The sequence below is a fragment of the Bufo bufo genome, chromosome 6 (genome assembly GCF_905171765.1).
Source record: "Bufo bufo chromosome 6, aBufBuf1.1, whole genome shotgun sequence".
Lineage (NCBI taxonomy): Eukaryota > Metazoa > Chordata > Amphibia > Anura > Bufonidae > Bufo > Bufo bufo.
In genome coordinates this window covers 300,009,230-300,297,587 of record NC_053394.1, presented here as the reverse complement: position 1 = coordinate 300,297,587, position 288,358 = coordinate 300,009,230, and the positions used below count along the sequence as shown (strand labels likewise).

Genomic DNA, 288,358 nt, shown 5'->3' with positions numbered 1-288,358 from the left:
AATCTCACATTTGATGATGGACCACAGGTTCTCAATGGGGTTCAGATCAGGTGAACAAGGAGGCCATGTCATTAGATTTTCTTCTTTTATACCCTTTCTTGCCAGCCACGCTGTGGAGTACTTGGACGTGTGTGATGGAGCATTGTCCTGCATGAAAATCATGTTTTTCTTGAAGGATGCAGACTTCTTCCTGTACCACTGCTTGAAGAAGGTGTCTTCCAGAAACTGGCAGTAGGACTGGGAGTTGAGCTTGACTCCATCCTCAACCCGAAAAGGCCCCACAAGCTCATCTTTGATGATACCAGCCCAAACCAGTACTCCACCTCCACCTTGCTGGCATCTGAGTCGGACTGGAGCTCTCTGCCCTTTACCAATCCAGCCACGGGCCCATCCATCTGGCCCATCAAGACTCACTCTCATTTCATCAGTCCATAAAACCTTGGAAAAATCAGTCTTGAGATATTTCTTGGCCCAGTCTTGACGTTTCAGCTTGTGTGTCTTGTTCAGTGGTGGTCGTCTTTCAGCCTTTCTTACCTTGGCCATGTCTCTGAGTATTGCACACCTTGTGCTTTTGGGCACTCCAGTGATGTTGCAGCTCTGAAATATGGCCAAACTGGTGGCAAGTGGCATCTTGGCAGCTGCACGCTTGACTTTTCTCAGTTCATGGGCAGTTATTTTGCGCCTTGGTTTTTCCACACGCTTCTTGCGACCCTGTTGACTATTTTGAATGAAACGCTTGATTGTTCGATGATCACGCTTCAGAAGCTTTGCAATTTTAAGAGTGCTGCATCCCTCTGCAAGATATCTCACTATTTTTGACTTTTCTGAGCCTGTCAAGTCCTTCTTTTGACCCATTTTGCCAAAGGAAAGGAAGTTGCCTAATAATTATGCACACCTAATATAGGGTGTTGATGTCATTAGACCACACCCCTTCTCATTACAGAGATGCACATCACCTAATATGCTTAATTGGTAGTAGGCTTTCGAGCCTATACAGCTTGGAGTAAGACAACATGCATAAAGAGGATGATGTGGTCAAAATACTCATTTGCCTAATAATTCTGCACGCAGTGTAGACACCAGGCACATTGTGAAAATGCCACTTAGCACCTAACATAAACTGACAACTTTGTGCAACTTTATGTCAAAATGTAAATGTTTTAATGGCTTAAAAGTTGTTATTAGTCTGTAAAAGTGTGACTCAAGCTGAAAGTTATATGTACCACACCTCTTAAATAAAATTTCATACATGCGCACAGTTCATACATACTATTTAGATCTAAAGTTACATGCACATAGCTTCATAAACTCACCAGAACTGGAAAGACCAAAAATATGTTTTTAAGCTGGAGATTTTAAAAAAGTCACACAAAAATAGGGATTACAGTCCTTGAAATGTAAGTGCACCCCCAAAACCTATATATTTCCTGAAAGGAGACAACCTGATGATTGCAACTGTCTACCTTCATGTAACTGTGACAAACAGAAATTATTTTCAAAATGCATCTAAAATTCATACCCTAGCAGAGGATAACACATAAAAGCAATGTAAAAATAATATATTGAGGTGTGCAAAGCTCTTATATATCACAACCATATACATCAACAAGAGTTTGTGCTCTTAAAAACACTGAAACAGAGCCATGCAATATTTGGAAGTCATCCACAAATGTGTTAAAAATGTATACTGTACATAAAAAACAGCTGCCATGTTACTAAAATCTACTTTTTCTGAGAATGCACATCAAACAGTGTATAAAAATATAATCTAATAATTAATATGCACAACCACCTTCATGCAACTTTGGAGAAAACAGTGTGTATAAATTTTTTTAGCAAAAATTCAAATTTGTGACTAGAATGCATATGGTATCAAAGTACTTATGATAAAACATGTCTACACTCAATGCTGTATATGTTAAAGAAATGCTAATTCTGCTGGAGTGTACCAACTAATGTTTGCTTGGAATTATCTACTATATAATTTTCACTCCCCCATACAAACTTTAATTGTAATTAAAAATGATAATTTTATAAACCTAATATAATGAATTGACTAAGGCCACTTTTAGGTAGGTATAATATGGATATTTTATTACACCCATATTATACACACAACACCAGAACCTCCTGTAGTTTAGCAGAAAATGACTTAGAACCCCATAATTCTTATGTCACAGTGCGGTTCACTGTGACAGTTGTGGCCGTGTAGGCTGGCTGCATGCCCTCCCTTACTGGCTGCAGGCTGACACCTGTGTATGCTGGTTGCTTGGGGCTGCGTGCTAGCTGCGGTGTTTTGTGTGAACCGCTACCTGTGAATGTTTGCACTCCCTGTGTCTGCTTCTCTGTGCAGTTCTTGTCACTGTTGCCGTGTAGGCTGGCTGCAGGCTCCCTTGCGTACTGGCTGCTCACACCTGTGTATGCTGGTTGCTTGGGGCTGCGTGCTAGCTGCGGTGGTGTGTGTGTGTGTGAACTGTAGCCTGTGTTTGTGGATTCTGTTTCTGCTAATCTGTGGTTCCTGTCTCTGGTGCCATGCAAGAACTAATAATTTTCACCACTTAATCATACTACTGAAAAAAACTAAATAAGTATATATAAATAAGATTACAAAATACAAGAGTATTGTGGTATGCAGGGATACATTTATAATAAAACTATTTACTTACAAAAGAAGCTATTCAGTCGGCTGCTGTGCCGTCCTCTGTTTGCTTCCGCGGATTCTTTCCCCTCCTTTCTGTCTCTCCTCTGTTATGGGGGATCTGTGAATGACACACTGTTATGGGGGATCTGTGGATGACACACTGTTACGGGGATCTGTGGATGACACAGTGTTATGGGGCATCTATGGATGACACTGTTATTATGCCTTTCATCAGCCCCCATTATGCCTCTCATTAGCCCATATCAGCCCCCATGCCTCTCATTAGCCCCCATATCAGCCCTTATGCCTCATTAGCCCCCATTATAAGCCCTTATGCCTCATTAGCCCCCATTATGCCTCTTATTAGTCCCTATTATGCCTCTCATTAGCCCCCATTATCAGCCATTATGCCTCATTAGCTCCCATATGCCTCATTAGCCCCCATATGCCTCATTAGCTCCCATATGCCTCATTAGCTCCCATATGTCTCATTAGCCCCCATTCTGCCTCTGATTAGCCTCCATATCAGCCCTTATGCCTCTGATTAGCCCCCATATCAGCCCTTATGCCTTATTAGCCCCCATATGCCTCATTAGCCCCATTATGCCTCTCATTAGCCCCCATATGCCTCTCATTAGCCCCCATTATGCCCCCAGCAGACAAATTTTTTATAAAATAAAAAAACACTTACCTCTCCTGCTTCTGGACTCCGCCACTCCTCGCCGCCTGCGATTTTCTTCCTCCTCCGTTGGCTGTGCTCTGAACTGCCGCGTGTGCCCTCACACTGTGCGCAGCCCTGCACAGCCGACAGCCGAGGACCAGGAAGCGGTAAGTACATAGCGTTCTCCACTTCCTGGTCCTTCGGTACTAATGAGTGCTTCCATAATGGAAGCGCTCATTAGTATTCGCCGGCCATTGGGGCTCAAGAGGCAGTGCAGCTGCCTTGGGGAATCAGCGGGGGCACCCGGGGGGGCAAGGAATAACCTAGGGGGGCAATTTCCCCCCCTTGCCCACCTGTAGCGACGCCACTGGTTCCCATGCGTGCTGGTTCTGCGATGCGTGCTGGCTGCGGACTTGAGTGTGAACAGAGTCTGAGTTTGGATTCACTTGTAATTGTATGTTCTGTGCTTCTTGTTTATCCTGGTTCTGATGGGGTTAACATTCCCTGGTCTGAGCCTGGGTGTGGCTCATCAGTAGAGATGAGCGAATTGAAGTTCATGAAGTGGAATTCGATCCAAATTTCAGGAAAAATTTGATTCACACTGAATCCGAATTTCCTCACGCTTTATGGTAATGAATCGCATTTGTTCCCAAAATGGCTGCTGCACGTGCGAGGACATGGAGCAAGGAACTCTGGGAACGCGGGATCACCCATAATGCCATTCATGCAGCCAATCAGCAGCCAGCCAGCACTGTGATGTCACAGCCCTATAAATAGCCTCAGCCATCTTGGATTCTGCCATTTTCCAGTGTACAGTGCAGGGAGAGATGTCAGCAGACGCTAGGGACAGTGCTAGGAAAGACTTCATTGTGCTAAAAAAAACTATTTACAAGTTCAGGGAAAGATTATTCAAGGTGTAGGGAAAGGATAGGGAGGAATCATTCCATAGCATTTATGTGGAATAGGGTTCAGTAGGGGAAGTTGCAGCCTGGGTAATAGGAACAATCCTATTACACCTTGCTGCACTGACTAGGGATCCAAATTGCCATTATACAGCTCTGTAATTCCAGCAAAAAGTTCTTGTTATTGCAGTGCAAGTGCTGTTTGATACAGCCATTAACAGGGTTTATTACAAGGAAATATTTCTACGTCTTATTTGCCGTTGTGCGGTACAGTTATATGTTCTAAAGCATTTTTTGGGCTTGTATTAGTGGGAAAAAAGAGCTTATTAGCCGTTGTGTGGTGAAGTGCAAAAATTACAGCCCTTTTTGGCGTGTATTAGTGGCCAATTTTTTATTTGCCATTCAGCGGGGCAGTTTTATGTTCTAAAGCCCTTTTTGTCGTGTATTAGTGGCAAAAGAAAAATATATTTGCCGTTCAGCGCTGCAGTTATATGTTCTAAAGCCTTTTGGGTCATGTATAAGTGAAAAAAAAATAAGGGCCTATTTGCTATTCAGTGGTGCAGTTATATATTCTAACGCCCTTTTATGGGGTGTATAAGTGAAAAAAAGAAAAATATATTTGCCGTTCAGCGGTGCAGTTACATATTCTAAAGCCATTATGTGGAGTGTATAAGTGGAAAAAAGAAAAATATATTTGCCATTCAGCAGTGCAGTTATATGTTCTAAAGCCCTTTTGTGGAGTGCATAAGTGGAAAAAAGAAATATATATTTGCCGTTCAGCGGTGCGGTTATATGTTCTAAAGCCTTTTGTGGAGTGTATAAGTGGAAAAAAGAAATATATATTTGCCGTTCAGCGGTGCAGTTATTGTCACGACCATGGTTATGGTCGTGACTCAGGATCCGCATGCAGTTGCCTGCGGTTTGGTTTTATTTTCAGCCACAGGTGAGGGCCGCTAGTTTGTTGCCTCACTTGTGGTTGCCGCTGGCAACGTGGTTGTATTGCAGCTTGGCAGCCTGAGCTGGTGCTGGGCAGCTTGCTGCAATGTGCATGCGGTTGCACCTGGCAACATGCCTTTATATGTGTGCACATTCCCTGTTTGGTGTGCACAGGGTTTGAGTTGTGTGCACTTTCCCTTTAAGTTGCTGTCTTCCCTTCCCTGGTGTGAGAAGGGTTAACTCCCTTCCTAGTGTGTGTCCACTGGGTGTGTCTGTGTGGGTGTGGCTACTTGGGCATATATAGCTTCTGTTGTGTTTTAGAAGCTGAGGGGTACTCCAGCCTTGTAGTGGGCTGGAGGCACCCTCCTGGTCTCAGATACCATCTGCCAGTGAGGGCCACCCTTGTGGTTATAGAATGTGATACCCGATGTTATGAAGATGTGTTTGTGTTATGCTTATTTATTGCAGCGTATGGTTTCCTAGGTTCCTGTGTGGTGTGTGCTCTGTCTCTTGTGTTGTTGTGGATAGCAGCACTTATACTTGGGTTCCAGGCTCTGTGTCTGTGGCAGGTAGGTGTGGTACTAGTTGCACTTACCTGCCATTGCCATATGTCTGTTTCTGTCCCCCTTTCTTTATAGCTTGGCCACTTTAGACTCCTGTTTCTCCGTGTCCAGGAGGAACGGGCTGTCTACCCAGCTCCTAGTTCAGGGATTGGCGGAGGGTCAGAAGGGATCCGAGGTTCCTGAGCATGAGCCCTCCTACCTTCAAGGGTGGCTCATGCAGCTAGGAGTCAGGGTCAGATTAGGGAAGCTCTAGGATGTGACTTGCTCCCTAATTTCCTTTTTTATTAATTTATTTGATCTAACAGTTTGTCAGACAGAGAAGTGCCAGGCCCTGGACAGGGGAGTGACAGAGGCCTAAATGTTTCTGGCACAGGTCGCAGTAGAGTAAGGGGACGTGGCAGCAGGAGTCTCAGCGAGAGGCCTGATCTCCTGGTGTCATCTAGCAGTCGTGTCTTGACCAGCAACCCAGCGGTTCTTGAATGGTTGACTCTGTCATCCACTTTGTCCCAAGTGACATCAGACACCCCCAGCCAAGAGTCGGTGGGTTCGTCTGACACAACCCTTAGTTGGCATGGCCCGGGAGCAGGCCCTGTGCCGTCACCTGTCCTCAACCTTCCTCTGTCCTTTTCTGTTCCCTCAGCAGAAAAGTATTATATGTTGTGGGCTCAGCCCCACTATACAGCAAGGACGAGCTACTAGAGGCCAGTCAGCAGCTACTGGCCAGCCAAGATGTGGAGGAGACATCCGCCGCTAGGTGGGCAACTAGTGATGAGGAGAGTGTCGTGGGAGCTGGTGTTACGAGCGGTGAGGCTCCTGACCCAGAGACCGTTGAAGAGGACATCAGTGACGTGCAGACAGTACTCGATGATGATGATGTAGCTGATCGCACTTGGAAGCTGGGTGAATTAGGGGCTTCATTATCATCGGGAGAAGAGGGTGGCAGCTTGCCCGTGAGGCAGCGGTGGAGCCAGCAAGTCGCTAGGTTGGCCGGGAGTCAGCAGGGTGGCAGCAGTGGGAGGTCGGTATCCAAACGTGCCCAGGGTAGACCACCCACTTCGCATGAGCCTACATGCCCGGAAAGTAGTGGTGCACAGCTTCAGAGAGGCAGCGGCGGTAGCAGTCAGTCAGTGCGTAGTGTTGAGGGCAAAATCACCTACTCGGCGGTGTGGCAGTTTTTTGCTAAGCCGCCGGAGGAGGTGAACATGGCCATATATAGAATCTGTGGGCATAAGGTGAAGTGTGGCCAGGGTGCCAATGTTGGCACCACGGCCCTGCATCAACATATGCAGCGTCACCATAAAGTAGCCAGGGAGAACCGTGGCTCTGATGTGGTGGTCCAGCCTGCTGCAGCAACCGCTGCATCACCCAGTGGCACACACCCGGTTTCAGGCAGTCAAGGCTCCTCCACCTCAGCCGAAGGGAGTTGTCTGTCCTTCCCATCATCTGCTGGTCCTATTGCTCCTGCTCCTCCTACTCCTCGTCAGTCATACCATCAGCAATCGATCACCAAAGCGATTGCCAAGAGACAACAGTATGCGTGCACTCATCCAACGGCGCAGAAGCTGAATGTGCTCCTGTCCAAGTTGCTGGTGCTGCAGTCCCTCCCTTTCCAAGTGGTGGACTCTGCACCTTTCAGAGTTCTGATGGCTTGTGCCTAGCCGAGGTGGTGAGTCCCAAGCCATAATTTCTTGGCCAAAAAGGCAGTACCAGCCCTGCACACACATGTAAAACAGAAGGTGGGCCAGTCCTTGAGCCTGTCTGTGTCTGCCAAAGTGCACAGCAGCGCCGACCTGTTCCTGCACAGCCACACCAGCAACTTGGCCAGGTGACGCTGCTTCCGCCTCCACGTTGACGTGCCGTTGGTCCTGCGACAATGTCTGCCTCTGCCTGCTCATCCTCCACTGTGTCCTCAGCCTCCACTGCAGGAACAATTCACAGTGCCCCTCCAGCATACCACATGTGCAGGGTGTGGCGAAACTAACCTTGCCACTGGGTTTTGGAGGGGCCTGGCTACCAGCCTCTTGCCCCAGGATTATGGGCCCTCTCATCAGCCAGGCTTCCTTTGTTCACAAAGGACTTGTACTAACTTGAACCCCTGGTCTAATTCATGCCATTTTGGGATGTTAAATGACTATGTGTATTGAAAAGGGTGGGACATTGTATACACTGAGTAGTGAGGTCTGTTCAATTGTCTGTGTGTATTGGCGATGTCCTTTGTCCTGAGAGATAATTTAATTATGTCTCGGTTGTCTCCAGGACAGAGGACATTGTGTATTCTCCTGCCTGTGATGATTGCATCAACCCAGAGTGAGGTAATTGTGTCACAGACAGAGGGGAGGATTTTGTGTGGGAGTGTCTCAGTGTATTGTACGTGGGTATTGGCTGTTTTGACAAAACCCTGTGGGTAGTAACCTTGGTGGAAAATGTGTATAAATCAAGGCTTGTGTGTTAAAATAAAGAGTTCCTGTTTTACCCTTTACCATGTTGAGACAGGTGTTTGGGTAACTGATCGACACTGGGGGATTGCTATACGCTGAAGATTTGCTATACTCCCCTGGCATAACTACTAGCTCTTGTAAGAGCTGTTCCTGCTCTCGGGATTTGGGAGAGGTTCACCCACTGGAGCCTGGAGCCTTGTCGTAGGTCCAGGGTGGATAGGAGATGGTGAGACCTCAACCAAGCTTCGGCTGTTCGTGGGGTCTGCAGCGCTTACGGTGTCAAGTGGAGTGCTTGGGGACCTCTGGAAGCACTAGGAGCCACTATCAACGGAGGTACCCGGTCGGGGTGCTAGGAGATCCGTTACACAGGGCACGGCAGTGTCACGCTGTTCTGCACCTTGTTTACCTGAGCGAACGGAATCACACAGGGGAGGAACTGCTCCGTGTCCTTCATCAAGAAATCGAATCCTGGCTTTCTCCACGACAACTCAAAATCGTAACCATGCTGACCAACAACAGGAAGAACATCGACGTGTCGACGCTGCGTCAAGGAGGGCTAAGCCCTGCATGGCACACGTGTCCAATATGGTTGTCTAGCGGTTCCTGAAGTCTTCCACCCATCTTCAAGACATCCTAAAAATGGCCAGGAAACTTTGCATGCACTTCAGCCACTCGTACACTGTAAAGCACCCCCACCTTGAGCTGCAGCAGCAGAATGGTATCCCCCCAACATAGGCTAATATGCAACATTTCCACCCGTTGGAATTCCACCCTCCATATGTTGGACTGACTATACGAACAGAGAAAGGCCATAAACGATTCTTAATGATCCAAGCGGACAGGAGTACTCCTCTGTGTAACTTCGATGTCAGCCAGTGGCAGTTCGTGAGTGACACCTGCCGTTTGCCCGGGCCCTTTGAGGAGGCCACGTTATTTGGCAGTCACCAGGACCACGGGATGATCAATGTCATTCCACTGCTTCATGCCCTGGAACAGATGCTGGTAAATCTGGCGGCTCAGGGGACTGGAGACATGGCGCCTAGATCTCACAGACACATGAGCCCTGTGGGGGCCGAACTGGAGGAGAAGGAGGACATTGGAGCACAAGCAATGTGTAGCGAAATGGGTGGTTTTTATACACAGGCGACAGGAGAGGAGGAGCAGGAGCAGCCAGAGGAGCTACAGGGCAATGAGGAAGACGAGGCAGAGGACCCAGACACACCATGGCAGTATGCAGTGGAGATGGAGGCAGGTAGTCCCTCCGAGTCACTTGCACAAATGGCTTGATGCATACTCGCTTGCGTAGTGACAGACGAATTGTCACCATTCGGCAGAGGGATGACTTCTGGCTCTCCACCTTGTTGGACCCTCTCTACCGGTCCAAAATGGGGGCCTTTCTTTTACACCCGCTGAGAGGGAGGAAAAACTGAACTACTATCGAGACATCCTATGTAGTGAGTTGTCCGCTGCCTATCTGCGCCATCATCCATTCTCTCGCAGGTCTGACCAGGGGGGCCCTTTGCGCTCACGTTTCTCTGCCATGGCTGCTGTGGCAGTTTAGGGGGGTAGGAGCAGTACCAGCTCCATCAGCTGCAGCCTGAGTCTACAGTCGCTGATAAGTAGCTTTCTTAACCAGCATAGTGAAGAAACTACTCACCAGCAGCAGCAGGTAGACCTGGAGAAGGATCTGAACCAGAAGGTGGTGGCATACTTGGACAGCACCCTGCCCCCCACATTGAAGATCCACTGGACTACTGGATAGCCAAACTAGATTTGTGGCCGCAACTAGCAGAGTTTACCCTGGAAAAGCTGTCCTGCCCGGCTAGCAGTGTGGCATCAGAGTGGGTGTTTACTGTGGCAGGGGCCATAGTTACCCCAGGGAGAACTCGCCTGTCTACCCAAAATGTGGAGAGACTGACCTTTGTCAAGATGAATCAGGCGTGGATCAGCCAGGATTTCCACCCATCAATGCCTGATGCATCAGACTAGATTATCCATGGTGCCACACCAACACTTTGACAAAAGAGACCGGTTTCTTCTGGCTACCTGCCCCAGCTACTATTCTGATGCTGCCACCCACCTGATGCCACACATCTGATGCCAAGTGCTCCTTCTTTCACCCACCATCTTTACCTGGTACTCGTATTGCCACCCACCTCCCCACTCTGTCACCGGGTCACTCTGTGGTCTCCTGATGCTGCTGCCACCTCCCCACTCTGTCACCGGGTCTCTCTGTGGTCTCCTGATGCTGCTGCTTCCACCTCCACACTGTCATTGTGCCACTCTGTGGCCTCATCCTGTTGCTGCTGCTGCCACCTCCACCCTCTATAATTGTACCACGCTGTGGCCTCCTGATGCTGCCGCCACCTCCACACTCTGTCATTGTGCCACTCTGTGGCCTCCTGATGCTGCCGCCCCTAAACTCTCTGTCATTGTGCTGCTCTGTGGCCTCCTGATGCTGCCGCCACCTCCACACTCTCATTGTGCCACTTTGTGTCCTCCTCCTGATGCTGCTGCCACCTCCAGACTCTGTCATTGGGCCACTCTGTGGACTTCGCATGGTGTTCCCACCCTCCCCACTTCATGACTGGGCCACTATTTTGCCTTTCGGCCTTGCTGACATCATCATTTATTTGACCCTTCTTCTGATCTGTCAGAAGGAAGGAAAAATGAGACACACAACGGATCCTGTCTGTATAGCAGCTATAAGGCCTGTATGGTCCCATCAGATTTGGCTTGTGATTTGGTAGCCAAAAGCAGGAAAGGGTACAAAACACAGAAAACATGCAAATATTCCATTCACGTGTCATCTCTGTTTTGGATCCACTCCTGTTTTTTTTGGCATTAGCAATACTGATGGATTACTGACCAAATGCTCACCGAATGAAGGCGGATGCTCAACAGACAGGATCCGTTTTTTGGGGGGTTATTGTTCTGACGGATCATAGGAAGGGCAAAATAATCAGTGACGTCAACACAAACTTACTGCTGATACCCTCTCCACTCTGTCGGGGGGCTCTACTTGTATAAGCGTTTAATAGAACAGGTTCTGTAGAAATCTATGTGGAATCAGCTGACAACGGTGTAAAAGGAGTGCGCTTCTTCTTGGTGCTAACATCGACCTGTAATGCTGAGTTCATACTTGAGTTATTTGGTCAGTTTTGGCCCCGTGACTGCCCAAATAAGTGCATTGTGCAGTGATTCTAAGGCTCCATTCACACATCCGCAATTCCATTCTGCATTTTAAGGAACGGAATTGTGGACCCACTTCCGGGTCCGCATTTCCGTTCCTGAAAACAATAGAACATGCCCTATTCTTGTCCGCAATTGCGGACAAGAATAGGCATATTCTATTAGTGTTGGCAATGTGTGGTCCGCAAAATGCGGAAGGCACATTGCCGGTGTCCATGTTTTGCGGATCCGCGCATCCGTGGATCCGCAAAACACACACGGATGTGTGAATGGACCCTAAGAGCGATGCCTGTCATCTGCATGTCATACTGACTCACAGTATTATGCGAAACGCACATTGCCGGTGTCCGTGTTTTGCAGATCTGTGCATCCTTGGATCCGCAAAACACACACGGATGTGTGAATGGACCCTAAGAGCGATGCCTGTCACCTGCATGTCATACTGACTCACAGTATTATTTCACTACCACAGCAGACTCCCACAATTGCGGACAAGAATAGGCATATTCTATTAGTGCCGGCGATGTGAAGTCCGCAAAATGCGGAACGCACATTGCCGGTGTCCGTGTTTTGCGGATCTGCGCATACGTGGATCAACAAAACACACACGGATGTGTGAATGGACCCTAAGAGCGATGCCTGTCATCTGCATGTCATACTGACTCACAGTATTATTTCACTACCACAGCAGACTCCCTATGCGTGTTACTGCAATGCACAGTGTTCTACACCACTATAAAGACTCTCTGCAGCCAGGAAATATCAGTTTTTAACGCGATTCTCCGTGAATAAATTGGATCAAACCAAATTTTTTTTGAAAGATTCGGAAAACCGGCTGAATCTAATTTAAAAAAAATTCACTGATCTCTGAGCTATATCTATCTGTGAGCTGTGGGGCTTGAGGTCAGTCTATCTTCTGTCCTGTGCCGTAATGGGTGTAGCCCCTTGCTGCTGACCCAGGGGGGTTTTCCATCTGCCCTTGTTTGTGGTGTCTCCTGGTAATGCAATGTTGTTGTTGCTTTGTCTGTTCTCTGTACCTGTCCTGTGATGTTGAAGTTGTGATCCTTGTCCATGCCTTGCCTGTTCTTCTGTACCTGTTCTCTGTCTCTATCCACTCTGTTCAATGTCTAGCCTAGCAGTGCTCTAACTGCGTCTAATAGCTTGGTAGTGCTTAACTGCTTCTGATCCTGTCCCATGTCTAGCCTGGCAGTGCCTACTGCTTCTGATCCTTGTCTTTTCCTTATTTGTCCTGCAGTGCCTTACTGCTTCTGTTCCTGTGTATGTCCTGCCTTCGTGAGAGGGTCCCTGGATTTTCTGGAGGGAGGATCTCTTGTCTGTGTGCAGCTCTGCCTGAGACCGCCAGGCTTCCATTCCGCTTGGGGTTCAGACACCTGCTTCTGTGCTGGTTCCCATTTGTCTTGTTGTCTTATCTATGTTCTGTGTTTGCTTGGGTTTCAGTTTTGTTGTCTGTTCTGCTGGTGGTTTCACCAGTGTGGTTCTGTGCAGGTAGGGGCCAAGTGTACTGGGACCTTCCTGTGAAGAACAGGGCTCACTGGCTCTCAGCTCTCTGGGTTTTGCCTCTGGTCTGCCGGTGCACTTGGTTCTGTGGTAGTGCTACCACTATTGCCTAACCTGCATATATTACTGTCATGTGCTTTTATTACATGTGTAATAAAGTATTCTGTTGGTCCCTGGTCTGAATCTTGCCTGTGTCCTGTTTACAAGACATCCGGGAGGTCTGCCTTGGGCCTCCGGCACGTGACATCTTGTTCTGATGATCTGTAAGAGGTCCAGGTTTTGCATTCATAGTATAGGAACAATAAACGCCCCATCTGAAAAGTGTCTGAATACTATTGTTTAAAAAAATATATATATATACTGTAAGTAAACGGTTATTTATGGCGATACTGAGCAAGTGAAAATGTATTTTCTGACTGATGAAAATGTTTTTTAGATCTGTCGACCATATTGCAGCACCTATCGTTTATCACTAGAGAAGCGATCTCTATATATTACTCTAAAGATTGGGTATGGACAGGATAGGGAAAGTGTAACATGTTAAACTTTATTGATGTTTGTGTGTTTGGTACAACTGCTGTGCTGGTGGAGCGATGGGACCCATGGCCAAGGTGGCTTTGCCGCACAGTGAGGGTGCTGTGTGGCTACTGGGTCCCGTCGCCTACTGTCGCACTGTGGAGGTGGCGGTGGTCGCTGCGCAGTGCCGCGCTAAAGTTAGAGTAGGTCCCCACTTGAAGAGGCAACCTTGTTGCGGTAAGTGGGCCTATGCTCTTTGATCAAACTGTACACTAATGCCTCCTTTTAGTGCATAGCATAAGGTTATATTTATTAATATTGTGCTGAAAAGCCATGTTTTATTAAAACAGTTGTTATATCAAAAGCATAGTATTGAGGATGTGCGGTCCAGAGTCACTCTCACTCGTTACATTTATTGACTTATTCTCTTTTTCCCCAATTCTGGATCAGCACTCCTCCCCATTTGGCCCAGGTGTTTTTAATCGGCAGGAGTCTGCTAAGGGTCTATAAATTCCTACCATCTCTCAGTTGGAGTTCCTGAGAGTTTGTGAACAGGTTAGCCCTTTGCACCTGTTCACATTATGCGGTGCTGAGCGGTGGCCATTGCTGCTTTTGTGCTGTGCTGGTGAAGCGATGGAACCCAGGGCCAAGGTGGCTTTGCCGCACAGTGAGGGTGCTGTGTGGCTACTGGGTCCCGTCGCCTACTGTCGCAGTGTGGAGGTGGCGGTGGTCACTGCGCAGTGCCGCGTTAGAGTAGGTCCCCACTTGAAGAGGCAACCTTGTCGCGGTAAGTGGGCCTATGCTCTTTGATCAAACTGTATACCAATGCCTCCTTTTAGTGCATAGCATAAGGTTATATTTATTAATATTGTGCTGAAAAGCCATGTTTTATTATGCTGAAAAACAGTTGTTATATCAAAAGCATAGTATTGAGGATGTGCGGTCCAGATTCACTCTCACTCGTTAAACTTTATTGATGTTTGTGTGTTTGGTACAACTTATTTGGTGTCATGATCCAGACGCTGGTAAACGTCTGGGTTATGGCATCAATAAACAGCCTAATTAGATGCAGAGGTGTGACTAGATGAGCAAGCAATCACCATTATTTTCTGGGAAAAAAGACCCCCCAAATGTGACAGCAAGTATGGTCCCCGATTGGTGGTGAAAAGAAGGATTGATACCATAAACAGAAATTCTGTTAAACAGGGATAGAGAACACTCTGTTTCTGCTTTTTTTGTGCAGACTGTTAGCAACCTCACTTCTCTACCCCCCCCCCCCCCCCCCTTCTTTCCCCTAGGCCAGCTGACATCTCAGTTAGCTGAAGGCGGGAGGTCTGTCTTATCAGGATATATCTTTAAAGTTGACAGTAAGCTTTAAGGTAAGACCAAGATCACATCACTAGCTCCTCTACATTGGGAGATATATATGGTACCTTAGAATTTTGGTCAGGAGTCAAAGCTGCATGTATATGTAGCCCTGACACGGACCCATTTTTAAGCTCTGTAACTCCTCACATATCAGGAATAGCACTTGCTTAGCTTAGACTGCAAGCTTTAGACCAAGACCTGGATGGTATCTCTAGCTGCTATACAGCCTGAGAACCAGACATCAGTAGAAAAGACATGTTAGCTACATCCTTGGCTACTGAAGTGCCACCCCACAAGGACGTATGAGATACGTCCTTGGCAGAAAAAGAGTTAAGATGGTTATTGGAGAACCAGACAAATTCATCCTGACCTGTACTTACAATTACAACTTTGATTCAGGCATATGCTACTGGCCTTTGTTAGGCCTGAGTATGCAAAGGGTTTCTGTGACTGTAGTGATGTAGTGCCCACTGCCTATGTGATACTTTGTTCAGTTGCTGATGCAGGACACTACATTACTATGCTCTCCATGTCTCTGAGGCTGTGATAGTGTGGGAGAATTTTAACTGTAAGTTCATGACATTTTTTTTTAGAATGTTTTTACGGGATGGGGCTGTTAGGACAGATTCCTCCAATGGCAGTTTGGTGCAGTTTTAATGGGATTTATCGTAGCCCAAATAAAGATTGGATATAAAAAAGATAAGTAAAACTCTTTGCTTTGTTTCAGCACAATGAGTGCTGAACAATGATACATGTTGTTTTGCTGTACTACAGTTATTTTGGTCTTGCTTGGACCCTTTTTAACTGATGTATTTTAGTAGATATATTAAAAGTTAAGCTTTAGAGTTTGCCCTCAGTGATACCTATTGTTATAGCAACTGTCTGCGAGATATTATTTTTCAGTGATTTTCCCTTATATAACAAGGTTTGTACCTTTTATTGTGGGATAAGTTCTTACACTTTCTTTGGTGCTCTGGATAGACCCTTTGACATTCACCTCATACACACTCATTACTTGCATTAGAAAGGCTAATCCTCTTGATGTAGAGTGATATTTTGAAGTGGCAGCAGGTCCTGCTTAAGTCTGCCTGCCTGACGATAGAATGGTCTAATGTGGCTTAGTGATTCCATTAATTTCAAGGGCAAGTTTGGTAAAAGGATGGCCATGACATAATAGTGTGATCTTATTAAGGTGTGTTGGGCAGTTGATCTCTGTAAGAGAGTGATTCTTGACCTATAAGAACATGATCTGATTAAAGTATTTAGTTGTCTGCTAGCTGCAAATGTTAGCTAAAGAACACAAGGTCTATATCTACAGCAGCTAGATATCCATAATCTAGCTGCTGTAGATCTAGACCTTGTGTTCTTTAGTGACTCAAGGAGAACATCATTGAGTCGAGGACACCAGAATTTATTCTTTAGTCTGTCTGAAGTTTATTAGGCTGTCAGAGTCCAGACTTTCTGGCTTGATCTAAAATAGTTCATATTGACTTTGCTATTTATAGAAATACTTTATAGTAATACTATGATTCCCTTACTGTTCAGCTTGACTGTCCATAAATATTGGGAAATGTCTATTTACATGTATTTAGAGATGAATGATTGTTGTGTTGAGGAGCTTTTAGGGTATTGTGTGCATATATTGTGTATAACATAGACACATGTTATCTGACTGTTCACTGTGCAGGACCATTTTTTATTTGTGCAAGTGTTTATAGGTGGACACACAAAAAAAATGAATGCCTTCATTTTTCATTGAGGTTTTACGCTTAGCTTAATCTATTTTTAGTTTATGTCATTGGGTAACTTTACACAAGTGTATTCAGTGCAGAAAATACTGCTGTCACAAGGCTCATATTTCCTGCTCTGAATGTGCTTGTGTGAAGTTGCCTGTTAGTTGAGAAGCGGAGCAAGCAGTGGTTAACATCACTGACAACAAAGATGGAATATAAGTTAAAGGAAAAAAATGATGTCCCATTTTAAAATCTGAGACAGAAAAAAAGCAGCTCCACTCGGGCAGTAGGCTGGGGTATAGGCTCAGATCCTGCGAGTCTCTGTTTATAACCAACAGGAAAGTGACCCACGTTGATCAGTTGTGCTATTAGGCATGGCACTTTTAAAAGCTTTGTAGGGTGCACAGCTGCTCCTGGTTCTAAAACCACAAGGAGGTTCTGCATTTTGCTTCAAGTGAAAGAGAAAAATTACAGGATTGATCTTAGGCATCATGCAGAAGAATAAATGACAGAAGAGGCAAGTGGATGTTGAATTTCTTGGATTTCTTTATTCAAAAGACAACATGCTTCAAGAACGGACAGTTCCCTTCATCAGGTTCAGTAATCATAAGAATGTCCTGATGTTCATTCTTGAAACTCATCCACTGAATAAAACGACCCAAGAAATTTTGCATCTACCTGCTTGTTCCATCAATTTTTTTCTTTTATATGACCCTGAAGATAGATCCTTGTTTTTTCTCCTTCTGTTCCTCTTTAGCTTCTTCCTGCACCATGACATACATGTACATCATGGAATGCCATTAGTTGGAGTGCATGTACGTCATGGTGATTGAACAGACTCTTGATACTTGATACATCACCATGGGAGCCTATTGGTGATTGACAGCTGGGCTTCCACTGTATCGCCTAGGATCAGAGAAATCTCTGATCCCTATCATTTAATTTCTTAGGTGCTTTGGTTATTTGTGTCCTTGGCAACTAAAAGGCTAGACAGCTGTAGCAGGCTCCCTCTGTCACTTCATCACCCTCAACCCCAGTATAGTACTGACAATCATACTACATTGCTGTAAGAAATACCCCAATATGAAAATACAATACAACACAGTATTTATAATTACTAATGACTTTATTGCATATTAAATTAACCATAAAACCACATAATTGGTGATGGCATACATATACAGAATAAACGGAGAACACTAAAGCTGTGGCAACAATCCTTGAAACCCACTACTGAGCCCGGTGCATGGCAATATAGCACCTCGCTTCGTATATATACCGCTCTTTTCTTTTTTTTTTTTCTTTTTCTTCCTTCTTTTTCCCCACTTCATTATTGTTCTATCCCACACACCTGATGTAAGATGTAACATTATGGTATGTTTTTGTTCCACTGAAGTTGAGTTTTGCTTTTAACCTATGTTCTGATTTTATTATCTGATTTTAGGGGAATATGACTACCTTTGTCATTGTTACTGTCCCTGGATCATTTAGGACTATCACGGTCCCGCCTGTGACAGGGACTAGAAGATTGGGGAGACTGGCTGCATGTGATTGACAGTCTCTTTGGTTTCATCTTTCTGTGTTGTTGCTGGGGATGACCATACCTCTTGTTTCAGGTGTAGCTTAAGTGGTCATACCTTCTCCTCTATTTAGTCTGGCCTCACTCATCATGCTATGTGGTTGATAGCTCCTTGTTTTTGGAAATCCTGGTGTTGGTTCTCTGAGTTGCTGCTCATCCGCATACTTCTGAAAGTTAAATTGATCTTCTTTGTTGTTTTCCCCTACCTGCTGATATTAGGCCTGACGGGATCTCCTATTCTTTCATCTGGGAAGGAATAGGCCATCCATGTCCTGACACTATCTGCAAGCCCCTGTTAGGGTGAGATTGGGCTTAGGTTCCTGCGTCTGAACATTCCTACCATCAAGGTCGGTAGGGACTCACTAGGTGTGACCAATTTCCAGGCCTAATACATTTTCCCTTCCCTTCTGTGTTCAGTGTGGAGTGTATTTACCACACTGCGCCGTGACATTATCAACAGCCGCAAACCATCATTTTTTTGTCTGTGTCAGTGAGGCTATGGATCCTATCGCTGCATTGGCTGGACAATTGCAAGGTCTGTCTTTGGAGGTAGCTGACCTCCACACGCAGATCCAGGGATCACAGGCTGCTGGTGTCAGTAGTACTTACAAGGCCTGTCCTAAACCTAAGGTTGCACTTCCGGACAGGTTTTCGGGGGGGAGTTACAACTTCATTCAGTTTAGAGAGTCATGTAAGTTGTACTTTAAGTTACACTCGCTCTCATCTGGAAATGAGAGTCAAAGAGTTGGTATTATTATTTTGTTGCTTTAAGGGGACACTCAGTCTTGGGCATTTTCTCTACCAACCGGATCACAGACCCTCCAGTCGGTAGATTAATTTTTCAGAGCTCTAGGTCTTATCTACGATGACCCGGATAGGATCTTCCTGGCCGAGACCAAGTTACGTGGTTTGTGTTCTGCGGAGAGTGTTCTGCGGAGATCTATTGCTCTGAATTTAGGAGATGGGCTATGGATACGGAGTGGAATGATCCAGCTCTCCATAATCAATTTTGTCAGGGATTGTTTGAGAGGCTAAAGAAAACCTTGGCCTTTCACGAAAATCCTGAGTCACTGAAAGCGGCCATTTCACTTGCTGTACGTATGGATACATGCCTGAGAGAGAGATCAAAGTTCCCTCACTCTCAGGACGAACTATCATATAACATGGCGGCTTCCTCTGACACCTTGGGAGGAGAGACTTCTGAGTTTATACCTGGTGACGAACCCATGCAGCTAGGGGGAGCTACCCCTGGGCCTGCTTGCAAGAGTTCTAGTCATAAGAAGGGAGTATGTTTTTTTCTGTGGAAAAAGGGGACATTTTGTTAATGTTTGTCCTTACGTTCTGCATCAAGGTGAAAACAAGAAGAAAATGTTTTCCCATCTCACCCTTGGTGGTGTGGGTGGGGAGTCAGAGAACTTACTTTTGCCATTTACTGCTAGTACCCAATTTCTCCTGTCTGCCGAGGTGGCGCTAGAGTCCAAACCTGTGAGAATTGAGCTGTTTATTGACAATGGGGCAGGGGTTAACCTAGTTGATGGTCAGTTCGTCCGTATGCATGGGTTAACAACAAGTGCATTACAGAAAAATATTTTGGTGTTTGCAATAGACTCCACACCACTTACTCAGAAATGTTTGTCACAGATGGTGCAGGACATCTGTTTAATGCCTCATTCACACGTCAGTATTTTGGTTAGTGATTTCCATCAGTGATTTTGAGCCAAAACCAGGTGCGGCTCTAAACAGAGAACAGGTGCAGATCTTTCCTTTATACCTTATGTCTGTGGAGGCTCCAATCCTGATTTTGGCTCTCAATCACTGATGGAAATCATGAACCAAAACAGTGACATGTGAATGGGGCTTCAGAGTGGGTAATTTTCATCAGGAATCCATTTTGCGTTTTGTGCTGGAGAGTCTGCTTGCTCCATTGGTTCTCGGTTTACTATGGTTGAGCAAACATAATCCTACCATTACAAACGGAAAATGCAAATGTGATCGCACACTGCATCCAGCACTCTGCCCTCCATGCTGGATGAGACATTGGTTTATATTTTGGCCAAAGCATAGTAAGCCACTCACCGCGTCAAGGTCGTCTCAATTGAGTGGTCCCTAACTCTTGTTCCTACCTGTTCATGGGCCATGACAGCCACATAAAATCCAGGGAATGTAGGTCAGCATGCAAGCCAAGTACACTTTGCTTGTAACCCCGTCCGGTGCCATTACAGCTTTCATCGGATCCAGGGATGCAAGTACCAACATGCATGCTGAACCCACCATATACTTCTCCTGGAGCCAGATGGCTAATGGTAGGTTCTATATAAGCAGACTCAGTTTTATACTGACTTTAAAACCAGCCTCCAGGACAGATTGACTGGTCAGGTGTGCTTGACTCAAAGGAGATCGCCACGCCTCCAATATATGCTACAAAGAAAAAAGTGGGGGGTTGAGTCAGCACAACCTGCCTGCAGGTGCAGATCACTATGGTGAAATACATATACAAACGGAAAATGCAAATGTGATCGCACACTGCATCCAGCACTCTGCCCTCCATGCTGGATGAGACATTGGTTTATATTTTGGCCAAAGCATAGTAAGCCACTCACCGCGTCAAGGTCGTCTCAATTGAGTGGTCCCTAACTCTTGTTCCTACCTGTTCATGGGCCATGACAGCCACATAAAATCCAGGGAATGCAGGTCAACATGCAAGCCAAGTATACTTTGCTTGTAACCCCGTCCGGTGCCATTACAGCTTTCATCGGATCCAGGGATGCAAGTACCAACATGCATGCTGAACCCACCATATACTTCTCCTGGAGCCAGATGGCTAATGGTAGGTTCTATATAAGCAGTCTCAGTTTTATACTGACTTTAAAACCAGCCTCCAGGACAGATTGACTGGTCAGGTGTGCTTGACTCAAAGGAGATCGCCACGCCTCCAATATATGCTACAAAGAAAAAAAGTGGGGGGTTGAGTCAGCACAACCTGCCTGCAGGTGCAGATCACTATGGCGAAATACATATACAAACGGAAAATGCAAGTGTGATCGCACACTGCATCCAGCACTCTGCCCTCCATGCTGGATGAGACATTGGTTTATATTTTGGCCAAAGCATAGTAAGCCACTCACCGCGTCAAGGTCGTCTCAATTGAGTGGTCCCTAACTCTTGTTCCTACCTGTTCATGGGCCATGACAGCCACATAAAATCCAGGGAATGCAGGTCAGCATGCAAGCCAAGTACACTTTGCTTGTAACCCCGTCCGGTGCCATTACAGCTTTCATCGGATCCAGGGATGCAAGTACCAACATGCATGCTGAACCCACCATATACTTCTCCTGGAGCCAGATGGCTAATAGTAGGTTCTATATAAGCAGACTCAGTTTTATACTGACTTTAAAACCAGCCTCCAGGACAGATTGACTGGTCAGGTGTGCTTGACTCAAAGGAGATCGCCACGCCTCCAATATATGCTACAAAGAAAAAAAGTGGGGGGTTGAGTCAGCACAACCTGCCTGCAGGTGCAGATCACTATGGCGAAATACATATACAAACGGAAAATGCAAATGTGATCGCACACTGCATCCAGCACTCTGCCCTCCATGCTGGATGAGACATTGGTTTATATTTTGGCCAAAGCATAGTAAGCCACTCACCGCGTCAAGGTCGTCTCAATTGAGTGGTCCCTAACTCTTGTTCCTACCTGTTTATGGGCCATGACAGCCACATAAAATCCAGGGAATGCAGGTCAGCATGCAAGCCAAGTACACTTTGCTTGTAACCCCGTCCGGTGCCATTACAGCTTTCATCGGATCCAGGGATGCAAGTACCAACATGCATGCTGAACCCACCATATACTTCTCCTGGAGCCAGATGGCTAATGGTAGGTTCTATATAAGCAGACTCAGTTTTATACTGACTTTAAAACCAGCCTCCAGGACAGATTGACTGGTCAGGTGTGCTTGACTCAAAGGAGATCGCCACGCCTCCAATATATGCTACAAAGAAAAAAAGTGGGGGGTTGAGTCAGCACAACCTGCCTGCAGGTGCAGATCACTATGGCGAAATACATATACAAACGGAAAATGCAAATGTGATCGCACACATGTGGCTGTCATGGCCCATGAACAGGTAGGAACAAGAGTTAGGGACCACTCAATTGAGACGACCTTGACGCGGTGAGTGGCTTACTATGCTTTGGCCAAAATATAAACCAATGTCTCATCCAGCATGGAGGGCAGAGTGCTGGATGCAGTGTGCGATCACATTTGCATTTTCCGTTTGTATATGTATTTCGCCATAGTGATCTGCACCTGCAGGCAGGTTGTGCTGACTCAACCCCCCACTTTTTTTCTTTGTAGCATATATTGGAGGCGTGGCGATCTCCTTTGAGTCAAGCACACCTGACCAGTCAATCTGTTCTGGAGGCTGGTTTTAAAGTCAGTATAAAACTGAGTCTGCTTATATAGAACCTACCATTAGCCATCTGGCTCCAGGAGAAGTATATGGTGGGTTCAGCATGCATGTTGGTACTTGCATCCCTGGATCCGATGAAAGCTGTAATGGCACCGGACGAGGTTACAAGCAAAGTGTACTTGGCTTGCATGCTGACCTGCATTCCCTGGATTTTATGTGGCTGTCATGGCCCATGAACAGGTAGGAACAAGAGTTAGGGACCACTCAATTGAGACGACCTTGACGCGGTGAGTGGCTTACTATGCTTTGGCCAAAATATAAACCAATGTCTCATCCAGCATGGAGGGCAGAGTGCTGGATGCAGTGTGCGATCACATTTGCATTTTCCGTTTGTATATGTATTTCGCCATAGTGATCTGCACCTGCAGGCAGGTTGTGCTGACTCAACCCCCCACTTTTTTTCTTTGTATCATATATTGGAGGCGTGGCAATCTCCTTTGAGTCAAGCACACCTGACCAGTCAATCTGTCCTGGAGGCTGGTTTTAAAGTCAGTATAAAACTGAGTCTGCTTATATAGAACCTACCATTAGCCATCTGGCTCCAGGAGAAGTATATGGTGGGTTCAGCATGCATGTTGGTACTTGCATCCCTGGATCCGATGAAAGCTGTAATGGCACCGGACGGGGTTACAAGCAAAGTGTACTTGGCTTGCATGCTGACCTGCATTCCCTGGATTTTATGTGGCTGTCATGGCCCATGAACAGGTAGGAACAAGAGTTAGGGACCACTCAATTGAGACGACCTTGACGCGGTGAGTGGCTTACTATGCTTTGGCCAAAATATAAACCAATGTCTCATCCAGCATGGAGGGCAGAGTGCTGGATGCAGTGTGCGATCACATTTGCATTTTCCGTTTGTATATGTATTTCGCCATAGTGATCTGCACCTGCAAGCAGGTTGTGCTGACTCAACCCCCCACTTATAATCCTACCATTGACTGGCAAGCGAGACAGATTCTCGATTGGAGTGATTATTGCATGGACAACTGTCTTAAGAGTGGTTTCCAGGGGTTACCCCCACATCAGGAATATGACTGCTCTATCAATCTTATTCCCGGAGCCAGGGCTCCGGGAATAAAATGGGGCCCTGGTGAAATGGAGCCCTGGGGCGAAAAAAAATAAGGCCCCCCCCCCCCCACACGACACTTGCTGACTTTAACGTCCCCCCATCACTACAGAAATACATCGTCCCATACCTCTTACATCCAGTGACGTCTCTTTGATATAGATGTTCTCTGTCCTAGTCTTCTGCTTTCAGACCAGACCACCATTTTGTCGCCATTTTCAGTCTCTGCAGTTTGACAAAAAGAAAATCTTAGTTTACTACTTTTCCATCATCCTACTACCCCCAATACTGTGCCACTGTGCTCCCCAATACTATACTGCAGAAACAAATAATACTAGTACCACACAGAGCCCCCATATAAAATACCCTTTCTTTGTGGCCTCAGTAGAAGCCCCCATAGTGCCCCATAATAATGTGCCAGTATCAAGTGCCTTTGTTCCCCCCCATGTGCCAGTAACAAGTGCCTCTCTTCCCCCCCATGTGCCAGTATCAAGTGCCAAACCCCCCCATGTGCCAGTATCAAGTGCCAACCCCCCTATGTGCCAGTATCAAGTGCCAACCCCCCATGTGCCAGTATCAAGTGCCAAACCCCCCCATGTGCCAGTATCAAGTGCCACCCCCCCAATGGCACATTTCTCCCGACCCCCTCCATGGGCCAGTGGCAGCAGCACATCTCTCCTTCCCCCAGCCCCCCCCCCCCCCTCCCAATAGCACATTTCTCCAGCACATGCATTCTAACGCCTAATCCCCCCCCCCCCCCTCGCAACAATGCACATTTCTCCCAACTAGCACATGCACATCTCTGCTCCTACTGCCACTGGCACTGGGACGGCCAGATCCAGTTGTTATTTTTACCTGTGTTGGCTGAATGGCTGTGTGTGTGTGGGGGGGGGGCCTTTCCTGGCAGTGGCTGGCTGGCGCTCGCTGCCTCGCTCGCTCCTTCTTCTCTGCGGGCGGAGCTGGCAGGCAACGTCACAGATGCATCACATGCTCCAGCAGCCACTGCTCTCTTAAAGAGGCAGGCAGCAGAGAGGGGCTTAGAGTGGCCGCGGGCCCCGCTGCAGTGTGCCACGCCGAGGTCGCCTCAGTCTTTCCATTAGTCCGGAGACTCCGGACTCCATCCGCTTAGCGCTGTTAGCCAGACTCGGGGGCCCGTGGGCAATTGCCCCCCTTGCCTGTATGAAAGCGCCGGCCCTGCCCGGAGCGAAGTTGCCCAAATCTAGGTTATATAACCTATCTGAACCCGAAAGAGTGGCCATATATTGCTGAGAGTTTGGCTAAGGGACCTATTAGACCTTCCAAGTCCCCAGTGGTGGCAGGGTTTTTCTTTGTAAAGAAGAAAGACGGAACCTTTAGGCCTGGATTTCCGTGAGCTCAATCGTATAATGGTCCGTAATCCGTACCCCTTCCTTTGATTCCTGACTTGTTTAATCAGATTGTTGGTGCCAAAGTGTTCTCCAAGTTGGACCTTAGGAGGGCATATAATCTGGTCAGGATCAAGGAAGGGGATGAATGGAAGACGGCGTTTAATTACCAGCGGGTCATTTTGAGAGTCTGGTCATGCTGTTTGCATTAACTAATGCTCCCGCGGTTTTTCAGCATTTTGTTAATGATATCTTTCATCATCTGGTGGGGAGGTTTGTTGTTGTGTATCTGGATGACATTCATTTATTCTCCAGATATGGAGACTCATCAGGATCATGTAAGACAGGTATTACAGATCCTAAGAGAGAATAAATTGTATGCTGAAATGGAGAAGTGTGTATTTGCAGTTCAGGAAGTGCAATTCCTGGGTTACCTACTCTCATCTTCAGGTTTTCGTATGGATCCTGAGAAGGTCCGTGCTGTGTTGCACTGGGATCGACCTGAAAATCTGAAAGCGCTTATGCGGTTTTTGGAATTCACCAACTACTACGATAAATTTATTTTGAACTACTGGACTGTGGTCAAACCTTTGACGGACATGACTAAGAAAGGTTCGGATGTCTCAGTCTGGTCTGATGTGGCATTACAAGCCTTTTCTGCGGTGAAGGAGTGTTTTGCTTCTGCTTCTATACTGGTGCAACCTGATGTGTCACAACTAGAGATAAGCGAATCGAAGCAGACGAAGTTGAACAAATGCGAATTTCCTAGCGCTTCGTGGTAACGAATCACAATTTTTCCTGAAATGGCATCTACAGTGGCGGCTACACGTGTGAGGGCATGGGGCAAGGAACTCTGGGAAGGCGGGCTGACCCTAATGCCATGCATGCAGCCAATCAGCAGCCAGCCTTGTTATGTCACAGCCCTATAACTACGGCAGCCATCTTAGAGTCAGACATTTTTTCAGCGTTCTGAGTGCAGGGACACATGTGAGAAGGTGCTAGGGACAGAAATAGGAAAAACCTCATTGTGAAGAAAAAAACTGAAAAAAAAAAAAGATTTATAAGTGCAGTGAAAGGATAGGGAGTAGTGTTTATCGAGCACCAAAGTGTTCGGGTGCTCGGTAAGCCAATGGGAGAACCCGAGCCTTAAACCTGGCACCCCCTGCTCTGAAGAGGGGAGGGTGTCTGGTTCATAAGAAAAGGTCAGAATTGATGGAAACACCACCAAAATGGTTCTGGAACAGCATGGGGAGGATGTCTGGATGCATCTTGGACTCCTAGGTCGCTGCTGGGAACAATGTTGTCCGAGTAGTACGCCACTTTTACAGACTGACAATAATACGCACCAAACCAAAGATAAAATCGATTTTAGAGGAAAAATTGCTAGGAAAATTCTTTCCTGTATATTTACTTGTATATAAAGTGCAAGTGCTGCAAAGCATTACATGATAGAGGCACTCCGATACAACCTGTATATCACATAATGGAGGGCCTCATTCACATTGTGGTACAATTGTTTAGGAAGTGGGACTCCTACACTCATAAAGCCTATGCACTAAGTGAAAGGGCTTCCAAAAATTACAAGGAACCGGCACTCCAATACATCCTTTATTACACATAAAGGAGGGCATCATACACCCTTGAAAAATTATGATTGATGGCCTGCTGGTGACCCTCAAAAATATTAGGAGCAAGGGCATTCTGGTGACCCTCTAAAACATTACGGGCGAGGGCCTGCTGCTGAGCTGAGCTTCAAAAAAATTATGGGCGATTGCCTACTGCTTAGCTAACCATTGAAAAAAATATGAGCGAGGGCCTGCTGGTGAGCTAATCCTGTAAAACATTATGGGTGAGTGCCTGCTGGTGAGCTGACCCTCAAAAACATTATATGCAAGGGCCTGCAGGTGAGGTTACCCCCTAAAAGATTGTAGGTGAGGGCCTGCTGGTGAGCTGACCATCTAAAACATTACATGCGAGGGCCTGCAGGTGAGCTGACCCTCTAAAAGATTGTAGGTGAGGGGCTGCTGGTGAGCTGACCCTCTAAAACATTATATGCAAGGACCTGCAGATGATCTGACCCTCTGAAAGATTGTAGGTGAGGGCCTGCTGGTGAGCTGACCCTCTAAAACATTATACATATGCGAGGGCCTGCTGGTGAGCTGACCCTCTACAACAGCGGTCCCCAACCGCCGGGCCGCGGCCCAGGACTGGGCCGTGGAGGATTGTTAGCCGGGCCGCGGCGATCAGGGCAGTCTTTAACTCTGTACTAATGAAGCGCTTCCATTATGGAAGCGCTTCATTAGTACAGAAGGACCAGGGAGCGGTGAAGGATCTGTACTCACCACTTCCTGGTCCTCGGCTCGGCTATCGGCTGTGCAGGGCTGCGCACAGCGTGAGGTCTCTCTGTGACCTCACGCTGTGCGCCGCTATACAGCAGAATGAAGAGGATCGCGATGGTGACCAGGAGCAGGAGAGGTAAGTGTTTTTTTTTATTTTTTTTTATTTTCACTAGGGGCTGATGGCTGACCTGGGGGACATGGGGCTGACATGAGGGGGCTAATGGGGGCTTATGGCTGACATGAGGGGCTAATGGCTGACATGAGTGGCTAATGGGGGGCTAATGACTGACATGAGGGGCTAATGGGGGCTTATGGCTGACATGAGGGGCTAATGGCTGACATGGGGGGCTAATGGCTGACATGAGGGGCTAATGGGGGCTTATGGCTGACATGAGGGGCTAATGGGGGGCTAATGGCTGACATGAGGGGCTAATGGGGGCTTATGGCTGACATGAGGGGCTAATGGCTGACATGAAGGTCTAATGGGGGGCTTATGGCTGACATGAGGGGCTAATGGGGGGCTTATGGCTGACATGAGGGGCTAATGGGGGCTTATGGCTGACATGAGGGGCTAATGGGGGCTTATGGCTGACATGAGGGGCTAATGGGGGGCTTATGGCTGACATGAGGGGGTAATGGGGGCTTATGTCTGACATGAGGGGCTAATGGCTGACATGAGGGGCTAATGGGGGGCTAATGGCTGACATGAGGGGCTAATGGAGGCTTATGGCTGACATGAGGGGCTAATGGGGGGCTTATGGCTGACATGAAGGGCTAATGGGGGGCTTATGGCTGACATGAAGGGCTAATGGGGGGGCTTATGGCTGACATGAAGGGCTAATGGGGGGCTTATGGCTGACATGAGGGGCTAATGGGGGGCTTATGGCTGACATGAGGGGCTTATGGCTGACATGAGGGGCTAATGGGGGGCTTATGGCTGACATGAGGGGCTAATGGGGGGCTTATGGCTGACATGAGGGGCTAATGGGGGGCTTATGGCTGACATGAGGGGCTAATGGGGGGCTTATGGCTGACATGAGGGGCTAATGGGGGGCTTATGGCTGACATGAAGGGCTAATGGTGGGCTTATGGCTGACATGAGGGGCTAATGAGGGGCTTATGGCTGACATGAGGGGCTAATGGGGGCTTATGTCTGACATGAGGGGCTAAGGGCTGACATGAGGGGCTAATGGGGGGCTAATGGCTGACATGAGGGGCTAATGGGGGCTTATGGCTGACATGAGGGGCTAATGGGCTTATGGCTGACATGAGCGGCTAATGGGGGGCTTATGGCTGACATGAAGGGCTAATGGGGGCTTATGGCTGACATGAAGGGCTAATGGGGTGCTTATGGCTGACATGAAGGGCTAATGGGGGGCTTATGGCTGACATGAGGGGCTAATGGGGGGCTAATGGCTGACATGAGGGGCTAATGGGGGGCTTATGGCTGAAATGAGGGGCTAATGAGGGGCTTATGGCTGACATTGGGGGGCTTATGGCTGACATTGGGGGGCTTATGGCTGACATTGGGGGGCTTATGGCTGACATTGGGGGGCTTATGGCTGACATTGGGGGGGTTTATGGCTGACATTGGGGGGGTTTATGGCTGACATTGGGGGGGGTTTATGGCTGACATTGGGGGGGTTATGGCTGACATTGGGGGGGGTTATGGCTGACATTGGGGGCTGATAGATGGCTAAAGGTTTGGGGGTTGATCTGAGCCATTGGGGGTCTGATTGCTGGTCTGACCTGAGGTGTAATGAAATTTTTCTTTTCTTATTGTTCTCCTCTAAAACTATATATACAAACTAAGAAGACAGGTTGGCATTAGCAGGAGGTGCTCAAACCCACATGCAGTTGTGCATATATATAGGGGAGCAAATCCTGCACTTGTGGCCCGTTGCTAATGGCAATCCCCAGCAAAATGCATACAATGGAGGATGCCCGCGGCGAACCACAATAGACATCCTACACAAGGTAACAAGTGCGGATGTCATAATTAATATAACAATATAACAAAACAATAACAAACACAGGTGCACTCTGCAGTCTCACTAAATCCTCAAACTGATTTTAAAATTGAGAGATTAGTCAACATGTCCTACGTTGTAGAACATGTCTAAGCCCGGACACCACGACAAGGTTTCTCAAGTAGCCCGGGACCCTACACTTTGCTACCTGAGCCGTATGGGCGATACCAGGAGCCAGTGGGCAAATTACAGGAGCATAAGGCCGACTCACAAACAACTCACCAGTTACCTCCAGCATGTGGCCATGCTTGCAATGGGAGGAGGGAGGAGTCTGTGAGTCCCACTCAAGACTTGCTGATATGTCCCAGGCCTCACAGGTGCACCTAAATGTGTCCTGTAGATGGAAAACAGGCACATTTAAATAGGAGTTTATACACCTCCAGGAATCTATATAGATATATTTGCTGGGGATTGCCATTAGCAACGGGCCACAAGTGCAGGATTTGCTCCCCTATATATATGCACAACTGCATGTGGGTTTGAGCACCTCCTGCTAATGCCAACCTGTCTTCTTAGTTTGTATATATAGATTCCTGGAGGTGTATAAACTCCTATTTAAATGTGCCTGTTTTCCATCTACAGGCCACATTTAGGTGCACCTGTGAGGCCTGGGACATATCAGCAAGTCTTGAGTGGGACTCACAGACTACTCCCTCCTCCCATTGCAAGCATGGCCACATGCTGGAGGTAACTGGTGAGTTGTTTGTGAGTCGGCCTTATGCTCCTGTAATTTGCCCACTGGCTCCTGGTATCGCCCATACGGCTCAGGTAGGAGAGTGTAGGGTCCCGGGCTACTTGAGAAACCTTGTCGTGGTGTCCGGGCTTAGACATGTTCTACACCGTAGGACATGTTGACTAATCTCTAAATTTTAAAATCAGTTTGAGGATTTAGTGAGACTGCAGAGTGCACCTGTGTTTGTTATTGTTTTCTCCTCTAAAACTAGGTGCAGCAGAGACCAGTGCAGCAGAGACCATAGTCAGTTTATATAGTCATTATATAGTGTTATATATTTTAATATGCATCTTGTGTTTTGTTATGCGCGTGAATCAGTCAGCCCTGCCCGGATGCGCTTATCAGTTATTATGCCCCCAGCAGCACTAAATACCCACTCAGACAAAACACTGGCGGCAGGGCAGGCCAGCACCTCCAAGGCGTAGAGCACCAGTTCGTGTCACGCGTCCAGCTTGGACAACGAGTGGTTGTAAGGCACAGAGGTATCATTGAGGATGCTGACACGGTCTGCTACGTACTCCTTCACCATCTTCCAAAATTTTTCCCTCCTTGTGACACTAGGCCGCGCATCAGGGTGAGGGTGCTGGCGGAGTGTCATGAAACTGCCCCAGGCTTTGGAGAGTGTTGCCCTGCCTCTGTTGGAACTGCTGTGTGTTCCCCTCGTCTCCCCTCCTCTGTTGCCCAAGGAACTACGTACTCTGCCACCAGTGTTGTCAGCTGGAAATATTTGGAACAATTTTTCCACAAGGACCTTCTGGTATTGCACCATTTTGCTCATCCTCAGCACCACAGGAATGAGAGATGAGTTCTCTTTATAGTGGGGATCCAGAAGGGTGAAAAACCAGTAATCGCTGTTGTCCAAAATGCGTAAAACGCGTGGATCACGGGAAAGGCAGCCTAACATAAAGTTAGCCATGTGTCACGACCGCTACCCCAGCAGCAGTCGTGTCGCACCAGACGGAGGGGAAGGGGGACCCTTATCTATGGATGGGAATAGTATGGCCACCCCTGACTAACCCTAAGCTGGCACCTGTCTGCCCTGATACTCTAGACGGGGTGTGAACCCGTGCGGCGAGCAGGATGCCTAAACCCTCAGTCACCCTAACAAGCCTAGAGTGGGGAAAGGCCGATGGGAGCACTAGTCACCATCACTTAGGTCTAGGAGAACAGCAGGGGAAGACAGCAACAAACAAACTATAGCAGAGATAGACTTATCCAGTCACGAGCAGAGAAGGCGATCCCAATCACGACAGTCCACGCCGGACAGGAGCTCCACAGCAACACCATCAAACGATCTCCTTCAAAGGTCAGAATAGAACTGGAAGTAAGGACTATATCTGGCAATGACTGAAAGTGAAACTAATATAGTAGCTGGGAGTGGCAGACAGGACTCACCTGAGAAGGATGCCTACAAACTCCCAGTCAGGACAAAAAGGTTCACAAGGCAAAACCCAGATGACATACCCACAAGCTATCGCGAGTAGCAAGTCGCTGCGACCTTCTCCTCCCAGACCTGTCTGGATCAGTCACAGTCGTGACAGTACCCCCCTTTCTACGAGGGGCCCCTGGACTCTCAAGACCAGGCCTCTCCGGATGGGAGCTATGAAAAGCCCGAATGAGTCTGTCCGCTTTTATCTCTGATGCTGGAACCCACATTCTCTCTTCGGAACCATAACCTTTCCAGTGCACCAGGTACTGAAGAGAGCGACGAACATATCGTGAATCAACAATCTTTTCTACCTGAAACTCAAGACTGCCATCAACAACCACCGGTGGAGGCGGTAGTGGCAATGGTTCAGGAGGTTCTACATATCTCTTAAGCAGAGATCTGTGGAAGACATTATAAATCCTTAGAGTCTGAGGTAGCTCCAGACGAAAAGCCACCGGGTTAATGATCTTAATTACCCTATAAGGACCAATAAATCTCGGACCTAATTTCCACGAGGGAACCTTCAACTTGATATTTCTGGTAGACAACCACACCAAGTCATTCACCCCAAGGTCCGGACCTTCAGAGCGCTTCTTATCAGCCGCACGTTTGTATCTACCACCAATTCTCTTCAAACTTTCTTGCACACTCTGCCACACTGAAGAAAGTGAAGACGCAAATCGTTCCTCCTCGGGAATCCCAGACGGCCCCCCCTCACTAAACGTACAAAACTGAGGATGGAAACCATACGCACCAAAAAATGGTGACTTAACGGTGGATTCTTGACGACGATTATTAATGGCAAACTCAGCTAACGGTAAATAAGATGACCATTCCTCCTGATTTTCGGAAACAAAGCATCTCAAATATGTCTCTAGGTTTTGATTGGTACGTTCAGTCTGACCGTTGGACTGTGGATGGAAAGATGAAGAAAACGACAGATGAACCCCTAAACGAGAACAAAAAGCTTTCCAAAATTTAGAAACGAATTGGGTACCGCGATCCGAAACAATATCGGAAGGGACCCCGTGAAGCTTCACGATGTGGTCAATAAAAACCTGAGCCAGTGTGTTAGCATTAGGCAATGCGGCAAGAGCAATAAAGTGCACCATTTTACTGAATCTGTCAACAACTACAAGAATAACAGTCTTCCCCGCTGATACTGGTAGATCCGTAATGAAATCCATTGACAGGTGCGTCCAAGGCCTGTTGGGGATGGCCAGAGGTAAAAGACGCCCTGCCGGACGAGTATGATCTACCTTAGAACGAGCACAGGTAGCACATGCAGACACAAAATTCAACACCTCCTGGCGCCATTTAGGCCACCAGAACCGACGAGACACTAACTCAGAGGTTGCCCTACTACCTGGGTGTCCTGCCAGTGTGGAGTTATGGTGTTCTTTTAGTATCTCCAGGCGTAAATTTTCTGGCACAAACAGTTTACCCGAGGGGCAGGAGGCCGGGGCGTCCCCCTGAGCTTCCAACACCCTCCCCTCTAAACCTGAGTGTAATGCAGAGACCACCACCCCCTTTTGCAAAATGGACTCTGGTACCTCAACATCACCCCCTCCAGGAAAACTTCGAGACAATGCATCTGCCTTAGTATTTTTTGCCCCCGGGCGATAGATTATTACAAAATTAAACCTAGTAAAAAATAACGACCACCGAGCCTGTCTAGGGGTGAGACGTTTAGCAGACTCCAGATATAATATTTTTGTGATCAGTAATCACCGTGACGGGATGAACCGCCCCCTCCAAAAAATGACGCCACTCCTCAAAAGCCAACTTAATAGCCAAAAGTTCCCTGTTGCCAATATCATAGTTCCTTTCTGCAGTAGACAATTTCTTCGAAAAGAAAGCACACGGACGCCATTCACCAGGGGACGGGCCCTGAGATAGTACCGCTCCCACCCCCACCTCTGATGCGTCAACCTCTACAATAAAAGGAAGCGAGACATCTGGCTGTATGAGAATAGGGGCCGAGGTGAATCTCTCCTTCAGAGATGCAAAGGCAGTTTTGGCTGCATGTGACCATTTGGAAAAATCGGATCCCTTTCGGGTCATATCCGTCAGTGGTTTGACCACCAAGGAATAGTTCTTTATAAATTTTCTATAAAAATTGGCAAACCCCAGGAAGCGTTGCAATGCCTTCAGGTTCTCAGGCAGATCCCAGTCTATAATCGCCCGGACTTTCTCTGGATCCATGCGGAAACCTGAATCTGACAACACATACCCCAGAAATGGCAGTTCTTTTACGGCGAACACACATTTTTCTAACTTAGCAAACAATTTGTTGGCCCTTAATATCTGCAGCACTTGTCTCACATGGATCTTATGTGTATCCAGATCCGGGGAATAGACCAGGATGCCATCAAGATATATCACAACAAATCTCCCGATAATGTGACTAACTCATCCCCTTCTTTGATGCGAACCAGGTTATAGGCTCCTCTGAGATCCATTTTGGAGAACCATTTAGCACCAGCAACCTGATTAAAGAGGTCGGGAATGAGAGGAAGAGCATAGGGATCTCGGATAGTTATCCGGTTTAATTCCCGGAAATCCAGGCAAGGACGTAGGCCCCCATCTTTCTTTTTAACGAAAAAGAACCCTGCAGCCACAGGTGAAGAAGAGGGTCTGATGTGTCCCTTAGCCAAACTCTCCGAAATATAATCTTTCATAGCCTTCCTCTCCGGGCCGGAAAGATTGTATAACCGGGTTTTATGTAGTTTTGCCCCAGGTAGTAGATTAATCGGGCAATCATATGGACGATGAGGTGGTAACCCCTGACAACCCTTCTCAGAGAACACATCCATAAAATCTGACAGAAAGGCAGGTAAAGATGTTACAGAGAGTGTAGAGCACCTACTACTCAAGCAGTTGTCCTTACAATGTTCACTCCACTCCACAATCTCCCCGGCCTGCCAATCCACCACTGGATTGTGAGTCACCAGCCAGGGAAGCCCCAATACCATAGGAGCCGGAAGACCGTCCAGGACATAACAAGAGATATGCTCTTTATGGAGGTCCCCTACCTGCAGATAGATATTATGAATGATCTGAGTTAACTCTTTCTGAGTAAGAGGGGAGGAGTCGATGGCAAAAACAGGAATAGTTCTGCGTATCGGTTCTGGAGTAAAACCCAGAGCCTGAGCAAACCGTGAATCCACCAAGTTGACCCCCGCCCCACTGTCCAAAAAGACGGAACAGATCTCAGTCTTATTGCCCGCCTCAACGGTAGCGGACAACAAAAACTGAGACATGCGTATGGAGGAAACAAATACGCCCAGACTGTTATCCTCCGCACAATCTGGGGACTCTAGTTTTCCGGCGGCTCCTTTGTTTGTGGTCTCTTGGGTTCTGAGGGACAAACCTTTACAAAATGACCCCTCCCCCCACAACGAAAACAAACCTCTGACCTACGGCGGGACTTAGGAGGATTCACCCGTCTAGTGGCGCCCCCTATTTGCATTGGTTCGACTGGATCATAACAAACCGATCCCTGCCCTATAGAGGCCTCCGTAAAATTTAATAGTCTCTCCCTGAGTCGTCTGTCGATTCTTATGGACAGAGACATAGCAGCCTCCAGAGACCCAAGGACCTCGTATACCGCCAGCGCGTCTTTTAATTTTTCAGACAACCCCTGGCAGAACTGACTCCTAAGGGCCGAGTCATTCCATAACGTATCAGTAGCCCACCTACGGAATTCGGAACAATATAGTTCAGCAGACTGGTTCTCTTGCCGAAGTCTACGTAGCTTAGACTCAGCCAGTGAGACCCTGTCCGGGTCATCATATACGAGACCCAGGGCTTCAAAAAACTCCTCCACTGATCGTAAGGCCAGAGAGTCTGATGGTAGGGAGAAAGCCCAAGCCTGCGGACCTCCTTACAGGAGAGAAATTACAATGCCCACCCGTTGTTCCTCACCGCCGGAGGATCTAGGGCGTAACCTGAAGAACAATTTGCAAGCTTCTCTGAAGGTTACAAATTGGTCTCTCCCTCCTGAGAACCTATCAGGTAAAGCCACTTTTGGCTCAGGAGTACCTTGGTTTCCCGTAGCAACGGTGGAACCCAAGGATGGCTGCTGCTGCTGCAGCACTGTTGCTTTTAATCCTGCCACTTCAAGTGATAATCCCTGTAATTGTTTCGCCAAAACCGTAACCGGATCCATAGTGGAACAGAAAAATACAAAGAAAAACAGCAAGCAAAAAAGGCCAGATATACTGTCACGACCGCTACACCAGCAGCAGTCGTGTCGCACCAGACGGAGGGGAAGGGGGACCCTTATCTATGGATGGGAATAGTATGGCCACCCCTGACTAACCCTAAGCTGGCACCTGTCTGCCCTGATACCCTAGACGGGGTGTGAACCCGTGCGGCGAGCAGGATGCCTAAACCCTCAGTCACCCTAACAAGCCTAGAGTGGGGAAAGGCCGATGGGAGCACTAGTCACCATCACTTATGTCTAGGAGAACAGCAGGGGAAGACAGCAACAAACAAACTATAGCAGAGATAGACTTATCCAGTCACGAGCAGAGAAGGCGATCCCAAACACGACAGTCCACGCCGGACAAGAGCTCCACAGCAACACCATCAAACGATCTCCTTCCAAGGTCAGAGTAGCACTGGAAGTAAGGACTATATCTGGCAATGACTGCAAGTGAAAGTGAAACTAATATAGTAGCTGGGAGTGGCAGACAGGACTCACCTGAGAAGGATGCCTACAAACTCCCAGTCAGGACAAAAAGGTTCACAAGGCAAAACCCAGATGACATACCCTGAACCACGGAGCAAACTCACAAGCTATCGCGAGTAGCAAGTCGCTGCGACCTTCTCCTCCCAGACCTGTCTGGATCAGTCACAGTCGTGACACCATGTGTGCCAGAGTCCCAACAGGCAAGACTTCGCTGTCATCATCAGGAGGATGACTCTCAATCTCCTCATCCTCTTCTGCCTATCCACGCTGAACAGATGGAATTAAACTTCCATGGCTACTACCCTCTGTAGCGGAGGCAACCGTCTCCTGCTCCTCCTCCTCCTCATCATCATCCAATTTGCTCTGAGAAGACGAACTGAGGGTGGTCTGGCTGTAATGTTTTCCCCCATTTCCACCTCTTCCACATGCAAAGCGTCGGCCTTAATTGTGAGCAGCGAGCGTTTGAGTAGACACAGAAGTGGGATTATGACGCTGATAATAGCGTTATCGCCGCTCACCATCTGTGTTGATTCCTCAAAGTTTCTTAAAACCTCACAGAGGCCAAACATCCATGCCCACTCCTCGCTTGTGAAGAGTAGAAGCTGACTGGAAATGTTGCAGCTGGTATTCCACTACTGCCCTCTGCTGCTCACAAAGCCTGGCAAACATGTGGAACGTGGAGTTCCAGCGCATGCTCACATCGCACAACAGTCAGTGAGCTGGCAATTTCAAGCGCTACTAAAGCATTGACAGAATGGTGCAAGATGTCGATGACTTGTGGAAATGGGCACACATGCGGCACACCTTCAGCAGTAGCTAAGGCAAATTGGGGTAGGTTTTGAGAAACCGCTGAACCACTAAGTTTAAGACATGGGCTAGGCATAGGATGTGTGTGAGCTTGCAGAGCTCCAAAGCCGCCACCAAGTTACGGCCATTATCAGACACAACCATGCCTGGTTCTAGGTTGAGTGGTGAGAGCCACAGCTCAGTCTGATCTCTTATCCCCTGTCACAGCTCTGCGGCGGTGTGATGTTTATAACCCAACAGATCAGCCTAAGCACGGCCTGTTGACGCTTTCCCACTGCAGTGCTACACTGCTTCCAGCTACTGACTGATGGCTGACTGGTGCTGCAAGAGGATAATTCTGAGGTGGAAGTGGAGGCGGAGGAGGAGAAGTGGGGGTTGGAGCCACTAACGTAGGTGGTGGCGGAAACCCTGATGGACTAGGGCCCGCAATCCTTGGTGTGGGTAGCACCTGTGCCATCCCAGGGTACGACTCGCTCCCGGCCTCCACAACGTTCACCCAGTGTGCCGTCAGGGAAATGTAGCATCCCTGGCCGAAAGCACTTGTCCATGTGTCAGTGGTTAAGTGGACCTTCCCAGTAACTGCGTTAGTCAGGGCACGGGTGATGTTACAGGACACATGCTGGTGTAAGGCGGGCACGGCACACCGTGAAAAATAGTGGCGGCTGGGGACTGCGTAACGAGGGACGGCTGCCGACATCAGGCTGCGGAAGGCCTCAGTGTCCACAAGCCTAAATGGCAACATTTCCAGGGCCAGTAATTTGGAAAACTGCGCATTTAGTGCTATGGCGTGTGGATGGGTGGCTGTGTATTTGCGCTTGCGTTCAAATGCCTGGGGTAAGGACATTTGTACGCTGTGCTGGGACACGAAAGTGGATGCGGTCGCTGATGGTGCTTGCGAAGGTCCAGGTGCAGGGCGGGAGGCATCCAGGCCTGCGCCTTCGATAGGGGATTGGCCAGCACGTAACACAGGTGAAGAGGAGGCAGTGGTGTGACCCGCAGACACAGATTGTGGACCCAGGCGTTCGGCCCACCTATTACGGTGCTTTGATGCCATGTGGCGGATCATGCTGGTGTAGTGAGGTGTTCACGCCCCTGCTCATTTTTGTATGGCACGGCTTGCAAATTACAATTCTTTTGTCGTCCGCACTTTCCTCAAAAAAGCGCCAGACTGGGAACACCTACCCCTTGGCAAGGGAGATTTCCGCAAGGGTGTGCTCCAGGGAACAGTTGCTGGCCTGTTTGGTCCACCTTCTCCCTTTTCCCACCCCACTGCCTCTTCCAGCCTGTTGCAGTGCTGAGGATCCCTCCCCCTCTGTACTGCTGTCCTCGCTCGGCTTGCCACCTTTCCAGGTTGGGTCAGTGACTTCATCGTCCACCACCTCCTCTTCCACTTCGTCACTCTGCTCACCCTCCTGACTTGTTGACAACAACCTCAGTTATTGACAACTGTGTCTCATCCTCATCATCAACCTCTTGAGACACTAATTGCCGTTAACTTATTGGCAACTGTGTCTCATCATTATCATCATCTACCTCATGAAACACTAATTGCCATTCCCCACCGTCATCTTCTTGTGACTGTGAATGCTTAAGAGTTTGGGAATCAGGGCACAAGATCTCATGTCCCTCTTCAAGCGGGCTTGTCGAGAGGCCCAAATGAAGGAATGGCGCTGAAAAAAGCTCCTCGGAATATCCGAGTGTGGGATCACTTGTTTGGCAAGACTCTCCATGGTGGGAGGAAGGAGGATCAGAGTGAGGATTGTGTTGACCAGACTCTTGGCTACTGAGACTGGACTTGGTGAAAGACAGGGTGGTGCTTAACCGACTGGAAGCATTATCTGCTGCAATCGCACTGGTCTGACTTCGAGAGCGTTGTCCTGCGCCACCCTGTAAACTGGGACATGAAGCTAGGTATCATGGATGATTGTTTTTCTTGTGCTCTGGCAGCAGGCACAGTTTCAACGCGCCCAGGGCCACAGCCTCTGCGTGCACCATCAGCATCACGGCCACTTCCCTGTCCCTTACTGCTCACCTTCTTCATATTAAATGTTCTATATGCTTGAAAGTATGTCACACGTACAGTAGCGTAGGATTTGTAAGTGTATGCACAAAAAAATTAAAAAAAAGGTATTTGGGATGTGGAAACGTCACACAGGAGATATACCGCAGATAATGTCGCTGATGTCAGCAGCGGCTAATATAAAAAATTAAAAAAGGTATTTGGGATGCGCACACGTTGCACAGGAGATGTAGCGCAGATAATTTCGCTGTCTGCAGCGGCCTAACTATTGCTGATGTCAGCAGCGGCTAATATAAAATGACAGGGAATATCAGGTATTTTGGATGTGGAAATGTTACATAGGAGATGTACCCCAGGTAATGTCACTGTTCGCAGCGGACACCTTATACGGAAAAAGTACACTGGATGTCACTGATATTTTTTGGATGTGGACACGTTACACAGGAGATGTAGTGCAGCTAATGTCACTGTCCGCAGCGGACACAGTCTACGGAAAAAGTACACTGGATGTCACAGATATTTTTGGGATGCACACACGTTACACAGGAGATTTAGCGCAGATAATGTCGCTGTCTGCAGCGGCCTAACTATTGCACGCTATTTTGCGCAGGATGCGCAAAAAATAGATACAGTATTGCTGCCACACACAACAGTCCTTAAAAGGACTTTTGGATCTGTAAAGTTTTAGCAATTTAGCGCAGGTTGCGCTAAAAATATATATTGCTGCTGCCACACACAACAATAGTCCTTAAAAGGACTTTTGGGTCTCTAAGTTTTTCTAATGAAAAAAAACGAAAATGTAACTCCCTACACTATCTTTCCCTTCTTCAGCACAGCTCTCCCTGACTAACACTGAGCCGAACACGTCATCGGATTCTATATGCACTGTCTACGGAAAAAGTACACTGGATGTCACTGATATTTTTGGGATGTGCACACGTTAGTAGAAAGGAAAAATGAGACGCACAACGGATCTTGTCTGTGTAGCAGCTGTAAGGCCTGTATGGTCGCATCAGAATTGACTTATGATTTGGTAGCCAAAAGCAGGAGTGGGTACAAAACAGAAGACATGCAAATATTCCATTCACGTGTCATCTCTGTTTTAGATCCAGTCCTGTTTTTTTGGCATTAGCAATACTGATGGATTATTGAGCAAATGCTGACCGAGTGAAGGCGTATACTCCACAGACAGGGTCCGTTTGTTATTGTTCTGACGGATCAGAGGAAGGGCAAATTAATCAGTGACGTCAACACAAACTTACTGCTGACACCCTCTCCAAACTGTCCGGGGGGGGCTCTACTTGTATAAGCGTTTAATAGAACAGATTCCGATAACATCTATGTGGAATCGGCTGTCAACAGTGTAAAAGGAGTACGCTTCTTCTAGGCACTAACATCGACCTGTAAGGTTGAGTTCATACTTGAGTTATTTGGTCAGTTTTGGCCCCGTGACTGCCCTAATAAGTGAAGTGTGCAGTGATTCTAAGAGCGACGCCTGTCATCTGCATGTCATGCATACTCACAGTATTATTTCATTACCAAAACAGACTCCCTATGCGTGTTACTACAAGGCACAGTGTTCTACACCACTATAAAGGCTCTTAGCAGCCAGGAAATAGTCGTTTTTTAACGTAACTCACCGCAGAAAAAATTTGCATCAAACCGAATTTTTCCCGAAAAATTTGATGAACCGGTGAATCAAATTTTTGAAAAATTTGCTCATGTCTAGTAACAACCATTCATTGTGGAAGTTAAGGCATCCAAGGTGGGGGTAAGAGCAGTTTTGCCGCAGGGTCCTTCACCTAGTAAATGGCGCCCATGTGCTTTCTTCTCTAAGAAACTCTCGGCCGCAGAAAGGAATTATGACGTAATAGAGAGTTGCTGGCCATTAAAGGGGTTGTCCGGGTTCAGAGCTGAACCCGAACTCACCCTTATTTTCACCCAGGCAGCCCCCCTGAGGCTAGCATCGGAGCATCTCAAGGGTTCTTTTGTTTTCAATAACATGCTGCTGGGTGCAAACTTCCACCTGGCAGTGTGTTTGTTGATGTCACCGGCTCTGATGGGGGGTCTTTAGCGCTGCCCTAGCCGTTTTACTGGCTAGGGCAGCGCTAAATCCTGCCCATCAGTGCTGGTGACATCACCGGGCTTCCTAGCAGCCCCATGGAGAGCCCCGGTACGTCACCGGATCTCCCAAAAAATGCCTTTGCCCTGCACGATTTAGCGCAGGACAAAGGAGAGCATCAGAGCATGACCTGCTCCGATGCTCCTGTCAGGGGGGCTGTCGGGGGGAAAATGGAGGTATGTCTGGGTTTAGCTCAGAACCCGGACAACCCCTTTAAGTTGGCTTTTGAGGAATGGCGTCATTGGTTGGAAGGAGCTATTCATCCTATTACTGTGCTTACTGACCACAAAAATCTGGCTTATCTGGAGTCAGCTAAACAACTGAACCCGAGGCAGGCCAGATGGTTGTTGTTTTTCACCAGATTTAATTTCATCGTCACCTATTGTCATGGGGTTAAGAACATCAAGGCTGATGTTTTGTTGCGTAGCTTCCCTGGGGAAGTGATTCGGAACATCCTGGTCAGATATTGTCTGAAGGGGTAGACATATCCGCCCTATATCCCGACCTTGAGGCACAGGTGTTGGAGGCCCAGGGAGATGCATCGGATTCTTGTCCTCTGGGGAAGTTGTTTGTTCCTTCTGAATTACGTCACAAGGTGTTCGAGGAACATCACTGTACGATTCTCACAGGACACCCTGGGAGCAGATTCACTGTCGATCTCATCTATCATAGATTCTGGTGGCCCGGGTTGCGTAAGAGTGTTGAGGACTATGTGTCTGCTTGTAGTAATTGTGCACGTGCTAAGGTGAAACATACTCGGCCTTCTGGATCTTTGCCCATCCCCTCCAGACCTTGGACTCATTTGTCCATGGATTTTATCACATATTTGCCTAATTCTTCAGGAAAAACTGATTTTGGTGGTTGTTGATCGCTTTAGTAAGATGGCACACTTTATAGCATTGCCAGGTCTACCTAATGCTAAAACTCTTGCACAAGTGTTTGTCGATAACATCGTGAAATTACATGGTATTCCTTCTGATGTGGTGTCTGATAGGGGGACTCAGTTTGTTTCCAAATTCTGGAAGGCGTTCTGTACTCGTCTGGGGGTACAATTGTCCATCCCTTCGGCCTTTCATCCTCAGTCAAACAGACAGACTGAACACACTAACCAGAATCTGGAGACTTATTTGAGAAGTTTTGTCTCAGAGAACCAGGAGGAGTGGTCTTCATTTTTGTCTTTAGCCAAATTTGCCATAAATAACCGTAGACAGGAGTCCACTGATAAGTCACCGTTTTTTGGGGCATATGGGTTCCACCCGCAATTTGGAACATTTTCTGGTATGGAAACTTCTGGTATACCGGAATAGGAACAATTTTCCTCTTCTTTGTCATCTATTTGGCGGAAGATTCAAAATAATCTAAAAAAAATGGTCAATAAGTATAAACTTATGGCTGACAAGAGACGTATGAATGGTCTGGACCTGAGTGTGGCTGTCGACAAGAAACATTAAGTTGAAAGTAGCCTCTTGGAAGTTGGTTCCAAGGTTTATTGGTCCATACAAAATCATTGGCATTGTTAACCTGGTGGCCTTTCGTATTGAACTCCTTCAGGCTTTGAAGATTCATAATGTGTTCCATAAGTCGTTGTTGAAGAGATATGTCGAACCTGTTGAACCGTCCTCCTTGCCTCCCATGCCTGTCATGGTGGACGGTAATCTAGAATTTCAAATAGCCAGGATAGTGGACTCCCGAATTCTCTGTAGATCCCTCCAGTATCTCATCCACTGGAAGGGTTACGGACCAGAGGAGAGGATGTGGGTTCCAGCAGCCGACGTTAATGCTAATCGTCTTGTGAAAACTTTTCACAGGGCTCATCCAGATGAAGACGGTCCTGGGTGTCTGGAGGCCACCCATAGAAGGAAGGGTACTGTCACGGTCCCACCTGTGACAGGGACTAGAAAATCGAGGAGACTGGCTGCACGTGATTGACAGTCTCTTTGGTTTCATCTTTCTGTGTTGTTGCTGGGGATGACCACACCTCTTGTCTCAGGTGTAGCTTAAGTGGTCATCTCTTCACCTCTATTTAGTCTGGCCTCACCCATCATGCTATGCGGTTGATAGCTCCTTGTTTGTGGAAATCCTGGTGTTCTCTCTGAGTTCCTGCTCGTCCGCATACTTCTGAAAGTTAAGTTGATCTTCTTTGTTGCTTGTTGTTTTCCCCTACCTGCTGATATTAGGCCTGAGGGGATCTCCTATTACTTCATCTGAGAAGGAAGAGGCCATCCGTGTCCTGACACTGTCTGCAGGGCCCTGTTAGGGTGAGATTGGGCTTAGGTTCCTGCGTATGAACATTCCTACCATCAAGGTCTGTTCATACTGATAGCAGTCAGGGCTTGGCGTAGGGACTCACTAGGTGTGACCATTTCTCTTTCCCTAGGTTCCAGGCCTAATACCTTTTTCCTTCCCTTCTGTGTTCAGTGTGGAGTGTATTTACCACACTGCGCCTTGACAAGGACGTTTTGACTCCGATTGTGATCTCCTTATGAATGGACAAGCATTGACCGAAGATATTATTTCAACTATGAGCTCATCGTCTCATTACGTGGTGCCCACCTTTATAAAAAAAAATAGCCCTTTGAACATTGTTATGTTGCTCTTGGAATCAATTATGATATTTATGCTTATACTTGTAATGGAGTTATTGATATACAGTGGCGACTCTAGGAACAATATATAGGGGGGGGGCACAAAGATTCCACAGTCAAAAATGGGGGGGCACTAATAATTTTCACCACTTAAAGAGGACCTTTCTTTACAATAAAAAATCTAAACTAAGTATGCTGACATGGAGAGCGGCGCCCAGGGATCTCCCTGCACTTACTATTATCCCTGGGCGCCGCTCCGTTCTCCCGGTATAGGCTCCGGTATCTTCAGATTCAGTTCTCCTGGGTGTCTCATTCTGAGGCTATGAGCTGAGCACTGCGATTGGCCAGCGCTACAGCCTGGGAGAAGGAGACGCCCAGGAGAACAAGAGCAGGCTCCTCCCAGTTGAGCCGAAAATCTGAAGACTCTTTAGCCCCCATTATGCCTTTGATTAGCCCCCATATCAGCCCTTATGCCTCATTAACCCCCATTATCAGCCCTTATGCCTCATTAGCCCCCATATGCCTCATTAGCAAAATAAAAAAACATTTATCTCTCCTGCTTCTGGACTCCGCCGCTCCTCGCCGCCTGCGATTTTCTTCCTCCTCCGTCGGCTGTGCTCTGAACTGGGGTGCACAGCGTGAGGTCACAGTGCGCCCTCACGCTGTGCGCAGCCCTGCACAGCTGACAGCCAAGGACCAGGAAACGGTAAGTACATAGCTACCTGGTCCTTCGGTACTAATGAGCACTTACATAATAGAAGCACTCATTAGTATTCGCCGGCCATTGGGGCTCAAGAGGCAGCGCAGCTGCCTTGGGGAATCAGCGGGGGAGGGGGCACTCGGGGGGGGCAAAGAATAACCCATTGCCCCCTGTAGCGATGCCACTGTTGATACAGTCCTGATCAAAAGTTTAAGACCACTTGAAAAATGGCAAAAAATCATATTTAGCATGGCTGGATCTTAACAAAGTTCCAAGTAGAGCTTCAACATGCAACAAGAAGAAATGGGAGTGAGACAAAACATTTTTTGAGCATTCAATTTAATGAAAACAACGAATAAACTGAAACAGGCTGTTTTTCAGCTGATCAAACGTTTAGGACCACACCTCCAAAAAAAAACGAAACCCCCCCAAAACAGAAATCCAACTTCCAAACATGAACTCAGTAATGAGTAGCTCCGCCGTTATTGTTTATCACTTAAAAAATTCATTTCGGCATGCTTGATGCAAGCGTTTCCATGAGGTGATTGGGAACATTTCTCCGTGAAGTCGGTCGCTCGAAGGCCATCTACTGTCTGGAAATGTTGTCCATTTTTGTAAACTTCCCTTGCCATCCATCCCCAAAGGTTCTCAATTGGATTTAGATCAGGGGAACACGCAGGATGGGCCAAAAGAGTGATGCTATTCTCCTGGAAGAAGTCCCTTGTCCTGCGGGCATTGTGTACTGTAGAGTTGTCCTGTTGAAAAACCCAGTCGTTACCACACAGACGAGGGCCCTCAGTCATGAGGAATGCTCTCTGCAACATCTGGACATAGCAAGCAGCCGTTTGACGCCCCTGCACTTCCTGAAGCTCCATTGTTCAACTAAAGGAAAAAGCACCCCAGACCATTATGGCGCCCCCTCCACTGTGGCACGTAGAAAACATCTCAGGTGGGGTCTGCTTGTCATGCCAGTAACGTTGGAAACCATCAGGACCATCAAGGTTAAATTTTTTCTCATCAGAGAATAAAACTTTCTTCCACCTTTGAATGTCCCATGTTTGGTGCTCTCTTGCAAAGTCCAAACGAACAGTTCTGTGGCGTTCAAGGAGACGAGGTCTCTGAACACGTTTTTTGTTTTGGAAGCCCTTCAGTCTAAGATGCTGTCTGATGGTTATGGGGCTGCAGTCAGCACCAGTAAAGGGCCTAAATTTGGGTCGAGGATTGTCCAGTGTCTTGACGGACAGCCAATTGGATCCTCCGGCTTAGTGCTGATGAAATGTTTTAGGGTCTTCCACTTGACTTTTTTGTTCCATAACCCTCAGGATCATTTAAGAAACTCCAAATGACTGTCTTACTGCGTCCCACCTCAGCAACGATGGCGCGCTGTGAGAGACCCTGCTTATGCAGTTCAACAACCCGACCACGTTCAAAAAGGGAGAGTTTTTTTGCACAGAAAATGACAATGAATCCACATCTTTGCACAGATTTGGCCTTTTAAAGGCATGTGGTCCTAAAATTTGGATCAGCTGAAAAACAGCCTGTTTTAGTTTAATCGTTATTTTCAATTAATTGAATGCTCAAAAAATGTTTTGTCTCACTCTCATTTCTTCTTGTTGCATGTTGAAGCTCTACTTGGAACCTTGTTAAGATCCAACAATGTAAAATAAGATTTTTTGCCATTTTTCAAGTGGTCTTAAACTTTTGATCAGGACTGTATATATACATTGGTTGGAGATATTTTCATAATTATGGGGACAAGTAAGTAGGTATATGGATATAGTAGTTTTATCTATGTGATCAGTGATTTTTATTCTTTTCATTAGTTGATTTTGGATATATGAATATAGGGTTGTATTTTTTTACTATATATATATATATATACACACACACACACACACTCACCTAAAGAATTATTAGGAACACCATACTAATACTGTGTTGGACCCCCTTTTGCCTTCAGAACTGCCTTAATTCTACGTGGCATTGATTCAACAAGGTGCTGATAGCATTCTTTAGAAATGTTGGCCCATATTGATAGGATAGCATCTTGCAGTTGATTGAGATTTGAGGGATGCACATCCAGGGCACGAAGCTCCCGTTCCACCACATCCCAAAGATGCTCTATTGGGTTGAGATCTGGTGACTGTGGGGGCCATTTTAGTACAGTGAACTCATTGTCATGTTCAAGAAACCAATTTGAAATGATTCAAGCTTTGTGACATGGTGCATTATCCTGCTGGAAGTAGCCATCAGAGGATGGATACATGTTCTCATTCTGTTTACGCCAAATTCGGACTCTACCATTTGAATGTCTCAACAGAAATCGAGACTCATCAGACCAGGCAACATTTTTCCAGTCTTCAACAGTCCAATTTTGGTGAGCTCGTGCAAATTGTAGCCTCTTTTTCCTATTTGTAGTGGAGATGAGTGGTACCCGGTGGGGTCTTCTGCTGTTGTAGCCCATCCGCCTCAAGGTTGTGCGTGTTGTGGCTTCACAAATGCTTTGCTGCAAACCTCGGTTGTAACGAGTGGTTATTTCAGTCAACGTTGCTCTTCTATCAGCTTGAATCAGTCGGCCCATTCTCCTCTGACCTCTAGCATCCACAAGGCATTTTTGCCCACAGGACTGCCGCATACTGGATGTTTTTCCCTTTTCACACGATTCTTTGTAAACCCTAGAAATGGTTGTGCGTGAAAATCCCAGTAACTGAGCAGATTGTGAAATACTCAGACCGGCCCATCTGGCACCAACAACCATGCCACGCTCAAAATTGCTTAAATCACCTTTCTTTCCCATTCTGACATTCAGTTTGGAGTTCAGGAGATTGTCTTGACCAGGACCACACCCCTAAATGCATTGAAGAAACTGCCATTGGTCAACTGTCAAGTGATTGGTTGACTAGATAATTGCATTAATGAGAAATAGAACAGGTGTTCCTAATAATTCTTTAGGTGAGTGTATATACACATGTATATTTATGAATACAAATATGAATTTTTACTTTTGAGTGTTTTCACTTTTTTTGCACTTGCACCACTCTTGCAATTTTGCACTGCATGTTTCACTGTTGCACTTTTTTTTTTTTTTAGGGCAGGGCATATCCAATCATGAATTTATTTATTATTAAGTATTTCACCATATGGGTTGTTTGTGGTTATACATGTAAATTTAATTTTGTATTTATTTATAATTAGTATTTCCCATCATGTTGTGTTGGGTGTGTATTTACAATCATTAATTTACAGGTATTTATAATAAAATAGGACCACTCATGTTTTTTAGGCTTTTTCTGTCTGGCGATTTATAGAGTTGGTTAGGATCACATCTTGGAAGTGGGATCAATATATACTTTATGAGAATGGAGGTATATGCAGATAATATTGTCCAGGGAGGAAGTATTGTTTCGGGAGGAAGTGATGTTATGCCTTCCATTGAGGAACAGGAACATGTGAGTCTAAATTAAACCATCTATCCCCATCTGTTTTTAATTTTGGATCATGTACAGGGTATAAATAAGTTGATAGTTTGCAGTATGTTATCCCCTGAGGAAGCTTAAGGCGAAACGTAAGTTGGGGCTGACGCTACACTGGTCGGTATTTACATTTTATATGTTCCACTTCTGGACCTATGCTTTGTTTATCTATAGTATATTGATCTATACTTATAGACTACTCTGTTTTATACTGTCATTTATTCCTGATGTGCACTATGCACTTTACTTTGGCAGTATATATATATATATATATACGAGGCGAGGTGCTATATTGACATGCACCGGGCTCAGTAGTGGGTTTCAAGGATTGTTGCCACAGCTTTAGTGTTCTCCGTTTTTTCTGTATATGTATGCCATCACTAATTATGTGGTTTTGTGATTAATTTAATATGCAATAGTCATTTGTAATTATAAATATTGTGTTGTATTGTGTTTTCATATTGGGGTGTTATATTTGTCTTACAACACATTGATTGATGATCTGTGGAGCTGGTTGTAACTAGGAATTGCTGTAAATAAGTAGTGTAGTGTATTATGTAAGTGATCGTATGTACAAGTCCCATTGCAAGACTAATAAAACTAGTAAAAATAAATATTTAGGTTTAAGAAATGCAGAGACAGCAAAAACTGCATTTTTAAGGCCTCTTTCACACTTGCGTTGTCCGGATCCGGCGTGTACTCCACTTGCCGGAATTACACTCCGGATCCGGAAAAACGCAAGTGTACTGAAAGCATTTGAAGACGGAACCGTCTTCCAAATGCTTTCAGTGTTACTATGGCACCCAGGACGCTATTAAAGTCCTGGTTGCCATAGTAGGAGCGGGGAGCGGGGGAGCGGTATACTTACAGTCCGTGCGGCTCCCGGGGCGCTCCAGAATGACGTCAGAGCGCCCCATGCGCATGGATGACGTGATCCATGCGATCACGTGATCCATGCGCTTGGGGCGCCCTGACGTCACTCTGGAGCGCCCGGGGAGCCGCACGGACGGTAAGTACACTGCTCCCCCGCTCCCCGCTACACTTACCATGGCTGTCAGGACTTTAGCGTCCCGGCAGCCATGGTAACCACTCTGAAAAAGCTAAATGTCGGCTCCGGCAATGCGCCGAAACGACGTTTAGCTTAAGGCCGGATCCGGATCAATGCCTTCCAATGGGCATTAATTCCGGATCCGGCCTTGCGGCAAGTGTTCCGGATTTTTGGCCGGAGCAAAAAGCGCAGCATGCTGCGGTATTTTCTCCGGCCAACAAACGTTCCGTACCGGAACTGAAGACATCCTGATGCATCCTGAACGGATTACTCTCCATTCAGAATGCATTAGGATAATCCTGATCAGGATTCTTCCGGCATAGAGCCCCGACGACGGAACTCTATGCCGGAAGACAATAACGCAGGTGTGAAAGAGCCCTAAGTCTTTATTATGGAAAGTGAAATAAAAAAATTGCTTAGCCAATATTGTCAAATTCATAATGACCCAAAGCTGTGAACAGAGCCTTAAATTGGTGTATGAGGCATTTTTTGAACAATTGCATTATTGCCAACTGATTCAGATTCCTGTTGGCATTTTAGAAAAAAAGTTGCTTCAGGCACCTTACTAACATTATTTGAGGATATCTGATGCACATGTGTACAGCAACACAGCGTAGTGTCGTGTTCTTCAATCAATAGACATAACCTACCTCCTCTGCGATGGTAAAATACGGACAACCCGCAACAAAAGACCTTATTACATCTCAAAAAAACACTCATCCTAGGGGCAATATGAAAATGTTCGTCACGAAGACGCCCACATGTGCAGATCCACCTGCCCAAGAAGTCTTTAAACCAAGATGATATAATGCAAGATGAGGTCCAAGCTACAGCATTATCCGACCTTCCTTTATCAAGGGACTTCTTTCAACAAACCCTTGCTAAGGCACTGTCACCCTTGGCGCAGGATTTACAAGACATTAAGCAAGATCTACGCCACATCGGACATCGTGTGGACTGTTTAGAGGAAACTGCAGCAGAGTTATGTAACCATACCAGGGAGGTAGCCACCCATTTCCAAACCTGTCGAGATCACTTAAACCATCTCTACGCTCATTTAGAAGATCAGGACAATCGTAATCGACAAAACAATTTGAGAATCCGAGGCCTACCTGAGACATATGCTTTGGAGTCGATAATTTCTACAGTAAAACAAATAGCTGTTGTGCTGTTGGGAGACCAATACCCCCTTTCCATTGACATAGAGAGAGCGCATGGGGCTCTAAGGCCGAGACCTGGCCCATCTGAACCACCCAGAGATATCATTTGCAAATTTCTGGACTTTAGAGTCAAAGAGGATATGTTGGGGAAAGCAAGAGAGAATCCCACTTGAGTTTTTGATGACTATAAGCTAACTATTTCAAGACCTCGCTACCCATGACTCTGTACAAAAGGAGACAGTTGAAACCCCTAACTGATTTACTGCGCTCAAATTTTTTTTTTGTACCGCTGGATTTTTCCCTTCGGCCTTACCACTACAGTTTCGGGGGGAGAATTAATTATCCGAGGACATTAAGACCTCACGGAACTATTGTCAGCGTTAGAAGATCCTATGATTTCCATAGGAGACTGGTGCACGGTTCAAGATCTCCACGCCTTTCCAGTACTGCCAACTCCGATCCCGTGGTCTACAGCCCACTCTGGTAGAACCGGGAAAAGCAGCAAGAGAAGAACCAGGCAGATGTCCTTCAAAAATTTGGATGCCGAGATAACTTGAATGATGTCTCTTTATGTAGTTTCTCTTACTTTTCAGGCCATTTTACGTACCTCTGTTAGGAAACTTCTAGTCTCATGTTTCCTACTTGTTTACTACTGCATCTCTCTCTAAAACTATTCATTTCCTCCTTTTATGTCTTAGGGGGGAAGAAAGAGGTAGTGACCACCACATGTGTGCAAACTGTCTTTCAATCCTCCCTACATATCTCTATCCTCATCCTGTCACAGATGATGTTGCAGATAGCTGAAAGTTATGGATAAACATCCGACTGGCTTGATCCCAAACTAAGGAGCATAAAAGGTGACCCTATAAAATCCTAAGAGCTCACCCTGACTGCTAAGCACATACAAGGGTCTCAGAGGTAGACGATTGCATGCCCTCGTACCTGGACTGTGTGACACCGGAAAACCCTATAATAGTAAGGGGACACGACCACCGGCTCCCTGCACTTAATACGGAGGGAGTCAGGGTCACCTAGAATCAAGCCAGCAAGGAAACACAATACATGAAAGGACTTATCTGAACAAGCAGTAACAGAAGTCTCCAGCAGTGATCACTTCAATCCAGGAAGTAGTATAAACTCAAAGTGAGGCAGTATGGGAGGGAATATAAAGGGAGGCAATTAGTGTAAATAGGTGACAGCTGGGAGAAGGAAAGGAGATGACAAAGTAAAACCAAAACAAAGAACATCATGCAAGAGGTACAGAAGAGCGTCTGCCAGACCTTCTCAGAGAGCTGGCGGTGACAGTACCCCTCCCTCTACGGGTGGACTCCGGACACTCAGAGCCCACCTTCTCAGGATGGGACCTATGGAAAGCCCTGATGAGACAAGTGGCCTTAATGTCCGCCACTGGGACCCACATCATCTCCTCAGGACCATAACCCTCCCAATGAACGAGGTACTGGAGAGAACCGCGGATAATGCGAGAATCCACAATCCTAGAGACCTGAAATTCAAGATTACCATCAACAACAATCGGAGGAGGAGGCAAAGAGGAGGGTAAAGTGGGTTGGACATAAGGTTTTAATAGGGACATGTAAAAAACATTATGGATCTTCCAAGTCTGAGGAAGATCAAGACGGAAGGCAACGGGATTGATGACGGACAAGATCTTGTAAGGCCCAATAAACTTAGGACCCAACTTCCAGGAGGGAACCTTCAGTTTAATATTCTTTGTAGACAACCACACCAGATCACCCACATTCAGGTCCGGACCAGGCACACGTCTCTTATCCGCCACACGCTTATATCTCTCACTCATCCTCTTCAGATTACCCTGAATCTTTTGCCAAATAAATGACAAAGACGAGGAAAATCCCTCCTCATCAGGTAAACCAGAAGACCCCTCTCCAGAGAATGTCCCAAACTGCGGATGTAACCCATATGCACCAAAAAATGGTGACTTATCAGAGGACTCCTGGCGACGGTTATTTAAAGCAAACACAGCAAGGGACAAAAAAGAACATCAATCCTCCTGATTCTCTGCCACAAAACAGCGCAGATATGTCTCCAGATTCTAATTGACGCGTTCGGTCTGACCATTCGACTGCGGGTGAAAAGCAGAAGAGAACGACAACCGAACCCCCAAGCGAGAACAGAAGGCCTTCCAGAATCTGGAAACAAATTGCGTGCCCCTATCAGAAACGATGTCTGAAGGAATGCCATGCAATTTGACAATGTGATCAACAAATGCTTGTGCCAGCGTCTTAGCATTGGGTAACCCAGGAAAGGGAATAAAATGCGCCATTTTGCTAAAACGGTCCACTACTACCAGAATCACAGTCTTCCCCGAGGAACGAGGCAGTTCCGTAATGAAGTCCATGGACAGATGCGTCCAAGGACGGGAAGGAATGGGTAACGGGAGGAGAGAACCCGATGGCCGTGAATGACGGACCTTGGCACGAGCGCAGGTCTCGCAGGCTGCCACAAAACCCTCAACCATCTTACGAAGAGCCGGCCACCAGAATCTCCGAGCAATGAGATCCACTGTGGCTCTACTCCCCGGGTGCCCAGCAAGGACAGTATCGTGGTGCTCCTTAAAAACCTTGTGTCGTAAAGCGAGAGGCACAAACAACCTCCCAGGAGGACAAAGATCAGGAGCCTCTGCCTGGGCTGCCTGAATCTCTGCCTCCAAATCAGGATAAAGAGCAGAGACGACCACCCCTTCAGACAAAATGGGACCGGGTCTTCAAAGTTCCCCCCTCCCAGAAAACAACGTGACAGGGCATCAGCCTTCACATTTTTAACCCCAGGGCGGAACGTGACAACAAAATTAAACCTACAAAAGAATAAAGACCATCTGGCCTGTCTCGGGTTCAGACGCTTAGCTGATTCCAAGTAGGCCAGATTCTTATGGTCGGTAAACACGGTAATAGGGTGTCTGGCTCCCTCTAGCCAATGGCGCCATTCCTCAAAAGCTAATTTGATGGCCAACAACTCCCTATCTCTCACATCGTAATTTCTCTCTGCAGAGGAGAGTTTCCATGAGAAAAAGGCACACGGTCGCCATTTGGCAGGAGAGGGACCCTGAGATAAGACTGCACCCACACCCACCTCAGGAGCGTCCACCTCAACAATAAAAGGTAGAGAGACATCAGGTTGTACCAAAATAGGAGCGGAAGCAAAACTCTCTTTGATACTAGAAAAGGCCTTAAGCGCATCTACCGACCAGGAGGAAAAATCTACCCCCTTTTTAGTCATATCAGTGAGTGGCTTAACAACAGAGGAATAATTCAAAATGAACTTTCTGTAATAATTGGCAAAACCCAAAAACCGCATCAGCGCCTTCTGATTCTCAGGAAGCTCCCAATCAAGCACAGCGCGGACCTTCTCAGGGTCCATGCAAAAACCAGAAGAGGAGTGAAGAAAACCAAGTAATTGAATCTCCGGAACAGCAAACACACATTTTTCCAGTTTAGCATACAATTTATTCTCCCGCAGAATGAGCAAGACCTGACGTAGGTGGTCCCTATGAGTTTTGAAATCAGGAGAAAAAATCAAAATGTCATCTAGATACACCAGTACAAATTTCCCCATTAAATGATAAAAAATGCTGTTCACAAAATGTTGGAAGACGGCCGGAGCATTCATCAAACCAAAGGGCATAACCAAATTCTCGAAATGACCCTCAGGGGTATTGAAGGCCGTCTTCCATTCGTCCCCTTCCCTGACCCTGACTAGATGGTATGCCCCTCTTAAATCAAACTTAGAAAAAACTTTAGCCCCAACAATCTGGTTAAACAGGTCCGGGATCAGAGGAAGTGGATATGGGTCACGAATTGAGATACAGTTCAGCTCCCTGAAATCCAGACAAGGTCTTAAAGAACCATCTTTTTTTCTTAACAAAAAAAAACAAACAACGGCAACAGGTGACTTCGAGGGTCGGATGTGTCCCTTTCTCAGGCTCTCAGAGATATAAGTACGCATAGCGACTCTTTCAGGTTGGGAGAAATTGTATAAACGTGATTTTGGCAGCTTGGCGTCTGGGATGAGATTAATAGGGCAATCGTACTCCCGGTGAGGGGGCAGCTCCTGGACACCACTCTCGGAAAACACATCCGAAAATTCAGAGAGAAAAGATGGTACAGTCTTGGTAGAAACCTCAGAAAGAGACGCCGTGAGGCAATTCTCTCTGCAAAAGTCACTCCAACCATTTATTTGCCTTGCTTGCCAATTAATGGTGGGGTTATGTTTAGTGAGCCAGGGTAGCCCCAACACTAGAGTAGGTAATCCGCTTAGGACGAAACATGACATATCCTCAACATGAGCATCACCCACAGTCAAACGGATATTGTCAACTATGCCCTTTAACGATTTTTGAGAAAGAGGAGCGGAATCGATAGCAAAAACAGGTATATCCTTTTCCAAAGTGCATACCTGGAAACCATGTGTTATAGCAAATTGATTATCGATGAGATTGACAGCTGCTCCACTATCTACAAAAATCTCACAAACAATGTTTTTGCTATCTAGCGCCACCCTGGCAGGTAGGACAAAATGGGAACTACAAGCAAACAACAAACCTTCAATTTCCGCATCAACCTTGCCAATAGTAGCAAATGGAAAGGTTTTAGAGGGTTTTTTTCTTTTTGTTTCTTTATTATTACCCTCAGAAAACTCCCTGAATCTCCTAGAGGGGCAAACATTAGCCAAATGATTTATACCCCCACAACAGAAACAAACCCTCCTCTGAGAGCTGAATCCTCTACTATCAGAGGCAAGCAAACCCAGCTGCATGGCCTCCTGCTCAGAGAGGATTGAAAGAGACTGAGGCCCCTGCGCACTGAATGAGACCCCCCCACTGTCCTTGGACTGAATATGACAGGAAGGAGTGGTCTCTCCTCTCTCTCTAAGACGCCTGTCAATACGAACAGCTAGAGACATGGCAGACTCCAACGAGGCAGGTCTCTCATGAAAAGCAAATGCATCTTTCAATCCCTCCGAAAGACCATGGCAAAATTGACTTCGGAGTGCAGCATCGTTCCAACCAGTATCAGCTGCCCATCTCCGAAATTCAGAACAATATATCTCTGCGGACTGTTTACCCTGGCATAAAAGACGCAGTTTAGATTCAGCCAGATCAATAAGATCCGGGTCATCATATATCTGCCCCAGGGCTACAAAAAATTCATCCACCGATCAGAGGGGCCGTGTCCCCACTGGCAGCGAAAAGGCCCAAGACTGAGCGTTATCCCTGAGCAGCGAGATGATGATCCCCACCCTCTGCTCCTCATCACCAGAGGAATGGGGAAGTAGGCGAAAATGGAGTTTGCAAGCCTCTCTGAAGCAAACAAAATTCACACTACCCCCGGAGAACGTATCCGGAAGCGAGATCTTAGGCTCGGAACAAACTCCATTAACGCAAGCAGAACCGGTCACCTGAAACTGAGACACAGTTTTACGGAGATCTTCTACCTCCAGTGAAAGACCTTGCATGCGGTCAATCAAGGCTGAAACCGGATCCATGCTTAAGACAGTAATGGCGGTTTATAATGTCACGGATGATGTTGCAGATAGCTGGAAGTTATTGATAAACATCCGACTGGCTTGATCTCAAACTAAGGAGCATAAAGGTGACCCCTATAAAACCCTAAGAGCTCACCCTGACTGCTAAGCACATACAAGGGTCTCAGAGGTAGACGATTGCATGCCCTCGTACCTAGACTGTGTGACACCTGAAAACCCTATAATAGTGAGGGGACACGACCACCGGCTCCCTGCACTTAATACGGAGGGAGTCAGGGTCACCTAGAATCAAGCCAGTAAGGAAACACAATACATGAAAGGACTTATCTGAACAAGCAGTAACAGAAGTCTCCAGCAGTGATCACTTCAATCCAGGAAGTAGTTTAAACCGCAAAGTGAGGCAGTATGGGAGGGAATATAAAGGGAGGCAATTAGAATAAATAGGTGACAGCTGGGAGAAGGAAAGGAGATGACAAAGTGAAACCAAAACAAAGAACATCATGCAAGAGGTACAGAAGAACGTCTGCCAGACCTTCTCAGAGAGCTGGTGGTGACACATCCATCCTTTTAGATTATAAAGATGACCCATAAAGGGTCCTGTCATCCACTTATTACAACCTTTGCGCCCCTGAAAATCATGGGCACCAGTCAGTGGTTACCAAACCATTATAGACCCTGTTGCCTAATTTCTCGAGCTGGTTATGTTTGTTTTCATGATTGTCATGTTTTCCAGACCTACTGTGATCCTGATTTTGACGTGTCTGCTGCCTCTCACCGTCCTCTCCTGGGTAATATTTTGAATCTGAGGATTTCCGATAATCCAAAATGGTCTATGAATGTGAGGGGACTTAACTCCCCCTACAAGCGTACTGCATTATGGAATGATGCCAATAAGGGTAAATGTGACATACTGCTGGTTCAAGAAACCCACTTATTGACCAAATATAATTGTAGATGTAATAACAGACAATATCCTCACCTTTTCTTTGCATCCTCGGTGGTCAAGAGGGCGGGAGTACTTATAGGGATCAGACGCTCAGTCCAGTTTAAGATGCATCAATGTATTAATGATCAAGCGGGCCGTTTCATTCTTCTTCTTTGCCCTATAAATCATATTGACTACACCAACTCTCTTTTCTCAATAGTTTCTTCAAGAAATTACTAGATTCTGCTAGGGGTTCCATCATACTAGGTGGAGACTTCAAGGTACCCATTGACGCCTCAATGGACTGCTCCAGGAAAACAGTGGGCTATCGACCTGAAATGGGTAATATACTCAAAAATACTCCACTACACAATATTTGGAGGTATCAGCATGCGACGGGGAGGTACTTTACCTTTGCATCGCAGGTTCATATCTCCTTGTCTAGAATTGATTATTTCCTCATTTTCAAAGACCTGTTACATAAGGCTACATATTCCGCTATAGACAATATTACTTGGTCTGATCATGCCCCTGTACTCTTACATCTCTTAGATAATTACCCTAATACTAACCCACCGCTCTGGTGCCTAAACTATTTGTTGAGACATGAGGGACGATATAGCCTCTTTTCTAAAGCGATAGATGAATACTTTGAACTCAACGATACTTCAGACATTAGCATACCCACGTTATGGTGCTCCCATAAAAGTTATATGAGAGGGTTATTTATTCAAGTTGCCTCTAGGATTTAGAAACAAAGAGAGAAACAAATGCAAGATATCTTGACTCGGTTAGCTACTATGGAAGCACTATACAAGATAGCTCCCACTGCTACATTAGCTACCCAGCTTACAGATTTGCGCTTCCAACTTCGTTCCTTTCTCCTGTGCAAATGCGAAAGGGTCTTAACCCACTCAAAAGCTAAATTATATCATCTGGGGGATAGAGCTGGAGCTATGTTGGCACGCAGACTTAAGAAAAGGGAAGTCGCCTCCCAAATTGACATATTGAGTCAATGAAACAAACTAATGGTGTGATTACCACACACCAAATAGATATTGCGGATACATTCGCAGACTATTATAGCTCCCTCTATAACCTAAAAGATGATGGCGCCACCCCACAGCCTACCTCACAACTCATCTCAACATTCCTAGACTCTGTGTCCCTCCCGGCTTTATCCCCTCAAGACCTTATCTCTATTAATCACCCCTTTTCAGAAATGGAAGTGGCTGCAGCTATAAAAACCTTGAAGCTACATAAAGCCCCATGACCAGATGGTTTTTCTGGTGAATACTATAAAACCTTTAAAAATAATCTATTGCTGTATCTTACCCAACTCTTTAATGCATTTCTCCTCCCTGGTAGTATACCTAAAGAAATGCTATGTGCTATTATTACAACTATCCCTAAACCAGGGAAATCTCAAGATGTCCCATCGAACTTTCGTCCCATCTCTTTACTTAATAATGATTTAAAATTATTTTCCAAACTACTGGCCTTAAGCATGCAGCCTCTCCTTCCTAAATTAGTTTCCCAGCACCAGGTAGGATTTATTCCAGGTCGTCAATGCAGGGATGGAACTAGAAGAATGATTGACTTATTGCAGCTGTCGGAATCCTCTGGTGCACATACGATTTTTGTATCTTTGGATGCGGAAAAGGCATTTGATAGGGTGCACTGGGATTTTTTGGCAGAGATACTGGGTCGATTCGGGTTCTCTGGCCCTATTTTGTCCACTATATTAAACTTTTACTCGTCCCCATCCGCACGGGTACTTGCATCCGGCTTTTACTCCAAGAGTTTTAATATATCAAACGGAACCAGACAGGGATGCCCATTATCACCACTAGTGTTTGTGTTGGTGATGGAACCCCTGGCAGAAAGGATTCGAGCAGACCCAGGTATTGCCGGTATACAGTTGGTGCTACATCACACAAAATTGGACTATACGCAGATGATGTTATATTGTCTCTTACACGACCGGAGATTTCTCTTTCAGAAGTCATAGCAATACTGCAGGAATATGCACAAGCCTCCTTTTATAAATTACTAAATCACATATACTTCCTTTTGCGATTCAGGAACCTCTTAAACAGCGACTCTTAGAGAGAGCTCCGTTTCAATGGTCATTAGACAATATAACATACTTGGGTATTACATTACCATCTCGCTTGAACAACTTAGTGTCGATGAATTTTTCCTCTTTACGAGCAGAACTGCTAGCAGACTACACTAAATACTCTCAACACTTTATGTCATGGATCGCCAGGATAAATGCGGTAAAAATGCTAATATTGCCCAAAATACTTTACAAATTCAGGTGTATTCCGCTTCTTATACCCTCTAAAACAATCCGCATGTGACAGGCGGATCTCCTAAAATTCATATAGAGCAATAGGGGAGCCTTATACCCAAGTTTGCGAGATGGTGGACTGGGTGTTCCGGACCTATTGCGATATTATAAAGCTAATCTTATTGAGCAAACCAAGGAATGGTGGTCGCCCTCTTCGAATCAGAGGTAGCTAGAGGTGGAGTCCACCTATGCAACAAAAGGATCTCTCCCAGGCTTCCTTGCTGCCTTCTCCTTAGTGGCGCCCAGGGAACTGCCCTCCCTCTTGACAATGCGAGCTGCTGTGCGGACCTGGTGTCATTATGTAGAAGGGGAGAGACTTTTTTCTCCTACGAGATCGGAAATCCCGTTAGCTGCACTTACCTACAGTATCCCAGATCTTTTGCTAGACAAATGGGAGAAATATGGTATATTGTATTTGTATTTAAACCAAATATACGATGACTCTGGCATAAAAACATTTGAAGTTTTGCGCAAAACGTACCAACTGCCTAACTCTTGCTTTTACTAATAACATATGTTGAGAAACAACCGATCAGTTCTTAATTGAGAGCCCAGGAGCACCCCTATTAGTAGATTTTTTAGTAACCAGAGATGCTCGGGCAAGGAACTTTCCATTTCCTACCCAGCCTCAGGCACTAAAATGAGCTTTATGATAAAGTGGGAGGAGGAGATGGGTTGTTCCTTGAAGAGTGGAGAGATGCCTTCCATTGGACAATAGCTAACTCCAGGTGTATCAATCACACTGAACAAAATAGGAAAATCCAGCTTAGATGGTATCTAACTCCAGCTCGCATAGCTCATATGGATCCCACATATAGCCCATGCTGCTGGCGTGCTTGTGGGGAAAGAGGAACCCCAACACATATGTGGTGGTTCTGCCCTATTATACTCCAATTTTGGGAAAAGGTCTTTGATCTTCTATCGGAGGTTGCTGGGATCCCTATCCCCTTTCACCATCATTGGCTATTTTCTCTATTGGAATAGGTGATCTCCTGTATAGTCATAGACCGGTCATAGCAGGGGTTCTGATGGCAGCTAGAAAGCTTATTGCTACCTTGTGGAAACTACCAATCGTCCCAAAAGTTTCGAAGTTAATTCTTTTAGTCAACCAATATGTACAACATGAGTGTATATATGCAGAATCATATAGGGAACGCTCCCAAACACTTAAAAGATGGGATTTGTGGAACACTTCTTTATATGCATCTAGAATTCCATCGATAGCTTTGTAGTGACTGGCACTTTATTATTGGTAGTGGGGAGAGACGGTGAGTGAGCGGGTATGCAGCGACACGACTAGTTCACTTGTATTTGAACACTATTCATGCTCAGATTCTGAGTGGATAGAATATATTATGCTCTAAGTGTGGATCACAGGGTTTGGATTTGTTAATTCAATTGTTATACCTCAATAACTATGTATGAATATAATGTATCACTATCATAGATGTCAGATACTTGTGCTTCTCTTGTCATTGACCTATCTAAGTGACGTCTTCAGTGATTGCTGATGTTCCTTTATTTGAATTGGAAAAAAACAATAAAACTTGAAAGTTTAAAAAGAAAAAAGTTGCTTCAATTAACCTACAACATTCTCAAAAATTTGTAGGATTGACTTGTGGGATTTACGAGTGGACACAATTGTTGGTTCCCTTGTGTTAAAGAAAGAAAAACCCAAAATGGTCACTGAAATAACCACAGGTCACAGTTACGGGCCCTCCAACAGGAAAATGTCCCAAAACACACAGCTAAAATCATCCAGGAATGGCTACAAGCAAAGCATTGGACTATTCTGAAGTGGCCGTATAGAGCCCTGATCTAAATCCTACTGAACATCTGCGGAAGGAGCTGAAAAATGCATTTTTTTTTTATTATTATTATTCTCTTGAACCACAATTCAAAAGCAATGTCTGATTTTCATTAGTTGCTTTCCAGTGGCTTTTTCAGTTACAAATTATTTTCTTTTTTTAACGAAGGTTGCCAACAATTTTGTCCACTTCTGTATATAGCTCTGATTTGTTTTTATGATTTGTTTCAGCATTTTTTAGAAGACCTCTACATCTTGATTTTTTACGTGCATTTAATACCCACTTTCTAGAGGAAGTAAAAGGGAAGTGCCCATCATTACTGACAGGAATTTGGATAAGCTTAACCTTTTGTTCCTGTAAGCAGAAAAACAGATGAATTTCTTGCTTCTTTTCAAATGTTCAGTTACAACTATGAAAAAACTCCTCAATGTACTTGTAATATCTGTGCTTTAAAATGTTTTCCACTATAGGCACTATATGCTATATAAATGCATGCTGGCTGAAGATTGGACTGCTCTTAGGGCTCATGCACACGACCGTATGCCCTCTGAGACATACATCGTGCGCACGGGAGCGCACAGCATCATAGGTTACTATGATGCTGTGCGCATCGGGCCGCCCGCGGGACTATTGTCCTGCACTCATAAGATCATATGAGTGCAGGACAAGAGCCCTGCGGGTGGCCTGATGCGCACTCCCGTGCGCACGATGTATGCCGCTCCGAGACATATGGCCCGCTCACGGACCGCATGTCTCAGAGGGCATACGGTCGTGTGCATGAGCCCTTACTCTTCTGCTCTCAAAACTTGGTTTGCCCATTCCTGGCAGAAAGATGGCGACACAGGTGCAGTCACGCTCCATTATAGTGAATAAGAGATACAGAAACATAAATGTATAGACACTGATCTGATCTGAGGCTTGGGGGATCTGATCTGAGACCAATGGAGGCTGGGGGGAGGGTGTTTGATCTAAGGCCTCTTTCACACTTGCGTTGTTGGGATCCGGCATGCACTTCCGTTGCCGGAGGTGCCTGCCGGATCCGTAACAACGCAAGTGTACTGAAAGCATTTGAAGACGGAGCCGTCTTCCAAATGCTTTCAGTGTTACTATGGCACCCAGGACGCTATTAAAGTCCTGGTTGCCATAGTAGGAGCGGGGAGCGGGGGAGCGGTATACTTACAGTCCGTGCGGCTCCCGGGGCGCTCCAGAATGACGTCAGAGCGCCCCATGCGCATGGATGACGTGATCCATGTGATCACGTGATCCATGCGCTTGGGGCGCCCTGACGTCACTCTGGAGCGCCCGGGGAGCCGCACGGAAGGTAAGTACACTGCTCCCCCGCTCCCCACTACACTTACCATGGCTGTCAGGACTTTAGCGTCCCGGCAGCCATGGTAACCACTCTGAAAAAGCTAAATGTCGGCTCCGGCAATGCGCCGAAACGACGTTTAGCTTAAGGGCGGATCCGGATCAATGCCTTTCAATGGGCATTAATCCCGGATCCGGCCTTGCGGCAAGTGTTCCGGATTTTTGGCCGGAGCAAAAAGCGCAGCATGCTGCGGTATTTTCTCCGGCCAAAAAAAACGTTCCGTACCGGAACTGAAGACATCCTGATGCATCCTGAACGGATTTCTCTCCATTCAGAATGCATTAGGATAATCCTGATCAGGATTCTTCCGGCATAGAGCCCCGACGACGGAACTCTATGCCGGAAGACAATAACGCAGGTGTGAAAGAGCCCTAAGGCTGATGGAACTTGGGGGGTCTGATGGAGTTTAACCCCTCAGTTGCCACTAATACGCCTTTTTACTGACGTAAACAAAGGGGGCTTTAGCTAAACAGCTGGCTTTAATCAATCATTACAAGTACCCAAAATGGTGTATTCAAAACTATAACTTGCCCTGCAAAAAAAATAAGACCTCATACAAGGACATTGATGAAAAAACATCAATGTTAAGGGTCTGATTTGGCTGTCTGATGAGGATTGCACCTGATCTGAAGTGTGATGAAAAAAATGTATTTATTTTCCTCTAAATCCTAGCTGCGTCTTATAGTCTGGTGCTCTTATTGCCCAAAAAATATGATAAATAATTTAAATACCTGCTTATTCTGGACTTTGAAGTTGAGGAGGTGGTCATATCAATGATTGACAGCCATCCCTCTGTGCATACAGCATACTTGTCAATCACTGATAAGACTGTCTCCTTGACTTCAAAGTCCTGAATGAGCAAGCCTGTTTGGGCCTTAATGACCAAGCCAAATTTTGGAAATCTGACATGTGTCATTTTAGCTTAGAATAACTTTGTAACTGTTTTGCACATCAAAGTAATTCTGACATTGTTTTCTCATCAAATATTGTACTTTACTTAGGTGGTAAAATTCTACCGATAAAATATGCGTATCTTTATTAAAAAAGTGAAAATTTATGAAAATTTGTAAAAATTGGTACATTTTCCTATTTTCAACTGCAATATTTCACATACATACATAAATACTTTTCAATATTTTTATCAGAAATATATTTCCACATCTTTACTTTATTTTGGCTGCACTTACAAAAAATAAAAAAAATTATTTAGGAGACTTAACATTTTAACATAAATTTAAAAAAAATTTAAGTACTGATTTTTTCCTGCAACAAGCCAAGTTTGCAGAGGCTTATAACTGTCAGAATAATAGAACCCCCCAAAAGTGAACCCATTTTAAAAACTAGGCCCCTTAATGTATTTATCTATGGGTGTAGTTTTTTTTAAAGAAATTAATGCTAAGAAGGTGAAAAAAAATGTATCACGGCGATCACGTAAGCAGAGACCGCTTGTCACTGTCTCTGATCACTGCCCCGAGCCCTCAGCTACCTCCGGTAGCTGCGGGCACGGAGCTACAGCGATTGATTTTATCGCTAACTTGGGCTGAAGTGCCGCAGTAAAAAGGCGGTGCTCCAGCCCAAGGCCCCTTAGTGACCCCCGTAAAAATGGGTGGTCACTAAGGGGTTAAAGGAATGAAATCCAACTTTTACTGAATCTTTTCCCACAGCACTTATAGATAGATATTACACTATTCCTATAGTACAGTGTATATTAATGTCAGTACAATACTGACATTTACCAGTAGGCTGCGCCAGAGATGGGAGACAGAGGGAGTCTTCTCCCTCTGCAACCGCTTACATGCCGCGGGTGCTATTGCCAGTGGCATGTAAGGAGTTAAACATCCCAGATCAGTGCTTCTACCGGTCCAGGCCATTAAAGCAGAACTGCAGCTCTCACGGGAGAGACAGTGCAGCGGCAACCCATCCTAAGGCCCCTTAGTGACCGATGTATAAAGGCATTTTGGTGGTCACGAAGGGGTTAAAGAGGACCTATAATCACTCCTGACATGCCTGTTTTAACAGGTTCTTGCAGCCTCCTGTAATAACAATTCTAGAGTGTCATAAATATGATGTGTGGGTGCATTCTTGTAGTAGCTATTATAGAATATATATATATCTATATATATATATATATTATATATTTATACACACACACTGCTCAAAAAAAATAAAGGGAACACTTAAACAACACAATGAAACTCCAAGTCAATCACACTTCTGTGAAATCAAACTGTCCACTTAGGAAGCAACACTGAGTGACAATCAATTTCACATGCTGTTGTGCAAATGGGACAGACAACAGGTGGAAATTATAGGCAATTAGCAAGACACCCCCAATAAAGGAGTGGTTCTGCAGGTGGTGACCATAGACCACTTCTCAGTTCCTATGCTTCCTGGCTGATGTTTTGGTCACTTTTGAATGCTGGCGGTGCTTTCACTCTAGTGGTAGCATGAGAGTCTACAACCCACACAAGTGGCTCAGGTAGTGCAGCTTATCCAGGATGGCACATAAATGCGAGCTGTGGCAAGAAGGCTTGCTCTGTCTGTCAGCGTAGTGTCCAGAGCATGGAGGCGCTACCAGGAGACAGGCCAGTACATCAGGAGACGTGGAGGAGGCCGTAGGAGGGCAACAACCCAGCAGCAGGACCGCTACCTCCGCCTTTGTGGAAGGAGGAACAGGAGGAGCACTGCCAGAGCCCTGCAAAATGACCTCCAGCAGGCCACAAATGTGCATGTGTCTGCTCAAACGGTCAGAAACAGACTCCATGAGGGTGATATGAGGGCCCGACGTCCACAGGTGGGGGTTGTGCTTACAGCCCAACACCGTGCAGGACGTTTGGCATTTGCCAGAGAACACCAAGATTGGCAAATTCGCCACTGGCACCCTGTGCTCTTCACAGATGAAAGCAGGTTCACACTGAGCACATGTGACAGACGTGACAGAGTCTGGAGACGCCGTGGAGAATGTTCTGCTGCCTGCAACATCCTCCAGCATGACCGGTTTGGCATTGGGTCAGTAATGGTGTGGGGTGGCATTTCTTTGGAGGACCGCACAGCCCTCCATGTGCTCGCCAGAGGTAGCCTGACTGCCATTAGGTACCGAGATGAGATCCTCAGACTCTTGTGAGACCATATGCTGGTGCGGTTGGCCCTGGGTTCCTCCTAATGCAAGACAATGCTAGACCTCATGTGGCTGGAGTGTGTCAGCAGTTCCTGCAAGACAAAGGCATTGATGCTATGGACTGGCCCGCCCGTTCCCCAGACCTGAATCCAATTGAGCACATCTGGGACATCATGTCTCGCTCTATCCACCAAAGTCACGTTGCACCACAGACTGTCCAGGAGTTGGCAGATGCTTTAGTCCAGGTCTGGGATGAGATCCCTCAGGAGACCGTCCGCCACCTCATCAGGAGCATGCACAGGCATTGTAGGGAGGTCATACAGGCACGTGGAGGCCACACACACTACTGAGCCTCATTTTGACTTGTTTTAAGGACATTACATCAAAGTTGGATCAGCCTGTAGTGTGTTTTTCCACTTTAATTTTGAGTGTGACTCCAAATCCAGACCTCCATGGGTTGAAAAATTTGATTTCCATTTTTTTATTTTTGTGTGATTTTGTTGTCAGCACATTCAACTATGTAAAGAACAAAGTATTTCAGAAGAATATTTAATTAACTCAGATCTAGGATGTGTTATTTTTGTGTTCCCTTTATTTTTTTGAGCAGTATATATATATATATCTCAACAAAGAAAGTCCGCAGCACTCCTTGAAGTAAAAAATGTGCAGTTTATTCGCACATGTCGGAAAATTGACAACGTTTCGGTTCTCTCACAGAACCTTTCTCAAGTCAGGTGAACATAAAGTGCATACGTGCATGTTTAAATACATTTTCACATTGTGACCAATTAATTCATTAACCAATACAACAACAGTGCACTGCCCTCATAGGATAAGTTACAATCCACATAGTTGACTCCACATGTTAACATAAGTACCGATAGATCTAGGTATATTTACTAATACATTCAATAGTGATTATTCATAATTATGACTAGTGTATAAAAGTGCAGATAATAAAGTGCAAAGTGCGCTAAAAAACTTAACTGTTATAGTACCTTGCTGGGGATTTATGCACAGGGGTATAAGGAGAAGGCGTCTTTACTTCAATGGAGGCATGCCACTCTTCCGCGTCTATTTCTCCTCAATGCGCATGTGTCGGTCCTTCCCCCCCTTGTGACGCAGTACATAACCATCATGCGTCACCAATAGGCGGAGACCCAGCGTAGTGATGCCCGATCAACCATGTCAGCGCTCACCACGCACGTGATGCATGCGCCAGTGTGCTACACCAGTCGTCCGTGCCACATCACCAGTCTATTCTGCCATTTTACATTAGGGCACTCATTAGGGCAATACCTTGCGCCTCTGTTTCTCCTTATAATCCCTATTACAAACCACATCACCCAGCTTGGGTAAAAGTATGAATAACAATTCAAACGGTACACACATGTAAACACATCACATTTTAACGTGGACACCTCCCTGTAACTTCCATTGGATCCACCCCATACAACATGCTAAAATACATCGGAACACAGACATTACGGACGGATATTAGCTGACCATTCCTCCTGTCACCCTGCTGGATAGAAGGTTCATTCACCAAATGGCTGACTGCTTTGAAGCCTCCCTTCTATCCTAGCAGGGTGGAGTCGGGCAGGCTGGGCCTCTGCCAGCTACAAGATGAGCAAATGGATAGTTCTCCCCATGATCTCGTCGTATCTAACACCTCTGGCTGCCAGGTACAAACTTCAAAGAAGCATCTGCTTCCCCCTGGCTTAACCGGATACCGGAGGAAGGGGACTCATTTTGGAGGGAGATTTGAAAACTTTAAAACAAAGAGATTTCAATACTTAATGCTCTCCACTCTCATTAATTCCCCCCCCCCCCCATAGAAGAATGGGGATTTGGTTATTCCTCGTTCTATAAAAATGTTGCATGGACATATTTTATTTGTTACACCATGTGGGAGTCACAGCCAAGCTGACGGGTATCCATTTCTTCCCCTTCTCCCTAAGACAGTAAGTTCTTATTACTGTTTTTCTCTCATTTATTTTAGTTTTACTGTTTTGTACGTGCACTGCACCATTTTGTGCGTATAAAATATTTCCTTTATAAGTCCACCTTGTTGCTCTAAAGAATCCATAGCCTGAACATGTGATTGTGTGATTGCCTGTGAGCTGAACGTTTATACGTGGATTTTGCAACGTTTCCGGCTTACGTCAAAGTTGGTGGTGGCAGCTGGTGTTTGGGATGTTAGGTCTGTGCAGGTTTGGGGGAGATCTACACTCACTTTGTGGCCTGAGTGTGTGGTGTGCATGGAGGGAGAGTTAAGAGGTAGTCTGCCCCCTGGCAGACCCATCCCTGGTTGTGAGAGCATCTATTCTTATTGCAGGTACACACCTCCAACTGGTAACACCCATCTGGACCTTCATTGCAAACTGCTAGCAATTCAGTCAATGATGCTGGCAATGGCATGTAGGAATAGCTGCTCCAGAATTATTATTGCAATGCAAGTAGTTGAAAATTTACACGTCAGGAGAGGTTACAGGTCCTCTTTAACTAAAACACCTTTTGCCAGTTAGCTCTTGGATGAATATATTTAGTTTTTATTTTTCTACCTGGAAAAATGTTTATAAAAAGTGCAAGATATGTTTTTTATATGTTTTTATAAAGCAAAATACAACTAAACAATTTTTTTAATTGTGTCCCTTTCTGTTATGGCCTTTTTAATATAGGGAATATATGGGTTACCATCACTGCAGTGTGGGCTGGTGGTGGCTTTTTTATATATTTTTTTGCCACTCAGCCTAGTAGTATGCTAACATTTCCTGTTATGTAAAGATTACTGTCCTGTTCTGTCAGTAGTCATCACATTATCATCAAAGTCAGGATTATAATGGGTAACAACTTTTCTATAGATAACACAGGATCCACCATTAACAGTAGGTGATATGACAGATTATCTGCCTCCTCACAGGTCACAGAGCATGTCTACATGTCTACAAAATGGAATAAAAAAAAAAATATCATAAAATAAACAGATTGCAAAAAAGGAATATGGATCCGTATCTGATTTAAATTAGTAGAAAAAAAATGGGTTTACAAAGGGTATTTTTGAGTTTTTACCACTGCGTTAAAGGGTACATAAACTTTTAAACAATTTTACAAAAACCTATTCTAACTTGCATACAAAGAATTTTGTAATATACTTTATTTATTGTATTTTTTCTTACAAAATAGGCACCTTCGCGGTTTAGAATCCATAGACTCGTACACGGCTGACATGTACAGATTCCACTATGCGGCCATAGTGAACTGAGTACAGGCAGGAGCTCCTGCTTGTGCCCGCTTCACTCTGCTAAAGCGTGGCATAGATTTGCAATGCCAGGCTTTAGCGAAGCAGGCACAGGTAGGAGCAGCGATGTGCTATGCAGAACTCCTGCCTGCGCTCACTCCTCTTAGCTAAAAGCCTTGTCTACCACATCTGTACAGGTAAATTATTTAGCAGAGCGAGTTCTGCATAGCACATAACTGCTCCTGCCTGTACCTGCTGCACTAAAGCAGTGCATTGCACATCTATGCCAGGCTTTAGCATAGCGGAGCTGGCATAGGCAGGAGCAGCAGCTCAGCTCACTGCAGGGTCGGTTCTAAGTAAAATGGGGCCCTGGGGCGAAAAACAATAAGCGCCCCCCCCCCCCCCCCCATGACACTTGATGACTTTTACAGAAGAAACTGTATATTGTGTGGCACAGTGTAGGCTATATGTGTATAAGAAACTTATTTCATATGAAAACTTAGTTACTTGGCTTGACCCTTGGGGATCTCGGACACCACTTCAACACTTTGGTCGGGGGCCTCGGTGGAGCTGATGTGTTTTATCCTAATGAGAGAGATTTCATAATAAGGATTTGGACAAGGGGCAGAGGGATAGCAGATCAGGGAGAGACTGGTGCTGCTACTAGGGGGTCATACAATGGGGGAGTAACAAAGCCCACCATAATGCCCCCCATCCCCCAGTATAAATAATTCTCCTTATAATGTAACAGTGCAAAAAATACCCCCTTGTAATGCCCCCAGTTAAGCTAATGTCCCCATAGTGCCCCCATAATGTGCCAGTATAAAATACCCCTATATAGTGCCCCCAGTAAATGCCCCCAGAGTGCTCCTCTCCCCCCTCCCTCCTAGTGACCCCCATAATGTACCAGTATAAAATGCCCCATATATAGTGCCCCAGTAGATGCCCTCAGTGTCCCCCATAATTTGTAAGTATAATATACCCCTTCTCAGTGCCCCCATAGATGACCCCATAGTACTCCTCTCCCCCCTTCCCCATAGTACCCACCATAATGTGTCCCAGTATAAAATGCCCCTATACAGAGTCCCCATATAAAATAACCATTCTTTGTGGCCTCAGTAGATGCCCCTATAGTGCCCACCAATAATGTGCCAGTAAGAAGTGCCCCTAATGTGCCAGTAATAAGTGCCCCCATAGATGTCCCCCAATAATGTGCCAGTAAAATGTGCTCTCATAGATACCCCCAATCATGTGCCAGTAGCCAGAGCCCCCCCATCATGTGCCAGTAGCCAGAGCCCCCCCATCATGTGCCAGTAGCCAGAGCCCCCCCCCCCATCATGTGCCAGTAGCCAGAGCCCCCCCCATCATGTGCCAGTAGCCAGAGCCCCCCCATCATGTGCCAGTAGCCAGAGCCCCCCCCCATAATGTGCCAGTAGCCAGAGCCCCCCCCTATCATGTGCCAGTAGCCAGAGCCCCCCTATCATGTGCCAGTAGCCTGAGCCCCCCATCATGTGCCAGTAGCCTGAGCCCCCCCATCAACATGTGCCAGTAGCCAGGGGTCCCCATCATGTGCCAGTAGCCATAGGCCCCTCTATCATGTGCCAGTAGCCATAGGCCCCCCCTATCATGTGCCAGTAGCCATAGGCCCCCCCTATCATGTGCCAGTAGCCATAGGCCCCCCCCTATCATGTGTCAGTAGCCATTTTCCGGGATTTTCTGCGGACCCATTGACTTTCAATGGGTCCGTTGAAAACTCGGCTAATGCACCGTTTGTCATCCGCGTCCGTGATCCGTGTTTCCAGTCCGTCCAAAAAATATGACCTGTCCTATTTTTTTCACGGACAACGGTTCGCGGACCCATTCAAGTCAATGGGTCCGTGAAAAAACACGGAGGCACACAAGATTTTCGTCCGCGTCCATTTTTTTCCTATCATTTGCATGGCAAACTTGACTTAGACTTTTTTTTGCTTTCCTTCATGTCTGGTGATCCTCCAAAAATCAAGGAAGACACACAGAAACAGATCACGGAACAACAGAACCCCGTTTTGCGGACCGTGAAAAAATACTGTTGTGTGCATGAGGCCTTATACTTACCTCCTTGGCAGCGATGCGATGCAGGCCTCTTCCGGCCTGTGTCCCGCGCTGTACGGCTCAGGGCTCAGGCGGCGCGATGACATCATTGCGCCGCCTGCGTCAGCCTCTGATAGGCTGCAGGCACTAGGCCGGCAGCCTATCAGAGGAAGGGGAAGGGACACACCTCTCCCTCCCCTGCCGTACAGCCATCTGTATCGCTGTCCTGAGGACTGCGATACAGATGACTGGAGATGAGCGCTTCCACAATGGAAGCGCTCATCTCCGTGTGACTGTCCGCCGCTGCCCCCACGAAAATATAGTTAGTTGCGGGCCGGCGCGGGAGGCCCCTAAGGGCTCGGGGGCCATTGCCCCCCTTGCCTATATGGAAGCGCCGGCCCTGGCTCACTGTGGCCCCACAGTTGAATCCATACACCACCGTCAGCGGTGTATGGGCAAATGGATTCTACCCTGCTTGTCACGTACCGGCAGGACAGGTAGTGGATCCTCTGGACCAGAGAGACGATGGCGCGGATTGTACTAGAGGACCGGTTCTAAGCAGTTACTGGTCTTCACCAGAGCCCGCCGCAAAGCGGGATGGATTTGCTGCGGCGGTAACTACCAGGTCGTGTCCCCTAGTAACAACTCGACCTCTCTGGCTGGTGATATGGCGTGGTACACAGGGAGAAGGCAGGAGCGAAGTCGGACGTAGCAGCGGTCAGGGCAGGCGGCAAAGGTTCAAAGGCGAGTGGACGGTAGCAACAGGTACGGCAACAGGTAAGGCAAACTAACATAGAAAGGAACGCTTTCCCTGAGGCACAAGGCACAAAGATCCGGCAGAAAGCTGTGGGAGGAGAAGGTATAAATGGGCAGTGCACAGGTGCAGCCTAATTAAGTCAGCACTGCCTCTCACAACCTTAACCCTTAATAACCCCTTTGGACCAGGCACCAATCACCGGTGCACTGGTCCTTTGAATCTAAGAGTCCCGGCGCGCGCGCCCCCTAGAGAGCGAGGACGCACATGCCGAGACGCTGGAGTGCTGCCTGGGGGCATACGCTGTGAGCGCTCCGAGGCCAGCAGGGGACCCGGAGCGCTCAGCGTAACAGTACCCCCCCCCCCCCCTTGGTCTCCCTCCCTTTTTGGTACCGAAGAATTTGCGGATGAGACTGCGGTCCAGGATGTTCTCCTCCGGCTCCCATGACCTCTCCTCAGGACCGCAGCCCTCCCAGTCGACCAAAAAAAATCTTTTCCCCCGGGAGATCTTGGTCGCCAAGATCTCCTTGACAGAGAATATATCGGAGGTACCGGCGACAGGGGTGGGAGAAACAAGCTTGGGAGAAAAACGGTTAAAGACAGCAGGTTTAAGAAGGGAGACATGGAAGGAGTTATGGATTCGGAGGGAGGGAGGAAGATGGAGCTGATAAGAAACTTGATTGATACGACTCTTGATTTTATAGGGTCCCAAGAAACGAGGGCCCAACTTGTAATTTGGGACCCTAAATCGGATGTACCTAGAGGAGAGCCACACCTTGTCACCCGGGCGAAATTCCGGTGGAGATCTGCGTCTCTTGTCAGCTTGAACCTTCATACGGGCGGAAGCTCTGAGGAGAGCAGCATGGGTTTCTCGCCAGATGGAGGAAAAATCCTGTACAAGACTGTCAATGGCAGGTACAGAAGAAGGAGTGGGAGACTGCGGCAGAGGTGGAAGAGGATGACGGCCGAAAACTACAAAGAAAGGAGACTTGTTAGAGGCAGAGGATTGTTTGTAGTTGTAGGAGAACTCTGCCCAGGGAAGTAGACCAGCCCAGTCGTCATGGCGTGAGGATACAAAGTGACGCAGATAGTCACCCAAAATCTGGTTCACCCGTTCTACTTGGCCGTTAGACTGAGGATGGTACGAAGAAGAAAAGTCCAATTTGATCCCGAGCTGAGCACATAGAGCCCTCCAGAATTTGGAGACGAATTGTACCCCACGATCCGAGACAATATGTTTGGGAAGGCCATGGAGACGGAAGATGTGTTGGAAAAATTGTTTGGCCAACATGGGTGCAGAGGGTAGACCGCGCAGGGGTACAAAGTGAGCCATCTTGGAGAAGCGATCCACCACGACCCAAATAACGGACTTGCCATGGGAGGAGGGAAGATCTGTAATAAAGTCCATGGCGATGTGAGACCAGGGAACTTCAGGAACAGGTAGAGGCAAGAGGAGACCCGCTGGTTTCTGGCGTAAGGCGATTTATCCCGGGCGCAAATCATACAGGCCTGGACGAAGTCCGAGACCTCTTTCTCCAGAGAAGGCCACCAGTACCTTTGGGAGACTAGTTGGAGAGACTTTAGCACCCCTGGATGACCGGCAAAAGGGGAGGCGTGGCCCCACTTGAGGATTCGCAGCCGCTGACGTGGAGGTACGTAGGATTTGCCAGGAGGAAGAAGGCGCAGGTCCACGGGAGCAACTGTAATAAAGCGTTCTAGAGGGATAATATATAGAGGTGTTAACTCGTTGCCCACCACATCAGAGGAGCGAGACAGAGCATCTGCCCTAATGTTCTTACAAGCCGGACGGAAATGGATCTCAAAGTTAAAGCGGGCGAAGAACAGAGACCAACGAGCCTGACGGGGATTTAATCTCTGAGCAGACTGGAGATAAGCCAGGTTCTTGTGGTCTGTGAAGATGTACACAGGATGTGTGGCCCCCTCGAGTAAATGTCTCCATTCCTCCAGTGCCAATTTAATAGCCAGCAGTTCCCTGTCCCCAATGGAGTAATTTCTCTCTGCGGAAGAGAATGTTTTTGAAAAGAAGCCACAAGTTGAAGTTTTGCCCCGGGAAGACTTCTGGGTGAGGACAGCTCCGGCTCCCACCGAGGAGGCATCCACTTCAAGAGAGAAGGGCTTGGTGGAATCTGGTCTAGAGAGAACGGGTGCAGAGGCAAAGGCGGATTTCAGGGACTGGAAGGCTTCCTCAGCTTGGGAAGGCCAGGATTTGGGGTTAGCTCCTTTTCTAGTGAGAGCCACGATAGGAGCTACCAGAGTGGAATAGTGAGGGATGAATTGCCTGTAGTAATTCGCAAAGCCCAGAAATATTTGTATGGCTCGGAGGCCAGAGGGACGTGGCCAATCCAGAACCGCCGAGAGTTTGGCTGGGTCCATTTGAAGTCCTTGGGCTGAGATAATGTATCCCAGGAAAGGCAGGGAGGTCCGTTCAAAAAGACATTTTTCAAGTTTAGCGTACAGGCGATTTCTCCTAAGACGAGTAAGAACTTGTTGCACATGGACCCGGTGTTGATCCAAATTGGAGGAAAAGATGAGGATATCATCCAGGTATACGACCACGCAGGTGTAAAGTAAGTCCCTGAAAATGTCATTGACGAATTCCTGGAAGACAGCAGGTGCGTTGCAGAGGCCGAAGGGCATCACCAAATACTCAAAATGGCCGTCCCTTGTGTTAAAGGCGGTCTTCCATTCGTCTCCCTCACGGATACGGATCAGATTATAGGCCCCTCGAAGGTCCAATTTAGTAAAGATCTTAGCCCCTCGGAGACGATCAAATAGCTCAGAGATTAGAGGCAGAGGGTAACGGTTCTTGATGATAATTTTATTAAGACCTCTGTAGTCAATGCAGGGGCGGAGGGAGCCGTCTTTTTTTGTCACGAAGAAAAAACCGGCCCCAGCAGGAGAAGAAGATTTTCTTATGAATCCTCTCTGTAGGTTCTCACGTATATAGTCGGACATGGCAAGAGTCTCAGGAGGAGAGAGAGGATAAATTCTGCCCCGAGGTGGAGTAGAACCGGGTATCAGGTCGATCGGGCAATCATAGGGTCGGTGAGGAGGAAGAACCTCAGCTTGTTTCTTGCAGAAGACATCCGTGAAGGAATGGTATGGCTTGGGCAGCCCAGAAGGCGGAGAAACTTGCGGGTTCTGTTTGACCAGAGCAGGCTTGAGACAGCGGTCCGAACAGGAGGAGCCCCAACGCAGGATCTCACCGGTGGACCAATTCAGGACAGGACTATGACGTTGAAGCCACGGCAGACCCAGGAGGAGTTCGGAGGAACAGAAGGGAAGGACAAAGAACTCTAAAGTCTCGGTATGAAATATTCCGATGTCCATCTGCAGAGGCTGGGTACGGAACTGCACGGTGGCAGAGAGTCTCTCACCGTTAACAGTAGAGATGAAAAACGGCTTGGGTAGATGGATTACTGGAATACGGTACTTGTCAACCAAGTAGGCGTGAATGAAGTTGCCAGCTGAACCGGAATCCAAGAAGGCGGCTGCAGAGAAAGAGGACTTGGAAGAGATGATCAGCTGCACGGGTATGATGAGACGTGGAGAGGAAGAATCCACACCTAGCAACGCCTCTCCCACGCTTACTAGGTGCGAGCGTTTCCCGAACGCGGTGGACGGAGAGGACAATCTCTAAGGAAGTGCTCGGTACTGGCACAGTACAGACACAGGTTCTCGTTTCTGCGGCGGCTTCGTTCTTGCGGAGTCAAGCGTGACCGATCCACCTGCATGGCTTCCGCGGCGGAAAACCCAGTAGCGGGTTGAGGTGGATGCGGAAAAACGGGAGCCAGACGAGGAAAGCGTCTAGGACGAGCTTTTTCCTTTTCAAGGAGGAGTTCCTCTTGTCTTTCGGCGAAACGTTTGTCTATCCTAGTGGCCAGCAAGATGAGGTCACTAAGAGTGGAAGGAAGCTCACGTGCAGCCAGAACGTCCTTTACTTCACTGTTAAGTCCTTTCTTGAAGGTGGCGCAAAGGGCTTCATTGTTCCAGTTCAGCTCAGAGGCCAGGGTGCGGAACTGAATGGCATAGTCACCCACGGAAGAACCTCCTTGGGTCAAATTTAGCAAGGCAGTCTCTGCGGAGGTAACCCGGGCAGGCTCTTCAAAAACATTCCGGAACTCTAGGCAGAAGCTCTGGACGGAAGTGGTGGCAGGATCTGCGCGGTCCCATAGTGGTGTAGCCCAGGCCAGGGCCTTCCCGGACAGTAAACTGAAAATAAAGGCTACCTTGGCTCGCTCAGAAGGAAACTGGTCGGACAGGAGCTCGAGGTGGAGAGAGCACTGCGACAAGAACCCACGGCACTGCTTAGGATCTCCGTCATATTTGTCTGGTAGGGACAAACGGATTCTGGAACCGCTGGTAACTGCAAGCGGAGGTGATGCAGCAGGAGCAGACGGAGGAGCTGGCTGACGCAGAGAAGGCAGGAGCTGCTGCAACATAGCGGTCAACTGGGCCAGCTGTTGACCCTGCTGGGCCACAATGGTGGTGAGGTCCTCCAGGCTTGGCAGGGGAACATCACCGGGATCCATGGCCGGATCTTACTGTCACGTACCGGCAGGACAGGTAGTGGATCCTCTGGACCAGAGAGGCGATGGCGCGGATTGTACTAGAGGACCGGTTCTAAGCAGTTACTGGTCTTCACCAGAGCCCACCGCAAAGCGCCTAATGTTGCAGGACATTTTCCTTCCCTCATGGTCCCATCACCATCGGCTGATATTTCCCCAATCATTATCATCTAACAGGGACTCGGCGTGAAGGACTGTCATGTTTGACCCCATGTTTGGGTTCTTTAGGCTGGGTTGGGTGACTTTGTCCTCTTCTCACTCTACAGTAGTGTTGATCCCGAATATTCGAATTGCGAATTTTAATCGCGAATATCGGCACTTCGAGAATTCGCGAATATTTAGAATATCGCAAAATATATTTGTAATCGCGAATTTTCTTTTTTTTAAAAAATACCAGTTCATACGAATTTATATGTGAATATTTTAGGCGAATTTTATGCGAATTTTCGCAATCAAGAAAATAATACCTGGAGATCATGAATTTGCAAATTCTCGAATATATGGCGAATATTCACCCAAATATTCGCGAAATATCGCGAATTCAAATATTGCCCCTGCCGCTCATCACTACTCTACAGCACCCACCCCCACCTACTTTTCTCAAGCCTGTTTAGGCTTAATTTCATTTTGTTTTATATGTTTGCAATTCTTTATTATTTTTACTTTTTTTTTCCTTCTTTTTGTTTTTATCATTGTATGTATCAGGGGAGTCGAATATACTGCATTGGTGTTCGGGTGGCGATCTGAGGTGGCATTCCTGTGGCGGATCGCATGGGTTTACTTTACCTCCCTTACATTCTTCTGGTTATACTGCCATGTGTAAGTTACTTTCGCATAATGTGAGGGGATTTAACTCCCCCAGAAAACGTAAGTCGGCCTTTTCTACTTATGTTAAACATGCACCTGATGTGATCTGCCTGCAGGAATCCCACTTCACGCCCACTTCTCATCCCAAATATTTCCATCCGCATTATTCACGTTTCTATTCATCAACTTATATTTCTAAGAGTACGGGAGCTATTATACTATTGCTTAATTCCTTCCCTTTTACTCTGCAGAGTTCTATGGTTGATCCCAATGGAAGATATGTCATTCTTCTAGGCACTTATAGGGAAGAAACCCTGTGTATTGTAAATGTATATGCGCCTACTGAGGACCCTATTCCCTTTTTTGCTTCTATGCACTCTATTATTGAACCCCTCACTTACCACAAGATACTGTGGTGTGGTGACTTTAATTTTGTACCCAACCCGGTTCTTGACAGATCCGCCCCCCCCGGCCCAATTGCACCCTTTATCCCATAATGTCAGAATTAAAAATGTGATGGAATCTCTGTCCTTGGCGGATACCTGGAAGGAGCACAATGGCCCCCAAAGGGGTTATACCTACTATTCTCCTTCTCACCAACTCTACACCCGGATTGATTTAATCCTAGCTTCTTCCTCTTGTCTCCCTTCACTAGCCTACTCCAGACATATTGTGTCCTCACTGTCGGATCATGATATGGTATTAGCAGATTTCGCATTCACCAATAGCTCTAGTACCCCTCCTGCCTGGCGCCTGAATGAGTCATTGCTGACCCGTCCGGCTGTGTTTGATGCGCTATTAGATGAACTTAAACAGTTCTTTTTGTTGAATGACACGCCGGATACTATCCTATGAATCTGTGGTTGACCCACAAGGCCTTCATGCGGGGCAAGCTCATTCAGGTGGCATCGCGACTTCAAAAGGACAGGTCTTCAGCTCAAGTTACCCTGGAGTCTAGATTGGCTAAGTTAGTGAGAGCTCATCAGCAAACCCCATCCCTTTACCTAATGAAGGAAATAAAGGTCACTAAGTTACAACTGAACACCCTACTTTCCAACAATACAGAAAAAGCACTCCGCTGGACCTCCTCCTATTATTATAAATATGCCAACAAGCCAGATAAGATGTTAGCTCGCCAACTTAAAGCCAAGCAGAAAATAAATCTAGTCTACCAAATCCGTACACGGACTGGTAGAACTACTACTCACCCGGACATCATTTATGACACCTTCCAATCCTTCTATAAGCAGCTATACTCAGAACACAATGATAACCCCAGCAACAGGACTGATGACTTTCTTTCACCCATCCCTCTCCCTAAGGTCTCTCCTGCTGCACTAGTAGAACTTAATAACCCCATCACAATGGAAGAAGTGACCTATTCAATCAAAGCCCTGAAACTGGGAAAAGCCCCAGGCCCAGATGGCTATACAGCACTTTATTTTAAAAAATTTGCAGACCAATTAATCCCTTTCATTACTAAATACTGTAACCATTTGCTACAGGGCTCCACACCCCCGGCCGAGTTCCTAGCGGCCAAAATAATATAGATAATATAAGGAGGGTCTTGGGCCTAGTCCATGAGGCGAATAGAACCGTGACCCCAGTTGCTCTGCTAGCTCTGGATATAGAGAAGGCCTTTGATACAGTTTCTTGGACCTATCTCTGGCAGACTCTTTCTCATTTTAACATTAAAGGCCCTTTCCGCCATCCAAACTCTATACTCTTCGCCTCAGGCTAGCCTCAAATTACCCTCCTCGCGCCCATCATCTATCCCAATTTTTAGGGGAACACGTCAGGGATGCCCCCTCTCCCCAGCCCTCTTCGCCTTAGCTATGGAACCATTAGCGATTAAGATTAGATCTCACCCGGACATAAAAGGGGTCTCGGTTGGGGGTGTGGAATATAAACTGAGCCTTTTTGCTGACGATTTTTTGTTAACACTCACCAATCCTGTCATTTCATTTCCCTCCCTTTTATCCGTTCTCAAGTCTCTCTGCTGCATCCGGCCTACTAGTTAATCAGTCCAAATCTGAACTTCTATTGAGCAATGTCCCCCCTCGGGATTCCGAGATCCTCCAAAGTGGATTCCCATTTCAACATAACCTACATTTCCTCCCATATTTAGGTATATCGCTGACCAAAACGCTTGACACCCTATATAAATACAACTATCTCCCCGTGTTTACTCGGATACGGAAGGACCTGCAGTCATGGGAGTCCCTTCCAGTGTCCTGGGTGGGTAAGATACATATAGTGCGAATGGTAGTCCTCCCTCGACTTCTATACCTGTTCCGTGCCCTCCCTGTCCCAGTCCCGGCGTCTGATCTAAGGGCTCTTCAGGCGGACATCCTTAACCCCTTAAGGACACAGCCTTTTTACACCTTAGGACCAGGCCATTTTTTGCAAATCTGACCAGAGTCCCTTTAAGTGCTGATAACTTTAAAACACTTTGACTTATCCAGGCCGTTCTGAGATTGTTTTTTCGTCACATATTGTACTTCATGACAGTGGTAAAATGAAGTCAAAAAATTATTTTTTTTTGCACCAAAAAATACCTAATTTAACAAAAATTTGGAAAAATTTAGCAAATTTCAAAGTTTCAGTTTCTCTACTTCTGTAATACATAGTAATACCCCCAAAAATTCTGATGACTTTACATTCCCCATATGTCTACTTCATGTTAGAATTGTTTTTGGAATGATATTTTATTTTTTGGGGATGTTATAAGGCTTAGAAGTTTAGAAGCAAATCTTGAAATTTTTCAGAAATTTACAAAAACTAAATTTTTAGGGACCAGTTCAGGTCTGAAGTCACTTTGCGAGGCTTACATAATAGAAACCACCCAAAAATCACCCCATCTAAGAAACTACACCCCTCAAGGTATTCAAAACTGATTTTACATACGTCGTTAACCCTTTAGGTGTTGCACAAGAGTTATTGGCAAATGGGGATGAAATTTGAGAATTTCATTTTTTTGTCTAATTTTCCATTTTAACCCATTTTTTCCACTAACAAAGCAAGGGTTAACAGCCAAACAAGACTGTATCTTTATTGCCCTGACTCTGCCGTTTACAGAAACACCCAATATGTGGCCGTAAACTACTGTACGGCCACACAGCGGGGCGTAGAGGGAAAGGTGCGCCGTTTGGTTTTTGGAGGGCTGATTTTTATGGACTGGTTTATTTACACCATGTCCCATTTGAAGCCCCCTGATGCACCCCTAGAGTAGAAACTCCCTAAAAGTGACCCCATCTAAGAAACTACACCCCTCAAGGTATTCAAAACTGATTTTACATACGTCGTTAACCCTTTAGGTGTTGCACAAGAGTTATTGGCAAATGGGGATGAAATTTGAGAATTTCATTTTTTTGTCTAATTTTCCATTTTAACCCATTTTTTCCACTAACAAAGCAAGGGTTAACAGCCAAACAAGACTGTATCTTTATTGCCCTGACTCTGCCGTTTACAGAAACACCCAATATGTGGCCGTAAACTACTGTACGGCCACACAGCGGGGCGTAGAGGGAAAGGTGCGCCGTTTGGTTTTTGGAGGGCTGATTTTTATGGACTGGTTTATTTACACCATGTCCCATTTGAAGCCCCCTGATGCACCCCTAGAGTAGAAACTCCCTAAAAGTGACCCCATCTAAGAAACTACACCCCTCAAGGTATTCAAAACTGATTTTACATACGTCGTTAACCCTTTAGGTGTTGCACAAGAGTTATTGGCAAATGGGGATGAAATTTGAGAATTTCATTTTTTTGTCTAATTTTCCATTTTAACCCATTTTTTCCACTAACAAAGCAAGGGTTAACAGCCAAACAAGACTGTATCTTTATTGCCCTGACTCTGCCGTTTACAGAAACACCAAATATGTGGCCGTAAACTACTGTACGGCCACACAGCGGGGCGTAGAGTGAAAGGTGCGCCGTTTGGTTTTTGGAGGGCTGATTTTTATGGACTGGTTTATTTACACCATGTCCCATTTGAAGCCCCCCTGATGCACCCCTAGAGTAGAAACTCCCTAAAAGTGACCCCATCTAAGAAACTACACCCCTCAAGGTATTCAAAACTGATTTTACATACGTCGTTAACCCTTTAGGTGTTGCACAAGAGTTATTGGCAAATGGGGATGAAATTTGAAAATTTCATTTTTTTGCCTTATTTTCCATTTTAACCCATTTTTTCCACTAACAAAGCAAGGGTTAACAGCCAAACAAGACTGTATCTTTATTGCCCTGACTCTGCCGTTTACAGAAACACCAAATATGTGGCCGTAAACTACTGTACGGCCACACAGCGGGGCGTAGAGTGAAAGGTGCGCCGTTTGGTTTTTGGAGGGCTGATTTTTATGGACTGGTTTATTTACACCATGTCCCATTTGAAGCCCCCCTGATGCACCCCTAGAGTAGAAACTCCCTAAAAGTGACCCCATCTAAGAAACTACACCCCTCAAGGTATTCAAAACTGATTTTACATACGTCGTTAACCCTTTAGGTGTTGCACAAGAGTTATTGGCAAATGGGGATGAAATTTGAAAATTTCATTTTTTTGCCTTATTTTCCATTTTAACCCATTTTTTCCACTAACAAAGCAAGGGTTAACAGCCAAACAAGACTGTATCTTTATTGCCCTGACTCTGCCGTTTACAGAAACACCCAATATGTGGCCGTAAACTAATGTACGGCCACACAGCGGGGCGTAGAGTGAAAGGTGCGCCGTTTGGTTTTTGGAGGGCTGATTTTTATGGACCGGTTTATTTACACTGTGTCCTGTTTCAACCCCTCTGATGCACCCCTGGAGTAGAAACTCCCTAAAAGTGACCCCATTTTGGAAACTACGGGATAAGGTGGCATTTTTTTGGGGACTATTTTTAGGGTAAATATGATTTTTGGTTGCTCTATATTACATTTTTGTGAGGCAAGGTTACCAAAAATTTTTATTCTGAAATTTCATCTCCATTTGCCATTAACTGTTGAGGAACACCTAAAGGGTTAATAAAGTTTGTATAATCAGTTTTGAATACCTTGAGGGGTGTAGTTTCTTAGATGGGGTCAGTTTTGGGGAGTTTTTACTCTAGAGTGCATCAGGGGGGCTTCAAAAGGGACATGGTGTCAATAAAAAAGGCCATCAAAATCGGCCTTCCAGAAACCATGTCGGTCCTTTCCTTTTGCGGCCTCCCTTTTACTGATACAGCAGTTTACGACCACAAATGGGGTGTTTCTGTAAACTGCAGTATCAGGGTAATAAATATTAAGTTTTGTTTGGTTGTTAACCCTTGTTTTGTTACCGGAAAAAACGGATTGAAATGGAAAAGTGCCAAAAATAGCGGTTTTGGCACCGTTTTTTTTTTTTTTTTTAACCGTGTTAATCTGGGGGGTTAGGTCATGGGATATTTTTATAGAGGAGATTCTTACGGACGCGGCAATATCTAATAAGTCTACTTTTTTTACAATTATTTAGGTTTTTGACTATATTATCTTTTTTGATACAAATCTTTTTTTTGGGTATCTCTAAAGTCTAAGGGTCATTTTATTTTTATTTTTTTTATCCAATTATCTCATGTGGGGGCTCATTTTTTGCGGGAGGAGCGGACGGTTTTATTGGCACTATTTTGGGGGCTATATGACTTTTTGATCGCTTGATATTAAACTTTTTATTATGTAAGGTGACAAAAAAAAACTTTTTTTGCACCTTTTTTTTTTTTTTTTTTTTTACCGTGTTAATCTGGGGGGGTTGGTCATGGGGTAGTTTTATAGAGGAGATTATTACCGACGCGGCGATACCTAATATGTCTACTTTTAATAAATTATTTTAGTTTTTTTGGGTGTCTCAGGTCTGAGAACCATTTTTTTTTATCCGATGTCAGTGCTAAATTGGGATATAAATTTAGTACTCCATGGAAGTGTGATACTCCCTGAAGCAACCGTCAATGCAGAGGCCCGGATGATCGGGGCACGTGTCGCACTGAGTAGTCGTGTCCTTCCGTATCCCCCTCCTGCGACACACTCTGCACTTTTTTTGGGTTCGTCCCTTCTTTCCAGTATGGGGGACCACACCTGGAAAGTGTTGGCCAGGGACGATCCGGGCACCTACAGTTCCCGAGGTACTCCGGCCTGCTCTTTCCCGGTCCGAAAAGATCAGGGCCTTGAGGACTGCCTCATAGAACTGGAGGAATGTCCCTGTGCTGCCAGCGCTTCGGGATAGTACAAAAGAGTTGTACATGGCAACCTGCACCAAGTAGACCGCAACTTTTTTGTACCATGCCCGGGTTTTGCGCATGGCATTATATGGCTTGAGGACTTGATCCGAGAGATCAACTCCTCCCATATACCGATTGTAGGCGACGATACAATCGGGCTTGAGGACCGTTGCCGCGGTACCTCGCACAGGGACAGGGGTGATGCCGTTACCATGAATTGTGGACAGCATAAGGACATCCCTCTTGTCCTTATACCTGACCAGCAACAGGTTTCCAGTGGTAAGGGCACGGGTCTCACCCCTGGGGATAGGTACCTGGAGGGGGTGGGCAGGGAGGCCGCGTTGATTTTTCCGCACGGTCCCACAAGCGGACGTGGATCTGGCGGCAAGGGACTGGAACAAGGGGATACTGGTATAAAAGTTATCCACGTAAAGGTGGTAACCCTTATCCAGCAGTGGGTACATAAGGTCCCACACAAGTTTCCCGGTAACACCCAGAGTGGGGGGACATTCTGGGGGTTGAATCCGGGAATCTCGCCCCTCGTACACACGAAATTTGTAAGTGTACCCTGAGGTACTCTCACAAATTTTGTATAGCTTCACGCCATACCTCGCCCGCTTGGAGGGCACATACTGGCGGAAAATGAGTCTCCCCTTGAACGCAATGAGAGACTCATCAACCGCGACCTCCCTTCCAGGTACATAGGCCTCCATGAATTTGGCCCCAAAGTGATCGATGACCGGCCGTATCTTATACAGACGGTCATGGGCAGGATCACCTCGGGGGGGACATGCTGCATTATCGGAATAATGCAGACATTTCCGGATGGCCTCAAACCGGGAGCGTGTCATGGCTGTACTGTAAAGTGGGGCCTGGTATAGGACGTCCCCACTCCAGTACAGCCTGACACTGGGTTTTTTGACCAGGCCCATATGCAGCACGAGGCCCCAAAATATCCTCATTTCGGCTGCACTGACCGGCGTCCAGCCACCGGGCCTGGCCAAAAAGGAGCCCGGGTGTTGAGCGACGAACTGTTGGGCGTACAGATTCGTCTGCTCCACCATCAGATTTACCAGTGGGTCACTGAAAAAATGACAAAAAAAGTCATATTCAGTGTAGCCCACTGTGGAAATCTGGATTCCTGATTGGCCTACAAAATCAGGAATCACGGGCTCGTATCGCTCTGGGCTACACCAGACAAGTTCACCGGAAGGGGGCTCCGGTGGATTTAACTGGTGGGCCGGGAAACCAGTACGAGCCCCAGAGCTGCTCGTACTAGTGTGGGCCACAGGGTCCCTAACATGGCGGTCCCCTTGCTCCGCCTGGCGGCGTCTCCGCCGCCTTGGGGGCTCATCATCATCGCTAGATGATGAGGAGGATGCGGATGACAACAGGAATGTGGGGTCATCCTCATCCTCACTGGGACTCTCGGAGTCGGAGGCAAGCTGGGCGTATGCCTCCTCGGCCGAGAACGTCCGGCGGGCCATAGGGGAGTGTGTGTCTGCGTGTATATGTGCGTGTGTGTAACTCTTTATTTTGTGTGCGTGTGTGTGGGGGCACGGGTGTTCACGAACTCACCCTAAAACTAACAGAAAAAAAATAAAATAAACTAACTAAAAAAAGGGCAAAAAATGTGGGGGAAAAAAATCAAAACCGCTGATCAACTGTCCGAAGTTGATCAGCGGTGGGGTGTGCGATGCGCTAACAGTGGCCGGACACTAAGTGCCGGCCACAATCAGCGTACAAAAAAAAAAAAAAAAAAATGCACCCCAAAAAAGGTGGAGGGGGGGGGGGGGGACAAGTGGCAGCACCCCTGGGGGGGTCTAGGGTCACACAGCTGTGCTGTGGACCCCAGACACCCTAACTTAGGGTGATGCAATCAAAGTAAGAAAAGTTCAGAAACTAACTTTCCCTTTTTTTTCCCTGCCTAAAACAAACTTTCCCTATGCTGTCCCTATGTACCTGATGGGGGGTGCTGGGGCACAGATCGGGTCCTGGGGGCACAGATCGGGTCCTGGGGGTGCTGGCAACGATGGTGGGCACACGTGCAGGCAGCTCCTCTCTCCTCCGGCTCCGGAACACAAAAGGAGGAGGAGAGGAGCGCCTGCCTCTTTTGAATTTGGCGCCGGACCGCCCACAGACCAATCGGAAAGCGATCCTAAGTGGTGATGTCACCATCACCACTCAGGATCGCTGGATGGTGATTGGTGGGGTGAAATCACACCACCATCACCATCCTGTTCCGGGTTATCGGGTCTTCAGAGACCCGAACAACCCGGAAACGCAGAAAACCGCAGGTCTGAATTGACCTGCGGTTTTCTGCGATCGCATACATGGGGGGGTCACCGGACCCCCCGGCGCATTTGCCCCAAGTGCCTGCTCAATGATTTGAGCAGGCACGGGGTTCCGATCACCGCCCGCCGCCCGGCGGTGATCGAAAATACACAGGGCGTACATGTACGCCCTGTGTCCTTAAGTACCAGGGCACAAGGGCGTACCTGTACGCCCTATGTCCTTAAGAGGTTAAGTTTATTTGGGCCCATAAACGTGCTCGTATTTTAAAATTGGTAATGTGCCGTCACAAGGCCCATGGTGGCCTTTCAGTACCAGATTTAGCTCAATACTACAAGGCAGCCAGATTAGCGCAACTGTTCCTGACACATCTTTCTGCACAAGCTCAACCTATATGGGTTACCCTTGAGCAGTCGCTGATAGGCTCGTTCTCCTGGAGAGCCCTCATTTGGACCACATCCCCTCTACCCTCTTCTCTCCGCTCCAAATCCCAGCTCTCCTACTATGCTTTGCTCCTATGGAGATCCATCAGATTCAAACGTGCTCTCCAATCCAGACCATCCCCCTTGGAATGCCTTTGGGGCAATCCTGCCTTTCCTCCTGGGCTTCAATCTAGGGCCTTCTCATGGTGGGTTTAAAAAAAATTGTGCTCCCTCCGGGATTTCCTCGTGCGGGGTAAATTACTGACTATGCCAGCCTTTCTTGAGAAATTCACCCCCCCAGCTTGCGAGCAATTCAACGTCCGGAGAGTATTCTCCTTCCTTCACTCCCTGAAAACTAGTCTCCACAAAGTATGCACCTTTTGAAAAACGAATGTCCTTCTCTCTATATAAACAGGGTCTACTATCCCGGATATATTCTATCCTCACTGCGCCTCCAGAGGACACTAAACTCCGCTATATGTTGGAGTGGGAGGCGGATCTGTTGGAAGAATCAAGCATATCTAGATGGCATCAGCGCTCCCAGACATTAACCAAAGGGTCATGGCAAACTACTTTGGCAGAGACTTCTATTAAAATACTCCACCGGACATATTTAGTGCCGGCCAAATTACATCACTTTTATCCAGAGGTCCCCTCTACTTGTTTTCGGGGGTGTGATGAGGAGGGCACGATGCTCCAAACCTGGTGGTCTTGTCCTATAGCTTCCAGGTTGTGGGGTCGCATCTGTGACTTGCTTTCATCTTTGCTGGAGTGTGTCCTCCTCCCCACACCCTCGGTCTTGCTACTTGGCGACAAACCGCCGAAATTAACAAATGCCAAATTCAAATTGGCCCAATTTATCCTGCTTGCAGCTAGGATCCACATTGCCTCTCAGTGGCGATCCTTGTCATTGAGCTATCAAGCAGTGATTGATAGAGTCAACAAAATTTACCAATCTGAAAGGCTGTCGGCTATTCGCTCAGATACATTTGCTTTGTTTGAAAGAGTCTGGGAGCCCTGGTCGTCCTCTTCCCACTCTATTGATCTTTCCCTCTATCGTGGGCTCTGATGGTCATCCTGGATGTGTTGTGCACCGAGGGGTGGTTGTGAGGTTAAGCCCTCTTTTTCCTGGTCGCCTCCTGACACTAGACCTATGTACCCTGTAGCGGTATGTCTATTACCCCTGATTTCCTGATGCTTTTATTTTTATTTATGTCTTATTTTATGTATGTCTTTCTGTTCCTTATTTTACTTGGTTGTAATGTCCAAATAATTGGACTCCATGTCCTTTGTTTTAAGTGCATTATCCTGTACACCTTATTGTTGTGAAAACCTAATAAATACCATTGAAACATAAAGGAAGACGATTAGTTGAAATAAGTGACACATGCAGAAGGAAAGGAGATGAGAAAGTGAAACCAAAACAAAGAACATCATACAAGAGGTAGAGAAGAACGTCTGCCAGATCTTCTCACAAAACTGGTGGTGACAGTACCCCTCCCTCTACGGATGGACTCCGGACACTTAGAGCCCACCTTCTCAGGATGAGACCTATGGAAAGCCCTGATGAGACGAGTGGCCTTAATGTCCGCCACTGGGACCCACATCCTCTCCTCAGGACCATAACCCTCCCAATGAACGAGGTACTGAAGAGAACCGCGGATAATGCGAGAATCCACAATCCTAGAGACCTGAAATTCAAGATTACCATCAACAATAATCGGAGGAGGAGGCAAAGAGGAGGGTACAGTGGGTTGGACATAAGGTTTTAATAGGGACTTGTGAAAAATATTATTGATCTTCCAAGTCTGAGGAAGATCAAGACGGAAGGCAACGGATTGATGACGGACAAGATCTTGTAAGGCCCAATAAACTTAGGACCCAACTTCCAGGAGGGAACCTTCAGTTTGATATTCTTTGTAGACAACCACACCAGATCACCAACGTTCAGGTCCGGACCAGGCACACGTCTCTTATCCGCCACACGCTTATATCTCTCACTCATCCTCTTCAGATTACCCTGAATCTTTTGCCAAATAAATGACAAAGACGAGGAAAATCTCTCCTCATCAGGTAAACCAGAAGACCCCTCTCCAGAGAATGTCCCAAACTGCGGATGAAACCCATATGCACCAAAAAATGGTGACTTATCAGAGGACTCCTGGCGACAGTTATTTAAAGCAAACTCAGCAAGGGACAAAAAAGAATACCAATCCTCCTGATTCTCCGCCACAAAACAGCGCAGATATGTCCAGATTCTGATTGACGCGTTCGGTCTGACCATTCGACTGTGGGTGAAACGCAGAAGAGAACGACAACCGAACCCCCAAGCGAGAACAGAAGGCCTTCCAGAATCTGGAAACAAATTGCGTGCCCCTATCAGAAACAATGTCTGAAGGAATGCCATGCAATTTAACAATATCATCAACAAACGCTTGCACCAGCGTCTTAGCATTGGGTAACCCAGGAAAGGGAATGAAATGTGCCATTTTGCTAAAACGGTCCACTACCACCAGAATCACAGTCTTCCCCGAGGAACGAGGCAGGTCCGTAATGAAGTCCATGGACAGATGCGTCCAAGGACGGGAAGGAATGGGTAACGGGAGGAGAGAACCCGATGGCCGTGAATGAGGGACCTTGGCACGAGCGCAGGTCTCGCAGGCTGCCACAAAACCCTCAACCGTCTTACGAAGAGCCGGCCACCAGAATCTCCGAGCAATGAGATCCACTGTGGCTCTACTCCCAGGGTGCCCAGCAAGGACAGTATCGTGGTGCTCCTTAAAAACCTTGTGTCGTAAAGCGAGAGGCACAAACAACCTCCCAGGGGGACAAAGATCAGGAGCCTCTGCCTGGGCTGCCTGAACCTCTGCCTCCAAATCAGGATAAAGAGCAGAGACGACCACCCCTTCAACCAAAATGGGACCCGGGTCTTCAAAGTTCCCCCCTCCCGGAAAACAACGTGACAGGGCACCCGCCTTCACATTTTTAACCCCAGGGCGGAACGTAACAACAAAATTAAACCTAGAAAAGAACAAAGACCATCTGGCCTGTCTCGGGTTCAGACGCTTGGCCGATTCCAAGTAGGCCAGATTCTTATGGTCGGTAAACACGGTAATAGGGTGTCTGGCTCCCTCTAACCAATGGCGCCATTCCTCAAAAGCTAATTTGATGGCCAACAACTCCCTATCTCCCACATCGTAATTTCTCTGCAGAGGAGAGTTTCCTTGAGAAAAAGGCACACGGTCACCATTTGGCAGGAGAGGGACCCTGAGATAAGACCGCACCCACACCCACCTCAGAAGCGTCCACCTCAACAATAAAAGGTAGAGAGACATCAGGTTGTATCAAAATGGGAGCGGAAGCAAAACTCTTGAATATTAGAAAACGCATCTACCGACCAGGAGGAAAAATCCACCCCCTTTTTAGTCATCAGTGAGTGGCTTAACAACAGAGGAATAATTCAAAATGAACTTTCTGTAATAATTGGCAAAACCCAAAAAGCGCATCAGCGCCTTCTGATTCTCAGGAAGCTCCCAATCAAGCACAGCACGGACCTTCACAGGATCCATGCGAAAACCAGAAGCGGAGAGAAGAAAACCAAGAAATTGAATCTCCGGAACCGCAAACACACATTTTTTTCAGTTTAGCGTATAATTTATTCTCCCGCAGAATCAGCAAGACCTGACATACGTGGTCCCGATGAGTCTTGAAATCAGGAGAAAAAATCTAAATGTCATCTAGATACACCAATACAAATTTCCCCATTAAATGATAAAAAATGCTGTTCACAAAATGTTGGAAGACGGCTGGAGCATTCATCAAACCAAAGGGCATAACCCTCAGGGGTATTGAAGACCGTCTTCCATTCGTCCCCTTCCCTGACCCTGACTAGGTTGTATGCCCCTCTTAAATCCAACTTAGAAAAAACTTTAGCCCCAACAATCTGGTTAAACAGGTCCGGGATCAGAGGAAGCGGATATGGGTCACGAATCGTGATACGGTTCAGCTCCCTGAAATCCAGACAAGGTCTTAAAGAAGCATCTTTTTTCTTAACAATAAAAACCCAGCGGCAACAGGTGACTTTGAGGGTCGGATGTGTCCCTTTCTCAGGCTCTCAGAGATATAAGTACGCATAGCGACTCTTTCAGGTTGGGAGAGATTGTATAGTCGTGATTTTGGCAGCTTGGCGCCTGGGATGAGATTAATAAGGCAGTCGTACTCCCGGTGAGGGGGCAACTCCTGGACACCACTCTCGGAAAACACATCCGAATATTCAGAGAGAAAAGATGGCACAGTCTTGGTAGAAACCTCTGAAAGAGACGCCGTGAGGCAATTCTCTCTGCAAAACTCACTCCAACCATTTATTTGCCTTGCTTGCCAATCAATGGTGGGGTTATGTTTAGTGAGCCAGGGTAGCCCCAATACTAGAGGAGTAGGTAATCCGCTTAAGACGAAACATGACATATCCTCAACATGAGCGTCAAACATAGAGCGGAATCAATAGCAAAAATAGGTATATCCTTTTCCAAAGTGCACACCTGGAAACCATGCAAATTGATTATCAATGAGATTGACAGCTGCTCCACTATCTACAAAAATCTCACAAACAATGTTCTTGCTGTCTAGCGCCACCCTGGCAGGCAGGAGAAAACGGGAACTACAAGCAAATGGCAAACCTTCAATTACCGCATCAACCTTGCCAATAGTAGCAAATGGAAAGTTTTTAGAGTTTTTTTTTTTGTTTTTATTACCCTCAGAAAACGCCGTTAATGAATCTCTTAGAGGGGCAAACATTTGCCAAATGATTTATACCCCCACAACAGAAACAAACCCTCCTCTGAGAGCTGAATCCTCTACTATCAGAGGCAAGCAAACCCAGCTGCATGGCCTCCTCCTCAGAGGGGATTGAGACCCCTGCACACTGAATGAGACAGCCCCACTGTCCTTGGGCTGAATATGACAGGAAAGAGTAGTCTCCTCTCTCTCTCTCTCTCTAAGACGCCTGTCAATACGAACAGCTAGAGACATGGCTGACTCTAACGACGCTGGTCTCTCATGAAAAGCGAATGCATCTTTCAATCTTTCTGAAAGACCATGGCAAAATTTACTTCGGAGTGCAGCATCCATCCAACCAGTATCAGCCGCCCATCTCCGAAATTTAGAACAATATATATCTGCGGACTGTTTACCCTGGCATAAAAGACGCAGTTTAGATTCAGTTAGAGCAATACGATCCGGGTCATCATATATCTGCCCCAGGGCTACAAAAAAATCCATCCACCGATTGGAGGGGCCGTGCCCCCACCGGCAGCGAAAAGGCCCAAGACTGAGCGTTATCCCTGAGCAGCGAGATGATGATCCCCACCCTCTGCTCCTCATCACCAGAGGAATGGGGAAGTAGGTGAAAATGGAGCTTGCAAGCCTCTCTAAAGCGAACAAAATTCTCACTACCCCCGGAGAACGTATCCGGGAGCGAGATCTTAGGATCGGAACAAACTCCATGAACGCCAGCAGAACCGGTCACCTGAAACTGAGACACAGTTTTACGGAGATCTGCTACCTCCAGCGAAAGACCTTACATGCGGTCAATCAAGACTGAAACCGGATCCATGTTCAAGACGGTTATGGCGGTTTATAATGTTACTGATGAAGTTAGCAGATAGCTGGAACATATAAATAAACGAGCGACTGGCTTGATCCCAAACTAAGGAGCTTATAGGTGAGCCCTATAAAACCCTAAGAGCTCTCCCTGACTGCTATGCACATGCAAGGGTTTGTATGGTAGACGATTGCATGCCCCCGTAAGCCAGCAAGGAAACACAATAAAGTAAATGACTTATCTGAACAAACAGCAGAAGCAGCCTCCAGCAGTGAACACCTCATCCAGGAAGTAGTATAAACTGCAAAGTGAGGCAGTATGGGAAGGATTATAAAGGAAGATGATTAGTCGAAATAAGTGACACCTGGCAGAAGGAAAGGAGATGAGAAAGTGAAACCAAAACAAAGAACATCATACAAGAGGTAGAGAAGAACGTCTGCCAGATCTTCTCACAGAACTGGCGGTGACACCCAGCCGCCCGGCATAAATCTACATTGGGAATCTGGTCTTTAAACACTCGCTCCTGCAATCGCTCCTGTGACATCTGGGAGCTCAAATACCCGGGAGCGAGCTCTCCCTGGCATACAACGGCTCCACCTAGCGGGAATCAGTGTAGCCGGATGGTGTAGTGTGGCAATCTCAGTCCTCCTGAATGGTCCGAGGCTGCCTGTTGTAATTCTCATAGATGCCAATACTAATGTATTAAAGACAATAAGGCTACGAGTATATTAAAATAAATATTGTTTGAGCATTGTTTGTTATTTTAATTTCGTCTCTCTCCTGATTGCTGAGTCTATAGATGGTTCATGCGCTGCAGGCATAGAACCACTGCTAATATCTGCCATTTGAAATTGGCAAAAACTCTATTTAAAGGGTGGCTTGCTAGAGATCACTGTGATCTATAGATCACGGTGCTTTTTGTAACAAGGTAATACCTTTGCCTTTCATGTGGAGCTGGTGAGAATCCTTGCCCCTTTTACATGTTCCACCCGAACATGCGGAACCATTCATTTCAATGGGTCCGCAAAATAATGGAAGTTACTCCGTGTGCATTCCTTTTCCGTATGTCCGTATTTCCGTTTTTTACAAAAAAATAGAACATGTCCTATTATTGTCCGCATTACGGACAGTACTGTTCTATTAGGGGCCAGCTGTTTAGTTCCGCAAAATACGGAATGCACACAGACGTCATCCGTATTTTTTGCTGATCCGTTTTTTGCGGACCGCAAAATACATACGGTCGTGTGCATGAGGCCTAATAGAGGATCAAAATAAGGAAAGGGCAAGGGTAAATCTACCCAGGAGGGAAGGTATGGGTCAATGCACCCTCACCACTGACTATTTAGTGATCTTAATGGGCAGTACCCTCAATTAATACTACTAGAAATAAGCAGATACAGAGTGAGAGAGTAAGTCAATGTTAGGCTGAGTTCACATGGGCGATATTTCCGCGCGGGTGCAATGCGGGAGGTGAACGCATTGCACCCGCACTGAATCCGGACCCATTCATTTCTATGCGGCTGTGCACATGAGCTGTGATTTTCACGCATCACTTAAGCGTTGCGTGAAAATTGCAGCATGCTCTATATTGTGCGTTTTCCACGCAACGCAGGCCCCATAGAAGTGAATGGGGCTGCGTGAAAATCGCAAGCATCCGCATGCAAGTGCGGATGCGGTGCGATTTTCACGCACGGTTGCTAGGAGACGATCGGGATGGAGACCCGATCATTATTATTCTCCCTTATAACATTGTTATAAGGGAAAATAATAGCATTCTGTATACAGAATGCATAGTAAAATAGCGCTGGAGGGGTTAAAAAAATAAAAAAAATTATTTAACTCACCTTAATCCACTTTTTTTTTTTTTAGCCCCTCCAGCGCTATTTTACTAAGCATTCTGTATTCAGAATGCTATTATTTTCCTTTCACACTAGTGTTCGGGGTTCCGCTTGTGAGTTCCGTTTGAAGGCTCTCACAAGCGGCCCCGAACGGATCCGTAGAGCCCCAATGCATTCTGAGTGGATGCGGATCCGCTCAGAATGCATCAGGATGGCTCCGCTTGGCCTCCATTCCGCTCAGCAGGCGGACATCCGAACGCAGCTTGCAGCGTTCGGGTGTCAGCCTGGCTGTGCGGAGGCAAACGGATCCATCCAGACTTACAATGTAAGTCAATGGGGACGGATCCATTTGAAGTTGACACAATATGGTGCAATTTTCAAACGGATCCGTCCCCCATTGACTTTCAATGTAAAGTCTGGACGGATCCGTCTGACTAACTTTCACACTTCTTTCACACTAACTTTTCTGAACTATTATGCAGACGGATCCGTTCTGAACGGATACCAACGTTTGCATTATAGGAGCGGATCCGTCTGTGCAGACACCAGACGCATCCGCTCTGAACGCAAGTGTGAAAGTAGCCTTATAAGGGAAAATAATACAATCTACAGAACACCGATTTGGGTACCAAACATGCACGATTTTTCTCACGCGAATGCAAAACGCATTACAATGTTTTGCACTCGCGCGGAAAAATCGCAACGCACCCGCACCTTTTCCCGCAACGCCCGTGTGAACTCAGCCTTAACCTTTTTGGTTCAGTTTGTTTGGGGAATTTATTTTAAAAGAAAACCGAATAAAAGTTATATTTTAATAGGAAGGTCACAAACAGGGCTTTTTCATAGCTTTTTAGATATTTTGGTCATTATATTGTATTTACCCTGGACCACAATAAGGTCTTTGTGTTTTGTTTTGTTTTCTGCTGTAAAGACAAAACCCATTAACCTGCGGCAAAATTGTTATTTTTTTTTTCGAGTTTCCTACTACATCATATGCAACCATAAATGGTACCATTAGAAAGTACAACGTATTGCAAAAAAGCAAGCACTCATATGGGTATGTGAATGGAAAAATAAAAAAGTTATAGCTCTGGGAAGGCAGGGACTAAAAAATGAAAAAAAAAAGGAAAATATCCGGTCCTTAAAGGGTTAAAGGGGTTATCCACAATTATTTTTTTTATATTCCCCCCTTTATGTGATTAATCACTTTAAGGGCTCATGAACATGGCCGTAAGTGTTGTGAGGTCCGCAAATCGCGGATACCGGCCGAGTGTATACTGCCATTTTTATTTTTATTAGTCTTGCAGAAATGTTCTATCTGTGTCTACAAAATAGACAAAAATGGGATATGTTCTATTTTTTTGCGGGGCCGCAGAACGGTTCTATAGATGCGGACAGCACAAGGATGTGCTGTCAGCATATGTTGCAACCCCATTGAGATGAATGGACAAAAAATCCGGATCGGATGCGGACCAAAATTACGGCCATGTGCATGAGCCCTAATATGTAATTATGTTGTGAGCACTTCCTAGATCACGTGCCATATGTACATGGGCTGTGCCTGCGCAGTCAGACAGCCTATTTTGGAATCTATTTGTCTTTTATATTCTATTTTATTCACACAGCTGACTTAAAGTACATTAAAGGTAACTGTCTGCATGTATATAGAGAAACCACGGCACTCGATGTATCGTTTTTCGAAGTTAATTCATTTATTTATTGTCCATCCCAAATAGGATCTTTTTTTAAATTGCAAGTGGCCAACGTTTCGGTCCACTAGGACCTTGTTCACGGCCTTGATGCAGGAGATCGGAGGCGCCGGGAGGACTCCATTGTCCACTGTCTGTGTCCACTGTCTGCATGGACACATAACTGTAGTTTACCTGAATAAAATGCTGTATTTCTTTTGTATATCTGAGGCTCTGTTCCCTGTTACCTTAACATGCAAGGTAGGCCTTTGGTGAATTGAGGGCATCACCATCAGGGGCGCACCAACAGGGGGAGTCTAATGGGTCTGGACCCCACCTAGAACCATTCTTTTTTTTTTTTTTTACTTACTCAGGGCAGTACCACCGATCGCCTCGTGGCTCTGGATCTAATTGCGGTGGCGGTGGGCAGTAGGAGATGAGCGCTTCCATTGTGGAAGCGCTCATCTCTATATTCATCTGTATCACCGTCCTCAGGACTGCGATACAAATGGCTGTGCTGGGGCAGGGCAGGGGAGGGAGAGAGAGGCGTCTCCCTTCCTTGTTCTTCTGATAGGCTGCAGACAGTAGTGATAATGATGTCATTGCGCCGCCTGAGCGGGGCAGCATACAGCGCGGGACACAGACTGGAAGAGGCCTGAAGGTAAGTATTAGTGTTTTTTTTTTTAATAGATGGCACATTATAGGGGGGACCTGGTGACACTAGGGCATTTCTTACTGGCCCCTTTTGCGGGGCACTATGGGGCATCTGGTGGCACTATAAGGGCATTATTTGGGGGCACAATGGAGCAGTAGAGCACTATGGGGGAATCTGGTGGCTCTAAAGGGGCATTTTTTTACTGGCACATTATAGGGGGCACTATGGCATCTGGCACTAAGAGGGCATTTTTTACTGGCACATGGGAGGCACTAAAGGGGAGAGCAGCATTATGGGGCATCTGATGGCACTATAGGGCCATTTTTTACTGGCACATTATGGGGGGCACAATGGGGGAGAGGAGCACCATGGGGGCATCTGGTGGCACTAAGAAGGGGCATTTTTTTACTGGCACATTATGGGGGCACTATGCGGGAGAGGAGCACTATGGGGCATCTGGTGGCACTAAGCAGGGGCATTTTTAACTAGCACATTATGGGGGCACTATGGGGGACAGAGAACTATGGGGGCATTTTGTGGCACTAAGAAGGGGGATTTTTTACTGGCATATTATGGGGGCATCTGGTGGCACTAAGAAGGGGGATTTTTTACTGGCATATTATGGGGGCATCTGGTAGCACTAAGAAGGGGGGTTTTTGGGGGCACTATGGGGAAGGGAGAGAGGAGCACTATGGGGGCATTTGCTGGGGCACTATATAGGGGTATTTTATACTGGCATACATTATGGGGACATTAGCTCATCTGCAGGCACTAAGCGGGGGTATTTCTTGACTTGTTATATCATAAGGAGAATTATTACTACTAAAAGGCATTATGGTCAGCTTTACTACTCTACTCCTGGGGGGGGGGGGGCAATGGGAAACATGATTGCTAGTATGGGCACTATGGGGGCATTATTACTACTAAGTGTGCTCTGGCAGAGAATTATTTCTATTGGTAGGATTTTGGGGAGCACTGTTACTTTGGTGGGCACCCTGGCACAGTATCAGCTTAGCACAATTATTTTTGGGGACGTTATGTTTATACTATTAGTGTGTGGGATACTATTTACTGGGCGCAGTTATTTTTTTGAGAGCACTGTTTGCCAATAATTGTTGAAGGCGGCACTATCTGTGTGGTACTAGTATTTTTCTGTAGACAGTTTCTGCAGTATAGTATTGAGGAGCACAGCGGGCACAGTATTGGGGGTGGCAGGATGGGGTGTTCAGAAGATGTGAAAATGATGGAAAAGTGGGAAACTAATGTCTGTTTGTCAATCTCTGCAGAGACGGGAGATGGCTGAAAAATCATCATGGCGGTCTGGTCTGAATGGAGAAGATGAGGAAAGAGAACATGTACATCAAAGGTGACATCACTGGATGTAAGAGGTATGTGGCGCTATGTAGGAGAGAAGTTGCTCCGGCTCCTCACCCTGCCACTTGCAGAAGGAGGATTCAGAGCTGGGTGAGTACGGCCAAGGGGGCAGCAGGCCATGGGAGGGTGGCAGGATCTGGGGAGGGAGGTAAGCAGAGGAGCTTCCTGGCTGTAGCCTGCTGTTGTCTATTGTATAATGTGAAGCAGGCAGTGCAGCCAGGACAGGGCCTCCCCTCTCCATATGATGTGTAGAGCCAGGCCTCCACCCAGACCTACACACCTTCAATATCGTGCGTCTCCTCCTCCACTCCTCTTTTGGCGCCTTCAGGACTAGGAGGGAGGAAGTGAACTGTAGCAACTACGTGGGGTCAGTGTGAGTGAGTACAGGAGCTTTATGTCGGGGCCCTGAGTATTGAGTACAGTGCGTCTATGTAGGATGAGGGTGAGACTCTTACCTTTATCCTCAACAATATAATTTCAGCTGTACAGTGTTTGTTGGGAGTGGCATTTTTATTTGTAGGATGGCCTTAGAATAATGGGTGGCTATGCGCGCCACACAGCAGTTTTTTTCTTTTCGGACCCCCCCAGACAAAATTCCTGGGCGCTCCATTGATCACTATTGCTCTTATTGCACCTAAGCTTCACTAATTTCTCATCTCACTTGGATTGGCAGGACCAGGCAGTGAAAAGCAGTGAGGGATTGGCTGGCCACAGAAAGGAGTGGAGCTTGGGTGCAACAAGTGCAATGGTGCCACCCTCATAACATCAATTTGGCCTAATTTGCTTATTAAAATAAATTATCATAACTTTGGAACAGAGCCTCGGTTCAACAAACAATAAACAGCATTTTAATCAGGTGCAACACAGCTATTGGTCTATGCAAATCACAGTTCTTATCAATGCGGATATCAGAAGTCCAAGTTCATCACTAGTGTCGTTATTATTCAAAAAGTCACAGAGCACCTTTACTAGTATAAAACGTAACCTTTCATGGTATTTATTTAAAAAAAAACTCCAATTCGTGCCTAAAATCTCTATCCACTTAGGCTGGGTATACGTGGACTATTGCTGGGTAAAGGAAAATTATCTGACCCTCTGACCCTAGATGTAGAGAAAGCTCGTCCATGGCTTTATTCTAACTGCACATGAGCTGCTTTTCCTAATAAGAGCAGCGCATGCCCAGTCTGCCCCTGCCACTGGCACGCTCCCTGCTCCAACTCTGTCTCTACAACCGGCTTATTCCTGTCAGAGTTCGGAGCGGGAAGAACAGAAAGAGGAGCGCGCCAGTGGCAGGGACAGACTGGGCATGCGCTGCTCTTATTACGAAAAGAAGCGCATGTGCAGTTAGAATAAAGCCATGGACGAGCTTTCTCTAAAGCTCCTCCATGTCGCGTGCAGCCATGGACGAACTGGCTGAACGCAGAGCGGGGCTGAAGGGGCTGGGCTCATTATAAAAACATTATCAATCAGATTTTTTTTTAATAAAGTATATTAGGAAACTCTTTTTAACCCTACCTCCCACTATAGTGTGAAAAGTACTTCTATAGTGGCCAACCCCTTTAAAGGTTACGTTTTATACTGGTGAAAGTGCTCTGTGACTTATTGGTCTATGCAGACAGGCTGATGGGGAGGTCCCTGGCGACAGACTATTTTGAATGTAATGTAATTCAATTTTGCTGTGTTGATTTGCTTTTTTCCCCTTTGCCTGATGAAAAAAACAACATAAATAAAATGTTGCAAAAACCACGTATGTTTTTTTTCATGCTTTCTTTTGCTGCACCCTAAGGCCTCTTTCACATGGGCGTCGCGTGTGAGGGCCGGATAGGATGCGAGTGCGCCGCGGGAAAATGCGTGATTTTTCCACGCGAGTGCAAAGCGTTTTAGTGCGTTTTGCACGCGCGGGAGAAAAACTGGCATGTTTGGTACCCAGACCTGAACTTCTTCACAGAAGTTCGGGTTTGGGTTAGGTGTTGTGTAGATTTTATTATTTTCCCTTATAACATGGTTTTAAGGGAAAATAATAGCATTCTTAATACAGAATGCTAAGTAAAGGGATGGAGGGGTTAAAAAAAATAATAATTAAACTCACCTCAACCACTTGTTCGCGCAGCCCGGCTTGTCTTCTTTCTTCTTCTTTGAAGACCTGGGAGGAAAAGGACCTTTGGTGACGTAACTGCGGTCATCACATGGCCCGTCACATGGTGACCATGTGATGAGCGCAGTGATGTCACCAAAGGTCCTTTACCTCCCAGGTCATCAAAGAAGAAGAAAGAAGACGAGCTGGGCAGCGCGAATTAGTGGATGAGGTGAGTTTAATTTTAATTTTATTTTTTATAAGGGAAAATAATAAAGATCGGGTCCTCATCCTGATCGTCACCTAGAAACCATGCGTGAAAATCGCACCGCATCCGCACTTGCTTGCGGATGCTTGCGATTTTCACGCAGCCTCATTCACTTCGATGGGGCCTGCGTTGCGTGAAAAACGCACAATATAGAGCATGCTGCGATTTTCACGCAACGCACAAGGGATGCGTGAAAATCACCGCTCATCTGCACAGACCCATAGAAATGAATGGGTTCCGGATTCAGTGCGGGTGCAATGCGTTCACCTCACGCATTGCACCCGCGCGGAAAACTCGAACGTGTAAAAGAGGCCTAAGGATTTGGAGACGTTGACTAGGGACACATTGTGATGGCCAAACAGCAGATCTTTCATTGTGTTCCTGGTATGTGATTTGCATAGACTAAGTACCTGCCAAAAGTCCAAAGATGGACAAATGGTTTGACAGTGACAGAGTTATGGATGCCCAAGGCTTGTTGGGGCACATTGGGTGCGAAGGCTAGCCCATCTGGTCTGATCCCACAAAATAGCTACAGTACCATAAATTGCTGAAAATGTTTCCACTATCTGCAGATTTGGATGTCACTATAGCTGCCCTAAGTGTTGTCACCCAGATCTCAGATTCCAGGATGTCTTATCTCCCTATATAGCAGCAGTGGTGAGCAGAGTATTGCTGCATAAGGGTTGGTTCACATCACATTTTTCCTGTCCGTTTAACGTATACAAAAAAATGTATATGTTAAACGGATGCCTCAGACTGATACCATACAGTGGCATCCGTTCCCCATAGAGTTCCATTGTAAAAAAAAAAATTATACTTTTTTTGACCATTGTAAAAAAATGTATACTTTTTTTACCGAACTGTGCAGGATACAAGAATGTGGTGTGCTGCGTTTTTGTATCCTTTTTTACCTAACGTGTACGTCAAACGGAGGCATAAAACGCCACTTGAACCCCCCTAACCAGGCAGATTTGCCATTCATTGAGGAGTGGGAGGAAGCAGGATAACAACCTATAAGGACAGGGATGGATTGGCCATAGACCTAAAGGGAAATTTCATGGTGGGCCGATACCCAGGGGGCCACCCAAGCCCTCCTCTCTGCTGCTGGCCGGGTACATGATGAGCTCTCAGCGGTAATTAGCGCTTTGAGAATCAGGTGCTCATGTACCCGGCCAATGGCCGCACAGGCCCTCCTGAATTCAACTGATGTGGCACGGACCTCTCCTCCTAAACCCCCTGGTCCATATCTTAATCAGAGACAACTGGAGGAGGAAGACAGAACAATGGCAGCTATTGATGGCCACCACAGCGGGACAGCGTTTGGGGCAGTATATTGCGCTACACTGTTATTTGGTTCTGCTGGGACGGTATTTTGTACTATGGTATTGTTGACTACTTGTGTTACCCCGTCTTTTGCTAATTTGGACCCGCCTACAAAATGGAGCCACTGTCTAAAGATGTCTGTATCCTAATTTCCAAACCCAATCAGCCGCACCAGTTCCTCAGTTGCCGAACTGTGATGTATGAAGTAAATGGTCGTAGGCTTAGGCTTCCTGAACACGACCGTTTTTTCCCCCGTTTACTGGCCGTTTTTTGCGTTCCGTATACGGTCCGTATACGGTCCGTATACGGAACCATTTATTTCAATGGTTCCGCAAAAAAAACTGAATGTACGCCGTATGCATTCCGTTTCCGTATTTCCGTTTTTCCATTCCGTTTAAAGATAGAACATGTACTATTATTGCCCGCAAATCACGTTCTGTGGCTCCATTCAAGTCAATGGGTCCGCAAAAAAACGGAACACATATGGAAATGCATCCGTATGTCTTCCGTTTCCGTTCCGTTTTTTGCGGAACCATCTATTGAAAATATTATGCCCAGCCCAATTTTATCTATGTAATTACTGTATACTGTATATGCCATACGGAAAAACGGAACGGAAAAACGGAACAGAAACGGAAACACAACGGAAACAAAAAACTGAACAACGGATCCGTGAAAAACGGACCGCAAAACACTGAAAAAGCAATACGGTCGTGTGCAGGAGGCCTTAGGCCCCTTTCACACGGGCGAGTATTCTGTTCCGTTTAAAGATAGAACATGTCCTATTATTGCCCGCAAATCACGTTCCGTGGCTCTATTCAAGTCAATGGGTCCGCAAAAAAACGGAACACATACGGAAATGCATCCATATGTCTTCCGTTTCCGTTCCGTTTTTTGCGGAACCATCTATTGAAAATGTTATGCCCAGCCCAATTTTATCTATGTAATTACTGTATACTGTATATGCCATACGGAAAAAAGGAACGGAAAAACGGAACAGAAATGGAAACACTACGGATCATCCTGATCGTCACCTAGCAACCATGCGGGAAAATCGCACCGCATCCGCACTTGCTTGCGGATGCTTGCGATTTTCACGCAGCCCCATTCACTTCTATGGGGCCTGCGTTGCGTGAAAAACGCACAATATAGAGCATGCTGCGATTTTCAAACAACGCACAAGTGATGCGTGAAAATCACAGCTCATGTGCACAGCCCCATAGAAATGAATGGGTCCAGATTCAGTGCGGGTGCAATGCGTTCACCTCCCGCATTGCACCCGCGCGGAATACTCGCCCGTGTGAACTAAGCCTTAGTGAGGCCTCTTTCACACTACTGTATGGCTATTTCAGTGTTTTGCGGTCCGTTTTTCACTGATCCGTTGTTCTGTTTTTTTGTTTCTGTTGTGTTTCTGTTTCCGTTCCGTTTTTCCGTTCCGTTTTTCCGTATGGCATATACAGTAATTACATAGAAAAAATTGGGCTGGGCATAACATTTTCAATAGATGGTTCCGCAAAAACAGAACGGATACGGAAGACATACGGATGCATTTCCGTATGTGTTCCGTTTTTTACGGGCAATAATAGGACATGTTCTATCTTTCAACGGAACGGAAAAACGGAGATACGGAAACGGAATGCATACGGAGTACATTCGGTTTTTTTTTTGCGGAACCATTGAAATGAATGGTTCCGTATACGGAAAGCAAAAAACGGCCCACGAAACAGAAAAAAAACCCGGTAGTGTGAAAGAGGCCTGAGTGTGATGAGCGCGGATGATTATGTAGAAACTTGTGGTCACCGGGATGTTGAGATGTGTTGCAAAAATCCTAAATAATGCACTGTGATTGATGAGGCCATGACTACTCAGGATCTAATTTGGAGTTTAGAGTTAGGACTCTTGCCCACGAACGTAAGGGCTCCATGCCCGTGCTGCGGACCGCATACCGCGGTTTCGCAATACACGGGTCACCGCAAATCTGGAGATGCGGTGAGGAACGGAAGCACGGATTGGAACTCCACGGAAGCACTATCTTTTTGCGGAACGGACGGATTGCGGACCCCATTCAAGTGAATGGGTCGGCGATCCGCATGCGGCAGCGCCCCGCGGTCGGTGCCCGTGCACTGCGGACCGCAATTTGCGGTCCGCAGCACAGGGCACGGATCCCTTACGTTCGTGGACAACAGGCCTATATCTTATCCATGTGGACATAATCTGAGTGAATAATACTTTTTATTTTTTTTTGTTATAGCCCGGTATTTTTCTGTATTTATCATTGATATGTCTACGGCTAGAGCTGAATTTCTACATTGCGCTCTTGCTGCATCCACCAGGTAGGTATGGTCACAGAGGGTACAACCAAGGGAGTGTGCGCCACACGTTTAGAGCACACAGCTAGCACTCTTCAGAAAGTGGAGGTGCTATACACGCTGCGTCCTCCAGGGGGTGCTGCCTAGCAGCCATACTGTATATGATCCACAGATAGAGAGGGAGGAGCTGAGTAGAACTCGATTTTTTTCCCCTTTCCTCTCTGCCTGTATTCCTGACACACGGAGGGAAGAGAAGAAAGAGAGACACAGACAGGAATAAACCCCCCACCCCTTCTAAAAAGAAACTTAAGCTTATGATACTGGGATTCTCAGACTGCAACTTGCTTTCTGCGCAAGACCTTGGGTTTGTCTAGGGGCAGAATTAGGGGAGCAAGACCCCTGGACCCCTCTCCCTGACAGTACTATTTGCACACACCTCATTTTTCTGGTTCCCTGGAGTCTCACAGAAGAGGGGGATCTGGGTCGTGCAGAGAGGTGAGTGACCATGCAGACTTGCACATGGGGTCTTTGTATGTTTACTGGAATAAGGTCGTGTCTCTCTAGCTCTACCTGTTTAACCCTTCTGCCGCTGGAAAGAAAGGCCTGTGCGTAGTGCAAGAAGGGGTGTGAGTCATGGTGGCTAGCTCAGTGCCTTGGCCTCCCCCCAGTTATTATGACCCTAATCATAAACAGCCACCCCTATAAGAATATTTCCAGACTGAGTTTATGAGGGGGCTTGTAGGAGGGGGCTGCAACATTTTATGGGGCTTCCTCCCCTCCCACCTTACAGACTTCATTCCCCTGTTTAGATCTTGTTTTATATATGGGGGGGGGGGGGGGGGGGGGTTATATTTGGGGTGTCACTTTGCTTCGAGCATTTGACGCTTGTCGTGTAGCGCCATAATCTCCGTACATGCACACGCAAGGCCTGCCTCTGTATGTTGACTGTGTGCAGTTTCAGCAAGGTTGTTCAAGGCTGCGTCAGGTTGGGGCAGAGAAGTGGTTAACTCCCTGTGAATGCTGACAGTGCATAGGCCATGTCCACTGGCAATAAGGCACCCACCGCAGACTGGTGCACTATTTGTGAGTGGCGCTGGCGATAGAAGGGACGGCTGCAGAACTACGTTGTTTTTTTTTTTTTTTTTAATCGACTTGATCTTTATTAACAGCTGCACAGTCCCCACTGCCTCTGTCCCTATAGTTTTAGCATCGGCGACAACTTCAGCAACAGTCATTGGTGTTTGTGCGCCACGTTTAAAGGGCACGGTGCGACTAATCAGATCCCATAATCTGATGAAATGAATGTGAAAATATTGACTCTTTAATGTCGTGTTCTTTAATGTCATTTAAAGCCATCACGTGCCTAAATCTCTGTATTTGATGAAAAGGAGGGTTCCTCCTCCAGGATACCCCATTTCCCGGTGTCAGAACGGGCTAGCATTGCCATATGTTGTTTTAACTACTATTATGCAAGCTTTAGGCCTCCATGCCAGAGCTTGGTTTTTTCAGCAGTGGCGTGTGTCAGACTTGCTTTCTCCCAGTGACACCCCCTCAATGCCGTCCTTGTGTCATCCATTTTAACCATGCCGTTCTTTTGAGTATTGTGTTTTTTATATGAGTTGGTGTACTGGTGATTTTTGCACATTTTATTTCTACGTTTGCCTTTTTTTTTTTTTTCTAGTTCCGTGGCCATGTTTATGCTGTAGAGTTGAGCAGGCAGCAAGAGCCGTCATATTATCACGTGTTCCTCGGCGCCTATAGATCTCCATATATACATGCGTCTTTGGCTTTCTTTGTTTGTCGTCTCTCGGGTAGGTCAGTTTTTTTATTGCGTAGCTGGTCTTCTTCTCCCTGCGTCTTAGTTTGTCCTGTAGGGGATCTTTGAAGTGGTGTTGGCACGCCGTCATGCAGGCAGCTGTCGTGATTTGCGTGTTGTGTTCAGAGAAGGGGGTGTGGATTTTTCTGGCACAGGGAGAAAGTGCCTCGAGGTCCCAGATAGTCCCAAAAGAGAGGCTGAATCGGAAACAATATCTTGTGGTGTGTGATATTAGCGGTGCTGGAACGTTGGGTGTCTATACACATGTGACACTCACGGCCATACAGGACTGAATGTGCCGTCCTAAGGTGTGAAACTTTTTACTCTCTAAAAATGATTTCTTCCGTGTACTGCTGACACCTCAATGCACCCATAATTCATCCAGCGTACTATGGTGGCTTATAGAAGTCTGTCTGGGCCTGTGTGCAGCAGGGTACGCAGGCCGTAATGTGAATTATTATGACAATGACAAAGCTCAGAGATAGTTGTGTGGTCGCCACTTAGGTTCTTCTTAACCCCAACACACAACGCTCACTAAGGTCAATTTCATAGTAAACCAATTTGGCCGGGTTGCAGGAAACCCGCCCAAACACAGGGAGAACATAAAAAACTCCATGCAGATGTTGTCCCTGATCGGATTCGAACTTAGGACCCCAGCGCTAACCACTGAGCCGCCATGCTGCCCATTATAGACTGAGCAAGTCTTTTTGTAGTACCAGTTTTGATGTAAGACCTTGTTAGCGCCAGGGGGATTCAGTGTAGTTAAAAAATGAACCAAAAGGGGCAGCAAAAAAAATAATAATCACGTTTTAGTGCAAAAGATTTTTTCTTATTATCAGTGGTTTTCTTCCCTTAAAAAAGCTAGGAATAAAAGGAAAAGTAAACACACAAACTGTGCCATGTCTAGAAAAACAACATTTAGTCCATCTTCACGTCTGTCTTAACCTACTACAGTTTGTTACATTATTTTTACCTAAAAATAACAATTGTTAACAATTGTTTCAGTTGCCTCCATTCTGTCAAGGTTTCAATATTTTTGTTGAGGGGACAGGGAAGTTTTGGCCAGGTAACTTTTTTTTAAGGAAATCTGTTATTTTTTATCACGCTTGAGGTCACTGCTTTCCATTTCAATGCGTTAATGTGAGACTAATGTGATATAACCTTTGATTTCCTATACAAGTCAACTGAGTAAAGAGGCTTTAAAGCCATTTTCATACTTCTTATGGTATGGCATTTCTCTGTATATAAGGCTACTTTCACACTGGCGTTTTGGTTTCCATTTGTGAGATCCGTTCAGGGCTCTCACAAGCGGTCCAAAACGGATCAGTTTTGCCCTAATGCATTCTGAATGGAAAAGGATCCGCTCAGAATGCATCAGTTTGCCTCCGTTCAGCCTCCATTCTGCTTTGGAGGTGGACACAAAACGTTGCTTGCAGCGTTTTGGTGTCCATCTGACGAAAATGAGCCAAACGGATCCGTCCTGACACACAATGTAAGTCAATGGGGACGGATCCGTTTTCTCTGACACAATCTGGCACAATAGAAAACTGATCCGTAATTCTATTGACTTTCAATGGTGTTCAAGACGGATCCGTTTTGGCTATGTTAAAGATAATACAAATGGATCCGTTCTAAACGGATGCAGATGTTTATATTATCTGAACGGATCCGTCCTGGCACAGAATGTAAGACAATGGGGACGGATCCGTTTTCTCTGACACAATCTGGCACAATAGAAAACTGATCCGTAATTCTATTGACTTTCAATGGTGTTCAAGACGGATCCGTTTTGGCTATGTTAAAGATAATACAAACGGATCCGTTCTAAACGGATGCAGATGTTTATATTATCTGAACGGATCCGTCTGTGCAGATCCATGACGGATCCGCACCAAACGCGAGTGTGAAAGTAGCCTAAGAGACACCTTTCTGGTAAGAAATATAAAAACAAATGTGTTTTTATGCAACTTTTAATGTCATTTGGTAAAAAATGGTTAGTGCTGGCTGTAGTTTCAACAATGTGCAGTTTTCCCAAAGCAGAGCGGTGTTTTAAAATAAAATCTCATTTATGTGCATTCACCATCATACACACTTAAGGGGAACATTTATTAAGATGTTTTCCACGCCGTTCTCAAGTCTCTCTGTGCTGCCGGTGGAAGCGCCAAAGTTGTGTAGAGGAGCGTGCCTCTACATAAATTTGGCGTTTCATCCAGCAGGCCATGCAACAGGCTTAACTCTACAGCAGCCCTCTTGCTGATGTAGATTTAAGCCATTTTCCACGCCAAAAGACCGCTGTGGAGAATGATAAATGAGGCAGTCCTGTCAGCCCGCCCGCTTCCCTGCTCCACCATGCCCCCTATTCTCACCACTTTTGAAAAGTTGAAAATTTTACTGCACAAATGGCGTACGACAAAATGTAAGACCTATTTACGCCAAAATGTAAATGTATGTCTGCGAGCATAGCCATTTTGAGCAGGACCAGCCAACCATCTAATGTGCACGGGAGTCTCCCAGCTCCCTCAACTGCATATGTTGGGGGAAAGAAGGATTGGGCTGTTAGATTTTAACATGCCTTTATGTTACTTAGGCTACTTTCACACTAGCGTTTTTTGTGGATCCGTCATGGATCTGAAAAAAACGCTTCCGTTACAATAATACAACCACATGCATCCGTCATGAACGTATCCGGTTGTATTATGTCTTCTATAGCCTGGACGGATCCGTCTTGAACACCATTGAAAGTCAATGGGGGACGGATCCGTTTTCTATTGTGCCAGATTGTGTTAGAGAAAACGGATCCGTCCCCATTGACTTACATTGTGTGCCAGGATGGATCCGTTTGGCTCAGCTTCGTCAGGCGGACAGCAAAATGCTGCAAGCAGCGTTTTGGTGTCCTCCTCCAGAGCGGAATGGAGACTGAACAGAGGCAAACTGATGCATTCTGAGCGGATCCTTATCCATTCAGAATGCATTAGGGCAAAACTGAAGCGTTTTGGACCGCTTGTTAGAGCCCTGAATGGATCTCACAAACGGAAAGCCAAAAACGCCAGTGTGAAAGTAGCTGTAACGGAACGCCTAGCACCCCGACCGGGTACCTCCGTTGATAGGTGCTCCTAGTGCTTCCAGAGTACTCCAAGCACTCCACTTGACACCGTCAGCACTGCAGACCCCACGAACCGCCGAAGCCTGGTGGAGGTCTCGCCGTCTCCTACCCACCCTGGACCTACGACAAGGCTCCAGGCTCCAGTGGGTGAACCTCTCCTAAATGCAGAGACAGGAACCAGGAACAAGCTCTTACAAGAGCTTATACTCGAGGGAGTATTGTGATATAGCAATCCCCAAGAGTGTAGTAGTTATCCCATTCCCCAAACATGAGCCAAAACTTCATGAAGGTATAAAAACAGGAACTCTCTTTATTTTAACACACAAGCATTTTATACACATCTTCCAACAAGGTTACCACCCACAGGGTTTTGTAAAAACAGCCAATAACCACGTACAATAAACTCAGACACTCCCACACAAAATCCTCCCCTCTGCCTGTGATAGAATTACCTCACACTGGGTTGATGCAATCATCACAGGCAGGCGAATACACAATATCCTCTGTCCTAGAGACAACCGAGAAGTAATTCAATTATCTCTCAGGACAAAGGACATCGCCAATACACACAGAGAGACAATGGAACAGACCTCCCTACTCCACGTATACAATGTCCCACCCTTTTCAATACACAGACATTTAACATCCCAAAATGGCACGAATTAGACCAGGAGTTCAAGTTAGTCCAAGTCCTTTGTGAACAAATGAGGCCTGGCTGATGAGAGGGCCCATAATCCTGGGGCAAGAGGCTAGTAGCCAGGCCCCTCCAAAACCCAGTGGCGAGGTTGGTTTCGCCACAGTAGCCTTAACTGAGTGTGCATGTTTATTGGGAGGTCAGGAGCAATGGGCCAAACAAGCGCTAGACCAACAGCTGTTCCAAAAAGATTTGCCCATATTACTACAGTGGACACTTCAAAACACTATTTGCAATATCTAAATAAATCTCTCTGGAAAATATTTTCCACCATGTTGATCAACTGATGGCCAGTTCGGTAACCATAAAAACTTCAGCCCACTGTAAAGAATCAGAATTTAAGGCTGAGTCGCATGGCTCCTTGTCAGTTATTTCAATAGTTTCATAGTATTTAATCTTTTCAGACCCTCCAAAAATAGTTTCCCTGTATGGCCCGCTGTAGTAAGAGACTAAGCCATGTGACTGGGTTAATGCAGCAATTCTGTTGGAAGAATGCCTTTTCTTCAGAGGTCCATTATCTCGCAGGGAAGTCGTAATCATTCATTTGTGTTATAAATTAGATTTTACCTTGGCCTGAAAAGAAAGTGGCTTGATGTGGAAAGTCAGTGCGTGTGCCTGTCCAGATATCGTGCCTATCTACCTTAAAGGTGTTTTCCAGGACTCCTGCCAAATAACTGTTTGAGAGGGCATCGGCGCTCCTGTGAGCGTTTCAGCTTACCAAGCACATTGTATAGCGGCTGTGAGTGATAGCGCCGCTCAGCCCCATTCACTTCTATGGGGCTGAGAGCGATATACAGCCCCATGCAATGTACAGCGCTGTGCTTGGTAAGCACGGAGAAGACAGCGGCACTCAAAGGAGTGCCGGTGCCTTCTCAAACAGCTGCCCAGAGGGGATCCCGGGTGTCGGACCTCCACCGATCAGATACTGATGACTTAATCTTGAATAACCCCTTTAACTCATACCTACCTTGCTTGTACATTTACATGAAATGCTTTACAGTTATGCCATATTACTATGTTTTGATACCATATGATATTGAAGAAAAGATAGCACTAATTGATTTTAAAGTGTACCTCTAGCTACGGTATATGTTTTTCATAATTCTTTAATTCCTATATATGAGTGTGTTACTTTTTTTTTTTTTTAGCAAGAACAATATCTGGCCATGTGTGTGAAAGAGCCCTTAAATCGGCCTCATTAAGTGGGCTTTCCCATCATAGAAGGGTCTGTCCCCCCTGTCCAGCACATGTGTTTCAGTGCAGGCTAGTAAGGTAGGCTGAATTGGATGGCATAGCAGGACCCATCACTGGAGCCTGTGAGGGGAGTAAACCACCTCACGTCTCCCTTCCTTGAAGTGGGTGTTATACTAGACCACTAGGTAGCCAAATATTAACCTTCTCTGCTATCCTAGGCCACCAAGGAAAGCAAGCTTTAGTCTAGACCACCAGGATATCAAATATTAATGACTCAACTACCATAGACTACTAAAGATGATAGCATTAACCTCTCCACATACTTAGAATACTGGGTATTCAAATAAAATATATTTTAAAGTGCCATGGAGTTAAAGGGGTTGTCTGAGTTATGAAAAAAAAAATATATAGTGCTGTAAATGTGATGGTCAGCAATATATAACTAAGCTAAGCAAGTTTTTGACAAAAAATATCGATTTTCTCATTTCCCTGGTTCTCTTCTGGCCCAAGTGCTGCCTTGAGTGACATGTCTGCCTGATGGGAGACTCAGCAGCATGTTGTATGTGTAGGACTACAGGTCCCAGCTGTATAATGACACTGCTGATACACACAGGATCTTCCCCCTACCTGTTCTTGTGCAATGTTCTGTAGAACTCCTCTGTCAGCTCCTGTGCCCAGCATTTATCTCTTCACTGCATGCAGCTACTCAGTAAAGCCTTCAGCCCTGAGTCAGCATAGTGACGTCTGGTGTACAGACTTATATCTCATTTCTCAGGCTTGTGCACCAAACATCAAAAAAGCAGGGAGAGAAGCGGGTCATGTGACCCTCAGTGAAATCTGAGAAAGCAGCAGCTGGAGATAAAGTAAGTGAACTGTAAAGTCCTTACACTTGCCTAGTTAGATACATACAAAGAACAAAAAAAAATAACTCAGACAACCCCTTTAAGAAATCGTTCACTTCTGTTTGGGATGGAATACATACAAGATGTTTATTTAGTATTTTTAAAATGCTGATTTAAAAAAATATAAGACCGATGTTAAAAGAGCAAGTTAAATAGGTATTTGCCCTTTTTCTGCCATAACTGTATTAGTTTATGTTTATGTGCAATGTGCACAGAACTTTACGACCCAGCCCTCTACATTGCTTCGCTTTGTGTGGCATGGCACCACTAACTATCTGTACTCAGAGTATAGGTCATTTTAAAAGGAATGTGTCATCAGAAAATGGCCTAACATATTTTTAAAGAATTTTTGATGCTATTTTTAATTTTCCATGTCATAATCTATATTTAAGCAAAAAAGTGCTTAATGTGCTCATAGTGTGATTTTACACTAATGTATGCTTTGTTTGAAGCACACATTTTAGGCTACTTTCACACTGGCGTATTAGCTTTCCATTTGTGAGATCCGTTCACAAGTGGTCCAAAATGGATCAGTTTTGCCCTAATGCATTCTGAATGGAAAAGGATCCGCTCAGAATGCATCAGTTTGCCTCCGTTCCGTCTCCGTTCCGCTTTGGAGGCGGACATGTTTTGGTGTCCGTCTGACAAAACTGAGCCAAACTGATCCGTTCTGACATACAATGTAAGTCAATGGGGACAGATCCGTTTTCTATGACACAATCTGGCACAATAGAAAACGGATCCGTCCTCTATTGACTTTCAATGGTGTTCAAGACGGATCCGTCTTGGCTATGTTAAAGATAATACAAAGGGATCCGTTCTGAACGGATGCAGACGTTTGTATTATCTGAACGGATCCGTCTGTGCAGATCCATGACGAATCTGCACCAAACGCGAGTGTGAAAGTAGCCTTAACTGGTGGGTGGTACTGTGAATGTCATAATGGGCATATGCTTTGTCAGCACTGAACAGGAAGGATTTCTAAACTCCTTATAAGATTATACCCAGTTGTTGGAGAATGTCTCCACGGCTGCCCTCCTGCTCGCACTGTACATGTTATTTATATATGGAATACTGATCTCTGATGCATTTTTGGAGGACTGTGATACTAGTAAATGTTAAGTATAATCTGTGCCAATACTGCTATAGAGCTGTGTTTGGCTACAGCTTGACAAACCACTGCTAGTAACATGGTTACTGACCACAGAGAACCTTGTGCAAGAAAGAGTCAGTGTTACCCACAGTTACCTCTCAGATCACTGCCATTATAATTCCTGCTTTGAAGAATGTAGTCTGATAGGTGCCAACAACACTGAGTTTGCCCACGTGGTCACTGGGGGATTGAGTGTGTAATACACTATTGCACATTCACTGCAATTGGTGGGATAAGGGAAAACTGTGATCCCAGTAGTAATTATTATTTATTATACATATGAAAAGGGGTATACATACATAATACTAAACAAATGCAATAAGCATGAACGAGACAAACCGGTACAGAAGGAGAGAAGACCCTGCCCGCGAGGGCTTACAATCTACAAGGCACGGAGGAAGGACAGAGTAGGTGAGCTCCTTTAGTGGTACAATCAAGAGAGATACTTTTTTGACAAAGGCTCTTGGGGCTGTATCTGTCCAAACAGTACAGAAAATGTGCCAATAAACTATTTTAAAGTCAAAATAAAAAAGGCTTAAAAAAGAAAAAAGTAAAAATGAAGTAAAAAAGTTATGTAGTATGCTGATTTTATGCGCATTTTGGTGTGTTTTTTTCAGTGTCCCATTCATTTCAGTGGGTTCCACTCCAAAATAGAGCATGCTGTTTCTTTTTTCCATGCTCGTTTTTTCAGTTCTGCCTCCCATTGTAGTGAGTAGGAGGCTATTTAGAGGCGGTTTTTGGAGCTGAAAATGCATGAGAAACAGCGCCAAAAAAGTTGTGTGTGTTTTCACACGATTATAACATAGTAAAAAGTAAACAATATCAAACAATAATGTATGTAAATTATTAATAATATATATAAATAAATAATTTATTTTATGGATGCGTTTGTGCAGATCCATGACGGATCAGCACCAAACGCCAGTGTGAAAGTAGCCTTAACAAAAAGAGTGGCCTTGGTCCCTAAGGGGTTACTGGAGTGTAGATTGCTTTGCACAAACAAGACTAGACATTGTTTGCTGTTGACTAAATGTAAAAAGTATAATAAAGGTATCTGATTATGGAGCTGTGGTCACCATAGCTCCAACTGTTCTCTTATCATTAGTACCATATTTTTGGACTATTAGGGCTTGTTCACACGGCCGTTGTGGTTCCGTGGCCGTATTGCACACTTATGCGGACCCATTCACTTGAATGGGTCCGCAATTACGGAGATGCGGAGCGGAAGCATGGATCGGAACCCCACGGAAGCTCTATGGAGTGCTTCCATGGTGTTTGTGTTCATGCTTCCGCACCGCAAAAAAATAGAACTTACTCTATTTTTTTGTGGTGCGGACGGATCACGGACCCATTCAAGTTGAATGGGTCTCGATCCGTCCTGGCCGCCGCACCGATGTTGCCCGTGAATTGGGGCCCGCAAATTGCGGTCCACAATGCACGGAACGGAACCACAACGGCCATATGAATAAGCTCTAAGACACATCGGTCGGACTATAAGGATTTGGAGGAGGAAAATAGGAAAAAAAATATTTTTCATCAGATCCCGTATTGGGCCTTACAAGTCAGACCTCTGTTCTTCATCAGACCCCAAAATCAGACCTCCAAGCTTCATCAACCCCCTCTTCAGCCTCAGATCAGACCCCATCAGCCTCAGATCGGAGACCCATCAGACCTCAGATCAGGGGTTAACAAAAAAAAACCTTACCTTGCTTAATAGCGCTGCCACTCACTCAATTCTTGGCTTCTACTGACCTGACGTCGCACAGCATCAGTTCATAGTGCGTGCCTGCGTGCACAGAACAAAGTGCAGAACGTAGCCCAGAAGAAGAACAGGGAGGGTGACACTTCCCTCACCGCTCCTTGCGCCATAATGGAAGTGGTCATTAGCATTTGGATTCTAAGATGCACTGCCAATTTTCCTTCACTTATGGGGGGAAAAGTGTGTTAGTTTCTCTTTGATCTGGTCAAATTGTGACTTTAGCATAAATGCATACTAAATATTTTCGCTGTAATGATGCAACAAATTACAAATCAGTTATTATTACCTTACGTGACAGAAGTCTGGTGCTCAGACCAACAAGGATAGTGACCGCGTTAAACCTGACCATGTCGAAGACAATGTTTCATCAGTGAAGATGTCTGTGAAGGATCAGTTTTTGGTCCTTGTGTCTTTTTTTTGCCCTATGTGGGCCATCAGTTTTCTACTTGCCCTGATAAGATGAAAAGGGTATTTTTAGAACTTCTCCTACCATCTTTTGGCAGTGCAATGGCTGCTTTAAATCATAGTTGCTTAACTAGAAGTTTTTTGGCCCAATGAGTATCCTATAAAGGCAAAAAAGAGGCGCAGCTGCCCTGGAATATTTCAAGAACTGAAAAGGAGGCACCTGATTGCTTACTATGGAAAGACTCCATTTCTTTCCCCTGCTAGTGGGTTTATGCATAATGCCTAGTCAGAACATCTACTCAACCTGTTGGAGAGTCCTGCCTCAGAGGTCTCTCCGGTAGTTTACATGACAGACACAGGCAGGATGAACCCAATTACCCCCAAGAGAAAGGCTCTCTCGTGTGTGTGTTTATGTGCCGTCTGCTGCATGATCTGGTCCTTCCTCACATTAGATATAGACAAAAGGAAGGTGTCATCTTATGCCTTTGTGACAGACTACAGGTTTATGATTTCGGGCTGCATGGTTACTGTTTGAGAAGCACATTATGACAGGTCTTCATGCTTGCTTGCTAGTCGTCACGAAGCAGTGGAGGGGATATTGTCTACTGGGTTTAGTACATTCAGATGTTTGTGTATTAATCCTACTTCAAACCAGCCTCACTGCAAGAACAAAGTGTGGTGTATTGCACTGTTCAAGTGTTTCCAAAAATATGTTTCCCTAATTAATGACTCTTACATACAGGCTAGGCCAGTCATACAGGCCTAACGCCCAGTTCACATCACATGTATTCTGCAACGCTGTTACAGATTTTACCATCACTCGGTGTAAGGGCTCATAATCCTAATTCCCTGTCAGTGGGGGGAAATGTATCATTTTCCCCACGACACTGTCACGGCGCAGTGTGGTAAATACACTCCACACTGAACACAGAAGGGAAGGGAAAAGGTGTTAGGCCTGGAACCTATGGAAAGGGAAAAGGTCACACCTAGTGAGTCCCTACGCCGATCCCTGACTGCTTTCAGTATGAACAGACCTTGATGGTAGGAATGTTTCTCATCCTAACAGGATCCTGCAGATAGTGTCAGGACACGGATGGCCTATTTCTCCCCAGATGAAGGAATAGGAGACCCCCTTAGGCCTAATATCAGGAGATAGGGGAAAACAACAAACAACAAAGAAGATACACTTAACTTCCAGAAGTATGCGGACGAGCAGGAACTCAGAGAGAACCAACACCAGGACTTCCACAAACAAGAAGCTATGAACCGCATAGCATTACCAGTGTGGCCAGACTAAATAGAGGAGAAGGGATGACCACTTAAGCTACACCTGAGACAAGAGGTGTGGTCATCCCCAGCAACAACACAGAAAGATGAAACCAAAGAGACTGTCAATCACCTGCAGCCAGTCTCCTCAAGCTTCTAGTCCCTGTCACAGGCGGGACCGTGACAGACACACCTTGTGTTTGTGACTTCTTAAATGCCATTGCACCTAAATTTAGGGGCAGGTGACGTTTCTACAACACCCTCGCCACTTTCCTGGGTAATGGGGCTTCCGTGTGGGAGTGAGCAGGTCTGGCGGATCGGCATATTTAGATTCTTCTAGGACAATTTTCTGGCGTAGAAAAATACTGAAATGTATGCCAACTCTGAGCTGCCGTTGATCTCACTTTAGGCACAGGCTGCCGGAGGATGCACCTAGTTTATGACAAGGTATCCTTTGGGCCCACAGATAAAACAGTGTTGACCTAGTCAGAAAATTGCTGAATGTTACAACAGAGTTATTCCATGGAAGAGTAATGTTCCTGCCTGTGACTTTATGGTTTCAAGATCACTGCATGAATGTGTGCACTCCCTCTTCGGTAATTGCCATATATCCTTCATTCCAAATCGAACAATTCACCGTTGCCTCCTAAAAGCCTTTTACTTCCTGATATTTAACTCAACCTTGAATCCTGTTGTACAGTATTTTACTCAGTTCCATAATTCTCTAAACCAGCAATGAATAGTATGCAAGGAGTTAAACTGTGCCATGGTCATACTATTTCCATGTACAGTAGTTGCCTGTTGTCAACCAGTCTTTTTTTCTTGCATAATATAAATTCTATTGAAACAAAATTTAAACAAATCCTGGTCCTACATACAATCATAAGCATCCATGATCACAACCAGTTCAGTATACATACATATATAATGAGATCAAGCCAAATATGTCAATGAATATGCAAGAAAAATCACCCAACTTTTATAGATCCATCTGTGCCTCTAAACTAAAGAAAAAATGAAGTAACTTTTACATACGGTAATTGTAACTTAATAAAAAACAGTTTCATGTATACAGCTGTTATACAGACATATGTCTCCATGGTTACATACTACAAACATACCCTCGGCGTACTCTGTTCCTGCGGTCATATGTTACTTCACACTATCTGACATACATGGAGCAGAGTAGGTAGCCGATTAGAGGAAGTGAGACATGATGGCAGAAGCATAGGTCTACGTAGGAGCAGTATACCCTAAACAGGAGAATTTGTTTACACAAAATAGTTTGGATGCACTGGACTAATATAAAAACATTCACATGTACATATCCTTTAACCCCTTTTTCTGGCCCATTTTCATTCTTTCCTCCCAACATTCCAGTGGCCATAACTTTTTTAATTTTCCGTTCACATAGTCATATGAGAGCTTATTTTTGCTGGATAAATTACATTTTTTTAATGGCACCATTTAATTTACCATGTCTGGTATTGGAAAACAGGAAAAATTGGTTTTCTTTGTTTGGTTTTGATATTATGGCCTTCCCTATATGCTAAAAATGACATGACGTCCTTATTCTGTGTGTCAGTACAATTACAATTTGTATAGTTTTTTGTTTTACTACTTTAAAAAAATAAAGACCTTTAAAAAATCGAAATCTTCTTTGTATCACATAGCCATAACAGCCCTTACTTTTTTTTATATTTCTGTCTATAAAGCTGTATGAGGGCTTGGTTTTGCGTGACCAACTGTAGTTTTTATTGGTACCATTTTTGGAGTACGTACAACTTTTTGATAACTGTTATTCAATTTTGTTTTGGGGGGACAAGGTGACCAAAAAACGGCAAATTCTTTTTTTTTTTTTGTTACGGCATACACCACAGAGGAAAAATATTTTAGTAGTAGAGACCTTTTTCGATGTTTTTTTTTTTATTCACTTTTTTTAAAATGTTTTTCGTGCTTGTCTTTACAGGCAGTTTACCATAATCAGAGCCTGGCAACTTCACTATGGGGCTTTGATCTGAAGGCAGAGGAAGCCCACACTGTCTGCCTAACTCCACAGATGCCGCTATTGACTGTGGCATCTGAGGGGGTTAAATGACTTGGTTTGGTGGTTGTGACCGGGTGCCTGCTGTATTATATGGAGCGAGCTTAGACATTTAAGGCATATCTACCTCTGGGAAGCCCATCCCAGCCACTGTGATTTGAGAGGTGGGCGCACATATGCAGCTCTCTGCATACATTTCTGTGGGAATTGTGAAAAAGGCGAGCATGCTTGCCATATGATGTGAATATGCCATACATCTCCAATATGGGAATACCCTTTTAAGAGAAGCTCCTCCTATCCTCTGCTTGCTCCACTTTACCTTGATGTCTCTTTTCCAGGCGAAATCTGGTACTGATTAATCTTTGTTTCTTGTGGAAAATGTACATTTATTCCGGTACTGAAATCTATAAAAATATACAAAGAGGGCCTGTCAAATCTCAAGGAACGAACTGTCTCATTTTCTGGCACACTGCTGCATTCTTTTGAAGACCGTCTCATGTGCAGACATTCGTGGCTTTTGCTGTCTTGGATATGGATGCAGTGTCTCAGTCGTGGGCTAGCAGTCTTATTTGGGAAAAGACTGTCTCATTCATGAGTACATTGAGAATTTGTGTAAGTAGGAAAGCAAAGATTAGACTGAAAAGTTTCTCAACACACCCTGGAAGAAGATTTAAGCTGATGGTGTAATTACTAAAAAGAGTCTTAAAATACCAAAGCAAAAACACGTAGAAGCCAAATCTCATAAAGAAGTAACATTCGTTCTAGCCTATTATGTCTAATGGTAACCTTCTGAATAACATCACCTTAGATTGTCTCATTCGTGAAAAAAAAATTTGACCCGAAAGCAAAGATTTTTTCAGGGTTCCACCTACCACTATGCAGTGCTGGAAAACTTTAGGGGATATTTAATAAGCCTTTTTGCCACAAAAGCAGAATCATGGTGCACGCTATATGTGTGCCATAATGTACACATTTTTGAGGTCCTCACAACTTTTCCAAGCCTTATGCAATTTTTCTATGTAATTACTGTATATGCCATACGGAAAAACGGAACGGAACAGAAACGGAAACACAACGGAAACAAAAAACGGAACAACGGATCCGTGAAAAACGGACCGCAAAACACTGAAAAAGCCATACGGTCGTGTGCAATAGGCCTTTTTCAGTGTTTTGCGGTCCGTTTTTCACGGATCCGTTGTTCCGTTTTTTGTTTCCGTTGTGTTTCCGTTTCTGTTCCGTTTTTCCGTTCTGTTTTTCCGTATGGCATATACAGTATACAGTAATTACATAGAAGAAATTGGGCTAGGCATAAAATTTTCAATAGATGGTTCAGCAAAAACGGAACGAATACAGAAGACATACGGATGCATTTCCGTATGTGTACCGTTTTTTTTAAGGAACCATTGACTTGAATAGAATCACGGAATGTGATTTGCGGGCAATAATAGGACATGTTCTATCTTTCAACAGAACGGAAATACGGAAACGGAATGCATACGGAGTACATTCAGTTTTTTTTGCGGAACCATTGAAATGAATGGTTCCGTATACGGACTGTATACGGAACACAAAAAAACGGCCTGTACACTCGCAAAAAAAACTTTCCTGTGAACTAGGCCTTAGTCTGGATCGTAACTCTGCTTATACAGATAAGAATCTATGGTAATTCATGAATTGGAATATACAGAATAATTGCACAATGAATTAGTTTCGTAAGCCTTTGCTAGCTGTGTCTTGTGTTTCCTGAGGTTTACTCAGCATTAGGTAATGTAATAGATTACAGAAAGAGAGATGATTGTCCTCTTGAACATTAGTATAAAAACAATATTCTAGATTAGATTTTTTGTCTTCATATGCCCCTGTTAAAGGGGTTTTGCCACCACATCTTAGCGATATGCCCCCATTGTTTGATAGGTGCGGGTCCCACCTCTGGGACCCTCACCTACAATGAGAACGTAGCAGGGAAATTAATGGAGGGCACACTGCGCATGCGCAGCCGCCCCCTATTCATTTCAATTGGACCGGCGAAAATAGCCGAGCTCGGGTATTTCTGTCTGCCCCATAGAAATGAATGGGAGCAGGGGCCGCGCGTGCGCAGTGCACTCCCATTCACTTGTATGGGAGCAGCGTTTGGTGGTGGACAGACCCCGGGAAACCTGGGTTCCTCCAGCCACAGCTCTTCCCGCATCGTTCTTCTTGTAGGTGTGGGTCGCAGAGGTGGGACCCGCACCTATCAGACAATGGTGGCATATATTAGCGATATGCCCCCATTGTATGTGATGGGATAACCCCTTCAAACCATATGAATGCTATTGAGGGAGTTACAGAGCAAAGAGCCTCTAAAGCTCTTTCTGCATCCAACTGAGCTTCCATTGCACATTTTACATCAGTTGGTTTCTGTTGTGTGATGCTTCTTGCATTGCGTTGTGGCTTTTGGTGTAAACAGAAGCCACAATGGACATGTGAACAGTGATTAGGCATTAAATGTGGCAGCTCTAGCAATCCTGGCTCTTCCATTCATTTGAATAACCAGACAGTAAGGTCTCATGCACACGACCGTTGTTTGCTTCCGCGTCCATTCCACCGATTTTAGCGTTTCAGGTGCGGACCCATTCATTTCTTTGGAGCCGTTGAAAATGCGGATAGTGCACCGTTTGCCATCCGCGTCCGTGATCCGTGGTTCCAGTCCGTCAAAAAAAATATAACCTGTCGTATTATTTCCGCGTAAAACGGTTCGCGGACCCATTCAAGTCAATGGGACCACTAAAAAAACACGGAGGCACACAAGATTGTCATCCGCGTATCCGCGTCCGTTTTATTTCTATCATTTGCATGGCAAACCTGTCTTAGACTTTTTTTTACATTCCTTTATGTCTGGTGGTCCTCCAAAAATAAAGGAAGACACGGAAACAAAAACTGAAACGGATCACGGAACAACGGAACCCCATTTTGTGGAACGGTCGTGTGCATGAGGCCTAATACAGCATTTTTCCTGCAGTGAAATGCTCGGGATGACTAGACCGATGATATTCCGGCCAAATATTTGGCTGATATTTGGCTGATGACCGGCTGATAATCGCGCAGCTAATCAGCTGCTGTCGACTTATTTTTTGGGCTGATTGGCATCTTTCATCATGATGAAAGACGCACAGTTATCGGCAGCATGTCTCCCTGTGTCATCAGTGTTGTGCTGCCGATAATTGGTAGAAATTAATTAGCCATTTTCCTCCCACATTCACTTTGCGTCGGCCCGTGTAAACCAGCACTGATGGATGTGTTTATCATCCATCTGCGGAAGTCCACCTCGAATATTGGGCAGTGTAATAACTTTAGCAACCTAGCACTTATTGCCAGAGTTTCAGAAGCCTGATCTGTGGCGATCCGCTCATGGCCGGGCCATTTTCATAAAAATAAAATAGATTGTCATAATGAGTCAACCCCTTTCACAGGAGAATTAAGCCCTGCATTACCAAGTAGATTTACATGCCATTCAAGATAAATGGATGACTACCTAAGCAGACACTGTCGTTGCTGTTTTAAGTGGTTGTCACCCATGTAAAAGAGTAGAATATTAAAACACTCAGATTTCGAGATATTGTAAATGCGGAAATGTTCCGCAAAGCATTTCTCATTGTAAACCCTAGCAGTTTCTTGTTAGGCCTCATGCACACGGCCGTTGTTTTGGTCTGCATCCGAGCCGCACCCATTCACTTTAGTGGGGCCGCAAAAGATGCGAACAGCACTCCGTGTGCTGTCCGCATCCATTGCTCCGTTCCGTGGTCTGCAAAAAAATAAATAACATGTCCTATTCTTGTCCGCGCTTTGCGGACAAGAATAGGCAGTTATATTAAAGGCTGTCCATGCCGTTCTGCAAATTGTGGAACGCACACAGACGCCATCCGTGTTTTGCGGGTCCGCGGTTTGCTGACCGCAAAACACACAACGGTCATGTGCATTTGTTGCGCGACATTTTGTTGCACCAATGTCACGCGACAATTTTCATAATGGTAGTCTACGGTATTGCAAAAAAAACATTCAAGATGGATATTTCTGCGACTGTCGCAGTCGCAGCATATCGCATTTCGCAGTGCGACACCATAGACTACCATTATGAAAATCGACACATGTTGCAGTGTAGTTGTGCCCTATGCGACACATGTCATCGTGTAGACCTATCCTAAAGGCAGGAATCAGTTTTCAGAAATGTAAACTGAAGTGGATTATAGCTGACAGTGCTTTATCTTCTTTAGCTAATAGTTCATTGTTCTGATTTGATGTAATGTTATGGTCTTGATTCCCTGGCATATCTGACTCTTTCATCTTCAACAGTGACACCTGCAAGCCCAGAGAGTGCGAGCAGAAAATCAATAAAACTTAAAATCCAAATGCTTTTGCAGATGTCCATAGAATTAAAATACAGCGTTTTATTAGTTATTTAGAATTTTGAAGTGATGCTAGGAAATAAGAAGACAAATTCCTCCACTGTCAATTGCATTTTATGAGGCTTGACGTATCAGAACATTAAGGCCCCTTTCACACAGGCGAGTTTCCCACGCGGGTGGAATGCGTGAGGTGAACGCATTGTACCCGCACTGAATCCGGACCCATTCATTTCTATGGGGCTGTGCACATGAGCGGTGATTTTCACGCATCACTTGTGCGTTGCGTGAAAATCGCAGCATGCTCTATATTGTGCATTTTTCACGCAATGCAGGCCCCATAGAAGTGAATGGGGCTGTGTGAAAATCGCAAGTAAGTGCGGATGCGGTGCGATTTTCACGCATGTTTTCTAGGTGACGATCGGGATGGGGACCCGATCATTATTATTTTCCCTTATAACATTGTTATAAGGGAAAATAATAGCATTCTTAATACAGAATGCATTGTACAATAGGACTGGAGGGGTTAAAAAAATAAAATAAAAATTAAACTGATCTCATCCACTTGTTCGCGCTGCCCGGCTCGTCGTCTTTCTTCTTCTTTGATGACCTGGGAGGAAAAGGACCTTTGGTGACGTCACTGCGCTCATCACATGGTCCGTCACCATGGTGATGGGCCATGTGACAGACCATGTGATGAGCGCAGTGACGTCACCAAAGGTCCTTTTCCTACCAGGTCCTCAAAGGAGAAAGAAGACAAGCCGGGCTGCGCGAACAAGTGGATGAGGCGAGTTAAATTATTTTTTTTTCTAACCCCTCCATCCCTAATTTACTTAGCATTCTTTATTAGGAATGCTATTATTTTCCCTTATAACCATGTTATAAGGGAAAATATAAAAAAAATATTAAAATCTACAGAATACCTAACCCGAACTTCAGTATTGCACTAAAATGCATTGCACTTGCGCGGAAAAAACTGAAGAATGCAACGCAATCGCATACAATACTCACCTAAGGCTACTTTCACACTGCCGTTCCTGGGTCCGCCTGTGAGATCCGTTTCAAGGCTCTCACAAGCGGCCCAAAACGGATCAGTTCAGCCCCAAGGCATTCTGAATGGAATCAGAAGGATCCGTTCAGAATGCATCAGTTTGCCTCCGTTCAGCCTCCATTCCGCTCTGGAGGCGGACATCAAAACGCTGCTTGCAGCGTTTTGATGTCCGTCTGACGAAACTGAGCCAAAAGGATCCGTCCTGACTTACAATGTAAGTCAATGGGGACGGATCCGTTTTTAATGACACAATATGGTGCAATTGAAAACGGATCCGCCTCCCATTGACTTTCAATGTAAGTCAAAACGGATCCGTTTGCATTATCATGAACAAAAAAAATATATATATATACAGTACAGACCAAAAGTTTCGACACACCTTCTCATTCAAAGAGTTTTCTTTATTTCCATGACTATGAAGGCATCAAAACTATGAATTAACACATGTGGAATTATATACATAACAAACAAGTGTGAAACAACAGAAAATATGTCATATTCTAGGTTCTTCAAAGTAGCCACCTTTTGCTTTGATTACTGCTTTGCACACTCTTGGCATTCTCTTGATGAGCTTCAAGAGGTAGTCCCCTGAAATGGTCTTCCAACAGTCTTGAAGGAGTTCCCAGAGATGCTTAGCACTTGTTGGCCCTTTTGCCTTCACTCTGCGGTCCAGCTCACCCCAAACCATCTCGATTGGGTTCAGGTCCGGTGACTGTGGAGGCCAGGTCATCTGGCGCAGCACCCCATCACTCTCCTTCATGGTCAAATAGCCCTTACTTTCAAAGTTTTCCCAATTTTTCGGCTGACTGACTGACCTTCATTTCTTAAAGTAATGATGGCCACTCGTTTTTCTTTACTTAGCTGCTTTTTTCTTGCCATAATACAAATTTTAACAGTCTATTCAGTAGGACTATCAGCTGTGTATCCACCTGACTTCTCCTCAACGCAACTGATGGTCCCAACCCCATTTATAAGGCAAGAAATCCCACTTATTAAACCTGACAGGGCACACCTGTGAAGTGAAAACCATTTCAGGGGACTACCTCTTGAAGCTCATCAAGAGAATGCCAAGAGTGTGCAAAGCAGTAATCAAAGCAAAAGGTGGCTACTTTGAAGAACCTAGAATATGACATATTTTCAGTTGTTTCACACTTGTTTGTTATGTATATAATTCCACATGTGTTAATTCATAGTTTTGATGCCTTCAGTGTGAATCTACAATTTTCATAGTCATGAAAATAAAGAAAACTCTTTGAATGAGGTGTGTCCAAACTTTTGGTCTGTACTGTATATATATTTTTTTGTTCATGGTAATGCAAACGGATCCGTTCTGAACGGATACAAGCGTTTGCATTATAGGTGCGGATCCATCTGTGTAGATACCAGACGGATCCGCACCTAAACGCAGGTGTGAAAGTAGCCTCACTCGCAGGCAAAATTGCACGATTTTCTCGCGACGCACCCGCATCCTATCCGGCCCTCACACGCGACGCCCGTGTGAAAGAGGCCTAAGAACATTAAGAGAGCTGAGTTGTGATTGGTTTTCCTGTATTGCTTGGGACCCATTACAGTTTGGAAACACTGTTCCACACATGCATCACTGTCTCCATCCATATTATACATAGACAGACTCATTATAAGGCTTCATGCATATGTTATCCGTTTTGCAGGCCGCAAACCACATCCACAAATTACAGGTACCGTCAGTGTCCATGCCACAATTATGGAAGTGGCATTTCACGTCCACAAAAAGGACAAGAATATCATTGTTCTATGATTAGGGGAACAGGCACACGGATTTGGACAGAACATGGATGATATCTGTGGGCTGCTCCCATTTTTTTGCGAACCCGTAGATAAGCAGTTTGGACGATGACCCAAAATACAGTCGTCTGCATGAGCCCTAAGTCAGTGCGGGTGAAAAAAAGGATCCCAGTGGATCCATTATCTGTCAAACACTATAGTGTACTGGTTTTATCTAGTGTCCCTTTAGGCCTTTTTCACATTTCAGGTTTTTTTTAAGGCCTCTTGCACAAAACCGTATGTATTTTGTGGTCCGCCAAAAATACGTATGGCCCCTAATAGAACAGTACTATCCTTGTCCGTAATGCGGACAATAATAGGACATGTACTTTTTTTTTGCGGAACGAAAATACGGAAACGGAATGCACACGGAGTACCTTCCGTTTTTTTTGCAGACCCATTGAAATGAATGGTTCCGTATACGGTCCGCAAAAAAACGGAACGGACACGGAATGAAAATACGTTTGTGTGCAAGAGGCCTAACTGATGTGCTGTCCACATTTTCCATGGACTGCACACATATCCATTGATTTTAAATGTCATTTTACACATCAGTATTTTTTTACTGACTGTGGTACATGAGGCATGCAATACTTTGGTCCTTGATGAAAAAACATGGATGGCATGCGTGTTTGGTCCGTGTTTTGCTGACCACTAATGGGAGACGCTCTGGAAATTAACTTTCACAGCATGGAATATGGATGACACACAGAGAGCAAAAAACAAATACCTGGATCAAACACTGACATCTTCACAGATGAAACATGTACAGATTTTTTCACAGACATTAAATGGACACAGAAATGTGAATGAGGCCTTAGGGTACTTTCACACTTACGTTGTGAAGATCCGGCAAGCAGTTCCGTCGCCGGAACTGCCTGCCGGATCTGGAAATCCGTGTGCAAACAGATAGCATTTGTAGACGGATCCGGATGCGGATCCGTCTCACAAATGCATTGCAATACCGGATCCGTCTCTCCGGTGTCATCCGGATAAACGGATCCGGCATTCATTTTTTTTGCATTTTTAAAGATTTGCGCATGCGCAGACCGGAAAACCAAATCCGTTTTGCCGGAACTCTTGGTGCCAGATTCGGCATTAATGCATTTCAATGGAAAATAATGCCGGATTCGGCATTCCAGCAAGTGTTCCGGAATTTTGGACGGAGAAAATGCCGCAGCATGCTGCGGTATTTTCTCCGGCCAGATACCGTAAGAGTGACTGAACTGAAGACATCCTGATGCATCCCAAACGGAATGCTCTCCATTCAGAATGCATTAGGATAAAACCGATCTTTCCGGTATTGAGCCCCTGTGACGGAACCCTAAGAGGAGTGTTTTTCCTTTTGAATTCCATGTGAATTTTTTTGCATCATTTCTCTTTACTGACAAAAGAGTTTATGCATTTCTTTAACCCTTTCCCGACATGGGCCATTCATGTCCTTTCCCCTCATGAAACCATTTATGAACGTAAAAATAGAAAAAAACATAAAAAAAAGTCATTTGTGGCATTTTAGTACCCAGTAGAACCTGCCTAACAATTAAATGGGTGTGGTGACCACACCCATTTAATTGTTAGGCAGGTTCTACTGGGTACTAAAATGCCACAAATGACTTTTTTTTTGTGCTTTTTTTTTTCTATTTTTACGTTCATAAATGTTGGGAAAGGGTTAAATAAATGCATAAACTCTTGTCAGTAAAGAGAAATGATGCAAAAAAATTCACATGGAATTCAAAGGGAAAACACTCCTCTAAGGCCTCTTTCACACGGGCGTTGCGGAAAAATTTGCGGGTACATTCCGGGAACACCCGATTTTTTCACGCGAGTAAAAAACATTGTAATGCGTTTTGCACTCGCGTGAGAAAAATCGCGCGTGTTTGGTACCCAAACCCGAACTTCTTCACAGAAGTTCGGGCTTGGGATCGGTGTTCTGTAAATAGTATTATTTTCCCTTATAACATGGTTATAAGGGAAAATAATAGCATTCTGAATACAGCATGCATAGTAAAACATCGCTGGAGGGGTTAAATTTTTATTTTTTTTTTAACTCACCTTAGTCCACTTGTTCGCGGCCCGGCATCTCCTTCTGGCTTCATCTGATCTCTGTGCAGCAACAGGACCTGTGGTGACGTCATTCCGGTCATCACATGGTACGTTACATGATCTTTTACCATGGTGATTCACCATGATAAAAGATCATGTGACGTACCATGTGATGACCGGAGTGACGTCATCAAAGGTCCTTGACCTATAATTAATGCTCACCACAGGTCCTATTCAGTAAAGGGGACAGAAGTGATACCGGGCTATGCGATCAAGTGGATTAAGGTGAGTTAAATGATTATTATTATTTTTTTAACCCCTCCAGCGCTGTTTTACTATGCATTGTGTATTCAGAATGCTATTATTTTCCCTTATAACCATGTTATAAGGGAAAATAATAATGATCGGGTCTCCATCCCGATCGTCTCCTAGCAACCATGCGCTGAAAATCGCACCGCATCCGCACTTGCTTGCGGATGCTTGCGATTTTCACGCAACCCCATTCATTTCTATGGGGCTTGCGTTACGTGAAAAACGCACAAAGAGGAGCATGCTGCGATTTTCACACAACGCACAAGTGATGCGTGAAAATCACCGCTCATGTGAACAGCCCCATAGAAATGAATGGGTCAGGATTCCGTGCGGATGCAATGCGTTCACCTCCCGCAACGCATCCGCGCGGAAAACTCGCTCGTGTGAAAGGGGCCTAAGGGTACTTTCACACTAGCGTTATGCTGTGGTGTGTCTTACATAGCACCAGCTGAGCATAACTTATTGGGCATTGAAATGCCACATTGGTGGAAAACTTGCAATTTTCATTTTGCATAGTCCTATGCTCATTAATTTCTGAAAAACCTGTCAAAATGCCCACTCCACCCCTCGATAAATAACTTGAGGGGTTTAGTTTCCAAAATCGGGTCACCTCCCTATAGGTTTCCACTATATGGTACCTCAGGGGCTTTGCAAATGTGATGTAGCAACTGAAAACTATTCCAAAATCCGTCCTCTAAAAGCCAAATGGCGCCCTGCTGGTGCCCATATAGCAGCTTATGCCCACATTTATTTCCACACCCGGTAAAACCCGTCTATCAATTCAAGTAGTCATGTGTGGGTCTCAGTTGGGACCAGCTGTGCACAACGTATTGGGCATGAATGCCATATCTGTTGAAAACTTGCAATTTTTCACTCTGCGCTGCACATGAATTTCTGCAAAATACCTGTAGCGTTAAAATCCATATTCCACCCCTTAGTACCTTGGGCCTCAAATGCTGATGGTGCTGTCTTATTTCTGAGCCCTGTTGTCCAGGCAAAAGATTAGGGCCACATGTTGGGTGTTTATAAAACCAGGAAGCTCAACATAATTATAGGAAGGCTTATTTTCCACACTAGGATACGCTAGGCACAACATATTAGGCACTAAAATGGCATATCTCTGTAAAAATTGCAATTTTCACTTTTCACCATCTGCTGTGAATTAATTTTTGCAAAACACCTGAGGGGTCAAAATGCTCACTACACCCTTTACGACTCAGTTCTGTGAGGGGTGTGGTTTCTAAAATGAGGTCACTTCTTGGAGTTTCTTTTCTTATTTCACCTCAGAGCCTGTGCAGTTATTGACCAGAGCTGTATAAAGCACCAAACTAGGCCTCAGATATACAAGGCACTCTTTCTCTTCTGAACCCTGCAGTGTAGCCAAACAGTTTACCACGAAATATGGGGTGTTGACATATTCAGGAGAAAATTTGTAACAAATTGCGGGGTCCTTTTTCTTCTGTTACCCCTTTTTCATTTTCGCAGCCAAGTGTTTGTACATTCTATGAAACACCTGTGGGGTCAAAGCACACATGACATGCCATTCCACTCTTTGGGGGTTTCCACAATAGGGGTACCTTAGGATCTTCTCAAAACGTGACATGGCGCCCGAAAACCATTCCAGCAAAATCTGCCCTCCAAAAACCATATGGTACTCCTTCCCTTCTGGGCTCTGTGGTGTACCTATTCAGTAGTTTATGACCATATATGGGTTGTTTCTGTAAACTGCCAAATCATGGTAATAAATATTGAGGTTTATTTTTGATTAACCCTTGAATAAGATTGAAAATCTGCAAAAAAAAGCTACATTTTGAAATTTCATTACCATTTGCCTTTAATTATTGTGGAACACCTAAAGGGTTAAAGTTTGTAAAATCAATTTTGAATAGTTTCAGAGGTTTAGTTCCGAAAATGGGATAATTTATTGGTGGTTTCTATTATGAGCCCCTCAGAGTGACTTCATAACTGAATTAGTCCTTTAAAAAAAATGGGTTTTGGAAATTTTCTTGAAAAATTGCTTCTAAAATTCTAAGCCTTCTAACATCCTAAAAACATTAAATGACTTTTACCAAATGACGCCAACATAAAATAGACATATGGTTAATATTAATAATTATATTATAAGGTATCACGGTGTCTTAAAAGTAGAGAAATTAAAATTTAGAACATTTTTCCACATTTTCTGTAAATGTTGATTTTTTTTTTTATAACTAAAGGTAAAACATTTGGATCTTAATACTTTTGTCATTGCATGTAATTGAAAATTAAGCATAACCATTGAGTTATTGAATAAAATGTATATGTATGGTGCCACCTGCTGTTTTCTCTCTTCCTTATTTTTCTGTCCACCTAGCTGAGGCGGTCGCACATGCTCAGTTCCATCTATGAGCTACCACCAGCCCTATGTTCTGTTAGGTAGAGGTCTACAGCAGGAAAGACACGCCCTCTGAGTTGCGATGGGGAGAGAGCAGCATCAGTAAAAGTACACCTCCTGAGTTGTTGTAGGGAGAAAGATGCATCAGAAAGGTGACACCCCTGAGCTGCCAACCAGAAAAAACATCTACCAGAGCAATTGGAGCAATGAATGGGGAGCCATGTGAGGTGCAGAGCTGGTTCTAGCTTTGTTAAAAACAGATTGTCATGTACTATATATATTGGATTTTCATGTTTAACATTAATCATGGAATAACCCCTTTTATATTTTTTGCAGTCATTTTTCTCTAAAACAAGGTGGGATGGGATTGTACCTGCTCAGTGATTCTGTGTGTATGTGTTTGTTGCCAAATGAATCAGGTCTAATAGCCTGGAGCTAACATTGTACCAAGAGTACTAGTAAATAGATTTTTAAGTGTGCTGAGAGATTACAGACTGGGCGCACCAAGCTAATACGTTCTGTCCCTGTCTTGTGTTTACGGTAACTTCCCACCTAAACAAGAGTCACTGGCATAGAACTCCAATGTCTTCTCTGTGCAGCACAATTCCTTCTGAGGAAACCTGTGTGCAGGTGTAAACCTTATACAACATGAAACAGTCCCACAGGAGGGGGAGAAAGAAAGTCGCCGTGGACAGATGTTTTACAATATGCCTATTGACCTGGAGGGGGGCTGATAAGTGGCAGGTGTGTATATAAAAGGTATAGAAAAGGTCATAGAGCCAAAGCATGGAGCTCAATATAAGGTTTGCCAAGTGGAAGGAACAATGGCAGCCCGAATGCGACAGGTGCTTCATATTACATTATATATATATATTTGAGGGTAAATGGAGGTGTTACATGAAGGGAACACAATGGAGGGTAATACCTGCCCTTTAAGGTTTGGATTTTTGTCTTACCTACAGGGGGTTGCACAACCTCTGTCAGGTTTCTGTCACGCTAGTTTAAAAAATATATATATAATCTGTCACGTGTATGGGGAAGAGTTGCCACAAATGTACAGGCAATACCTTAATTTTATTGACTCACTGGCTTCCTATCCTATGGACTGTGACACACGTTGGTGCATATCCCTGGCAGTCATTGCTGTCTTCTTAAAGCTAGAACAAGGACACGTGTGTTTTTCAGTTGGAAAAATCCACTGCCGAATCCATGCCAAAAATCTGAGGCTGATCCTCAGATTTCTGCTGCCGATTTCCAGTTAATCTGCCACCGTGGTAAGAATGAACATATCAATATCAAATACAGCACAGATTACAATTGACAACAGTGGGAGATGGGTTTTGAAGGAATTCCACACAAATTTTGACGTGCCAAAATACTAGTACAAAATTGCCATTGTGAAAATGTGCCATTTTGCAAATAACTCTTGTTTTAGAAGTCAAGCCCACTACCGTGTTTTTTGTCATTTTCTGCGGGTCGGATGCAGACCCATTCACTTCAACAACAAAAAAATAAAACATGTCCTATTCTTGTCCGTTTTATGGACAAGGATAGGACAGTTCTACAGAGTGCAGGATGCGCCGTTCCGCAAAATGTGGGACGCACAAGGCCAGTATCCGTGTTTTGCAGACCGCAAAAACACCAAAGGTTGTGCGCATGAGCCTTTAAAGAAAGATGGGTGAAAACAGTTTTGGCTGCCATTAGACTTCTACAGGTAATCAGTAGTGCAGCAATGGGGTAGAAAGGAATAGCAGATTTGTTATTGAAGAAAGCTAGGTGACCATTTTGTGGTCATATTGGTTGTCACCCAATTTGTCTATTAGTTGATGCTGCTTAAAAGGGTTGTCTAGCTTTTTTTTATTTTTATTGCTGGGAGCTGCTTGAAGGTCAGCAGGCCCAACTTTAATGGGGACTGGCGTAGATTTGGCCGCAACCTGGCAAATATGCCAAGAATCGACTGGACTAAAAGAGCTGCGGAGATGTCCAGCTTGCCGGACATGACTATTTGCTAGTGTAAAACTAGCCTTATATGGTGTCCGTGAGAGCATGCCATGATTTTTTTTTTTATGTCAGATTCATATGAAATTTGACATAAAAAAATCTGAAAGCGTAGAAATGTGGGAGTATAGTAGTTCCCCATAGGAGTCATGGCATATTTCATTGAATTTTTCAAAACATGACTTTCAAGGACAATTGAAGAACTTGGGGTGCCTTCAGACGCAGCAGATTTTTTTTTAAATTTTTTTTTAAAATTTCTGCAACTGCAAATCAGTGACATTTACATGAATGAGTCTTACAGAAATTAATTTGCTTGCCTCCAAAACAACCCCATTCAGATGAATGTAACTGATTTTCAGTCGAGGAAATTTCTGCAACAAAATATGCAATCTACACGGCGATGCTGGTCGTGTGACACCTGTCGCGGCCAGGATTTCTTGCGACTGGCGCGGCGATCCCATTCATTTTTATGGGATCACCATTACTCAGCAATCCTGGCCGCAATAGCTGTCGGTCAACCAGTGTAGCCCTAGCCTTATACTTGTGATATTGTTTTTAAAAATGCTCTTTACCGACTTTCCTGTAGGCAAAGAACAGAGCTGTGATACATTGCGTCCCTCTGTGAGCTTCACAGCCACACAAGGAGGAAACATTAAAAATAACTGTTCAGTTGCCGAGGCTCCTGTCTGCAAAATAGGACTGAGAGGAAAGCTTGGCCTGGGAGACATGTGGGATTTTGGCTGACCGCAGGGAAGGCGAGGGGCCAGGACGGACTGGGCTGGGTTCCCACGCTCTCACGCGTGGCTTACAAGGTCTGATGTAAGATTTCATAATATCCCAAGTAGACAGGAGGAGGAGGAGAGTGGGCCTTGTGTTGTGTGCTAGCCTATGAAGTGGGAGGGACAGGTTACAGCACTGTGGCCTTCTTAGTTTCGTCTATTCTTCTGAGTGGAAAACTTTTTGTTGAGTTTTTTTTTTTGGTGTGCAGCCTTTGTATTAAGGAAGGAGAGAGGACACAGTGGTAATTGTGAGGTGTAATACTGGAATGGAGGTTCTTGTACAGTCGAGGATACCCTACAGCCACCACGTACGCGTCCCTGAATTTTCTTGTTTGGACAAGAATTACATTTTCACTTTCTGAGCATAAAAGAGGAGGAGGAGGAGAAAGAGTAAAAGAGTGACAAGGAAGAAAGCTGCTGGGTTTCAGAGGTGACTGTAAATGTGCTTCAGAGAACTTGCAGATCTGGAAAGAAACCTCCAACAATCTTAATTAAAGAGAATAGAGTTGTTTTTTTTAAACCTGCTGTCCAGAATTCTGGCTTATAAAGTAGCAAAATAGGGTTTTGTGTCTTTATTTGAGCATAAATTTAGCATTATGCATTTTCACACCACTTCTGTTGAAAAGTTGGTGTGAAAGTGGGTGTCTTGGCCAAGACTCTCTTCAACAACTTTTTAAAAGTTGCAATAATTGTCTCACTCCTTGTTACATTTAAAGATCCACCATTGCAGCATTTACAGCAATGCGGTTTTCTGTAGAATGGACTTTAAAACCTCTCCTCATGGTAAATCTCACTCAAGGTCTCAAGGACAGAGGGGCCACCAGTGGCTTTATGTCACTGGCTTTTCTAATGCTGCAACTATTTTACACTGATTTGTATCCCATAGGAATGTGACCAAGGTAGGAATGAATGCTACAGGCTCATTTCCAGAAAACCAGGAATGAATAGCGCTCCACGTGATATATATGTATGTAAAAACCTTGAACACTTTGTGTCCAGTAAGACACATTTCTTTCTCATAGTTTTTTTTTTTTTGATGAATGGTATCCACAGAAGTTTGGAAATTTTAACCTAGAGTGCCTTGATCAATGGGATCCATATTGCAGCCTCCATAACGTTGAATAATCAGTAGCATTTACCACAAGGTCAAAGTTTTACTCTTTTGACGAGTTGTTAAAGGAGTTTTCTGGTATGACTGATTAATGATCCTTAAGATAGGCCATCAATATCTTATCGGCAGGGGTCTAACACGCCGCATCCCCACCGATCAGCTATTCTGCAATAGCTTGAGCAGTTCTGAAACTACACAGCTCTGCCATTATTGGACAGAACTGGTTACTGCAGCACTGCTCCTACTTCAGTGGGAACAGCGCTACTGTAACCACCTCTGTCCACTACACAAATGGACAGAGCTGGCAATCTGTGCTGGAATTACTGAAGCTACTGCAGAATAGCTGATCGTTGGGAGTGCAGGGTCTCAGACCCCCACCAATAAGGTAATCATGGCCTATATTTAGGATAGGCCATCAAAATTTATAAAGGGTAAGTTAAACCTCTCAGGAAATTTGAATCACCCTGATTGCCGCAAAAGTTGATCCAATATGGCGCCTTTAAGATGGCGCCCATGTTCCAGACATAGCCTAAAAGATAGGCCCCCCCTCACTCTGGGGTATTTAGATATTTCATTTTTGCTTTCATTTTTTAAATAATAGGGTGTCCTGACTTTTTACTCAACCTGTATACCAGAAAACCCCTTTAAAATTAGATTCTGAGTAACAGGCAATATTACCACTTTTGCAACATTACTAGATACCTGAATGGCAAACCAGCCTGGTTATACAAGGATACAAATCCATCTTCATTTCAAGTATTGCTGTACAACTGGCAGATTTGCATTTTTGGAGTCGAGAGAGCTAGGTGAGAACTCCTATTGGGGGGGGGGGGGGGATCATAGTGGTTGTATTTGTTGTCACTCATCTCCCTCAAAGGGGTTGTCTGCTTTTTTATATTGAAGACCCAGCCTCAGTATAGGTCATCAATATCAGATCTGCGGGGGCCTGACTGATGGCACCCTCTGTCATACTTAGTGAAGAGTATCTATGAGATGCTGTGTATATAGTGATTCAGTATTTGATGAAAATCACACTTTATATTCTGCTTTTGTCTTTTTGTCCTGAGGGCCTTTGCCATGATCACATGGTGCCAATCAGGCCCAAAGCCACAGTAATTAGAATACAGCATGAGCATCACATTATAAAGCGCATCTTAACAAAGCACTTCATCTACTTAGTAGTGGCTGTGCTGGTTATTAAACCTTTCTCCTATTCATATGAATGGGACAAAGATATAATATCCGGCACAGCCACTACAAAAAATTTGGCATTCTGGGATACAGAATAGTGTAAAGAATGAAGAGGCCGTTTCTCTTACCTGAGAGCAAGGGCCCCTTAAAACAGCTGATCAGCAGGGATGCACAGAGAAGGCCCAACCCCTCTCCATATTTGATATTGATGGCATTTCCAAACCCAGAATGCTCCTTAAAAAGGGTTATCTGAGGTTATTAAAAATCTCAGACAACCCCTATAATGTGTTAAAATTGAAAAAATTTAAAAATATATAATATCCACACCTGTCACTCCGGTGCCATTCTCTCTGGGGCTCCTCCAGTACTCTGTTTTTAAACCATGCCATGTGCAAGTGGTGTATTGGCTGCAGCGGTGAGGTGCCAAATCCAGGCACGTTGCTGTACACATCACAGTAATCAGATTTTTAATGATCTCAGACACCCCTTTAAGTGATCATCTCCTGTGGATGCCTTTGATGTTTTACTTGTGACTAGTAAACTGGAAGTTGTATGGGATTGCTGAAGATTGTCTTTCCTTCTGTAAATCTACTGTATGTTTTGTGGGGTATTAATAACTGCATGCATTTATCATGATGACACCCCGCTATTCCAATGAAATTACGGACATTAAGTCAGGCAGCATGGCCGCAATGTTCTGCTTGTTGTTCTATAGCCATGTCTGCATTTAGATTGGGGGAGGGGGTGCGGCACTAATGATCAGAATTATCTTTGGGTATTGTCTCCTCCTCTGAAGGGTCCCATCCGCCATTGTGGTCATGGCTGTGTCACCTTTATCTCTGATCAGTGTAAGCTAGGTTACATTTTGTCTGTAGAGCAGTGTCATATTCAGTTTCTAAAAACTCTGCTGTGATCTTATTTCCTTTTCTGAGAAAGACATTAAGACATGTTCACTGGGTTTTGGATGGTGCTGCCATTACACGCTCTCATGTCTTTGCTTCCATTTAAGTTTCTTCATACTCCCAGGTATTTGAATAAAATGCACAGATAATTTGGTGGTCTTCAGTGTTTTTATGTCTCCCTTCATGTGGAATTGCTGTGTGCATTAGCCCTAATTAGCTTTACAGACATTAGCGTCACACTGTCCCCAATGGGGCTCACAATCTAATGTCCCTATCTGTAAGTCTTTGGAGTGTGGGAGGAAACCCACATATACACGGGGAGAACATATAAACTCCATGCAGATGTTGTCCGTGGTCAGATTTGAAAAGGCCCCAGTGCTAACCACTGAGCCACCATGCTGCCCTATCATATGATATTACCCACAGAACGTGGCCCCATTTATTTATTATTTTTCAGAGTTTTGACTTCAGTATGTAGTTTTCCTAGTGAGTATATGACAAAGGCACCTTGGATATGTATTTTGGACACTGCTTATTAATCCTTTACATTGTCGGCCATCTTCTTCTGTCCTTCTAGGAAAGATTTCAACATGGAAGTCGTCTGCTGCCAATATGTATAAGATTTAAACAGTGTGTCCCTGGTAATTTCTATATGAAACCCCTTAAGTGTTTTCTCTTTGTCTATAAAGCTTTTATATATAAAGCAGGGGGCAGGCCGCCGGTTTCACCCATGTTTGCTCAGTGATGTCATCTCCACATTCCTCTGTAGTTCAAGTGCTGTTTCGTGATGTTACGAGACTAAGGGAACTTCGGAGTCTTAAACGCTGCTATCGTAGAACAAGAGATTCTAGATGAAGGTCCCTGTAACATACTACATGCCAGAAAAAACTAACTAAAGTGCTCCTAGTGGTACACGAGGTAGAAAATGCATTGTTCGCAGGCTTCCATATGGAGGTGAATATTTCATCTCAGCCATTCCTATCTGCCGAGATTGGTCAGGATGAGGTATCAACATCCCCAAAAGATTTTGGGGGCTGATTTGTCACTGGTGTCAGATTTATGGTACAAGTGAATCCACAGAGTTTTTTGGCGCTGATTTTGGAGTGTTTCCGTTTCCATTCATTTTAATGGGAAGCAGCACTTGCCTCTGGAAAAAAGAGGCAGCATGCCCTATCTTGGGGCGGAATCTCCCATTGAAATGAATAGGAATGCATTTTCTGTACATTTTTGTGGATCCATGCCAAAAACCACAAGCTGAAAATGCAGTTTTGTATTGAAGTAAACACCCATTGGTTAAAAGAACACGCAAAATAGGCATGGTTTCCACACTGAATTGTATAGGCAGATTTTCAAAATCAGTTGTGTTCACATACCCTTAGGACACATTTACACATTCTGCATGAGAATTGTAGCCAGAAGATCCGCAGTGTATTACCTTAGCAGAAAAGTGACATGGCAATTTTCCGTTTTTGCTTTTCAGTTTTTTATTCCCGACCTTCCCAGAGCCATAACTTTTTTATTTTTCGGCTCACATAGCCATATGGGAGCTTGTTTATTGAGGAACAAGTTGTACTTTCCAATGGCACCATTTACTGCTGCATAAAATATAGCAGGGCTCCAGATTAAAAAAAATATCAAGGAACCATTGGCTCCTAACCTGAAAAATTTAGTCGCTAAATTTAAATATTTTGTCGCCAAATTTAAAATACATATAATTACGGTATAATAAAAAAAAAAAGACGTCAAATTTTGACTCTATCTTGATACCATAAAAAAGTATTGCGATACTCGATACCACGTGAAAAAAATAAAACACCAAAAAAGCCGCATGCATTCCACATTTTATGGAACATCTGGACCATAATAGAACAGTCGATCCTAATTTATGTCGGGACAAGGTGACAAAAAAAAATGGCAAATTGCAAGTTTTTCGTATTTTTTTTCTGTTTCGGCGTTCACCGCATAGGAGATATTTTTTTATATTTTAATAGTTCGCACTTTTTTGGGTGTGGCGATATGTAATATTTATTTATTGTTTATATATAAAATTGGGAAAGGGGATGATTTAAACTTAAAGAGGACCTTTCACTACTCTACAAACTAAAAACTAACTATATCAGTGGGCAGAGCGGCGCCCAGGGGTCCCCCTGCACTTACTAGTATGTCTGGGCGCCGCTCCGTTCGCCCGGTATAGGCTCCGGTGTCTGCGCTCCCTCTGTTGTACTGGAGTGATTTCTTGTATGAGGCGTGTCCCTTGCTGTAGCGCTGGCCAATCGCAGCGCACAGCTCATAGCCTATATTTTTATATTTTAATATATTTTGGGGAAAATAGCGTAATTTGAATATATATACAGTACAGACCAAATGTTTGGACACTTCTCATTCAAAGAGTTTTCTTTATTTTCATGACTATGAAGGCATCAAAACTATGAATTATCACATGTGGAATTATATACATAACAAACAAGTGTGAAACAACTGAAAATATGTCATATTCTAGCTTCTTCAAAGTAGCCACCTTTTGCTTTGATTACTGCTTTGCACACTCTTGGCATTCTCTTGATGAGCCTCAAGAGGTAGTCCCCTGAAATGGTCTTCCAACAGTCTTGAAGGAGTTCCCAGAGATGCTTAGCACTTGTTGGCCCTTTTGCCTTCACTCTGCGGTGCAGCTCACCCCAAACCATCTCGATTGGGTTCAGGTCCGGTGACTGTGGAGGCCAGGTCATCTGGCGCAGCACCCCATCACTCTCCTTCATGGTCAAATAGCGCTTACTTTCAAAGTTTTCCCAATTTTTCGGCTGACTGACTGACCTTCATTTCTTAAAGTAATGATGGCCACTCGTTTTTCTTTACTTAGCTGCTTTTTTCTTGCCATAATACAAATTCTAACAGTCTATTCAGTAGGACTATCAGCTGTGTATCCACCTGACTTCTCCTCAACGCAACTGATGGTCCCAACCCCATTTATAAGGCAAGAAATCCCACTTATTAAACCTGACAGGGCACACCTGTGAAGTGAAAACCATTTCAGGGGACTACCTCTCGAAGCTCATCAAGAGAATGCCAAGAGTGTGCAAAGCAGTAATCAAAGCAAAAGGTGGCTACTTTGAAGAACCTAGAATATGACATATTTTCAGTTGTTTCACACTTGTTTGTTATGTATATAATTCCACATGTGTGGATGCCATAGTTTTGATGCCTTCAGTGTGAATCTACTATTTTCATAGTCATGAAAATAAAGAAAACTCTTTGAATGAGAAGGTGTGTCCAAACTTTTGTTCTGTACTGTGTATATATATATATATATATATATATATATATATATATATATATATATTTATTTTAAGAGCGCCTACCCCCCACCCTCCCTCTTGGGGACCTCAATGTGCAGTCATCAAATTTAACAGATAGAATCTATTACTGAATATACATTTCTGTTTATTTCCTGACTTCAGCAATGGGAAGGTGTTTTGGCCCCGGGAAGGCAGCATTCCCTGGTTTTCCGCTCTCAGATTCTGTGGTCACATTTGACTATGGCATCTGAGAATTTGAATGTTTGTGATTGGTGTTATCGCCGATTGCATACATTAGCCCCGAGAGTCTGGTCAAGGAGTTGAACGAATCTTATCCACACGCTGTACAAATTAATCCATAGCATGTCAATGTATGCTGCGAATGTCTCCCTTTACAATGCATAGTATGAAATCCGTGTCAGAAACAACATGTAACAAAGATCTATGACAAATCTGCATGTAAGCCGTAGACTTAGCTGCAGATTAGTTGAACATTTTGCCACAAATTTGCAGTAAATTCTGCTCCCGAAAATCAGCCACATGTTGCCACACCATAACTTCACTGCAGTCCTTTCCGCAGATTCCCAAGGAAAGAGCTCCAACAGATCCACAACCTCTGCTGCCCATGTTTAGGAGTCATCTTGTATTCCTCTTAACTCCGCTACCACTACACTTTTTGGTCTTTCACGTGCTAGATTAAAATATTTCTACTGTTTTGTTGTTGTAGCTATAAAAAGTGTTGATTAAAGGACTTGCATATATAACACTTTTGGTATCTCGGTTAGTTTCTGCCCACAAGGTCTGTACATACCTACTAGCAGATATCAAACCCAATTCTTCTGCTACCCTTCACTTTCATTCAGTCATGACTGTATTCCCCGTGGAGGAGGGTGGCTGCAAGACACCTCTGGTGCCTATAAATTAGGCATTGGAGAGTAGGAACAATCAGATGGCTCCTGAGAGTCACAAGTTCTTCCCCATGAAAATAATATGGTTGGTGGATGCAAATGAGTATTCCAGAGTCATTTAAAAGCAGGACTGTGGAGTTGGTAAGCCAATGTTCTGACTCTGACTCTTGAATTTTATCACACTCTGACTCCTAAATAATTTAGTAATAAATTTACTGTAGCAAAATTTAAACATCTGGCTTTTTCTTACTATGTAAGTAATCAGGCTGCTTACCGTAGATAGAATTTAAACCATATTTATTAGAATACATTTCTGAAATACCTGAAATTTTCTAAATTCCTATAAGTAAATATGCAATGCACTGAGCATTTAATAAATGGAAAACACTGTTACACGTGTAATAATTCTAATAAATCTACAATAATGTGTAAGTCCTGCAAACGCTGAGAATCATGTGCAAGTCTAAATGGGAGTAAAAGAAAGGTAAAAAGTGTAGCTGCTATATTCAGTGCTTGCCATGAAAGGGTTGTCAGGGAATAAATAACTTGTCTAAGATGCTCAACCCACCTCTGCTATGGAAAGAATCATGCTTGCCTACTTCCTGCTGCTCCAGTCCTGCATGCTGGCTCCCATGTGTCTATCTTCTTGTCCGCAGATTGTTTACTTACTTCCTGCATCGGCTTGATCATCTGTTCGGCTGCAGCCAGTGACTGGCTTCAGCAGTGACATGTCTGCCAGAGACACATCACCGCTGAAGCCACTCATTGGCTACAGCAGAGCTGAGGATCATGCGTGGAGGAAGTAAACAAGCCATGGACCAGAAGATAGATGCACGGGAGCCGGTATTCAGGACCTGAGTCATGGGGAGTAGGTAAGTATGATTCTTTCCACAGCAGAGGCCGGCTATGAGCACCTGTGGAAAGTTACTTATTCCCAGATAACACCTTTAATGCTGTCTTCCTGTTCTGTCTGGCAGTTCAGAGATGACTGCAGGCATGCCCAATAGTAAACTTCCTCCTCTAGTCTTCATTACTGAGCATGTGCAGCACAGTTTCAGAAAGTGTAACTAAGGGCCTTGGAGAACCATGAAGATACCTAGTATAAGGCATAGGGAAGCACACAGGAGAGGTGAGAACTGATTATCTTTGACCACTAGAACACACTGCTTATCACTGATTATAGTACAAAGACAGGAGAGTTGAGAACTAATTATCTGTCACCACTAGAACACCCCGTTTATCACTGATTATAGTATAAGGATAGGAGAGAACACAGGAGAGGTGACAACTGATTATCTATCACCACTAGAATACACTGCTAATCGCTGATCATAGTATAAGGACAGGAGAGGTGAGAACTGATTATCTATCACTACTAGAACACCATGCTTATCGTTGTTTTTAGTATAAGGATTGGAGAGAACATAGGAGAGGTGAGAACTGATTTTCTATCACTACTAGAACACCCTGTGTATCATTGATTATAGTATATGGGACAGAAGAGAACACAAGCAGTGATAACTGATTTACTGTCAACACTGGAACACACTGCTTATCACTGATTTTGATAAATAAGGGCCTTAGAGTGATAGAACATAAAATATATTTATGATTAACACTAAACGTATCCAAATTCCTATGAAAGTTAATAAATTAATTATATAATATAAATGGGAATCTGTCACCTCTGGCAAGCCCTAATAAGTACAGTAATACATGTACAGAACACCTGCTGCTGACTGTGGATCAGTAATTTGTATGCCCATACACACCTACATTCCCCTGCTATATGCCAACAAACCAGTCATGGAATGCATTGAGAGGACTCCTGTGCATGCACACGTAATGGAGAGGACTCCAGGAGAAGTCCTCTCTTTACATTCCCGGTCGGTTTGTTGGCGCATAGCGGGGCAATTACTGGACAGTAGTCAGCGGCAGGTGTTCTATATACGTATTTTTGTACTTAATAGGGTTTTCCGGAGGTGACAGATTCCCTTTCATAACAGATTTATTTGTTGGTGTTTTTGGTGTGCTAGTAGAACTACTGTGTGCACTGATAGACTGGGCAATAACCTTCCGCTTGTTCAGAAACTCAAAACGACATGTACGCTTAGAGGAAATCACTGGCTCTGTGAATTAACGGTTTCCTCTACGACTAAAGTTTATTGCGCTATATTCAGTTCTTAACTTACTTTATTAACGCTGTATTTCCTCACTGGTGTTGCAAGTCTTGGTGGGGTTAGGATCAGTGTAACCAATGTGCAAGATTTTTGGTATAGCTGCAAGATTTCCTATATGCTGGAGAGGAAGTTGGACCGCTAAGCAAATGGGTTTTGACAGGTGTGGAATGATGTCTCTGCAGGGAGCCCCCGGCGGCTGATGAGGGGGCACTTCCAAGACTTTGTTCGACGGATAGCATCTCCATTTGATCCTTATAGTTTTGACAGTGAGGAGGACTCACTAGTGCAATGGAAACCTTGAGCAGTTGCTCCTAAGAAGCAATTAGAATGCAATCATAATACAGCTTCTTGTTAAAGGGAATGTGCCGTCAGAAAATGATAAATCAGTACATCACATTTTTAGCATCCATTTAACATATATGTTGGGGAAAAAAGGGTACAAAAGTGTACCACACCACGCTTTTCTATTCTGCAGAGTCCAGTAAAAAAAAACATATATATTAACTTATATGTGTTTGTTTACAGTGGAACTTTATGGTGAACTGATGGCACTGTATGGCATCTATCTGAGGCATCCGTTAATGTATTCGTTTTTGTATACGTTAAGCTGATGGCAAAAACGTGATGTGAATCCAGCCTAAATCAGTTTTTATGTTAAAGGTGTTGTCTGACTTCAGCAAATGCCAGTTATCATGTAGAGAATGTTAATACAGGGCATTTACTAATGTATTGTGATTGTCCATATTGCCTCCTTTGCCGGCTGGATTCATTTTTCCATCACATTATACACGTCTCGTTTCCATGGTTATGACCATCCTGCAATCCATCAGCGTGGTCGTGCTTGCACACTATAGAAAAAAGTGCTGGACTATGCACACTCCTGCAGTCCCAGCCACCAGAGAGGCCAGCTCTCTTTCCTATAGTGTGCAATTACCATCACCGCTTCCTGCACAATGACCTTTCCACAGATTAAAGAGCATACGGTACCTACCATATCCCTCTCCCATCGGAGTCCGTATCATCACCTCACTACAGGTTCCTATGGTACACGTGCCTGCTATAAACCATATCTCTGAACACTGGCCTTCAAGATCATATGTGTTGCCAAGCCTGAGCATTTTGGCAGGACTGGCCAATCACTTACTGTGTATGGGAGTCTCCTGACTCTCCACTGATGGCAGATGTAAGTTTGATTTCGACTGCTCGATTCTTTTCTCTGAAAGATAAGCCAGTGTGATAAGAATGGGACAGCGGCTTACTCACCTCTTCCTACTGAGAACAAATGGCCAAGTTGGCATTTATGAGTGAGAGCTGTTGGGTGAACGCATATTCGACTGACAGCTGTCTTATGTGTATGGCAAGATGACTGCTCCCATAATCATGTACAGAAAATAGAATAAAAAAAAATCCACACTCGGAAAATTAAAATCAGATTAGAAAAAAAGATAATCAGATAGGTAATGCATTCCTTAGGCTACTTTCACACCTGCGTTCAGGTGTCCGCTCGTGAGCTCCGTTTGAAGGGGCTCACGAGCGGTCCTGAACGCAGCCGTCCGGCCCCAATGCATTCTCAGTGGAGGCGGATCCGCTCTGAATGCATCAGTCTGGCAGCGTTCAGCCTCCGCTCAGTGAGGGCACACCCTAACGCTGCTTGCAGCGTTCGGGTGTCCGCCTGGCCGTGCGGAGGCGAGCGGATCCGTCCAGACTTATAATGGAAGTCAATGGGGACGGATCTGCTTGAAGATGACACCATATGGCTCAATCTTCAAGCGGATCCGTTCCCCATTGACTTTCAATGTAAAGTCTGAACGGATCCGCTCAGGCTACTTTCACACTTAGAAAATGTTCTAAGTAATAATGCAGACGGATCCGTTCTGAACGGATGCAAACGTCTGCATTATCAGAGCGGATCCGTCTGATGAAACATCAGACGGATCCGCTCCGAACGCTAGTGTGAAAGTAGCCGTATTAGTACATTTGCAGTCTGATTGCAGTGAGCAGCATCTCCAGTTTTCCTTTACACTGGTTTTGAATGTCTCCTCTCCTTTTTTAACCTTAATTCACATTATATTAAAGAACTTTGGAGCAGAAAATCTGCTTAGTTATGTAGTGGTCGGGAAAGCATTAGTTATAGCTCTACATGGCTCAGCAATGTGCGTATATTGTGCACCCAGCTTTTCCAGGTGAGTTAGGACATGTCATTGATGTTTTCATTCAGAAGACCGCCCAATAGCTATTCCTTTACTTAAGTAGTTTTTTTTTTACATTTAGGGTAGACTTATTAAAACTAGTGTGAAGGAAAACTGGCTTAGATGCCCATAGCAACTAATCAGATTCCACCTTTCATTTTTTAGAGCTCCTTTGGCAAATGAAAGGTGGAATCTGATTGGTTGCTATGGGCATCTAAGGCTACTTTCACACTTGCGTTCAGAGAGGATCCGTCTGGTGTCTGCCCAGACGGATCCGCTCCTATAATGCAGACGTTTGCATCCGTTCAGAACGGATCCGTCTGCATTATAGTTTAGAAAAAATTCTAAGTGTGAAAGTAGTTCAGACGGATCCGTCCAGACTTTACATTGAAAGTCAATGGGGACAGATCCGTTTGAAAATTGAGCCATATTGTGTCAACTTCAAACGGATCCGTCCCCATTGACTTACATTGTAAGTCTGGACGGATCCGTTTGCCTCCGCACGGCCAGGCGGACACCCGAACGCTGCAAGCTGCGTTCGGGTGTCCGCCTGCTGAGCGGAGCGGAGGCTGAACGCCGCCAGACTGATGCATTCTGAGCGGATCCGCATCCACTCAGAATGCATTGGGGCAGTACGGATGCGTTCGGGGCCGCTTGTGAGACTCTTCAAACGGAGCTCACAAGCGGAGCCCCGACGCTAGTGTGAAAGTAGCCTAAGCCAGTTTTCCTTTACACCAGTTTTGATAAATCTCCACCTTAGAATTTTTATTTAGTTGAATAAAATGTTGGGCATCACAAAGGGTTACTTTCACAGGTATCATCCATCTTTGACTTATTGTATCTTTAAGGTCGAGTTGACTTTTATATTGGCATCTGGACTGATATTTGTATTCAGAAGAATGCATCTCATGTAATACAGTTTTATTGTTGTAAGCAGAGCTGCAGTGCATAGTGATTCTGCAGAGCTTATCAGAAGAGAACAGGTCCTTGGCATTGTCTTAGCACAACATTTCCCACATGCCGTTATGAATTTTACAACGTTCATCGCCCATAGACCGATATCTTGAATGATTATGAAACTGTGGTTTTGTACAGTCATGATCTTCCACCATTGTGTGAGCTGCAGTAGATGTCGGCAGCATTGAAATGTTCTAAATGGGTTAATAAGGGGGGTATTCCGTTCTGTGATATCACTGGGGTGGAGCAGGCACGAGTGCCAGGCAAATCACATGTCCTGGGCGCTGATCTTCTGCCAGCTGATCTGACAGCCGGCCACGTGCGTCCCTAGTGTGGGACAGATCTGTGCAGAAACCACTGTGCCAAGGCCCACACCCTCACCCTCACAGAAGGCGGGACACTCAACATTACCCGTCATCTGCAGAACATGCTAACTCATCGAGCTTGTTACCCATTTTTGTGGATATTAATGTAAAGCCTTGCCAAGTAAAGCCAAAGAAACTGCCCGTGTCTTTCTCATGCATTAATATGTAATAGCCACTTGCAGTTTATGATAAGATTCATGCAGTTTAAATTACTACTTTTCTGTAGTCAGTGCATTGGTGTCTGGGAGCAGCCAGTCATGAGTATTTGCAGAAGGCTCCTGTGGTGTAGCTGTGTGGGCAGTCTGTAGGACAAGTGTGGACAATGAGGCCCTGTGTGTGTCACGGAAATGTAGCGCTTGTCGACACATTGGGCACTGCGAGGGGAGTAAAGCTGAGATGTAGTAGGGGAAGGGAGGTGGGGAGGGTGGCTGGATGACAGCGTGTGATGGAGATAGCAGGACTACAACTCCCAGCTTTTCTCTAAAGAAAAATATTAGGTTTATGTTATTGCTACAATCTGAATTATTCAATTGCCTGAATTTACACTGGAACCGGTTTCTTTTCTGTCGCCTTATTCATTTTGCAGGCGCATTTATCTTATGCAGTGCAGGAAGTGAGGTTACTATTGTGTCCTTTGCTTTACCAGTTTGTACTTTGTCATATATTTTCCTGATAAGAATAATAGTGTACTGTTTTTTGCTGTTGGTTGGTACTGTAGCTGGTGTGTGTCACTGCATGATTTGGAAACCCTGTCATATTGGTGATCGGCTTTAAAGGGGTTGTCCAGGTTCAGAGCTAAACCTGGACATACCGATATTTTCACCCAGGCAGCCCCCCTGAGACTAGCATCGGAGCATCTCATACTCCGAAGCACTCCCTTGCCCTGCGCTAGATCGCGCAGGGCAAGGGCTCTTTTGTTTACAATAACACACTGCCGGGCGGAAGCTTCCAACCGGCAGTGTGTTCTGTGACGTCACCGGCTCTGACGGGCGGGCTTTAGCGCTGCCCTAGCCGTTTTACTGGCTAGGGCAGCGTTAAATCCCGCCCATCAGTGCCGGTGACGTCCCCGGGCTTCCTGGCAGCCCCATGGAGAGCCTGGTTCGTCACTGGAACTCCTGAAAATGCCTTTGCCTTGCGCGATTTAGCGCAGGGCAAAGGAGAGCATTGGAGCATGAACTGCTCCGATGCTCAAGTCAGGGGGGCTGCCTGGGTGAAAATGGAGGTATGTCCGGGTTCAGCTCTGAACTCGGACAACCCCTTTAAGCTAGGGCTGTATTACACTGGCCGATGGTCGGCCAGATCATCGTTAATTGTAGGAACGCTTGTTAGCGATGATCTGGCTGTGTAATACAGCCCTAAAAGGGCCGCCCTTTACCCGATGAACGAGAAAATTCTCATTCAGTCATTGTTTTCCGGCAGCAGATCGTGCTTTCTAATCAGAATCTGCTGGCGGCAAACAATGATTCAGTATGGGGACAAGCGATGGTCATAGCGATCGATCCTCCCCATACTGTGGAGGGGATTGCTGCATGTAAAAGCAGCAGTCTCCTCTACTGACGAGCAGGCAGTTGTCGGGAAGGAACGCTTCTTTTTATGTAATACAGCCCTTAGTCATCCTTATATGGTCAAGGGTTGTTGTTTCATGTGGATAGTCTTTCACAATCTATGCAGTGAGAGCATAGGAGGTCATTCTACGTAGTAGGTCCCTTGTCACTATAATCTGAGACGTCTTGTTGTCAAACTCGTCTTAATGTGAAGGCAGCATCCAACATTCCCATCATGCCTTACCTGCTCAAATATCATTCTGTCTAGAGTGAAAGTTGCTATTCGTGCATGTCTTTGGCCCTTACTATAGTCCCTACAGGGGACAAAAGAAATCAATGGCTTACTCAGCATCAGTTTGCCACTGTGTATGTGTAGTTTTATTTTACAGGTGGGAAAAGCTGCCCATAGACGGTATTGTAAAAGAAATGTGGAAAAGTAGATGTGGAACTAATGCACACACAATCACACTTCCCACACTTTCAGTGTCACAATACCCAAAAATAATAATGCCACCCACAGTACCTCAATAGTAGCACCATCCATATGTCTTCCACTAAGGCCTCTTGCACACGAACGTTATTTTTTTCCATTTACATTCCGTTTTTTGCGTTCCATTTACGGAACCATTCATTTCAATTGATCCCCCCAAAAAATGGAAGGTTCTCCGTATGCCTTCCATTTCCGTTTTTCCGTTCCGTTCAGGCCTCTTTCACACGACCGTATGGCTTTTCCAGTCTTTTGCGGTCCGTTTTTCATGGATCCGTTGTTCCGTTTTTTGTTTCCGTTTCTGTTCCGTTTTTGTGTTTCTTTTTTCCGTATGGCATATACAGTATACAGTAATTACATAGACAAAATTGGGCTCGGCATAAAATTTTCAATAGATGGTTCCGCAAAAACGGAACGGAAACGGAAGATATACGGATGCATTTCTGTATGTGTTTCTTTTTTTTGCGGACCAATTGACTAGAATGGAGCCACGGAAGGTGATTTGCGGGCAATAATAGGACATGTTCTATCTGTCAACGGAACGGAAATACGGAAATGGAATGCATACGAAGTACATTCAGTTTTTTTTGCGGAACCATTGAAATAAATAATTCCATATACGGAACGCAAAAAACGGCCCGTAAACGGACAAGGATAGTACTGTTCTATCAGGGGCCAGCTGTTCCATTCCGCAAAAAACGGAATGCACACGGACATCATCCGTATTTTTTGTGGATCCGTTTTTTGCGGGCCGCAAAATGCTGAAGAAGCCATATGGTCGTGTGCAAGAGGCCTAAGGGCTCATTCAAACGAAAGTGTGCTGCCCGTTGCCAAATTGTGGACCGCATTTGCGGATCCGCAATACACGGGCACCGTTCCGTGTGCATTCCGTATCATGGATGCGGACCCATTCACTTCAATGGGTCCGCAAATCCAGAGATGCGGAACGGAAGCACAGAACACTACAGAAGCATTACGGAGTGCTTCCTGGGGTTCCGTTTCATGCCTCCGCACCGCAATAGGATAGAACTTGCTTTATCTTTTTGCGGAACGGACGGATCGCGGACCCATTCAAGTGAATGGGTCCACTATCCCCATGTGGCTGGGCCACGGTCGGTGCCCGTGCATTGCAGACCGCAATTTGCGGTCCACAGCACGGCCTTCACACGGTCGTGTGAACAAGCCCTAAGGGTCATTGTTACTGCTCATTTAAACAAGTGGATAATTATTACAGTTCAAAAGCTTGCAATTCATGGTGGACGATAATCACGTAATGTGAATGTATTTAGCGATCGAACGATTTTACTAAAAACGTGCGTTCAACACTTGTGAAATCGTTGATGCAGGACTAGTGAATTAGCTTTCATTGTTAATGAATTGTGGTAATGTAAATGTGCATGTAAAATAATTGTAAAATACGGACTGGCACTCTGTATGTGTGGCTACAAATAAATATACAATATGTAAAGTGATCACACTGAATTTAATGAATAAACCAATATCAATAAAACACTATAAAAGTATCATAAAAACATCAATCAAACACGTGTATGCTGACACACATTATAATATTAAATATGGGGAAAGCAAGCAATATATACGAAAAAAATGCAAAGGGTTCCTTGAATAGATGAGGATTCCTTCTCAATGAGACTAGCTTTATGTTAGTTCTAGGGGTGCACCGAAATTTCGGCAGCCGAAAATATCGGCCGAAAATGCACCTAATCCACTTCGGCCGATATTGTTACATATCGGCCGAAAATATGGGGTGTGGGATTTGTCACCCACCATCTGCGGGCGGGCGCCGGGCGGGCGGTTTACTTTGTCACTGCATCTTAATTTTACCTTACAATCGTGAGGCTCCAGTAACTAACAACTCTGCAGGCAGAGCGGAGGGCGGCGTAACGTCACTTACTCACGTGACGCGCCTGCTCCGCCTCCTTCATTCATAAAGTGGGCGGAGCAGGTGCGTCACGTGAGTAAGTGACGTTACGCCGCCCTCCGCTCTGCCTGCAGAGTTGTTAGTTACTGGAGCCTCACGATTGTAAGGTAAAATTAAGATGTAGTGAGTGATTAGTCTGCTGTGAGCAGCAGGGCCGGGGCTGTTATGGGTAGGGGGATCGGTCTATGGCACTGCTATGGGGAGGGGGGATCTGTGCACTGCTATGGGGAGGGGGGATCTGTGCACTGTTATGGGGAAAGGGATCTGTGCACTGTTATGGGGAAAGGGATCTGTGCACTGTTATGGGGAAAGGGATCTGTGCACTGTTATGGGGAAAGGGATCTGTGCACTGTTATGGGGAAAGGGATCTGTGCACTGTTATGCCCATAACAGTGCACATATCCCCCCCTCCATAACAGAGCCACCCACAGATCCCCCTCTCCATAACAGCGCCACCCACAGATCCCCCTCTCCATAACAGTGCCACCCACAGATCCCCCTCTCCATAACAGCGCCACCCACAGATCCCCCTCTCCATAACAGCGCCACCCACAGATCCCCCTCTCCATAACAGCGCCACCCACAGATCCCCCTCTCCATAGCGCCACCCACAGATCCCCCTTTCCATAGCGCCACCCACAGATCCCCCTCTCCATAACAGCGCCACCCACAGATCCCCCTCTCCATAACAGCGCCACCCACAGATCCCCCTCTCCATAACAGCGCCACCCACAGATCCCCCTCTCCATAGCGCCACCCACAGATCCCCCTCTCCATAACAGCGCCACCCACAGATCCCCCTCTCCATAACAGCGCCACCCACAGATCCCCCTCTCCATAACAGCGCCACCCACAGATCCCCCTCTCCATAACAGCGCCACCCACAGATGAATTTCATTCATGAAAAAGAATTATTAATAAAATCATTAAAAAAAAAGTATTTTAAAAGTATTTGGGCAAAAAGGCAGTTTCGGTTTCGGTTTCGGTTTTCGGTCAAGGGCATCCTGAATTTTCGGTTTCGGTTTCGGACCAGAATTTTCATTTCGGTGCACCCCTAGTTAGTTCAATAGTCCGCATAAAGTGCATTCAACAGTGCTATTTGATCATATAGTTATGGCTTACGGCTTGTAGGCCAAAGCGTCCTTAACCCCTTAAGGACCTAGGACGTAACGGTACGCCCTATTTCCCGAGTCCTTAAGGACCTAGGACGTACCGGTACGCCCTATTTCCCGAGTCCTTAAGGACCGAGGACGTACCGGTACGTCCTGACTTAAAATCGGAACTCCGGCGCCGCAGGGGTTAATCGGAACGGGATTTCGGCTGAAATCATTCAGCCGGCATCCCGTAACAATGCAGGGGGGGGTCATTTGACCCCCCCGTATCGGCGATCGCAGAAAACCGCAGGTCAATTCAGACCTGCGGTTTTCTGCGTTTCCGGTCCATTCGGGTGTCCTGTGACCCGATGAACCGGAAAAAGACTGCGATCGGTGGCGTAATTATACACCACCTATCGCAGTCCGAGGATTTGGAGAGGCGGTGCTGGCCCTGGTGCTGAATGCCGCTGTCCAGGGTGCTGATTGGTGCAGGGGAGAGAGGCGCGAGATTCAAACTTCCTGCGCTCCTCTCTCCCCTCCTCTTCCTGTCCAGCACCCTGACCGTGCAGCACCGTCCAGAACGAGCTCCTGTGTCCCCCTAATCGGCATCCATCACCCTCCTGCACCCATCGCCACCCAGGTAGGTTAGGGTCAGTGAGGGAGAGGCACCGTTAGGCAGGGAAAGAAGGGAAAAGTAAGTTAGAAAAAAAAAAAAAAAAGTACTTTTATTCCAAACTTCCAAACTTCCATCTAACCCTAACCCAGACCCCTCCTGCCACTTGCCCCCCCACCCACCCCCCACCAGCCACTTCCCCCCCCCCCCCACCTGCCTCCCCCCCCCACCTACCCCCCACCAGCACCCCCCACCCCCCACTCACCACCACTTTTTTTTTTCTGCGTGCGCTGACTGGCCGGCACTTTTTAGCGTCCGTCCACTGTTAGCGCATCGCCCGCCCCACCACCCCACCGACCGCTGATCAGCGTTGTACCGCTGATCAGCAAGTTTTAACTTTTTTTTTTTCTAACACTTGCCCATTTTTTTGCCTGGACTTTTTAGTACGCGAACACCCGTTGCCCCCACACACACGCACATATAATAAAGTTTGCCACACACGCACACCTACACGCACACACACCCATGGCCCACCGGATGTTCTCGGCCGAGGAGGCATACGCCCAGATTGCCTCCGACTCTGAGAGCCCCAGTGAGGATGAGGATGACCCCACATTCCTTTTGTCATCCGCATCCTCCTCATCATCATCTGATGACGATGAGCCACCAAGGCGGCGGAGACGCCGCCAGGCGGAGCCAGGGGCCCCACATGCTAGGGATCCTGTGGCCCACCCTAGTACGAGCCGCCCTGGGGTTCGTACTGGTTTCCCGGCCCACCAAATAAGTCCACCGGAGCCCCCTGCCGATGAACTTAGCTGGTGTCCCCCAGTGGACTTTGAGCCTGAGATTCCGGATTTTGCTGGCAATCCTGGAATCCAGATTCCCACAGTGGGGTTTACTGAAATAGACTATTTTAGTTTTTTTTTCAGTAACTCACTGGTGAATTTGATGGTGGAGCAGACGAATCTGTACGCCCAACAGTTCGTCGCTCAAAACCCAGGCTCAGTTTTGGCTAGACCCGGTGGCTGGACGCCGGTCAGTGCAGCCGAAATGAGGACATTTTGGGGCCTCGTGCTGCATATGGGTCTAGTCCAAAAACCCAGTGTCAGGCAATACTGGAGTGGGGACATACTCTACCAGACCCCACTGTACAGTATGGTCATGATACGTCACCGGTTTGAGGCCATCCGGAAATGTCTGCATTATTCCGATAATGCAGCATGTCCCCCCCGAAGTGATCCTGCCTATGACCGGCTGTATAAGATACGGCCGGTCATCGATCACTTTGGGGCCACATTTCAGCAGGCCTACGTACCTGGAAGGGAGGTCGCGGTTGATGAGTCTCTCGTTGCGTTCAAGGGGAGACTCAGTTTCCGCCAATACATTCCCACAAAGCGGGCGAGGTATGGCGTGAAGCTATACAAAATTTGTGAGAGTGCCTCAGGGTACACTTACAAATTTCGTGTGTACGAGGGGCGAGATTCCCGTATTGAACCCCCAGAATGTCCCCCCACTCTGGGTGTTAGCGGGAAACTCGTGTGGGACCTTATGTACCCACTGCTGGATAATGGTTACCACTTGTACGTGGATAACTTTTATACCAGCATTCCCTTGTTCAGGTCCCTTGCCGCCAGATCCACGTTCGCTTGTGGGACCGTGCGGAAAAATCAACGCGGCCTCCCTGCCTACCCCCTCCAGGTACCTATCCCCAGGGGTGAGACCCGTGCCCTTACCAGTGGAAACCTGTTGCTGGTCAGGTATAAGGACAAGAGGGATGTCCTTATGCTGTCCACAATCCACGGTAACGGCACCACCCCTGTCCCTGTGCGAGGTACCGCGGCAACGGTCCTCAAGCCCGATTGTATCGTCGACTACAATCGGTATATGGGAGGAGTTGATCTCTCTGATCAAGTCCTCACGCCATATAACGCCATGCGCAAAACCCGGGCATGGTACAAAAAAGTTGCGGTCTACTTGGTACAGGTTGCCATGTACAACTCTTTTGTACTATCCCGAAGCGCTGGCAGCACAGGGACATTCCTCCAGTTCTATGAGGCAGTCCTCAAAGACCTGATCTTTTCGGACCGGGAAAGAGCAGGCCGGAGTACCTCGGGAATTGGAGGCGCCCGGATCGTCCCTGGCCAACACTTTCCAGGTGTGGTCCCCCATACTGGAAAGAAGGGACGAACCCAAAAAAAGTGCAGAGTGTGTCACAAGAGGGGGATACGGAAGGACACCACTACTCAATGTGACACTTGCCCCGATCATCCGGGCCTCTGCATTATCAATTGCTTCAGGGAGTATCACACTTCCATGGAGTACTAAATTTTTATAATCCTCAACAGTCCACTAGAGAACATAAAACACTATGGCTCTCAGACTTTGGAGACACGGAAACAATTTTTCTTTCCCCAAAAAATATTAGTTTTAGAGCAGGCATCCTCAAACTGCGGCCCTCCAGATGTTGTAAAACTATAACTCCCAGCATGCCCAGACAACCTACAGCCATCAGCAGGGCATGGTGGGAATTGTAGTTTTACAATATCTGGAGGGCCGCAGTTTTAGGATGCCTGCTTAGTGTCTCCAAAGTCTGAGAGCCATACATATTGGGCATCGTCGCGTGCGTAAAAGTCGTCGCTATAAAAATAACTTTTGACCAAACGCCTCGGATGAACGGTGTTAAAAATATAAAATAAAAACTGTGCCAAAACACCAATTTTTGGGCAAAATTTCAATTTGAATCCATTTTGCCGGTAATAAAGCAAGGGTTAACAGCCAAACAAAACTAAATATTTATTGCCCCGATTCTGTAGTTTGCAGAAACACCCCATATGTGGTCGTAAATGGCTATATAGCCGCACGGCAGGGCATAGAACGAAGGGAACTCCATATGGTTTCTGGAAGGCAGATTTTGATGGACAGTTTTTTTTTTTGACACCATGTCCCATTAGAAGCCCCCCCTGATGTAGCCTAGACTAGAAACTCCAAAAAAGTGACCCCATCTAAGAAACTACACCCCTCAAGGTATTCAAAAGTTACTTTACAAACTATGTTAACCCTTTAGGTGTTCCACAAAACCAAATAGTGAATGTAGAAACAATTTTAGAATTACATTTTTTTGTTACATTGCCTCAAAAAAGACTAATATAGAGCAACCAAAAATCAAATTTACCCCAAAAATAGTCCCAAAACAACAACCACCTTATCCCGTAGTTTCCTAGATGGGGTCACTTTTATGGAGTTTCTACTCTAGGGGTGCATCAGGGGGCTTGAAAGGGTACATGGTGTCAATAAACCAGTCCAGCAAAATCTGCCTTCCAAAAATGACGTTCCCCTTCTTCTATGTCCTGCCGTTTAGCCAAATAGTAGTTTACGACCACATATGGGGTGTTTTTGCAAACTACAGAATCAGGGCAACCCATTTTGAGTGTTGTTTGGCAGTTAACCCTTGTTTTACTCCTGGAAAAAATTGATTATATTGGAAAATTTTCCAAAAAATAGAAATTTCAAAATTGTTTCTCCATCTGCCATTAACTCTTGTGGAACACCTAAAGGGTTAACAAAGTTTGTAAACCCAGTTTTGAATACCTTGAGGGGTGTACTTTCTTAGATGGAGTCACTTTTTTGAAATTTCTATTCTAGGGGTGCAACAGGGGGCTTCAAATGGGACATGGTATAAACAAAACCAGTCCTACCAAATCTGCCTTCCAAAACCCATATGGTGTTCCCCTCCTTCTATGTGCTACCGTTCGGCCAAACAGTAGTTCACGACCACATATGGGGTGTTTTTGCAAACTACAGAATCAGGGCAACCCATTTTGAGTGTTGTTTGGCAGTTAACCCTTGTTTTACTCCTGGAAAAAATTGATTATATTGGAAAATTTTCCAAAAAATATAAATTTCAAAATTGTTTCTCCATCTGCCATTAACTCTTGTGGAACACCTAAAGGGTTAACAAAGTTTGTAAACCCAGTTTTGAATACCTTGAGGGGTGTACTTTCTTAGATGGAGTCACTTTTTTGAAATTTCTATTCTAGGGGTGCAACAGGGGGCTTCAAATGGGACATGGTATAAACAAAACCAGTCCTGCCAAATCTGCCTTCCAAAACCCATATGGTGTTCCCCTCCTTCTATGTGCTACCGTTCGGCCAAACAGTAGTTTACGACCACATATGGGGTGTTTTTGCAAACTACAGAATCAGGGCAACCCATTTTGAGTGTTGTTTGGCAGTTAACCCTTGTTTTACTCCTGGAAAAAATTGATTATATTGGAAAATTTTCCAAAAAATAGAAATTTCAAAATTGTTTCTCCATCTGCCATTAACTCTTGTGGAACACCTAAAGGGTTAACAAAGTTTGTAAACCCAGTTTTGAATACCTTGAGGGGTGTACTTTCTTAGATGGAGTCACTTTTTTGAAATTTCTATTCTAGGGGTGCAACAGGGGGCTTCAAATGGGACATGGTATAAACAAAACCAGTCCTGCCAAATCTGCCTTCCAAAACCCATATGGTGTTCCCCTCCTTCTATGTGCTACCGTTCGGCCAAACAGTAGTTTACGACCACATATGGGGTGTTTTTGCAAACTACAGAATCAGGGCAACCCATTTTGAGTGTTGTTTGGCAGTTAACCCTTGTTTTACTCCTGGAAAAAATTGATTATATTGGAAAATTTTCCAAAAAATAGAAATTTCAAAATTGTTTCTCCATCTGCCATTAACTCTTGTGGAACACCTAAAGGGTTAACAAAGTTTGTAAACCCAGTTTTGAATACCTTGAGGGGTGTACTTTCTTAGATGGAGTCACTTTTTTGAAATTTCTATTCTAGGGGTGCAACAGGGGGCTTCAAATGGGACATGGTATAAACAAAACCAGTCCTGCCAAATCTGCCTTCCAAAACCCATATGGTGTTCCCCTCCTTCTATGTGCTACCGTTCGGCCAAATAGTAGTTTACGACCACATATGGGGTGTTTTTGCAAACTACAGAATCAGGGCAACCCATTTTGAGTGTTGTTTGGCAGTTAACCCTTGTTTTACTCCTGGAAAAAATTGATTATATTGGAAAATTTTCCAAAAAATAGAAATTTCAAAATTGTTTCTCCATCTGCCATTAACTCTTGTGGAACACCTAAAGGGTTAACAAAGTTTGTAAACCCAGTTTTGAATACCTTGAGGGGTGTACTTTCTTAGATGGAGTCACTTTTTTGAAATTTCTATTCTAGGGGTGCAACAGGGGGCTTCAAATGGGACATGGTATAAACAAAACCAGTCCTGCCAAATCTGCCTTCCAAAACCCATATGGTGTTCCCCTCCTTCTATGTGCTACCGTTCGGCCAAACAGTAGTTTACGACCACATATGGGGTGTTTTTGCAAACTACAGAATCAGGGCAACCCATTTTGAGTGTTGTTTGGCAGTTAACCCTTGTTTTACTCCTGGAAAAAATTGATTATATTGGAAAATTTTCCAAAAAATATAAATTTCAAAATTGTTTCTCCATCTGCCATTAACTCTTGTGGAACACCTAAAGGGTTAACAAAGTTTGAAAAAACAGTTTTGAATACCTTGAGGGGTGTAGTTTCTAGAATGGGGTCATTTTTGGGAGGTTTCTATTATCTAAGCCTCACAATATGACTTCAAACCTGAACTGGTCCATAAAAAGTGGGATTTTGAAGATTTCTGAAAATTTCAAAATTTGCTTCTAAACTTCTAAGCCTTGTAACATCCCCAAAAAATAAAATATCATTCCCAAAACAATTCAAGCATGAAGTAGACATATGGGGAATGTAAAGTCATCACAATTTTTGGGGGTATTACTATGTATTACAGAGGTAGAGAAACTGAAAATTTGAAATTTGCTAATTTTTCAAAATTTACGGTAAAAATTGTATTTTTTTATGCAAAAAAATTAACTTTTTTGACCCAATTTTAGCAGTGTCATGAAGTACAATATGTGACGAAAAAACAATCTCAGAACGGCCTGGGTAAGTCAAAGCGTTTTAAAGTTATGAGCACTTAAAGTGACACTGGTCAGATTTGCAAAAAATGGCCTGGTCCTTAAGGTGAAAATGAGCCTGGTCCTTAAGGTGAAAATGAGCCCGGTCCTTAAGGGGTTAATAAGAATGAAAAAAGTCCTGGATATAATTGCGGTTTAGTTGCGGTTTAGTTATTGCCGATAATAATAGATCGAGTGCTGGTTTGCACTATAATAACCGCATATACAGGTTCTTACCTGCTTCTAGGTGGATTGTAGTTTCATGTCCCAAAATACGGCATTACATAGCCGATATGGAAGTTACTGCTGTATTAGCTTCTCCACGCTGTTCAGGCAGACGCCGGCATATCACGTGGTCTGTATCAAGAGTCAAGCTTGTATCTCGCAGCAGGGTATCGCGGTATGTAAATGTGCATGTGACCTTTCACCGATAGGCATGATGAGTAGACCTGTCTGAACACAATCAACAGTCGTTTTTTAAGCGAGTATATGGTCGAATATGAATAAATACTCCCTACTTGTTATCATAGGTGATAAGTCGGTAGGGCACTGGTGTCGTCAATCACTGGAATGATTACCTATTTTGGGCTCCGGTGTGAACAGTATATTATTTTGCTGTTTCTTTTCTGAGGTGAGTGGCACTCGAGGGTTTGCCAGCCCACCTTAATAGACATTAATAATGAGCGTTCAGCTGAGGAGACCGTACATGTTAATGGAGGCGGTCATTGGTGTTAGATCTTGAGCAAAAGGCAGTCACGCTTTTTGGGAGTTGCTACTAGTACATCAGATATTCCACTGAATTGTGGCTCAGTATTTGAAAATTGTTCTTCCACAAATTAAAGGGGCTATCCAAGACCTAAAAAGACCTTAGAGAGTAGCCAACCTGTGGTGGTGTCCATACTTACCTTGTCCCATGACCCATTGACGTGCCAGATAGTTGACAGGTCACCACTGTGGCCAGTGATTGGCTACAGTGGTCATGTGGTGCCTATCAACAGGATGTTGATGCCAGAGCATTAAAAAGATGGCCTTGGAGCAATGGAGCAGAACCCAGAGGTGAGGACCAGGTAAGTATGAACCCCACTGTGGGTGGGCCACTGAAGTGCTGAATAACCCCTTTAAAGGGGGTGGATTTCCAACTCATAAAGTGGTGTGTCACTTGAATATGCCTTCAGTAATGATCGGTGGTGGTCCAACCTCTTAGAACCCCACTGATCCTGATAACTAGAGATGAGCAAATTTTATATTTTGAAATTTGTTCACGCTTCGTTTGCGATCTGTCCAGTTTCCGTTATGCAGGCCAGTTTCCGTTATGACGGAATGAATAACGGAATGCTTCTAAAGGCATTCCATTATGCATTCCGTCATAGAATTACATTATGGTCCGTGGTAACAGAATCCATAACGCAATTTACTTTTTACCAGTAAACGAATCGCAAACGAATTTCATAACCAGAAATGTGCTCATTTCTACTGATAACAAAGAGCTGCAGAAGTGCTGTAGCGCTGCAGCCCCTGTTTCTTTCTGTGAAGTGGCACTCCTAGCCATAGGCCAGCTATCAAACTGTAAAATTTTATATATTTTTTTTTTTATGCATTAAAATTCCTTACCTCCCTGACATCAGCATGATTTTAATGTGCGGTGCTGGCCTTTCATTTCTCTGTTTAGATCCATTCCATGTTTTAGCATAAAAAAAATAAAAAAAGCACCATAAGGCCTCTTTCACACGAGCGTGTCCGGATAAGGTCCGGATGCGTTGCGGCAAACTCGCGCCAGTATGTACGCAATTGCAGTCAGTTTTGACTGCGATTGCGTTCCGTTGTTCAGTTTTTATCGCGCGGGTGCAATGTGTTTTGCACGCGCGTGATAAAAAACTGAATGTGGTACCCAGACCCAAACTTCTTCACAGAAGTTCAGGTTTGGGTTCAAGGTTGTGTAGATTGTATTATTTTCCCTTATAACATGGTTATACGAGAAAATAATAGCATTCTGAATACAGAATGCATAGTACAATAGGGCTGGAGGGGTTAAAAAATAAATAAATAATAATTTAACTGCGCAGCCGGCATCTCTTCTGTCTTGTTCTGTGAGGAATAGGACCTTTGATGACCTCACTATGCTCATCACATGGTCCGTCACATGATCCATCACATTCAGTTTTTTATCACGCGCGTGCAAAACGCATTGCACCCGTGCGATAAAAACTGAACAACGGAACGCAATCGCAGTCAAAACTGACTGCAATTGCGTACCTACTCGCGCGGGTTTGCCGCAACGCATCCGGACCTTATCCGGACACGCTCGTGTGAAAGAGGCCTAAATGTGAACTGGGTCCTACTATATTGTTTAGTACTATGCAGGCGAATATTTTACTCGCAATCAGCCACTACCTTGGGGGGACTTGCAACTGAATTTACCCTTGACACGTACGTGCACAATAATCAATGAAAACAACAGATCACCCCACAAAAAATCAGACCTCCCACAGCTCCATACACATACTGAAAAAAAGTTAGACAGGTCAGAATATGACGATGAAAACAAATTTCATTTTTCATTTTAATTTTTCAGTATTTAAATGCAAGAAAAACTATACAAATGTGCTATCACCACATAGGTAATGCCATAAAAACAAAACCCATAAAACTGAGGTGGATTTGCATTTTTTTTCCAATTCCACCCCGTTTGGAATTTTTTTTCCAGCTCCCCACTACATCCTTAAAGGGGTTGTCTAACTTCAGCAAATAGCATTTATTATGTAGAGGAAGTTAGTAGAAGCCACTTATTGTTGGTGTGAACGGAAAAATAAAAAAGCTATGGTTCTGGGAAGGCTGGGAGTAAAAAACAGAAACTGGCCCAGTCCTGGATGGGTTAATGTGTATTCAACAGTTTATTTTAAAGTATTAACACTTATTCTGCTCTCTATATTGTATGTCCAAAAGTAATAAAAAAGAATCGAAAAAAACATGACAAAATGCACATATTTATTTATGCACTTATATCGCACTACTATATTCCGCATCGCTTTACAGACATTAGTATCAAGCTGTCCCCAACAGGGCTCACAATCTAAGGTCCCTGTCAGTAAGTGTTTGGACTGTGGGAGGAAACCGGTGTACCCCCACGCAGACACGGGGAGAACATACAAACTCCATCCAGATGTTGAACCTAGGACCCCAGCGCTGCAAGGCACCAATGCTAATCACTGAGCCACCGTGCTATTTCTACTTGGGTATTATAATGTATTGTATATCATGGTGTACCGACATAAAGATGAGCTCTGCAGGTTGCATCTCAGAAGGGATTTTAACAGTGAAGGGGTTAATTGGTTGTAAGAAGACATCAGAGGAAATGTGGGGTGTGCTCTGTATGTGCATGTGGAGACCTGCCGCATATGAGCGGGGGGGGGGGGGGGGGGGGGGGGGGGGGTGAATAATCCCAGAAGAGGTCATGAACTAGCAGGCAGTGCTCTCTGTATGTTGTGTGTGAGACTGTAGTGAAAGTGTGACTACAACTGTTCCTGAGCATCGTGAAAGTCTTGAGATGATTCGGAGGCAGATGAGGTGATCATTCTTGCCCTTTTAAAGAGGGTGTAATTTTTTGTTGTTGTTGCAGAACCCACAACATGCCTCCTATTTACCAGTTACTAAACGTTCTGCTGCTGAGCTTTATATTCGTAGAGAACCTCACCGCTTCCTCTAGACATGCAGTCTCCAGCTTTGGTGAACTACAACCTCAGACATGCTTGTTGTACATTCACCGTGGCTGGAGAGCCATTGCTATAGTCAGTCACTAAGGTGTCTGATAATGTAATTAATGCTGTTAATCAGTTATCCATAGTTTACAGAGAGAACACCAGATGAAACGTTCCTTCCCGACAATAGCCTGCTAGTTAGTGGTGAAGAACGCTGCATGTAAATCTTCTCCACAGTATGGGGAGGAGCGATCGCTAATGCCATCGCTCTTCCCCATACTGACTCGTTGTTTTAGCATTTTGCTTGTTCATCGGGGAATCGGCGGTACATTTACACCGCCAGATAATTCATGACAAGCGTTTTTTTGAACACTTGTTAACAATTATATTAGGGATTCTCAGCCGCTTGTAAATGGCCATTAACTTTGCAATTCCCACAGTGGACTCAACTTTTGGACTTAGGCTATGTTCACATCTGAGACTGTTCGTAACATAAGCCATGACAGCACTTGAAGTGTCGTACGACAGGCCCCATTTATAATGTGGTCCTTCATGGTATCCGTAGTTCTGATAAAGTTAAAATAGTGCTGCAACAAGTTGTAAAGAATAGTAAACGGAAATACACTGGTCCATGCTTATCAAGGTAATTTCCTCTTCAGTTGCTCAATAAAGCATACATTATACCAGCGACAAGTCATTGTTTCCACCTTGAAATCATACCACAACTTTCAGTTGAGGATGGTTAAGCCTTGCATTCATTAGGGTATGTTCATGCATACAGGCTGTTCTGGCAGAGCATGCCTGAACTGACCAGATTCGGCATAGCTGGATAATGCTGTTCATGCCTGAATCCCCTTTGACTATAATGGGATCAGGCAGGAAAAATAGCAAAATAGCGGCTTTCAGCCGAACAAAAAGCCGTGCATGCATGACTGTTTTCTGGCCAAAAACCAGCATTTATGATGCCTAGTGGCCAGATACTGGGCGCATCTCAATATAGTCAATAGAATACACCGGTGCATGGCGTTATCTGGCTACGCGGATCTGGTCAACTCCACCAGGCTGTTTTTCTGCCGGAGCAGTCAGATTTGTAAATGCATATGTGAACATTAGTAGTGATTAGGGATGAGCGAACTTGTTTTCAAGGTTCGGGTTATCTAAGAATTCCATTATGGATTCCGCTACCACGGACCATAACTAATAACCCGAACCTTGTACGCCGAACTTGAAAACACAACTTCGCTCAACACTAGTAGTGATCTGTAGAGACAATGGGGGAGATTTATCAAAACTGATGCAAAGGAAAACTGTCTTTTTGTCCATAGCAACCAATCAGATTCCACCTTTTCCAAAGGAGTTCCAAAAATTCATCTTATTGGTTACTATGGGCAACTGAGCCAGTTTTCCTTTACACTAGTGTTGATAAATCTGCAATATGTTAGGTTGTGGTGCAAGTGTTTGCTCGTGGTGGTGTTTGTATCTTTAGATACTAAACCTACACTAGTTATGCTTGGTAACAATATATTACAACAGAGCATAGCTATATAATTTTTGGCGAGACCAGCATTTATACAAATTTTTTATTATATATTTTATATTGTTTTGTATGTTTTTTGTATTTGGCAAGGGCAGAGCTAATATAATATTGAATATGAACTACTGATACATTGTTGTATTAATGAATTATCTATATAATAAATTACATTCGTATATTATTGGTGTTTGCCCAATAATTTCAGATGAGGGGTTTGCCTGCCACAAGTTAAATCCTTGAAATTACTATCTGGCTGTGGGTTATTAGAAGGTAGAGCACCCCAAATCCAGAATCTAAAAAGGGTTGAGCCGCTGAAATTATTTGCATTTTCTGTTCAGGGAAAAATTGATGTTTTCGCCCGCACGTTCAGTCAGTTACCTTCTAGTGTCCTGAGTGTGTCATTACCACTTCTGGTGCTTGGTTTTGATATGATTTTAGTGTACATGACAGAGACGGTTGTGTAGATCTGGAGAGGTTAACCTGGCAGACATTGTGCTGATGCCTATTTTGGTACTTCTATGAATGTTTGTATTGTGGTAGTGTCTAGTTCAAGAAATCACATATTTCCTGCATACATAGAAGCTATAATTTCTCTGTATTTAGAACCCAACTTCTTATGCCCCCCCACCCCCTAACTTTAACTCTTTGGAAATGCCTGGAAATTTGATCCTTAAAACCATTCTAAAAAAAATAGACAAGTGAGTCAAGAGGCGTATAACGTGCAATTGAGCTAAATGCTTTTTTTTCCAAATACCAAGGGTCTGCATCCCCCACACCTCCAAAAGTATTACTGATAGTAAAGATAATATTGCCATCTCTATAATTCAGTATCCTGATACCGTTTTATTTCCAGTGCTTATAACTGTGGTTGGACAGCTACAGTGCGGATATTGAGATATGGCACTAAGTGCTTTTTGCTTTTATGTTTCTCCAGGGTGCCAGACCCTACAGACATGAATGTTTTTGGTATGGTGGAGGCGAGTAATTCTATAACGTAGGCCTCCTGCACACGAATGTATTCGTTTCGTTCCGTGCAGCGGTCCCCAATTTCGTGCGGCCGCCGGGGATGGATCCAGACCCATTCAACTTGAATGGGTCGGCATCTGTCCGTTCTGCAAAAAGATAGAGCAAGTTCTATCTTTTTGCGGGACGGAATTACGGAACGGAACCCCACAGAAGCACTCCGTAGTGCTTCTGTAGTGTTCCGTTCCGTGCTTCCCTTCCGCATCTCTAGATTTGCGGACCCATTCAAGTCAATGGGTCCGCATCCGTGATGCGGAATGCTCGCGGAACGGTGCCTGTGTGTTGCAGATCCGCATATGCGGTCCGCAATACGGCAATGGGACACCTACGTTCGTGTGCAGAAGGCCTAAGGGCTCATTCAGACGGCCGTATGCTGTCCGCAAAAATACTGAATGCTATCCGTTTTTTTGCGGATCCGCAAAAAAACGGATCTGCAAAAAAACGGATAGCATTCAGTATTTTTGCGGACCCATAGACTTCAATGGGGCCATGTCCTGATTTTCACGGACAAGTATAGGACATGTTTCATTTTTTTTGCGGATCCGCAAAAAAACGGATAGCATTCAGTATTTTTGCGGACAGCATACGGCCGTCTGAATGAGCCCTTAGTGTGAGGAGAAGCCAGAAAATGAACACTTTAAATAAGAATTCTTATTTAAAGAGGTTGTCCAGGCTCCTGATATTGGAACGGTTATTAAAGAGATTGTCCAGGCTGCTGTATGTCTATGGGACAGCGGACAGGAAGAGAGAAGGAAGACGGCACGTGCGCCCTGCGCGCTGTCTCCTCATACAGCTGATCAGCGAGGGTGCCGGGTGTCGGACCACCGCCGATCTGATATTGATGACCTATCCTAAGGATAGGTCATCAATAGAAAAAGCCCTGACAACCCCTTTAACAGCCGCTTGGTGAGGTTACGACACCCCACACCCCCACCGATCTGCTGCTCCCTGCAGCTTCTTGCAACAGAACTAGTTCTCGAATGTAGCAGGAACAACAGCTCCATTCAAAGTGTAGTGGCCGTTCTGGGTTACTGCAGGTCATCTCCCATGGAAGTAAATGCAGTAACCGCGACACAGCCATACACTTTGAATGGAGCTGTGCATCCTGTACCATTCAAAGTGCTAGTTCCAGTGCAGGAGGCTGCAGGGAACAGCTGACCGGACCCTCACTGATTGATATTAATTACCTATCCTGAGGATGTTTCAATAATATCAGGAGCCTGGAAAACCCCTTTAATTAACAAATTTTGAGACTTGAACCAAGCTCCAGATGTGTATGAATCTCTTCATGAGACAACTGAGCAGACCACTCTTCTTACTTATAGTTTATTATTGGCCAAGCCCTCCCATTTTGGTGGAATCAGTCATCTATCTAATGTTTATGGGTTCCTCCCGACACTTCCCCCAACAGCGAATTTGGGGTTAAGTAAGGATTGGGCTGTTGGATTCAACATGTCTGATCCTTTTGTTCTTGGAGCGTTAAGCTGCCGCCAGGGGAGTCCGACTTTAACTTACAGCTCTCTCTTTGTTCAGAACACATGCCGCTCAGCCAAGCCAAATGTGTATTGGGGGAATTGGGAGAGATAGCTGCTGGCCTAACCAGCTTGTCCAGCTGACAGGTATCTCACTTGTATTGTCAGCCAAACAGCCAAGATGTGATTATGGACTTGATTCTGGTCATATCTACTTCGAGTATAAGGACTCATTCACACTTCCGGGATGACATCAGTGACAAGATTGTCAATTCTTCATCCGTGAAGATGTCCATGAAGGATTCATGCTTGGTCCGTGTGTACATTTTGTGCCCTCTGTGTGTCCTACGCAGTGTCGGACTGGGGTACCTAGGGACCACCAGTAAAATTTATTTTGGGGGCCCACCGTACGGATACATTCAAATATAATAAATAATCTAACAAGTTTCTTTATATGAACATAAGCTGGTTGAGGTGCTGTACATTGAATATATGTATGTAGTGTACTAAATCTAATGTGTTATGTGCCACTTGTGCAGGGCGTGGGAGACTAGGGGCCTACCTTGCTCAGGGGCCCACCGGGGGATTCCCCTGTACCCCTGTGGTCCAGTCCGAGCCTGGTCCTACGTATTGCACAGACATTGCTCAGCTTTTCAAGAGCATCTCCTGGCAACGATCCAGAAAACATGGATGTCATCCTTGTTGTGTCCGTGTTTTTTCATGGACCCATAGACTATAATGTGCATGAAGGATTCATAAACCTAGTCAAAAATAGGGCATGCTTCTGTGGTGTAACTCCGGACCGTGGTAAATCATGGATTTGGGAATATACACATTAAAATCAGTGTGTGTGTGCTGTCAGGAGAACACAGACGATCTTATTGAATACTGCACCCCCCCCCCCCCCCCCCCGCCAACCACTTTGCTTCTTTGCATGGAGATGTTTCTCTCCGCTGTGACGATCTCCGTGACACACGCCCTCCAGCTGCAGCGTGATCTCACAAAACCTACTAATTCTCGTAAGACCATGCTGCATACTATCTGCCGGCACAGTGCCTCACTCTGACCAGAGTCTGCTTTTGGCCGCGACATCTCACTCCGCTCAGTGAGACGCTGTCCCAGTAGGACAGGGATCAGCAACCTCCGACACTCCAGCTGTGGTGAAACTACGACTCCCAGCATGCACACTTGCTTGGCTGTTCTCAGAACTCCCTTAGAAGTGAACGGAGCATGCTGGGAGTTGTAGTTTCGCAACAACTGGAGTGCCGTAGGTGGCTGACCCCTGCAGTAGGAGATGGTATGCAGCATGGTCTCGCAAGAATTAGTAAGTCTCACGAGATCAGGCTGCAGCTGGAGGATGTGTGTGACGGACGTCGTCACAGCGGAGAGAAACCTCCCCGTGCAAAGAAGCGAGGTAGTGAGCCACACCTCTATGGCTGGTCACTTCAGATTGACATGTGTGGTGCTGGAAGTTTATGGGCACAAGAACGAGGTGAGAGGGGCAGCAACATAGGGTAAAGCATGCCATGCGCAGGGAAGCAGCAGCACAGTGTTTGGTGACAGGTCCTCTTTAACTTATTCTTTGCAGTTTTAATAAATATCCTTCTAGACCTTATAGGATCCATGTAATGCACTTTTTACCTCCTTTATCTTTCGGTCTCAATTCAGGGTCTTAATGTCCTTCTCTTTCGTTCAGTCTCTTTAGGGTACAACCACACAGCGCGGCTATTAACAATGCAGATTGACTAAACAGTGCGGTCTCCATTAGTTAACAAGATCCATCAGTAGCCTATACGGCCGACTGGTACTCAACCACAGAGCGGCTGCGTCGCAACCATGACACGACCGCGTTGTGTGGTTGTACCCTTAGGTTTTCTAAAGTAATGATACTTTTCTTAAATTCCTGTTAGAGTATAAACTGCCTGTCTGTGCACCTCCTTCTCACAGGAGCCTTCTCAAACAGTTGATCGGCGGGGGCCCCTGGTGTCGGACTGCCACCGATCAGATACTGATGGTCTATCTAGAGCAGGCATGGCCAACCTGCAGCTCTCCAGCTGTTGTAAAACTACAACTCCCACCATGCCCTGCTGTAGGCTGATAGCTGTGGACTGTCCGGGCATGATGGGAATTGTAGTTTTGCAACAGCTGGAGAGCCTCAGGTTGGCCATGCCTGATCTAGAGGATAGGTCATCAGTATAAACATCTTGGAGAACCTCTTTAATGCTTTAAGGGTATGGCTACACAGCGACACTGGTCACGAGAAAGCTGTCGCGGCCAGGATATCGCAGTGTAGCGGTTATCCCATAGAAATGAATACGATATTTGCGACTGCGACCCCTTGAATCGCAAAGAATCCAACTTTGCTCTGCATGTGTCATCTGTGTTCTGTCTGTGATTTTCAAAGACCCATAGACTTCAATGGGAGTGTTTGGTCCGCAGCATAGAGCAAAGTAGTCAGTGGAAAAGCAGGGATATGTGAAAAACACATTAAAATCAAAGGATCTGTGTGTCCCTGATTCACTGGTGTGTGGAAGAGTCTGGACAAAATAGCGCAGCACGCTGTGCTCTTTTCTCCTCCTTTTTTTTATTTATGGAATCTGCATTGAGGTTCCTAATGTATCCTTGAACACAGATATGAATGAAGCCTTAATTTGCAAATGTGTTTTTAGTCCTGTTCATGTAAGAAAAAAATCTGGTCATGCTCTAGCACATGCCTTATTACAGAGGTCACCTCCCTTATAAGAACGGATCCGGTTGTATTATCTGTAACATAGCCAAGACGGATCCGTCATGAACTCCATTTAAAGTCAATGGGGGACGGATCCGTTTTCTATTGTGCCAGATTGTGTCAGAGAAAACTGATCCGTCCCCATTGACTTGCATTGTGGGTCATGACGGATCCGTCTTGCTCCACATCCCATGACAGAAAGCAAACCGCAGCATGCCGCTGTTTGCTTTCCGGTATGAGAACAGAACGGAATGCATTTTGGGGCATTCCGTTCTGTTCAGTTAAGTTTTGTCCCCATTGACAATGAATGGGGACAAAACGGAAGCAGGGTTTTTTTCGGCATTGAGACGGATCTCAATATCGGAAAATATTAACACTAGTGTGAAAGTAGCCTTATACCAATGTGCATGACACGCCTTTAATCATTGGCTATAACAATTTTGTGCAACACAGATCTGCCCATGATTAAGAAGCAGGATGGTTGGTACATGGTCATTGCAAAGGCTGCTATCTCAGGTGAAAATAGTGGGACTGGTGTAACAAGGAGAGAAAATATTAAAGATCTGTGGCTTACCCGACACATACACTATATAATATTTGTTGTATTCTTTTTAACGGCTATGTATTACATTTTGAAACTTTGGCTAATAATGGAGGTCAACATGCTCAAAGCTTGTGTACACGGTATCCGTGTTTTTTCACGGATACCCATAGACTCAATGGACGGGCTTGGTCTGGATCATTGACCAAAGTAGTGCATGTTTCTGTTATTTTGTTTTTTACTGAACCACGGTTAGTAAAAAAAAATACTGATGTGTAAACGGACACATTCAGATCAGTGGGTATGTGCGCTGTCCACACGGAAATGCGGACAAGGCCTTAGTTGTGTGCCTATGACATAGACTCCATCATAAAATGAAGGGTGATGGAAGTAAAATTGAGAAACAAGTCATCCTAAAAGAAACCTGGTGGACAGTGATGCTAAATAATTACCCTTTTGATGATCATTTCTTCTCTTTTTCTTGGCTCTACAACTCTCACTTTTCCCCCCAATATCTGCCTTTCATGCCTGATGAATATATAGTCCTGCAAGATAGAAGGGCCGTCTTCTTCCTAATTTCAGAGCAGGGCACTGAAGGTGGACAATCTTCCCCAGAAGGTGCTGTCCTCTCAGCACCATCTGCACATAGAGGCGCTGTTTAAGGCAGTCTGTTTTTGTCAATGGAGTGAGCAGGAAGGTTGATTCAGCGTGGCACATAACTTGGAGCTCCTGGTGCAAAGTATTTAACAGGGACGCCAATCAAATAAATAGTAACAATTCTATGTCTTATGTCGCAGAGGAGTATTAGACCTCCTTCAAGGGAATCTGTCACCCTCGGCAAGCCCTACATGTACAGTATGATACTCCTGCCGCTGACTCCAGTTCGGTAATTTGTATGTTGATGGTCACCCCCATTCCCCTGCTATGTGCCCATCAAACTATCCGAGGAATGCATAGAGAGGACTTCTACCGGACTCCTCTCCATTATGTGCGCATGAACAGTAGTCCTCTCAATGAATTCCATGGCAGGTTTGCAGATGCACAGCAGGGGAATTAGGGTTCGTATCTGAAGTCAGTGGCAGGTGTTCTATACATGTATTACTGTCCTTATTAGGGCTTGCTGAAGGTGGCAGATTCCCTTTAAAGGGATTATGCAGGAAATGATAATGATGACCTATCCTCACATTGGTAGGGGTCCGAGTCCTGGCACCCCCGCTGATCAGCTGTTCCAGGATCTTACTGGAGCTCTGGTGAGCGTGGCGGGATCCCGGCAGCTCAGCAAGCATAACGCTGTGTATGGTATTGCAGCTCAGCCCCATTCACTTTAATAGGGCTGAGCTGCAACTAGGCCATGTGACTGATGTACACATGGCCTAGGAAGAGGCCTCGGCGCACACACGGAGCGCAGGCTGATTGGTGGGGGTGGCAGACCTGAGGACAGGTCATCAATATTATGTCAAGAGTTATTCCTTTAAGCAACAAGTTCCAGGTTTGACTTCAACCTCAACCAACTTCAGATGTTATTAGTTTCTTGTGCCAGTTATGCATCTATCAAATATATGATAAATTAAGAATCAAACCTATACCCTCCATACTTCCTATTCCATTATGTTCTGTGTGAATATGTCCATACAGTGTGCTTCTAGATACCTGTCTGTATATCTTTGCTCTGTCTAATCTTTATTCTTTCTCCATGTTCTTACTATTCTGCATATATCCTGGCTGTTTTTCTCTTAACAGTGCCTCCTCCAATATTTCTGTATTCTCATGACCTGTTAGGCATGTTGTCCAATCAGCAGTACTTCTGCTTTGGAGTTCCCTGACATGGTCAACATTGGCTTTCTATTGCTAAAAAGAATAGACATACACGCTCTACCTCTGATGCCCCTACCTCTGTCAGGATTGAGTTAGTAAGCAGATTAAGGACGTGGATTTGCATGTGATTGAAGTTAGTCGCTGCAGTTCGCCGATTCCCACGCTGAACCATACGGCACCAGGAATCTCCTCGCATACCACTACTGCCTTTCTACAGTGCAAATTCCAGGACAGATTGGATGTACCTTAGAAATCATGCACACAAACGTATTTGTAGTCCGTATCCGTTCCGTTTTTTTTTGCGGCTCATATGCTGAACCATTCACTTCAATGGGGCTGTAAAAAACCTGAAATGACTTTGTGTTCGTTCCATGTCTGTATGTCCGCATGTACGTTCCAAAGAAAAATAAAACATCCTATTATTGTCCTCATTATGGACAAGGATAAGACTGTTCTATTATGGGCAGGCCGTTCTTCAAAATGCGGAACGCACACAGCTGGTATCCGTGTTTGGCTGACCACAAAAACAGTCATGTGCATGAGCCCTTAGAATATGATCATGTTCGTGTGACACTTGTGACAGGGCTGTGCTGCGTGTGAGTACCTCGAGGCCGAAAGGGCCGCAGCGAGCTCTAATTACTCTAACTAGACTGCACTGTTTAGTCGGTCTGTTTCGTTATTGGCCACGTGGTATTGCGGGTGACATGTGGCCATTAACAATACAGACAGACTGGAAACTGCTGTCTCATTAGTTTAATTAGAGCCCGCTGCAGCTTTATCGGCCACGCGGTACTTGAAATATAGCTCGGCCATATCACAAGCGCCACATGATCGCGGTGTGTGGTCCTACCCTTACTCCTAATCCATTGTCCCATTATAATCATACGGGAATGCCTTCTTTGTTATTGGGCTCAAGTATTATTTTTCTTGTTGACTTGGCTGCTTCCGTGGGGTTCTGTGCCTCCGTTCCACACCGTACCCATGTGCTATGCCAGGAGTTAGTAATCTTCTGGGGGGGAACGGGCAGCAGCAGCAATATGCGCTGCTGCTCGTACTCACAGCGCCGCTGTGGTCCCATTGATAAAATGTGTACTCCGTACACTGCTGAGATGATTTAAAACGTACAGGGAATGGTTCGCTTTAGGCCGGATCCACATGGCCGTGTTCCGCGGCCGAGAGCGGTCCGTGGTATGCCGGGCTGGATTCCTGTTCAGAGCAGGAGCGCACGGCTTCATTAGTTGCTATGATGCCATGCGCTTCATGCCGCCGTTGCACTACAGTAATACACTCGATGACGCCGTACGCTCCTGCTCTGAACAGGAATCCAGCCCGGCATATCACGGACCGCTCTCGGTCGCGGAACACGGCCGTGTGCATTCGGCCTTAGGCTGGGAAAAGTGTAGTAAAAATAGGAAATTGATTAATAAAGTATATTAGAGATAGAGGTCAACAGAGGTATGTGATGTGTGCTGTCAATAAGCCCACTGAAGGACTCACCTGGCTGTTCCCCTGCCTGAACTGGCTGCTTAAAGGGAACAATGGGGGTCATTTATTAAGGGACTTGTGACTATTTTTATAAGGCCTCATGTACACGGCCGTTGTTTGGGTCGGCATCCGAGCCGCTGTTTTGGTGGCTCGGATGCAGACCCATTCACTTCAATGGGGCCGCAAAAAATGCGGATCCGTTGTCCGCATCCGTTGCTCCGTTCCGTGGCCCTGCTAAAAAAATATAACATGTCCTACTCTTGTCCGCGCTTTGCGGACAAGAATAGGCATTTATATTAAAGGCTGTCCGTGCGGTTCCGCAAATTGCGGTTCCGCAAATTGCGGAACGCGCACGGACGCCATCCGTGTTTTGCGGATCCGCGATTTGCAGACCGCAAAACACACCACGGTCGTGTGCATAAGGCCTAAGAAACATAGTCGTATTCCCTTTTTTTTAACTGGCCGTGCAACAGTATTTATTCGCACAGCCACTTTCATGCTGTGTTGGCAATTGAGTAGGACAGGGGAAGAGAGAGGGCATGTCGGGGCAGTGCCAGGGCAGTACTCTGGCCCCGGCAAATTTACTTAGATTTACGCCTGGAAACAGGTGTAAATGTTGTTAAATAACTACGCCAGCCAGCGGCTGGTAACTACCAGGCACAAGGATTGCCATATATGCACCTAGTTTATGACGAGGTGCATGCCTTGTCATAAATTATACAAATCTTACGGCAGCGCAAGGGGTAAACTAAGAACGGCGTAAAAAGCCGGCCTTAGTAAATGCACCCCATGATGTGTATAACATAAACTAGCCCTTAAAGTGAAAACATCTTGGGGATCATTTACTAATGCTGGCTTTTTACACCGGTCTTCCCCCCTGCACTGCCGTAAGATTTGGCTAATTTATGACGAGGGGTGCGCCTTGTCATGAATTAGGCGCATCTATGGCAGTCCATGCACCTGGTGTAAAAACTACTCCTGCCCCTGGCTGGAGTAGTTTTTCGCCAACATTAACGCCTGTTTCCACATATAAATGCTGGTAAATTTGCCGGGCCAGCAAAACCGGGCGTGCTATAATATTTAGTCAAAAAAGGGACTTTAAAAAAGTCGCAAGTCCCTTGATAAATTACTCCCCTGGTGTACAGTAGAAGAATTTGTTCTTTGTGAAACCCATATTCATGAGAACGTAGATGAATGCTACATTTCTATTCTCTCATAGGAGTCATAGGCAAGTCATTCTCTTGTGTATTCCTTGCTGAATGTGTATGGTCACGTTTAGTTGAGGGCATATGCCGATACGTGTTGTGGCACATCTGTTTTATGTTAAAACATCAGTTGGTCCATTTATCATTGGTACATAGCTCATCAACGCCCTTTACAAAAATGGTTGCTGTATAGCATGCACCCCAGAAGACTAGCTCTCTTGAACTGCATGGAAATCCCCCCTAGAGACAGGCTCTCTGATGTTTGTGTATAGGATTTTGTAGACGCCCAGATTAACTTAGTTAGCTTTCACACTGAAATCAATGAGCATGTGGCTTTCTAGGTCATTACATCAGCCATCATTAGCCTACATCTTCAGAAAAGAAAATCCTAAATTGTAATTCCTAAAAAGTGGGGGTTTGAAAAGATATTCTCTGAAGGTCATATTCCAGCAGGATTTCTCCAGGAAATTTCTATATTTGCTATTCCCCTTTTTTATATATATCCAGTCTTCAATCCTCTCTTTCCAATTTCCCAATGTCTTTGCATGTTTCTGTTCTCCTTTCAACATGTCTTCCAGGACCAATGTCATTCTTTCTCATTTTGTTATATATCTCATAAGCTTTCCTTACTCCAAATGTGCCCCCCAATTCTTTACGGTTCTAGCTGTTCTGCGCCCACCAGCCAGCTCCTTAACCACATCATTCTCTACCATTATAACATACATTCCTTCAGTACCATATGTTCACCCTCTTTTTGCTTATCCTGTGTATATACGTACCATTCATATGCTGTAGTGTAATTATTATCTGGGCAGAACTGACTTCGATTCCTAACCAAGGTCAACATCTGCATGGAGTTTGTATGTTCTCCCCGTGGGTTTCCTCCGGGTACTCCAGTATTCTCCCACTCTCCAAACACATACTGATGGGGAATTTAGATTGTGAGCCCCACCGAGGACAGCGAGTGATATGTCTGCAAATGCGCTGCAGAATATGCTGGTGCTATGTAAACTAGAGAAATTAATAAATTCATATGCACGCACGCTTGTCTATCTGTATCCGTCTATCTTGCACACAGCGGTGAGTTGTAGACTTGCTTCATTTTAATGCAGCAAACACAAAGCAGCTGTTGATTCCAAGAAGTCTCCATAATGAACCACGTGGAAGTCGGAGCTGGAAGGTAAGGCTCCTACTGGTAACCCTTTCTAATCCGCAGAATATTGGCACAGCCCTCTCGGCCTTATCCAGTCGTTCCCATGTTCTGCGGCAATGCCAGGGTTAACCCCCACTCTGCCAGCTCTGCAGCTGCTTCATATCCCGCACATACTAATGTATTTATCAATAGTGCAGAAAGCAAGAGAGGGGAGGGGTGTGTCCTGCGGCTCTGTTACTGTGGGGGAGCAGGGAGGAGAGTAAGGGGAACAGTGCCATATATCTTAGCCTTTCTGGCTCGCTTTCACACTCCATCAATATGGATGTCTCTTTTTCTCCCATTATCTCTGGTACCATCACTCTTGTTCAGTAATCCAGTCCAGTCTCTCCTCCTTTTTTCCCCACATTTTTCTTTGTTCTCACGCCACTTCCTTTTTTCTCTTCCCAGCTTCTCCATCTATTTTCGGTAGTTTCTAGCTGCTTTTTTTTCCCTTTTTGCTCCTGTTCTACTCTCTTATCCTCTTGTTTCTTCCCCTGTCTACCTGTCTTTGTTTCCTCCTTTCATGACATCCTCATCATTCTTATTTCTCTACTGCATATGGCTTCAACTTCTTTTCCATTTCATCCATATTCCCTCCCTGCCATCTCTGGTTCTTCGAGACCTTCTGTCTCCCTCACTTATTGTGGCAATTTCTCTCATCTTTTACTTTCCATCTCCACCTTCTCGTTTCTCACCTTGCTTTTTTGTTACTCTGCACTATCTCACATGTCTTCTCATTTACGTTCTGTATCATCCCCACCCCTTCATGCTAAGTTTTCCCGCACCTTCTGGGTTATATTATAGACAGACATTACTGTAAACCGGATTGACGCTTACAGGATCTGTGGATCCCCAGCTGTCTCATTCCTTCGAGTCTATCTCTTTTATTTCCGCCTTCATTCTCTGCTATGTTCTCCCTCTTCTTTTTATCATCATCACCAACATCATCATTATTAGGTTAATAAAGTTAATTTAAGTTGCCTTCATAATTCCCTCCTTTCCTTATCTAGACCTAGTTCTTCTGTCTTACACCTCTTCCCTCCGTGCTGTCTCTAGAGCTCCTCTCCACCCCGCCATCCTATGTTTTCCCTCTTCAACCATCTTTTCCATCTCAGACTATATTAGCGGTAGTTACACAGTCCGTGGTAATGTCTGTGTAAACACACACCGCGCAGCTGCCAGCCTCAAGGCTCAATATGCTTCCAGAGACCAAGTGTCACATTTCCGATATAAAACTAGTGCCAGCCTTACCCCCACATGCTGATGCACTGTTACTTGCATCAAGAGCAGTGACGTTGGCATCTGTCCACCAGTATGAAACACTGCACCATTGCCTTCATACATTGCACATTCAGTGGTATGCTCCCCCAGTACACAGCAATACGTCAGCACATCACGAGATGTTCATTGCCCCACCATCCGTAGTTCATGGCACAGAGATATGTGGCCATCGGATACAAAGGACACCCATACATATATTCCAACACACTACACATACTGTTACACTTACACATATTTTAGTAGCAAATGAAGAAGACCTCCCACAATATAGAACAACACATATCACCACATGGGAGCACCCCCCAATATACAAGACGCTAGTACACGTACTCATAGCAGAGAAAGGAGGGTCCCCCAGTATACAGTACACCATTGCACACCGCCACACCACCAAAATGTACAATGCATTCTTCTAACTATGTATAGCTTTTATATAACCCTTCCCTAATATATGGCAAGGCATTATTACTGGTATTCTTAGAAGAGGAGTGCCCACACGCCAGTATATGATGAAACAAGAGGCATCACCAGTCTCACATTCTATACACCTGTGATGGCTAACCTTCTGCACTCCAGCTATGGTAAAACTACAAATCCCAACACGTGCTTGGCTGTTCTCAAAACTCCATAGAAATGAATGGACCCTGGGAGTCGTAGTTTCACCACAGCTGGAGTGTCGGAGGTTAGCCATCACTATACACCATCACAATTGACTAGATCTGCTTCACTGTAGAACCAGTTGCACTCCAAATCTTTATAGTTCTCTGCCTCTCCCAATCCTCAGCTTTACAGAATAGCAGAATAAGCCTCCTTAGTAACTTCATGGATCAGACAGATGTAGTGTTAGCCTCCCCTTCATACGCATATGTGTATTTATAGCTCAGAGAGAAGTGTTGTCTCCCATACCACTCACTGATGCACCAGTGTGCGCTCACCGCTCCGACAGGAGTCCTGCCAGCCAACATCTCATACCCCACTGCACCCATTCTTCTGTTAGTCTGCTAGATACGTAGATGAGTAGCTTAAAGCCAACTTCATACCAAAATATAGCTGTACATATATTGACATCAAAGACATAGCATTTGTTTACAACCCAGACAGACGCTATGCTGATCTCGCCCTCTTATTACAGCACGTAATTTACTGGTGCTAGGCTGTCTCACACTAGCTTGGCACCTATACATATAAAGTGCAGCAGAACGAGTCCCTATCTTATGCTAAAATAACATTTATCTACCTGCTAATAGATTAGAGCATTCCCCTATGTTAATGTAGATCCATAAAGGCAATGATCTCCCTCCCCTTTTGACCTGGCTAGAAGCGTTTGTATTGCTACCCTCCAACTTCTGCAGATAGGACAGATACATCCTCCCCCACAATCCCACAGTGAGGTACATGGAGAGGTAATCTTGTGATTAATGCCATGCCTGTGGGATTAGCGTGTTTTTCTTCTAGGTAATGATAGGACTATGCATTTACTGAATTGCATGTTCTTATTCATGTATGTCCACCGATGAAAAGTGTACATAAGTGGTCGCCAGTGTGGCATAGCCAACGCTGTCCATGATAATGAGGAATTAGTGCAGGAAAGAAGATAGGGACAGCAGCTGCAGTCCTAAATCCAGCTGACCCCTTCTTGTCCTACAGGAGGTTACTATTGCTGTTGTATTTTCTGTCAGTATGCTTCGGTTGCAACACCTTGTGTCTACTTGACCACCATCTTTATTTTGTCTTAGGGATAGCCAGTTAGAATACTTTAGGTATCAATTTGACCATGACGACGACCGAGGCAGAACATTTATGGACATTAGACATTTTATGGAAAGTATACACATTTAAAACAGTTACCCTCCATTAACAAACTACTACATGAATTGACTATATGACAACTTTCAGTCTATGTACTGTAGAGTTTGAGGATTGGGCTATGGCGCCCATAAGAAGTCATAAAGAGGGGCATGTGACACCTGGAGAAAGTGACAGGATGGAAGAGAAAATGGCTTTGGCCGAGTGGTTGCCAACTACTGATTTCAGGGGTGTTGGTAGGCCATTAAGGCAGGGTCTTCTTCAGTTCCTAATCTTTAAATATGTTTGCAGATCCCTTTGTGCATAGATTTTTTTTTTTTTTAGCTAACCTGAGCTGAGCACCCAAGACCTGTGGTATTCTCCATCTGTCATGCCATGGACCAGAATACTATTCTGTTCCTCTTCCACAAATCAAGTTTTATCCCTGTTTTACTGGTACTTTACTTACACAAAATAAAGTATTAAATGTCCTGTGCGCCTCCACCTTCTGCTGCTTCATTGTGGGTTCATCAAGAGGGGCCTCCTTCCCTATCTGCTCATTTTCTTCCTCCCTTTCTCCCGGGACTCTCATTGATCCCTTAATGTCCTGCAGTTCAGACTGCAGCAATGAGTTATAGGCTTTAATGCACTTTGCTTTGCCTGTCTGAACAGGGAGCTTACATTGAACCTTAACCCTTACATTACTTCCAAAATTCTTACCGTTATTAAGGATAAACTAAAGCTTTTGCTCATTTTGTAAGATTTGCAAAAACAAGTAATAAGTGTTTAGCTTGACCTCATGCTTTAAGTTGCATGGAGTTGTAAAAGGTCACACAATTGTATATTAAATCTAGAACAAAAAGGAAGAACCTTCCTCTTATTTTGTTATAGAGAAGATGGTCATGGTGAGGGGAGAGAGGATCTGAGAACTACAAGATGTTGTTGTGTCACCCAAATGTGTCCAAAGAGAACTATAAAATGTCCTTGTATATGACCATCGTAAATGGAGAACTCTGAGGGACATAATCAGTTTGACTGTCAGTAGACCCAGTAGTGCATAAATTATGTGATTTATTTATATTTTATAAAAAGGTGGTGCAAATGAAAAGTGAAGTGGTTCTGTCCATAGCTAACAGTCAGGTGGCAGGTTTTACATTGACAGAGACCTCTTAGATTTTAGACATATTGGTTGCTTTCAGCAAAGATGCTGTTTTCTCCGTCGCACAGTGTTTGCCGACAACTGAGAATGTGCATTGTGGTATCAGTTATTACATGATTAGTCTTAATGATCAGACCCGTCATTATCTCATCTTCCTTCCAGTCTGATCATGTTGATAACTGCAGTGATGACATGTGCACAGATTTAAAGGGAACTCCCATTATAGGGAATAGCCGTGCTTTCTTTTGGCAGGAAGGAAGACGATTTATTAGGATATTTCTCAGATAGAGCCATTTATCGCTCTTTGTGAGACTAGCCTTCTTCTGTTACTATTGCACATTGTTCGTATCTAATTACATGGGTAAAAGCTGAATATTTTATCTTTAGCCACTTTAATTTGCAATTTTAGTTTCGTTTTTTTGGGGGGAGGAATTGTGTTCAGCTATTGTTTCAGTTAAAGTGTCAGATACTATTTCAGAACACGATGGATATCTTTTTCCCGAGTAATTGCTCCAATGACAGCTGTTTGAGCCTCCTTGTTGTGTGGTGCTAGCTTTTTTCTAGATGGTTACAAAATCACATGGGACATGGGAATAGAATAATTTCAGAAATAACTTTGGTATAATAATCTGCATAATGTGGTTTCCTGTACCACAGCTGTCTTCATGTGGGGAGCATATGCAGGCAGGCGGTACTACAAGGAGTGGGGTATTCACTTAGACTATTTTCACACTCGCGTTTTGGCTTTCCGTTTGTGAGATCCGTTCAGGGCTCTCACAAGCGGTCCAAAACGGATCAGTTTTGTCCTAATGCATTCTGAATAGAAAAGGATCCGCTCAGAATGCATCAGTTTGCCTCCGTTCAGTCTCCATTCCGCTCTGGAGGCGGACACCATAACGCTGCCTGCCTGACGAAGCGGTGCCAAACTGATCCGTCCTGGCACACAATGTAAGTCAATGGGGACGGATCCGTTTTCTCTGACACAATCTGGCACAATAGAAAACTGATCCGTCCCCCATTGAATTTCAGTGGTGTTCAAGTCATGCCTATATAAGACATAATACAACCGGATCCGTTCATGACGGATGCATGAGGTTGTATTTTTGTAACGGAAGCGTTTTTGGAGATCCATGACGGATCCGCAAAAAACGCTAGTGTGAAAGTGGTCCTAGCTTGCTTAAGTATTAAGCTGTACTTGGAGGGGTTTTGTCACTTGATAAGTCATATATTATGTTGAAGAATAGCTGGTAGCGTTCTTTATCATTTATAATTTATAGGGGAGATTTATCATACCCACTACACCAGAATTGTGGCGCCAAAAAAAGTTACAAATTTTGACACAAGCCCCGTTTCTGCACACTCCATAATTTGGTGTAGCACATAAACCTGTTGCAGCGCACCTAAATTGGTGCATCTCACATGCTACCACACACTAGATCAAGACTGCCACTTAGTTGTGCCATTCTTGATGAATATCCCCCTATGTCTTTTTTTTATTTTGTCAAGAACACGTAACATTGGGATTCTGGTATTTGGCTACAAGAATAGTGCTGGAGACTGGCATCAAATTTGCCTTCAAAGTTATTGGAAATCCTAAAGGACCCTATTAATGAAAGTATGAACTGAGCGGTAGCAGTTCCAGAAGGCCACAATAGATTGCAGCCAGGAAGACCACAAAGTTTTAAATGTTCCCTACTTGGGAAGGCTCTGTAGTTAACTTTGTCCTGAACCTCCATGTTCATAAATAGAATACGAGTACTGCAAATATTACTTAAATCTGACACAGATCAGTAAAAGAAAGAGCAAGGGGTCTTACACAGCATAGCAAATGTGGCCGTATTGCCCATTCCGCAACACCCAGATGTGACAACCTTCTGCTACTTAGATTAGTGTACAGTCCTATAATGATCTGAGTTGGGTTCATTAGAACCGTGGCAGGCCCGTGGCCATCTTACAAGTGGCAAAATAGCTGCATTATGGCCACTTTAAGCTAGCATTGGAGCCAAAGATTCTCTCCTGGTTTAAGGAAACACTTGAGGAAAGGGGCATGCACAATAAATGAGAAAGAAATAGAGATAAAGAAATGTTGAAATGCATAATAGTACATGTAGCGGGATACATATGAATTTGCCATGTAATAATGGCTACTGCAATATTGTCCATAGTGCCGCATCTGCTTTGTACCGCCTTGTATGGAATTTGTTTTTCTACATTTCCACTTATCGGTAACCTCATAAGTGCTGTCAGCTCCGTCTTTGCTGAGCATAGTTTTTCATCCATTTTCCTCCTGTTTACCCTGTGCTATCTTTTCTCTTCACATCTCTTCGGCATTACTCATACTTCTCATTTTGATCCCCTTTCTTGAACGTCTCGCCATACATCGCAGTTTCTTGATACAGGGTTACGTTTCTATGCTCGTTCCTCATTTTCAGCCACTTATCACCTGTGTTCTGACTCACACTTACAGGACAAAACAAGGCAGTAACCATAGATACAGCTGGGAGAGCTCTGTGGGGGAGTATGAAAGGACCCATCTGGGGCTCGGGTACTCTTATTAATATAACTGTACCCTCCCTGAAAATACTTGTTCCTCTGCCATACTTTTGTTAAAGGAATTCTTATTACATGAAGTATGTACATTTAGTAAATCTTGCTGCTGGCATAGTTTGCCCCTTATGTTGTATGTAGGCTCCTTTCTTATCTTCCTAGGTCTCATACGTAATGACAATAGAATCAGTCAATAAAGGGTTTCTTATAGAGGTAGTAATTTACCGTATCATTTTCTTGATCATGTAATACTGATGGCATTCATTACCCTGCAATATCTTGTCCTTGTACCCCAGCAACAGAACGTGGAGGAAAGTCTGGAGAACCTATTCTTTGATTGAGTTCTCGTTTCCTTATAGACAGATTCTGAGGAGCACAGTGTGTGTTCTTGTTTGTCCATCATGGTGCTCATTGTTCTTATTCATCTCCTTTCTTTGTCTTTCTCAAGATTCTTGCCTTGACCTTTCTGCTTTGTGAACAACAGTCTGCTTTATCTTTTTCTCTTTGTACAATGATATTCGTACTCTATAGTCCACATATTATGTGTTTCCCCAAGCAAGGTGAATGCCATAATCCATGTCATCTCCACCTTGGCCTTGTCATTCAGTGTTCAGTCAAATTGCTCTTCTCTTTCTTTTTTGTGCTGTGAAATATTGTCTGGAAAATCTTTACATTACTTCAGTCTGCAAATGATCTCATTCACAGCTAGGCAAATCTCAGAACCTTGGTTTGTTTTATATTAGTGCCAGACCAACTATAGTGCCCTCTTAAGGTGGCTGATACACCCTTTGCCACCCTGATCTGGTTGATAAGATTACTTAAAATGTTCAAATCTCACACATGGATTTAAAGGATTAGAGACATACAGAATGCTTCTTAACACCAATCTAAAACACTAGATGCATAGATGCCCGTGATGAGAACATAGTCCTGCCACTTTACAAATCACTAGTCAGACTACACATGGAGTACTGTGTACAGTTCTGGGCTCCTGTGAACAAGACAGACATAGCAGAGCTGGAGAGGGTTCAGAGGAGGGCAACTAAAGTAATAACTGGAATGGGTGGACTACAGTACCCTGAAAGATTATCCAAATTAGGGTTATTCACTTTAGAAAAAAGACGACTGAGGGAGATCTAATTACTATGTATAAATATATCAGGGGACAGTACAGAGATCTCTCCCATCATCTATGTATCCCCAGGACTGTGACTGTGACGAGGGGACATCCTCTACATCTGGAGGAAAGAAGGTTTGTACACAAACATAGAAAAGGGTTCTTTACGGTAAGAGCAGTGAGACTATGGAACTCTCTGCCTGAGGAGGTGGTGATGGTGAGTACAATAAAGGAATTCAAGACGGTCCTGGATGTATTTCTGGAGTGTAATAATATTACAGGCTATAGCTACTAGAGAGGGGTCATTTATCCAGGGAGTTATTCTGATTGCCTGATTGTAGTCGGGAAGGAATTTTTTTTCTCCTTAAGTGGGGAAAATTGGCTTCTACCTGACAGGGTTTATTTTTTTATTATTTTTTTTGTCTTCCTCTGGATCAACTTGCAGGATAACAGGCCGAACTGGATGGACAAATGTCTTTTTTCGGCCTTATGTACTATGTTACTACGATTATCATTAATGGACAAGTAAAAAAAAAGGTCAAATTAGCTCCTAGACTGGTCTGTCTGATCCCTTAAAGAGGTTTTCCGGTTTGCATCAGCATCATTTAAAATAATCATTTATGAAGATAACTGTAATTTTTTAATGTATTTTATTTACCTTTATTGCTCCTATCTTCTGTTCTGGGCTGTGACCATGTCCATGCAGCTCTTTCTTATTTCCTGTGACATTATGACCGTGGGTTGAAGCAGCAACGGAGCAGTGATAGAGGAGGGTCTATGTAACTAGCTGGTAGGGAGGAGCAATAAACTAGCTGGGCATTGGTAGGGGCGATGCTGGAGCAGTGGCAGAGGAAGGAGAAGTGCATCATGGGTTTGGTTGAATATAGGAACAGGAAGTACTACATACAGGGCGGAAGCAAATCAGAGGGTTTTGTTTACATGGTGAAAATGGGTCAGGAGAGTCCAAGTTGGAAAAAAAGCATGGGGAAGACGTACATGAGGTAATGAGGTAAGCAACTACATGAGCATATCTGTTAAAAACCATAGTAATACCAGAAATCACCTTTAAGGATGCAGATTTGTGTCTACCTATTTTTTTTTTCTACCTGGTATCCAACTTAAATCAGTATTCTGGTTATATTAAGTTTTCCTCTATCCCACAGAAATGAATGGACCGGTTGTGCGCATGCACAACTGGCTGATCCATTCATTTTGGGGGCTTCACAGGATACGGTGCCACTGGGGGATAGTGGAGCCGATGGCACTGGGGGGAACTGAAGCACTTGGGCTGATCACACAGGGGGGGAACGAAGGGTGTTGGGGACTGATGGCAGGGGGTCTGATGAGTTTTTATAAAGGAAAACAGTCTATTAATTCATTTTTTCTTATTAGAATACTCGATTAATCGTAATAAATAATCGATAGAATACTCGATTTTTAAAATAATCGTTTACTGCAGCCCTAGGTCATTTAGCCAATCAGCATTATTGAGAGTGTTTTTTCAACAGTGATGATGGGCTGAAAGAAGCAGACAGATGAATCCCTGATTACAGTGCTTCTCGCGATGGCAATTATTTTAGGTAATTGATACGTATTACAACCCCGAAACCTTCTGGCTTTGAGACTTTACACCTTATATGTGCCCTTGTTCAAAGTCTTCTCAGACTAGAGAGCCCCAAAACTCAGTGATAACATCAGTTTTATCCTCCATAAAGGGACCGGCCCAAAAGCCTTGTGCCAAGACTGCCTAATGTCCGAGCTTTTAGTTCTATGGCTACCACACATGGGGGATTATTTTCTCAGACTCAGGGTTTATGGGCTGCTTTAGAAGAAACCTTTTCATTAAACGACTAATTGTCCTTCATTAAGAACTTGCATGTCTGCCAGCCAGGCATCCTTGGCACAAATGACAGTAAATTTGGCAGCAAAAACACAATGAATTCCCATCCATCTAGAAAGATGTTGTTGATACTTTTGAAAGCTAATTCAATGAGGGTAAAAATAGAAAAAAAACTGAGGCTACAAATTGGTTTGCTGCTATTTACCATTGCCTGTTCCTGATTCTTAGGCCCCCTGCACACGAACGTGTGCTTCCCGTTGCCATATTACGGACCGCATTTGTGGATCCGCAATATACGGGTGCCGTTCCGTGGGCATTCCGCATCACGGATGCGGACCCATTCACTTGAATGGGTCCGCAAATCCGGAGATGCGGAATGGTGCGAAACGGAAGCATGGAACGGAACCCTACGGAAACCCTCCGTTCCGCAAAAAGATAGAACATGTCCTATCTTTTTGCAGAACGGCCGGATCGCGGACCCATTCAAGTGACTGTGTTCGTGTGCAAGGGGGCCTTACTGTCAGGCTTGTATAGGCTACAGGGAGCACATGGAGGAGGTGATGGGAGAACTGATGTTATTGCATTATTCTTTTTGTTTTCTCTTTTTTTTTTTTCCTTTTAAAGAGTTTTAACAAATAATGCTAAACTGAAAAAATGACATTAATGCCTCATTTCCACACAGTCAGTGTTCGGTCAGTGATTTCCATCAGTGATTTTGAGCCAAAACCAGGTGCGTTTCTAAACACAAAACGAATACAGATCTTTCCCTTAGACCAGGCATCCTCAAACTGCGGCCCTCCAGCTGTTGCAAAACTACAACTCCCAGAATGCCCGAATAGCCTACAGGTATCAGCCTACAGCAGGGCATTGTGGGAGTTGTAGTTTTACAACAGCTGGAGGGCCGCAGTTTGAGGATGCCTGCCTTAGACCTTATGTCTGTGGAGGCAACAATCCTGGTTTTGGCTCACAATCGCTGATGGAAATCACTGACCAAAACGTGTGCATAAGGCTTAAATCTACAAGTGAATGACGAAAAAATAAACCGTTTTTTAGTTCTCAAAGAGAACTACACGAGGATGGGGTGCAGCGTTTAGCTTTCCAGGTCTCACTAGACAAAGAGGATAAAAACTGACTATAAGCATAAGATAGCAGGCCAGATCAGCCTTTATGACCATTAAAAGGGCTTGTCTCACTTTAGTAACTGGCATTTATCATGTAGAGAAAGTTAATACCAGGCAGTTACTAATCTATTGTGATTGTCCATATTGCCTGCTTTACTGGCTGGATTCATTTTTCCATCACATTATACACTGCTCAACTTCAGAGGTGGTGGCCTCCGCTGCCACCCAGCAGTAGTGTCTGTTCTTGCACACTATGAAAAAAGGTGCTGGCCTTTCTGGTGGCTGGGTCTGGCTGGGTCTGGTGCCAATCTTTCTAGATTGGCACTTTTTCCTCTAGTGTGCAAACAAGGCCACCGCTGCTGGATTTCAGGGTGATCGTAACCTCTGGATCCGAGCAGTGTATAATGCGATGGAAAAATGTATCAAGTCAGCAAAGGAGGCAATATGGACAATCCCAATACATTAGTAAGTGCCTTGCATTAACTGTGTCTACATGATAAATACCATTTGCCCAAGTAAGTCAACCCCTTTAACATTTGTGTTCATCTAAAGGAGGATAAGCGGTTTCTCATCATCTCAGGAATCACTTTCAGATGAAAAATAACGCTGGGCATGATATCACCCTTAGAGGTCACGCACAAATCCAATCTGCACTTTTTGCAGATTGGATGCAGACCTATTAACTTCAATGGAAAAGCTGAGAACAACATACCGTGTGCTCTCCGTATGTCCGTTCTGCGGGCCTGCAAAAAAAAAAAAAAAACTAGAACTTGTCCTATTCTTGTCTGTTTTGTGAACAAGGATCGGACAGTTCTACAGAGTGCAGGATGTTCCGTTCCGCAAGTAACGGCCGTGTGCATGTCCCCTCAGTGATCAAGTGTTAGTTAGTACGATGTACAGTGCTCAATTGCTTCAATAGCGCTCCTTTGTTTGCTATACCTGGTTTGGCTGCGGTACCGCAGCAGAACCTCAATAACTGCTGCACTTAATAAGTATATTAAATGTAATTCAAATGATACCGCGCTCTAAGGGAAGGGGATAATCGTAAGTGCCCCTGTTACACTATGAGTCCTCAGCAATGCTACTAGTTTTTATTATTTTACCTTATGGTTGGCGCTGCTCTGTTGAGGTAGGTCCCTTCCTGTATCGGGTCCGGGGTCCCACACTGTAACGGGTTACCTTCTTTGATGTACAGCTTACGCCCCGGCCGGTGGCGTGATGCTGTAAAGATAGAAATTAGCAGTTTGCGCTCTCACGGAGCGACTAGTGACGTCACTCCTGCAGCAATGGGTTGCTACAGGTGCCAAAAAGCCACCAACGCATTTCGGACAGACTCTGTCCTTCCTCAGGGAGTGTTACAAGGCTCTTCTAGTGCTTCCTATTTATGCACTCGCTTTCAGATGTTAATGCTTAACCCCTAATTCTCCATTTTGCAGTGGTTTACAGTGTTCCTCGACATGAGCAGCCTTACTCAAATGCAAAGAGTTCTATCTCGGCGTTCAGACCATTTGGTATTAAGGAATCCTTATTGAATATCCACTTTGTTTCAACCTTGGACATTTCTTTAATAAAGTCACCACCCCTTTTATTCTTCTTCACTATCTCTACCCCGCCAAACTTGAGCCGGCAAACTTCCCTCCGTGCCTTTCTCTATAGTGGCGTGACAGCGGGTGTCCCTCATATTTTCTCTGTATATTATATACATGTTTCCTATTCTTTTTTTCAGTTGTCTTTTTGTAGGGCCGACATAGATTTTGTTGCAGGGGCAGGTTATTGTGTATATTATTCCACTGCTGTTGCATGTTATTAATTGTTTAATGTTCTGTTTATATGAGCCTTCAGTGTTCTCCATTCGTATTTTAATGTGATTTTTTACATCCCATGCATTTTAAGTGATTGCCCTTCTTTTTTCATATACCCCAGCCCCCTTCTGTTACTTGTTGCTGTGCACCTATTTGTGGATGCAATCAGATTACCTATATTTCTAGCCTTGCAGAATACAAATTTTGGCTCTGCAGGGATAAGTTCACCAAATATTTTGTCCTCTTTAAGGGTATCCCAATGTTTTTTAATAATTTTCTCTAAAATATGATGTCTGGCTATTGTAGGGTATAATTAATGGGGGGATTGATACTTCTTCCTATACTGATCCTGTTTTTCTTGTCTCTCGTTCTTCTAGTAGAGTTAGTCTATTCAGTTGGCCTATTTCCATTCTTTGCTACGTTAATTTCCCTCTATCCTTTATGTTCAAATTACTTTTGCATGCATTCTGCCTCCCTTTCGTATTTTTTTTCTGTACAATTTCTTTTAATCCGTAAAAACTGGCTCCTTGGAACATTCTCTATCCAACGCGGTAAGTGGCAGCTCTCAATAACAATAAAACTGTTTGCATCAGTAGGCTTATTGAATGTTTTAGTGCAGATTCTGTCCCCTTCCGTACACCGTACATTGTTAAATCTAAAAAATCTACTTCTTCCCTACTATAAGTTGTCATGAATTCTAGATAAAATTAGTTTTTATTAATATCTTAAAAAAATTCCTGTAAACTACTTTCCCCCCCTTCCCATATAAAAACTATATCATCTATAAAACGCCACCAGAGGACGAGGCCCGCCCGGAGCTCGCCGTTGGGGTGGATATAGTGATGCTCCCACCAACCAACGTATAGATTAGCGAACCCCGGTGCGAACCTCGTCCCCATCGCGGTCCCCCGCGTCTGGAGGTAAAACTTATTAGTGTACGTAAAATAGTTTTTTGTTAATACACTCCCCTAAATAATTTATTTGCGTTTCTGGCATTTCCCCTTTGCTTTGAAAAGAATATTTAACTGCATCACAACTTTTTTATTTTTGATCACAGTATAGAGTGTATTGACATCCAATGTGCCAATTATGTAGTCCTCTTTCCATTTAGCTTTATTCAACGTTTGTAATGTATGTTTTGTATCCTTCAGATACAGTACAAACCAAAAGTTTGGACACACCTTCTCATTCAAAGAGTTTTCTTTATTTTCATGACTATGAAAATTGTAGATTCACACTGAAGTCATCAAAACTATGAATTAACACATGTGGAATTATATACATTACAAACAAGTGTGAAACAACTGAAAATATGTCATATTCTAGGTTCTTCAAAGTAGCCACCTTTTTGCTTTGATTACTGCTTTGCACACTCTTGGCATTCTCTTGATGAGCTTCGAGAGGTAGTCCCCTGAAATGGTTTTCACTTCACAGGTGTGCCCTGTCAGGTTTAATAAGTGGGATTTCTTGCCTTATAAATGGGGTTGGGACCATCAGTTGCGTTGAAGAGAAGTCAGGTGGATACACAGCTGATAGTCCTACTGAATAGACTGTTAGAATTTGTATTATGACAAGAAAAAAGCAGCTAAGTAAAGAAAAACGAGTGGCCATCATTACTTTAAGAAATGAAGGTCAGTCAGTCAGCCGAAAAATTGGGAAAACTTTGAAAGTAAGGGCTATTTGACCATGAAGGAGAGTGATGGGGTGCTGCGCCAGATGACCTGGCCTCCACAGTCACCGGACCTGAACCCAATCGAGATGGTTTGGGGTGAGCTGGACCGCAGAGTGAAGGCAAAAGGGCCAACAAGTGCTAAGCATCTCTGGGAACTCCTTCAAGACTGTTGGAAGACCATTTCAGGGGACTACCTCTTGAAGCTCATCAAGAGAATGCCAAGAGTGTGCAAAGCAGTAATCAAAGCAAAAGGTGGCTTCTTTGAAGAACCTAGAATATGACATATTTTCAGTTGTTTCACACTTGTTTGTTATGTAAATAATTCCACATGTGTTAATTTATAGTTCTGATGCCTTCATAGTCATGAAAATAAAGAAAACTCTTTGAATGAGAAGGTGTGTCCAAACTTTTGGTCTGTACTGTATGTGGGGAGTGTCTGTGCATATGGCTGTAACTGTTGGTCGATATATCTGGACAGGGAACTGGTTAGACAGTCTATACCTGACACGATAGGTCTCCCCGCTGGGTTTCCTGGGTTTTTGTGTATTTTGGGATAATGGTAGAATACTGCGATCTTGGGGCGTTCTATATTTATGAATGTTGCTTCTTTTTTATGCAGAATTCCTTGGTGTCACTCTCTACCGCTTTGGATCAGGGTTTTCAGCTGTTTTTTAAAACGTTCTGTTGGATCATTTTTTTTAATTTTGTATGTTCTACTGTCCCCCAGTATGTGACTATGCCACCGCCTTTGTCTGCGGGGCGAATGATGACTTCATTATTGTCCTGCATAGTGATAATTGCTTTTTTCTCTTCTCTAATAATGTTACTCATGTACTTGTGGATTTTTAGGTTTGCGAATTCTTCTTATTTCTTTTGTTACTTGGTTCATAAAACTATTTAGAGCGGAGGAATATTCTTGTAATGGATGATATTTCGATTTTGGTTTTAAATCCATGTGTTTAAAATGATCTTCATTTTCTAATTCTACTGTTTGTCCTTTTTATAGTCTTTCTTAGATACCCCTTCTTTTTTTATTTTTACTTTTTTTTCATGAAGTATTTTTTTCAGAGCTATTCTCTCTCCTATAAACGCTTTGAATTTATAAAAAAAATGTAGTAGGGGCAAATTTTTATCCCTTTTTCAGGATTGCTTATTTTCCTTTAGTTAGTTCATGGCTACTCAGATTATTTACTTTTTGCCCGAGTGTCATCTTTATTCCCATTTTCTATTAATTCTTTTCTTTCTTTCTACATCCCTCTTTTGTTTGCGTTTTTTCAGACCTGAAAAAAAATCCTGTTTTATTGTCTTTTTGATGGTGGCCTTTTTCCTACTACTTTCTTCTTTATTTTCTTCTTGGTTTCTTGTTTCACAGAGTATTTCTCCTTCCTGATTTTCTTGTACTACTTTCTTCCCTTCCCCTTTTTCATTAACCTTTCCCCTTTTACACACTGCACTGTATGTTGTACCTAGTGAATTTCTTTTAGAATCAGCTTTCTCTATTGTTTTCTCTTTTTTTCTTTCATCTCTTGTTGTTTCTGCTTCTCTTTTCTCTTCTTCGTCTATAGTCTGGTTGAGGGGGCTAAAACGGTTCTGTGTGGGGATGTCTGTATTATGCATTATTACCATTTGTGAATCAGTAGAGGAAGAAGTATCAATCCCCCCATTAATTGTACCCTACAATAGCCAGACGTCATATTTTAGAAAAATAATTAAAAAACATTGGGATACCCTTAAAGGATAACTGTCACATTTAGACCCTAATTTCAATTTTCATATATGTAGTTACTAATAACATGATATTCCAGAATCAATTACTATTAGACTGACTTACCCCATATTTAATAAGGTTCAGCCCTTAGCAACCAGTCTGCATAAAACTGCAATTTCACTATTCAGTTAAGATGGCCGCCACTGCCCTCACCCTGAGGCTAATCCCGCCTGCCCTCACTACCCACAATGCATTGAGCTCCTCACATGCACTAGCCAGTAACAATAGCCCCCCAAAAGTGTCAGTAACCAGAGCTCTCCCCCCTAAAGGGTTAATCTCCTGCAGCACAAAGGGGTCCTCTTACCACATGTTGCTTTAATTTATACACTGAGCAGATGGCAGATCTCCTTTCCCTGTTGTGCGCTGCTCCAACTCTGCATTCTCCAGCTCTGCTGAGTGAGGGAGCGTCTGCCAAGCACAGGGACAGGGAGAAGTGCACACAGCCCAGGCACGTTTATCAGCTGCTGGGGAGGACCTGGCTTTAATAATTTACTTACAGTCCCTGGCTGTCAGTAATCTGAGCCTGCACGCAGCCTGCTTCTACGTGCTCCGTCTATCTGGACCATGCCTAGCAACCCTATTTTAAGCACAGGTAAAAGCAGGCAGTACAGGGAACAAAAATGTGGAATTAAGGGGTAATTGAATACACAGTGAAAAGTTGAAATAGGGCCACCAAGGTGATATTATTCACCACAATCCAATACTCCAAAAAATTATAATACAACAGTTATGGTGAACTTATCCCTGCAGAACCAAAATTTGTATTCTGCAAGGCTAGAAATATAGGTTTTCTGATTGCATCCACAAATAGGTGCACAGCAACAAGTAACAGAAGGGGGGGGGGGGGGGTATACAAAAAAAGAAGGGCAATATCTTGGCTTTTACCCATGTAAAAAATGCATGGGATTTAAAAAATCACGGGACAATAAAATTAAAATACGAATGGAGAACACTGAAGGCTCATATAAACAGAACATTAAGCAATTAATAACATGTAACAGCAGTGGAATAATATACGGTACACAATAACCTGCCGTACAAAAAGACAACTGAAAAAAAGAATAGGGTAACATGTATTTAATATACAGAGAAAATATGAGGGACACCCGCTGTCACGCCACTATAGAGAAAGGCACGGAGGGAAGTTTGCCGGCTCAAGTTTGGCGGGGTAGAAATAGTGAAGAAGAATAAAAGGGGTGGTGACTTTATTAAAGAATATGGATTCCTTAATACCAAATGGTCTGAACGCCGAGATAGAACTCTTTGCGTTTGAGTAAGGCTGCTCAGGTCGAGGTACACTGTAAACCACTGCAAAATGGAGAATTAGGGGTTAAGCATTAACATCTGAAAGCGAGCGCATGAATAGGAAGCACTAGAAGAGCCTTGTAACACTCCCTGAGGAAGGACACCGTCTGTCCGAAACGCATTGGAGGCTTTTTGGCACCTGTAGCAACCCATTGCTGCAGGAGTGATGTCATTAGTCGCTCCGTGAGAGCCAGGGGCGTAGCTAATGGCTCATGGGTCCTGATGCAAGAGTTCAGCTTGGGGCCCCCCTTCCCTCAGTGCTTTGTGGCCAGGGGCAGGAAACACAAGGCCTTCATGCTGCCCGAGTAAAAAATTTAAACAGCACCACCTTGATCCAGAGGTGTACCTTGACCAGCATGCACTTTCTATAATACTGGGGTCTTCTTATGCACCACAAGGGTCTTTGGGCCCCCTCAGGATCCTGGGCCCGGTAGCGACTGCTACCTCTGCACCCCCTATAGCTACGCCCCTGGTGAGAGCGCAAACTGCTAACTCCTATCTTTACAGCATCACGCCACCGGCTGGGGCGTAAGCTGTACATCAAAGAAGGTAACCCCTTACAGTGTGGGACCCTGGACCCGATACAGGAAGGGACCTACCTCAACAGAGCAGCGCCAACCATAAGGTAAAATAAATCATAAAAACTAGCTGCATTGCTGAGGACTTACAGTGTAACAGGGGCACTTACGATTATCCCATCCCCTTAGAGCGCGGTATCATTTGAATTACGATGGTTCGTCCTCTTTATAGTTTGCATATTGTTACCAGCACATGGCCTGTTTACAGAGGGAGATGTGATGTCAACAATAGATCATCGGCTGATCGTCAGACTGACCATTGGAAACGAGCCTGCCGTTTGGCCAGTCATCAGCCGTGTTAAAGAAATTTTATAAAAAAGTTAAATATGTTAAAATTCAAAAATACAAGATATGATCAAAGTTTTTTTCAGGGATGGAAACTAATAGCCAGTGTAAACGGTGGCTCCGCATTTAATATGACCCACATCTAGAAGAGGGTCCGCTCACTGTGTTCCATACAAATGTTGGCTCCAGGTTCTTACAGACTGGAGTCTCGATGTGAGGTTTCGTTCCTTTCCTCTATAATTCTGCAAATCCTCTATCCCACATGTGGGATTCCTACCTCCTTTTCAGATGTCTTTACAAAGAGGCCAGATTGTTCGGTAGCCCAGTGGGTCTGGCTGAGGGAAGCTGCTTGGATCCTTCTGCCGTCTTTTAAATTTCACATGGGTTCCTTTTGAAGGTATTCATCTCCGAAGAGTTCAGTAGGATTGAATGCAGTAAACGGGGACATTGGCGCATTTACATCAGTACATTTTGGTTACGAGCGTGATTGTGTGGAGGTATTAGTGTTATGCTGCAGGAATTGTCTGGCCTCTCATGAAGGCTAGGCAGAAAATACTACACCGGTTTAAGCAGCATTTATCTCATCTGCCCTTAATACTGAACAAAGCAGATCAATGTAAATGTCATTACAGAGATTTTGTCATGGCAGGGTTCCTCTTTCTCACTGGCAGCATTTGAGTTAACTTCATTATGTTTGTGGTTTCACGGGGCATGGAGGGCAGAGTGCCAGAGGTACAGAAAAGGTTCACAGAGACAGATCCCTCTGGTGGCGTCCAGGCTGCTTGGTTGCCAGGCAACAGCAGTAGGCCCTGGCAGCTGTGTGACGTGGGCATAGGACCAGCGCTCTTTCCTAATGATTGAAGGAAGTGAAGAGGAAATTTCTCAAGCAGCATTTCTGTATTGCACAGTAAACGTTAATACCATGAAGCCTCCTTCTGCTCTCAGTCCAACAGGATGCAGTAGTGAGTGTGTGAATGGGTGTATGTAAACCATACACAGACATAGGGGGAGAACTGGTGTAAAGGAAAACTGGCTTAGGCTACTTTCACACTGGCGTTTTGGCTTTCCATTTGTGAGATCCGTTCAGGGCTCTCACAAGCGGTCCAAAACGGATCCGTTTTGCCCTCATGCATTCTGAATAGAAAAGGATCCGCTCAGAATGCATCAGTTTGCCTCCGTTCAGTCTCCATTCCGCTCTGGAGGCGGACAGCAAAACACTGCTTTCTGACAAAACTGAGCCAAACGGATCCGTTCTGACACACAATGGAAATCAATGGGGACGGATCCGTTTTCTATGACACAATAGAAAACTGATCCGTTTTCTATGACACAATAGAAAACGGATCCGTCCTCCATTGACTTTCAGTGGTGTTCAAGACAGATCCGTCTTGGCTATGTTAAAGATAATACAAACGGATCCGTTCTGAACGGATGCAGACGTTTATATTATCTGAATGGATCTGTCTGTGCAGATCCATGACGCGAGTGTGAAAGTAGCCTTAATTAGCCATAGCAACCAATCAGATTCCACCTCTCATTTTCCAAAGGAGCTCTAAAAAAAAAATGAAAGGTGGAATCTGATTGGTTGCTATGGGTAACTAAGCCAGTTTTCCTTTACACCAGTTGTGGTAAATGTACCCCATGATTAGTACTGAGAAAATCTGCAATTAAAGCATTTAATCAGCCGTTGTACAGGCAAATGTATGCAAGTAACTGATATATGCTAGGATAGGTAGCAATTTACTGTATAGAAAGGTCATTCTGATCGCTGAAGATCCCAATGGACGTCCTTTTAACAAACAGCATCCAAGAGTGAAACATGTAAGAACGTTACGCAGATCAGGGCCTACACCCAAAGTGAGTTATCTAAGCTTTGGTTTTGCGAAAACGATTGCTCCGTTTGGAAAACCACTTTTCTCTTGCTGCTCCCACGATGACGGGCTTCATGGTTGTTATCAGGAACCTGTTGCTAAATGCTCGAGAAACATTGATTTCAATGGAGATGGCAGGTTTTCCTGAACAAGAGGTTAGCAGCTCAAGCTTATAGAGTGGGGGTCCCAACGCCAACCTCAAAATGCTCTAACAAGGTTTTTTAAATAGTCTGGTCTTAAGCAGAAAACCCCTTTAAGAGATGCTGCGGTCTGGTACATTTAGTGACCTTTCCCTAATTGCTGAAGGGAATGTATTGCATATTTCTCTGGCTACAGCAGAGACTCTATGTTGAAAGCAGGCGCTGCGGTTAGTCCAGACACAGCCCCCCAATCGCTCACGTCTTGGATGAGGGGGGAGTCGGTGGGATATGGCCTGAAGACATTAATATAGGGGGCAGTCACAGAAGCATCTAGAAGACGTTACATGGAGATTTATGTGGTACTAGGAAAAGGACTCATGGACAGAGTCAGTCTGTACGCATTCTGTAAGTGGCAAGAATTAGCCAACCGGGTACAAATTGTAATGTTTTCAAGAGAACATGATCCTTATATACAGTTCTTGTAATATCTAATCTATCTCATATCTATCCATCTCATATCTATCTATCTATCTATCTATCTATCTATCCATCTCATATCTATCTATCTATCTATCTATCTATCTATCTATCTATCTATCTATCTATCTATCTATCTATCCATCTATCCATCTCATATCTATCTATCTATCCATCTCATATCTATCTATCTATTTCCTATCTATCTATCTATCTATCTATCTATTTCCTATCTATCTATCTATCATCTATCTATCTATCCATCTCATATCTATCTATCCATCTCATATCTATCTATCCATCTCATATCTATCTATCTATCTATCCATCCATCTCATATCTATCTATCTATCTATCTATCTATCTATCTATCTATTTTTCTATCTATCTATCCATCTCATATATATCTATCTATCCATCTCATATCTATCTATCTATCTATCTATCCATCTCATATCTATCTATCTATCCATCTCATATCTATCTATCTATCTATGTACTAATAATACTTTATTTGAAACACCCTATTCAAATGAAGGCGTTAAGAAATGATTAGACACCGTTCTCTGGACTGTCTGCTTACTCCTTTGAGCAGCGCTGGTAAATGAATCAATCGTTCTCAAGCTATAAGTGGTGATATTTTCCATGCAGACATTGTAACAATATTTCCCTCTGTAATCCAATTTTTTCCTCTTCGTTTTGTTTTTCAGGGGCCCTTTTAGAAGCAAGGCCCCAACTCTATGACTCTATCTGTCTAAGGTGGGAATGGTATAGGACCCGCCTCCATGTGAACAGGGCGGTGTCCCATGAACCTCGGGCAACTGGGGGCGGAGCCCGCCTTGGTCTCTTCTGATTGGTTCTGGATGGAATTACGTTGAATGGACCAGAATCTTAGCGGGCTGGACTGCTTGTCAGAGCCAGATGAAAAGAGGTAAATGGCTGCATTTTACTGTGATCACTGTTTTGTTTCCCAGATGCCTGATCAATAAAACAGATTAATCATGCTAGGAATGGGAGTTAGGCCTCATACACACGGCTAGGGTTGTTTCGATACCAAAATTTTGATTCAGTTTCGATACCATAAAAAAGTATTGCAATACTCGATACCATTCGATACCACACGAAAAAAATAAAACACCAAAAAAAGCCGCGTGCATTTTGCATTTTATGGAACGTTCGGCCTATAATAGAACAGTCTGATCCTATTTTTTGGAGGGACAAGGTAACAAAAAAAATGGCGAAGCACGCAGTTTTTATTTCTTTTTTTTCTGTTACGACTCTCGCTGCATAGGACATTTTTTTAATATTTTAATAGTTTTCAGACGTGGCGACATGTAATATGTTTATTTATTTATTGTTTATATATTTTATATGTAAAATTGGGAAAGGTGGCAGGATTTATACTTAATATTTTGATGTTTTTTCTTACTTTTTTATTTTTTTTACTTTTTATTTAATAACTATTTTCCCCCTCAGGGGCCAGAACCTGGGATCTTTTAATCTCTTGTCCTATTCACCCTGATAGAGCTCTATTAGAGTGTCTAGGACTTCACACTCTCCCTGCTGCGCTGTTCTTTGTACACACAGCAGCAGGGAGATTACCATGGCAGCCAGGGCTTCAGTAGCGTCCTGGCTGCCATGGTAACCGATCGGAGCCCCAGGATTACACTGCTGGGGCTCCGATCGGAACTGCCACTGCCACCAATGAGGAGGAGGGGAGGTGACCCGGTGGCCACAGCCACCAATGATTTTAATACTTGGAGGGGTTGAGGGGAGAACTGGAGGGGTTGAGGTGAGGGGATGCACTGCGCTTCCAATGATTTTAATACTGGGGGGGAGGGCGCACTGTGCCACCAATGATAATATAATTAACATTTAATACAGGAGGCGGGTGCGGCACCTGAGGGGTTAACTGCCGCTAATCACAGCTCCCTGCCAGCACCCGCCTCCGGGATTTGTATTAAACATTTACTTTCATTGATGGCGTAGTGCACCCGCCCCTCTCTCCTTATTGGTGGCAGCAGCAGCACAGGGGCGAGGGAGAGAGTGCTTCGGTCTCCCCTGTGCTGCTGAGGAGAACACGGAGCACGCTGAGAACAGCGTGCTCCTTGTTCTCTGATACTAGACTGCGCAATAGCGAAGCATAGTATCGAAAAAAGGCAAATCCTGTTATCGAGGTTGATACCAGGCAAAAGTATCCATTAGGTATCGAAAATTCGATACCCGAAACAACCCTACACACGGCTGTTGACGTTTTGCGATCTGGAGATTGCAGATCCGCAAAACACTGATAGCGGTCTTCTGCGTTCTGCATTTTTTGGAATTGAATGTCCTGCCAGGACATGTTCTATTTTTTTTTGCAGAGCTGTGGAATGTATATATGGCTGTGGACAGCACACGGTGTGCTGTCCGCACCTTTTGCATCCGGATGGGTCCCCATCCGATCCACAAAAAAATGCAGATCGGATATGGACATAAACCACGGTCGTGTGCATGAGCCCTTACTTTGTGCCTAAGTCAGTGACTTGTACTGGAAGTGACTGTAGGGCTATGGGAAAATTCTTTACATACTCATAGTCTGAAATATTAATTTATCATGTTTAAATGAATTACGTTTGAGTAGCCACATATAAACAGCTGCCACAATCCCTCATATCAGTTTGCTGAAAGAACTACACATCAGCTTGCTCCCTAGTTCCATAAAACGCATAGTTTTTTGTAGGGAATTACATATATATAGCAGTATAGCTTTAAATGTCTCCTATAACATGAAGGAATGAGGCAACAACCAACAAGTCAGATTTTGCCAAGGGACGCTGCTGTTGGCTGGAACAAAAGTAATGTAATGTTATGGGCAGCTATTCAAATGAATGACTCTCCAGTGCATTTAATATATGGATGTCCACAAGAACGAGACCCACTATGGTGGCTTCCACATAGGACATATGGAAAGGGTTTGACTCTTTAAATTCCATACAGCTGCTCTGCAAGACCATCTCACATGCAGCTTGTCACTTCTGCAGGGAAGCAATTGGGAGTCTGAATGTCCTGCTGCATCCCTCTTGTCACCCGTGGCACTGAGGGATTCTGATGATGGAAATATTGTAGACAATTGCTAATGTACAAATCAGCGTGTTATTCCACACACACTGCCACTAGATTGATGTGACTGAAGCATACTGAAATCGTATATATATCTGCTGTTTTGCTTCGGAGCCTTGTTTTTCTCACTATGACCATATTTTTCTGCTTTCTTCAAATAAAAAAAAATTCCATGTAAACAAGTCTAAAAGTTGGCTGCCCTACTTTACCACTGACCATAATACCATGCTGCGTGCTTTTGTAGGCTAGTTTACTCTAGTGCATGTTCGTTTAGTTGAGCCAAATACAGCAGATGTTGAGCCGCTATTTCATTTTCATTTGCAGGGTTTACTGTAGCACAGCAAAGGAGAATGAAGTTATACGCATGTCCGTTAATTAATTTTCCATACATTAGTGGGGTTGAATCTCTCCAGGATTTGTTCAGCACAGCAGCTTTTACTGCGAGTGAGGACCTCTGCTGGGCAGATACAGATGACTCCATCACAGGATCATTGCCATAGTCGGTATTAGACCTCTTGCACATGGCTTTTTCAGTATTTTGTGGTCCGCAAAAAGCGGATCAGCAAAAAATACTGATGAAGTCCGTGTACATTCAGTTTTTTGCGGAACAGAACAGCTGGCCCTGATAGAACAATACTATCCTTGTCCGTTATGCAGACAATAACAGGACATGTTCTATCTTTGAATGGAACGGGAAATACGGAAACGGAAGGCATACGGAGTACCTTCCATTTTTTTGTGGATCCATTGAAATGAATGGTTCCGTATACGGAACGCAAAAAACGGAACGGAAACTGAAAAAAAGAACGTTCGCGTGCAAGAGGCCTTATTCTAATTTCCTCCTGTGCTTTAGGCCATACCTCCTGCAGCTTTCACTCTATGATGCAGTTCATGTCCCGCAGAGGTCACAAGTTGTAATAAGCATGTTCAGCCGGGGTCTAGGTAAGGGACACCCCCCCTAACACACCGCATAGCATAGTATAAAGAGGAAAGGTGGAAATTGATTGCAAAAATCCCTTGCGATGAAAATGTCAAACAGTGCCTTAGTAATTTGTCTCCTTTTATAGGATAAAGGCCAGGCACAGCAATAATACTATGGACGATATTTCTACAGTAAAACAACTGGTTCCATCAATCCATTCCTAATCCTTAGGCCTCTTTCACACGGGCGTGTGCGGCCCGTTGCTGTGTTGCGGACCGCATTTGCGGATCCGCAATACACGGGTGCCGTTCCGTGGGCATTGCGCATTCACTTCAATGGGTCCACAAATCCGGAGATGCGGAATGGAAGCACGGAACGGAACCCTACGGAAGCACTACGGAGCGCTTCCGTGGGGTTTTGTCCCGTACTTCCGTTCCGCAAAAAGATAGAACATGTCCTATCTTTTTGCGATCCGCTGCGGCTGCCCCACGGACTGTGCTCGTGCATTGCGGGCCGCAGCACGACCACGGGGCACACACGCCCGTGTGAAAGAGGCCTTAATCTGTAGCATCCATTGTCATTGGTGATACCATTGCTATCAGCAATGCACGTGAACAGTGTTTGTCACAGTGCTACATTGTTGCAGAAGTGAATTGTGACGCCCGATTGTCAATCTATTCACAAATGTTCAGGAGGAATAACAGAGGAAAGTCACAGCACAGAGTTATGAGAAAATGTGATACAGAATTGTTATTTCATTAGTAATTACTAATCAGACATGTCAGGAGAGGTGGCAGGATCGCTGTGTCCATATTACTTGGGTTTTCAGATTACTACTTTTCTTTTTTTCAGTGGAAGGTCATTTGGGGACAGGGTTGTAGTCCAGTCATTTACACATAAAACTCCATTAGAGTGTTTACAATGCGAAGCTCGTCTGTGTAGATGTCGGTGCAATTGTGGCTACTTATCCTATTCATGTTGAAACCCAATTTTCTTTCTTCTTTAGGGAGTTACGATTGTAACGCTTTCTGAGTAATAGATGCAGAACTGCACCTAGACGATAGAAAAGATCATTGTAATGAGATAATCTTATGTCCCCATCATCAGGGGGTCTGCTTTCATTTTAAGGCCGCCCAATACCAGATTGTTTTTGTGCATTTGTTTCCTACAACGCTGCCTGTCTTTTCCACTGGTTCAGTAGTTGCCAGTAGTCACCTACAAGATTCTAGGAGCGGCCAGACGATTGAAAACTCTGTTTGTGAAACCCACCTTATCGTGGTTTGTCAGAATAGGAGTGATATCTCCATATTGATTATTCCATAAACAAAACTGGGAAAAGAGGGAGACTTCTTATCTCCCCAAATATGTTTCCATAGGTATCATGAATTCATGTCCAGTTGTGGGACTTAGGGTACTTTCACACTAGTGTTTTTCTTTTCCGGCGCTGAGTTCAGTCCTAGGGGCTCAAATCCGGAAAAGAACTGATCAGTTTTATCCCCATGCATTCTGAATGGAGAGCAATCCGTTCAGGATGCATCCAGTTCAGTCTTTTTTACTGATCAGGCTTTTCAGAAAACCGTAGCATGTTGTATTTTTACCTCCGGCCAAAAATCCGGAACACTTTGACTGAACGCCGGCATTTTTCCCCTTGACTTGCATTAATGCCAGGTCCGGCGCCATGTGTTCCGTCAAACCGGAGCCGGCTTTTGCATGTTAAACCCGAAAAAATTTGCAAAAAAAGTTAAAGTCCATAAATGGCGGATCCGTTTTTTCCAATGCATTTTTTCATTGTGGTCAGAATCCTAATCAGGATTCAAATGTGATCCGTTTTTTCCGGATCCGGCGGGCAGTTCCGGCGACAGGATGGCCCGCCGGATTCAAACAACGCTAGTGTGAAAGTACCCTTAAAATTATGTATACCTCAGTATCTATATTTAAGTTTTTAGCTGTTAAATTGGTTTTTTTTATTTCCTTAAGAGCTTTTTAGCTCTTCTCTGTGAGAATGTCACGTAGTTTGAAATACATCTGTCTGCTGAAACCTGTCTGAGTTGAAAGAGGTAGCAATCAGCCAGACAAGTCTATGTCCGACACCCAGTGATGGTTTAATGAAATGTGCCATTAGAAAATGACCTATTGTTTAAATCACGTTTTTATGTTAAACAGATTTTTAAGGAATTTTTGATGATAATAGGCACCACTTCTTGGTCTGTACAGATCACTTTACTGCAGTTACCTGCTTATCATTATAGTCAGGATTAGAATGACAGATATCACCTCTGTGTATAGACAATACAGGATCCACTATTCACAATAGCTTATCTTCTCCCTCCTGACCTCTGCACAGGTCACAGAGCAGGCCTAGAAAGCTCTCCCAACGAAGTCAATGAGGTCCCCTCCTGTCCATTGTGTCTATGGCCCATGTGGATGCCGTAAAGCAATTTCCATAATGCTTTGTAAATGCTGTTAAGAACAGCTCAGGCAAGATGGCCGCCCCCATAATCATGTTTAGGAAATATATATATACAGTATAAGGAAATAGAATTTAAAAAATAATAATAATCTACAATTAGAAAATAAAAAAAAGATTGGAAAAAAGGAGATGTGTTTCTATTTGGTTTTAACCAGCAGAAAAAAATGTTGGTGACACATTGCCGGGAATTGGACCACTGGGTATTTGTCCAGCCCATTCTCTGCATATTTGCCAGGTTAAGGCCAGATCTCCGCCGGACCCCATTATAGTTTATAGGCTCGGAAAGCATTGATGGATCCGGCAACCTGTTCCCAAGCGGAACTGCTGCCGGATCTGTAAACGTCAGTGTGAAACTAGCTTGGGTCATAAGTCATACAAATTATTCATGTAACTCAAGTTAAACTTCTTGGCTTTGGACAGGATGTGGTTAAGCAGTCTCTGTTCTGTACCTGTTGTACCACGCCATATGTTTTCCTTATCATTGTCCACCAAAACTGCTAAACAGGGATGAAGTCTGCCAGGTTCAACCTCTTCTAGGGCACTGTAGACCAGAAGAGAGGCTAGAAGTTCTGCATGCCCTGGAAAGGGGTTAACGGTTATCTCTGGACTCTGCCCTGGAGTAGTACACTGGAGGGTGAACTTTAACCATTCATGCACTGGGTGACCAGAATCAGCTGATTACTGCCTACCCTCTGCTGTCTTGGTTACCTTCATTACAGTAAGAAAGCAAAACTCTTGGGTGCTCTTGAATTGCACTCTTGATTTTGTATACTTATGTAATGTGTGGGAGAATGCCAGGGACTTGTTTCTGTCTGTGTCACATGCTGTATGGGGGACAAATGTCACCGCCTGCAGCTGCAACAAATGTGTGATACTTTGAGAAGTTTTCTCCTTCTCCTTCATGGGCTGGAAGCTTACTAAGCGCTTACTACATTGGTGCAGACGTAGCTCGAATCCCTTCACCCAGGGCGAAGATTCAGTTCAACTTTAATAACTTTAATGTTTTCTAAGCACTTTCTTTTTATACCATAAACCACCAATCTCTAAATTGTGGCTTGCCAACTGTGACCCTAAGCATGCTATGACATTTAGAGGCTGTCAGGTAATGCTGGGAGTAGTAGTAATAGCTGGAGGGTGGAAATTTCTACTAGAAACTAAAGGTATGAGTGAAAGGTGGTGACAGATGTCCTAGTAGAGTGCACAGTTGGTGCCATGAAATTTTTCCAGCAGAGAAGGTTTCATTCAAATCCGTAGACTTTTTATTTAGATTGATATAGATATCTGTGTAGCCCCTAAAGGAGTATTCCCATCTCAAATGTCAGGTCTCTATCTTCTGTCTCCAGAACTGGATCCCCGAAGTGAAGGAGAGTACAGCACGACCAGTCAGGCTTGGACTGGCCCACAGGGGTACAGGGCAATCCCCGGTGGGCTCCTGAGCGAGGTGGGCCCCTAGTCTCCTGCCCTCTGCACCAGTGGCACATAACACAGTAGCCTTACTGCACTACATACATATATTCAATGTACAGCACCTCAACCAGCCGATGTTCATATAAAACACTTGATATATTATTAAAGAAACTCCCCAGTTTCTTATTATAGACACGATCAGAGTTGAGATGACTTCTAGGTATAGAGGAAAGCTGCCAGTGTCCTCTTCTCCCCAGGACCTACCTTCTCCAAGTTGCTGCAGGGACCCCATATTCATTCATCTGGTAGCATCTTGCTGCTGTGTGAGCAGGTCATAGTTGAATGTATCTGTACGGTGCCCCCCAAAATACATTTTACTGGTAGGCCCTAGGCACCCCAGTCTGACACTGAGCGCAGCCCCCCTCCATTCACCGGTATGAAAATTCTGAAAATAGAGTAAAGAGGTGGTCATGCATATGTCCAGCACTCTCCTTCACTTCTGGGGCCCCCGTTCTGGTGACAGCAGCAGGTCCCAGACCTGCACCTATCTGACATTGATGGCCTATCCTAGTGATATGCCACCCGTGTCTGAGATGGGCAAACCCCTTTAGAGAAGACCTTCAGTTCTGACATTTAGGTTATAGTGAATACTTCTATTCCCCATAAAATAAGTCTGGAGCACCTTCTATTTAAACCTTGTGGTATATTGTTCCTCCTGTTGTTGCTCCTGGAAATCTATGATTATATTTACAGTTGGGTGTTACCATTCCTCTTGTCAGAGTGGTGTATGTCACTGTCGGACATTGTCCAGTCAGTGCCAGTGTAAGACTGTGTGTGTGGACACAAGGGGAATAGTAATGTAACGGATCTCCTGGCACCCCGACTGGGTACCTCCGTTGATAGAAGCTCCTAGTGCTTTCCGAGGACTCCAAGCACTCCACTTGACACCGTACGCACTGCAGACCCCACAAACCGCCGAAGCTTGGTTGAGGCCTCACCGTCTCCTACCCACCCTGGACCTACGACAAGGCTCCAGGCTCCAGTGGGTGAACCTCTCCTACATCCAGAGAGCAGGAACCAGGAACAAGCTCTTACAAGAGCTAGTAGTTATAGCCAGGGGAGTATAGCAAATCTTCAGCGTATAGCAATCCCCCAGTGTTGATCAGTTACCCAAACACCAGCCTCAACATGATGAAGGATAAAACGGGCACTCTTTATTGAGGGCTACCCCCCCCCCCCCCCCCGTATTTATGCAGGTCCTCATCTGGTGGACACGCCCCTAGGGGACCAGAAGGAAGACTGTGACACAGGACAGATATGCAGCGATTCAGGATACACAGACACAATACATCCCCACAATGCATCATGGTTTCCTCCTCTCTGCCCTGGAGACACCCGAGGAGTAATTCAATTATCTCTCAAGACAAAGGGAAATCACCAATACACATGTGGGAACAACAGGACAGAAATCACCATTTAAACATGCAATGTCACAACCCTTACAGTAAACACAGACATTTAACATATCCCCAGATAGCTCAAGTCTGAGTGCATATTATTAGGTGAATGGCACTCAGAATACACGAATACAATAAAATTAGCTATCTGGGTACCCTCACATAACATAAAATACAATTCCAAAGACAGAATTAAGCTGTGCGGCCGGTCTGTCTTCTCCTTTAAAGTTAGTATGGTCCATAATCCTGAGGCAAGAGGCTGGTAGCCAGGCCCCTCCGAAACCCAGTGGCGAGGTTGGTTTCGCCACAGTAACCCACAGTTGTCAGTTTATTCATACACTTCCAGCAGGAATAACAGAGGAGTGGCACAATGCTGGATTCTCCAGAACTATTATTTCCATTGTCATGGGGAATAAAAGTGCTCAGGAGATCTGCTGGCCCCTCTTCAATGGAAGTGCAGCATACCCGTACCCTGGGTTCTCTGCGGTGGCAGTTTCCTAATAACAACCATTGCTGTAAGGTCTAGAAAGTTTGGTGTCCTGCAGAACAAGCCGCCAGTGTTAGAAAGGACTCTGGGGATCGTACGTAGATCATATGACTGTCTGTGGCCATTTACATTCTCCTGAACATTATAGAAATAGGAAAATATTCTACGCAGTGCTGTGTTCTTTTCCTGGGCAGTAGAACATTAGGCCACGGAGATTGGCGTGTTGTGTAACATGTATCCCGATACATTTGCATGTAGACATGCCCTGGTGTGACCTACCATACTGTGCTTATCAATCAAAGACATGTGTCTCTTTAGAGCCTGAAATCTAATGCTCTGCACCTTTCTCTGTTTTTTTTTCTTAAATACCTCTAGCAAGGTGAGTCACCATTCTGCACAGGGAAGGAATGAGAGACCAGCCCTTTAGATCACAACTTGGAACCTGTCTCAGTTCTCCAGTAACTCAAGTCAGATGTCACCAAGTCCTTGACCCAAGATCCCCTGCTGCCTGCCTTCTATATCTTGACTTTGTGCATTGTGCTAAACGCACATGTTGCAGGGCCAGTAGTTTTCCTAGGTTCCTCAGACCTTCTTTATGGCGTCGTTTTCAGACTGCTGTTATTCTTTACAGTTCTCGTCTCTCTGCCTCCCTCTAGTGTAACGACTGGTGCTTGTGTCACCCACATGCCAGGATTTCCTCCTGCTCTTCTATCTTTTCTGGTAAGCGTCATGCCTATGTAAAGCCTGTGTCAGGCTGCCGTATTGGGGCCATCAGTATTTTGTAGATACGCCATTTCCATTGTTTTGGCGGATCTACGTGTTCATTTAGGTTCTTGAAACGTTAGCTTTGCCAAGGCTGTGTTTCTAGTATACAGAAGTCGTATGGCATATTTTGCAGTCATATGGCACTCACAGTATGATTTCCCTGTTTCATGCATTGGCCAGATGTCAGTCAGCTTTTCTCTTTATCTCCTTGTATTGCCCCATTTCAAATGGGCATGTACGACTGACAAGGGGGTATGTTTTTTTTCCACCTAATTTTCCCTTGTAGACCAGACCTATAGCACCGCTCATCCGGGTCTTCCTGTTTCTTCAGAGTACATGAAGTGCAATGAAGACTGAAAGTTAGTCAGGCTTATGCACACAACCGTATGCATTTTACGGTCTACAAAATACAGATACCCCCTAGACTTCAGTGGTCCACATTTTGCGGCCAAGTATAGGACATTTCTATCCCCTTACAGAACGGACACATAGATGTGGAAAGCACACAGAGGTGTCTGCAAATGCGCATCGCTGACCCATTGACGTCAATGGGTCTGCAAAGAAATGCGGATAGGAACATGTACCGCGCCCGTTCTTTGTGGATCCACAGTTTTTGCGGACCTCAAAAGGGCCTAACAGAGTAGATATACCTGCCATATAAGCACAGGGGAATCACTGGCTTACATTTAGTCAGTTTATAGGCAGATTTGCCAAATGGCTCACGTGGCGTGATAGTTTTAGTGCATCTTGCTAGACATGTTATATGCTTTTCTCTCTCTTATGCCTTCTCTTGGTTGGCTTAATTTAGCCCAAAATTTAGCTCCACAATTTTAGCACTTGTTAAAAGGAACTTGTCACATTGAACATGGTATCTGAGCTGAAGGCAGCATGTAGGATGTTATAGAGCAGGAGGAGCTGAGCAGTTGATATATAATTTTTTAGGAAAAGATTTTGTATAAGGCACTAGCGTTATTCTTTTCCGGTATTGAGTTCCGTCCTAGGTGCTCAGTACCGGAAAATAACTGATCAGTTTTATTCTAATGCATTCTGAATGGAGAGCAATCCGTTCAGGATGCATCTGGATGTCTTCAGTTCAGTCTTTTTGCCTTTTCAGAATGGAGATAATACTGGTTTTATCTCCGTCCAAAATTCCGGAACACTTGCCGGAATGCTGGATCCGGCATTTTTTCCTATTGAAATGCATTAATGCACGAGTGTTCCGGCAAAACGGATCCGGCATTGCGGTCTGTGCATGCTCAGACGGCAAAAAATGTGAAATAACAAATAAATGCCGGATCCTTTTTTTACCGGATGACACTGGAGAGACGGATCCGGCATATCAATGCATTTGTCATACAGATCAGGATCCTGATCCCTCTGACAAGTGCAATGACAAGTGCAATCAGTTTGCGGACGTTTTGACGGATCCGGCAGGCAGTTCTGGTGACGGAACTGCCTGCCGGAATCCTCTTCCGCAAGTGTGAAAGTAGCCTAACTTGTAAATTATTCATTTAGACTCCTGCTCATTCTGGGCTTTGAAGTCCAGGAGGCGGTCCTATCAGTGATTGACAGCTGTCTCTGTATACACAGTCATAGAGGGAAGGCTGTCAATCACTGATAGGACCGCCTCCTGGACTTCAAAGATAAGAATAAAAAGGAATTGAAATGTATAAATTGCAAGTTTTACTGAATCTTTTCCCATAAAACTATATATCAATCTGCTCTGCTCCTTCTGCTCTATAACATGCTGCACTCAGATTACACTGCATTTTCATGGTGATAGGTTCCCTTTAAGAAAACCCCCTTTTTCTAAACCATGCCACCTTTTCCTAGAAACTTTTCAAAACTGTCTAGTGAGGGACAAAAAGTCTCTAAAACCCATGATAAATCTGGCACAAGGCATGTTCACCAGAACTGGCGCATGTCGGTTGATAAATCTACCATCTGGGCCATTTATAATGGTGACCTTTATTGTGGCAGAGGGGCCTTTGGCACCAGATCCTGGGTGCAGATGCTGCCCCTTGTGCCAACGATGCCCCTGGCTGCATGTGATAAAATAGCTCTAGAAGCATTACATGCTGCCCATAGGTTGCGTTTTGACTTACTTTTCCAATATTGGCAGTGCTGTAGAGATGCTGACATTTTTGTGCTCTCTTGTATAACTATTTCAGTTGCTGGAATTCCTTTGTTCAGTTCGGCATGCCTCTCATGTGATCCTCAGATGTGCGATTTAATATACATATGTAAGTAAAGCACATAGATATACTGTATATGCTCGAGTGGAAGCTCCAGGCTGGCTGCACCTTTCCGGTTAAATCTTGCCTATACAATATAAGCCTTAAGTACACAGATTTGCAGCTTACTGTGCACTTTTGGACATGTAAAAACTTATATTTCTCCACATATGAATGCACACTCCCTAAATCTGGTGTTTATCAGGTATGGAGGGTGGCGATTCTTTTATGCCCATGTCTGTCATGGGATGCCCCAGCACTGGCAGTGTGGCTAGTAATGTCTTTTATCATTCTTCACTATATTAGAGATTACTAATCCCATTACTACATACAGCAGTGTTTCTTCCCAGAAAACATGGGGGTTATTTAGTGTTGGGCTATGCTCACCTCTGTCTGAGGGAATAATATCCGACTCCAATGTAAGTCATCAGGGTAGGTTGGGCAGCAATGGATGGATCTGGCAATGTGCTGAGGCGAGAGACAATTATAGACAGAAACCACAGTTCAGTTGTCTTAAAAAATGTTTCCCTAGAAAAAAAGATAAAATTATTGGAAATTTAAATAGCTTTCCCATTAACAACATTTATCACTTATCCACTTATCCAAGTACAGCACTCGCCTATCTGCATTCATTCCATAGAAGGGAATGGAGTGGTAGTCGTGCATGTGCACTACTGCTGCGTTCTCACAGGGGATTCGGGGACCCCTGTTATCATGATCTATGGGGGTTCCAAACAATCATACATTTATCACCTATCCTTTAATTCTATTGAGCAATTTCAGGGTTATCTGTGTCATCCAGATAAGAAATGCTGGTTCATAACCAATATGACCTAATTGCAGTGCCGCCCGCAGTATGTGCCATTCAGCCTCTGGGTGGCATGAATATTGGCATTGTTTTCCTATGACATTCTTTCACTGACTGACTCCCTTTCTCCTGCTGCAATAGCTTTGCGTATGGAAGAACCCGATTAACAGCACCGTAGCACCCTCTTAGTTACAGGATTGGGCATGGAATTGGATTAAGATGCAGAAAAGGAGAATTTAAAAAAGTCTTTCCTCCATTAAAAAAAAGAACAGCAAAAAAAGGTACATAAGCTAAATTTCCAGATCTCCCTGCATTGACTCTCCGCTTTCCCCCCTGGTCTCCTGCATTGGAGCTCACACACATGGTAGTGGAGTCCTGATCCTAAAATTGAGAACACTGCTTCCAATTACACGTGCACTGAGCACCATATACCGTAGATTACATATTAACCATTTTGCCCCTGGCTCTTTCTACAGTGATGCTGAGTATACATTTATGGCTACGTGCGGTTTTACTGACTCGATCAAACCTGCCGTGCAGTCCCTAATATAATACACTTCTTCATGTCTGTGCCGAGACCTAAGTGTTTAGCACTGGAATGAGGTTGGGCAACTCTGGAACTAGATACTCTTAGATGACCTTTTCATGTTTAGCCTTGCAATCCTGGCCGGTCTAGTTTGACAGTAGATGTTCATCTTTGTATGGACCCATAATACAATACTGGCAATTTCTTTTTATTAATACATTAGATTTCTTTGATCTACTCACCCATCATTTCCATGTCTACCATTAGCCAAAACCATAAAGTCAATGGAAGCCATTGATATCATTCAGATAGCACATTGCAGGTTGATTACTGCGCACATTTACAAAATGGATTACTAATCATACACGGATAAATGTACCCTTAACTTAGAGGTATACGTGGCTAAAGGGATTCTCCGTGTATGTGTACAGCACATTTCAGCACATTTCAGTAATGCAAATGAAAAGGAATTGCATTAATGCAGCTTAAAATTAGAATATTGTGAAAAGGTTCCATATTCTAGGCTCAAAGTGTCACACTCTAGTCAGCTAATTAACCCATACCCCCTGAGCAAAGGGTACCTGAAATTGTGACTTTGGGGTTTCATAAGCTGTAAGCCATAATTATCTAAATTATAGCAAATAAAGGCTTGGAATATCTCGCTTTGCATGTAATGAGTCTGTCTCATATTAGTTTCACCTTTTAAGTTGCATCACTGAAATAAATGAACTTTGCACAATATTCTAATTTTTCGAGTTTCACCTGTATATGAGGGTGTCAGGAGACATAGCTGTTGGCCAAACAGTTATTCGGCCAACATCTATTGAATATTATGCAGAATATTACGCATTTCTCTTTAAAATTAAAGGGCTAGCCATGTAACGCATAGCTATACTGTTTCCTGCAGCATGAGAGACTTAGGGCTGTTTCACACGAGCGGATGCCGTGCGTGACATCTGCTCCGTGAATGACAGCCAAGACCCGATGCAGACTGCAGAAGCACGGAGCATTAACATGATTGGTAATGCTCCGTGCCTCTCTGTGATCTCTTTACTACGAAATCACGGTGACAACTTTATCTCACTGTGATTTCGTAGTAAAGAGATCACAGAGAGGCACGGAGCATTATCAATCATGTTAATGCTCCGTGTCTCTGCTGTCCGGAGAGGGGCTTGGCTGTCATTCATGGATCGGATGTCACGCACGGCATCCGCTCGTGTGAAACAGCCCTTAGGGTATACTAGACACCCTAATCAGGAAGACGATTGTCGGGAGGGAAGCGTTCCTTCCCGGCGATCGCCTGCTCTTTAGCGGAGGAGACCACTGCTGTTATATGCAGAGATCTCCTCCACAGCATGGGGGGAACGTTCGCTATACCATCGCTCGTCCCCACGCTGTCTAGTGGCAGATCGTAATTACACAGCACGATCTAATGATTTTTAAGTGTGCTTAAGCATCATAATTGCCCGATGAACGAGCATTCATTGCTCGTTCAATGGGCAATTGGCAGTAATACACCCCTTGCTTTGTAGCTCTTGTCTGCTGTGGCTAAAAGATAGTGGTACAAAATGAAGGATCTTCCTCTATTATCTCAGAATTCCTTAATAGGGTACAAAATAACGGGTTTACTAAACTGCACACCCTCTTCAATAACTAGCAGAAACAGGAGAGTAGCTGGGGTGGGGGTTCCATGCCCCTAGGAGTGCCAACAAGCTAGTCTGCTTGGCCAGGGTACTTAGATATAGTACCCTGACCATGCATAATGAATGTTTCCCTGGGAAAAGGAAAGACTAGATGCGACTGTGGAGAGAAGTATACCCAAACTCTTTAAAGCAGTTGTTGTATCTGAATACTTTTGTATTTACAAGTAATTAAAAATCTAGTATAGTCACTGAGTTATTCAATGCAGTCTGTATAGCGCCACCTGCTGTTTGTTCTTTTCCATATTTCTCTGTACATCTCGGTAACATCACTAAGGTGTTTGACCATTCTCAATTCCTACATTTAACTACCACCAGCTGTATCTACTGTTAGAAGCTGTGACGGCTGCAGCAGAAAGGACATGCCCCTGAGCTGCCAACTTGAAGAGAATCAAGGAGACTATTTGAATGAATGAATGTGCACATGAGGTACAGGGCTGGTTCTAGTTTTGTTGGAACTCTGATTTTAATTTTTTACATTACTCATGGGATAACCATTAAAGTTCAGACTGCTAGGTCACTGCAAAAAGAAAAATGTCCCTGGAAGTGGTTTTTGCCCCTGTAAGCCACAGGACTATAGTTTTTGTCCATCTCAATTTCACTAATACATATTAGTATGGATTGTATTAGCTGAATCTAGTATACGGCCACTAGCATACGTTAGAGCTAGATGGTGAACCTAGGAATCGAGAAGCCTGTTTTCCTACGGCTCCCTGTTCCCCCACTGTCCGTGTTAATGCTGTGATGAAATGCATTGTCAGGAAGGACTACTGTGCATGCGCACAGGAGTCCACTGTGGACTGTGTTTTGCTACACAGATTTGAGTGTTGACAGCGGGAGAACGGGGGGCAGTAAGAAAAAAAAATGGCAATCTGGACTCCTTATGTGCCTTACTGCTCATCTATTACTGCAGTCAGTAGTCCAGAATCACATATAACCCTATAACCCCTTCCCAACCAGAGCCGTACATGTACAGCGCCGGTCTGGATTTCAAAGATGGCGCTCACTCGCAAGCACAGTGTCTGCTTTTTAAAACCGCAGACACTCGGGACTAACGCATGTGATCGACGAAAACGTAGATCGCACAAACATGACCATGGTATCTGGAAGTGCAAAAATCCAGAAGTGCACACTTTCGGGTTTGTACCAGCAACCCCTAGCAAGGATCGGGGCAGCCGGAGTGTGTGTGTGACAACCTCTGTATTCATGAGTGATATGAGGCTGCCGCACTTTAGTTCTTACGGAGCCTTTGCCTGTGGCAGGACTTCATAGGAAGATAGTAAAATCCTCATAGACTCCAATGCTAATCCATTGGAGTCTATGAGAATAGCAATCTGATTACAGCCTGTTATAGTTCTCTATGGGAATTGTAAAAAATAAAAATGTAATCACCCCCCTTGCCCCAAAAAAACAGATACATAAACAATAAAAAAAATTTAAAAAATTGGCATCGGCAATTTTTCCCCCCCATCTTTCTACTACATCGTATGCAATACTTAGTGATGGCATTAGAAAGTACAGCTTGTCCCACAAAAAAACAAGCCTCCATACAGCTCTGTGAACGAGAGTGAAAGATGAAAATGCAAAAACTAAACCACCTCCGGGGTTGAAAGGGTTAACTTGCACCACCAAGCTGGAGGTTGTCTGGTTTTAACAACCATCTTCCAGTTTTTGGGGACTGAGTTCTCCTGCTGCTGTTTTGGAGAGATCCATTATATATATATATACATATCCACAAAACGAATGCGTTGCATCCATCAAAGTCAGTGGCTGTTGACTGACCGAGAAGAGTCCTGAACATAGTAGAGGCATTTTCTTTAGTGTGGTCCATATCCAAAATTCTTAGCCCTGTCTTGGTAAAACGAGCTATGTATAACCTGCTTTTCCTGCATGAGATACATGGAGGAGTGTTACCTAGAACGTCTACCGCAGACTAAAGCTACTACATGTCCACGGTGTGTCTGTCGCCTACCGCTGGTGCACCTACGTGTGAAGGCTTTCTGTGATTTTGAGAGAAGGTCCAGACTGCAAGCAGTGATTACAATTGAATTGCAACATAAATAGCTGTTAACTCACAAAATGGCCACCTCACTTCCACATATAGCGCCGGATTAACATGACTGGAATTTATACTGGATATTATATAACACATGTGCTTAAAATGGCTCCTATGAGAAAGGAGGAAAGGAAGAGAACAGCAGAAATGATTATGCAAAATTCTGGTCACAGGCCAGCTCTTACATCATGTTTGTCAATGTCCTGTATTCAGTAACTATTCAGTCTTTCCTAACTGGAGCTATTAGACTGCTCGGTTAACTTTTACAGCTGGAGTTGTGTCCATGTCTATATTGCTGACAGACATTTCAAAAAACTTTTTAGTACAAAATTTAGAGGAAAATCCAACTTTACAACTAGTCATTGGCTAGACTGTAGTGTCCTGTAGCAAGGCAGTGTTCTCCACGGGCTACACAGATATTTCCCTCAAGCTCCTTACCGTACAATGTTGGCACATGATTAATCTTTCTGCCCTTGTATATTTTTAATCCTGAAGCCTATCTGTTTCTAAATTGGGAGGGGGCAATGCATCCATGTGCAGCACTGAGAGGCAGTGTATTCCATGGCAGACAGAACTTCCTGTGACCACACTTGTCCACAGAAATGATGGTCGCTCCGACAGGAAGTAAAGTGTTTGCTAAGGAACTTGAAATATTGCAGCCTACTGGAAACACATAAAGGAAGGGCAAGAGAAGACATAGTCTAGGTTGTGTATAATAAGAATTATAGCATATGTACACAGTTACTGCACCGGTGTTAGGCTTTAATAATTTGGTTGTGTTCAGATTTCTGTACAGAAATAAAGGACAATATATATTTGATGATGACTATGTTGTGAACTGTATAGAAGTATATTCCTCACTTGTTACTTTGTATGTTCGTATTTAGCGCGGTCCTTGATTTCCTCTAAAGCTGTCCATATGCATTAGACCAGTGTTTCTCAACCAGTGTGCCTCCAGCTGTTGCAAAACTACAACTCCCAGCATGCCCGGACAGTTTTTGGTTGTGCGGGCATGCTGGGAGTTGTAGTTTTGCAACAGCTGGAGGCACACTGGTTGGGAAACACTGCATTAGACAACTGTTGGCTAAACCAGCCAAACATCTAAGGCTACTTTCACACTAGTGGAACTTGCCCGCCGGAACCTACATGTCGTAGTTTTATTCCAGCCGCCCCTCGGCATGTTTGCCGTGCTGCCGCCGGAACTCCGGCCCGCCCCTATTATAGTCAAAGGGGCCGGAGCGGTAGTCCGGGGGCACGCGTGCACTAGCGGCAGCACGGATCCGGCTGGCTGTTAACCCGCCGGAACAGCCTGCTGGATTTCCTTGCCGCTAGTGTGAAAGTAGCCTTATGTGTATTGTGGTTTCCTAACTGTCTCCAATAGTACATGTCGGGAGAGAAAAATGGGGCAGTTGGATTTCAGCTGCCTAATTCTTTTCTCATCTGGGAAATAAGCTTCTGCCAGTAGTGTCTGGATGTGTACTTAGGGATCATGACAGATAGCAGTTGGCTGAGCAAGCATTCACGTGACACCTTTTTAATGTGCCCATATACATTAGACTAAAATTAATGAAAATGGACAGTTTCAACCATAACTAAAATTCGTAGAGTGAAATTTAACAATAAACAATCATTTTCACCAACAGATGACACACCATCATGGCCTGGAAAGAAGTCAGCCATGTTTGAAATTTTTGTCTGTAGTCAGACAAAGATCTCTCCTTGAAAGAACGTTTCCAGAAAGATATTTCATCCCTTGCCCTTTGTCATCGAACATGTATGACCAGTTTGAATGACTTAACCAGCCAGTATGAACTAAAAAGTGTATGACCTTGTCAGCAGAACCATCATTCAGCCATCAACCTACTTTACTCTAATGGTCACCTTAAATGTAAATAGATATAAGAGCTGCACTTGAGGTTTAGATTTTTTTTAAAGGGCATCTGTCAGCAGATTTGTACCTATGACACTGGCTGACCTGTTACATGTGCACTTGGCAGCTGAAGACATCTTTTTTGGTCCCATGTTCATATGTGGCCGCATAGCTTAGAAAAATTATGTTTGTCATATATGCAAATGAGCCTCTAGGTGCAACGGGGGCGTAACCATTACTTCTAGAGGCTCTGCTTTCTCTGCAGCTGCTGTGCCCTCTGCACTTTAATTGACAGGGCCAGGCAGTGTAGATGTCATCATGCCTGGCCTTGTTAATTAAAGTGCAATGGACGCGGCAGTTGCAGAGAGAGCTGAGCCTCTAGGTGTAATGGCAACACCCCTTTTTCTCCTAGAGGCTCATTTGCATATATTATAACATCATTTTACTAAGCAATGCAGGCACATATGTACATGGGGACAACACAGATGCCTTCAGCTGGCAAGCGCATATACAACAGATCAGCCAGTGTCATAGGTACAAAACTGCTGACAGATGCCCTTTAAGGAACAGCAATTATCATTTTTATCACTTATTGTTAATATCTGAACCCCCTCCCCATCCCCAAATTTAGTTGCTGCATAGATCTAAGATTAAAAGTGCCTCAGTTCTTCATAGTTCCTCAGATTGGAAGACAAGAAAACAGCTGAGAGACCATACTTACACTCACTTTATGAACAGGTACAGGCACATACACTTTCGATAGCTGCTGGTCGAACACCTGTTCAGCCCATCGCTATGTCCCCGATTTCCCCATACACACACACATGCTCAGTTCCGTAAGCATGTATGTATTTTCATGTATGTATTCTCAGTTCCGTAAGCATGTATGTATCAGTGGAGACAGAGTAGGAAGCTGCTGTATGGCAACTATGTTGATTGTTACCACAGTGAGTGTGGAACCACTGTGCCAACCAATGGATTTGACTTAGGGCTAAAGGTGTATTATCACAACAGTTCCCTGTTTTTCACCCTTTAACCTCCATATAGGGATCTGTACTTCACTGCAGGGAAAGCACTAGGATGCTACCTCTGGGAGTAGTCTTTGTGGTTGGCTACTGACCCTTGGGGATCAAGAGACACAGGTGTGTAGCACCAAAGGGACAGGCAAAACGTATAGTCTGTGACAGGCCAAGATCAGGGAAGGCAGAGTACGTGCCAATCCGTGAAACAGTTCAAAGGTCAGGGCAGACAGCGAAGGGTCAATACAGAAATCCGACACAAATCTGGTCAGGCAGCAGAGTATCAGAGTCAGGAGTCAGGCAGAAATCTGTACATGTATAGACAAACGGAACAGCACATGTTCACAAGAGCTAGAAAGCTAGGTTACCCTACTGCTCGGGCATCTTGTCACAGGGGAAGGTACCTTAAGTAGCCCAGCCATAGGCTGGTGAAAATTAAGTTTTGCGCGCTGGCCCTCTAAGAGCCGGGAAGCTCGCCTACTCCCTACGGGCAGACTGGAGAGACCTAGCCAGCAAGTACAGCCGTGACATGTAGTGGGAGACAGAAAATGGGAGTCTAACGGCCGGGCTTACTGCTGAAAGGCTGAGGAGAGCCAGCGTGTCCGGTCCACTGGAACAAGAGTAGCATGCTCTAATGCTCAGTGCTGCATAGTCACAGATGACCCCACTGATAATTTAAAGATCAGTTACTAATGTGTACAGTTTAGCTGAGCAGTAATCACTCTGTGGTATAGCGTTTGTCCCGCCCCTTGAGATTTTTATGATATAAATTCACAAACTGAGTAATAATCCCCTCACCAATTTCCCTGCTTTCCCCTTGCTGCTGCTTCCCAGGTTTCCCAGCATCTCTGTATCCTGGTCTCAGGCGTTTTAATGCAACTTCTGACTGCAGCAGCCATTCCCTGGCTGCAACGGTGACCTCAGTGGTGTCTGCTGCAGTAGACACGTCCAGGATACAGATTTGTGGAAAAAAAAACATTAAAGGGGTTTTTGGGAACTAGAATATCTGATCAGTGGGGCTCTGATCATAAGGATAGGTCATCAATATTGAACTCCTGGAAAACCCCTTTAAAGGCTGGACATTCCCTTTCATATCAATAAACTATACAGACACTTGAGGTCCTGAAGGGTTGGTTGAGGATTGTTATTCCCCTCACTTGTCCTGGCAGCCCATACACACATTGCTTGGTATGTTGTGATATCAGTCAGTTCTTCATATTACAACCACACGCCCAGGATACGAGTGGCGAATGGTTTCTGTAAAACAATTAAGTATTTATTCTAGCATGTGATTATTAATTTTACAAAAAGAGCCATACAGCACAATGGAAAATAATATACAGTAGGTCTAGTCTTGGAAATGAACTCCTCATCGACTGGTAGTAGGAGCTGCAAATACAAGGCTAAGTGGGGACGCTAGACAGTGCATGGGAAACATGACTTTAAGGACATTGTTTTTCTGAGAAAAAAAAAATTCAGGCCTCTTTCAAATCCGATCAGGGAGCAGGAAATGAAATAAGGGTATGGAAACACTAATTAAATATGCAGCTAATGAAGGGGGTTTAAAAATCTAATTAGGTCCCCCTGTTGCTGCCTGTTCAGCAGCGATGTTGTGCTTACTATTCATGTGGCGGGAGGTCCGGCCGCAACAAGTGATGTTTGTGTTACATTTGTAAATATCACAGCAGAGCAGCGAGTGTGTGTGAGAAGGTTGGCACCAGCCCTGCCCTGTAATCTGTATAAACGCTAAACTTGGCAAAGTGTTTTGTTTGTGCGAGGGGAAATCCCTTCCTCGCTTATAAATAGGGATCCCTTGCCAGCATAGATCCTCATCCTGCTCAGCCCGCATAAACGTCAGGGAGAGGGAGGGAGGTGGTGGTTGTGTGCGGAAAACACAGAGGGCACGTTGTCACCGCCCACAGCGTCAAAATAAATCGGGCGTATGAGTCAGACAGATTGAAAATGCTGCGTGATGCTGTTTTTTTCAGCATTCTGCCTAGTGTACTACACGTGATTTATACACGTGATGTCTGTGAATTTTAGTCCTCCAGGCGTACGCCGAGGCTCAGATAGTAACGTGGTTTAATTTGTGGGTGAGCGCTAAGCGTAATGAGTTATGCCATTAATTCTGGACAGACATTGAAAAGTTTTCATCTTTGTTCACCGGCTCTGTAGATGAGATGGAATCATGTCCCTTCTTAAAAGAGCACACGGTAGAAGTAATGGTAATCATTGCGTCTATGATCTCTTACTCCTGGCAAGCTGTCGGAACGTCTGTTCTATTTGTTACTAGCTAATGTATCTGCCGTTACACCTAACTTTCCCGCAAATCTGCTTAGTGAGTTCATGTTTTAGGACAGGGGAAAATGAACTTCTTTGTTACTGGGTGACAACTTTAGTGAGATCCGTAATGGCAGCCATATTTGTTATTGCCCAGCATTTCCACAAATGGAATACACTAATCTAAAGCTTCATTTAAAGGGACTCTGTCACCTTCAAAATCTGTTTCCATGTAAACATACTGGCATCTAGGGTCGGTGACCTGAAAATTAGCGATACTTCTGGTTCACTAATCCTAAGAAATACGCTACTTTTTATTTGTATGCCAAAAAGATTTCCAGTGCACCATGGTCAGGGTTGCTCTGTTTGGTGCACCTGGCTTCCCCTGTGTCATTGGTACCAGCTCTGAAACCTCAGAGACTGTCAGTCAAACAAAAGTGGGAAACACTGGGTGGAGTGAGGACCCACCAACTGGAGCGACCCCATCCACGATGCACTCAAAATCATATTTGCATTAAAAAAAAAATTGCATTCCTGAAAGTTATAGGAATGGATTTTCACAAGATTGGTATGGTTATGTTTTGGGGGCACCTACCCTATAAGGTGCTACTTCTATGCTTACTTTAAAACCAATTTTGCAGGTGACAGACTTCCTTTAAGAGGACTCAAGGCTTTATATTTACACTTTTTTTAATTTTTTTTATTATTTCTCTTTTTGGAGAAAATGTGTTGTTATGGCACATGACACCCCTCTCTATACCAGAACTGACCCTGTGATCAGCTGATCGCCTCAAGTCTGGTTTCATAAACCCTTCCACTGCATAGGATATGCGATATTGCATGGCAGCCAATCAAGTGAAATCTAAGGAATCGCATATTGGAAACAGTTTTTCCAAACTGAAATCATCTCTGAATAATCCTGCAGTCATTTTGTGTCCTACCCCCAGACATATGAGGCTATATAATACCAGTGTTTTACAATGTCACGTCTCGCTCACATGTAAGTTTATCGCACTTTTATCTTGCTGCTACACATTTGCCTGCTTTGGATAAGGGACCTTATATGGCACTGATAAGCGGGAGACAAACAAGCCTTGTCACATTCTGGTTTTGTGGGCCTTATTCGTTTTTCTTTTGGTCCTATTTTCTGTGAGTGGCGGTGATATGACCTTCGTTTTTGAAAGCACTTGAATACTTTTGACTGTAGTTTTTGACTTGTGCTGTTACTTAGGTGGTGTATAGGCTTGTCTTCTGACAAATTCCCTCTAAGGCTACATGCACACGACCGTATGTGTTTTGCGGTCCACAAAAAAAAAAACGGATGATGTTCCGTATGCATCAGTTTTTTTTGCGGATCCGTTTTTTTTTTTGCTGTTACATTGTAATAATGCCTATCCTTGTCCGCAAACTAGAACAAAAATAGGACATGCACTATTTTTTTGGCGGGGCAACGGTACTGATGCGGACAGCACACGGTGTGCTGTCCGCGTTTTTTGCAGACCCATTGAAATGAATGGGTCCGCATCATATCCGCAAAAAAACCGGAACGGACACGGAAACAAACAACGTTCGTGTGCATGTAGCCTAAAGCAGTGTTCCTCAACTCCAGTCCTCAGGGCCCACCTTCCAGTCATAATTTGAGCATATCCCACAGAATGAATACCTGTGGTAGGTCCTGATGAGACTAATTCTATCACCTGCTCAATACTAAGGAAATCCTGAAATCATGGCCAGCAGGTGGGCCCTGAGGACCGGAGTTGAGGAACCCTGGTCTAAGGTTTTCCTCTTGCTCTGACGGATTCACTCTGGTGAACGATGTCCATCATTTTAGTGGTCAATTTAGGGGAAATTTATAGTTTGCTGCATCTTTTAAAGCCAGACCTAACTAATCTCGAGAGGAAAAATCAATGGCATGCTATTATTATTTTTTTTATAATTATTAGGGAATCCACTAGAAGTTAAGTAATTACACTACATTTGCCTACCGATGAAAATTTTCAATAAACCTAATCATTCTTTTAATAAAACTATAAACATGTAGACATGGAAAAGTATCCTGACTAGGTAAAGACCTGTCCTTGTGTTTAAGTATAAAAAAGGATTAGGTCACTTTCACACTAGCGTTTTTTGCGGGTCCGTCATGGATCTGCAAAAACGCTTCCGTTACAATAATACAACCACATGCATCCGTCATGAACGGATCCGGTTGTATTATGTCTTATGTAGCCATGACGGATCCGTCCCCATTGATTTACATTGTGTGTCAGGACGGATCCATTTTGCTCCGCACTTCATCGCGGACAGAAAAACACTTTTTGCAGCGTTATTCTGTCCGCGATGGGAGTGCAACCAAACGGGATGGAATGCTTTTTGACAATGAATGGGGACAAAACTGAAGCGTTTTCTTCCACTTTTTAGATCCTATGACAGATCTCAATAGTGGAATTGAAAGTAGCCTTAAACACAATGTAATGATAGTGTAGTTAGGAGGTAGATAGAGCAATCACACTTAGTATACAGTGCCTTGCAAAAGTATTCACTCCCCTTCACTTTTTTTGTATTTGGTGCCTGGAATTAACATGGATTGTTTGAGGATTTGCATCATTTAATCTACAGAACATGCCCACAACTTTGAAGATGTTTTTTTTTTATTATTGTGAAGCAACCAAAAAGTCAATGTGCAGAACTATTCACCCCCCTAAAGTCAATACTTTGTAGAGCTATCTTTTGCGGCAATCACAGCTCCAGGTCGCTTTGGATAAGGCTCTATGAGCTTGCCACATCTTACCACTGGGATTTTTGCCCATTCCTCCTTGCAAAACTACTCCAGCTCCTTCAAGTTGGATGGTTTGTGCTTGTGAACAGCAATCTTTAAGTCTGACCACAGATTTTCTATTGGATTGAGATCTGGGCTTTGACTAGGCCATTCCAACACATTTACATGTTTCCCCTTAAACCATTCAAGTGTTGCTTTAGAAGTGTGTTTGGGGTCATTGTCCTGCTGGAAGGTGAACCTCCATCCTAGCCTCAGATAACGCACAGAGTGGTACAGGTTTTGCTCAAGAATATCCCTGTATTTAGCACCATCCTCTTTCCCTCATATCTGACCAGTTTCCCAGTCCCGGCTCCTGAAAAACATCCCCACAGCATGATGCTGCCACCACCATGTCTCACTGTGGGGATGGTGTTCTTTGGGTAATGTGATGTGTTGGGTTTGCGCCAGACATAGCATTTTCTTTGATGGCCGAAAAGTTAAATTTTTGTCTCATCAGACCAGAGCACCTTCCTCCCATTTTGGGAGTCTCCCACGTGCCTTTTCGCAAACTCACAACGTGCCTTTTTGTTTTTGCTGAAAGTAATGGCTTTCTTCTGGCCACTCTGCCATAAAGCCCAACTCTATGGAGCGTACGCCTTATTGTCGTCCTATGTACAGATACTCCAGTCTCTGCTGTGGAACTCTGCAGCTTCTCCAGGATTACCTTAGGACTCTGTGCTGCCTCTCTGATTAATGGCCTCCTTGCCCGGTCCGTGAGTTTTGGTGGGCGGCCGTTTCTTGGCAGGTTTGCTGTTGTGCCATGTTCTTTGCATTTGGATATGATAGATTTGATGGTGCTCCTGGGGATCATCAAAGATTTGGATATTTTTTTTATAACCCAACCCTGACTTGTACTTCTCAACAACATTGTCCCTTACTTGTTTGGAGAGTTCCTTGGTCTTCATAGCATTGTTTGGTTAGTGATGTCTCTTGCTTAGTTGTTGCAGCCTCTGGATCCTTTCAAAAAAGCTGTGTATATGTAATGACAGATCATGTCACCCTTAGATTGCACACTGGTGGACATCATTTAACTAATTATGTGACTTCTGAAGGTAATTGGTTGCACCAGAGCTTTTTATGGGCTCCCTAACAAAGAGGGTGAATACATACGCACATGCCAATTTTCTGTTTTCTATTTCTAAACAATAGTTTTATTTATATATTTTTCTCATTTCAATTCACCAACTTAGACTATCGTGTTCTGATCCATCACATAAAATTCAGATTAACAAAACATTGAACTTAAGGCTGTAATGTAACAAAACACGAAAAAAGTCAATGGGGGTGAATACTTTTGCAAGGCACTTGTAGATAGGATCCACGTGATCTGGCTATACGATGTGTACCCTATCAATGAATAAATGTATGCAAATTGTACCAGGCTGTGAAGGGACAGAAATCACATCATAGCTTGTACTGATCGTGGAGGAAGTGTGACTGATATGTAGTTGTGATTACCTTTCTATAGGGTGAGGCAAGTACGTATGGACATTTGAGGTTGAGGTTTGTGTATTACTTTTTATTTGAGTATATACATTCCTGATGGCAGGGCTGAACAAATCCCAGAAGCCAGGTGACCACTATGGGTCTGTTTTGTTCCTGGAAATAGCACTCCTTTTTTCTGAGGTTTTGTCTGGTATTGCACTTCAGATTCAGTCGCTTAAATAGGGTTGATTTGCAATGCCGCTGAACCCATGGTCAAGAGTCACCCTGTTTCTGGGGGGGGGGGAATCAGATCCTGTAATCTAATCTTAGACAAACACTTTAAAGGGAATCTGTCACAAGCGACCTCCCTATCTAACTGATCTGAGGCTCCATTCCTGAGTTATGATACTTTTTCTTAATATGCAAATTAGACTTTTGGTGCAAGGAGGGTGTCACTATTGCTCTTGCTGCACCCAAGCTCCACTCCTTTATGTGGGCAACCTCTCTCTTCTGCTTTCCCACTGCCTGGTCCTATTAATCAAAGCAGCCAGGGAGGTGTTGGTCACAGAATAGAGCGGAGCTTGTGTGCAGCAAGAAAAGTAAAAAGTAAGAAAAAGTATCATAAGTCGGGAACAAAGCTTCAGATAAACAAAAGAAAACCAGTGTTTTTAATGGGGAGAACCACAGCTATGTGTCTATGCAAACAGTTGGAAAGGGAGGTCACAAGTGACAGATTCCCTTTAACTTTTTTGGTTGTTTTCTTTAATGTAAAGGGTTCCTCTTTACTACCTATTGCATATTAATCTCATAGAAGGTCCCCTGTTTGGGGTCCCCTCTAAAAACCAGAGTGGAAAGCTGCACACAAAGAGACCCAGCCCAACCATGTATTACAAATGAAGGGCCAGCATGCAAAACTGTATTTCTTTAGGGAAGCTGTGCAGTGATAATATTGGATCGCTGTAGGGTTCCGGAACTTAACCTGCAGCTGATTGCCAAGCCAGTGACAAAATGAAAAGGTTCCGTCTTTGAGAGACATTATGAGCCCATTTATTCTAGAATGACAGTGAACCAATTTGCTGCTGCTGAAATACACCCATAAATCTTCCATGCAACGTGTGGCAAATAGTTTTGCAAATATTTGAGCAGTTCCAAGGGGGATTCCAGAACCAGCTTTAAAGGGAACATGTCACCAAAAAAATTGCAGTGTAATCTACTGGCAGCATGTTATAGAACAGAAGGACCTGATCTTAAGTTAATTTTGGGCTTTAAAGTCAAGAGGGTAGTCCAATAAGTGACTTACAGCTATCTCTGTGTGCATAAACAAGCAGGGAAGACAGTCAGTCACTGATAGGACCACCTCCTTGACTTTAGAGCCCAGGAATTTCAAAATACAAGTTTAGCTAAATCCTTTCCCACAAAATTATATATCAATCTGCTCAGCTCCTCCTGCTCCATAAAATGTTTTCTGCATCTCAGACACAATGGTCAATGTGACAGGTTCCCTTTAAATAGGACATGTGAGATGGAGGGTCCTGAGAAAAAGAGTCCCCTTTAAACTCCGTTCATTGTCATTCCAACAATCGGCCAAGAATTGGCAATGTATGTTAATATATCAAATGTCCCCCTATATCAGAATGACTTTATAGTAAAAAAACAAACAAACAAAAAAATAAACAACCACACTTCCTTCCTTCATCTCCTTCTTTCCTTTGATCTATTTTATCTTGTATTAAAATATAAATTGTTATACAGTACAGTCCAAAAGTTTGGACACACCTTCTCATTCAAAGAGTTTTCTTTATTTTCAGGACTATGAAAATTGTAGATTCACACTGAAGGCATCAAAACTATGAATTAACACATGTGGAATTATATACATAACAAACAAGTGTGAAACAACTGAAAATATGTCATATTCTAGGTTCTTCAAAGTAGCCACCTTTTGCTTTGATTACTGCTTTGCACACTCTTGGCATTCTCTTGATGAGCTTCAAGAGGTAGTCCCCTGAAATGGTTTTCACTTCACAGGTGTGCCCTGTCAGGTTTAATAAGTGGGATTTCTTGCCTTATAAATGGGGTTGGGACCATCAGTTGCGTTGAGGAGAAGTCAGGTGGATACACAGCTGATAGTCCTACTGAATAGACTGTTAGAATTGGTATTATGGCAAGAAAAAAGCAGCTAAGTAAAGAAAAACGAGTGGCCATCATTACTTTAAGAAATGAAGGTCAGTCAGTCAGCCGAAAAATTGGGAAAACTTTGAAAGTAAGGGCTATTTGACCATGAAGGAGAGTGATGGGGTGCTGCGCCAGATGACCTGGCCTCCACAGTCACCGGACCTGAACCCAATCGAGATGGTTTGGGGTGAGCTGGACCGCAGAGTGAAGGCAAAAGGGCCAACAAGTGCTAAGCATCTCTGGGAACTCCTTCAAGACTGTTGGAAGACCATTTCAGAACAGAATATGACATATTTTCAGTTGTTTCACACTTGTTTGTTATGAATATAATTCCACATGTGTTAATTCATAGTTTTGATGCCTTCAGTGTGAATCTACAGTTTTCATAGTCATGAAAATAAAGAAAACTCTTTGAATGAGAAGGTGTGTCCAAACTTTTGGTCTGTACTGTATGTCCCAGGAGCTCAACCATTCTCCCCTTGTCCTCCTTGTTGTCCTGTGTCTGGCTGTAAGACATCTGGCTGTAGCAGGAGCCTTTCTGCAGTGCCTCTGCCACTTTACAAAGCTCCGTCCCTCTGTTGGTTGCCAGAAACATGCAGAAGATGCTGAAGACATTCTACCAGTGCGGGCATAATTTTCTCTTGCTTAGGCTTTCACACGATCTCTGCCAGAGCCCATTATAGTTAATGGTTGGTGGACATTCTGGTACCTACCGTCCGGCGAATCCAGAAAGCCTGCCAGATATCCTACCACGTATGTGAAACTAGGCTTAGCCTTATAATTTATTTCTAGGTTCGGTGTTTCTTTAACCCAACACCTAGAAATGGAATTAGGGTATGGTCACACAGACAGGTTTTTTATGCAGTTTTGAAAGCTAAACTCAGGTGTGGATCATCAAAAGAAAGAAAGCAGTAACGGCAGATAATAGATTTCTTTTTAGATTCCACTCCTGGTTGTGGCTTCAAAAACCACATTAAAAAACCATGAATGCATGGCTGTACCCTTAGACCTCTTTGGTACTTGTCGTTCATAGGAGGTTGAAGATGTTCCTGTCTGTCTACTGATGGCTGTTGCTTCAAATATTGTTTATGATTTCCTCAAATAAAGTTTTATTACTTTGAAGAATATAAATCTATATGTAGACAATACTGGTACTGGTACATTGGTTAATGGAACATGTTTATGGGAAGTGTTGAGATGTAGCTTTCTACTCTTTTATTTCCTCAGGTCACGTAACTTTCAGGATGATTAATGACTTTACACAAGACACACTCTCGTCCTGTACAGTACAGGAAATCCATACAGAAAGATTCTCTTTTGTGATGTATTAGTATTATCAGCAGACAACACAGAATGTCTTTAAGGGGAGGGGGTGAAGCAGCAAATCTTCAGGACTTAAGAACTTTGTCATTATCCCTTACAAAGTCTCCCCTGTTAATTCCACTGTGATGTCATGTCCTCTGTGATCTGGTTTAGGTTTTTCCTTTTCCACATTCTTTCTTCTAGATCTCACTCCTGGACTTTGGGACTAAAAGCTGACAATCTAGCAACTATTTTAGAGTCAAGGCAGAGTTAAGGTAGCTGTTTGCCCTTTGAGGTCAGTCAGGAGACGGATGTTTATCCACAGGCTCCCTGTCCCGTGACTGCCTCTCCTCTCTCTTGCTTGTCCCCTCCCTGTCACCAGGGGGATATTTCAGGTGTCGGGATGCAGGCCTTGGCCTGGAGCCATGAACTGGGAAGACCTCAGGAGTTGGCAATTTGCCCAGGCCCCTGTCTGGTACAGCATGTACTTTACCAGTGGGTGGGGGTGTGGGTGGGGGGGGGACCTGAGGAGAAAAAGGAGAACTAAAGGGGGAATTTGCAGATATTAATCTTGAGTGAGGTGTCCACTGTAAACGTAACCCCCGCAGTGCAGGCATAATTGGCTCATGTTTTCCTTCATACAGTACAGCTTAGATATATAGCTAAGGAATTGTTAGGTCAGCGTATTCCATTGCTTAGGATATAGTAGGGTATAGCTATGAGAAATAGGACATGCTCCGCTATTAAAAGAAGGAAAGCTACATTCACCACCCAAAGGTGTGTGGCCTTAACGCAGAGGTGACACTGTTCAAGAACGTTATGAAATGTTTGGTAATGTCCCCTTCATCTAAGGTCACCAGAGATAAAACAAGCGGAATATTTTTGCAAGATGGAAAATATGATCCACCACTCAGCATCAAATGCTTTCGTATTCACATGTTTTAGTGGAGGTAAATATGCAGATTTGTCATAGGATAGTAGGTTCAGAAAATTCAAAGTGAGCATTTACCCTTTAAACTTCCAAAGCACAAGTGACCACAAATACCTGTAATGGTATATTAAATACCTGTTTCTGAATTTGATCTGTCTATTGGAAATCTGGAGTCTAACCAGTATGACAGTCATTACTGCTTCCCTCAGGGCTTGTCCCTCAGCTTTCCCAAATGTCTGTATTAGTTGAGTAATGCATGACTAGATTGTTTACCTCCATATAATACCACCAATCTGTAGGGTGACGCTTAGGCTGTATGAGACTTGTCCTTGCTTCCACTTAGTGACACATTAGTGCACATTCATAAAACCTGCCCAAGTGACACCGACAAAAGAACATGTGATCCCACCAGCTTTATCTTTATGGGAACAATAAAAGAGTTTGTTTTACCCCATGCAACCTTTGATATATGTGAACGTGCTAACATATATACTGTTTATCCTGACACGAAACAAGGCAGTTCCAATGGGGGCCACTCCCTGCCATATAGCATGCGAGATACAGTTAGTTCCGCATAACTGCAAGCCTGTGTGCCCTGCCTGCACTTATGTGTCTATCTGCAGACTTCTCTGTACACATATAGAAGCCATAAATACATACACATCGGAGCAACGGCCTCTGTTAGACACCTGTGTGGGTGTGTGCGCCTGAAAACCTACAGACTTTTATAATGGGCAATTTGCTGAAAAGTTCATTAAATCATATAAATTTCATTATATGGTAAAACCGAACAAATACCATGAATAACGCATACTCGAGTATGCGGAGAAGAAACAAAAAGCGCATGTTGCGTGAAATGTTCTGTAATGCCTTTCTCATCGTTTCCCAGAGGCCGCTCCTTAAGTACATACATGGCATGCCTTTCTTCTTTCACATTTCTTCCCTTGTCTTGAACGGTTTTTTGTCCTAAAGCTGCACCATTTGTCATCCTCTGATACCTAGCTGAGATTAAAACAAATTTGTGCCACGTATTGGTGCTGAATTGCTGATAAAACTTCCTGTGACCAGTTCTGGACAAGTGGCTATATGTAAAATAAATAGTAGTCACTCAGAAAGGAACCTAGCCTCCTGAACCTGAAAAGTGGTCTTCTAGGAGTTTGGTCATCTTCTTGTAGGCTTGATGTATGGCGGAGCTAAAAATCTGTCACAGGATTTCTGATCTCAGTAAGGAGGTAGTCTTCTCAAAGAGGTGGTCTTTTGGTGAGGTTTCACTGTATCGATCTAACTCTCTGTACATACATGCACACACACACACACACACACCTGTATGTAGCTTCAGACGTAATAGGCAAGAGCTGCCGGATCACTGCTCTCACTCCTCTTCCAGTCTTGCTATGGTTTGGTTGCACATGTGGATTGTGACAGCAGAGCCCACGTGTGGACCAACGTATTACTTAGGCAACATAACACCGAGCAACGAGATCCATGAGAATTAGGAGGTTTGTGACGATCCCGTGACCTGTCGTTGGCTTGCGCCCCAGTCACACCTTCTTTGGCACAGTCTGCTGCACGTGGTATTCACTAGAGGTACTAAGGATCTCTAGCACACATTCAGTCAATGGCTGCTAGAAGGATCTTTAGTGACTCCAGTAAATACCATGTGCAGCAGACTGTGCCAGGGAAGGACGAACTACATGTATTTCAAAGCTGCCTTATTAATTTTCTAATCAGTCTTACCTTTGCCCTGTTTAAGCAATCTTTACTTGTATAGTATACCTTTTATCTGCTGACTTTTCTTTATCTTCCGGCCTTATCACTGTTTTCCGGTGTATCAAGTCTCTTTACCTCTCCTGCTCCCTTACTTATCTCTTGTCCTTTACTGTCCACGGGCGTGTGCTATACATTTTCATTTTCTCCTTTTTTTCCAATACTTCCTTTGTAGCCTTCTTTAGTGATTTTGCTCTGCACTCCCTTCTGGTTTCGTTTTAGTTGAAGTACAAGAAGCTGAGGAGCTTGCTCTGTTGTTGGCTTTCTTCTCATCTGCACAAGTTTATCTCTGGTTTGATTTTCCCCGCATCTGGTGGGAATCAAAGTTGTTTATGGCAAACCTGGCATGGATCCTCTGCAATCAGTACCCTCTGTCGACTTCCAAAAATAACATTCCTGCCTTTGAAAATGCCGCAAAGCAGAACCAAAGGGACCACGGTTGATTAACCGCTGGATTACTCCAAGGAGAAGTGTAGAAAAAGGGCCACAGAATACATAGAAGTCTATTACATACGTACAGTATGTGGATATGTAAAGCATGAACATCTTTAGTGATGAGCTTGTCTGTTTTATTAACTACTTTTTTTCCCAATACCATAGCAGTTTTGGAGTATCCGTTCTTAAAGGGAATCTGTCACCATGTTTACCCTGATAGTTCCCAGCGATCGATCCATAATCTTCTCAGAACTAACCTGTCCTATTTTATCGCCCTATTAGGCTCCATTCACACATCCGCAAATGGGTCCACATCCGTTCCGCAATTTTGCGGAATGGGTGCGGACCCATTCATTCTCTATGGTCCGCGGCGCCGCAAAAAATAGAACATGTCATATTCTTGTCCGCAATAATAGGCAGTTCTATGGTGGGTGCCAGCCGGGTGTATTGCGGATTCGCAATACACTTCGGATGTGTGAATGGACCCTAAAGCTTTCCCGCCTTTTATGCTAGTTAACGTAAAAGAGTCATATCTTTCATGTTTGACCTGAAAAGAGTCATATTTTCTCAGAGTCAAGCACCTCAGCTCCGCCTAAGAAACGCCCCTATCGATAAAATCTTGCGCCCGCGCAACATTTATTTCGGGCAGAACTACGTTGCAAGTGCAAAGGGAAGGGCAAATGCACAAGTGCGCGATTTCGGACGAGATTACAAGCAGTGAGGGCAGAAATTGCCTGTCAATCAAAGTCTAGGGGGAGGGAAATAGGCTATGATGGTGTGAGGGGAAGGAATTATTTGTGCAAATGAGCGGGAAAGCTTTATAGGGCGGTAAAATAGGACAGGTTAGCCCTGAGAAGATTATGGATCGATCACTGGGTAAACAAGTATTAAGGCACATTTGGTTTTATATGTCAGAACATGGTGACAGGTTCCCTTTAAGACTCTGTTGAGCTAATCCTCTATTATACCTGCTAGAAAAGGGATCGACAACCTCCGGCACTCTTGCAAATCTCCAAATCCCAGCATGCACATCTGCTTAACGCTTCTCTGAACTCTCATAGAAATGAATGGGACATTCTGGTGTTTGTAGTTGAACAACAGCTGGAGTGTCAAAGGTGGCTGACCTCTGTGCTAGAAGGTTATGAATGAATTACAAGCAGTTTGCAATAAAGGTCCAACTGGGTGTTACCAGTTGGTTGTGTGTCCCTGGCAGCACTGATTGGATAGTGTCAGACTGCGAATGGGCACCCCCTCAACTGGTAACACCACCACCTTTTAAAACAGCCTGCTGGAAATTCATACCTATACTTCTAGCAGGAATAAAAGAGGAATGGCACAACATTGAGATATATGAAAAGATGCTCCAGAATTGTTATTACATGGGGAATACAAGTAGTTAGTAAAACAGACGTGTCAGGAGAGGTTGCAGGTCCACCTTAAAATTCTGCTGTCACTCCCACCCCCTCTGCCCACTTTTTATTTTAACTATTCAGTTATTATTTTCCCTAGTTTCAAAGAGGAACTAATGGAAATGTTATCAGTTTACAGCACATTTCATCCAAGATTTACTTTTGAAAAAGACCTGTCAGCTCTCCGTACAAGTCTGTTTTAGGTAATGCTTGTATTCCTTATAAAATAATCATTCTGGAGCACCTTTTCATAGAACCTATGTTATCCCTCTTTTATTCAACCTGGAAATGTATGCATAAATTGACAACTGGCTGTTACCATTTCCCTAGTCCAGTGATGACTCACCTCCGGCACTCCATCTGTGGTAAAACTACAGCTCCCAAGATGCACACTTGCTGGGCTGTTCTCAGAACTCCATAGAAATGAATGCAGCATGCTGAGAGTCGTTTCACCACGGCTGGAGTGCCAGGGGTTAGCCATCACTGCCCTAGTCAATAGGGTATGATCCTGCATCTCCAATCAATGCAGACAGTTGTAGGGACACGCCCTGTTGACAAGGTGAATGTAACACCTAGTCAATTTAATCATACATTTTGAGGAGGAATAACAAAGGGACAACACACTCAAGACATGTCAGGCTAGGCGCTCTTTTTTAAGAAGACAAGATACCAAAGTATGCTGCAGAGTGGTGCTTTTTTTTTTTTTTATTCTAGTCCTCATAACACCGGGGGCACATTACTAGCTATGAAGAGATCCTTATTCTGGAGTGTGATCTAGATGTAGCATGGGTTCTGTGCTTCCCACTGCAAAGTTAGGCTCCATGCACACAACCCCAATTTCCGTCTGCATCCGATCCGCGTCAAAAGATGAGGACAGCACTAGGTGCGTTGTCCTCATCCGCATGTCCACGGCTCTGCAAAAAAAAAATCAAACATGTCCTATTCTTGTCTTATATTAGGAACAAGAATAGCCATTTCTACATAGTGCAGGACATGCTGAACGGTAATGTTTGGGGCACACAAGGCCAGTATTCATGTTTTGCAGATCCTCAGTTTGCAGACTGCAAAACAGACACAGTAGTGTGCATGAGGCCTTACACGGAAGTATTGCGTGCCAGGCGGTACCAATAGGTCTCTCGTGCCACAGTTGGGTGCCAAATGCGAGACAAGTATCAAATCTTTGTTTCTGTTGATGCTGCCAGTGAAATGTGAATGTAGGATGACAGCAGTGTATAGTACGAGTTCTGCACCCTCAGTTACATGGGGACATACACTGAAGGAATGACATGCAGCACATTTCTGCCTGAATAACACAGACGGAGACAATACATTTTATAGTGTGGCTGCCTACTCTTCCCAATGACTATTGACGCATTCACACTGTATATAAAAAGGGATATTGTCCATCAGTGCATAGTTACTCAAGCTGAATAGATGTATAGAAACTTTGTTCCTCCTATGTATTAAGTAGAGCAGACTGTGGAAGGAATCCATTGAACATGTAACCTGTTACTCCCGCGGCATTATGACACAGGCAGAAGGAATGTGTGGAGCATAATATCTTGCTAATACACACAAGAGAAGCATATAAAACCTGAAGTGCTTTCGAAGGTTAAAGGATTTCTCTGGGAATTAAGAAAAGGAAAATACTTAAATATTACTTTATTAGAAAAATATTTCCAAATACCTTTCATTAGTTATAATGGCTCGTTTTGTCCAGTGAGCAATCATCAGGCTAAATAAAATGGCCGCCATTCCTATTAGTACACACAAAACCTGTCCTAATCACACAGCAGGACAAATTACTTCAGAACACGTAGATAAAGAGCTGCCTCATCCTCCTCTCTGCTCTGCTTGTCAGGGATTATGATCCTGATTACAATTTAATATGATCTTCAGCTGAATCTCTGTAGGAATGGAGTTCATGAGGAGACATGAAATACAGAGAGGAGGCTGTGAGTGTGGGTTGTGAACAGCAGCACGTGAATGCAGTCTCCATTACCACAGCACCACATTACCACTGTCTGCTTTGTCCAACCTCTCTATACTTCAAATCTCTTCATGAACTCCATTCCTACAGAGATTCAGCTGAAATTCTTATCAGCTGTATTCAGGATCCTAGGAGGTCATTTATGAAAACGTCCCCCATAAATGAGGCAGCTCTTGTCCTGCTGTGTGAGACAGGTTTTGTGTGTACTAATAGGACGGCAGACATTTTGTTTGCCCTCATGATGACAAAACAAGCCATTATAACTAATGAAAGGTATGGAAATCTATTTATAATAAAGTAATTATGGTCAGGGCTAGGACAACATCGGCGTACGCAGAGAAACCTGCCCTGAACATAGTGGCTGAATTGTGCCGGAAGCCACGGGCGCGGGTACACCAGTGAGGGAAAAAGGGGGCATACCTGATGGAAACCTGAGAAAAAGGGGTCGGGAGGGAGGGGCGTGAGACTCGGGCGCCCGGCTGAAACGGAGGGGGGTGACTAAATAGCCAGACGCCCCTCCCACAAATGCAGGCTGGTAACAGCCTTACAATTTATGGTCAGGGCTAGGACAACATCGGCGTACGCAGAGAAACCTGCCCTGAACATAGTGGCTGAATTGTGCCGGAAGCCACGGGCGCGGGTACACCAGTGAGGGAAAAAGGGGGCAAAAAACAACAGGTAGGTACAACACTTTTATTTACAAATTACAAAGCCAGAGAACGAAAGGCATGGGATATCTCCGTTTGGGGATTGGGTATGTACCTGGTAAAGCAGGAGGATCGCCACCGCCCCATAGACCGGATGACGTGGGCCGGCACCCGATGACGGGAAGCAGCGGAGGCTGCCCCTATACGAAATGAGTGCCCTGAGATTACCTTGGGGTCATAGCCTAAACCCTGGGCGAGAGCACGGATATAAGCGATGAATTGCGAGGTGCTGAGAGGCTTGCCTGCGTGCGGCAAGAGTGGACTGTCGGGCAATGAACCTTGGATGAGTGCCGTCAGTTGGTGCAGCACGTGAACTGGGCACCAATTGTTCAAGGTCGGGTAGAACTTGATTTCAGAGGGAGGACCCGTCTGATTGGTTTTGGTGGAGGGTAGAAGCAGAGTGTAGTGGCCCTGGCCCCAGGACAGATGTTGCTTCAGAGGATGGTTTTTCCGATTTGGACCAGCCAGAACCTCACCGGGCCGGAGGAACCCATAAAAAGCGAGATACATAGCCGCTTTCAGAATCAGGCTAGTGGAGGGCCCAAAAGGATTACCATCCAATGACGAGGAGAGATCCCTGAACAACTGGCCGGATACTGGCTGCCTATGGCCCACGGATCCCTTCCCTTCCTTTTGAATGCCCCGAAGGGTGGCTTTAATAGCTTGGATGGAAAAATAGGACCTGTGACGAGGATTGGCCAGCATAGCGTGATGTTGAAGTCCGGCCAAATAAAGTCTGATGGTACCATACGACAGGGAGAGATGCGAATGACAATAGGCCAGGAAGGCCATGATGTAGGAGATCTCGGAGAGTTGACCCCTCGGATGATTCCTAGAGAATTTATCAAACGCCCTTAGACCAGCCTGATAATTCCTCGCCGTATTACGTGACAAGGATTTGGCGACCAGGCCCTTGGCCTCCTCTAAGAGTGAGCTTAAACCAGAGTGAGGGTGCTGAATTGAGGCACCGGCGTGCCTGACCTATCCGCGTCGGGCATTTCCTGAAAGAAAATTGCAAAGTTAGCACGGGAAAGCGCGTCCGCAGCCCTATTCTGCTCGCCTGAGATGTGTACGCAGCGCATGTGAAAATTATGGTGGAGGGATAACCACACTAATTTGCGTAATAACGCCATTTCCTGAGGGACTGGGCTCTGCCCTTGTTGACGATGTCCACCAAGGTCTGGCTATCCGTAACGAACGTCACAGAAGAGTTAGACCAGAGGTGACCCCAGGCCTGAGCAGCCGCCACTATGGGATATAGTTCCAAAAGGGGGGAAGATTTTAGAGCTGCAGAGTCCGAGGCTAATTCTGGCGGCCATCCGGCAGCCAGCCAATGAGATCTGAAGATGGCAGCGAACCCGGAGGAACCGGCGGCGTCTGAGAAAACCATGGGGGAAGAGGAATCCCACTGCGGAACGAACAAGGAAATGCCGTTCCAGTTAGCGAGAAAACTGCTCCACATGTCGAGATCTGCAATGGCCTGGCTGTCCAAATGGACGACAGAATCTTGTTCCGGGGCCGAGGGCAGGAGACATAGCAACCTGGAAAGGAAGGCCCTACCTTGAGGCATGATTCTGGTGGCGAAATTAAGCATCCCCAGCAAGGATTGGAGCTCCGCCCTGGTCAGTGAGTGAGACTGGACTGCCCGGGAGATGGCTGAGCGAATCCTGAGCAACTTCTCGCTGGGGAGGCTAGCTTCCATTCTAACGGTATCAAGAATAATGCCCAGGAAGGTGACTGTAGTGGCCGGACCCTCAGTCTTGGCCGTGGCCACGGGAACCTGGAGTCGGGAAAAAATGTCCAGAAGTGAATGGGGAATGGAAGGGACCTGACTGGGCCTTTCAACGAGGAGAAAATCGTCCAGGTAGTGAACGACCATGGATAAGCCACCGTGATGGTTGAGAATCCAGTGCAAAGCTTTAGCAAGCTGTTCAAAAAGCCAGGGGCTGCTCTTGGAGCCAAAAGTAAGCCGGTTGGCAAAATAAAATTTACCTGTCCACTGGATGCCGTAGTACTTCCAAAGCTGCGGGTGTATTGGAAGCAGCTTAAAGGCATCGGCAATATCTACCTTGGCCAACCAAGCCCCGACACCTGCTTGAAGAATGTACTGGATGGCCTCGTCAACTGAGGAATATTGCATGGAATATTCTTCAGACGGAATGAGTGAATTAAGACTGGGGATGGAGGACATATGAGGCGCGGAGAGATCATAAATGAGACGTTTTTTATTTGAAGATGACTTCGTGACCAGACCGATAGGGTTGATGCGCCACGACCGGAATGGGATCTGAAGGAAAGGACCAATGACGAACCCTTTGTCGACCTCTGCCTGAATGAGAGTGGACACCGCCTCAGGGTCACTGGAGGCGGATAGCAGATTGGGGCCCAACCAGCAGCCCTGAGGGGGCGTGATAATGCCGGTGTGAAACCCGTCTCTGCACCCATCCAATAAGAAGGCGACAAAGGAACGATCAGGGTGGTCCTGCAGGAGTGTAGCCAGTAACTCCAAGTTGAGGTCGGCTAGTCAGGAGTCCCTGGCTGACTTCCTGGGACAGGAGGAACGGGGGTGGGCCCGAAAACAAAGGGAGCAGATGTGCAGTGCCCGGCACGCATTGAAAGCACAGCCCTTAGCATTAAAATTATTGCACACCTGGCTACTGCCAAGGTACACAATGGGCCTACCCAATTTATCTAATGATGAGGAAGACCTGGAGGACCCGGACGGACCTGGAGTGGGCGCTGACTGAGGATCTTGCACCGGATTAGGGCACCATTCCGTGGAATGAAAGATGGACTGGCAGATGGCACACAGGGGAGCCTTCAGACCTGCGAAGTGCCGGCAGAATAATTCCATGTCCAAGTCTGCCCAGTTGGACATGAACTGGAATTGATTCAGGGCTGCGGCGGCTTTGGCAGAAAACGAACGATGATAATCGTAAAATGCCGAGCCGCCGTACTTGTGCCCCAAATCCGCAATCCGGTACAAGTAAGTATCCAATTCCTCCCTACGATTGGGATGGGCGGAGCATATTACATCCCTGTAGAGACTGAAGGCCAGGACAAACTCGGAAACCGACAGCTTCCTATTTAACCGAGCATCCTTGGCCTTCAAGACCACGGAAACCTCTCCGCAATTAATCACCCGGTTTTCGGAGATATCCTGGGAGGCAATCAAAATGGATGCTAAATTAACGTCCTTGCCTGCCAGGATATCCTTCTTAATATGCTCCGGAACGAAGTGGGAAGGAGCAATTTGGGGGGTGGCAGAAGGCCTACCTGCAACGTCCGGAGGAATGGCAGAAATGACTGCCGAACCTGGAGATTGCGGTGAGGCTGCTGGCCTGGATTCTAAAACCGCGACCCTGTTCTGAATGTCCGTGACTGAGCTAACAAGTCCGGTGATGGATGACTGGATCTGGGCTAGAGCCAGCCGGATGGAGTCGCTGTTGGACTGCTCAGCTGACGGACCCGGAGTGGTCATCAGGAGCCGGAATAATTCGGCCTTGCGGGCCGTCGCGGGATGCCGAATCCCCCTGGAATGTGAACGGTTTAGAATGCTGATTTCCAAAAACCCCAAACGATTAAGTGGGAACTAACAAAAAGAACGGACTTGAGTATCAAACTGAGAGTTAACCCTACCCCAGTGACCGTCTCTGAGCCGACTTACCTGGAATTGCCTCGAGATCCCTAGATGAAACGAAGGAAAAATAACAACTGCCCAATCTAAAGGAAGGAACAATCGACATAGATGTAAAAACCTAAGAAAATGCAGACGAAAACCTGGGCGAACCAGGAACATTGACAACCTGGGCGATCCAGGAACATTGACAACCTGGGCGAACCAGGAACATTGACAACCTGGGCGATCCAGGAACATTGACAACCTGGGCGATCCAGGAACACTGACAACCTGGGCGATCCAGGAACATTGACAACCTGGGCGATCCAGGAACACTGACAACCTGGGCGATCCAGGAACACTGACAACCTGGGCGATCCAGGAACACTGACAACCTGGGCGATCCAGGAACACTGACAACCTGGGCGATCCAGGAACATTGACAACCTGGGCGAACCAGGAACACTGACAACCTGGGCGATCCAGGAACACTGACAACCTGGGCGATCCAGGAACACTGACAACCTGGGCGATCCAGGAACACTGACAACCCGGACGATCCAGGAACATTGACAACCCGGGCGATCCAGGAACATTGACAACCTGGGCGATCCAGGAAAATTGACAACCTGGGCGATCCAGGAACATAGACAACCTGGGCGATCCAGGAACACTGACAACCTGGGCGATCCAGGAACACTGACAACCTGGGCGATCCAGGAACACTGACAACCTGGGCGATCCAGGAACATTGATAACCTGGGTGATCCAGGAACACTGACAACCTGGGCGATCCAGGAACACTGACAACCTGGGCGATCCAGGAACACTGACAACCTGGGCGATCCAGGAACACTGACACCCTGGGCGATCCAGGAACACTGACAACCTGGGCGATCCAGGAACATTGACAACCTGGGCGATCCAGGAACATTGACAACCTGGGCGATCCAGGAACACTGACAACCTGGGCGATCCAGGAACACTGACAACCTGGGCGATCCAGGAACACTGACAACCTGGGCGATCCAGGAACACTGACACCCTGGGCGATCCAGGAACACTGACAACCTGGGCGATCCAGGAACATTGACAACCTGGGCGATCCAGGAACATTGACAACCTGGGCGATCCAGGAACACTGACAACCTGGGCGATCCAGGAACACTGACACCCTGGGCGATCCAGGAACATTGACAACCTGGGCGATCCAGGAACATTGACAACCTGGGCGATCCAGGAACATTGACAACCTGGGCGATCCAGGAACATTAAAAACCTGGGCGATCCAGGAACGTTGAAAATGTGGGTGAACCAGGGACCCTGGAAACGAAAAGACGAGGAGACAGAAGCAGATCGAGACAGACAACAAAACCCGCTGTCACAAAACAGTAAAAGTGAAAACATCCCTTGCACCTGAACCGCAAATTCTGGTATTATGATGCTGCCTTTTTTTTTTTTTTTTTTTTTTTTTTTTTTTTGAACAGCCTAAGTATAGCTGCTCTGAGTTTAAATGGTCACGTGCATTAAGGGCTGGTGCTTTAGCCCGCAGAAACACTGCTGTAGGTGGGGAGCACTAATGAAACTGCGCCCCCCCTGAGACACAGGAATACTGCCTGCATCATAAAACCACAATTGAGAACACCTCCTGTGCTGGAAGCCCTAGGAGCATAACTGGTTTCCAGGTAAGATTCAGGAATCAGTATATGCTGAACGAGCATGTTATACATTCAAAGGAACTCATCCTGAGCCGGCATGTGACCGGCAGATCACTGAAGCTAGGATGCCGCTCCCCCAACCCAGCCGCCCGCACTTCTGTGAGCGGAACAAACTGGGGGAGAGCGGCATCACAACCCCGCACCCCGGGGGCTGGAGACCAGGACGGGCGTGAGGCACAGCTGGAACGGAGCCAGCTGAGCCCCGATTACCTGGCAGGCTGGCGTGTAGCGATGCGGATGTCGGCGGCACGTGATCACAGTATACCGGAAGTAAGGACACTGGTCGGAAGAAGGAGCGCGATACGCTGTGATGCGTGAGACTCGGGCGCCCGGCTGAAACGGAGGGGGGTGACTAAATAGCCAGACGCCCCTCCCACAAATGCAGGCTGGTAACAGCCTTACAATTAGTTAATTATTTTTCATTTTCTTAATTCCCAGAGAACCCCTTTAAATCAGAGCCACTGTCGCTGCTCGTGTTCCATCAGTCAGGGCTTGACTTTTGACATTCACCTCAGTTTCACATTGAAGATATAAATTACATGAACTACAATAGTGCTTACTTGTATAATAAGGATGTTATATTGTCCTACATATCGCAGCTTTTATGGGTGTCATTAGTGAATTAAAGGGGACCTGTCACCACTCCTGACATAAATAATAGAAGAATGCACAACATAGAGATTTATGAAAAGATGCACCAGAATTGTTAATGCATGGGGAAATGCAAGTACTCACTAAAACAGATGTGTCAGGAGAAGTGATAGGTCCTCTTTAAACTCGCTGTAGACACAAGGTAATCTCCAGCCAGCAGTAGTCACACCAATTCTCCCTGCACTGATTTTAATGCGTGGTACACAGTACAGGATAACTTGAATTTACTATAGACCCCTTCACTGTCCTAGACCACCAAGAACTTGAATCCCTTTACTACCTGAAGCTGGCCTCACGCATTTGTTGGTTTGTTGGTTAAACCCAACGATCAGATAATGTGTATGGAGATGTTCTGACGGCTGGCATCATAGGAGATATGAATTGGTATGTTGAATTTCAGAAGGCGGTCCCCCCCCCCCCCCCCCCCCCCTACTATTGAGAACACATGCACGAATCAAGCATGCATGTGTATGAAGGGATTAGAAGTGATAGCTGTTGGCGATAGCTATCTTAAGTGTACGTCTGGCCTGAGACCACAAGGGAACGTATTAAACCCTTTCAGTACTTTAGACCTCCATTGATTTTGGGATTACTCGAAAAGTTCTGTGTTAGGAACCCTACTTTGTGTGTTGCTTCCTCTAACATGCCTGTTATTTTAATGGAAAGAGGAGGGGGTAAGAACAGACAGCTAATGGGGTCTTTTAGTACCAGATATTACTTTTGTAGTGCATGTCACCTTAGGCTTTAAAGGTATAATATTTTTTTTTTGCACAATTGTGACTAATATATAATGGCATCAAGCACCTGCTTCCCCAATCACGCAGATGTATGAGACACAGCTCCTGCAGGTTAGCACTTTGACATAGATAGCAAGTGACACAGTGACACAATATAGTAATCCAGTGCATTTAAGTTCAAGGTGGTAGGTGTTTTCAAACGTGGGTGTGTTAGGTGGCGTCCTGTTTGGTATGGGTTTTAATACTTGGATATTAATGACGTACAGGATTATAAGACTCCATTCCTGAATTTTTGGGTTCAGTGCACGTCGGGACTAGTGAACTATTTCTTACAGTCACTATATCTTGTGTTTTATTCATGTTATTTCCCTCTCCATACAGGTGGCCGGATGGGAAGCGTAAAAGAAAGAATAGCCAATGTATGGGAAAAGGCGGTATGTCAGGTAAGAGGTCCAGTCAGGGGAGGGGGGTTTCTACTTCTAGAAGATAAATACTATCAATCCTTCCTATATCTCCTCTCGCCCTTCTTGTATCACGCAACTCCTTTAATGTCCCTGCAATGTGACTGGCTGAGGCTTTGCTATGGCTGATGTCTATAATACACAATCCTCTCTTCTTGCAGTATTTTCGAAGGTATGGTTACTATTTTATCAGCTATTCCTATAACCACTGCTCCCACCTAAATTCTTGTGTCATAGTAACCAGCAATCCGCAATGTATAAATCACGTTTCTGTAAGTCCGTGCCAAGAGAAAAAGGCTTGTAATCAATACTTCTCTATCATTAGCTTAGCATGACTAGTTTGGGCATTACAATGGTTCTCTCCAAATAGGGAATTATTGCCCAACGTTTCCCTTCTGCGTGGACAGTAGATCTTAATAAAAAGACATTCTGTAAAAAGTCATATCATGGATTGGAAAGCATGTGCTTTGAGAGACATCTTGTCAATATGCCCCCATTGGCTGCACATAGTGGAGGCAAGATGTTCTATATGCTGAATGGTTATGCACCTGATACTACTTATTTACTAGCCTTGTCTATACCTTTACCACTTACCATAGAGGCAGCTTGTGACGGTGGGTTGGTTCAGATTGTTCTAGCAAACAGCGGTTTAGTAACCAGCTCAACTGCCGTCTTACCCTCCCGAGGTAAAGGCACTAGTATCATTAACCAGCCCTGGTAGAGGACACTATATTGGGCTCTGCAATGGGGACCGCTCATCTCAATATCTGCCGTCACAGGTAAATAGCGAATTAGCCTCTATAGATACATTTAGTGATGACAGATCTGAAATGACTATCGTGCCTCCTGAAACAGCAAGGTGTTCCCAGGCAGTGTCCTGTGCGATGGCACATTGCCTGTCGTGCTGTAATATGCCCAAGATGTATCTTAAGGCTCCTGTCCCACGTCTTTACCCCCTCCGCAGCAGAAGCCGCTGCTTCACCCTCACACATCAGGCCCCCTCTCACCCTGCTGCCATCTCTGCACTGTCCAGACAGGATCTCAGGGTTATAAAACATAATTACTTCCGAAATGGCAAGAGAGAGAGATATTCATAAGGGAGAGACACTCGATAATTACTTACAACACAAAGAACAGGCCCCTTGTGTTCCTGTGTCTCCATGTGCTGGTCTGCCTTTATTGGCCTGGCTGTGTGTGTCTTGACTGTTGCAGCGTCTCTAGAAGATCCCTTTGTGTTTTCTTTGCTCGTCTTAGCTTTTTAACACTCTGCTTGTTTCTCCTATTGACCCGTTGTTCTGGCACACTGTCTTTCCATACCCCCACAGCTTGTATCTATGTTATTGACTTGAATAAGACTGTCCCCCTCCTTTCACCCGGTGACACAGGTGACCGCTCGGTATCTCTGCTCTCTGCAGGGTATATCCCTAGCTACTTGGACAAAGATGAGCCATGCGTGGTGTGCAGTGATAAGGCCACAGGTTACCATTACCGGTGCATCACCTGTGAGGGCTGCAAGGTGAGTGAGCTGCCGTAGTTTTGCTTGTGTCTGACATCTTGATATAGTGATGTCTGTCCATGTTTAAAATGCAAGGACAGTTTCTCCTGATAGCGTTGCCAAAGTGATGAAATACGTCATTAAAATTAGTTTGTTGACAACACCGAAAGCTAATGATGTGGTCAAAACATGTTTGTTTTGTTCTTTCCAACTTTGTCTTTTTGTACGTTATACATGCAGTTCTTCACAGAGTCAAAGAAATAAAAAAATACCGCCCTAGATTCTACTTCATGATCGTTATCTCTTTTTAGTGACCTGGTACAAACAGAGCATGAACATGTAAGACCAGGAGCTGCAGCATGCGTATCGCTGTCTTTATGCTTCTTACCTGTTGTTCTCCTGCTCCCAGGCTGCAATAATAAGGAGCATTTTCTTTATGTGGAGTATGACGTTACTATGTCTGCCTCTTGCAGAATTGGGCAGGAAATAGCCGCAGTGGATTAAAATTGATTAAAACAGCCTAAACAATATTAGTAATCTGTAAAGCAAGTAACAAGTATAATGTGTTAAGATAGATAGATAGATAGATAGATACTAGATAGATAGATAGATACTGGATGGATAGATAGATATCTATTTGGTTTTGATAGATAGATAGATAGATAGATAGATAGATAGATAGATAGATAGATAGATAGATAGATAGATAGATAGCACTCCAAAATCAGTGAAAGGTTGTTGACAAAGGCCTCATTGTGTTGGGCTGAAACGTTGCTACTCGGGAAATAAAATGATAGATAGATAGATAGATAGATAGATAGATAGATAGATAGATAGATAGATAGATAGATAGAGCGTGCAAAACCCTCTATGCCATAAGAAGGCGTCTGTATCATCTTAAAGTACCAGTGACCATCTAGCTTAAAATCTTAAAATATACAAAGGCTGGTCAAAGAGGGACTCGGGGTCAACAGAAATATTTAATCTAGAATTCTGCAAACACCTCCATCAGAGCACCTCTAACAGCGCCTGTTGAGCAGAGCTGGGCAGATTCCCACTATACCTTGCTGTCCAGAAGAGAGCGCTATTATTCAGAGCATATCTACATAGCAGCAGTCCCAGCTCCTACCATCACAAAGCCTTTCTGCACCAACAAGCCCCAGAAAAACAAAGCACCCCACAACAAGTCACCAACCAGTACAGCCTGACAAAGAGGGAAATCCAGAAAACATTATGCAAAAGCGGAAGAGGAATATATCAGCATCTGGAGGAACGACATAAGACATCACAGAAGCTTATAATCTACCAGAGCCTACAAAGGGAGTACAAATTGGGTCCATATCTGGAGAAACTCTCCAACCCCAGAGACCTACAGATCCTGAGCCTCTACAGACTTAGCGCCCACAGAATCCGGGCAGCACCGACAGAGGTACATGCCCAGGGAGAGCAGACTGTGCCAACAGTGCAACCAGAAGGCCGTGGAAGATGAGACCAATTTCCTTCTGCGGTGCCCCAAATACTCAGCAGTGAGGGACACCTACTTTGAGAGTCTGATCTCTTCCCAAACTTCACCTACAGTCAGGTCCATAAATATTGGGACATCGACACAATTGTAACATTTTTGGCTCTATACACCACCACAATGGATGTTGTTTCATTTCAAATGCATTGTGGTGGTGTATAGAGCCAAAAATGTTAGAATTGTGTCGATGTCCCAATATTTATGGACCTGACTGTATATGAAAGAGGAAGAGAAACTCTCCATACTGCTGGGGGAAGAAGAGAACACAGCAGCACGATATTTCAGTGCCTGCCGTAGAGGATCCTGATGTACCATGGTCTCTTATACCCCTGCCCTGGATTTGTCCCCATCCCCAATCCCTACCCACTTATTTCCCACTTGCTTTGGCAATGCTATTATGTATTTAGTCCTGCCAATAAAGTTGAATTTGAATTAGATAGATAGATAAGCAGAAAGATGCTTGAGAAAGGCTCTAACGTTGAGCCGAAACATCGTGTCCATATGGTGAATAAACTTTTGTCATTACCCGAGAGTGCTTCCTGCTTGTATTTTTAGATAGATAGAAATATACTAGATAAATAGACACTAGATAGATAGATATGCTATTACCTTTCATTTTTGACAGCTCTTTTGGAAAATGAAAGGTGGAATCTGATTGGTTGCTATTGGCAACTAAGCCAGTTCTACTTTACACCAGTTAGATAAATGACCCCAATTGATTCTATCTTTCCCTGTTTTCTTACAGTCACCAAGCAGGGGTCCACTCAGTTTTTTTTTCCAATGAGGAAAGGGAAGGTTTTTTTAAAGGGAACCTGTCACCTGGATTTTGGGAATAGAGCTGAGGACATGGGTTGCTAGATCACCGCTAGCACATCCGCAATATCCAGTCCCCATAGCTCTGTGTGTCAAAAATACGATTTGAAAGATATGCAAATTAACCTGAGATGAGTCCTGTCTCTGAGATGAGTCCAGCGTGAAGGAGCCCAGCATCCTCTGAATCTCCTCCTTGCTCCCCGACGTCACAAAGCTAGAGCGCCGTGATCTAGCTAGCGCATGTGCAGTGTCGGCATAGTGTTCCTTCCCTGTGCTGGCATCAGCCTCAGGGAACACACTGCGCATGTGCTAGCTCGCGCATGGCGAGATATTGTGCAAGAGGGCTGAACGGGCACAGTATGTGCAGTATATGTCAGGGTTGTTCTGCACAGATCACTGATGTACACATTTTCCATGTTCCCAATAGAAATTAAAGACGTTGAAAGATGTTTTTTTCATCCTGCAGGGTTTCTTTCGTCGCACCATCCAAAAGAATCTGCACCCCTCGTATTCTTGCAAGTATGATGGCTGCTGCATCATCGATAAGATCACCCGGAATCAGTGCCAGCTCTGTCGCTTTAAGAAATGTATTGCTGTGGGCATGGCGATGGACCGTAAGTATGATGACCATGGCTGGGAAAAGATTAGAAACAAGTCTTTGTATTCTAGGTCCTAATCCTATTTGTTATTATATAAAGTTTATTGTTTTATATCACAGAAGTATGCCTTTATATGACACAGCTATATATTAACGAAACCCATGTATGGTTTTCCTATGCTGTTAATTCTTCATTTACCTCCCTCCTTCTCCACAGTTGTCCTGGATGATTCCAAGCGGGTAGCCAAGCGAAAACTGATTGAAGAAAATCGGGAACGGCGTCGGAAGGAGGAGATGATCAAGACTCTGCAGCAGCGGCCTGAGCCAAGCAGTGAGGAATGGGAGCTGATTCGTATCGTGACAGAAGCTCACAGAAGTACCAATGCACAGGGCAGCCACTGGAAGCAGCGCAGGAAGTTCCTGGTGAGGCTTGATGAAAATTAGAAGTGTAGAAGAAATAATTAGAGCATGTCACATGTGTTCTGTACATCTGCCTTCTCTGCTACCAGGACAAATGGTAAATTGAGTTATGGTCTCTCTTAAAGGGGTGTTCCCATCTTATAGAGTGATTACATATTGCTAGGTTCAAGTGAATGGGGTTGGCTGCATTTACATGCACAGACCGGTGGCCTGCAGCACCAATGCAAACTAATTTAGTGCTGTGTGCCCCTCATTCTCAGGATTGTTAGGGGTTCTAGACCCCAGACCCCCAATGACCAGCGATTGATTATCTGACTGATATGCCATCAGTTTTAAAGGGAATGTGTCATCAGAAAATGACCTATTGTTTAAATCAAATTTTTATGTTTAACATATTTCTAAAGAACTTTTGATTTCAATATCAATATTTAAACAAAAAACATAAAATCCTGCCGTTTTTGCACTGGCCACTAAGCTAATAAGAGGCACCACTTCTTGGTCTATACAGATCGCTTTACTGCAGTCATATATTATTCTAAACCTGCCTGTAATGATAAGGAGACATCACCTCTGTCCACCATTCACAGTCGGTGATTGTCAAAGCTTATCTATTCTTTCCTTGTACACTGATCTCTGCAAAGGTCACAGAGTATACCCAGAAAACGCTCCCATAGAAGTCAATGAGGTCCCCTCCTGACTATTGTGTCTGTGGCCCATGGGGCTGCCGTAAAGCGATTTTTTTAAATTGTGTAAATCCTGTTAAGAACCGCTGAGGCAAGATGGCCGCCCCCATAATCATGTTTAGGAAATAGAATAAAAAAATCTATAATCAGAAAATAAAATCAGATTAGAAGAAAAGGAGATTTGTTACTATCTGGTTTTAACTGGCAGATAAACGTTTTGGTGACACGTTTCCTTCCTAAAGGCATTGGTATACCGAAATAAATAGATACCATACTTTTCATGAGACTTATCAAATAAATCTTCAGAGATGTCTTATACCATTGTTCTTATAAACTCCCCTGGCCAGTCTTAGATTTAGGGAGCTTTTACGAGTTTTTCGTTGTCTGTGTCATACATGTACCACCTTCTGAAATATCCAAAGAGCTCAAATTTAGGCTCTTAAGCCCATAAAACTATTCTCCACACCATCCCATTTCAGTCCTCTAGTGCAAATTTTCTTTTCAGTCTATGTTCTGTTCTTAACAACGTCTTGACAGCTACACTTCTTGTAGACCATTAAGGGAGTCTAAAAATAGGGCTTTGTGACTTTTGGGGCTGATTTGCACAAAAATTTGCAACATTTCACATTTTTGCACCACTCACTCCTGTTTGGAAAAGTGTGCGGGGAAATGGGTGTACTTGGGTATGGCAATTATTTTCACTCCAGATATATCGACAGCGAATTTATAAAATGTCACAAACGCGGTGTAACCTTCCTCCAGTCGGGGTTGGTTTTGAAAACGTGGAGCAACACCTTTAAACAAATGTGTCCTTTTTAGCCATTTTTGCAGATCTGCAAATTACAGACACCGTTCGTGTTGCATCCGCATTTTTTACTACGGACCCATTGACCTGTATGTCAGTTCTGCAAAATTCGGACCATGGACCGCATCCATATTTTGCAGATCCACGGTTTGTAGACCGCACAACAGACATGGTTGTGTGCATGAGGCCTTAAGACAGGGATCAGCAACCTTCAGCATCCCAGCTGTGGTGAAACTACGACTCCCAGCATGCACACTTGCTTGGCTATTCTCAGAAATCCCGTAGACGTGAATGGAGCATGCTGGGAGATGAAGTTTCACAACAGCTTAAGTGTCGGAGGTTGCTGACAACTGCCTTAAGATGTGCCAAAGTTAGGCTGGGTGCACATCACCGTTTAGTTTTCCATTCTTCTGATCCATCAGAAGAACAGAAAAATAATTAAAAAAAACAGATCCTGTATTTTAGGCAAAAGTTATGCACATTTTGCACCTACTTTAGCCATGTCCACCTGATAACTGTTATTTCAGACAGGAAAAAAATACTTTGGGGGTCATTTATCAAACTGATGTAAAGTAGAACATTTTCCAAAGGAGCTGTCCAAAATGAAAGGTGGAAGAGGCTAGGATATGCCCCCATTGTTTGATAGGTGCAGCCGCACTCCATTCATTTCTATGGGGCCGTCGAAAATAGCTGAGCGCTGGCTTGGCTATTTCCGTCGGGCCCATGGAAGTGAATGGGGGCAGTGGCCGGTCATGAGTGGTGCACTCCCATTCACTTCTATGGAAAGAGCCCTTAGTGGTGGCCGGATCGGAGTCCTCCAGCCACCACTTTGGCCCGCTCCGTTCTCGACATAGGTGCAGGTCCGCACCTATCAAACAATGGGGGCATATCCTAGCAATATGCCCCCATTGTCTCAGATGAGACTAGCCCTTTAAAGGTAAAATACCCTTCCAATGCAGATACCAGCAGAACATACTAAATATTCCAAATATGGAAATATTACATATAGAAAATACACTCTGTATGAATGAGTCTGCATCCGTTCCGCAAATTAATTTCAATGTGGCAGCCAAAGATGCGGCCAGCACACTGTGTGCTGTGCGCATCTGTAGTTCTGTCCCGCGGCCCCGCAAAAAAGGTAGAGCATGTCCTATGCTTGTCCCTAATCGCGGACACGAATAGGCATTTCTATCATAGTGCCGACCATATGCGGTCCGCAAAATGCGTAATACACGCGGCCGGTATCTGTGTTTTGCGGATTCGCAAAACACTACGGGCGTGTGAATGCGCCTTTACGCTGTAGCTTCCAAATTATTGGTTGTCTTGTGTAACTGTTATGCCAGAACTTCACTGTTGTAGACAGCCCAGACTACATCTAAGCATGTACAGTATGTGTAAATGTGTCCATTATACTCATTAGATGGATTCAGAAAGTGCTTTTTCCAAATCGAGAGATTTGGAGCAAAACATAGACTTATTAACCATCTTCCATTTAAAACCAGGAATTCTTCATTAACCCTGTACTTCTATTGCTCAGTTTAGAGGACGCACATAGGGATGGTATTATAACGAGTTATGGGGAAAGCATAGATTTTGATGTGTACATGGCAGGATACAGCCGAGAATCTCTTGATTTCCTTAAGCAAACATCCTGTGCAGATGGAGAGGCTGTGACCTCTCATAGAGAGCAAACGGCATCTGTTAAACCCCTCCATGCATTAACCGATTGGCAGAGCAGCACAGCCTGCTGGGAAGTGTATGAGAGGACAACATTGATGAACAAGTCATCCCACTACTGACATCCTCAGCATGTACACTCAGAACATCCTGAGAATTGTAGTTCTTGCGTTTAAGAACATACTCTAATGTTTCTCTTTAGCATTAGTGTCTGTCTATTGGCCATATATACACTATTGGGGTCATTTATCAAACTGGTGTAAAGTAGAACTGACTTAGTTGCCCGGAGCAACCAATCAGATTCCTCCTTTCAATTTTGACAGCTCCTTTGGAAAATGAAAGGTGGAATCTGATTGGTTGCTATGGGCAACTAAAACTTTACACCAGTTTGATAAATGACCCTTTATATGCCCAACAATGTGGTGGGCATCTGACCATCAGCCCATAGGAGAACATCCCACTGCAAAACCATCAGCATTAATATGGAGTTGGCCCCCTTGTGCATTTATACCAGCTTCCACTCTTCTGGAAAGGCTTTCCAGATTATGAAGTGTTCTGATCATTTGTCAGGTCTTGTCTGCAGTCTGCTTTCCAATTCATCCCAAGGGTGTTGGATGGGGTTGAGGTCAAGACTTCATGAGTTCCCCCATCAGACTGCTCAAGCCATGCCTTTATGAACCTCGCTATGTTCACAGGGGCACAGTCGTACTGGAGCAGGAAAGGGCCTTCCCTAAACTGTTGCCACAAAGTTGGAAGCAACAATTGTCTAAAATGTCATTGTATAATGTAGCATAAGCATTACCCTTAACTGCTAATAAGGAGCCAAACCATGAAAAACAGCCCCATACTATTATCCCACCTCCATTATATTTTACAGTAGGCAGAGCCCTAAAGTGAAATGGGTTTCATCACCTCAGAGAACATTTCCCCTGTGGTGGCGTGCTTTACACCATTCCAGCTGACACTTGGCAATGTGCATGGTGACCTCAGATTTGCTTGCAGCTGCACAACCATGGAAAGCCATTCAGTGAGGCTCCAGACACCCAACTCTTGTGCTGAAGTCACTTCCAGAGGCAGTTTAAACCTCCATAGTGAGTGTTGCAACCAGAGGATGGGCAAATGTACAAACCATGCATATCAACAGTCGGTGGCCCTGGTCTGTGAGTTTGCGTGGTCTACTGCTTCATGACTCACTGCTACTTTGCAATAATAACACTTGACCAAGGCAGATCTAGTAGATTAGAAATTTTGTGAACTGGCAAAGGTGGCATTCTATGACAAAGCCACATTTATCGTAACTGGGCTCTTCAGTATGTCCCAAACTACTACCAATGTTTGTCTGTGGAAATTGCTTGGCTGTGTGCTTGGTTTTTAAGCACCTGTTGCAATGGACGTGGGTGGAACAATTCAACTCAACAACTAGGAAAGGAGGCTCAATATACATAAAGTTTTGAAGTCATGATATTGCGGCTGCTCATAGGATTGCATTACTGCGTAGTTCTGAATACCTGTGGGCTGTTGTGCATAGTGTAACACAGGGATCAGCAACCTCCGGCACTCCCAGAATGAGTAAATATATGTAGTGGAGTGTAGAGTAAGGTGCCCTGTTAGAAAGGCTTACGCAAAAAACCTTGCAAAAGGAAGTCTATAAGAGTTATTTAGATTAACACGCACTCTATCATTCGGGACTGTATTAAAAACGTATGCTTTAATTAAGAAACATATAAATAGAACGGGTGAAGAGGGGTTATTGTGAGTAATAGACAATATAAATACAAAATATTTCAACAACCCTAAAGTATATAATTCACTCTTTCATATGTAAAAACAACAATAAAAAACTTATAAAAATATATATAAAAAGAAAAATGGAAAATAAAAAAAACATAGTCCAAAAGAGCTCAATTCCCAAATGAATTATTAATGTTCTTTTTGTTGTTCCATAATTGTATCCAAATCGAATATTTTCATAATTGAGGCAGAGTTCTTATTTAGTTCTTGACAAAGCGCAAGGTGCGCAAAACAGCTGCTGCCTGATTTTTTGTGCAGTGCCTGTGTCCGATCCTTTTTAACTTCTAATAAAGCTGCAAAGTGAACATTATGGGGAGTGCCGCTACGTGTGTTTCTTACTATTAAAGGGAACCTGTCACCTCCAAAAAACATCCCAAGTCGGCAGCAGTACATTAGAGTAGCCAGCAGCGTGTTTGTAATGATCATTTTCTTCCTGCAGGCAGATGCAGCAAAAGCTGTAAAAAACGTTCTTTAATCCGCTGCCGGCGCGCTTCTCCACACGTGCTTGAAGTCACGGAGGCAGCGGCCTCCTTGCTTCAAGTCACGGTAACCACGCCCCCTTCCCTGCCCCTTCGCTGTGACTGACAGCGCTTATGCACGAGAGTTCGGCTTCCTTTGCCGAACAGCCGGCTGTCAGTCACAGCGAAGGGGCCGGGAAGGGGGCGTGGTTACCGTGACTTGAAGCAAGGAGGCCGCTGCCTCCGTGACTTCAGCCTGACTAGAGAAGCGCGCCGGCAGGGGATTAAAGTAAGTTTTTTACAGCTTTTGCTTCATCTGCCTGCAGGAAGAAAATGATCGTTACAAACATGCTGCTGGCTACTGTCAGGTACTGCAGCCGGCTTGGGATGTTTGTTGGAGGTGACAGGTTCCCTTTAAGTATTTATATGGATCTTTTGAGCAGAGCACCACCACCGAATATGGCTTTTGATCTAGTGCTGATAAGGGTCTTTTCAGATTGATCACACATCGGCAAGGGCCGGCTGCGGTTTTTCTTGATAGTCTTCTTATTTAACATAATTGATCAAGGGAATATATTTATCAAAACCAGTGGAAAAAATATAGTGTTAAAAATAAAATAGAGATGAGTTTCAATTAATCATAGTGATCAGTGATCTATACAATTGTTTCTTTAGTTAAAAATGATATACGGTATTCTATTTCATCGAAATAGTCCTGGGTTTGAATCCGACCACGGACAACATCTGCGTGGAGTTTGTATGTTCTCCCCGTGTTTGTGTGGGGTTTTTTTTTCTCCCACACTCCAAAGACTTACTGTTAGGAAACTTAGATTGTGAGGGACAGCAAGTGATGATATTGTCTGTAAAGTGCTGTGGAACATATCAGCACTATAGAAGTGGATATAATAAATAAATAATACTGTACATAGTGACACAAATGTCAGAATACTGTACTGCATGCATGCAGACACACCAGAGTTGACAGTATTGTACTGTACTACAGGCCTATACAATAGATTTCTGCTGCTGTATCAGCACTTGCATAGAAGTGAATGTGCACGATACACTGCAAAACACAGGAATGTAGAAATAAAAGCATTAAAGTTTTAAAACTGACACTCCGTTACCGTGGGCCATAATCTGCTAGCATCCATACAGAGGTGACAATGTGACATGCTGGTTTTATGTACCAGTATAAGAAAAAGTTGCAGGTCATCCTTGTGAGCTGGTGATTGTAATATTTTTGGCAGGGCCTTTGTCGCCCACTAAGCGCCATCCCTCCCCTTGCCTTTTAAAGATTCACCAACTTTCCCCACCACATGTGTATGGAGCAGTTTACATTTGATTCTTTCAACGGCAGTGTTGTTTTTCTGGCAGTAACACCTTCTTTTACTTAGAGGAGGCAGTGCATTTTCCTATGTCTCGCCATATGGCTGAGCTGCAGTACATGCTCTGCAGTGTTATTGCTGCTCTGTGCATGTCTATTTTGGTGCAGGTCTTTTTTTGTGAATTCTATCCCTTCTGTGGATACAGTTTTGCATTAAACCTTTTCCATTCTTGCAACACCGCGTATTAATGATTGATATTTGGAGAGTGTACTGCTGTTGACCCTATGTTATGGGACTTGATGCCCAGACAGCATTGCTTTCACCATGGATTCCTGCACATTAAAGATCAGTATACTTCTTGCAGGCCTTTGCGTGACGCACACATGTATATTTTGTCCGAGAAGGATAGAAGCAGCTGGGAGCTGCAGCTCCTTCGCTCCCTCCCTTCCTCCCATGCTGTCTCCCCACTCCCTCCTCTGTGTGTCACGTGGAAGGTACACACTCTCTTTCCCTTACTGTTGTCCTGCCTTGATGAACAGCTCCCTCTGCCGGACAAATGCCAGGCAAGCAAATAACCTGCAACTCTGTAAGCCTACTTTATATTTATTCTACGTGTCCTGTACTACTGTTGTTTTTTTTTATTCTACATACACAGTGTACACATTCATGGTATTCTTGGCTCTCTCTTCTCTCCTCCCCTCTCCCGGACATTATAGCCTGATGACATTGGGCAGTCTCCCATGGCGTCAATGCCAGACGGTGACAAAGTTGATCTGGAAGCTTTCAGTGAGTTCACCAAAATTATCACCCCTGCGATTACACGAGTGGTGGACTTTGCCAAGAAACTGCCTATGTTCTCTGAGGTGAGTGTTGCGGATAATAAATGTTTTAATAAATGCTTTGGGGGGTACTATCGCTCCTGGAATCCTGGGAAGAAAGGGATGCAAACAAGCTTTTAACAAGCTCTGCCTCTGATGCCACCAGACGTAAGGCAGCTATCCTATAAGTCAATGTTCAACCCTTTAAAAAGGCCTTGAGACATGACTCAGATATTAAATAAGCCAGCACCTCATCTGCAGACAGATGTTTCAGGGTAATTGCCCCTCATCAGTGCAGACATTACTGGCTTAACTGGGTTAGAGGCCTAAGTCAGGATTTGGGGGGGTACTATCTCTCCTTGGGGAGAGCGCCTTAATCGGCGGGAGGAGACTTACAGGGCATACATGCTCCTCTGGAATTCTGTGAAGAAAGGGATGCTAAATGTGTAATGAGCTTGAACCAATCTTTAAAGCCAAGCAAAGGAGCACAAACATTTCAACCTGATCTGTATGGCTCTATACTTACACATGGACTGTGCAAATTGACTTCACCAATTTTGGTATTCCAATACCTCTGTAATATGGCATGTGGTGGAACATGCCACAGCTTTATTTTTCTCATGTCTTCTATATGAATCTATGAGAAAAAGACCCTTATCAGTTTGGAGGCATAATGAAGTACAGTATGGACCCATGGCAGTGTATTGGCACCAGATCAGCCATGTGCTTGTGGCCTTAGAATAGTGGTCTCCAACCTCTAGCACTTCAGTTGTTGTGAAATTACACCCAGGTGCCCTGACAGCCTGAAGTTGCTTGGAGTTGTAGTTTCCCAAAAGCTGAAGAGCCACAAGTTGGAGACCACTGTCCAGGCCTAAATTATATCGGATAAACATAAGGATAGTAGCTGCCTTAAGCTAATTGTATACAGTTATTATTTTGCATATATATGAATTATATATCGGCTCTGTTACTGGTTGTGATCTGTGTTTCTGTTTGCAGCTACCTTGTGAAGACCAGATCATCCTGTTGAAAGGATGCTGTATGGAGATAATGTCTCTCCGGGCCGCCGTACGTTATGATCCAGACAGCGAGACCCTAACACTGAGTGGTGAGATGGCAGTGAAGCGAGAACAGCTAAAGAACGGAGGACTAGGGGTGGTCTCTGATGCCATATTTGACTTGGGACGATCTTTGTCTGCTTTCAATCTTGATGACACAGAAGTGGCTCTGCTGCAAGCTGTCTTGCTCATGTCCTCAGGCGAGTACAAATTCCTTTAGTAAATACAATTGGACCACTCATCCTGGCATACCTGAGAGAGGTTCAAGGGGTTGTACAGGATTAGGAAAACATGGCTGCGTCCATGTGTTTGGTATTGCAGCTGTGCTCCATTGAAGTGAATGGGGGTCCGCTGCAGTACCACATACAACCCATCGACAAGTGTTGCAGTGTTAATGGAAGAAAACTGCCATGTCTTTTATGAAAGTCCCCTTTTAACTGCCCAGGCATCGAGATGCCTGGAAGTTTCTGTCATCATTCTTGTTTCAGCAATTAAAATGAAAGGTAATGTTAGGTTATGTTCATTTTTGCTGTTTTGTGGCCTTTCTTACTGCATCTTGCTGCTGATGAGTGGAAGAGTGTGGTCTGTACAATGTTGTAATCCACATTAAAAAGCACAGCAGTGCATGGCCTTCTATGTGTTCCTTCTATTTTAGCTTACTTTTTAATTATGCAAACTACACAATAATGTAAACCCTTAAACATTGCACAAGTTATTATATCAAAATATGATTCAGCCTTGTTTCCTGTCATAACTTTTAAGTCTTCTCTCCTTTCTTAGACCGAACAGGCCTGATCTGCACAGACAAGATAGAAAAATGTCAGGAGACGTACCTCCTCGCCTTCGAACACTACATCAACCACCGCAAACACAACATTCCCCACTTCTGGCCCAAGCTCCTGATGAAAGTGACTGACCTGCGCATGATCGGAGCTTGCCATGCCAGTCGCTTCCTACATATGAAAGTTGAGTGCCCCACGGAGCTCTTCCCACCGCTCTTTCTTGAGGTGTTTGAGGACCAGGAAGTCTGAGGGGCAGTGGAGCGGGGTAGAGAGGAAAGGGAATCGCTTAGCTCTATTCCAAACTGCAACCCCTGTAAGGCTCTGAAGTCCTGAGATGAGAGGCTTGTCAAGCTCTTCTCCTTATGAAAACTGCCATTACACCCGGCACTAACCAGGAATGGATGCTCCAAGGTTGACAACATTCTGCAGCAATTCTTCAATCACTGTACTGGCATACGCAGAGGAACAAGGATTTAAGGCTTCTTTTGTACCATTCAGCAATCTTGAGATGTGGGCAGTCAACTTTTCCATTGATGCTTATGAAAACATTTTGGTACACTAAGATTTAAGAAATAATCATCCTCAGTGTTCACCCCCAGTGAATATTTCCTAGGTTGACATAAATGTGGATATGGGAACGGTAAAAGCTATGAGCAAGGCTAAACATTCTCTTGCCCCCCATATAAAATATTTATGGTGTTTATGTGTATGTATATATATATATATATATATATATATATATATAGACAAAGGCTCCAACTTTGGGTAGCGCTTGGCCATATTATGCTGAGACATTTGTAGACTCAGGACCAAATGGCTCCAAAGTCATCTGCTTGTTTGGCCAGAGCTGCCTTGTACACATTGGTCGTGTCCACCACTGAAGAAGTGGGCCTTCCCCTCGCCATTCTGTAACATGCAAAGTGTCCATCTGTCCCATTTCTGTGAGCTGAGAATTTGTTACAGAACAGAGCACATAAACTCTGATTCTTAGGTGTGAAATATCTAAAATATCTGATTATGCAGTATATCTGTATTTATATATACACCTTATTTGTAATCTAAAAAAGCCATGTTTCAACATGAATTTAGAATGGATGACCTAGACCAAGGAGAAGACCAGCAGTGGTCAATATATTAAAGGGGAAGTTTATTATAAAATGAACTGCATGTCTCTATGAGTTCAGTATAGCAGGCAGAACCCTATTGAATTGTTGGACTTCAGCAACAAGGGTATGCTTCTGGCATATATTATGTAGAACGTAGGTGGCAGAATACAGAATGTTGCATATTTGTAAATCGGTACGTTATATACATATGGAGTTATATTGCAAAATCAGATATATATCTTCCCCAGTCTCTGAATTCACCTATCCAGTGAGTTAGGGTGAATGTTAGGCCTTCCTCATTTACCATCAAGGAAGCAGGGGGATGTAGATTTTTCTATACCCGCACACAGAATTCCCTCTATGGCACCCTCGGTTTATAAAAATCATCCACACATACCCATTTGGGTTGAAAAATTGCACCAAAGTCTCCCTTTGTTCTTCCCATTGTCCCCATTACACTGCCATGCGGAAAACTAGGAACCCACTGAAGCTATACAAACCAAAAATGTTTCTAAGAAGCACTTTTAAATACCATTATTGCAAATGTTAGCCCTTCTTTGCTGCTCTTGAACCCTACAATGATGAATCTTTTAGTGATCGGCTCCTACATGGCTTTATGAAGTTCCAGGCCTTACTGTATACCCAGCAATGTCTCTTTACAAACCCTTTTTTGAGGGTTGCTCTGCCAATACTACAAGATGGGGAAATCCTGTTTTCTTTAACTATGCCCATTCCCTATCTTCTTGCACTTTGCCGAAAGCACTTCTTACCAATGATGGTTTCCAATTTATGTTTGAATGTTTTTTTCGAATAAGCTCAATGAAAATAAGCACTTAATTTAGATTTTTTTTTTAAACCCATATGTATTTTAGACTTAATCTTGTCCACTTGTGGGGCGCCTTTTTAAGAGAGCATGAAATTCTCAAATTAGCACTAAAATAAAAGTAAAAAAAAAAAAGTCTTGGGTGTACCTACCCAAGGAGGGCTAGATATCACCTAGGGTGTTGCCGCATTTTCAGATTTTTTGGCCAAACCATGAGTGGATAAAAAAAGAGAAGTAGTCTCTCTCCTTAATACTTTCTCACATTGTGATCCACGTCTGATTTTGGCTTCAAAAATTGGATAGAAAACACGTACATGTGGCACCACCTTAAGAAAGACAAAGATGAATATGTTGAAATCCTCTCCTCCTTTGACAATAAGGCAACCTTAGTGTGCCATCTTCAGCTGTGTATGATGGATTCAGCCCATTTGTGGACTTATATATTCATGGGACTAAAGCCCTCATATTTCTGATTGTATTGCGTTACAAAGTGCCCATACATCAGTTATTCTAGTTGTCTATATAAATACGCAGCACATACGGTAATGCCTGTCTCCACAACTTGGCAGCAGAGATGCAAATAGAACAAGTGTAGTGCAGCCTGTGGATCTCATTCACACTTTCCACTATTTTTTGTCACATTGAACGTAGTGTCTGATCAGCAGGAGATGCTGAGAACATGGATATACAGATTTGTGATTTATAAAATCAGTATTAATTAACTGTAATCCCTGCTCACCCTTGGTTTATAAGTCCAGGCAGTGGACAGACTCCTTGCCTGACAGTCTTCCCTCTGTGAGTGTACATACCAAGATAGGTGTCAGTCACTGAGTAGGATCACCCACTGCACTGAAGGAGCAGGTATTCACATATATAAAATACTATAAAAGTTAGTAGTTAATTGTTCTATAAAACAGTATATCAATCTGCTCAGCTCCTCCCGCTCTATATTATTGCTTCCTCTTGCCCAGGAAACCGTGTTCAATGTGACAGGCTCCCTTGAACTATAGAGGCCAGATGTTACGTGTGTGTAACTGAGACTCTAGAAAATCTTGTTCACACATTGTGGTATTGATCTAGAAGTATTTTAGAGCCTTCTGAATTTTGTTTGTAAACTGCAGCATTCCAAATCTTTGGTATTTTGGTGGCATCTGTTCCCCATTAACTTCGATAGTGAAGATACAGAAGGGAAAATTGGCTTTTTTGGCTGTTACCACATTCTGCATAGATCAGTCTTAAATCCCGTTGCCTTAGGAGGTTTGGACTTCAAATAACTATGATATTATAGCCAATGCCAAAATAAGTTGATTTTGGCCATAAAAATAAAGCACTTATTTTTTTCTAACTTAGTCCCTTTTTCCTCCTTTTATAATTTAGTGTTTTAGGGTTCAACATTTTCCGCAGGCAGATTTTCCCTTTCACCCTCAAAAGCCGAATTACTGAAGCACTTAATGATGCATATGCATGTTTGGATACATATTCTTTTATAAATCCTGACTATTCATGCATTTTTTGTGGGATTTATAATACTTGGAAGCGAGGATGGTTCTGCCAAGGGAATTCTGTGCCATAAAGCTAAGGAGAACAATGTTGCATTTGATTCTATGCCATAAAAGAGATGACAACTAAGCACTGATAATAATTTGGGATTGTTTAGTGGTGTCTTATCATTGTACCGACAGAATGTAACATGATGGGGGAAAGGAAATGAGTAGGGCATAGTTAACATCTTCTACCCTAACACGGGGAATAGGTCCTCAAGTCATTCCACTACCAGAGAGAATCATGAGCATTGATCTGTGCAACAAGGCTAAATCTGTTACTTGTATGATGAAGCTTGACTAGTCTGCTAAGCTACGGGGAAGTCAATTATATGGTGCAGATTTCTTCTTATAAGGGATAGGGTGGGAGTTGATTAGTGATTTTACATGCCTAGTAATGGTGATGACCAGGGGTGCATTTTACAAGCTTTGCATTTTAAAAGCTGCATTCTTCTCTCTGGTTCTGGGTGGTGCTAAATTTCCTTGCAACGTGAAAAAAAGAAAAAAGAAAAAAAAAAAACTCTACATCTGTCTTACCTCAGCTGTTGAGTGGATGAAGAGAGTTGTTGTTTTTTTTTTCCTTTTTTTTGGTGTTTTTCTTGGTTCTGGGCTGGGTTGACGGTCAGCCTTTTGCACTGCCGACTGCCAGTGTGGCCCTGAGCACAGAGCTCTCTCTCTTAGCTTAACGTCTGCGGACTAGCGTTAAAAAGAAATATGGTCCGGTCCACTCAGTGGACATTAAAAATTCCAGGCCTTCGAGGCCTGGCTAAATTTACCCAGAATCCCTTTCACCTCTACATCCCTCCTTTTGTCTGTCTCTTTGTCTTTGCATACCTGTGTGCTTAGCACACTCTAAATAAGAAAACAAAATCTGTATATATTTGTATATATGTGATTCTGTGTATACACCTTTAAGGTGGCTACACGTGTATGTTTGTCTCCCTCATCCCACTTCAGTCTTGTTACTTTAATTCATTTTGAGGTCCCTTTGCTGCCCATATGCCCCCTCTACCAATCAAAAGGGGATGTGGCAGACTTGCTCTTTTCTTCTGTAATGTGGCTTGAGGTCAAATGGAGGATAGCTCATGCGTAGGCACAGTTGAAGCTCATTTTTGCATCAGGTAGCAGTACGGAGTATTTCGGCAGTCATGCATTTTGTACACCTGCTTAGGCGATTTACAAGAACTTATCGTGACAGAAAGATTTGGATATGACTTGGATACTTCACACAACCCTCTTGTCCCACCCATTTGCTGCCAGATGGCTTTAGAAATATGGCTGATGAGGGAACTTAAGATAAAGAGATGGGTTTTTTTTTCTGTTAGGAATGTATTTCACCAGTATGGCTACGTCATTGATGCTTATACTTACTAAATGAATTTACACACCCACCAACTTTCATTGGGACGTATCCACACTGTTTTTGTAGGTTATTCACCCAACTATACAGCTTGGATTGATACAGATGCTTTTACCTTTGGGAGATGGCAATGCCGACAACTATCTAACCATCTGTATTTTCTCCTTTTCTGCCCGGATTACTGGTCATGCTAGAATGGAGCACCACATGGGTGACAAGTTCCTTCCAAGACAGCAACATCCCAAGTGCTTACAGTAGTTCTAAAGTTAAGCCTGCTTCCTCTCTTCGAGCCCCATATGTACTCTGAAGATTGTATGCCGTTATTTTTCGGGATTGATACAGGAAAATGGTCTTTTCCTTACGCCAACTTCTCAACACTACATGTAATTCTCTCTGGGATATTTTTTTTTTTTCCGTTCATTCAGTATCTCAAGCAGAGGAATACCTTTTTTACTGACAGTAATAGAGGCGGAGTAATTGGCCCGCCAAGAAGGGAGAAGTGAGTATGAAAGTCTAACTCACTCTCACCTCGCACGTATACACTTTACTCACTCTACCGGGATTAAACCAGGAAGATGTTTGTTGTATTTTTTTCTTCATACACTCATACCTCAACCACCGCAACCTTTCTCTTTCTCTCCTGCCAACCTCACTGTCCTGACTCGGTGAGAAATATGAACTTGGAACTTTATATGAATTTAAATTTCTCACCAGCTGGAAAACTAAAAGGATCTCCACGGACAAGACCCGAGTGGACAGATGGGAGAGTCACTGAACTTTAAATTTAAAAAAAAATTGGGGGACAACTAAATGTCCCTTCATAGTTCTGTCTACAGCATTAAGATATAAACCCAGTGACTGTCTCAGCCACAGACGATCATATAGACCTCAACAGTGTGCCTCCTCCAGCCCTCTGTGACTCAGAAACAACAGCAAGGATTTAACACAACCTTTGTTTCAGAATTTTTAGAAAGCCCTTTAATGTAATTTGATTATATTTTTGTTCCAGTTTGTTTTTTAGTTTTTTGTTTGTTTTTAGTTTTTTTTATTCAACTCCAAATGTGTGTGGGAGGGTTACACAAGGGGTTAAAGAGATGTTAGCCATAATTAAGACATGTCAAATTTTACAGGAGAGTGAAAGATTTTTTTTTATTTGTTTTATTATTTTTACGTTTTATAAGACAGGGTGGGGGGTTAGGGGTATGTGAGGCACCCTCTTGCCACCCCCTCCTCATAGTCTTAGTATTTGTAATGCATAATGGTGGGTACTATGGGAGGGGTATTCTGACTTCCTTTAACCTCTTTGTTTTCAGGAAACTTTCTGACAGTTTAGTGGTTAAACGTTCTTCTCCCTTCAGACCCCTTTTTCCTGCTGGAGATGGTTTGCATATAAAATATTTAAAAAAAACTGGTATTACTTTGGCTAGTAATGCAGGTCATGGGTGGGTAAATACCCTAGAATGCTACATTATGGATCTCTGGTCTGCAGATGGTTTATTCAAGATATATATTGAGATATATCTATATATAGTTTTTATCCTTGTTTGGTAATTTTTCAATATTTTTTTTTTAAATGTGAGATTAACTTCTTCACTGCTGGAAAACTGCTGTGGCACTGAAGGGGTTAACAGACACTGCACACGCTCTTTCTATCTCTGGGTCAGAATCTGCTCATCTGTCTCGAATGCCCCCAGGTCCTATATGTTTCAAGACACTGGACCTTTATCATTATGCAATATAAGACTGAGCTCCCGTGCCGAAACATGTAAGAGTTCCAAGGAAAAGGCGCCTCGTCCTGCCCTTTTGCTCTTTATTGTTCCATAGGTTTGCGTGAATGGTCACGTGACTCGTGCGTACATATGAAAACCACACGATAGATGGTCTTTGCTTGAACTCCCCTGCCTCATTTTGTGCACAAGTTGTTGTTCTCACCAGTGAAGAAGCGATTGCTTTAGTCGTACAATATATATATATATATATATTCACAGATGCTCATTCTGGCCAAACGGGGTCATTGTGTTGCTATATTACGCCCTTTTCCTATCATTTTGTCTTTTGTTCGGAATGTAGAAAAGTAACCCTTCCAAGGTTGGTAAAAGTAATATCTGTGGCCATAGAAGGGTTAAGGCGCAGAGGTTATAAAGAAAAAAAAATAACTGCGTCAGCAATCACAGGGTTAAAACTTTTAAGCTCAATCTCAACCTTTTTCTCGTATGTTCATTTCTTGTGGGAGGATCTGTATATTTAAGTATATATGACATAAAACACAGAAAAGGAAAAAAAAAAAAAAGCTTTTTTACGGGTTTCAAGCAGGTCTATTCATCCCTTCAAGTTAACCCATTCGTTGCTGCGCTAGGCCAAAAAAAGGCGGTACAGATAGTTAAAAAAATATGTGTATTGAGACTTTCTTTGTGAGACAAGGAGCTATGTTCAGTGTCTATTCCGCACATCCCATTTAGTGTTACTCCCAGTTGCTGGTATCTTCATAGATTTATATCTAGATTATCAAGGGCCTGAAATCCATATTTTACCAGCCTGACCGCCCTAATCACAGGTGACAGCCTGAATGTTTTACACAACTACCCCTATCCGCCCTCACTCAGGTTAGAGACAGTTCAGCATTAGGGATGGTTTATCACCATGCAAAATACCTTATTCATCGTCCAGGACCTAACATCAAAAAGTTGCTGCACCAGCAATATTTTTAGGATTTCCCCCCCCCATTGACGTTGGGTTTGCTGCTGGCTTTTGCAATGCATATATTCCTGCCAACTTTATGGCTTCAGGGTTATTCCCCATATTATGCCTTGGGCCACATTTTCCATGGACAGCACACATACCCATTGATTTTAATGTGTCTGTTCACACATCAGTATTTTTTTTTACTGACATGCACTACTTTGGTCAGTAAAGTAAAGTAGTCAGCCCATTATAGTCTATAGGTCTATGAAAAACCACAGATGGCATCTGTGTTGCCTCCGTGCTTGGTCCGTTTTTTACTGACCACTGATTGGAGATGCTTTAGAAATGAACTTTAAATTAACAGCAAACGGACACGGAAATGTGAATTAGGCCTAAAAGATAATGTTTTGCTTTAGATCATATTCACATCTTATCTAGTCATTTTCTAGTAAGTGTACAGTCCTATGAGCCTTGAGGTACTTGCACATTTAACGGATTACGCACGTTTTTTTCCATTTGCACGCAGAAAAACTGCAGCAGAGTGTGTGAGATTGAAAAAATCTCATGTACACTTTGCTTTATGTGGAGATTGACCTGCCGTGTGGATTTAGAAATCTGCAGCATGTCAATTGTGCAATTTTTTTTGTGTGTGTGTGTGGATTTCACCCTTTTCAATGCAAGGATGAAATCTACGGAAAATCTGCATCAAAAATGCAAGTAACGCATGCAGTATTTGGTGCGGACCTGGTGCAAATCTAGACCAAAACTGCAGGAAAAAACTAATGTAAATCCGCACTATTTATCACATTTTTATATGCAGATTTTCCACAGATCTTACCTTTTTCAATGGAAGGGTGAGATCTGTGGAAAATACACATCAAATCCACGCGAAAAAAGTGATAAATAGTTTTCAAATCCGCACAAGAAAAACAATAATTGACATGCTGCAGATTTCAAAATCCAGGTCTATTTCCGCACCTCAGAAAAAAGCAAAGTATACATGAGATTTGTCTATTCTCATACACAGGGGTGCACCACCAATGAGGCCAGGTGAGGCGATCGCCTCAGGCAGCACCAGGTAGGGGCAGCGGAAGGGCCATGGGCAATGAGCGCTTTCATTGTGGCAAAGGGGTTAGGTTAAGAAATTTACATTGGCAGGGGGTCGTGTTTCTGTTTTCGGCAGAAAGGCTAGGTGCACCCCTGCTCATACACTTTGCTGGTACTGTATAAGGCTACATGCACACAACCGTGCAGTTTTTTGCAGTCCTCAAACCGCGGATCCGCAAAAAACTAAAGCCGCCCGTGTGCCTTCCGCAATTTGCGGAACGGAATGGGCGGCCCATGGTAGAGATGCCTATTCTTGTCTGCAAAACGGACAAGCATAGGACATGCTATATTTTTTTTGCGGGGCCACGGAACGGTGCAACGGATGTGGACAGCATACGGAGTGCTGTCCGCACCTTTCGCGGCCCCATTGAAGTGAATGGGTCCGCATCCGAGCCGCCAAAACGGCGGCTCGGATGCGGACCCAAACAACGGTCGTGTGCATGAGGCCTTACTCTGCAATTTTTCTGCAAGAAAACATTGTGTGCAGTTACCCTAAAGGGAAGGTCATAAAATGATGATGAACTGGATATAGATGAGATTCTTAAAGGAGAACTCCCAATGTATTTATTATCTGCTCCAAACGTTAAACATGCAACATTTGAATGCCTTAGCAAAGATGATTAAATTACGGGACACCTGTAAGAAATGTTTCTTTGGTCTGTGCCCCCATTATAAGTTGATAGTGATGCCAGCACAGAAGTCTGTCTCACAGCAATACCCTTGACTTCAACTGATAATAACGTGACTTAGGATATTAAAAACAATCTCATAGTTTTAAAATAAAAAAAGGGACATTTTCATATACACTGGACTTCTCCTCTAAGGATACGGCAACATGGCGATTTTGGGCACTATTCATGTTGTGCGCCTGTGTTGCGTCCAAATATCTCAGTGTAGCAGGGCTGCCACCGGAATGGACGGGGTGACAGTGCGGCTCGTTTGATGTGATCCCGACAAGTGAATCGCTAAAAATCCAGCACTGCGACCCCATTCATGCCTATTGCGGCCCACTGCACTGTGATACTTGGCCGCGACACGTGTTGCCCCCAAAATCGTTGTGTAGCCGTACCCTTAAACAAGTGCAATAACATTACGCAACAAATGGCAATCAGGCACAATGAACAGTAGTCACCACTATCCCTCTATGTGCTGAACATTGTTAAAACCCATTCAAGAATCCTGTGTCACTGCTGCAACCCACTTTTTCTTACAAAATTCCAGAAGGGGGTTACTAGGCAGGGCTCAGTGCAACAGCTATGCAAGTGGTGTAACCTACAATGGGTTAAAAAAAAGAGCTAGATTCCTACTAAGGCCTCCTGCATACGGCCGTTTTTTTTTCCCCGTTTACTGGCCGTTTTTTGCGTTCCGTATACTGTCCGTATACGGAACCATTCATTTCAATGGTTCTGCAAAAAAAAACGGAATGTACTCCGTATGCATTCCGTATTTCCGTTTTTCCGTTCCGTTTTAACATAGAACATGTCCTATTATTGCCCGCAAATCACGTTCAGTGGCTCCATTCAAGTCAATGGGTCCGCAAAAAAAACGGAACACATACGGAAATGCATCCGTATGTCTTCCGTTTCCGTTCCGTTTTTTGCTGAACCATCTATTGAAAATGTTATGCCCAGCTCAATTTTATCTATGTAATTACTGTATACTGTATATGGAAAAACGGAACAGAAACAAAAAACGGAACAACGGATCTGTGAAAAACGGACCGCAAAACACTGAAAAAGCCATACGGTCGTGTGCAATAGGCCTAACAGTGACCTGATCACAAGGAAAATGCTGCCCAAAGCAGAACGCAGCACCTTATCGTTATCAGTGCAGAAACTATGCACGCATTACACATTTAAAGGTACACTACCCATAAAATACACATCACCTTCACAACAGCTGCTAATCACAACTGTATTGGTAAAGCTGCCCAAAAATCTGCAGGACCTCTCTTGGCTGTAAGTCCTGCTCCACATTCAGACAAGCCTATGATCATGAATCATGTACTCTGGGCAGCCGCTATGCCCCAAGTCTGTGATGGAAACCTTATAATAAGCATGCAAGCTATTCTCAATTGACAAATTTTATCTACGTTATTTCTGTACGACCTAATGAATGTTATTTGTAATAACTTCCTTTTACAGCAATTTAGATCATGTTTAGTTTAGTGAAGTTTTAGAAATATATATATATCTAGAAAAGCAAGAGGCCCAGTGATGAATATCACATAAGAGAACTCCATCATTTTTTGACTATTGGGCCTGCTCGTCCAAATGAGGATAAGTGCATTTAAAGCTCGTTGGGGGTTCTTTACTAAGCCAGTCACGCCATTTTTTGTTGTAAAAAAAAGTCGCAAGATCCCAATAACAAATGCAACAGATTTGCCATTTTTTACGCCTGGAAACTGACGTAAAAGAGGAGTGAAAGCTACTCCAGTAGTTTTCACTCCCGGCACACGGACTGCTGGAGGTGCGCCTAATTTATGACGAGGCATGTGTCTCGTCATAAATCAGCGCAGGGGGGGGTGTAAAACACAAGTCTATGTAAATGACTACCACAGACTTTAAAAAATTCCCCCCCAATGTTCCTTAAGCCACATCTACTTTTAATGGGTCATGTGATACAGGGTATGTACAGATGTAGCCACCGTTATCTTGACAGGCTTCATGTGTTAACGCAACACATTAGAGTAATATAACACATTGCAATAACGTAAAATCTCTTCTGCATCTTGTGTCAAAATAGCGCAGGCTCCATCTGTAGTCAGTAATACAACTTTTTATCCTTTTTTACTCTCCTGACATGTCTGTCTTAGTAAATGTGTGTTAGCCATAAAATAACATCTTTTTAGAATTCTGCATTGTCGCCTGTTATTTTTCCTGGAAATGTGTGAATAAGGTGACTGACAACAGTGTGTAGGAAAGGGATTGGTAAGACCGAATTGTCAATTTATTTAAGGCCTCTTGCACACGACCATATTTTCAGTCCGCATCCAATCCGCACTTTTAGGGCTGTTTCACACGAGCGAGTCCATTGCGGGAATCACGCTCCGTGTGTGGGTGTGATCCTCCACTCTGGACTTGCAGGAGCGCACGGCATTATCATGATTTATAATGCTATGTGTCTCTGCATGGCCTTATTTCCACAGAATCATAGTGACATAAAGCTGTCAGTACAATTCCGTAGAAATAAGGTCCAGCAGAGACACATAGCATTATAAATCATGATAATGCCGTGCGCTCCTGCAAGTCCAGAGCGGAGGATCACACCCACACACGGAGCGTGATTCCCGCAATGGACTCGCTCGTGTGAAACAACCCTTAGAGGATCGCATGCGGACCCATTCATTTCTATGGGGGCGCAAAAAATGCAGACAGCACACGGATGTCATCCATGTGCTGTCCACATCCGTGTGGCCATGCTACAAATTATGGAGCATGTCCTATTCTAGTCCGTTTTAAAGACAAGAATAGGCATTTCTACAATGGTGGCTGAGAACAGTGCAGGATTCGCACAACCAGTATCCATAATGTGCACATCCGGGATTTGCGAACTGCAAAACGGATATTGTTATGTCCTGGAGGTCTAAAACAGACTTGTCAGGAGAGATGCCCTCTAGTGACCACATGAAGAAACACTCTACAAAGTCAATGACATGTCAAAAATTGAATTACCTATTACTATTGATATTTCCCTGAGCACAGGTCACATTGTGTCCCTTTTTTTTAACCCACTGTAGTGTCAGCCGTGTCACACGTTTCACACACCAGCATCTACCCACACCTCGGGTCCTACAGAGTATATGCAGAGTAGGTTTGGGGTGTTTCTGTTCTGCTTGTCGTGCATGCACCGTTTGCTGATTCATCGCCAGGTTTATTAGTCACCTGTGACGCCGCAGTGCCACTTTCATCTCTATGCCATTAAACACCCCCCCCCCCCCCGGCACTTGGGAATGCTTTAGTCTCGTTTTTATTGGGGTTGTGAGTTTTCATAATGCCTTTTATTCCATCGATGAAGTGGGTGCTGTTCTGTCTTGTTCTACATGTAGGGGGTGACATTTACTCACACTTGGGGTTCTTTTTCTTCAAACTTTCTGAATAAGCAAGTGACATATTCACTTTCCCTTCACCTACCTCTACATATTTCAGTCTGCTTACAATATTCCATAGATAATAGGGAAACTGGTCAGCAGGAAGCTCTGTTCCCTCTACGGGTGGCAAGGTGTAATCCTCTAGGTCCTATATTAGGATTCCCAGTGGTCTCATGTTAGCCTTTTGCTTTGTCTTTCCTTTTTTTTTTTTTTTTACGTTTGTCCTACCAGCAGGCATACTCTGCTGTACATGCGCTGCCCTTAACCAAAGGGATGCAAGTGTTGTGTCCCTCAGCACCATTTAGTCGATAGACTCCCCCCCCCCCCCCCCCCCACCATATCTCAGAGCCCCTTTTTTTTATTCCATGCGTTCCTCTCAAAAAAAACTCTGCTTGTTCAGGAAATGTGATTTCAGGAAAGTAAAGACCAAATTAACTAAACACTTAGTTCCTATAGGTCAGTAGAAGTTTAATATAGAGTAATTGTATAAATTTTAAAAAAAAAAGTATTGAATGGTTGGTGACTGGCTGTGCAGGTGCTAAGGGGGTTAATACGAATCCCCTTTTTTGCGGCACTTTTTACTTCTCCCAAATAGCAGGTTGATGCCCCAACCACTGACATGCACAACCCCAGATATTGCCTTATCTGTCCTCACCCCTATCCTAACTGAATCCCTTTTTCTCCTTACACTCAGGCATGGTTTGCTTACACTAAAGAACTTTATATAAGGATTTATTGAATGAACAGGCCTGACGCCCCCATCTCCTACAGCCTGGAGATTTCACATGCCATATGCGCAGCCTGTGCCATATGTATAGTATAAGGGGATGACTGGACTGCTGATTATCAGGACAGACTCATAAAGCGCTGAGCTGCTATTGCGGATAGGGTGACGTCCCGACTGTAGGATACTAGCGCAGGCTTAGATAGAGTTAGTAATGATGTTGTAGAGTGGCCTGTAGATAACGTTCTTAATTCTCTTTTCACATAAGGCTCCTATAGAGAAGTAAATATATGGAGGGTGAGGCAATACTGGGTTTATACCTAAAGTAGTAACTGGTAAGGACACACTGTCAGGAATGTCTGACTGTGGTCCTTTGTGTTCCTCTTTAGTAGGACAGCACTGCCTTATAAAAATGAAAGGATGTAAATATACTTCCTAAACTTGATATTCCATACACGTAGAGTGTGCCACCACTGTGTCTCTCCAGGGGCTGCCTTTAGACTTGTTGGAAATCATATGGGGAGAAAACCTTTAGGTCCACAAGAGATATCCATTTCTATGGACGACTCTGCCCACTGAGCACATGAGGCTTTCTGCCTAGTTTAGAAATTCAAGTTATGATCCCATAGATGTGCCATAGACCTAGACCAACTGGACCTACAGATATCCAGTAAATGGGGCTATAATTTATAACCAAAATAATTCTATTCCATCAGTCAGGAAATGTATGTTATCACTCCAGCCAGATAGCCTCATGTATCAAAAGTGGCCACTTCCCTCAGTCTGTGGCTAGGAGTTGTCTGACATTAGAAGAAAGGGTCATTTTTTCCTAAGAAGCGGCCACCACTCTTGTCCATAAGTTATGTCTAGTATTGTGGCCTAGCCCTATGCATTTCAATGAGGATGACCTGCAATACCAGACACTGTTTCTAGAAAAAAGTAGACCTTTTCTGAAAACGTCTGATACCACCATCTACTTGTGACCATGATTACTAGCATCAGAGATCACCTTGGAGAGAGACTGAACACGGTGGTGCTCTCTACAATGCTGTATATGCAGTTTATATGAAGTTTAATGGTATATTCTCCTCTTATTGACTTTGCCTTTGTTTTTTGTTTTTTTGGTTTTTACAAAAAAATTGGGAAAATGCGCAAAACCCAAGACATTGTTTACCCCAAATGGGAGATGTTTTTCCCTCTTCATGCCATTAGGGGGGACTGCGGCCCCTTCTACAATCTTATCTATGCTTTGATGTTATAAAAAGGGGTTAACTGTCGTCTAGTAATGTCTGTGTCTATGTATCTTTTCAGGGACTCCCCCCCGAACCCTTTTCTTCCCCAGCTTTTCTCCGCCCCCCCCCCCCCCCCTCATCCTACAAAGAAATAATGCCTGTCTATTTTTTTACTGTAATCTTTATATGCAGAGAGCCTATAAATGCTGTATTGAAAAAAATTAAAATGCCATGCTAACATTTAGGATTTTTTAATGTCTTCTTTCTCCCTTTCCTTCTCTATAGTGTTATATGCTCCTGAAATTTCTTGAAATGAACTGCTCTATGATTAAGGGGGAGTCAGCCTGGACGAAAAACAGAGCTTGTTAACACTTAAGTGACCACGCCACTGCTTTGCTCATCTATCTGGTAGTGGAATGGTTTATTGGAGGGGAGTGCAAGCTCAGGGTTTTTGGTAGTGTGGTAACATTTTCTGTGCGGACAAGGCTGGTTTCCCCCCTTTCTTGACTTGTTTGTTTTTATAAGCTTTGTTCCTTCAGTAAAATAGGCTAAGTTATTAATATTAAACATCATATACACACACAACTTACCTCAGATCAATGACAGGAGGCTTGTGAGAATAATGGTGAGGGATGAGTAATTTACTCGTCCACCTTCACGTCCTCTCTGTCAGTTACCCTCTGAAATCCCCTCTCCCTTAAACCATGTTGTACCCTGTTTTCTAGGTATTCCTCCCAACATGCTTTTTTTTGTTCATTTTTTTTATGGTCCCGTTTTTCGAGGCCCGAATGTCCTTTCCACCAATAAATTGTAAGCTTTGTAATTACGTGTTGCAATGCATTTTGGGTCATGTCTTTCTTTTGCTTTCTGGTGTGGCGTGAGAATTTGGGTAAGAATGTTTTGTGAAGATTGATGGGCACGGAATGTTTGACAGAGTAAGAGAACAGTCTTGCTGTTGCCCATAGCAACCAATCAGAGCTTGGCTATCATCTCTCAACACATCTCTTGAAAATAAAAATCTTTGTTCATTTGTTGCTATGGACAACAAGGCCAGACACTTTTGATAAATGAGACCCATATGACTTAGGGGTCTACTACAGTCTAGTTTTTTAATACATAAAGATCTCCATTCTTCATCTTCCAACAACAACCTAAACAGGTAATAATACCACTTAAAGGGGTTGTCTTGACTATACTTATTGATGAAGAAGGAATAAAAGCAGCACACACAGTCTCATCGGGTCACCAGAATGCAACAGCCGCCAAGAGGACCACGGATCCACAGAGGTCACACCAGAAAGTTGAAGTAGAAAAGTCGCAGCAGCATCTCCGGTTTTTTCTTTTTATTGCGAAAACTTCACAGCATATACACAAATAAAGTGCTACGTTTCGGCTGTTACCAGCCTTTATCAAGCAACAGCTGGTAACAGCCGAAACGTTGCACTTTATTTGTGTATATGCTGTGAAGTTTTCGCAATAAAAGGAAAAAAACGGAGATGCTACTGCGACTTTTCTACTTCAACTTTCTGGTGTGACCGCTATGGATCCGTGGTCCTCTTGGCGGCTGTTGCATTCTGGTGACCCGATGAGACCATGTGTGCTGCTTTCATTCCTTCTTCTACTACCGTCAGGATAGGTCATCAATATCAGATCGGTGGGGGTCCGACACCAAACCTCCACAACGATTATCTGTTTCGGGCTGCCACGGCAATGGAGGCTGGCAGTGTACAGAACAGAAGAGAAGAGGAAGGCTTCATGCACTGTGTGGTTTCCAGTGCCAGTGTACTGAAGCTCAGCTCTCATTCACTAAAGGGCTCAAACTCTCACCAGTACAAAAGCAAACAAAGTGAAGCAGAACTCCAATACAGAAAAGATGTTTATAGGTCATCAATATACTAGCGCTGCACAACCCCTTAAGTGTCAGTAGGAGACAGACTCAGATCTGGTTCCTCAGATATATTATTCCTATGGTTTTGGTTTAGTTAGCCTCTTTTTCTTCCAAGTCCAAATTGACAGAAGGCAGCGCAAGTAGGCAGGGACAACAGAAGTAGGTGGAGCCAGCAATACCATTGGACAGCACAAAATACCGCCCCGAAATACCAGAGTGCAGCATAAAATACTGCCCTATCATCATATTAAGAGCAGTGATACAATTGAATTCAGGAGTCCGCTGAGAGAATCAGATTGTTCTGTACCTGACCTGCTGTGAGGAGGGCTCAGGCAGCCCCCTGGGCATCGGCCCACTGGGAGATTTCCCTGTAGGGTGTATGGCCAGTCCGCCCAGTTTTGTTGCTCTTTTATCCAATCTGGAGGTGATGGATGTGATTATGCTTGCCAGAGTATGGCATTCCATAGCAAGGATCTGATGACTGGGCCCAGAAGAAGGTGATGTGTAGTGAGTATAATGCCCTCATGTCCATTTGGCCATTCTATGTTAGATCTGTCTCCCTGATGGTACATATCATAGTACCCCATCTTATTTTGCAGCATATGCACACATCCTTCAGCCAACTCCACCTCTCTTCTTTTCCATTGGCCTTTCCTCCCTTTACAGCCCCTTTCTCTGTTTCCTTACCTGTGGCACTTGCATACTCCCAGGACTACCCCAGACCTTCCTCTCTCTCACACTCTCCTCCTGTGGATCAATTTTAGTACCCCTTGGCAACTGGCCAAGTCCAAAGTCTAAGGCTGCATTACACACCCCCATGTGGCAGACGATTGTCGGGAGGGAAGCGTTCACTCACGGCAATCGCCTGCTTGTTAATGGAGCAGACCAATGCTTTTACATGCAGCGATGTCCTCCGCAGTATAGTGAGGAGCGATCTCTATGCCATCGCTCATCCCCATGCTGTATAGAGGGTAGCCGGAGGCAGATCATGATTAGACCCCATGATCTGCCATCTGCAAATCGTTCATCGGGCAATCAACGTCAGTATTACACTGCAAGATGATCACTGACAAGTGTTCATATGAATGCTCGTTATCAATCATCTGCCAAAAAATCAGCAGGTGTAATACAGGCTTTACTCTTAACCTATTAGGTCTAAGGGCAGGTCTGGAAATTACTTCCATCTTTCCCCTGGCTTACAGTAGGATCCTCCTCTTCCTTCCAGCTGTTTGGACACAGTGTTGTTGCTGCTGCTAAGGCCTCACGCACAGGACTGTATATATTTTGGGGTCCACAAAAAACGGATCCGCAAAAAATACGGATGATGTCCATGTGCATTCCGTATTTTGCGGAACGAAACAGCTGGACCTAATAGAACAGTGCTATCCTTGTCCGTAATGCAGACAATAATAGGACATGTTCTATTTTTTTGCGGAACGGAAATGCGGACATGCGGAAACGGAATGCACATGGAGTCACTTCTGTTTTTTTTGCAGACCCACAAAACAAATAGTTCTATATATGGTCCTCAAAAAAAACAGAACGGACACAGAAAGAAAGTACGTTCTTGTGCATGAGGCCTAACTGCTCCACTTGGGAAATGCCTCATCCTTCTGCACTGCATCTTGGTAGGATCTGCATTTTAACCTTTCCCCCTAACTCAGGGGACTAACATTTTTCCTCTCTAAGGCTACTCTTCTTCCTCCTCAGTTAAAAAAAACCTACATCCTTTGCAGGTATAAATTTCTCACCAAACAGGCTACGTCCATCTGCTTCTCTTACGTCCAGCCACCACGCTATTAACAGTCTGTCTACAAACCTACAACCACCCAGTTATTGGACCCTTTTTCTTGTCTCTTAAGCACAACTCATCCGGTTTTCACAATCCAAGAGGATGGCCATGGGATGTCTCCATTCTTATCTGGCATCCCCTGGTCATACCTCTACATTCCAGGATGAGATGATATAGACAGAAGAGAGGTCAAGATGAGTATATTCCCACAAGTATCTCAGGGCCCCTTCCTTGCAGTTTCTGGAACCCCAATGGAACTCATGGGGGGAGATTTATCAAACTAGTGTAAAGTAGAACTGGTTTAGTTACCCATGGCAACCAATCATATTCCAAACTTACAGTGGATATAAATAGTCTACACACCCCTGTTAAAATGTCAGGTTTCTGTGATGTAAAAAAATGAGACAAAGATAAATTATTTCAGAACTTTTATGCAAATAAAATAATATGGTTGCATAAGTGTGCACACCCTTAACCCCTTAAGGACACATGACGTACCGTTACGGCATGTTTCCCGAGTCCTTAAGGACACATGACGTACCGGTACGTCATGTGTTGTTCTGATCACTGCCGCCCGGCAGGCGGTGATCGGAACAAGGTGCCTGCTCAAATCACACCCCCCCCCGTGTCGGCGATCGCAGCAAACCGCAGGTCAATTCAGACCTGCGGTTTGCTGCGCTTTCTGCAGTTTCTGATCCCCGCGGTCAGAAACTTTAACATGCCCAAAATATAGATTTTCACCCCCCCTGCAACCCTGAGTGATTTTATGGCGGCGGGTATAAACGGGTATAAACGGCTGACATCGGCTGACATCTGTGCTGTGATGTCAGCCGTTTAACCCTTTCCATACCGCGGTCCCTACGGACCGCGGTATGGAAGAGCCGAGGTTAACAGTCGGGAGCTCCCTCCCTCTTCCATCGGGGGGCTGCTGTGCCTTTGCAGCCCCCAGACAGGATGGGGTCACAGAGGGAGGGAGCCCCCCTCCTTACCCTTCCCCGTCTGCTCAGTTGTGGCCACAACTGAGCAGAGGGGAAGGTTCCCATGGCAACAGGACGCCTTCTCAGGCATCCTGCTGTCCATGGTGCTGAACAGATCTGTGCTAAAGGCATAGATCTGTTCAGACAAAGTGTAAGTAAAATACAGTACAATACACTATATAGTGTACTGTACTCTATTATACAGACATCAGACCCACTGGATCTTCAAGAACCAAGTGGGTCTGGGTCAAAAAAATGTTTAAAAAAAAGTAAAAAAAGTAAAGTTAAAAAAAACACATTTATCACTGAATAAAAATTAAAAAAATAAAATAAACTACACATATTAGGTATCGCCGAGTCCGTAACGACCTGATCTATAAAACGGTCATGTTACTTTCCCCGCACGGTGAACGCCATAAAAATAAAAACTATGAGGAAATTAAAATTTTGCCCACCTTACTTCCCAAAAAAGGTAATAAAAGTGATCAAAAAAGTCGCATGTACGCCAAAATAGTACCAATCAAACCGTCATCTCATCCCGCAAAAATCATACCCTACCCAAGATAATCGCCCAAAAACTGAAAAAACTATGGCTCTTAGACTATGGAAACACTAAAACATTATTTTTTTTGTTTCAAAAATGAAATCATTGTGTAAAACTTACATAAATAAAAAAAAGTATACATATTAGGTATCGCCGTGTCCGTATCGACCGGCTCTATAAAAATATCACATGTCCTAACCCCTCAGATGACCACCGTAAAAAAAAAAACGGTGTAAAAAAAGCAATTTTTTGTCATCTTACGTTACAAAAAGTGTAATAGCAAGCGATCAAAAAGTCATATGCACCCCAAAATAGTGCCAATCAAACCGTCATCTCATCCCACAAAAAATGAGACCCTACCTAAGATAATCGCCCAAAAACTGAAAAAACTATGGCTCTCAGACTATGGAGACACTAAAACATGATTTATTTTGTTTCAAAAATGAAATCATTGTGTAAAACTTACATAAATAAAAAAAATTGTATACATATTAGGTATCGCCGCGTCCGTGACAACCTGCTCTATGAAATTACCACATGATCTAACCTGTCAGATGAATGTTGTAAATAACAAAAAAAAAAATCCTTGCCTCACAAAAAGTGTAATATAGAGCAACCAAAAATCATATGTACCCTAAACTAGTACCAACAAAACTGCCACCCTATCCCATAGTTTCTAAAATGGGGTCACTTTTTTGGAGTTTCTACTCTAGGGGTGCATCAGAGGGGCTTCAAATGGGACATGGTGTCAAAAAAACCAGTCCAGCAAAATCTGGCTTCCAAAAACCATACGGCGCACCTTTCCCTCTACGCCCTGCCGTGTGCCCGTACAGTAGTTTACGGCCACATATGGGGTGTTTCTGCAAACTACAAAATCGGGGCAATAAATATAGCATTTTGTTTCGCTGTTAACCCTCGCTTTATTACTGGAAAAAATGGATTAAAATGGAAAATTTGCCCAAAAAATTGAAATTCTGAAATTTCATCTCCATCTGCCAATAACTCTTGTAGAACACCTAAAGGGTTAACGATGTTTGTAAAATCAGTTTTGAATAACTTGAGAGGTGTAGTTTCTTAGATGGGGTCACTTTTATGGAGTTTCTACTCTGGGGGAGCATCAGGGGGGCTTCAAATGGGACATGGTTTAAAAAAAAACAGTCCAGCAAAACCTGCCTTTCAAAAACCGTATGGCACTTCTTTCCTTCTGCGCCCTGCCGTGTGCCCGTACAGCGGTTTACGACCAGATATGGGGTGTTTCTGTAAACTACAGAATCAGGGCCATAAATATTGAGTTTGGTTTGGCTGTTAACCCTTGCTTTGTAACTGGAAAAAAATTATTTAAATGGAAAATCTGCCCAAAAAGTGAAATTTTGAAATCGTATCTCTATTTTCCATTAATTCTTGTGGAACACCTAAAGGGTTAACGACATTTGTAAAATCAGTTTTGAATACCTTGAGGGGTGTAGTTTCTAGAATGGGGTCATTTTTGGGTGGTTTCTATTATGTAAGCCTCGCACAGTGACTTCAGACCTGAGCTGGTCCCTAAAAATTGGGTTTTTGACTATTTCTGAAAAATTTCAAGATTTTCTTCTAAACTTCTAAGCCTTGTAACATCCCCAAAAAATAAAATATCATTCCCAAAATGATCCAAACATGAAGTAGAGATATGGGGAATGTAAAGTAATAACTATTTTTGAAGGTATTACTATGTATTATAAAAGTAGAGAAATTTAAACTTGGAAATTTGCAATTTTTTACAAATTTTTGATAAATTTGGTATTTATTTATAAATAAAAATGAATTTTTTTTTTACTTGATTTTACCAGTGTCATGAAGTACAATATGTGACGAAAAAACTATTTCAGAATGGCCTGGATAAGTCAAAGCGCTTTAAAGTTATCAGCACTTAAAGTGACACTGGTCAGATTTGCAAAAAATGTCCAAGTCCTTAAAGGGGTTGTCCGGGATCAAAAATTTTTTTTTAAATACGTTTACACACTCTTAATAGCCGATTCAAGGTCCCCACATATGTTTTCTTGTATTTTCTCCTCTTCTACAGGGCTCCCACAGTCCCCCACTCATTGTTGACATCGATGTTTATGTTAGCGCTAACTTCCTGCCGCACATCGTCACCTCCTCTGTGCATCCGCCCCCCTGAATCATTCTTTCTCCAGCCTGCTGCAGAATTTGCATGTATTTTACATATGAGGCGTTTACTATGCTAAGTAGCATAGTGCTCTGCCTCCTTCATTGAGAAGAAAGCGCACTGCCCGGTGATGTCACAGGACCAGAGGGGCGGGGTTTAGCGTCATGTGTTGCCACCTAGTTTCCGCCCCTCAGTGCGCTCTGCATAATCACTGAGCGCACTGAGGCTGACGGTGACGTCACCGGGCTCCCTGGGAAGCGGAAGCAGAGGCTTCGCTCTGCAGTAAGGGACCCGGTACGTCACTGAATCTTTGAAAAGCGGCACTTCCGGCAGAAGATTTATGACATGAAAACGGGGCATTAGAAAGGTCTGGCACAGGTAGGACAGGAATGTATGTGATATTTATGTGCTTGGTGTTCACATGTAGCAATGTTCCCAATCCTGGACAACCCCTTTAAGGTGAAATAGGGCTGAGTCCTTAGGGGGTTAAAAGGTTTCTGTCACCAGAATTAACCCTATTAAACTGGCTGACATTAGCGATGTGCTAATGTCAGCAGACCCTAACTACTATTTTTATGCTTATGGGTGCCCCGGTTACGTCACAGTTTTAACTTCGGTGAAATGCTCATTAGTCTCTAGGAGCAGGGGGGGGGGGGCATTGCTCCTGCTCCTAGAGGCTTAGTTCTCCCACCTGAAGTCACGCCCTGCCGTCCTTGATTGATAGGGCCAGGCAGTGTTCGTCTCTTCCTGCCAGCCGTGTGTGCTGGGACTGCGCAGGCGCGAGATTTATCCAGCACACAGTGCCGGCGGAGAAGACGAACGCTGGCCCTGTCAATCAAGGACGCCCCCACTGCTCCTAGAGGCTAATTAGCATATCATCAAAGTTAAAATTGTGAAATAACCGGGGCACCCATAAGCATAAAAATAGTACAGTTAGGGTCTGCTGACATTAGCACATTGCTAATGTCAGCCAGTTTAATAGGGTTAATTCTGGTGACAGAAACCCCTTAAAGACCTATTAGACTTACACGATTATCGGCAAATTATTGGGAAGTGTTCATAAGAATGCTCATTTGTGATAATTGTCTTGTATAATCAAGCAGCTGATGAACTTTGTTTGCTCGTTGCAGCCTTTATCAGGATGAAAGATGCCTGATTATCGGCAGCACATCTGTCACGACTGTGACTGATCCAGACAGGTCTGGGAGGAGAAGGTCGCAGCGACTTGCTACTCGCGATAGCTTGTGAGTTTGCTCCGTGGTTCAGGGTATGTCATCTGGGTTTTGCCTTGTGAACCTTTTTGTCCTGACTGGGAGTTTGTAGGCATCCTTCTCAGGTGAGTCCTGTCTGCCACTCCCAGCTACTATATTAGTTTCACTTTCACTTGCAGTCATTGCCAGATATAGTCCTTACTTCCAGTTCTATTCTGACCTTTGAAGGAGATCGTTTGATGGTGTTGCTGTGGAGCTCTTGTCCGGCGTGGACTGTCGTGATTGGGATCGCCTTCTCTGCTCGTGACTGGATAAGTCTATCTCTGATATAGTTTGTTTGTTGCTGTCTTCCCCTGCTGTTCTCCTAGACATGAGTGATGGTGACTAGTGCTCCCATCGGCCTTTCCCCACTCTAGGCTTGTTCGGGTGACTGAGGGTTTAGGCATCCTGCTCGCCGCACGGGTTCACACCCCTTCTAGGGTATCAGGGCAGACAGGTGCCAGCTTAGGGTTAGTCAGGGGTGGCCATACTATTCCCATCCGTAGATAAGGGTCCCCCTTCCCCTCCGTCTGGTGCGACACGACTGCTGCTGGGGTAGCGGTCGTGACAGTATATCTGGCCTTTTAAAAAATAAAAAAAAAGTGACTTTTTTTTTTTTTTGCTTGCTTTTTTGCTTTGTATTTTTCTGTTCCACTATGGATCTGGTTACGGTTTTGGCGAAACAATTACAGGGATTATCCCTTGAAGTGGCAGGATTAAAAGCAACAGTGCTGCAGCAGCAGCAGCCATCCTTGGGTTCCACCGTTGCTACGGGAAACCAAGGTACTCCTGAGCCAAAAGTGGCTTTACCTGATAGGTTCTCAGGAGGGAGAGACCAATTTGTAACCTTCAGAGAAGCTTGCAAATTGTTCTTCAGGTTACGCCCTAGATCCTCCGGCGGTGAGGAACAACGGGTGGGTATTGTAATTTCTCTCCTGCAAGGAGATCCGCAGGCTTGGGCTTTCTGCCTACCATCAGACTCTCTGGCCTTACGATCAGTGGAGGAGTTTTTTGAAGCCCTGGGTCTCGTATATGATGACCCGGACAGGGTCTCACTGGCTGAGTCTAAGCTACGTAGACTTCGGCAAGAGAACCGGTCTGCTGAACTATATTGTTCCGAATTCCGTAGGTGGGCTACTGATACGTTATGGAACGACTCGGCCCTTAGGAGTCAGTTCTGCCAGGGGTTGTCTGGAAAATTAAAAGACGCGCTGGCGGTATACAAGGTCCCTGGGTCTCTGGAGGCTGCTATGTCTCTGTCCATAAGAATCGACAGACGACTCAGGGAGAGACTATTAAATTTTACGGAGGCCTCTATAGGGCAGGGATCGGTTTGTTATGATCCAGTCGAACCAATGCAAATAGGGGGCGCCACTAGACGGGTGAATCCTCCTAAGTTCCGCTGTAGGTCAGAGGTTTGTTTTCGTTGTGGGGGGAGGGGTCATTTTGTAAAGGTTTGTCCCTCAGAACCCAAGAGACCACAAACAAAGGAGCCGCCGGAAAACTAGAGTCCCCAGATTGTGCGGAGGATAACAGTCTGGGCGTATTCGTTTCCTCCATACACATGTTTTAGTTTTTGTTGTCCGCTACCGTTGAGGCGGGCAATAAGACTGAGATCTGTTCCGTCTTTTTGGACAGTGGGGCGGGGTCAACTTGGTGGATTCACGGTTTGCTCAGGCTCTGGGTTTTACTTCAGAACCGATACGCAGAACTATTCCTGTTTTTGCCATCGACTCCTCCCCTCTTACTCAGAAAGAGTTAACTCAGATCATTCATAATATCCATCTGCAGGTAGGGGACCTCCATAAAGAGCATATCTCGTGTTATGTCCTGGACGGTCTTCCGGCTCCTATGGTATTGGGGCTTCCCTGGCTGGTGACTCACAATCCAGTGGTGGATTGGCAGGCCGGGGAGATTGTGGAGTAGAGTGAACATTGTAAGGACAACTGCTTGAGTAGTAGGTGCTCTACACTCTCTGTAACATCTTTACCTGCCTTTCTGTCAGATTTTATGGATGTGTTCTCTGAAAAGGGTTGTCAGGGGTTACCACCTCATCGTCCATATGATTGCCCGATTAATCTACTACCTGGGGCCAAACTACCTAAAACCCGGTTATACAATCTTTCCGGCCCGGAGAGGAAGGCTATGAAAGATTATATTTCGGAGAGTTTGGCTAAGGGACACATCAGACCCTCTTCTTCACCTGTGGCTGCAGGGTTCTTTTTCGTTAAAAAGAAAGATGGGGGCCTACGTCCTTGCCTGGATTTCCGGGAATTAAACCGGATAACTATCCGAGATCCCTATCCTCTTCCTCTCATTCCCGACCTCTTTAATCAGGTTGCTGGTGCTAAATGGTTCTCCAAAATGGATCTCAGAGGAGCCTATAACCTGGTTCGCATCAAAGAGGGGGATGAGTGGAAGACGGCTTTTAATACTCCGGAAGGGCATTATGAAAATCTGGTCATGCCATTTGGTCTTACTAATGCGCCTGCGGTATTCCAACATTTTGTCAACGATATTTTTAGTCACCTTATCGGGAGATTTGTTGTGATATATCTTGATGACATCCTGGTCTATTCCCCGGATCTGGATACACATAAGATCCATGTGAGACAAGTGCTGCAGATATTAAGGGCCAACAAATTGTTTGCTAAGTTAGAAAAATGTGTGTTCGCCGTAAAAGAACTGCCATTTCTGGGGTATGTGTTGTCAGATTCAGGTTTCCGCATGGATCCAGAGAAAGTCCGGGCGATTATAGACGGGGATCTGCCTGAGAACCTGAAGGCATTGCAACGCTTCCTGGGGTTTGCCAATTTTTATAGAAAGTTTATAAAAAACTATTCCTTGGTGGTCAAACCACTGACGGACATGACCCGAAAGGGATCTGATTTTTCCAAATGGTCACATGCAGCCAAAACTGCCTTTGCATCTCTGAAGGAGAGATTCACCTCGGCCCCTATTCTCGTACAGCCAGATGTCTCGCTTCCTTTTATTGTAGAGGTTGACGCATCAGAGGTGGGGGTGGGAGCGGTACTATCTCAGGGCCCATCCCCTGGTGAATGGCGTCCGTGTGCTTTCTTTTCGAAGAAATTGTCTACTGCAGAAAGGAACTATGATATTGGCAACAGGGAACTTTTGGCTATTAAGTTGGCTTTTGAGGAGTGGCGTCATTTTTTGGAGGGGGCGGTTCATCCCGTCACGGTGATTACTGATCACAAAAACTTATTATATCTGGAGTCTGCTAAACGTCTCACCCCTAGACAGGCTCGGTGGTCGTTATTTTTTACTAGGTTTAATTTTGTAATAACCTATCGCCCGGGGGCAAAAAATACTAAGGCGGATGCATTGTCTCGAAGTTTTCCTGGAGGGGGTGATGTTAAGGTACCAGAGCCCATTTTGCAAAAGGGGGTGGTGGTCTCTGCATTACACTCAGATTTGGAGGGGAGGGTGTTGGAAGCTCAGGGGGACGCCCCGGCCTCCTGCCCCTCGGGTAAACTGTTTGTGCCAGAAAATTTACGACTGGAGATACTAAAAGAACACCATAACTCCACACTGGCAGGACACCCAGGTAGTAGGGCAACCTCTGAGTTAGTGTCTCGTCGGTTCTGGTGGCCTAAATGGCGCCAGGAGGTGTTGAATTTTGTGTCTGCATGTGCTACCTGTGCTCGTTCTAAGGTAGATCATACTCGTCCGGCAGGGTGTCTTTTACCTCTGGCCATCCCCAACAGGCCTTGGACGCACCTTTCAATGGATTTCATTACGGATCTACCAGTATCAGCGGGGAAGACTGTTATTCTTGTAGTTGTTGACAGATTCAGTAAAATGGTGCACTTTATTGCTCTTGCCGCATTGCCTAATGCTAACACACTGGCTCAGGTTTTTATTGACCACATCGTGAAGCTTCACGGGGTGCCTTCCGATATTGTTTCGGATCGTGGCACCCAATTCGTTTCTAAATTTTGGAAAGCTTTTTGTTCTCGTTTAGGGGTTCATCTGTCGTTTTCTTCATCTTTCCATCCACAGTCCAACGGTCAGACTGAACGTACCAATCAAAACCTAGAGACATATTTGAGATGCTTTGTTTCCGAAAATCAGGAGGAATGGTCATCTTATTTACCGTTAGCCGAGTTTGCCATTAATAATCGTCGTCAAGAATCCACCGATAAGTCACCATTTTTTGGTGCGTATGGTTTCCATCCTCAGTTTTGTACGTTTAGTGAGGGGGGGGCCGTCTGGGATTCCCGAGGAGGAACGATTTGCGTCTTCACTTTCTTCAGTGTGGCAGAGTGTGCAAGAAAGTTTGAAGAGAATTGGTGGTAGATACAAACGTGCGGCTAATAGGAAGCGCTCTGAAGGTCCGGACCTTGGGGTGAATGACTTGGTGTGCTTGTCTACCAGAAATATCAAGTTGAAGGTTCCCTCGTGGAAATTAGGTCCGAGATTTATTGGTCCTTATAGGGTAATTAAGATCATTAACCCGGTGGCTTTTCGTCTGGAGCTACCTCAGACTCTAAGGATCCATAATGTCTTCCACAGATCTCTGCTTAAGAGATATGTAGAACCTCCTGAACCATTGCCACTACCGCCTCCACCGGTGGTTGTTGATGGCAGTCTTGAGTTTCAGGTAGAAAAGATTGTTGATTCACGATATGTTCGCCGCTCTCTTCAGTACCTGGTGCACTGGAAAGGTTATAGTTCCGAAGAGAGAATGTGGGTTCCAGCATCAGAGATAAAAGCGGACAGACTCATTCAGGCTTTTCATAGCTCCCATCCGGAGAGGCCTGGTCTTGAGGGTCCAGGGGCCCCTCGTAGAAAGGGGGGTATTGTCACGACTGTGACTGATCCAGACAGGTCTGGGAGGAGAAGGTCGCAGCGACTTGCTACTCGCGATAGCTTGTGAGTTTGCTCCGTGGTTCAGGGTATGTCATCTGGGTTTTGCCTTGTGAACCTTTTTGTCCTGACTGGGAGTTTGTAGGCATCCTTCTCAGGTGTGTCCTGTCTGCCACTACCAGCTACTATATTAGTTTCACTTTCACTTGCAGTCATTGCCAGATATAGTCCTTACTTCCAGTTCTATTCTGACCTTTGAAGGAGATCGTTTGATGGTGTTGCTGTGGAGCTCTTGTCCGGCGTGGACTGTCGTGATTGGGATCGCCTTCTATGCTCGTGACTGGATAAGTCTATCTCTGATATAGTTTGTTTGTTGCTGTCTTCCCCTGCTGTTCTCCTAGACATGAGTGACGGTGACTAGTGCTCCCATCGGCCTTTCCCCACTCTAGGCTTGTTAGGGTGACTGAGGGTTTAGGCATCCTGCTCGCCGCACGGGTTCACACCCCGTCTAGGGTATCAGGGCAGACAGGTGCCAGCTTAGGGTTAGTCAGGGGTGGCCATACTATTCCCATCCGTAGATAAGGGTCCCCCTTCCCCTCCGTCTGGTGCGACACGACTGCTGCTGGGGTAGCGGTCGTGACAACATCTCCCTGTGTAATGAGGGATGTGCCGCCAATAATGAAGAGAACAGAATGAGGGAGGACTGACTGGCCACTACAAACGAGCATTGGTGGATTTGTTCTCATTCATTGGCACTAGCACTGTGCCCCTACTTTGGGCAGTGTAATAGCACTTTTAGGGGATTATTAGACTGCATAATTACCGGCAAATTGTTGGGAACAAGTGTTCATTGGCTCTTATAATCGATTAGCCAATAAACAAGCTAATGATCTTCTGAAAACCAGCATATTGAGTGTTGTGGATTTTCTGGCACCACCACTGATCTACTACGGAGTCCATGTTTCACTTTTGGGTTTGATAGGCAACTTTCATCAGTACAGTTCATCAGGCAGTGTAATTGCAGTTTTTGACAACAGTAAGACCTTCCAGAATAAGCCCACCTGCACACATTGCAGAATAAATGCGTTTTTTCTACACAGAAAAAACGCAACGTACTACAGTACCAGCAATGTGTATGAGATTACAGCAAAGTGTATGAGATTACACAAATCTCATGTACACTTTGTATATTGACCTGCAGTGTGGATTCTGGTGCAGAAACACACATAAATCCACACAAAAATTTGTGCGGATCTTATGTGTGTTCAACCTAGGGATGCTGAGACCTCTGTTTCTCAACAGGAGATTTTCTTTAGAGGGCTCAAGTGCTCTTCTAAACTTTTCAGCAACCATTCCAAGTTTTCTTAGTTCACGCCAGGAAATAGAAGCATCTGAATAAATGGTTCCAGAAGATATGTTATATCCCTGCCCGACTAATCTTGTGGCCAAATGTCCGCTATGTTCTGGCCAGTGTAGTCAGTTTCAAGGATACCGCTAACAGATGCATTGAGACTCCCACAAAATTTCCACATAACAGTTACTTCTACCTGGGATTTCAAGGCAGTTTCTGCATTGGCCAAGCAGTTCAGACATGGAATTAAGTCCAGGGGCAAACTGGGAACTTAAAGTGGCCCTGGGGAAAAAAACTTAAAGTGGCCTTGTATTGTAGGCGAGTCCACACTGACAGACGGTGCGGCAACAAAAGTCGGCAGGACCAACACAAGTAGACGGGCCAAGCAACACCAAAGTGCAGCACAAAATACTGCCCCAGCAAAACCAAATACCACAGTGCATGGTAAAATACTGCCCTATCACCATACAAAGGATAGTGATACAGTTGAATTCAGGAGGGCACCTGCTGGCCATGTGCATAAGTACCTGCCATGAGGAGGGCTCAAGCGGCCCCCTGGGCATCGGCCCACCGAGAGACTGTAGGGGCTATGGCCAGTCTACCCCTGGAGTCCAGGACTAAAGCTGAACTAATAGACCTTGCCAGTTAAATCCTCCATTCAGCGATTCTGAGATCAGCCAGATGATCCTCCTAGGTAGCTAGAAATATCATAACAATTTACAGGTTTTTATGCTGAAGACATAGAATGCTGACTCTACAACACTGGCTGATCTCCACTTTGCTGGTATCTGTCTGGTTGAAAGCATTTGGAAAGTCTTCAGAAACTTTAGCTTTTTTCACACTTTATTATGTGCTAAAATGATTTAAAAAAAAGTTTTCTGCACTCAACACCCCAGAGAGACAAAGTGAAAACAGAATGCTAGAAACCTTTGCTAATTTATTGAAAAGGGAAAACTAAAATATTGCATTGACAGATTTTAATACTGATGATCTATCCTCTGGATAGGTTATCAGTATCTAATCGGTGGGGGTCCAACACTAGGGACCCCCGACGATCAACTGTTTGAGAAGGCAGAGGCGCTTGCAGTAGCGCTGCGGCCTTTTATCAGCTTTCCCTAGGCCAGTGACGACACGTTCATTGGTCACATAGCCTAGGCGCAGTTAAGCTATATTGAAGTGAATAGGGCTGAGCACTACTGTATACCAAGCACAGCCACTGTACAATGTACGTCGCTGTGCTTGGTAAGCTGCGAGAAGGCCGTAGCCCTCACAGGAGCACTGGTGCCTTCTCGAACAGCTGATCGGCAGGGGTCCTAGGTGTCAGACCTCCACCGATCAAATACTGGTGACCTATCCAGAGGATAGCTCATCACTATTAAAATCTTGTAAAATCCTTTTAAGTATTCAGACTCTTTACTCACACTTGGTTGAAGGACCTTTGGCAGCAAATGCAGTCTCCAATCTTCTTGGGTATGATACCACAAGGTTTGTACATCCGGATTTGGGGATTTTCTGCCATTCTTCTCTGCAGTTCTTCTTCTGTTCACGGTCAGGTTGGATAGGGATCGTTGGTGTACAGCCATTTTCCAATCTCTCCAGAGATGTTCAATTGGGTTCAAGTCATGGCTCTGGCTGGGCCACTCAAGAACATTCAGAAAGTTGTTCCTAAGCCACTCCTGTGTTGTCTTGGCTTTGTGCTTGGGGTCATTGTCTTGCTGGAAGGTGCCCAATCTGAGGTCCAGAGCACTCTTGATCAGATTTTCATTAGGAATATCTCTGTAATCCTTTGCCTTAAGCCTTCCCTCAACCCTGACTAGTCTCCCTGTCTTAGCTGCTGAAAAACACCTCACACCATGATGCTGCCACCATGCTTCATTGTAGGGATGGTATTAGGCAGGTGATAAGCAGCGCCTGGTTTTCTCCAGACATGACGCTTAGAAGTGAGACCAAACACTTCAACTCTTGGTTTCATTAGACCAGAGAATCTTGTTTCTCACAGTCTGAAGTCCTTTAGCTGCTTTTTGGCAAGCTCCAGGTTGGTTTTCATGTGTGTTTTACTAAGGAAATACTTCTTATTGGTCACTGCCATACAGCCCAAATTGGTGGAGTGCTGCAGTGATAATTGACTTTCTGGAAGTTTCTGCCATCTGCACATAGGATATTTTGGCTCAGCCAAAGTAACTATTGGATTCTTGGTAACTTCTCTTACCAAGGCCCTCTCCCCTTATTACTTAGTTTGGAGGGGCAGCCAGCTCTAGTAAGAGTCCTGGTTGTTATAAACTAATTCCATTTAAGAATAAGGAAACTTTTAGAGCAGCAGTAATGTTTTGTACCCTTCTTCACATCTGTGTCTCCAAATGAGGCTAGTTTCACACTAGCGTTGTTGGATTCCGGCAGGCAGTTCCGTTGCTGGAACTGCCTACTGTATCTGGAAATGCATATGCAAACGGATATCATTTGTTTCCGGATCTGGATCCGTCTGACAAATGCATTGAAATACTGGATACGTCTCTCCGGTGTCATCCGGAAAAACAGATCTGGTATTTATTTTTTTTCACACTTTTAAAGGTCTGCGCATGCACAGACCGGAAAACCGGATCCGTCAATGCGCCAATTTCCTGAACACTTGGTACTGGATTCGGCATGAATACATTTCAATGGAAATTAAGGAAAGTGTTCCGGAAAACTTTAACGCTAGTGTAAAAGTACCCTAATTCTGGCTTTACAAGCAGTACTTTCATCATCATGGCTTGGTTTTTGCTCTGAAATGCATTGTCAGCTGTGAGACCTTATATAGACAGTGGTGTGTCTTTCCAAATCAAGTTCAAATCAAAGGAATTTACCACAGGTGGACACCAATCAAGATGTAGAAACATCTCAAAGATTATCAAGAGATATGGAAGGCATCCAGAGCTAAATTTCAAGTATCATAGCAAAGGTTTTAGTTTTTCCTTTTTAGTAAATTTGCCAAAATTTCTAAAATTCTGTTTTGATTTTCTCATTATGGGGTACTGAGTGCAGATTAATGGGAAAAACATTTTTTTTTTTTTTTTTTTGAATAAGGCTGAAATATAACAAAATATGAAACAAGCGAAATGGTCTAAAGAATTTCCGAATGCACAGCAAGAGCTCTCTTCTCCCATAGTCCAGGCCCATATGAAGAGCCACAAGTTGTTCCTCTTTCAGCCATTCTGACAGCCCCATACTCAGTCTTTACTTCAGCCATCCTAACAGATCCCACTTTCAAGCTCTCCTCTGCATGAAGGGTCCTCCTACCCAAGGAAGAGGCCATCTCCTCTTCCAAGATATTTGCATATACAAAATTTTCTTCTATTCCCTCTAGTCTTTCTCACGTGCTTCCATTTGTAGGCAAGATTTTCATTCCCTTCTAGACTAAGGCATCATAACCTCAGTCACTTCTCACAAGAGGTTCACAGGGGCTTACTACAGCCTGTTTTTCATTACCTAAAAGGACAGTTCACGAATGCCAACCATGTCATTTTCAGAAGGAGTCTCTCTGCTCCATAATCTCTTTCATGCACCCCAACAAGTTTCTGTCCTCTGTGGACATACAGTAAGTATAAATCCAATCCATGTTGCATACTTTCAGTTTGTGGCCTTTCCCTTTGGGTTGGCCTGGCTCCCAGGTCTTCACCAAGGTCATGGCTGCTGTCATAGCCCTTCTTCAGTCCTGGGCAATTGTGGCCCTCCCATTGCCGGATGACATCAGAAAAAAATCTAGAGTTCTCAAAATCACACTGGAGACCCTATCCTGCTTTTGGTTGAATCATCAACCATTAAAAATAATGTCTCTCCTTCCCAGCACAGTCTCTACTTTTGTTTTTATTCCCCCACACAAATAGTGTTCCTTTAGTCCAGGATTTAATCCCCAGGAGACAATTTCCTTTCCTTCCCCATATGAGGATCTTCGACAGGATAGTAGCTGCTATAGGCCCTTTTGCCCAGTTTCACTCCAGACAACTTCTCCAGGTGGGACAAGCACCCTCTTTTCCTGGACTGGCCCATCTATCTTTCTCACTGATCACTTCTGTGGTTGATCCACCTCCTCTCATCTTCCAAGAATGACCCTTCCAGTCCACTGGATGGTCCTGACTACAGATGCCAACCTCCTGGTCTGGAAGGGTCTGTGCCTTCACTTAAATGGCAGCTGAGCTGTCATACACCGAAATGGCCACTAAACAGTAGATAGAGCCTTCTGCTTCCGACTCCATCCATTCTGTAGTGGCTGTGCTTTCTGTCCCTCCCAAAGAGCAGAATTTTGTGTGGCAATCTGCCTTTACATGTCACCCCTTTCTGGCAATTACATTCACTCATTGTCATCCCTGACGAATGACGTGACGTGAGGAGTGGCGGTCTTCTAGGGTCACCATATTTCATTGGATACATTTAGCCTTAATCAAGGCATGTTGTATAAAGGGACTAGATCTTCCTTTCTGTATTATGTTGTACTTCACCTCTTCAGTGGATGCTTCCTGGGCAGTACGCCAACAGGCTTGGGCTGCTTGGGTGTGCAAGGCTGCTACATTGTCTTCTCTCCAGACCTCCCAAGGTCTGCAATTGACACAGGTGTTGCCCAAGGTTTGCATTAAACTGCTTCTCTTAAAGTTTTTATGTCCGTGCTCTCGTGCCCCACAAATGTGTTCCTGTGCTCTGGACTCTGCTATTACCGGACTTCTATTGCTCAAGTAACAAACTGGAGCCTGAAATTCTGGATTCTCACTCCCATTCTCTTAATTTACACTCACCTAAAGAATTATTAGGAACACCTGTTCTATTTCTCATTAATGCAATTATCTAGTCAACCAATCACATGGCAGTTGCTTCAATGCATTTAGGGGGGTGGTCCTGGTCAAGACAATCTCCTGAACTCCAAACTGAATGTCAGAATGGGAAAGAAAGGTGATTTAAGCAATTTTGAGCGTGGCATGGTTGTTGGTGCCAGACGGGCCGGTCTGAGTATTTCACAATCTGCTCAGTTACTGGGATTTTCACACACAACCATTTCTAGGGTTTACAAAGAATGGTGTGAAAAGGGAAAAACATCCAGTATGCGGCAGTCCTGTGGGCAAAAATGCCTTGTGGATGGTAGAGGTCAGAGGAGAATGGGCCGACTGATTCAAGCTGATAGAAGAGCAACGTTGACTGAAATAACCACTCGTTACAACCGAGGTATGCAGCAAAGCATTTGTGAAGCCACAACACGCACCACCTTGAGGTGGATGGGCTACAACAGCAGAAGACCCCACCGGGTACCACTCATCTCCACTACAAATAGGAAAAAGAGGCTACAATTTGCACAAGCTCAGCAAAATTGGACTATTGAAGACTGGAAAAATGTTGCCTGGTCTGATGAGTCTCGATTTTCTCGAGACATTCACATGGTAGAGTCCGAATTTGGCGTAAACAGAATGAGAACATGTA

General features: G+C 44.6%; 1 protein-coding gene across 3 annotated transcripts; it reads left to right on the top strand.

The window, feature by feature from the left end:
• Positions 1 to 102,923: 102,923 nt before the first annotated feature.
• Positions 102,924 to 260,631, top strand: THRA (thyroid hormone receptor alpha). Of its 3 annotated transcripts, none has more exons than XM_040434585.1 (9): positions 102,924 to 103,192; positions 194,691 to 194,911; positions 239,146 to 239,207; positions 240,611 to 240,741; positions 243,522 to 243,669; positions 243,871 to 244,076; positions 251,532 to 251,678; positions 252,633 to 252,891; positions 253,472 to 260,631. In XM_040434585.1, exons 2-9 carry the CDS (start codon positions 194,859 to 194,861, stop codon positions 253,720 to 253,722), a joined length of 1,257 nt encoding a protein of 418 aa, XP_040290519.1. In that variant the 5' UTR covers positions 102,924 to 103,192; positions 194,691 to 194,858; the 3' UTR covers positions 253,723 to 260,631. The 3 variants fall into 3 exon arrangements, with proteins under 3 accessions (XP_040290519.1, XP_040290521.1, XP_040290520.1); XM_040434587.1 differs by having other exon boundaries at positions 240,641 to 240,741; positions 253,472 to 253,722; XM_040434586.1 differs by lacking the exon at positions 102,924 to 103,192 and adding an exon at positions 165,686 to 165,758.
• The last annotated feature ends 27,727 nt before the right edge of the window (positions 260,632 to 288,358 follow it).

Bases quoted from the DNA above. Each gene is read 5' to 3' on its own strand.
- THRA (XM_040434585.1), top strand. From the start codon at position 194,859: ATGGACCAGAATCTTAGCGGGCTGGACTGCTTGTCAGAGCCAGATGAA. The intron at 240,742-243,521 runs GTGAGTGAGCTG...TTCATCCTGCAG, and splicing joins TCACCTGTGAGGGCTGCAAG to GGTTTCTTTCGTCGCACCAT. The intron at 252,892-253,471 runs GCGAGTACAAAT...CTCCTTTCTTAG, and splicing joins TGTCTTGCTCATGTCCTCAG to ACCGAACAGGCCTGATCTGC.